Here is a 288,358-nt window from a genome sequence, read left to right on the forward strand (position 1 = left end):
TGATGTCTAAGCTTGTCCGGCAACTCTGATTTCTGTCTGAGCGCTGTGAATTATGCTTGAGTGACTCAGATGCCAGTGCTTCTTTGGGGATGCCCTTGCTGGGGATTACAGAGGAGATCCCTTTTGCCAATGTGATGGGAACTCCAGGTCACAGCTGATGTGATCACAAGCTTCTTAAAGGAAACATAAGCCAAGCCACCAGTAATCCATTTAACAAAATACAGAACAGATGCACCGCTCCTGACTAGACAAAACACAAGTTTAATATCACAAACAGGAGTTTCCCTTTATTTCTAGTGACTTTATAAGGAGCTAAGGATAATTCTATATCCTACCCCTAAACTCAAGCCTTAAACAAGCCTCCCTGCATTTTGACTTCCCACAATGTAGATGACTTCAGATTTTTATGGTACTTATGGTGACATTTAGTCCCCACAATATGGGCAAAAGCTGATTTCACATATGAATTGAACAGCCACAGGTCCTTGAATACCTAAAAAATCATCCCAGTTTACTTTAATAATCCATGTTTATTTAGGGCCAAACAAGACCTATACATAGACGTGAACAATGATCATGTTATGTATATACTTTTCCAATGCTGGTTAAGAGTTTACTCAAAAAAAGACTGTAAGTTGTGCTGCATTCAAGTAATATGGGACAGCAATTAATGTATAAATTCTCAATTGTGTCTTTAACAGAAACACCAAAATTTGTGATGGCCATGATGTTTCTTTAAATGTTTACAAAATGTTGAAGCACCGCCTTTCTCTAAAATGTCTCATACTACCCAGAATTAACGTTGTTTGGACATTAAAGGAATAGTTCACCCAAATCTGAAAATTCTGCCATCATTTACTCACCCTCAAGTTGTTTCAAAACTGTACGAGTTTCTTTCTTCTGTTGAAGTAGTTATTTTGAAGAAGGTTGGTAACCAAACAGTTGATGGTCCCCATTGACTTCTATAGTATGGGAAACATATGGAAGTCAATGGGGCCCATCAACTGTTTGATTACTGGCAGTTTTCAAAATATCTTCTTTTGTGTTCAACAGAAAAAAGAAATGCATACAGGTCTGGAACAACTTGAGGGTGAGTAGGTTAAAGTCCCTTTAAGGTGTTTCCATGAACCAAAATTAATAATTGATAACAGGGATATGCCAGCTACTCAGATTTTGAGAAAGTGAAATTTTGACCTCTAAATTGTGGCAATCAGGTTAATGCATTAACATAACACTTATATAATTCAAAACATGAACAAATTCTCATTAATAGCTATAGAATATTCTGTATTTTTTCTTCCTTAGCGTTAACACATAACTGTGTGATGGCAATGCCATTTCTTTTAATGTTTATCAAATGTCTTTCTTTCTACCACTTTGTTTGGAAATGAAGGTGGTTTCATGATCTAAAATTAACAATTAATACAGGGATATACTCAGATTTCGATATTGATTTAAAGTATGGCAATCAGATGACACAGAGGCAACTGAGGCTATAAAATCAAAATATGACCATTCTTATTATTATCACAATATTCTGTATGTAAACAGTCAATGACGCATATGGAATGATATTCATGGACGCAGAGCTGACAACTAGGTGTCTCATCATTTAGGCTTACAGTTTTTCCCCGTAAACACGTGTCATGCATGGAGGCAGGTAAAACCGGTCACTGAGAAATTTGATCTTGAAATAAGGCACGTCTTGTGCAATAGTTCATGGATGATAACATGTACGTTTTGTTAGATAAATACATCTAAATCTGTCATTTAATAGCTACTCCTCTACAATTATGAAAGTGCATTTCAAAATGAAATCTTGTGCAATTCAAGTAAACCTAATGTCACTGCGCGTTCTCGCCGTGCCCTGATGCATTAAACTACAGGAACACAAGACATCTGTCGTGTCGCGGTTTGGAGTCAGAGGAGCTCGTTCTGGAGAAATTTCACCGAGGGAGTTCCCCTCTCCAATCAAGACAAGAAGAGGCCGGGCGAGTAGTCTCGGTCAACCCCACTCCCCCCTCCCTCCCTCCTGCAGCTCCACGGGGACGCGCGCTGGGGGGATCCGATGACGTCACAATCACACTGACACACGCGCGCGCAGATTCTCTCTCTACTTCTCTCTCTCTCCCGTTTCTATTCTGGGAAGCGACGCTAGGAATAACCCCGTTTGCCCCCCGAGACGGTCGCCGAAGCCCCAGCCGAAGCGGACAAACTCACTTTCATCTCTTCCAGAAGCAAAGACGCACCACATTGTAGGCTACTCCAACACCTGCGTCTGCAGCATTGTAGTTGTGCCACAATTCGAATTTAACTTGTCAGCCTGGAAGCGACAGTGGCGTTTGCATGAGGCGTTTGACACTCTTCTGGAATGTTGTGGGCGGATTTTGAAAACGTTTAACCGGTAAGTGCTAGTACACCTTGTTCTTGCCTAAGTCAGGGAGTGACAATTCTTTTGAAAGCGTGATTAAGTAAAATGACTTGATGGTTCTCCTCCGGTTATCGGGACGTGTGGGGAATACCCAGTTTGCAGATACATCTATAGGGATATTGCGTAATATTATAAGGAATTTGCTCGGCTTGTGCGAAATGCGAAAGAAATCTCTATCCTAAGAGCGACTGACATTAATGTTTAAGGGTCTGTGCTGTTTGTGTTGTTGTAGACCGTTGATTTTTCAGCATGGGTAATGTTGTGATCTGTATTTTCATGTACACACCGCCAGTGCGCGTGTATGTGTATGAGCAGAAGAGAAGGTGGGTGGGACTTTGGCTCGTTCCGGGAATGTTCCATGACGCGCTCGCAGTCAGTGAAGGGCCCTTTTAGGGAGACTCTCGATGTGCGATTGTTGCTGAAGTCAGGTTGCACCTGCTGTAAAGGACCATGTTGTGATATGATAGAACAATTAGCCTATTATTATTATTATTGTTGTTTAACGTGGCAATTCAGACATACATTACATACAGCGTCTTTAATTTACATGTAATTAGAGAAGTGAAATAATTAAAGGGATGCTAAAGTATTTTAAATATATATATATATATATACACTCTGGGGCGGATTAATGCACAGGCTTACATAGGCTGCAGCCTAGGGGCCCCACGTGTTCAAGGGGCCTCGAAAAAAAAAAACAATCCGTGGCGACGGTTTTGCAATCCGTTCGCTCAGTTTATAAACCGCGAATTCTCAAACTGTTCCCTCGGTTTAACAAATCGTGCCAACGGATTAATAAACCGTACCCAGGAGTTTCTAATCCGTGCTCTCAGATTTGTAAACCGTGCATTCAGTTTTTGCAGTCTGTACCCACGAATTCATAAAGCGTGCCCATGCTTTCACAATCCGTTCCCACGGGTTTGTAAACTGTACTCTCGGATTTGTGGCCTCTCCCCCAGTCTGTGCCGGATGATTCAACCAGGCCTCCTGTTTAGGGATGCTTTTCATTATGTTTAAACTTAATTTTTTTAAATGGATAATTACTTGAATTTTCAAAAAAAAACGACGTATCTTTAAAGTAATTTTTTGGGAGAGGAAAAAGCTCAGTATAATAGAATAAGCAAAAAAAAGACTTCACATATAAAAAATAAATATAACACAAACACAAGTTTAGGTTATATAAAAATGAAACATTCATACATTATTTAATGATTGTCTTCAGTGAACTCATTTATAAACGCAAATGATAATAATAATGATCATTATTGTTATTACATTTAGGCCAGATATTTAGAACAACGCAATTCTTCAAATTTCAGTCATAATACAGGTTAGACCATAATAATACAGGGCTAAGATGATAACAAATAAACACAAGATTTTTACGTATAGCTATCCAAGTTTGTGCGGAGCGTGGAGGCGCGGGCGCGAACACTTGCATTTTCCTATCAACAGTGGAAACAACTTATATATTATGCAAAAAAGTAAACATTACTTTGGATGTGATTAATCGCGTTTAATCGTTGCCCAGCACTATTAATGCATACGTTTATGCATAGGGCCTACTAACACACACACACACACACACACACACACACACACACACACACACACACACACACACACACACACACACACACACACACACACACACACAGCCTATATAATTCTAGGCACGTGACCCATGTACATCTCATCAATCACTTCAGTTTGTCAAAAATAATTTTTTTGCATTTTATTTCATTGTTAGGCTGAATTTGTATTTTTTTTCTCTTTGTAATTAATTTAAGACATTATATATTGAATATCCAGTAGGCATAGGCAGTAAGGTTATGTAACAGCGAGACAGCATAATAGCAAGCGCAGAAGTAGAGCAGGGTCAAGGGTGTAGCTAAGTATTTACAGCCCATCAGGCAAATTAGTTTATTTGACTATACCAAACAGATGAGCCAGTGCCCTTTGCTTTGGCTTGATGTATATGTCCAGGGTAAATGCATAAACACACCCAGAGTATCTCTTCCTGACACTGACATATGATACATAAACATCATTTTGTTTTCCATCACCTGGGTTCTATCCATCAAGAAGCAACAGACAGAGTTGGAGGTTTGACAAATGTCCTTACGCATATTTTCCACAACAGAATCAATCACATTGATTCCATGTTGAGCTTTGACACATCTAGGCTCTCTGGCAATTTGTTTGTAATTGTTTCTGTTGGAAAGTCACTTTTAAAGGTAAACTGACCCACCTTTATGTTCTCATTTTAAACCCACGCATACACACACACACACATTTATGATTCACCTATAGAAATGGCTTTCGTTCCGTAATCCCAACATATACAAAAGGGTTCCTGGAATCAGAGAAGCATTTGGGTTTCAAATTCTTAATTGCCTGATTTTAATAAGCGTTCTTTGTGACAGCCTGTTCCTCTGTGCAATTGAATGCAGAGAACCCTTAAACCATTGAATGCAGAGAACCCTCAGCACAATTTTAGGAAGGCAAAGGTCACTCTTCTACACTTACTCAAACCACAGCAGTGTCAATTGTTACAGAGGGCACTGGTTTCATGTCTTTTAGAGCTCATACCATTTTGAAGGAACAAACTGTACACTTTAATTGTATTTACAATTTAGCAGACTAATTTATCCAAAGTAGCTTTTGCATTCAATAAATTTGTATCTCAATATATCACAATACAAAAATGAAAAGTATCATGGGTGACGACAATATGTACTGTGTATTTCACCCAAAATTAAAGTTTAGACAGACTTAATTTAGCATCAAAAATACGGTAAACCCACATCTGAGCTAGCTTCCATGTTAAAATATATTAATAAATTAAAAATAAAATACATTATTTCGTCAAATACAATATTTGGGACAGAGTGTAAGCATATTTGTCTTACATAATTCTGTATTGTTAGCTAAGCAGAATCATAAATATTTCAATTCTGGAGTCACCATTGTCCTGTGCTTGGGGGAGAAGGAATAATACCAAACCTATTCAAGATAAAATGCCAAATTTAGAATTTTAATTTTTGTTAACTGTTATCATATTTCTTGGAAGTGATAATTTAAAAAAAATCTATACAATTTTAACTCTATTTTGGCTTCAGTATCATGTATCGAACCAAATCGTGACATTAATGTATTGTTACACCCCTAATTTAAGGTAGGCCTATTATACGTTTAATCGATGTGAGAGTGAACCCATGACCTTGGGGTTGTTTGAGCTACAAGAAAACTGGCATACACCAGTTGTGGTTAAATGCAGAATTGTGCAGTGAGCCACTGTTGTTTTCCGTTTGCATGAAGAGGGGAAGGATTTGTTCTGATGGTGCTGGTATGGAAGGAAACAGTTGAGGCGTATCACCGCTTACACAGTGTGACAGAATGGATGCCTGCATCTGGGCTGTGCTTTTCCACCTGTTGCCTTAGGTTACATAATTGCATTTCTTGTCGAAAATACAAGGTTAAGAAGTAAGATAGCGATCTGGGGTGGCCACGTACTTGGGGCCGATTCCTTATCGAGGACAATCAGAGCTGAGTGATGTGTGGATGCGCTTCTTTTAATGTGGTTTTAATCTTCTAATAACAGTTAGTACAGCATATACAGCCAATACTAACTATTTCATGGCAGTATTAAAACACTAGATCTAGCCCTCTAATCTGGTAAGGATGCTGGGAAGAATCTGCATATGTGTGCTGTAATCCCGAGGTCGTCTTGAGAGTGTCAAGATGAGCCGGCGTCTGTGTTGACACCCCGCCAGAGTGAGAATGCTTCACGTGACGTCCTCACTCATTTCAGCTGCACAACAGGAAATACTCACGGCCTCCCCTCCTTCCTGCTTTGAAAAAGAGGTAGTCTCTTGCTCGCGCTCACTCTCCTGCCCTTCTTTTCTTTCGTTTTCTGCAGCACTAGGGCAAGGCTAGACCTATTTTAATGCCTGCAGCCATTGCCCGTGTGCCTTCGTCGTGGTTGACGCCTCCTCCGGACCATCCGGCCAATCAGAGTGTAGCAGCTTACGTCGAAGAAACATGATCGTTTTTTTCACTCTTTTGCTCCTTTCTCTGAGCAAGTGAAGGTAGCAAGAGTGGGAGCAACCAAAGAGTGTGCGAAAGAGGAGGAGGAGAGAGAGAGAGAGAGAGAGAGAGGGAGAGGGAGAGAGAGGGCTGCAGACAGCGGTAGGGAAATAGCTTCTCGCACAGAAAGTGAGCGAATGGTGATTGTACGGGCTTGCACGATTGCCACAGCAGAGAGGAAGAAGGTTTGGAGCCCCTGAGGATCTGAAGGATGCCATGTCAGGTGAGCAACTGACCTGGGCAGGAGGAGATAGTAGATGGGTAGATAGGAGCGGTGGAAAAAAATTAGAATAAAAGTATAGAAAAGCTGGTTGCGTTGTGGATCGTGGTTTTGTGCTGCTTTGCTGCTTGTTTTTAACTCCTATATGGAGTCTGGCTGAAGTGACAGCTGGCTAGTGGGCATTGGCAGGGGATCTGACCCATGCTGATGAATTCGCACAAGTTTAGTGCCTCACGGGAACAAGTTTTTAACCCACTGTCATACCTTTGCTGATAATGTGTAGTGTTAAAATACAAAATATCTTACATGATTATCGATAACTAATGCACTAGATGACATGAATATTGCTGCACATATTTTTTGTCGGTATGTGTGTGTGTATACTTTAATAAAAACCAGTGTTGCATTCACTAATGACATTGTCTATTTCTGAACAGGGTGTGTGAGGAGGGTGTGTACCTGGATTAGATTCCCGGGACCGTCAGGAGAAGAAAACCAAACACTGGGTACAGTATGTTTGAGATATGTTATGTTTAAGATACACTGTGCAAACAAACATGTCGATTTGCATAAATTAGCACAGGTGTTTATGCTATGCTTATAGCTGTATCAAGCAGAAGTTCATAAAGTGGCGACGTCATCGGTCTCTGTGTATTTGGTAAAGCATCCCCTGAAACGCTTGTGTAATGGTGTATTACTTGAAACCTATCACACTTTTTTAAACTGCAGTTTCCGAGCTTTGTTAATAGGACTGAATAATGAATGTGCAGGTAATTGAGTTGGGCTAATTATTCATTATAAGAATGATGAATATCATCGCAACAGACTGATTTAGGAAGTATTTCTCGGCTCTCATTATTTTCAGTCACTTTTGATGAACTTGTATTCAACTTCGTTCAGGGATGAGTTTAAGATTACAGAGAACGAATTATTGGGACTAGAATCTGAAAGAGGAACTGAAAATAGTAGAATGCACTTTCTAATCTATTCTAGAATTTAGTCATCTTCAGTGCATGCATTGTTTTAGCGGAGGTTTTTGAGGTAGGCCTGATAGACTGTATTTGTCCTGTTGTGTGCCACTCTTTATGTGTAGACCAGACCTCTTCTGTTTTTCTTTCTTTCAATCTGCCTCGACCATATGCTCAGTATACAAAGAGCTGTTTGTAACTGTAAATAGTTTGCACCATAAAAATAGATGTATAAAATGTTTGATAACCATCAGGAAACACACAAGCCTGCCAGTGGTTCAACAAAATTGAGGCACCAGCTACACTGAGCAAATTGTATAGAGTGTGTATAAAGGTAAATTGAACATGTGTTGGTTGATTCAGGGTGTGGTGAAGTCATGTCTGTTACAGTGTGTGTTTGTCGATGTGAAGCTCGGTGGTTAGCACTGGGCCGTAGGTAGTGTGTGTGAACTGTTGTGTCTGTCTGAACCGGAGTATTGTGGGTGGCGAATGTTGATCCATGCCTGAAGCAATCCAATGATGTAACCACAGTTTGGTCGAGGTGGTGGAAAAGGCAAGCTGCTGGACTTTTCTGTTTGTGTTTAGTCTGTAAAGTTCAGGTTATGTTGAGCAACAATTTTAAATAGTTTGATCGATAGGCTGAGAGGTTTTGTCATGCTGATGTGTATCATTGTGGGTTAAATGCCATTTGATTGTTCTTGACTCCAATCCGCTAGAAGTGTTGTGATGCTTTTTGCTGATTTGAGTTGACGGCAAAGGGCCCTCTGGTTATCATTTGCTGTGCTAATTGGAAAAACATGCGGACCCTGGAAGAAAGACAGCTGTACGACAGTAAGGCATTCATCTGCCCTCTTCTGAGTGGCAAATGCTCTTACCCTTGTTTACCTCAGGGAGCGTGAGCGTGGTGGGCATTAAGAGGTCAAAAGGTCATTCTGCCAATCCTATGTGAGTGAGGGGTTGGGTTATATTTGGGTCAAAATTATAAAGTTGATGAGTGGAACTTTGGTTTGGTGCTTTTGAGTATGGAAAATACTTTTATGCTCTATAATGCAACCTGTTGAAGTGAATCATCATGCCAGATAATGTTAACTTGAACATTGGTATGCTGAGTATGACTAGATATTGATACAGATCTCCTGAACTCTTTGATTCTATTTCTGTCATGACAGCCCTCAGAGTGATTGGCATGGTTAATGGGTATGACAGTGTTGTATGTTAGGTCTTGGTGGAATAGATCTGCTACGCTGCTGTTGCTTTTATTGCTGCTGCTGCGGAAGAGCAAGTACAGGACTTGCTACTGCCAATACATACATGACACGCTACTGTGAGCAAGTAAGACATGCTGCTGCTGCGCAAAATAGCGTACATGAATTACCCGTAGCAGATCTATACAGGTGGTGCTGGGGAAGGCGTAGGGTTTCTGAAAGCGCGCTGCACTGCTAAGGCAAATGCTACCCAAGTATTTGAAGGTTGAGCATTGGCTACTAATATGGCAGGAACCAATCAGCTGCGCCCCATAGATAACGATGTGATTATGAACAGGTGAGTAAAAGGACCTATTTGCCTGTACCATGTAGAGTTTCATGCCAGAACATTTCATTTGATTCTTATTTTTTATTTTTTATTCAGATTCTAAGTTAATTTAGCTCACAAATGAAATAAATTCAGTCTTTGCTAATGCTGTGAAATGAATTATATGGAGTGTTTCAGATAGATTCAAGTCAGTAACTTGTCTTTTTGAACACAAGTGATTAATTTGTTTCGGGATTCAGGCTTCATTGGTCATGCTGTATTTTTCTGATTCACTAAAAAGGACTCATAAGAGTCATTTGGTTGTGAATCAGACTACACTGGTCACACTGTATGTTTGTTTCGTTTGAAGCCCTAGGACATCTCAAAATAAAAGGCGTTTTTATTGACAATTTTTATACGTAGTCTTTTTTTTCAAATTTACAGCACACTGTACAGTTAATTATATATTTCTAATATTGTCTCTGGTGTTTTATGATTAAATTCTGACCAATTATTCAGTCCATTATTGTCATCAGCACTTTGTCTTTGGTATTTTTAGTGTGTGTTACTAAAATGACTTTTGGTGTAGTAAATAATGCATTTTAATATTTCTTTTTTTATATCACATTTTTGTGACATTATTTCCACCATGAATACCGGTTGAACTTTTGACCAGCACGACATGATGTCATTCACTAAGCTCAGCAACAGTTCAGTAATAACAGCAATAAGTCAGCACTGAGTAATGCTTCTCACCTGCTCACCTTTCCAGCTTAATGTGGCGATGGAAGATTTTTGTTATGGATTATCGTTCTTAAAATGGTCATGGTCAGGGCATTTCCTGACCTGTGTGTGTATAAGTAGATGTTTGTCCCTATAGTGCATGACACTTTTCACCCTATTAAGAGGCTGTCAGGTCAGGCATCTTACATCCCAGGCAAAAGGTCAAAGCTGCCAATGCAGTGACCACCGTCCTCTGGAGAGAGACATGCTTCCTGTCTTACAGCTCTTTAATGTTAAGCCTCTGATTGCTGCCAACTCAGAGCGCAAGCTGTTTAAAAACTCTCTGAATGGTCGTCAGGTGTACATTCTGTCCCAAATAGGGAGAAGGCAATAAACAACTGAATGAAATTGTGCATGGAGGGTGACTCTGAGAGTGACTCTAGCTCAGATTTTTTTTCTGTTCAAATCGGTGCAAAAACATTTGCAAGCCCCTCTTCCAAGTTTCTTGACATGCGATTTTTCTGTATTTTAAGGAATGTTCCCTGTTTACTTCCATGTTGGGCTGAACAATTTGGGGTGCATACATTTTAGGGGTGCACAAAACTGGAAAAAACTGACATTGCGATATTTCGATTTTCTGTGATACGTAAATTGCGATATGAAAACATGACTTGAATAGCTCTATTTGGAAAGAATTTATCATTATAGAATTATTGAGGTGATTTTTTAGGGGAGTGAATCTGAAAATAAACTAATTACAAGCATTAGATAAATACAGTAGAACAAAAATACAGTGCTTTATGTTTTTCAGGTCAAGTCTAACAATATCCAGTTACAGAATTTGAATAATCAAATGCAAATAACACTGCACAGTCTGCACTGTAGAAATAAAATATAATTAATTTTTGTTAAAGCTACAAAAATGACACAGTCAGCAGCTGGTATATTAGGCTGCTGTCACTTTAAAAGCTAATGCACAAATCCAATACAATTACACGTATACATTTTCTTTTTCAATTGTTTACATTCACGTAAGCTATATGTGACTGTGTTTACTAGAATGCTTGCCGACGCTGGTATTTTAACATTATTGTGCTTGTATGTGTCTGTTCTAGCTCAAACAGAGGTGCGTGAGAATTTAGTTACTCGAAATTAGTTGTCTGTCGTATCTTCTTGCGCTCGAATGGCTTAAAATCGTTTGAATGTTTAAACCAACAGAACCTAAAACATGTGCAAATGAAAAACTTTCATTCTATGATGGTTAAACTTTGCAATTAATCTGAGAATCACATGCGTTTTAAACCGTGGTGCCTGGGCCGTACGGATCACAGATCAACTACGGTTCACTTGACATCGCACATCCTGCGATGCGACAATCACGGATGCGCACATCGCAATATCGATGCTAAAATGATTTATTGTGCAGCCCTAAACAATTTATTTAATTAAATAGCAGATTATTGCGATTACGGTTTTATTTTGGTTAAGCCCAAACAAGGTTGGGCTTAAGCCCAGTTTGTGGTACACAAAACGTTATGACACAAATGCTGTCGATTTGAGCCCAGCTAGTATTGAAAACCTTGAATTTTCTTTTACAAATATGCTGGGAGACGAATGAAATATCGACTATGAAATAAACTCCATCAATCAGACGTTGTGTTGGTAGTACAGCATAATTTACCCAGATGCACTGCCTGTTTATAGTTTCTTTATGCTATCTGATATTACTTCAATCCTTCCATGATACATTTAGTTGTCCATTAGCTCTTAAGTGGTGGAGGTGGTCTATGAGCGATTGACTTATAACACACAGCACGGCAAAAACACTATGCATGATGATTATACGAATATTTCCCTGTCAGCAGTTGCATGTAATATGCTAATGGAGGATCTTGCTCATCAGAAGGACACAAACCTCCTTGATATACAACACTGAGATGACTGTTTATGATATGAACAACAGCAGGGGATCCAGGTCACGCCGACGGCTCGAGGTTGAGGAAAACGAGAGCTATTGGTCAGCCCGCCGCTTTTGTGTGAACCCCGATGAAGACAATGCACAAAAGCCCCCTAAAGCAGCAACACATACTTTGTTACTATGGGAACCTACCAGAACTGTGCTTTGTCCTTGATGGAATCAGATGGATAGAGAAGCCGTATTAGTGGAGCTTAGAAGAGAGAGAAACAGACAGAGAAAGAAGAATAAAAAGCAGGAAGCTCTGTGTGTGAGGATGGAGATACAGTCCATCTTCCTTCGAGTGAATTTCAGCACGGTGGGGAGACTCTCGACCCTCAACCCTTGCTCTGATTGATCTGTCTGTATTGATTCAGTACATTAAGAATTTATTATGCTGCTAAACGTGTCACTAGATTACACGAGCTCTTTGCTGACTAATTAGGTAACAGTAAAAAAAGACAACAGTATATCGGCGAAAGGTTCTACGCACACATACACATGTAAAGAATGAAGCACATGCCGCACAGGGACCAAAACCAGTCTCATCTTTCCCAAGCAGAACAATAGTATGTGCAGGTGTTTCATCTGATCAGAAATAGAGCACCCACCCACCCACACACACACACACACACACATACAGTTATTCAAAGACACACGGAAAGTTGTACGTATGCATCAACGAGCACACACATACAGTCTCATTCACCTAAACCGTTTAGGAGTAACCACGCACGGAGCGCACCTTTCTCTAACAGACAATGTTACATTAGATACAGTGTCTGTGGGTTGGAAAATAGGTTAACAGAGTTGTTACCCAAAAATTCTGTCATCATTTATTCACCCTCATGTCGTTCCAAACCTCTATGGCTATCTGTCTTCCATGGAATGCAAAAGGAGATTTTCTTTTGATTAATGTCTTGGTCACTCTCTGTTCAACTGAAAGGAATGAGGAGCTTTCATGCTTCAAAAAAGCACTGTAACTATCAGAAAATATCATAAATGTTGTCCATACAGCTTGTGTAGTATATTCGAGTCTAGAGTCTATGAGACTGAAATTTAAGTTGTTATTCACTGATTTTTCTTCCAATCCAGTGGGTCTGCTACAAATGGATTATTGAGATAGTGAGTTCAATTTGAGAAAGTCTGATTCATGAACGAATCTGGTTTTGTGAACGGATAAACCAATTAATTGAAAAATATTTGATTAAAAAGAATCGCTTGTTAAATCGTTTGTTCAGGGATTCTCTCATAAACTCTCACATGAAGGTTTTTCAGTTAATAACAATTTTCAAATCGCTCTTTACACAAATGGTATTGCTTTACTTGTAGCACATTAGTTGTATGGACCACTTTGATGTTTGTTCTAATTTTGGACCCCATTCACTTTTACTATATTGAAAGAATATTTATAATTTATTAAAATGCCTTTTGTGTTGAAGCGAAGAAAGAAAATTATATATTTTTTGGGTGGACTATCCCTTTAAATAACTGTATTTTGGGCCCTGTTTTACTGCCAGGCTGTACAGTAGACATTCAGCACGCACAGCCCCTCAGTTGTTCTATTCTTCCTCATGCCATTTCCAGATAACAGAGCATTTGAATTTGAATAGCCCAGGATTGGACAACAAGCGTGCATGCTGCTGTTTCCTGTAGCCGGGCTGAGAGATGAGGCGAGCGGCGTGTGTCCGTAGGCAAAGCACATGGAAAGCAGCGAGAGAGTGAGCAGGAACTGTCCTGCCTTGCTCTCCCACACATCGCGCCGCACACTATATTCGGCGTGCTGGCAGAGAGCTGAAATACGCCCTCCTTTCGTTTCCTTCTCTTTGTCAATGCAAATCGCACACCGTCCAAAAGCTGCACAGCTGCAACGGAGCACGCTTCCTGTTTGACAAGGTGCATGCGTGAGCTTCTGCAGAGGTGGAGGGATGCGTGCTGGAGATGAAGCCGGGCCTGTGGTTTTCATGCCCACTCAGTTGCCACATGCAAGTGCGTGTGCGGGCGCTCAGCTGTCTCGATAAGGTCAGATGGCGATGCTGTTTCTGGCGTGGTATTGTATTGCATCACAATAAGAGACCCATTACATTTGCGGCGGTTTCACGAGTTGAACTCCGGGTTCTAGTGATGCATATCTCCCTGTCTCACAGACTCCCCTGTGCACTGCTATCTCTCCCCGGATGTGTGTGGAGTAAAGGCGGACAAAGAAGCACTTATATGACACCTTTCTGACTTAATCCTCTATTTTAATCATGCTTAATCTATTAACCCAGCATCTGCAGATGACCAGCGGAATGCGTCGCTAATTTGCACTCCATTATTAGATTATGAACATCATTACATTACTAATACCCAGTATGCAGATTACTAGATGGATGATAGCACCAGATGGCAATGAAATCAGAGACTTTAAGATAAATGTTTTTATTTCTTCACACATTCAGTTTAAATGTTTCATTTGATTTGAGTATGATTCTCTCCCTCCTTTTTAAGGCTTTTAGTATCTGGTCACTGTTATGATTGGCTAACGTCATTGAATTGAAAAAAAGGTATCAACGCCCACTCGCTATTGCACATGAGAAATTCTTTTGAAAACATTAGCCATATAGTATAATGAGGATGTTGTAGTAAATATGCAGGATATTGTAATGGTAAAAAATACCTCTTATATGTCAAAAGGTCAAGGAAAATGTTTACTTTATGTACCTTTATGTTCTTTAAGATCCCAGGCTTCTTTAATTTTTACCCTTTGTCTCCATTTTTGTTGTTGTTGTTGATCACATATTCCTGGATGGAGGAATACGTTTTTTGTATATAATATTACTGGCTAATACATGAATCGACTGTTATTATTGCTCATTGTAATGACTTGAAAATAGGAAAATAGAAAATAGGAAACCCTGATTGGGGGTTATTCAAGGAGAGCTCTGTTTCCACTCTCTCTTTTCCTGTGGTGCTTGTTGAGCAGGTGGTGAGCTGAGCTCGGTAGGATTGGTTGGCAGAGGCTGTTCAATGAGTCGGTGAGGTGGCAGCTGCGTTGAGCACCGAGCAAAAAGTAGCGCTTTCCTCCCTCCCCGTCTCACTTTCAGCACACCCACGTGCCACCCGCATGCCGAAAAGAGCTGCTCTCGCCCCACTCTCGCTGCGACGGGATGAGGGTGTAGCGAGGGGGAGGTGGTGTTGCAATCAGTGCAATGGAGTAATGAGGAAAGATTTCAGTATGCAGATCAAGGTAGTTTTTTTGTCAATGATAACGAAGACATAAAAACTGCACATTTTAATTACATAATTGAATTAACCTATTGTTTACACAAATATTAAAAATACTGTGCACTAATGTTTCATTTGTTAAAATATATATATTTTTAAATATTTTGTTGAATTTGTTTTTTTGTAAACTAAAGCATTATTTTTCATTTTTTTCAATTTGATGCAGTGTTATTTTAATATTATTTATATACTATTATAGTATTTGTTAATCATTTGAATTAGGTTTTATTTTTATATTTCCATTTTTTACTTTAATTTTATTTTACACCAGGTTTTTTTAATGTAATTTTGTTATGTGCTTTTTTTTTTTTTTTTTTTTTTTTTTTTTTTTTTACAATTCTATAACTTCTAGGCTTAATTTCTTTTATTTATATTTAAGTTTTAGTAATTTGGGTATTTCAGTTATTTGCCAAGGCTACATTTCTCAGTTTTTTAATCAATATTTATATTTTATTTTATTTCAGCTTTATTTCAATGAAGGAAAATAATTTTTGATAGTTTTAGTTTTAGTTAACACTGATTAGATGCCTTTTTAGTGTAAAATAAATTATTCTAAAATGCTAAAAATATGGACTAGATTTAAACATTGTCTTAAAATCTTCAATATTTCTAGTCAATAAATCTAGTCAATATTTTTGTCATATTATAATAATTTATTTTGACAAGATTTAAAGACAAAAACTATGACTAAAACTAAAAAGACCTATGTTATGGACAGGGATTTAATCCTTCATTCAGGGGTAATTGTTTGCCTTTTTGACTCTTTTTAGTATCTGCGCACTATCTAGTCATTGTTTTACTAAATTTGTCAATCTTTAAATATATGATTTACTTCTTATCTCTTTCGTATATTCTCGTATATCTTTGTTCACTGGTGCGACAGCAATCTCATCTATCTCCTCTCTTGAATTGAGTTTTTTCCCCCATTGTGTGGTATAAGGCAGGTAATCCCTAATGTATGTCATCTGTCATCAAACACTCTTGCATATGGAGGTTTTGGCTGGTGATGAGGGGGTAGGCCACCCCCCTGCCCGCACGATAAGTGCCCTGCTGGGAATGGAGCACCTCCGACACTGGCCTGTTGGCTCAACTTCCCAGGTCAATAATCCAACATTCTGTCATTAGCAGTCCCACGCTGTTCCTCAGCAGCTGTCCTTCACACTTGATAGCAGTACATTGAAGTGCTTATTAAACAGAGCAAAGGCTGGGCAGTGTGCTTCTATTGACATAAATGAGTGGCCGATGACACTCAGCCTCTCTGCAATCAGGAAGGGTGCTTGCGATTAATTAGCGGTTGTCTCTTCAGCGGAAGATGCAGCCAAGAGGGCACCTGAGATGTTAGTCAGGAGACTAACAACAGCACACATGGGAATCAAGAAGCTGTTACTTAGTTCTGCGTCAAACATAATTCCTAGGTTTGTGTGAGATAAACAGAATCTGATAACCAACAACAACAACAACAACAACATCTAATTGAAATGAGTTCATTTTCTATAAAGCTGCTTTGAAACAATATGTATTGTTAAAAGCGCTATAAAAATATAAAAGTATCTTTGATTGTGTAAGGGTGAATCCGACCTGTCTAAGATAATTAGCCAGTTACCTCTATTTGGTGACCGAAACTGGCGAGATTGCGAGCGTGAGACCCACGGAAGACGCGAGGACCTCGGAGCGGCATAGCTTCCTAATCTGAGCGGGTAAAGCATAATTAAAGAGTTAAAAATTAATTTCACTTTTAATGATGCCCAGATATCATTAAAACCTTTTTTCATTTATGGAGTCAGATGAAATAACGAGTTGATGCATATGAGAAAATGTATTCCACTTAATCTTGAATGTTGCGAAAAAGGAAAGACAGTAACACTCAGAAACCTTCACCCGCTGATCGAGCCGGGTTTACAAATTGAATATATTTAAGGCCAATTATTGCATTTATGCCACCTTCAAAGAAAAGTTATAATTTTTTAAATAGTTTTTTACTTGTTGAATTATCTGAACATTTGGCAATGGAAACGTGTTTCTTTTTTCAAATTATTTATAGCTTAAAAGTACTAAAATAATTGTCAATGGTATCAAGGAGACAGAATCGTTAAGAGGAATCGGAACTGGAATGGCTAAATAAACCCCTTTTTTTATTGTAATCGTACAGTATTAGAAATGAGCCACCCTACTTTTTCAATAGCCATTGAAAAAAAAACACACACATTGGTTGGCCACAGTTGGACATCTGTTATCCGTCAATGGATTTTATTACGTTAATTCAGTTTTACTAGGTGAGACACAGAAAAGAACAATTCTGGATGTACAGTACACATGTGGTTCTGATCTTTAGGCATTTGTGATGGACGACAACTATGAATCTGGATCTGTGTTTGGAGCTTTTGACTGATCCATGCAGATTGCAAACATTTTATATACTCAGGAGTGTTCATTTTGTTTCCGAATGAGACATTTTGTCATTACATGGCCACTTATAATTTGTTGTTCTTCCTTGCTAAATAAGAAAACTATGGACTCTTTGGACTACCCAATAGACTGCTTGGAATGTTTTTATTAAAACTGCCATCTTCACGTAGTCTGGTGATGAATAGCCTGTTAAATCTTTCCCTTGCTCCAATTTACTGCAGGGATTAATAGAAGCCAAAGTTTAATTACGGCATGCGAGCGGAGACACATATTAAAGCTCTTTGTTCTCCCTGTACATGAAAGGTGATTACAGGTAGTACAGATCTATGTATCACTGCCTTGGAAATACACCTTAGTAAGTCACCTTTACTAATACTCAAAATGCCGGTTATTTTGGGTATATCAGTTGATTTGGTTGTGATTAGGTTTTAAAGGCCAGTACATTAATTTACTGTATGTGTTAACATTACTCTGATATTATTGAGTATGTATACAGAGAGGGCTACTTTTAGTCTTGATGTATAATCTCCTCGTTTCCCATCTTTGCTGTTATTTCATAGCCATTGTATTGGGATACAGCCTTGTGTTATACCTGTTGAGGTTGGATTTAAGTTCTGGCTAAGGAAACTCTTACTATATCTCACACCATTAAGGCAGGGAGTTACAGACGTTATGAATCAAAGCCAGCAAAGTGCTGACAGGATCCACGACTTATTACTCACCTGACGTCTCTGTCACAGAATTTCTTTTTCCACCAAAACAGTCCCTCCAGACAAGTTGGAAAGAGACGTTGGAAACAACAGCATCATGGGATTGGGTTTTTCTAATGTGCCTCACAAATTAAAGTAATATGTGTCTCTAGCTCAGGGGTTCTCAAAGTTTTCATAGGTGAGGGCCAATTTAGTAACCCAACATTGAACTGAGGGCCGCCAAAGGGGCGGGGGAGAAAAAGAAAAAAAACAGAAAAAAATCCCATTTGAAATAATTTTAATGACCAGATTGCATCTCTACAGTTTACATTTATTGCAATAAACACATTTTAATTCATAACTGAGGCAAAACCTGGCGATTTTTTTTTTAACAGAAACTTTTAAAATAGAAGCTTACCAAACAAGTCATCATCATTCATATCTATCATTGCCTGTCAGTCGCGTTTCCATTATTGCAGATTTTCGCAAATGTTTTGCGCTATTATTATCTTTTTTTTTTTTACCGTAACTGAAAAACGAAAAATTAACGGTTGTTGTCTTTTTAAAACGCAAAGTTGAACACCAACAATTTAATTTGAACTAGCAACAGTAACTGCTGCGCAAAAAAGTAAATATCGACAGACTTTTTCAGATTTTTGTTTAAATTAGCCTACTTTTTGCCCCTTTATTAAACATTTAAAATATTCACAAATTAATATGGAAAACATAGGCCAAATTAGAACCTGGAATTTATATTTTTCCCGCAGTGCTGAATGAGAAGAGCCATATAGGCTATAGCCTGTGTCTCTGGAACCACAGCCCACAGAAAGGTGATTTATTGGTGAGTTATAGGCGAATGATAATAAATGTGTCTGAAAAAACAGCGAGGCATTTTACATGTGTATTAATTATTGTTTTCTAAGTGTCGGCTAAAAACATATCTCTATCTCCGCTGTTAAGCAGATGCGCTTTTAGAGAGAAATGTACCTTTCATACGGATTAAATAATCAGAAGGTATTGCTTTCGATTCGAATTTGTTTAAAAGTGGACATTTCAAGCTTTCGCCTACATAGGTTATATTGTTTCAGTTCTCGCGCTCCAGTTCACGGAGATCATGAAAGCGCGTAGGCTAGCTACTGATTGTTTTATTTTATTTTACAAAAGCACAATGTTTTCTTGTTATTATGAGTTTACACAAATAAAAGTAGTTGCGAATAATGTATTATAATTTTCTGTGTGACCAGAAATTATAGAGTATTTTAAGTTGTTTCCACTGTTGATAGGAAAATGCAAGTGTTCGCGCCGGCGAAAAATTTGAAAGTTAATGGAAGCGTGGCTATTAATAAGCTTGTCATTAAGTCACACTGAATATTGATTACTTGGTCAACATACCCTTTTAAATTTCAATGGGATTTGCGGTGCTGTTTTCGGCCGCTAAACACCACTAAACGGATAGATACATTTTTTCAAAGCAATGTACAGTTTTAACAGTTTTACAGATGTTTTTCAGATGTTATCGCGGGCCGCCAGAAATGTTTCCACGGGCCGCCATTGGCCCGCGGGCCGCACTTTGAGAACCTATGCTCTAGCTAGACAAAAATTGTATGATATTTCTTATATTTGTACTCTAAATCAGGGCTGTAACGACCATAGACATATGGCCAAATTGTCCCCTCAAATCCATCATGTTTGACGAAAAGTTTCCAAAGTTAAATTTTTAGGCTGGTCTGCCTCAGTGGTCTAACACTCGTCAATATCAAAATGACTGAGATGGTCAATCAATTTGAAGAAAGCGGGATTTACTGTTCATTGAAGCCGAATATGAATTACAGCATGATGCTTCAGGTTTAACGGTGCAAGAATGCGAGGTAATATGTAGCTAAATATTTAATATTCAACAACTGTTTTATAGAAATGTTAAATGACCAACAGTAATACAGTGATGCAAGAATACTCTGCGTTTTTTTCTACTCAATTTGTCTACTCACTACTCAATTTCACTGTTATGAAATGAAAATATATAATTTATGTGATTTCATTAATTCATAACAGAATGTGAAGAGACAAAAAGCATTAACAGGGCTGTTTTTGGCACATTAAAAGTGAATGTGTGCATGTTTTAAAATAAAAATATTATTTCAAGTTCAAACTGAGTTCTTTTGCTGTTCTTATTTCCTTTTCCTTATTACCTTAAAGGGATAGTTCACCCGAAAATGAGAATTCTGAACACAAATGAAGATCTTTTTGATGAAAGCTGAGAGCTTTCTGTCCCTTCATAGACAGCTACACAACTAACACTGACACTAAAAAAAGTTCATAAAGAGATCGTAAAACTAATCCATATGAATCGAGCGGGTTAGTCCAAAATTAGAGAAGAGACACGATCACTTTATATGATGAACATATTGACACATCAACATGTTCGCTTGACATGTGAGAACCAATGCGGTTCATTCTTGTGTGTTTGTTCTCACGCGTCAAGCAGGTTCGGTTGAGTTTCTGTTTATGTTAGCTGATCAATGTTTATATGTGAATAAAAACCTAAATTCAATCTGTTCATCATATAAAGCGATCGAGTCTCTTCAGAAAATTTAGACTAAACTGTTCGATTCATATGGATTAGTTTTACGATCTCTTTATGAACTTTTTGAAGCATCAAATTGTCAGTTGTGTAGCTGTTTATGGAGGGACAGAAAGCTCTCAGATTCAATAAAAAAGATCTTCATTTGTGTTCCGAAGATGACCGAAAGTCTTATGGGTTTGGAACAAAATGAGGGTTAGTAACTAATGACAGATTTTTCATTATTGGGTGAACTATCCCTTTAAATCATAGTTCAAATCAACCCCCCCCAAAAGGTTTGGTCCCATGACTCCCCTCCAATGTTCAAGACATGTTTACAGCCTTGCTGTAGATCACTGTATATTTTGAGTGAAAAATTTTACTAAACTGAAGTAACAAAACTTTTGGTGCGCTGCCCAGCGTGTTTCTGAGGCATTTAGATGCATGCAGGCAACTGATGTACATGCCTTTGAGTCTTTGCATTTGATTTGTGTTAAGCTCCTCTTCATCACAGGAGGATGGAGGAAAGGACGGAAGGGCCGCCACTCCTCCTCCTTTGAGCCCGGATCCCTTGATCAGCACTTTCAGAGGCTTACAGCCGCCTGCACCGCCAAACACGCGACGCAACTGCTCGACGTACAGTATGTGCGGCGCACGCCGCTTCAAAGTCCCGAGCTGTCTGCCTAGGATCATTGATCCCAGTCTCTCTGAAAAAAAAGAAATAAAAACACTGACAATATTAGCAAAAGAGATGAGCCCTCAACTTGACGTGTGTCGAAACATGCCCTGCTTTGAGAGCCCACTGAGCAAGCTGGGAGTCTTGAATAAGACGAGTGAGGGGGGTAACTACACTTCATGTCATGCTTTTTTAAACGCTTTTGGCTATGAATGACTGTTTCTTCATGCGGTGGAAGAAACGGTGCCTTTTTTCTGCTTGAGAATGTTCATGTTCAACCAGCTTGTCTGGGCCTCCGCGTGACAGGAAGCATTGCAAGCAGAGATATTATTACGCTGACAGCCTAAACAAAAAAAACAACAACATTATTAGATGTGTTACCAGATGTGTGAAATTTGTGATGAGATAAAATAGACCTGTGCCATTATTATTTCAGTGTTTTTACTTTGTTTAATCCATCTGGTCATCTTGACAACTGACCCCATTAACATGGTTTGTTTCATTATGCCAGCCTTGTCTCCTGTTGCCAGACTTTTGACTGTGACATACAGTCAGGTCTTCATTGCAGCTTTATTCTGACCATTTGAAACCAGTTCTTTTTTAGGATCTGCAAAATGTTGAGGTACTAAATTACTACTTTTATTCAGCAAGGATGCATTAAATTGATCAAAAGTGAGAGTAAAGACTTTCTGCTGTTAAAATGCTGTTTGAACTTTTCTCTTCATCAAAAAAATTTATCGGTTCCCACAATATAAAGCAGCACAACTGTTTTCAACATTCATAATAATAATAATACATTTCTTGAGCAGCAAATCAGCATATTTGAATGATTTCTAAAGGATCACGTGGCACTAAAGACTGGAGTAAAGCTGCTGAAAATTCAGCTTTGTCATCAAAATCATACATTCAAATTGAACCTATATTCAAATAGAAATAATATATATTCTGTTTAAATAAATGCAGTCTTGGTTAGCATAAGAGACTTCTTTCAAAAACATTAAAATAATCTAAACCCCAAACCTTTGAACATTTGTTTATATAATGAATCTTTATTTATTAAATAATTTATTATTATTATTTATTGTTTCTCTCTCTCGTACTATTTTCATTGTTATTGCTTTGTTTTCATTGTGCAATATGCATCAGATGGTCATTAAACCGTTCATGGGCAGTCAGTGGTCATGCCTCTGAGTTTGGGACTATAGCCCAGATTTCAAATGCTATTTTATTTTAATTGTATGGTTTAAAGGAGACAATAATAGTCACTCAAAACACAAAACCTGATGATAAAAATCAGTATTTGATCACTTTCCAAGCCTCAAAATGTTTTTTTGTTTTTTTTTGTGGTCATGAGATGGATGGAAGATTACACAGTCGTTTAGCGAAGCACACTCATTTAGCTGGATGACTTTGTGATCTTGGGTTCCTCTTCTATCAGGGGTAGCCACCTGCTCAGTGTGATCTCAGTGATGTCTGCTTTTCCTTGCTCAACATGTGGTGTGATGTAGGGTGGTTGAGTGAGAGGAGGTGTTGCTGGTGCACGCGCACACACGCACGCTCACACATGCACTCACCGTACTGGGAAGGCTTAGGAAGTGTGAGCTGCCACAGTGTCAGGTCTCTGGTGCTCCCAGCAACCCACTCTGAATACACTCCGCTTCCTGCCTGAGCTGACAATCTGCTCTCTTCTGACTGCTTGTGCGAGCATGTGTGTGCATTTGTGCATGCAAGTGCAAACACTGTGAAATTCTGTTCCTTTGAAATGTCAGGTGCGCAGGCCTAATGCAAAACCGTGTGAGGCACAAGGCGTCTATCTGTTCCCTGAAAAGATTTGACTAGCCTTGAAAGCTTTGAGGGAACAACATAAGAAAGTGACTTTCTCTGGAAATTGTAACCTGCTAGTACGACGTCCATTTAAATGGAACCAAAATAACTCAACCCTTGCTCACTTTCTCCCTCCGGTCACCCTCTGGCCAAAACAAATTGTGTGGCAAAGCAGGAACATTTTAAGTGAGACTCGAGGCGCTGTTCCTGGAGGACTGGATCTTGGCAGGACTGTACCGGCAGCGTGGCGGGAGGGGGGTTTCACTTTATCTCAATTCTGTCTGTTTCCTCATCCCATCTGTGAGTTTGGCAGCCTTGTTAAACTGACATTGCTAGTCTTCTATCTCACCTTCTAATTTTGCCCTGCAGCCCATCCAAGAATCGCAAGTGCATCCGTTCTCCCGTGCTGCTGGTTTCCATGGCGTTGAGGAAACGTGGTCTGTGGTGGCATGCCATGTTTGGTGTATACTGTACACCCGTGGTCCTCCTTCCTGTAGTACTGTACAGGGTTGTTTTTTTTAAACGGACTGTCGTCAATCAGGCTGTTGTTAGAAATAATCATTTCTCTGGTCATGATTTTAAGGGATAGTTCAACCAAAAATCCAAATTATGTTATTGATTACTCATGTTGTTACAGCATGTAAATAAAAAATAAAGAAACATTTCTTGGCTTTTGTTACAGAAAATCATACAGGTTTGGAATGGCATGCAGGGGATTTAATAATAGAAACCTGTGGAATTATGAAAAAAAATTAAAGAAAAAAATTAAATAATAAAAAAAATGTTGCTTTTATTTAAATTAAATTTTTAATATTCACATAAAATAATTAAATTATAAAAATATATACAACTATAATATCATTTTTATTATAATTATATATTCATAATTATATATGAGTACATATAGAAACCTTCAATAAATACAGATTTTTGTTATTGTAGTCACACCATTATGGAATGATTTTACAGCAAAGTGTATTATTTTATTTTATTGTTTCAACACTGTAATTCTGTCAAAGATTGTTGCGTTTTTGGTTCCTTTCCACAAATATATGCAGGGGTTTCATAGCCAACATTTAACACTGTCACGGGCTGGCAGTTTGCAGCACGGTGAGTAATGTTTTGGAGATCCAGGGAGGGATGCGGGAAAAGTTTTGGACACCGAAAGCTTTGCTGTGATTACCACAACTTTATGTGGCTCCCAATGAGACCGGGGCTTGGCAGGAAGCTGAACTGTGTTCATTTAATTAGCATTAAATAGGTATGACAGTGTTCTGCCCAAGCCGTTTTGGGATTGTAGGGAACCAGTTCATTCCCATTTGAGAGGGGAACTCCCAATTAGCCTAATATGTAGAGCCTTGAATTTTGATGTGTGAAATATTTCTTTACGGATAATAGTCAGTCTTGGATTGGCATGGCCAGAATAAATGGAAGAGAATCGTTGTCTGGATTTTACAAATATCCTGCTGAGGGAAGCACTTTATTGGCTTAGACTATCTGCTTTGTGTAAATACACAGCACTGGAAGCCCTGACAGTGGCGGGGTGAATTGATTTCCTCTGGTGGGACAGACCCTGGATTTGTGTGCAGAGGAGAGACATAGCTGCACTCTCTCTCTCTCTCTCTCTCTCTCTCTCTCTCTCTCTCTCTCTCTCTCTCTCTCTCTCTCTCTCTCTCTCTCTCTCTCTCTTCTTCTCTGCTGCATCAAGGCCACTTTCAACCCAGTCCTTCCCCCCCTTTACTGTTTACTACTCCCTCCCTCTCCCTCCCTCACACTCTCTGCCGCTCCTACACTTTATCATGTTTTTTTTCCCTTCTGACACTCAGTTTTTTTCCCTTCTATCTCTGAATATATTGTCGCGTCTGGCCGTGAGTGTGCTTTAAGCACATGCTGCAACCTTGATAGATGTTCTCTATCTCTTTCTCTCTCTCTCTCTCTCTCTCTCTCTCTCTCTCTCTCTCTCTCTCTCTCTCTCTCTCTCTCTTTCTCCCTCCCTCCTCTATTTCTGCATCCTGGCTGTTGTAGGTCTGTATTTCTCTCCCCCAGCGAGCTCAGGATCTTTCCCCTGTGTGATGTCAGATGCAGATCTGGGTGAGCGAATGGACATCCGTTCATGTACCTCTCGTTCTGCGGATGGGCTCTGGGAGAAACCTAAATTTAGCAGCTCCTCGCTCTCTCTGTTGTGTTTACTGTGCATGGCTTAATTAGCACACAGCATGGCACAGTACGTTTTGGATGCATTATATAATGCGTTATATAATTGGATGCATATTTCATGTTGAATGTTGGAGAGGGAGACTCTTTTCAGTCCAATCCTATAGTTGAAGATGAGTGCTAGTGTCAAGAAGAAAGTACAAGCTTATGTTCCTTTTGGAGATATGAGGCAGCTTGAGGGGAAACTGCTGCTGTCATTAACCTGGGAAATTCTATGCCAGTTCTGTCAAATCTGAGCTGCTAATCAAAAGGTTGCAAAAGGTAATAATTATCATATTATATTGGCTTTGGATTTAGTACAGTGACAATATGATAAAATAGATTGATAGATAAATATAAAACAAATGATACGATATCAGTATAAGGAGACCCTGTTCCTGCAAAAACTACTGAAATCTCTTTGGATTGTTTTATCGTTTTATAATTGACTGATAAACTACTAATGTAAAAAAAAATGATTTTCTGCTAACATAAACCTTTTTGCAGCAAACATGTTTTTGAAGTCATTGTATAGTTCGTATTTTATCTTTGTTGTGCGTGATTAGCCTGTCAGATGAGAGATCAATTCAAGATGTTTTCTAGTACAACGTTCTTTGTAAACTAACAGGTCTTGTTGATTGTTGGAGTAATTGCTGAAAGCCTCAATGAGTCATTTCTTTTCCCAAAAGCGGAGAGGTTTACAATAGATGTTAACAAGCTCATGACACCAGCTTACAAATATCTGACTGGAAACGGGCTGCAACATAATAACCCCTCAGGAGAGGAACATTTGTGTAGTTTACAACTGGAACGTTAAGTGTCATGACCTGGCCGTGATATGGTAATGTAACGTGAGTTAACACAGATACACCCATCTGAGTCATTCTTTCACAAAGTCTTACAAGGCAGATTTGATGGTTGCGTTTGTTTCCCACTGCAGGAAACAGTTTCACGGCATGTTGAGGTTTTCTGGAGCAAACGGACGTTCTCGAACTGCTAACTGATTGCGGTGCAATGGCTGGGGATGATAGTGGCATCTGGGGGTGCTCGGAGGGGGCACTTGTGACCAGGCCAGCGCAGCGTGAGTGGATCACATTTCCAGAGAGACAGATATAATGTTGCCCAGCTCATTGACAGAAATTCATTTATTCGTCCTCTCCAGCAAACTATCCATGTTCACTAACCTCTCTGCTTAGCCTTGGAATAAATCCTCCCTCTGGAGAAAATTGACTTTATAGCCAGCTGTCCAGTCCTGCCTGCTTTTATAAACACTCGTCTTAGTTTTTTACCACTATTTTTATACTACAGTGGTATCTGTGTGATATTTTTTGAAGCTAAGGCTTAAACATTAATCCAGATACATTTGAAAACAGCGTTTTCGTTAAAAAAACGGTCTTCGCCCAAAAGTTTCACATCCACACTGAAACGCCTGAAAACGCAAAATTCGCCTACATGCGTAAAACCTCATAAACTCTCACTGAGATGATACACACAGAACAGATTTCACCATTCACTAATACATAGACAAGTAGTTTGTTTAGGCATGGTTTGTAAGGAATTACAAACCTGCGCACATATATTCAAACGCACATAACTATAGAATCAATTCTTAATGCGCATGTGAACGCCATCAGCGTCTATCACAGGTTCACGTTTAAAGTCTGTTTAGAGAGAACGGTGTCGTCTTAGCGGCCCCTAATTTAATAACAAATGATCATTTAGACGGAAGTGAATCAATCAAAACTAACTTTAGCTGGAAAAAACATTTTTCAAGAGCCACTATAAAACCAAAACCAATCTGTGTTACCTTAAATTATATCTTTATCTCTGTAAAGCTGCTTTGAAACAATCTACATTGTTAAAAGCGCTATATAAATGAGGATGACTTGACTTGACTTGACGTCCAGGTCGGAATCAGTCACCATTATTTGTTTGGTCTAAATTTGCTCCATACCAGATGTGAAAGATGCATTTTCAAATGAAAACATATTAATGTGGACAAAGTCTAAAAGAACAGAAATGGTAAAAAAAATTAAAAAAAATCACAGTGCAGAGGTCACAATAGTGACATCTGTTTCTGTTACTGCTGATTTACATTTAGAGAATATGAGTGGCTTATGCACTTACTCTTAGAATGTTCCAGAGTCTTTCAGGGACATCTTACAGACAGCCTAGCATATTTTGAGAGTCCAACAATATGTCCAACGTGCCCTACTGTTCATCCAGGATCAAGGGTCAAGTTTAGATCTGCCACACAGCAGGGTTGTGCACCATTCAGAATTGAGAATACCTTTTAAATTCCTGGATTTGAATTGATGTTGACTTACTGTAGTCAACATGATGCAGAATTAAAATTTGAATTTAAGTAGAATAAGTAGAATAAAATAAATCAATTAAACCGTATATGAATTAAGCGTTTTAGTCTAAACTTTTCTGAAGAGGCACAATCGCTTTATGTATATGATGAACAGATTGAATTTAGGCTTTTATTCACATAAACATTCATCAAGTCACACATCAGTCGTGGTAAACGGAAGCTCAAGCATGTTGAGAGAATTGTATAATTCAGTTCCTTTAGCTTTTGTGCTTGAAATTTCTTTTTAATATTGTAGAAACGTGTTGTCTGAGCATTTGAGTTAATTTCATCTGCTAATGTTCTATTCACAGTAATTGTTCAGAGGTGGAAAAATATAATTTCTCAAATTACCCTTATCAGAAGTCCTTTTTTCCATTCCCCGGTGGACTGCATCCGGTCCTGGGCGCTGAATAAGAGGGGGGCGGCATATACAAAGCCCGAATCTGTTTGCTGTGTGTGCACTTTCATAGAACTCTTGTTCTTGCATCGGGCAGGCGGCAGCGGGTGAATCACCTGCGCCACAATGTGTTTTGGTTCGGGCAAGCGGAGGGGAATTGGATGCAACAGGGGGTCTTCTGTTTGGGAAGCCCCCGGTGTTCATTCCCAACACCAGCCAGCTGATCTGACTATATGGCTAAAATTGGCCGTGCTTGTCTAGGCGATTTTTGTAAACTGACACTGCGGACAAGGGGTCTCTTTTGGGGTGGCCTTGCCCCCTCCGTGCCTTGCCTCTGAACGCAACAGGTGCAGCGGAGCAACTTGAGCTTTGTGGAATGACAGACTGCTGAGAGGGCAGCACTGGGGAGTATACTCAGAGGGGTATTCGCTCCAGAAGGTTTCGTTCCCCCATTTTTTTCCTTCGGGCAAAATTGGAGACAGCTGCTGGGGAGTGGCGCAGATAGGAAAACACGCTCCTGGGTTGCATAACAGGAGAAAGCAGGTCCCCGATGGTGCACGGAGTGTGAGCCACAGCCTTGCACTCCAGTGAGCAATTGTGCAGCCCTCGCTTGAGAGCCTGTTTGTTTTGGAATGGCTGCTGAGTGACTGTTTTCATCAGACTACACATGCACCCCCCGAACTCCCACCGGGCCTCCTAGATCGGAGAATCACTCCTGCCGCGAGTCACGCCGGGGTTGAGAGGTCAAATGGTATACTGACACGAATTTGTGCACAGTTCAACAAGGCCTGAAGTGAGATGTCAGGAATCTGTGACTGTGACTTTGCAGTGTGTTGAATGAAAAGCTAATTTAATCTTGATTTTAATGAACCCTTGAGCTTGGTGATTTAAGGACGCTAAGCCTGAAAGTTGTATGATGCAAATCACAAGATGGTTTTCTCACATGTCATAAGCTGTTTTTAGAATGCACAATTGTGATTGAGTATAAATGGTCAGGATGGTCAAATAGTTTTCTCCTCATGATCACTTTGTATTTACAGTTGAATTACCACTTTCCTGAATTGAGGAACATTTTGTAGGCATTGATAGCTGTGATGTTTTGTGTTAATTGGATACTGTAGTGCTTCTGGTGCTCTGTGCCTCAGTTCCAGCCTATCTTCAGGTTAATCACTTACTGAATCTGCAAACCCCTCTGTACTGTTAAACATGTTAACATGCTCTAATTGTGTGATTCATTTATGTGTGCGTAAGCTCTTGTTTTTGAGCAGTTGGCTGTCCCTGTTCTCATGCGCTTGAGGGATCTGATGGAAAGTACTGTGCAGCGTTACAAATGAGACCCAGCACAGGTTGCCTCCCAATTTTCTCTGCTCTAGTTATCCACTATTGCAGGATTTTTCCTCTTTTTAGCATCCTTTTACAACCCTAGTACTTCCAGAAAATATGAATGAATGACTTCTAAAGTAACACAGACTCAGGAGAAGTGATTTTAGGATGTACCCTGCTGATTTGGTTGCTAGTAATATACAATTGTTACGCTCCCTTGACAAACACCACTCTGGAGAATTGATGGTTCCTGAAGGCACGGACTTCTGTTGTCAGCTATGCATGGAAACAAAACATCCTTCATTTCCATTCTAAACAGACGCTTTTTCATTACAGCTCCACAAATAGATTATGATGCAAACACATTGTTATAGAGAAATGTTTAATTATTCAGTATTAAATGAAACCACTTTGATACAGATATCAGAAGTTGTCTTTCTTGTACACCTACTTGGGAAAACATTACAAAATTAATGTTCCCAATTAACATTGGGTCTGTAAAAAATCAAAACAAATAGCAAGAACAATAATCAATATCATTTTTAAAACATTATTGTTATTATTATTTACAGTGAAATTTGATGTGCAGCCAGCCAGTGTTCGCAATACTTTTTGTGTCTTGAACTGAAATGTCAAATTGAGAAATACTGCTGGAAATGCCCTGAGGGAAGATGGCGATTGATTTGGCTCGTAAGTACAATCCTACGCTTATGACATAGTTTTGAACAGATCCATCTAATCTTAGCATTATCACATGCTTAATATACAAGAAAAAGAGGTGGACATGTCTTGCATCTTGTTTCACAAGGTGCCTAACTTCACTTAGTTCTCAGTGGCTGCTGATGAAGTGATAATCCTATGAATAATACCATGACTAATTAGTTGCAATATATCAATGTCAAAAAGTTCAAAGGTTTGGTACGGTAACAGTAATCTCACCACAGTGGCAGTTGGACAGTGAGGTCACTTCTCAAGGAGGTAGATTGTATAATAGATTTGTCATTAACATCAAAGAGGGAAAACTTCCATGAGAAGGGGAAAAATAAAGGCCAATCCAGCTAGGGGTTGGAGAGGTAAGCAGAGTGTACTGTGGTGATGGGAGGATCCTTCATTTCCCTTGAGTCCCTCCCCACATCGCAGCCTGCTGATTAGAGGAGTGCTCACAGCTTGGCAAAGGCCCAGAGCCTCACCTCAGCCATTAAACTTGTTCAATCAGCACTAATGCCAGCTGAGATCTTGTTCCTGTCCTCTTGTCCCTTAGCCACAGACCTGTCAGGCTGCTTACTTACTGAGGATGATGCAAAGAAACATCCAGACGTCCATCCTGCCCTAGATCTTGTCCTAAACCGTTATCTCTTCTCTGACCATTACCGTGAACATGACAGGCCAGTACCTGTCTGCACGGATGGCATTGCAGCCTTTTTATTTTTCTCTCACACTCAGCACATTGTCTCATCAGCAATGACTCGGGCTTCGAGGCACCTACATGTAGGCAGAATGTGGACTGACGCTGTTTTTAGAGCAAGGGCAATCACATTCTGAGCAGTTAAATATTAATGAAACTTCACCTGCCTAGTTTAGCAAGAAATGCACTATTATGTGTTACTGCATGTAGTAGGAGTTTGTGTATATTTGTATGCATGTGGGCATAGGTGGATAAATAATTAATTTGTGCAACAAAACAGTGGAACATATGAAGCCTGCTGTATTTCTCCACAGTAAGCAGATGGCATTCTTTATTATGTACGCCTGTAGTGAATACCACCTGATCGTTCAGTAAAACAGGAAAAAATGGATTTAGATTCATAGATATTGATAGAAATATCAATATATTGAAATCCTTTTCCATCTCTACAGCATGCATTTGCAATATGGATTATTCCTTGTTTGCCCTCAACTTTGCCATTAAAATCAATGTTAAATGACAATGATTTGTAAATAATATTGTATGAAAGAAATTTGTGCATTGTGATTAAAACAGAAGTACACTACCGTTCAAAAGTTTGGCATCAGTACGTTTTTTTACTTAAAAAATTAATTAATTAATTAATACTTTTATTCAGCAAGGGTGCATAAAATCTATTGAAAGTGAGAGTAAAGACTTATATACGGTATTGTTACCAAAAAATACATTTGAAATATATGCTGTTCTTTTGAACTTTCTATTTATCAAAGAATCCTGAAAAAAATATAATGTATCACAAAACTAGCTGTTTTTAACATTTATAATAATAAGAAATGTTTCTTAAGCACCAATTCAGCATATTTAATGATTTCTGGGAACAAAAATCTGCTGTGCCATCACAGGAAAATAAATTACTAAATTTTAAAATATATTAAAGTAGTTATTTTAAATTATAATATTTCCCAATATTACTGTATTTTGATCAAATAAATACAGCCTTGCTGAGCATAATAATAGGCTACTTATTTAAAAACATTTAAAAAATCTTACCAGCTCCAAAACTTTGAATGGTAGTGTACATTTTAATAAATGTATTAATATTTCTAAAATATCCTGTGACCTTGAAACTACACAATGGTAGATTTGTGAGAACGAGAACATGAAATACAGTAACAACCTATACAAAGTGATTGTCACTAGTATTTTATTAAAATTAAATGCTAAATGCTGTGTAAGCTTCCATTTGACTGGATATACCATAATAAACTGTTTTTAAATGCATAGCCATAATGTATATTATAAAAAAACAAGTATTTTGACAAATTTCTGCCTCTCGTTTGCTAATCCAATTAAAGAATGACCCATCTAAAATAGAGCAAATCAGACTCTATCAAAAACAATCCAACACATTTTAATGCGGTGCCTTATTGGATCTATCGGTAGCTAAACCAACAGAGCGCCTTACAGAGAGACTTGTTCAGACAGTGAGTGAGAACCCCCAGGGAACTGGTTTGGGTCCTTTAGTGTTTTTTCTTTTATTCTCTGCATCTCTTAGTGGGCGATGTCATGGGGGATACTGGCTCCCAGTTGGCCAGATTCTCAGTTAGTCACTGAGGTCAGACCTGGTCAAATATATTTAGCGGTGTAAATTGAATTCTGTGGTAAGGGCAAAAGTCTGCCGAATAGCTGTGTAGGTTTAGCTTGCAGATGTGATTAACTGATTCATCTTTGGGATAACCGGGATGGTCGTTATCATGGTGACTCCTGACAGCTTGATGTCATCCCGCAGGTTGAGTAAATGCTCCCTGGAACAGCGCCGCAGCTGTGGGCCGATGTGGCCATAACTCTTGAGCCGACAGCTCATTCAGGTGACCCTCAGAAGGGCTGTATTGCTGTCACTCATGACACAGAGTGGTGGAGGTAAATATATTAGCATAAGTTTGAATTAATCTTCTCTGTAGTGAAGGGGGTGGCCGGAAGTCTCCGCTATGCAGCCTGGTTCCCCCATAAAAAACCTCTCTCTTCGGGGTTGTCGTAGTGCACACCGTTCCAATGTCACCGTTTGTTCTGTTACAATGAAATAACCCTTGCTAAATGCATACGCGCTCGCAACTACATGCCGTGATCTAAACGCTAATCATATCAGTGTCTAGGCCTGGCCGAGAGTGATCAGTGAAAGCACATCTATAAAGGGATTTTGTGAGAATTAGCCTGGTGAGCTATTTATAGCCCTGCGGGAGGTGGGGAGGGAGGGGTGAGCGGTGATACCGTGTTGTTATACACCGCACTCTGTGGACAATCCCAGGGTCAAAGGCACTGAGGCCAGACTGCAATTAATTCGCTGTCCGATAAGACCAGAGTGCTGTTGCACACGAATGCAAGCAAACATTCAAAAGGTCGTCTGTGATTTTTTCGTGAAGTACTTTGCCCCATCTATTTGTGTTCATGTCAAGCTTTTTTAGAGATTTAAAAGGCACCAAAACAGCCCAGAAGAGCAGGCACTGCGAAAGTACCTCTCAGCGCAGTCTGTTGTATAATCCCTCTGGGGGCCCCAATGCTATTTCTGTTCCTGGATATGCGTCACGACTGGGTATTTTCTCTGGTGACTAGCTTACATCAGTAGGTCTCCTAGTATACGCTCTATCAGCGAGAGCCTTCTGATTGATGGGAGTTTCGGCTGGGGCTGGCTGGCGTTTTATTCCTGACTTCCTAGAATGGACAAGGAGAATTTGAGATCGGCGGAATGTTGTGGATAACCAAGGACCTTGAGAAGCCAGGTTGGTTTACAAATCCATTTCTTTACCTTCTCGTGTTCTCTCTACTAATGCATCTAGCGTTGATCAGAGAGGTGATATCCCCGTCCGGGCTTTTAAACTGGCGGGGCTGATGCGACCCACGATGACGGGTATGGGAGCGGAGGACCGTGTGTTAGATCTGTTTATCTGTGGGTTGCAGCAAGCTGTCAGTGACAGGGTCTCTGCTTGCTTGATTTCCCCGTACAGCTTGCATGCTGCCGTAACATTAACACAGAGAAATAACCTTGGATTTTTGTTAGGAATCTTTTTCCTGTGCATATCCCTCTCTCGTTCTCTCATGCGTTTATTCTCTCCTGGCGGTGCTCTTGTTGTTATGTCATGGATTGTACGTAGCTGTTATACTTCCATTGATACTGATGCATCCTTAGCGTCTGTGTGCAGAGGAATGTCAGTTCCATTCTCGGTCGCGGGACACCCCTCTCGTACCCCCACCGAATTCCCCCTGGGTTCACATGCCTCATGTCATCCATCAATTGCACCAGGAATTATAAAAAAAATGCTTGTTTGCATCTCATCTGTCTCTTGATATGCAATCCCCCTCATACAGCTGTCTGCCTTATCAGCATGGCATAATTCATTATGTGAGGGAAGGCTCCGGCAATAACGCAGGGGAACACCCCGCAGACACCAGGCGAATGTCACAGCGCATCTATCCCAGTCTTAGTTAAACGTCACAATTTTAAAGACGCAGCGATTTCTTTCACACCGAGGCCACACTAATATGCATACACCATTCAGAAATGCTGAACGTTTTCAACCGTGACCTTGAAATGCAGGTCAGGAGAGCATATCCTCCTCGTTTTCTTCCATTCTCCTCCTCCTGTTGTATGTCTGCTTGCGTAAAGAAAGAATTGTAATAGTCTGTCTGATAGCAGTGGAATGATCCTCCCTGCCAAGTGTGCTAAAGCATTTTCCATTCAAAAATACTCTTCGCTCTGGAGGATTCGTCTGCTGTATTGTAGTTTGAGAGGTGTCTCTGTGACAGGGTTCGGGAAATGCCCCGGTCAATGAGTTCCGTCAACAAATATCAAGCATTTTTTGTGTACAGATTGATTTTCATAGATGTTTTGTTGTGTGTTTGGAGTTTCCACTTTTTCCCTTGGGTTCTTAACATCTAAAGTGTGTCAGTGGAGGGAAGCCCGCCATGCCGGATCTTTTTGACCTGCCGGCATGAAAGCAATAAATGAGCGGTGCGGAAGCTCTGCCCGCTCGTGAGCTTGAGAGTAATGCGATGTTAGCCTGCCACCACTGCACTCACGGGATTACAGCACACCCTTGTGCGAAACAACCCGATACAGACCCCGCTTCATCAATTGCTCTGTGTTGGCAGTGGGACAGGAAGTAATTGTGTCCAGGTTTGGGCACTGCATTCTTTACCGCTTGTTTTCTGCTTGTCATTATTTGATTAGCCCAAAGTCTAGTTTTTCTGGATTTGTGTGTGTGTGTGTGTGTGTGTGTGTGTGTGTGTGTGTGTGTGTGTGTGTGTCACACATAACAGATCTATGCACCGAGAAGCCCTTGGAATGGGTCGACTAGTTTGTTTTCCCAATTTACTTATCAATTTTAAAGGAATTATTTAAATTAATTTAAGGAATATTTTACCAAAAAAGACAACATTGACTCCACCCTTATGTTATTCCAACCTGTAGGGCTTTATTTTTTCTTGTGGAAAACAAAGGGAGACTTTTTTTATAATGTGCTCTTTTCCATATGATTTAATTAAATTGGACTGTATAATGTGCTCTTTTCCATATAATTTTATTAAATTGGACTGAAGATTTCAAGCTTTACAAAAAATGCATAAGAATCATAAAAGGATCATAAAAGTCCATATAATTCAATAGACAATCCTATTGAAGACTGGATACATTTGTTTGAGAAACGGATCATAATTTCAGCTGATAATCTTCAGGTTTTGAGAATCAGATCAGTTAGTTGATTCATTAAAAAGAACAGTTTGCTGGTTTGGTTTAGTATTATCTATATATTTTTATAGTGTTTATTAATATTTTGAAATCATTTTATTTTATATTTTTAGTTTTCATTCTAATTTTAGTTATTGCACTTTAACATTTAGTCTTTTTATATTTCTGTTTAGCTGTAATTAAGCATTTTTTATTTCAGTTTTACTATAGTTTTAGTAATTGCAGTACTTCAACTTATTTTAATTCAGTTAGTTGCTAAATGGAACATTTCTAATTTTTATTGAGGATTTGTAAATTGTTTGCCTAATATATACATTTCATCCTTATTTAAATTATTCAAAACAATTTTTAATGGTTTAGTCAATGATAACAACACTGATCGTTCACGAATCGAAATTCAAAAAACGTTGTATTTGTATCCTTTGCATTTCATCGAAGAAAGAAAGTCATTTAGATTTGCAATGACAAGAGGGTGAGTATATGATGAGTGAAAGTGAACTATTTCTTTAAAACCATAAACATGCTAGATAAATATTTGACCAACCATCAAGAATCTTTCAGCCTTCGAAGAGCACAACGAGATGCGTTTCATTCAGCAGCTGACCTTGTCTTCCTTTGTGTGTCCTAAACAGCGTTCCTGCATGTTCTGTCTTTGTACTTCCTCTTTTCACAGTTTACTTGAATGAAACTATATCTCCGCCGAAAGGCTCGCCACTAATTTTCACACATTAGTATGCATTTTCCTCATAATCATGACACATTTTTAGTCCCTTTCCAGGCAGAAGTGGATGTTTTGCATCTTCGCATGCTGATTAGAATCAGCCGTTCACAGTTAAGAACCTGATTTCTTAGGAGTATAGAAAATAGTGTTTTGATGATGAATTCCTGCATTCAGTGGCTGAGCTGAAAGCAGCTTCATTTGGAGACTTAAAGTCTGAAATGGAGAGAAGCATAGAGTACAGATGGCAGGAGGAGGCCACCTGTACACCTGAAAGGGAATGATCCTTTATGACCTTGCGCCATGGCGCTTCTCCCTCTGATGAAGAGGAGTGAAATAGACAATCAGTACATCCACACTCACTCACTCCCACATGGTTTCCTTTTTCCACAAGAATCTCTGTGCTGACACAGAGGTCCCTTTTTGTCATGTGTTGACAGATACCGATGAAATAGCTTCGCATTTTTCTGTGTCTTGACAACTGATTTGTCATCTGCAGTCTTGAATGATTCTGTAGTGACCATCAGTGTGGGTTAAAAGTCAAGACTGCAAGCTGAGCAGAGATGCACAGGAGAGAGGGGAGAGAGGCAGTGTGTCCAGGGTGACACGGCTGGCATTTTGCCCCTATTAACTTCTCCGACCTTTGTGTGAGTAAATGTGGCTATTCTATCGATTAATTATGCTGACGTATAGATGGTTTGCATATTTTGTGGCTGCTTCCTGATCCCTATTCATTCATTTAATTTTGGTTAATAATTTTCATGATTATTTATGTTTTAGATGATTAATTTGATTTTATTATTACCAAAGCTCAAATGTACCGCTGCTTTTAGTTGGTAAATAATTTTCTTGCTTATTTATGTTATTGCATTCATTTTATTTTCTATATTATATTATATTATATTATATTATATTATATTATATTATATTATATTATATTATATTATATTATATTATATTATATAATATTATACCTTAAAGGCAGATTGCCCATTTTATTTTATTATTATTATTTAAGTCTAATATTAGTCAAAGCTGAAATGTACTGCTGCTGTTATTTGGATGATCATTTTCTTGATTATTTGTCTTGTATCAATATTTTTAATTATTTATTTGCCATATATTCTGTTAGTTCACTGTAGTGAGAACATACCAAATCAAATTAAATATTTTATTATATATTTATATTTTGTACAGTACCTGTATTAGTCACAGTCATCATTTATAATATGTAAAAAAAATATTTAATTATATTTTTATACAGTAGCTAAAAGACAGATGGCCCATATAAATCTTTAATCAATATGTAAGATTTTTGTAACAAAATTTCTAAAAATCACTTGCACAGTGTGATGTATTTCCTGCAGTTGTGTACTTACAATATCCCAAAAGTTCCCAAAGATTTTTAAAATCAGAGAAATTACAATTTTAAATAATGGCTCGTCCCTGGTCATTGTCGCCTGTCAATGACGTAATATCCGCGTTATCCCTGGTTTCCGCTCGTACTGCCATAGTAACCATGGCGACAGACGTGGACAACTGCGTTACGTCTAGCGGCACGCTCACGCTGTTGTGATTTCGTTCAAACATTATGGACCATGGCAAGCAGACTTTGGGACAAAAGGAAAACTAAAATGAGGATCAATATCAGCGTGGCGTTTTCAAATGCCGATAGCTCCACGTCCGTGACAAACTTTGACTTGACGAGGCGCCGCTCTTGCATGTAGATTTGGCAGGTGACCAAATGTACATAAAACTAATCAATGTTATATAGCTCAACATGATGAAATGTTAGAATATGATCAGTATGTTATTCTAATGTTGATGTAGCTTACTGCTGGGCTCATACAGAAAACAAACAAATAAACACATAGAATAACATTATAACTTTCAACACAATGAAATCAAATGCAGTTAAGTGTGATATTGTAACGTTAGACCAAGTGAAACAGCTCTGCGTTACCTCACAAGTTTAATTCGTCTAATAAACTGACCCGTGTGAGTAGTAATTCTGCATTTGCGGGTAGTTCGGTAGAATAAAAATATCCTTTAAATCCGCGGGACTTGCGTGTGGCGCTGATATCTGTCTTTCATTAGCAATTGCGCCCTGCTTCATACCAAAGTCATGTTAAAAACATCAATGTATTCACTCATCCATAAACATTATTAGATCCATCAGCACGACGACAAGTTCCGTTATTCTGCTTATGCATCATCAACCTACGCCTTTGTTATTGTAAGAGGTTAGAATACAACAAAAAAAAACTTACATATTGTAGCTTTGACCAAACCTGTCAGTAATCAAAGCTAGAAGAAAGAAACATAGCTGAAATGTACAGCTGCCGTCATTAGAAACCACAGATGAGCAACTAGAGGGCGAATGCAGCAGGGTCCGATCGAAACAGCATGGCCAGGTTTTCATAATGAATGCTTAGGCTTTCATTCAAACCTACTCTAGCTGTGCCTTGTGACGCAAATGTCACTGATCCGAGTGCCAGAAGAGTGTTGAGGTGTGTGTATGGAGGTTGGACAGACCCTGACTACGTCCCTTCTCTGTGTCTGAGGCCTCGGCTCCGACTGGGCTAAGCTCTCCATACCTTCTGTTCGGTCCTGGCCAATGCCAGATCTGTGGGACCTGGACACTCAACCTGAGCCAAGTGGGCAAGCACACAGTGACTCGCACTTCAATGAGAGAGAGAGAAGGGGGAAAAGACGCGATCCAATGTTGACATTCAAAATCGGACAAAAAATGATTTGTTTTTAACATTATTTGTGATCTCCTGGCTTGATGACCAGATGGTTGTATAGTTCTGTATGCTGTGTATGGCTTGAAACGCATAATGTGAGCACAAGTGAAGCAGTTGAGAGTGGGAAGGGAGTTCAGTCATGCTGACCCCTTAGCTTATAGCATGTTAATGTAGATTTCAGTGTTTGACTGTGTGCTGTGTATTGCCGGCAGCATTTTTTTTGTGTCTTTGTATGTTTGTATGCATCATACTGTATGTGTGTGTGCAGGCATTGCAATGGCCAGGCCCAGTGTGTGGGCTGAACTCAGGAAGTGGGCAGGCAGGCATGTGGCCCTTCGCCACTTGGGCCCCAGGGCTCCTATCACAGATGGCCCACTGACATTAGCCCAGGCCTGGGGTCAGCTAAGACATCATATGGAGAGAAAGAGAGCACGAGACTCATGACATTCTCTGCCCGAAAGGATGAAAAGACAACAGCGTAAGACTCTCACACGAAGACACTTTACCTTTGTTCAGGTGAGGCGGCTTGCAGGGATGACGAATTCGAGCGGAGATACAGAGTTCAGAGAGATGCTTGAGAACTGCCAGGAAAATGGTGGGTTTATTCCATGGAATCACAGGTGAGACCACCTGTCTCTACTGGCCTGAATCAACCACATTCCTGGCAGCTTTCACGCCGGAAAATCAGTTATCTACAATCGAGATTCACATAAAAGCAATTTTCAGTCCAGATCTTTCCCAGGTTCAGGTTTGATAGCATATATTCAATGACTTTTATTGCACAGGCATAAATTTATCAGACAACCTTGCCTGAACCCACCTTTACTAAAGTTTGAAGGTGAACGTCAGATGCTTTTTTAAAATTAGGGTCTTTTTTATCTTATTTCGAACAGCCTTGTCAGACAGATCATAGTTTTTATTCCCCAGTTTCTTTTTCTCTCCCAGACTCCCTTTGCTATCTGAGAGTCTGTGGCCTCCATTATTAATGTTGAAAAAAATCTGCCTTTACACACCAGGCGGGTGGACCTATAAAACATATCATCCAGCATATGAGTCACTCCAGGCTGGACGCAAGATTTTATAGACAATCGTTTCAACAAATCCTTTTTTTTGGAGGGCAAGCATATGTTGTATTTTAGTAGCTGGTATTTCAACCAGTTTTGTTTTATTATTAATATAGTTTCTTAGTATTTATTTATATATTAAAGGTACTGTGTAATTTCTTTGTTGTTTAAAATTGAATGAGTACATCATGAATCCATCTTCTAAACTGTGTTTTTGTCTTGAGTACTACGGTACGCCTATAATACGTGTTTATATTCAGACTATTTTAGACCAGGTGGGATGACAACAATTATCCCAGTACCTGCAGGACTGTAATAGACATAAATAGAGAGAAGTAGCTCCGGCTACAAGGTTCTTCCGCAAGACGCGTTCAGTTCTGTTTATTAACCACTAGAGTGCCAAAGGTATACATAGTGTACCTTTAAAGTACAGTTTTTTTTCGATGTCTGCTTTAATCTCAGTTAAATATTTTGTCAGTTTGTTTGGATTTAGTTGTTTTATTTATAATTTTTTAAAATATGTCTATTTAGTATGTATTTTTAGTTTTTAGTTTTTTATAAATTTTTAAAAAAAATTTAGTAGGCCTACTTAGGCTAAACAAAAATTAGAAATGTTACCTTTGCAAATAACTGAAATAACATTATAAAAAATGTAGTTGTTTATTTTATGTCAACTATCATAAATGATTTTTTTTATATTTTGAGTTTCGTTAACAACTACACTAATGAGTAGAGCCACTCCAATGAGACTTCTTGACTAGATTAACCAGCTAGACCAGCATGAACCAGCCTGAATAAACATGGGAATCATTCTGGTGTATACTGGACTTTTCAGCGAGGAGCTGACAGGAAACTGGGCATAGACGACGAGATTCAAACCTTCATTTTGCACATGAGCACCACAGCTAAATATGTTTGGAACATGTGTTTGCATGAAAACAACTTCACCATTTTTTTAGTGTTGCAACAGATTTTAAACACTAAAAATGGTACAAGAATGATGTAAGAGGAGGATGTTGGTAATGCATCATCTGTCTTTATCTGTCAGACTTAGATATGCAAAATCCCTGTGCCCTAGGGAGACAGTGTGTGACACATTGACACACAGTTTTCAGAACAGAGTAGAGTCAGAATAATGGAGAAAGAGAGAGGTTATTCTAATGGAACCCACCTGAATTCTCAACCACTAAAGAGAAGAGAGAATCTGACGTTTATTCAGCCTACTGACGCTCTGACACCGAGGCAAGGTGAGGGCCTCACTTATATTTTTAGCCTGTGAATGGAAGGAGCCATGAATTGAGTCAGAGGGAAGAATAGACAAAAAAGAAATGGAAGGAAGCAGGATAAAAACCTGCAGGCAGATGGAGAGGCAGCAGCCGTGGGTTGCTGTGACTGAGATTGTGCTGCTCTATTTAAAAACCACAGGAGTTTGTTAATGCTGCCGTGGGGTACATGTTATATGTGTGGAGATGGAGAGACAGGAGTGTGTAAGTAAGCGGGAGGACACAGGGTAGGAAATAGAAAAACTGCCACAAGCATTACAGCCCTCATTACAGTGTGACACAGATCTGGCCACATACTGCTGTGGGCATGAGACTTATCTATAAACGTTATAGAATGACCGTTTACGGTTTAACATCCCTGTCTTTTGACCCCTGTTCTTGGTGATGAACTGAAGTGATTGATTGATTTTTTTTTTCACTTCAGCATCAACTAGAATTTACAGCCATTACTCCAGTATTCAGTGTCACATGATCCTTCAGAAATCATTCTAATATGCTGATTTGGTGATTTTTTTTCTTATTATTATAAATGTTGAAAACTGTTGTACTGCTAAATATTTTTGTGGAAATCGCAATGGAGATTTTATTTAAAATAGTTTTTTTTGTAACTGTACATGTCTTTCCTTTTGATCAGTGCCCTTGTAAATACAATTATTAATTTCATTTAAAAAACCTTACAAGCCCCAAACCTTTGAATAATGGTTTTGTTGAAGTAAACAGTAATTAATTAAATATAAACTCACTTAAATTATCATCTCAGAAAAAAAAACTTTGCTGAAACGTTGTAACAGTGAGAGCCGATCTCAATATGGCCACTGTGCAGAGTGTGGTTCAAGTTGTTTGTGTCTCATTGGCAGTTAAGGGAGAGCACTCTGTGAGACCGAGGAGAGGAGACTTCCACTTGTCCATCTGCGTACAGTCACACCAAACAAAAGCTGAGCAGGAAGCCATTCACAAATGCAAGAAACTAGATTTTTTTTTTTGGTTTCTGTCTGCATTTGTCGTGATGGCTGAAGCTGCCCGGGTTGTAAGTAAAAATATGCATCTTTGAAAAAAATGGGTGTCAGTTTTTGGCTTTACTATTGGACTGTATTAATACAGCAGTTTGGTGGAGACAATCATTGGTTGCATCAGTCAGGATGTGGCCTTAAAGAATGAAACCTCAGCTGCCATTAGCGCCATTGTTGGGTGAGTTTGATATGCACTGCCCTTCAAAAGCTTGAGGTCAGTAAGATCTTCTTCTTTTTTTTTAAAGAAATTAATACTTTCAGCCAGGATGCATTAAATAGATAGAAAGTGACAATTAAGACATTTATGTTGCAAAAGGTTTCCTTTTTATAACTTTTTTTTATAACTTTCTATTCGTCAAAGAATCCAAAAAAAAAAAAATGTTTCACGGTGTCCACAAAAATATTAAGCAGCATAACTGTTTTTAACATTTATAATAATAACACATTTTTCTTGAGCACTGAATCATTATATTAGAATGATTTCTGTAGAAAATTTTGCGTTGACATCATTGGAATAAATTACATTTTAAAATATATTAAAATCTAAAACAAAAGATAAATATGTTTCTGTTCATCAAAGAGTCCTGCAAAAAAAAAAAAACCTTTCAAAATTGATATTTTACATCTAATAAGCACATTATAGTTATTTCTGAAGGATCAAGACTGGAGTAATGATGCTGAAAATTCAGCTTTACCATCACTATTTAAAATATAATTTTTTATTTGAAATAAATGTAGCCTTGGTGAGCATAAAGAGGCTTCTTTAAAAATGTATTTTTGAGAATCTTACCGTCTACCACACTTTTGAATGGTAGTGTGTATATCTTTAAATGGTCTAGGCTTGATCCGATCTGCATGCTCACACATAAAAATGCCCTATAGCGTTCCATGTCCATTATAGGTTTTGCAGTGTATATGCAGAAACTCTGTCGGTGTTAAACAACACCAGCGGATGCCTGTGGGGATATCCCGTCATCAGGTAGACATAAACACACCGAGAGATCCTCAAACACTCAGACTCCAGCATATGCAGGGCACACATGTCTGGCCCATGGAGAGGGAGGAATGTGTAAAACCTTGTAACGCACCTCTGATTTTCCACTCCTGCTGCGTACACATCCCATTATCAGTTTTATAAGAACGCTGGAAATTCCTCCATTGAGGTGGTACAGATGCGATGGGCGGCATGACCGCTACATTCCTGACTGGGAGGCCTCTTTCCAGGACAACTTAGGGTGGCCCCTTCATGGCTCGTTTAATAGTGGTATAAAAATCTGGTATGCTCCTTTTCCCCACTTCTCCAGTCATCAACATACAACGCAACACCACATAATATGTGTATATAGTTGCATGCGTGCATGCGCTATACTGTGACATCATGAACTGGCAGGTCAGGCAGTCATTCGCTCAGCGTTTGTTGATCCAAAAGTAATTAAATACCAGTTAAGTGTTTTTAGCGATGGAAAATTGAAAAGGAAATGTTGATAGATTTCTAATGTGTCATGGAATAGGACTGGTTGTATAATATGCAGGATGGACAAAGGAGTTCTAAGCCAGACTTCAGTTTGAATGTTATTTCATTCTTGTTAGTGCTTGAAATGGGTGGATTTATGGTTGTCAGAACATATTTTGACAAGAATGAGACCAGAAAATCACATCCTGTAGATGCAATACAGATAGCACAATGCATAATGTAACGTTATGTAGGAATACCTGGTAATATGCCTGCATTAGCTGTGCTAAATATATACATAAAGTTCACTGTGCAGTGGATATTGAATCAGGCTTATTCAGCAAATAAAGGATCATGCCTGGAATTCTATTTTACACAGTAACAATGGTATCTGGGATTTATTTTTCTTTGAAATCCATATTAAACACTTGTTGTGTTGGAATGTGTGACGTCTACATCTACGTGTGAGATTCTTGAACAGATTTGACGTAGTCGCATTTCACTACTCCACAATAGAGGGTACATGAACGGCTAATCGGGGTTAAGATGGGATCAGCCTTGTTTTACTTGAAGTGTTACAATCCATTTTTGGTATTATTTGGGTGTTCTGTTCTAAATTTACCTCAGAACTACTTTTAGATTATAGCAAGACGTGTTAATCAGGTGCAGCTGTGACGTGGCAGGTTTAGTTCATTTTCGTAAAGCATCATAGACTTTCTAATATTATTAATCTAAACCTACATCTCAATCAGGTGCTGCACTGACGTGGAAGTTTTAGCTGTTTACAGTTTTGGTTCCTGACAACAGTTTAGTGAAACTGTAAACCCAAAAGAGATGCTAGATAGACTTTGACTAGTGGCATTACGTTCAGTGATACATATCCCATGGAATCCTGTTTATTGACTGATATTAGATGTATATTTAATTTAATGGTATGGATCGACATTGAATATTGAATTGAGCATGTTTATTTCAACTATTTTTTACATTTAGATTACCTTTACCATCATCTACCTCTCACTTAAAGTTAATCTTAAAAAAACCTCTAATAATTTAATATTACTGTAATCTTTAGCAAATCACGAATAATATACAGTACTCTTTGTATTGTACTGTAAATGTTAATGCCGTGATGCCTAAATGACTTGTAGCATTTAAAACTATGGATTTTAATTGTTTCATTTTTTATTTATTTAGACTTAATAGAATAGAATCTTAATTACATGCTACATGACAAGTCAGACTCATTATTTGTCGAACTTACAGACCTAGATAATATGACTGTTATCTAGCTTCATCCAGCATGTACACATGTTAATTGGATGACATTTGGTCTCAACGTTGATAAAGACTAACTCGATTATAACTGCCCTTATGTGTTTTAAATGTGTTTCGTGGGGCAGGAAGACCTCAGCTGTGAGAGAGCTTGTCGGTTTTTGTTTCATTAAAAAAAACAACAACAACAACAACAACAACAACCGTGATTTGCATATGCGGTTTGTTTATGTGTTTATTTACTTCTCTTAATCCTAGTCTGATGTGTCTCCAGGGATAAATGTAAATACACGTGTGCAAACAAGCTCTCCTGGGCTGCGTACACACCCTTAAGAGACGTACACAAACAGCATACGTACACACTTAAACATTCAAGAGGCCTCATGTGTGTGTTCCTGCTCGAGGCCAGATGATGAGGACTTGTTTGCGATGGGAGCCAGCAGTGACCTCAGATGCTTAACAGAGAAGCTAGTGTACCCCTCCACCCCTCTGACACACACACACACACACACACACACACACACACACACACACACACACACACACACACACACACACACACACACACACACACACACACACACACACACACACACACACACACACACACACACACAGTGTGTATACCCCTCCGCCCCAGCGAGACAGCACAGCATCTGTTATGCAAGTCACATACACACATTGCCAGAGTTCATAGCGAGGTTCTCAACAGTGGACCTCAGTGACGCCTCGTCCCCTCCATCTGTGAGGAGCTCTGCATTGTCAGAGACACAAAAGAGAGCATCCTGGGTTTTACGTAACAGATTCCCATCTCGGGATTTGGGAGGCTCATTCCTCTTTTCGTCTTTTTTTTGCACTGAATTGCATTTGCTCCACACTTACCTCAGATCTCGGAGGACGAAAGTGCTTCATTGTCTGGATCTGATCCTTTAAGACAAGGCTTTCCCCTCGAGAGCCAACTTATGACATCAACTGAACTTTCCTCTCATCCACAGTTACACTTTCCTGCACGCAGAGAACTGAAAAAAGGGTTCCTTGTCTGTCAGGTGATGTGAATGTTCAGGTTGTTTGAGAGTGGCAGACGTGTTTTTAAGACTGAAATCAGAGGGGAAATTGCCTGTTGAAATAGCAATGGCCAGTCAGACTGGAGCACTTGATTTGTGTCTGGACATGTTGTTTTCACTTTGACAGGTGTCGATAGACAATACTTTGCTTTTAGAATGACTCACACACTCAATGTTGTTTCGAAGGTTTAAAAGTAAATGTAATAATATGAGGTACATACTAGGCATGTTGTGATATTTAAGGTACAAAAGGAATTACATTTTACGTGAGTTGTGAATTAGAGTTTGTAGTCTGAATTATTCACATCTATCTATCTATCTATCTATCTATCTATCTATCTATCTATCTATCTATCTATCTATCTATCTATCTATCTATCTATCTATCTATCTATCTATCTATCTATCTATCTATCTATCTGTCTGTGGACATGGTACAAACATGATACGGAACAAGCTGAGTGGGAAACATGGCCACATGGAAAGGCTCAACTGCATGTCAATGAAACTGGAAAAACAATTATCTTAATTTCACATTGAGGGGATTCGTCCCAGTGCTAGGAGAGGCTGAGAAATTGTGAATGAGCGGGTCCATCCCCACTCTGCTACGTTTGTAATGTAGTTGTGTCTTTTAGAAATGGAAATTCATGGTCAGATTACACTACGGACCTGTCTCTGGAAATTAACATGCCCAGGGAGAGGACTCATCACGTTATGACAGATGTGGAAAACGGAAGAGCGCTGCTTGATTTTCCACTTTCCAAGAAGCTTGGAAAAATGATTTTTCAAAGAGTCTCACAACAAGGAAAAGAAAAAACAATAATGCCATCAAAAAGTGCTTCACGCTTGTTTGCACAAATATGTGTGTTAGCGTGCTAGTGCTTAGCTTTTCCATGGGTAATATTTGGTACAATACATGGGTAAATCTGGCCTGTTTCTTGCCTCCATTTCTTTTTCCTCCAGTGGTACCCAGAGTTTCCAAGCCTGGAACTGTTAATAAGTGTTTGTTCTCAGCCCAAGTGTGTGTGGCAGACCCCAATTCCACGGCCGGAAAACCTGGGGCCTGCCCCTCTAGTCAGAGCAAACTTAAAAACAAAAACAAAAAAACAATTCTTTATCATTCTTTACTTCACTTCCTTTGTCTCCTCACTCAAAGAGAGCTAGAGATTTGCATGTGGGTGGATGTGTACGTGTGTGTGAGCGAGTCAGTCAGTCGCCTGCACTGTTGTGGTGTTGTAGCTACAGTCTTGTGGGAGTTGAGTTCACACCTTTACATTACCACTTCCTCCATCGTCAGTTCCGGCCTCAACAGTAGTAGTCGCTGTGTGGATCTGAGTGTTGCAACCTGGGATGCCACCCAAGATTTTAAATTCACTGACTTTCTGTGATTGTAATTTTAGTGCTAAAATCTTCTCCGTTACCATAAACCTTCAGTATCATCTTGAACATCAATGCATAACTAGACAGAAAGTATTATTAAATGCATCAAAATCACAGGTCACACTTGTTCATTCTATTAATATAATATCTCCTGTTTCTCTCTGATTTTAGCAGTTCCTCAGAGGTCCAAGGCCGCTTGTGAAATGTTGGAAAAATTTGTCCCCACTAAGCACACACTTGAGGCCCTTTCAGAGATAGAGACAGGCAGATTTAGATAAGAAGACAGAATTAATATATTGTTGTCTGACTCCTCTTATATATTCTTATATATCTGACTTCTTATTTAAATTTTATCTCATAATTACCTGTTTTATTTTTTACTCTGAGGTGAAAACAGGCTTCCATAGATACCCATTTTTGAGGCATTGAAAACATTACTGGAGCCGCTCTGTCAAAGGATGTTGAATGATAAATATTTTAGCCACCTCTTGCATGCTGAAATGGACTGGATGGAATGGTTGCAATTATAGCTGTACAATTAAAATTATTTCCCGGCGACAGTTTGTATAAGTTTATTCCATTTACAGGAATAAACAGAAAAGAAATCTGAAAAGAGTGAAAATTCATCTCGCATTGGCCAGTCGATGTGTTAAAGGCACAAAGCCAGGGGTAAAGAGCAGCGTGTGCAGGAAATGGAGATGCAGTTATTTGACTGAAGATGCCATAATTATGATGCCACAGTGGCTTCCTCTCCTTCCTCACACAGCTGTGACAGTTCCACCCTCAGCACTTGAGCCAGACACCAAAGACGCTTTGTCTCTCTGTCAGATTCCTGGAAGTAAAGGCTTTAATCGCATTACACAGATAGGCCCAATTTGTGAAAAAGGCTTTACTCTGATAAAGATCTTAGCATCAAGAATTGTTTGCGGTTGGTGTCGGTAGAGCGAGACTCTGACGGTGTTCCTTTTGTGGGAAATGAAAATATGGCGATTCCTGGGAAAGTTGGCAGCTGGACAACGTGATGAGGTGTGACTGGCTCCGTTATTGTGTGTATGGGACACAAGCTACTTTACAAGCTCTTCCCACAAGCACAGCATAAAGACAGGGTCCTGTTTTTGGAGACACAACCATGTCCTTAGGACTCAAGTTGCTTAAAAAGCTCTCCCTCCCTCTCTGTTTCCACTGAATTATGTGGCCTTGACTGCCGGGCTTGACTGTAGTGGGCCACCTCAGTCCTGCACTTCAATATTAATGCACTAGGAGGCTTGCGGAGGGGGCTGTTATTATCTCCCAAGCATTTCTGTCTCCAGCAGAGTGACAGTTAAAGGGACAGGCGCCACAGAGCAAACAGCCTCATTTTCTCTATGATGTGGGCCAGCCAGCAGAGCCCAGAGAAACACTGTGGGGTGACTGATTGATTTTCTTGGCCCCCAGGATTGTCCCCCGTGGCCTGTATTCACTCTTAATTATAGGAGTGGTTGGAGGGCAAGGGCACTCTCTTTCCAGTTATAATATTATTCTATCGGGTCTTAGGGGAGAGCCGCAAAATGTCAAACTTTCTCAGCTCCGTTAATGGCTTTGTGATGCACTCTGATCATGGGTAAAATCCTCCTGTGTAGTTGGGAATGGAGCACGGTCGAGGTTGAATCAGCATATTGCACTGTCTGCTTCACTTTTGCTGTGTGTGAGTGACTCGTTTATGTGTTAACCACCATAGGCTCTTCTCAGGAAACTCTTTGTCTTGACGAAGGGCTTTCAGTAGCGGCACAGCCTCCTTGACGCTGGTGTTGGTTTAAAAACAGCTCAGTGCAGACACAGCAGAGTGGATATCAAAGGCCAGAGAATGGTATGACCACGGCACTGTTATCCCTGCAGTGGTGAATCAGCACTTCACCAAGTCAAAACAGCTTTTTCCTGTGTTTGTGGTATAGCAATGCTAGATCCACTTTCCAGAAAGACAACAGGAAGTTTATTATATTCTTTATGTTATCTAAAGTGCTGTTAAGTAGGCCCACAACTATTTCTTACTTTTAACAGCTGTGATACTCCTTTTCCTGGAAGTGTCTCTTGCTAAAAGTGTTGATCATGAGTTATGAGTGCCAAAAAAACTCTTGAATTAGTTCCTGGACAAGGAACTAGTGTCACCTTTGACCTATTTGTGTCACTGAGGTTTGTTTATTGGAAATGTCATTGGGGTTATGGAAAAGTCTTATGAGCAACTCCCCTTGAGTGTGAAACTCCTTGACTTCCCGCCCGTCCGTCTGTCCGTCTATCTATCTATCTATCTATCTATCTATCTATCTATCTATCCATCCATCATCTTATTTAAGATAAAAAGAGGAAAAATTATGAATGAAACGTACTTAAAAACAACCGTTTCTATATTGATAGCCTAACAAAACTGATGTACAGTTTGACTAATGAATATTTTGACCAATCATAAACAAACCTAACTGACCTAACTAACCTGACGGTTTTGTTTTAATCTGCTATTTAATCATTTTAATTCTACTTTCTTGCATTCAAAGTTGACTTGCAATCCTGCATACTGTTTGCTACCTAATTCAAATTAAATTGAAATGTACAAATTGAATTGGAATTTAAAATGCATTCAAAATTCAATTCTGAATTGTGCATAAACCGTTTTGTTTAATATTTTTACACATACTGAGACACTGATTTCACTCTTTTTCTTTTTCTAGATATATTCTGGATATAGTTAGGTTAAAATAGAAGTTCAGAAACTGTTCTGGAAGTGACTGATTCTTTCTAGAAATACAGAAAGTTGTGCTTTGGAGATACAAAACTCATTTCTTATGGAAACTCATCTATAAAGCTGTATTGAAATGTTTCTGGACACCCTTGTTGACTGTGAGTTCATCCTGATGTATAGAGGGAAATATTATATACTCATTCTTCACTGAGTTGTGTATTGCAGGTTTCAGGAAATTTCATCATAAATCAAGACTGAAAGTCAGAGTTAGGTTTGAGGGGATGGAAGGAGTGGCGCCGTGTTATGAGACTGCTGCACAGGAAGTGCTGTTTACCCCCCTAGGAGAAAGCAATAGGTTATTGGTTAGAGGATACTGGTGAAAGCAGCTTGTTTCTCACTACAGGTCTATCAAAGACCATTACAGGAAGACCCTCTTCCTGCTGCAATACCTAATATCCAAAAAGAAAAATACCCTGCATCACCTCAGATAGTTTAGCAAGGGATTGTACCGTATTTATTCTCCCATTACTTTCTAGCCAGCCATCTTGAATGATGTATTTTCAGTGAAAACCAAAAAATGAAAGTTTCATTTTGACTGGTGCCAATGCTGATTGGGTGTTAATAGCCATTGCTGCCTCAAGTCTCCTGACACCTCAACCTTGAGTTGGTATGTTTATATATGGTGGGCTTCTATAAAAAAAGAAGCGCATGACTCTCGCAGGGTAATGGCACTGTGCGGTTGTGCTGCCCAAGCCCATCAATTACATAGCTGTAAAGCTCTCATTTCAGCCCAAATAGCTGCCATTTCTGTGTCAAAGTCCCCACCAAACTGCCCTCCCCCTCAGCTGAAGTAAATTGGTGAAAAGGCATGTTAGAGAGAAAATGAGTGGAAACTGGACAGACGGGGCCTGGATGTACATGTATTTTACAGACTGACTCAGACACCAGCTCAGCGCCAGCTTCTTGACTTGTATAACAGTGCAGAGATTGGAACAGATAGAGCGAGCTTGACTCACAGTGCTATCATGGAGAATCTGCTCTTGTTTTTCTTTAGTAGAGAAAGGAGAGAGAAGAACAGAAGGACAAGTGGGCGGACTTGCCTTAAACGGCAAAAGGCAGTTGAACCCAGTGACCTTGGTGTGGTCCTTGAGGAGAGGTTCTTCTTTGGCCCTCGGCCAGCGTGGATGCCGGGATGGGGTGTTCTACTAGCGGGTTCCTCTAGCTGTTCTCTCGGTGTGCTAGTTACGGTTCAGTGTTACTATCACACCCAATGTAATGTGCTCAGCTTGTGCGATATGTCACACTTTCCCCTTTTCAATCTCAGGGGAGGATTCTCTTGGCAGCGGATGGACTCGCGCTGACACTGGCACGGCTCCATCGACACGGCCCCCTCTTATCCAAAAAGAGTGTGCTGCTTGTGAAAGGGGGTGACTGGGATGGTAACCGGTCCACTCATCCCCCAATGACGTAAATGTCACCTTCCCCGTTTCAGTCTGGGCCTTAAGAGTCAGATGAACTGCGAAGGGAAGGGTTGGAGAAGATGACACTGATTAGCTCGCTCTGGGGGCGACTGTTGTGGCATGTGCAGGATGGCCGTGGCACTCTGTGATTTAATGCCCATTAAACACCATGTGGCACCAATTTGTTGCAGCCCAAATCCTGTCTCCCAATGTGCTGATTACAGAGCAAAAGCTCAGCTCTTCTACACCTGCTGGATTGAGGAGATGTATTCTTGGTCATGTGGCTCCACTGACTCTTTAGATAAACAAGCAATGAAGAGACAGCACTCCCTCTGAAACTTTGCCTAATCAACATTGTGTGATTAGGGTTTTATAGCTTGTCTAAATTACAAAAAAACATGAAACTTAAATATTTTTGTTTCAGCAGTTTTGTTATACTAGGAAACCTCTCAAGGAACTTGACTCACGATGTTTCAAATTAGTCGTGAGCAATGAATCAATTTCTCGCCTTTTAAGATTGTACAACTTGTAAATCATTGAATACCTAACATAATTTTCCACAGGGGCATCTGGCTGGTTCTGTTATGTGTGTCTTTTATTATCTTGAAATTCTTGCAAGGCATTTAAATTGTTCTTGACATTGGAGTTGTGATATAATGGTTGCTGTACACAGTTTATTTAATCATAAAATATTATTTTTATTAATAACATTCAGGGTTCACCAAACATATACCATTACACACGTGAAAATAACTCTTCTGTCAGAGTACAGATGTTTGGATGAACAACCCACTGACCAGAAGTGAACCCTTCCTTAGTCTGCGGTAAAAATCAGACATATTAGTTAAAAGCACAGAGAGCCATTCTTGCCACTTTTATTTCAGATCTTGATTTTAGCCCATCATTGGGGCTAATTCGAGTACAAGTCAGCCTGTGCCGCCAGGAAATCCACTTAGCCCGATTTCCCGGCTCTTGTGAGGGGTAACATGACACTGGACCCCGGCTGTCAGGGGAACACTCACCGCCCAACAATAAAACAAGTGTCTCTGATGTCATGACCACAACTATGCACTGAATTCCTTACTGATGTACTCATCTATCAGAGGTGCTCTTTCCATTAGAACGCCCTGTCATGAAGAGACATGGGAATCAAAGGGTGGAAGGAACCAGAGGTGGAAGGAACCAGAGGGAAAGATCGAGGAGATGGGGGAGAGGGGGGGCGGGGGGTTCGGTGGGGGATTGTGTGCAGCTGGGGCTGGAGGAGAACAACAGAGCCTACTGATTTGTTTGTTTGCGCTGGGAGACATGTGATGGTTTAACAGGATCCTTTACTTTTTTCTGCCTTCTTTTTTAAGACTAAGCTAAAGGAGGGAGCCGTCACCTTTGTTGCTTGTGTCATTTGTCATATGTTCCAGTTTCCTTCCATAAATTTTTAAGTCGGCCCATTAAATATAAGGTAATTGCATTGTCTCTATATGGTGCCTGGAGCTACAAGTCCTATTAAAGAGAGACAAAGGCAGTGAGTGTTAAGAGTATTTAATAAAAAGTATGGAATTAATTATGGAAGAGGAGAGCGCAAGATGAGGAGAACTTGCGATGCTGCGAGGGTCACGGGTGGCGTTTTAACGTTAGCACCATTTGCTCATGAAGATGTTAATGCTGTGCATATCGATGATTTGACTGCTGCCGGGCCGATCTATTCTTGGTAGCAACCGTTCCTCCTCACCCTATTATTTGTCCCCAGCTGGGCTTCATTAAACCGACTTCCTCAAGTAAAAAGAGTCTCGGTTTTAGAAAGGATGGCGTCATGGTTTGTCAGACATCCTAGAGAATGCAATATGATACACAGGCAGAGGGAAAGAGATTTAAAAGAGAATGAGTACAAGAGGAAATGAAAGAGTGGTGAGTGCAGTTGAGGTGTCGGGCTGAGGCAGGTGCACCTGACAGAGTGCTCATTGGTTCCCATGGTTGCAGGGCTGGTACGATGAGTGGCGAGTCAGAATGATGACACCTCCACTAGCCCCAGGGCCCTTTCTCCTCTATGATACATTTAGCTTCTTAATGCCACCTCAAATGATCTTGCTAACTTTACTGTATTACTCTGCATGAATTTTTTAGCACCCAGAATAATGTTGTGGAAGTGATGCAACAGGAATGCTCGTCATCCTGACAAATTTTATTTAAAGGATGTGGTCAATGACCACGTGCAACATTAGAGCCGGGTCAATGTAAATAAGGCTAAATGCACTAATCTACACTCAGCTGCTTGGTATTTGAGCAGGATATGCTCGATAAACTGCCTGTATAAATCGGTATCTGAAATTCTGTGAATCATGTACTGCAGACCTCTTGAAAGAAGTACATAAATAAAAGACAAATCTGGCATTGTGCCTGTACATCTTAGCTTGCAGCATGCATTAAAAATAAAACTAGAATATTTAAATAGAGAACTGTTTAAATGTTTTGATATTACATCAGATGAAACTGAACAAGTAGGACTTCCTCCTGGTTTACTAGGAGTTTGTGTTCTCTCACTGAAGTAAATGAAATGGATTAGGGTAGAAAAAGATTCATAATAATATATATTTCCTGTGTCAGTTCTGTAATCCTGTTCATTTAAGACAAAGAGGCAGAAAATGGCGTGAGGATGTTGTGAAGGGGGTTGGAAACTCATTTATGGCATGACATTATATGTCGCTTTTTCCTCTGAAATCGTTTTGCAGAAATTACTCAGACCATTGAAATAGAAAATATGCATTCACTTGTCACTCTTTACATTTTAATTCACTCGCTGTGGAGTAGCACAGAGCATAGTGTATGAGAGCTTTGACAAAATGTGCCACATGTCCTCAAGTACTTTCAAATGATAATTTCCAGGGAAAAAGAGGAGGCATATAATTACAGGCAGTTATTTATACCCTGTACATCTCCAATTCATCGCCTGTTCATTTAGTTAACAGCCCTATGTTGGATCTCTATTTTGGATGATTTTTTTAAGCACTCATCATTGCCCCATCACAGCACATCTTCATGGCAAGAATAATTTCTTCTTGCGAGCTCTTTGGTAAAATGTTTTGAGCAAGTAATCAAAAGCATCATAAGCCTACATACTGTAGATCGTAGAAACCATTGGTACCAGTGGTCTCTAAGATCTATGGATAGCAATGCTTTTGTTAAGAGCAGCCCAGAAATTCGAGCTACTTACTCAAAACCCTTTATCAAGGAGTTCCTTCACTTAATGTGTATATGTAGAGACAAATCTCTGCTTTTTTAAAGAATTTTGAAGGAATTGTCATTCCTACAATTTGGATAATTTATAGTTTAGTTCTTAGAGTTGGTTGAGAGGTAGACAATTTGAGTTATAAAAGTGCAATAAATGACAAAAACATTTTAAATTGTGTTCATCCAGCACAGTTCAGTAAATGCATCAGTTCCTCCTCTTACTAATATACTTTGGAGCCTGCTGTGGGTTTACGGACACCAAAGTCCTAGAAAGCTATTTTATTAACCAACATATACTTCACTTTATGCATACTCTTTAAGGTTGATTATTTGTACCTTTTAAGAAACATATTTTGTTATGAAGACAGACTAAACCTTCCTTATACTGGCATCAAAAGAGTTTGCAAGTCTGAGGTCTTGATTTGGTGTGCAGTGCGACATATGTGAGTCCTAGAGAAACTTTTTTTTTCTGTGTTTTTGCGGGTGAGAGGAAGTGTTGCCTGTGTTTACCCTGGGTGAGCTCCACTGCAGATTGTGATGCAACCTCACAGAAATGTCTTGTTTTTCTGGGTTAGCTGAGCTTGTCTTAGTGCAGCAGAGCAGCATAATGGTGTTTGTAATATCTCCAGCCCTGGGGCACATTTTAGATTGCGGGGCTGAAGAGCACAGCTTGGCTGCATTCACTCCTAGACAGGGAGCAGAAAAACATACTGAAGCATGCTTCTCTAGATGGGCTTTTGGAGAGCAGGCCTCAAAAGCACTTCAAAGGCCAAGCAAATTGTTTAACTAAAAACTAAAACTATAAGGCCTTTGTCAGGGAGGCTTTTTCTGTTTTATTTTTCTCATCATAGAATAAAGGATGTGCAATGCATGCTAATTTTACTGTTGTTTTAAGAGAAAGGTTATATATATATATATATATATATATATATATATATATATGTATATATATATATATATATATATATATATATATATATATGTGTGTGTGTAAATTACAGCAAATTTCTTTCTCAATCATAGACTGCTGGCCAAGGTTCAGTCTTGTCCAGGCACAATAGAGCCCTATGGTTGTCGTTTGGGTTCTTTGCTATTTTATTATCTTTAAGGCATTTTTTGCTATTTTAATGTCTGTGTAGTTAAAGGCAACACATTTTATCTGACATTTTTCTATTTATGACAAGGAATTTTTATTCTGTCGGAATTACCATTTAATATAATTATGCCTAGTGTTTGATTATGGTTTGTAAAACTGTTCTTGGACTTTTGCCATTTCATAAATCTTCAAAAAAAATTCAGAGTAATGTGCAAGGTACACTGTACCACCATTCAGATGTCAAAGGAAATGCTAAACATTTTGAATTTGTACTGCCATGTCTCATCCACAGACAAGCTCTTTGTTCCAGTATGGTTTGTGCATAAACACATCAGAGGATTCATATTAATAGAGCAGGATTGCTCCAAGGGGAGTGGAAATATTGTTCTAGCAGATGCTCAGTTCCAGTATATTTATTCAATATGAAGAGCCTTCAGCTACTCTGATAGTGTCTATATGGTCTCATTTCACACATTATCATTAAACTTGTTTCGTTTCATTGTCTCTACAGTGGTCTGCATAATCTCAGCACCCTGGCCAGGGGATCTGTCACCCCACTGCCCAGCCTTCACCTGCCTAACCCAACTACCATAGAGGAAGCAGCTCGATGCCTTTACCCTGAGAAACAAGCATATCCCAAACTTACAGAGAACCTTTGGGTGAGTTTACAATGTCACACCACACAAGAGCAAAGACAGGAGGATGCAGAATATCTGGGAGCCCATGAAGGACCCAGGTGTTTAATATGGAAAAAGTTGAAAAGCGAGGTTAGGGAGACACATGTTCTGCGGGCTGTACATCTGGCGGGACCGTGTGCTGAGGTTGCATGCCTCACAGATGCAGTAGGAAGATAAAAGTGCATCGCTGGTAATATCGGATTTACCAGGGCTAATAAAACTCTTGATTAGCATCTAAGTGGAATCATATAGATGCATCAATATTTAAGAGTGCCTTTATTAAGTTTAAAGATCAAAGGTTATTTTGGTATCAATTCCAGTTTTTAGTCCTCTAAATGTAATGTCTAGTGTCCATTTTTTTATGAATAGTGTAGGCTAGAGTACACTACATGACTTTTAAATTCTGAATAGATTTTAAAACACTTGTGGACTTGGTAAATGGTCACAGAGAAAAACTAAACATTATACACTTAGCGACTGAGGATTTACACACTACGAGACTTTCAAATCATTTTAAACAAAATAAACTCACTCAGAATCATACACCTCATTGCTAGTGTTCTATGATCGCTCAAAATAAAAACGTGTTTGATATCCTCCGACTGAATAGAACCAGTCTTAAGCTAAAAGAAATCAGAGTCTGTACCCATCATACACTACACCCTTTTCTGTTAAGTCTGTCAACTCTGACTGGCCAAAGCCTACAGATTGGCTCTGAGTTTGAGCAACTATCATCAACGAGCCCAGACTGTAAGATCCTGGGAATAAGTCGTGCAGTGTATTCCAGCCTTAAGTCCCCTACAACAGTACAAAGATCAGACCATTGAATCTTTTCCACAGCTCTATGATGTGTTTGTGGACACCAGAAATGCCTGTGCTTCAAAGCCTGAGCCGCAAACAGTGACGATTTATTTTCAGTGGTGCTCAGAGTAGTGGCAGCCAGACATCCCAATCGTGCATGCTCGCCCACCAGTTATTAAGATTTTAAACTCGGACAGTGAATATAGTCATTTATTTGTTTTACTCCAAGAGGCCTGGGCACACTTGTGGCAGATGTTTCAACTCTTCCACTCGGGATCACAACCTCCAGATGCGCTCTCTCTTGTTTTGCACCTTCTCTTTATAGAATTTTGCTAGTGTATATACTTATGAGGTATACTGTTCCACTTGCTTTGGCCTAGTCCTGTGCAGCACCTTCTTTTTTGATGTACTTGTGTCCAGTAAGCTGTGGGGAGACCTTCATGGTTTACATGATCCAAGCTGTGTCCAAACCCCTTTAAAGGTAGAGCCAAGCTAAGACCTCCTTTGGAGGCAGTCATTTCCCTTTGGGTTTTGTGATTTTAAATGTCAACAACTGGCCACAGCTTTTGCAGTTATACATGCTTCAGTCTACTTTCTAATGTTGGTAAGAGGAAGTAAAAAAAACAAGGATACATTTCAATGTAGCATAATGTTGTAAGTGGGGAACCAGTAAGAAAGACAATTAATCAGTGCCTACACAGCTGTTTCCTGACATTTCTGCAAAATGTTGTGGAAAATTTAATGAAGGCTAGCTTGTAATGTTTTCAAGCTTACCCGGTGGAAAATATGACAGTCTTTCCATAGACAATTAAGACCAACATGAAGCCCTGTTTTTCACTTTTTTTAGTCCGTCTTTCCTTCCATCGGGCAGTGTTCTGTGTTGAAGCCAAGGCTAAATGGAAACATGTACATTAAAACAGATACAGCTGTGTAGTCTGAAAAACCCCTAGGTTTGTTGGAGCTTTGCTAAGCAATCTAAGCAATGGCACCTACAGGAAGACCCCCCCCCCACACACACACACTCCCCTCGACAGTCTGCAAGGCGGCCATGTTTTTCCGTGCCGTTTTCAATTATCGAGCTGTCCTGTAATTAGGTTGCTTTGTATTAGACTGCTGGTGTGCCTCAGAGTCCTGGGTCAGACCTCTATGCCAGACCGGGGTTCATTTTTCCTTCCAGGTCCACACTTTCTCTGCTGGCCAGTCTGGTCACTAATATTGGTAACAGTATCTCGTGCTGGGGGATAGTGCTTGGGCTTAAAGAGTGGCACTTAAATTAGACATGACCTCCTGTTGAAAGGGATTTATTCTTTCCTTAATAGCTGTTGTGTTTTCTATCAGGGGGCACTGCCTTTTGACCTGACACCCACAGCAGCACTTCGATGGTGGTATTGTCCAAATGTAGATCTCTTTGGTGACAGAGAAAGAATATAGAAAGAACCGCTGCTTCACTGTGATGGGTTTATTTGGGGCTTCCCATCAGACCCCTTCAAATGGTTGTTGGCTTGTATCAAATAGATATCAGTAGCTTTTTCAATATCAGGATGTAAATGGTGGACATAATAACTGGGCACTTTCTTAACTGCTGTTACGTGTTCATCAAGATAAATCGCAACATTTCCTAAACCGAGACAGTGCTAATGTCTTATTTAATGACTGATGTCAAGGCCCAGTCAAATTTTAGCGCACAGCAATTTGTTGAGAGAGCAGCCGTCTGGACAGATGATGTTATTTAAATAATCACCATTGATATGATTATAATGACAAGCTAATGGATAATGTGTCCGCTGCCGTATCTCAAAACTAATCAGAGCCAGCGAGCGTTTTCTCCCTCTTCTTTATGCCATGATATTGTCCTTATGAAAGAATTGCCCATCATTTCCATGAATGTGAGTCTGTTGATGCTTGATTTTTCCGGTACATTCACTCTCTCACTCTCGCTGAGTCGCTGGCATCACAGCTGCTAGATAATTACACATTCGACCAAATGTCTTGAAGGGTTGTATGCACCTCGTTTCCGGCTGCGCACGGATCACAGCAGCTCTGCCATCCCTCTCGGCCCACACAGGCAGAGAATTGGATGGGCTGGGTTGTGTAACTGAAGCCCCTTTCATAACGCAATTCATCAACACCATAACCCTGCATGGTATTCATGCCTTCTCCACCCACACAGGAACAGTCACCCACTCTACTCACCCCGTCTCGAGATGGCTGTAGATGCTTCCCACGCATGCTTTCTCTCTCCAGTGCACACATAAATGTTCAGGCTCTCCTGTAAATAGTTTTAAAAATACTTCCCCTGTGCTTTAATGGCTTTTTCCTCTGCTCCATATAGCTTTCAAAGACTGGTTTTTCTGTCTGAATTTAATATTGTTATTGTGTTAATTAGGGGTGTCGCAATATTGGCATTAACCATAATATTTTAAACGAATAGTACGCATGATTATATGACATATAAACAATCCAGCAACAGTATCAACATCCCAACGTACAGTAGGTGGCAATATTACAACTTAACGCTGGTTGCCACCTGTCGTAAAACACAAGCAAACACAACATGTAGCTGCCACTACTACTGTAAAAGCATGTAGTCGGATATGACAGGATATGCGACGCTATACTCGCTATAAGTTAGCATGCCAGTGTGGAATTTTTTTGGATTCCTCAAAAATGACCTGTTAATCACCCCAGTCAGCAGGACTTGCTGATCAACAAAGGGGTTAATACTACCAACCTGTTCACCCACCTCCGTGAACTTGCAGATTTGGCCACTGTACTTAGAGTAAGTTGCAATTATTTTGCTAGTCCTGAAATGCGAAATGTTGCATTAACCTGTTAACTGCTTATGCCTTTCTATGGCATCAGCACAATCTACATCCCTCAGGGCTTTTAGTCCAAAGTGTGCTGATTCGGATAAAAACTTATGGTTTATTCATGGCTTTACTTCAAACATCTTTAGAGATCAGTATTTTTTATCTATTTTTACCCAAAACAGGCCATAATATGAGCAATATGGTTAAATAATGTTTGACCATAATAATTAAAATATGATTAAACTCTCACTTGTAAGGTCCGTTTCATTCATAATCGACGCTGGATGGCATAATCGTGCAATAAATCCACAAGTGAGACTCATAGCAGTAATAAAACTTCCAGGAAAACCCTAATATGGACAAAGACACTTAGATATAGCACGCTGTAGCAGAATAAAAGGCACATTTTGACTGATTAAACATGAATTAACACACCATTGCGACATCTATGTTCTTCAAGCCATCTCGGGTATTTGCATAAGGATAATGTATATTTATAATGTAATGCAAATCGACATAGCCTATCACTATATTAGATACTATACAATAATATAATTTTTGCCCCATTCTGTGATAAAAAGCACACATCAGTTCACAGAAGGAAGTTATTTCAAACTGGTTGCCACTAAGTGTAATTGTTGCTTTTGTATGCAATGGTGTGAAAAACACACACAAAAGAAACAAAGTAAAGATTAGTTTTTGAATTTTTTTTTTAAATATATTTTCTTCAATTGTTGAGTAGTGATGTTATGGAAGTCCTGTGCCCTTGGAATGTGATTGTGATATTGCCGATGTGTAGAACTCCTCTATGCTGACCATCTGGACGTGATTTTAGCAGGCCTGTTTCTCTGCACTGGCCTCTCACCCGGCTGCATGTGGAGTTGGATGAGTCGCCTGCCCAAGATTCAACTTTGGAGTCTTAATGAGGAGTCAGTATGACACTCCAGGGGGCTGACTCACACACATTTTGGGTGATACATCCTCTGGTCCTGCTAACACAGACCAAAATCACACCGTAAAAGTTGCTGGATTAGCAAAAGGTGAATCTTGCGGGGAGCTGAGATAAACTGCAAAGACGAAAGTTCTGTGCGAGTGAAGGAAAAGGTAATGTGAGGATAGCATTAGTGGGCCATAATTCAGGATTGTCAAAGAAATTTCCTTTATTTGAGCAAATGGACCGTGGGTTTATTCAGTTATAGGAAGTTAAATAAAAGAACAGCAATTGAGATCCTTCCAGCATGCAGTCGAGGTTGTTTGAATAATTGCTTTGAATAGAAATGTGCCAGTTCCTTTAAAACAGAAGACTTTATTGTGGTGTCCATAATTCATCTATTTTCAGACTCATTCTCATCTGCTCTGTGCCAGATGATAAAGCTCAGTTGGAGTAGTAAAAGTTGCCTCCATCACTAATGAGTTGGGATAGCTGGAACAAGAGCCATGGAAAATCAACTCAGCAACCTCTCCTCCTCTGCAAGAGTAGTGGTATTCGTGCACACTTGAAATTCCCTTATGGCAGTAAAGTTCCTCTTGAGAAAACCAAGCAAGGTGTAAGCAAAATTTAGATGCACGACAACAAGACAAATACAAATAAGGTGCAAAATAAAGTTTAAGGGATTGACCACCATTTCTTTAGCAGTAGGAATGTGTCACTATAACCTCTATAACCACTGAATTGAAACAATTAGCAACTTGTTGAATTATTCAGTGTCTGTCCTACAAGGAACAAAAATTGTCCCACTTTGGACTCGAAATGAGATCTGGCTTGTGTACTTCCCTAGCATCATGGCTGTGATGTCATGGGGGAGTAGACAAAAGGTGGAACCCAATCTCTGGAACACACCGCTCAGTGACCAGGTGCACCTCAGTGAACTACATGATCTAGTAACACTGTCTGCCTCCAAAGAGTCCATTAGCTTAAATATGTCAACTACAGTCACACACATATTACCTAATTCTTTGAGTCATTTGAACTACTGAATTTTCAGATCTTTGTACTTAAACCAACATATCACACCACAAGGGCTTCGGACTGCAAAACCATCCCTTTAAAAGTGGGGAGCGGTAAATGAACAAACTTGACTGAATTACTAATTAACCGTGTAACTTTGGCAGGAGCTGAACAGCAAGGCATCAGATAATCACAATCCCTATTAAAGAGTATGACTTAGAATATTTTAAGAACATACTTTTACTAAATACTTTTTTATTTATTTTTTAGGTCTGCTTCTATTTTATTCTTTATTTAGTTGTTCACTTATATATTTATTTGTTTCCTGATGGTGTCCTGTGGTGAACTTCTGGGAGATTAGGCATTTCCACTGCATAATGGCTTTAAATTCGATGGCACTTAAAAAAGACAGGGAGTCTCCTTTCAGCTGAAAAGGATATCCAAATGGCTTAGAATGTGACATAATGCCTCTCCAAATCCTTTTAGGACTGCTGCACCATGCAGCACTCCTTGACAAACAGACTTTGAGAAGACTGATGTTAATCCTCTCATTGGAATCTGACAGCAGAACTGTAAAATGCATAATCCTTGCATTAGATTAGGTGGTGTATTTTTATTCATGAGCAAGTGTCCTCATCAAAGTTTTTATGTTCTTTATTATACTGGTATTGTGCATCCAGTGTGGAGGCCTTGCTGTGGCCCCAGGCTACAAACCTCCTACACTTTGTATGTTAAAATTGGTCAGGAAGATGAGTGGCACGGCAGACAGCAGCGATTACAATAATCTTTGGGTATAAACAAGTTTCATAACCATCTAACAACATGGGGTGGTTGAAAAATATGTTTGAGCTACGAGCTAGGACATACAGTACTGTAGATTCACAGGGTCACAGCAGCAGAGAACCTCATGTCATGTCATGTTAGATTTTTGTAACCTCTTTTGGTTTACATAATATGACTTAGTCATGCTATTCCAAATTCTGATGGATTTCCTGTGAATGGAGGCACTGCTCTTATCCTCTTCACAGTGTGTCCCACACATGTGCTCTCAAATTGTAAGCACATCCATTTGCCTCTTAAAAATGTGATTCAAAATATGTTTAACCTCCCTTAAAAACATAGATTATCTAATTTATTCAGTAGATATCTCGCCACCACAAAATCCATCATGTCACGAAAGTCAGGAATAAAAGTGGGAAAAACACGAGCAATAGGGGTGGACGGTAAATATATATATATTGGTAAATATCTGTGCAGCGAAGTTCTACTTAAATTTATTGACACTTTAGAGTGATTAAGAAACTGCATGATGTTAAAAAAAGGTTAAGTGCTATGAGCAGCAAAATAGAATGCATTATTGAATGCAGTACTATCTTGACAGTTGACACCCATAGATCAAGCAAAAGAAAAAGAAAAAATCACTTGTTAGTCGTGGCTTATTATACATGAATTATGTCAAAACATCCGTCTTGATGGGTATTCATGAAAAATTTTTTTTTTTGGTCGGTTTTGTCTTAAGTGAACGTAAACATTTGGGAGAAGACCGGATGTATGTCAATATATTGGATCCTTGCAGTAGGTCTTAAAGTGATAGCTATATGTATGTCCTTTTAGGCGTGTCAGTAGTATCTGTAGTTCCTGCAGGGCCGGCCCGAGGCATAAGCGAATTAAGCGGCTGCTTGGGGCCCCCCAATCGAGTTTAATTTTTTTTTTGTTGATGACTTAAACAAGTGACATAAATGAATGAATATGAATGAATGAATGAATGAATAATTCAAGTCAGGAAAATTCTGATTTCATGATCAATATACCTGCCAACAACTGCTGCTGTGTCTGCCAGCGTTTAAGTCATGCGCATAATCTAGACACCTCGCGAGTGCATAGACAATTCGTGCGCAACTGCGCATAGTCACGGTATCGGTTTAAGTTGGAGAAAATAGCCGCAGGGGAACTTAACCTTCTAGGTGTAAGGGTAGCAGTTTGAATAAATAATAAACATAGCAGTTTGAACTCTTCTCCACTTTATTATACCACACATCAGATCACTAACTCCAAAAACCCGCGACACTCCAGTACCAAGTGCGCACGACCCATTCCTATCTACGGCAAGCCCTGAGGGGAAAAATAGATTGCATACACACATACAACGAGCGCCAGTACATCATTACCGGTATTATAGTAACTTATAACTTTGTTGGATTATGTCATGTACAATCCAACAAAGTCTGTTACAATAATAATAAAAAAAAGATTTTGATGACAGTTACACTGTATTGAGACAGTTGAGAAATAATAATATTTTTTACAGTTTTCAACAATAATTGTCATTGTTGAACCCTTGCTCTTATTATGTTTCTGATTTCTCAGTTTTGTCATTATTTTAGCAAATAATTTATTTTATATGTTTTGAGACTGTTTGTTTTAAGAAGGTTCAAAGACTTAGTAAAAGAGTAAAGTAAAAGTTAAATCTTTTTTATTTAAGTAGGCATCTATTTTTTTATTAAGTATTTATTTTGTATTAATACATAACCTCACTGTATTCATTTATAATGTATCATTATTGCGTGAAATTTGTGTCAATAATTGTCAAGCACAGGTGACTTCGCGTAGTGGGAGGGGGCCCCCATCACTGCTTTTAACAACAACTGAGGAGTTCAACTCATGGTTTGTCTTGGTTTGTGAACACATACTTTCCTGTGTCAGGCATGGAAGAAATATGAAAACAAAATGAACCAAAAGTTAATGTTTCAAGTGCTATAAATACCAGTGGTTTTTCTGCCCTGCTATTTTTAGTGCTCACATCGCCTTCTAGACACCAGCGTCACACAGTTTCCTCACTCATACTCAGGCAGCGCTGTCTGTTGCAATCAGAATGAGCCTGAGATAAAGATACACATCACACAGCGTCTTCCCTTTAAAAACACATTCATGTTCTATTTATTGCTTTTACTGCTGTAAAGTTGTACTGTATATTGGTGCTGTATTTTGGTCTGTAATGCTCCCACCTTTGTCCTTAAGTGTTCACAGTGTTAATGTTTTAAAAGCTTAGAAAACTTTTAAGGAAGAAAATGCTTAGAGTTTGCCCTTTAAACACCCACCCACACTACTTCGAATGTCATTTGCATTCCTTGGGCTATTTTTACATGTTTGTGTCACTTTAGGAAATGAGTGGGCAAGGTTGTTAATGATGACTCACAAGCAGAGGGAGGTGGCAGCTCCTCTGCATCAGTTCATTGAAAACTCAAGACACACTTGCTAGGCAGGAAGTGCACATCTGTGCAGCTGCCTAGCCTAGATATCAAACTGAAATAAAAAAAACAAGAAAGCAAGATATAATTGTAGTATGATGAGCAAGAGTCACATGATCAACCACTGTACTGTTTTGTTTAGACATAGTATGATTTATCCCCCAGCTTTTTTAGATATCAACTTTAAAATCTTAAGGTAGTAGTGTTAAATGTAGTATTTACTTTAATACATTTAGAATCTTTGTCTAAAAATTATTATTTAAACTTTATTTTTATTTTTTCTCTCTTATAGATACTGAAACATCAGAGGTCTTTAAACAAAAGAGGAACAAGCTTGGATGTAACAAAAAGTGAATGGACTGCTGAAATGAGTGATGGAAAGATACTGGCCTGATTGTCACAGAGGGACATAATTTACATTTTAAAGTATAGCGATACTTGAACAATGGAAGTGGAAGGACCTTTTATTTAGGAGTCACTTAAGTAACTCATCTGGCATGACACCGTACATGAATGAAATTTAGCAAACACCCATCTTAAGAAACCCCATTGAAGTTCTAATAAAAATGGAGCCACATGAACCTGCCATTGGCCAAAAATGCACCAAGGAGCAACGGGACAAGAACCTCTTACAAAGAAAATGGGTCTCTGAGCCTTCTGCTGTAACGAAAAGAAGTACCTTCGCAGATCCAGATGTTAAAAGACACTCGCATCGTGAGCAAAGTCTCACAAGTGGGACAAGCCTTGCAAGCTCAACTCAAAAGTTTAACTCTGGAAAGCTGATGTCATCTTCAGTTACACACTCATCACAAGAAAGTCAATTTCAACAGGTTTTCCCTCGGCCTTATTCCTACCAATTGCCACATTCATACCCGCAAGAGCCTTTACTTGGCGGTGCAAAGCCACAACCTAGGTTAGAGGCACATGCCTGGCCTTTCTCTGGTCAACTGCCATCTCTGCCACCAGATGATATGTTTCCTGTTCACTCCCGCTCTCATGGAGTATTTCCCCGTCAGAAGTCTCCTGCTGGTTTTGGCCAGTTTCCCCAATCTGGACCCGAGCAGACAGATGAAAGTCATAAGAAGGAACAAAAACCCAAGAAGCCAGGAAAGTACATATGTCACTACTGTGGCAGGGCATGTGCTAAACCCAGTGTGCTCAAAAAACACATCCGGTCCCACACAGGGGAGCGTCCTTATCCCTGTGTTCCATGTGGTTTCTCATTCAAAACCAAGAGTAATTTGTATAAACATAGAAAGTCTCATGCTCATGCTATCAAAGCAGGACTTGTTCCATTCTCTGAGCTAGCAACTCGAACAGACACTGATCAGGCATCTTCAGTTGGGGAAGCAGAAGCACACTCTGATGGTGAACAAAGCACAGACACTGATGAAGAAACTGCAGAAGGGGCAATGTTCCCTGAAAAACGTAGCCCACAGATATCATTCGAGTCTGACAAGAGCCAAATGGAAAGGGGACCAGCATATGCAGACCCAGCAGAGGAACTGTCCGTGGCATCTATGAAAGTGCCTATCTTAATTGTTCCAAAACAAGGGGTTCCATCACCTGCCACAGAGTGTCCCCAGTTTACAGACATTAAAGGTTCAGTTATTGGTGGACAGATGGGCAGAGGAGATGAGTCTCATACAGTTAAAAAGAGACTTGCCTTAAGACTCAATGAGAAAAAGGACCAGGATTCAGAGCAGTCACAAAATCTTTTAAGCCCCCACAGCAAAGGTAGCACTGATTCTGGCTATTTTTCCCGCTCAGAGAGCGCTGAACAGCAGATCAGTCCACCCAACACCAATGTAAAGACATATGAAGAGATAATGTTTGGAAGAACTTGGTACCACAGAACTAACTCCAGATCTAGACAATCAGTCACAGTTGGGATGGTAGCTATTGCTAGTCAAGACACTAATATCAACAAGTCTAGTGCCATGCAGGAGTTGGCCATGGGAAAGATATCAGAGGATCATGTATTTTATCAACGTGATTGTGCAGAATTAATTGCTGGATGTGACCCAAAGCATTATCATGTTGGCTCTTGCCAAACTAACACAGGTCTTCTTGAAGCACCCTCCGATTCAGGGCCACTTATTAGAAGCAACTCAATGCCAACACCTTCCCCTACCAACCTCAATGTCCCACCAAGTCTAAGAGGGAGTCACTCATTTGATGAGATGATGACCCAAGATGACGTCTTTTACACAGCAGCTGTGGGTTTAAAGAGGTTAAAGAGACAGGGTGCCTTTGAACACTCTGCCCAAGAAGGGCATGGAGAGTCTGAGAACTATGGGAAGACCACAGGTCTGATCTCAAGTTTGAAAATGGTAGAGAGGGGGTCTTTGATGCCAGAATTTAAAGGCTCTGGCTCAGAAATGGCTTGCCCAGAAGTACGTACAGCATACACTTCATATGGTACAAAGACAGAGTTCACCACAAGAAAACGGCGCATGAAAAAGAGTGTTGGTGAAGAGGAAGATTGCCTTGGACAAGATGATGGCAGTCGGAGTGGCTCTACTGAAATGACAGGGGACTATGACCTAAGACAAGGAAGTCAAGATTCTGCCAAGGCTGCTCCTGCTAGTAAGGGATCCATGTTCAGAGCACACAGTCCATCAGACAGTTTTGACAGAGGCTCGTGTATAACTCCAGAGGATGTGGTACTTGTTCAAGATTCAGACACAAAGACTGCTGGAAATGTAATATCTGTCATTCAACATACTAATTCGCTGAGCAGGCCAAACTCATTTGAGAAGACTGAATCAATTGAACATCCATTTTATCAGCCAGATAAGCATGCTGGACATCTTTCTGAGCTATCAGACACAGACAACATTGATGATGTGCAGAGCCCTGAATCTCATCATAGATCAGAAAGCATGGAACACCAGCAGCAGGGTGACAATGAGCATGGATCTTTCTCTTCTAACCCATTGTATCATATGCCCCACAAACTTGTACGACAACCCAACATCCAAGTGCCTGAAATAAGAGTTACAGAAGAGCCTGACAAACCAGAAAAAGAACCTGAAGTACCAGTGAAAGAACCAGAGAAACATGTTGAGGAATTTCAGTGGCCACAAAGGAGTGAAACATTGTCCCAGCTTCCTGCAGAGAAGCTTCCCCCAAAGAAGAAACGTCTGCGTCTTGCAGATATGGAGCACTCTTCTGGCGAGTCAAGCTTTGAGTCCACTTGTACTAGCCTTTCAAGAAGCCCTAGTCAAGATAGTAACTTATCTCATAGCTCAAGTTTTTCAATGTCATTTGACAGGGAGGAAAGCATCAAATCTGTGTCTCCAACTAAACAAGATGACTTTGCTAAGCAGTCTGAGTACTTAACTGTTCCAGGCAGTGGCCATTCTCTGTCTATACCGGGCCATCATCAAAGAGAGATGCGACGCTCCTCATCAGAGCAGGCACCCTGTGCTTTGCCCACTGAAGTACCAGAAATACGTAGTAAGTCATTTGATTATGGAAGTCTTTCAACCAGTTCAAGACAAGGAGAAGTATACTCAAGTGCTTCAGCTATGAAGGAGCGCAGGCGAGGTTACCTGGTTAGACAGGCATCTCTCAGTGTCTATCCTGAAGTAGTGGTTCAAGAGCCAATCTCAGAGTTGAATATCAAGCAAGAGCATTCTGACCACGTTTCTCAAGCTGCTTTAATTGGTACATCCTATTGTGTAACTAGTGATATGCCAAGACCGAGAAGAGCTACACAGTCAGTTCTAGGATCGCATCACTTGCTGCAACAAAGCATCAGTGAGGACAGCCAGTCTGAGGATCTTTTCCAGAACGCTCCTCGTTTGCCTGCACAGCTTTCATCAGATAGTGAGCATTCAGTACATGAGCACATGACCCAGGATATAATTCAACACTCTTCACTTCAGAGCAACCTGGCAACCTCACCCTTTTTGCCATTTCAGCCAATGCTCTGGCATTCTGAATCAAAACAAAGAAACAAGCAGCACCTAGCGTTCCAGACACATCAGTTACAGAAACTACATATCAAACAGCCAAATCTACAGCCCATTCTACAGAAACCATACCAACCTCCTCATCAAATTCAAGTGCAAACAGACTCAAAAACCGATGGGGCAAGTCACAACTATCCATATGCCTCAAGAGCCTCCCCACAGCAGCTGGGGGTCTTGTCATCTAAAGTGCTGACTACAAGCTTCTTACAACAAGTTCAGCCTATCTTTGCTACTCAAAGTGCAGGTTCACAACCATCACTCCCTGGAATGCTGGTCCCAGTCAGGATCCAGACAAATGTGCCATCGTATAGTAGTGTTATGTATACAAGTGTTTCACAAATTCTTGTCACTCATGCTCAGAGCACAAATTCTATCAGAGTTATATGCACAGACAATATGTCGACAGCTTCACTTACAGGCACGGCATCAAAACACCAAGTTGGCATCAATTTATCCAAAATATTAGGACATTCAGAAGGGTCCTTAAATTTTCCAATATGGAAAGTTCCTGAATATTTACCTGGGAGCCTCAATACAGGAATTCCTTTGTCTCTGACGTCAGGAACTATCTCTACTACAGATGCTTCCTCTAGTATCGGGGGGAGCAAGAGAATGTTGTCGCCAGCTAGCAGTCTTGAACTTTTTATTGAAACCAAACAACAGAAACGGGTCAAGGAAGAGAAGATGTATGGACAGATAGTGAAAGAGCTTAGTGCAGTTGAGCTAAGCAATTCTTGTGCACCGAAAGATAAGTCCCCCAAACCAGAATTTTCAAAGAGAGATGACTCCATAGATGAACAAGAGAGGATGTCCTCATCTCCTCCCACTGATTTCTTGTCATCTAAATTCCTTGGGTACCCATCTGCACCTCATTTACCTGACGTGCCTCCAAAAGACAACTTCATTCCACCCTTGCAAATTATAACAAATGTGGCTAGCAGAGCAGATTCCCCAGAAGAGCTTGATGTAGATGATTCTACCCCAGAGGCAAGCTCAAGCCCACAATCAGTCATTTCCTCAAGTGATTCTCCTGAAGAATCCAAGCAGAACACGGGTAACAAGTTCCCAGTAAACATGCTTGTGCAGCTAGCTGCCAATCAGGGTGGTGGAGCTGTTGGTAGCACTCTCCTACTCACTGACCTGGCAGATGTCCATCAGTTTTTTCAATTCCCAAGTCTTCGGACACCAACTAGTGTCAGCTGGTGCTTCTTAAATTATACCAAGCCAAATTATGCACATACAACTCCCCTAACCTCTGTGTATGGTTCTTGGTGTGTCAGCTCTTACAACCCCAACCCACTCAACCTCAGCACCAAGGCCACCCTGGCACTTCTTCGGTCCAAACAGAGGAATAACACAGAGATGTATACAATGGCTGCTATGCATCAACCTGGCACTGGAAAACTTGTTTCATCCCTCCGGTGGAAACAGAAGTTTGAGCAGGTACTCCTGACTTTCCTAAAATATACATATACTTTTTTTAAGTAATTCAAATTTAATTGAAAAAAATATATATTTACACATAACCATCTACATTTAATTATGTAATTTTTTGTGAATAAATACCCATTCTAGAGCATTTAAAAAGTAATTTGTATAGACAGATAATACAGTGATATATTGTGCAAAAATGTTGCATTTACAACTTTCAAACTGTAAAATTAGGAAATGCTATATATTTTGCTAGCAAAATATGGATGGGTGAGTTAACTATGACTCAGTTTGGTTTGACTCAGCCCAACCTAAAGCAATATAATATATATTGCTATATAAAGTAAAAGTAACCATGCAAAATTCAGCAAATATTCCCTATTCTTTACTTCTCGCATATAATTTTAGGAAAAGCAGACTATTGTAATTATTAATATAATTTGTTATTGTCAAAACATTAAAGTTGCCAGATAATAATTAAAAATGAATGATAAGAAAATGCACTGACCAACTTGTTGCTTATGGTTTTAGGGTTCATTATTCAAACTGTTTTCTGTTTAAAATTCCAGTTAAAGCCTGAGCTTATACAGTTTGATGTTGGAAAGTTTGGGAAGAAAATGAAGGGAATTAGCTCAAGAGACAGGGGGAAAGAGGACCACGGAGAAAAAGAAGCTTCTTCAATGCAGGCTGAACCCACTCGCATCAAAATCTTTGAAGGAGGGTATGTGAAGATCTATGGTTATTTTTGAACATCCATCTGAGTGTTCTTTATAGAAGATGAGACTCCCCCTTTTCTAAAATCCAATTAAATTTTAATACTGTTGGGAAACAAATATTAGGAGCTGAGGAATCCAACATCTATCAACATACAAATTAATTTATTGGTGCCTAAATCTGTTAAAACTGAAGCAGCTGAAATGTGTATAACTACAACATGGTGTTTATTAGACAGCGTTATTTGATTCTTAGTAATTATTGTTTTGTGTTTTTGTATCATAATATAGATTACACACATATTCTGTGCATGCATGCCTTCGATATATATATTTAATATGAAGCTCATGCTTTTAAAATATTTGGTGCTCTATATAATATTATCCTGTGCTGGAGCAAAAACTTAAATCGATACGGCTGTGAAAATAACAGAATCATGCCATCCAAATATGTAACATGAGCTTTTTGATGTGTGTGATTTCATTCCTCATCAGCAACATTCACCAATATATTTGATACCTTCTAATAATGTTAATAACCCTTGCCTTGTTTTTATTTCAGGTACAAATCCAATGAAGACTATGTTTATGTGCGTGGCCGAGGCCGGGGAAAGTACATCTGTGAGGAGTGCGGGATACGCTGCAAAAAGCCAAGCATGCTGAAGAAACATATTCGCACACACACAGATGTTAGGCCATATGTCTGCAAGTTTTGCAACTTTGCTTTTAAAACAAAAGGTGGGTTTTCTTATCCTTATCCATTTCCAATAACAAAACATACAAATACACATATAGTGTCTTTATAGTTGAATAAAATCATGATTCATATACATTTTAAGAAATGAAAAAAAAAAATTTTTTTTAAATGTTTATACCACACTGAACAACATAAGATCTCTGTACTATTTTATAAGAATAAATTGGGGGTTACACATAATTTTGGGTATGCCAATGCAAGCAATTCAAACACTTCAAAATCTGTTTTCAGGAAACCTTACGAAACATATGAAGTCAAAAGCTCACATGAAAAAGTGCTTAGAGCTTGGTGTGTCAGTGACATCTGTGGATGAGGCAGAGGCAGAAGAACCAGGTATGATTTTTTTTGAGAGGAGGACTCAACATTGCAATATATTTCAAGCTGAAATATATTTTACCTTCCCTTATTTTGAGCACAAGAGGCAAAGAAACCCAGTAACCTTTTTATGTCAATATTTATGCATTTTTGTTCAAAGGAATAAATTAAACTCTATTTGATTTCACCACACCACAGACCTGTGGAAGTCATTTGAGAAACTGTGCTACTGTTCATGTTTTCCCAGACACCACTGAAGAGGTCCAAAGATCATCAGAGAAGATGGGCATGTCAGAGATAATGGCAGAGCACCAATTCTCTGACGCTGATGACTCAGAGGGTGCTGAAGAGGATGGTGATGAAGTTGATGAAGATGAGGATGAGGATGAGGAGTATGATGGAGATTCAACACCGAAAACACGGTCTCGAAGCACCAGCCCACAGCCATGTGCCATCCCCTCACACTCCATTACTGTCGCTGCGTCACAAGAATCCACACCAGAGCCTCTGGCCTCCGTCTCCAAACAGCCTCTTTTCACTTATTTCACTAGTCTGCCCAGTATTCAGATCACCCAACTCATGGCACCCAGTGAGAAAGCTGGAGAGGCCCAGATGGCTGAATACCAGAAGCTCCTTCAAGGGGCGCTGGGTGAAGATCACAAAAACAGACTGGATGTGCCTAGCTCTATGGATGAAGACCTGGAACACAGCTCATCCTCCTTTGACTTCTCCTGCTCCCGCCTGTCTTCACCAGGCTGCGATTCCTCCCCTCTTCGAGAAAGCTCACCTTCCTCTAGGCGGTATCTGTCCCCTCGAAGGGACCTCTCCCCACATGGCCGTTTGTCACCAAGGCGAGAAGCATCTCCCCTTAGGCATATCTCCCCCAGGCGGGATGTTTATAGAAGGGATCTGTCACCAAGGAGGGACCTTTCTCCTAGAGGACATCTCTCTCCCATCTCCCAGACAGGACGGCCCACATCCCCAGGAAGGGATCTCTCGGGTAGACTTTCTCCCAGAAGCCGCAGGGGCATGATCAGGCCTGTGTCCCCCAGGAGGGCTCTCCATTATCAAAGTGGCCAATGGGCGCTCAGCCCTAGTCCACATTCAGAGATTATGTCACTAAGCCAAAAGACCAAGGGTCATGCAGAATTGGAGATGGTAAGTTATTATACATGCCTCATAAACAGTTAAAACATTATAGCTCCAGTCATTACTGAACTGTTTTTCACATTTAATTTGCTTTAGAAAATTAATATAGCAGTAAACAGTGAACTAGCTAGGCAACCATATCCAGTCCATCTCAAAATGACTTTGGCGAGTTTTCACTGTAGGGATAAAAAGTCATTGCTGTTCAAAATGAGGGATAATAATAATAATATTAATATGCTGAAGGAAAGGCAATATGAATTCAGTATATGTTGGATTCTGAATGAAATATAGAAGGCTCAAGTATACAATTGCAAGACAAGTGTGGGCAATTGCAGTGATAGCCAGTTATGTCTCAAACAGGGCTCATCTAACAATTTGCCATCATACAACAGAATGGAGCATTTCTATTTATACTGTGTACTACAGTAGTTAATTAAGAGCCCTCTGGAGAAAATGGGATACTGCAGTGCCCATACAGTGTATGCAGTGTAGTAATTCATTTCAATGCTACCTGTCTTGTTACCATGAAGCTAGGGGGATAATAAGACAAATGAGCAAGGTCTATTATCTAAGCTTGGCCCTTTTTACTGGCAACTGTTGTTTTTGTTCTTTGTGGTTTAAGTTTTCCAAACTTTCCAAGAGGTCCAGTTTAAATAACTGTGAAACAGAAAAGCAGAATAAGTATTTCAAGAATTCTTTGCTACTCTTATCATCTAACGTGAATTTAGCTTCACAAGGATTTATTTGAACACTGCTTTTCTGGAATTTTGACCATATGCAATGTAAATGAACCATGTCTTCCAACTGTTTAGGACCAGCGAAAGACAGCTTATCTTCACGGGGATGCTCGCAACACAGATGCCTCCAGCATCCACCAGGGATTATTTAGCCACCTTCCCCTGCACTCCCAGCAACAGATCCGCACTCCATTCTCCATGATACCCATTGGCGGCATCCAGATGGTCCATTCTGTGCCTGCCTCTGTCACAGGTCATCCCCACCCTACACGCCTTCCCCTGCAGAAGAGCACCTCAGAGGAGTCCAGCACCAGTGAGGTGTCCTACCACCTTTCTGAGGGCAGAGGGCCCTCCAGCAGAGGCCCAGAAGACTCACCTCAACCCCATGAAAAATCCATGTCCCCCAAGGCTCCATCACCTTCCTCACAAAAGTCACGAGAGGACAGCACTGACATGTCTGACAAGGAAAGCAAGCAAGAAGAGTGCATCCAAACATGCACTAAGGCAATTGCATCGCTGTGCATCGCCTCTGAGGAAACCTCCGAAAAATTGTCAGCTCCCATTGATCCTTACCATCAGCACACATTATGTCACTCACCCGCAGCTCAGCAAGACTGTGCGCAGAGAGCGCAGCACTATTCTACATCAGAGATCAGTCAGCCCCTACACACCAGAGCAGAGAGCAGTATGTCTGCCACATCAAAGACTCCCACAGCAAGCCATCCCACTCTCTACAACACAGTGACAGCAGAGCGAGTGTCTGGCCAACAGGGCCATGAAAAGAGGCCAGCGACCATAAAGAAAGGCAAAGATTTAAAGGACACTATTAACAACAGGTGAACAAGGTCGAAGGGAGAGTGGTAAATTATGCTAAAACAAATTTTATATTTACAAATGTACATCCATGTGCACACATACAAAATCAGTCTCGAAAGAACAAGTGAACTGATTCCGTGGTTTCAATGTACATGTATAGCATGCCTTTTATAACATGGCTTGCTATCTCAACTATAATTACTTTCTTATTTAAAGTTTCAAAGAATACACACACATATACAGTATATATATATATACACACACACACACACACACACCCACACACACATATATATAAAAAATAACTTATATATGAGCCTGACCAAAATTACTTATGGACTTTGTCTGGTACTTTTAAAAAATGTACAGATGTGTGTGCCTTTTCTTTACTTTTTGCTTATATTCTTATAAGCATTAAACAGGAAGACATGTAAATATATATCGATTTTTGTGTACCCCGCTTTGTAATAAATGCAATTTACCGTCTTTTTGGACACTTTAGGTCTGAATGATGTGAAGTATCAATACATGTAAGGTTGCACTAAAACATATTTTTATATGTGTGAAATTAAATGGCTTTTGTGTACAGCAGCGATTCTATAATACTATTTATTGTATCTTGTTTCATAAATTGTACATTTTTCTTAATGTTGTGGATGCCTTTTCTATGTAAAGCATGGGTTTTGCTATTGCATAATTAGAGCAAAAATTATGTACATGTAATATGGCTTTATATATTAGAAGTATTTGTGCATATACTTCTCAGTAAACTGGCTTTATTTAGAATTCTATATAATTAAAGTAAATGTTTATATACCTAGTATACAGAAAGAAAAAAAAACAATATATCTGCACATATGTTTTAGATTGACACCCGCATACAGTATGGTAGTTGGTTCTAAGTGCTTGTACCCTTCTCTTTCCTATTGGCTGGTAGGCTACACTAGTTGTGATTTCATCGTTCACATTTTAAATGTAGAACTGTTAAGCATTAAGCAAGTGAATCAACTTTCGCACTTCTGCATTTCCTCCACCACTTACTGGGGTAGATGTGAAAGGTATTTTGATCTTCTGTGAATTATGTTGCTTGAAGTACTTGACTTGTTGATTATTAGTATGGGAACATTCCAACAGATGTAAATATTGGATGCTTACGGTTCTGTACGCTCATAGCCATACATATTCATACATTGAAGGAGTTCGTCATGGGCCATGTCATCAGTCCTCAAACACTTTTATAAATATACATACAAAAACTCCAATACTGAGAACTCCTAAAATGCACCTTATGTTTCCTAAACCTTCCTAAAGAATCCCAAATTATATCACCTTTAGTACTGGGATTGGAATTTTTTTTTTTTATATATATATATATATATATACAGGTTTTGAGTTGAAGCAACCTAACTGAACTGGAGTATGGAGCCAGTGCACTCTTGTGTGTATATCTGTATTTTGTATTGTGTGTATGATCTATGTAATTGACTCCTTTGACATTTTTTTGTCAGTAGTCCCTGCTATCCACTTAACTGTATTAACATGTCTTTAAAACCTAAGGTATCAAAAGCACAAATCATTGTATTGAAACAAACAAAAACGAATAAAAGACAAATATAATTAAAAAAATAATAATAAATAAAAAGGGTATCTTTGTGATTTTCAGCGGAAAAACTATGTACAATATTGGTTTTGACGAATCTCAGCACAGGTGAAAATATTACAGATTGCTGTTTTCAAATAAATACAACTATGGCAACTTTGCATGTCCGTGATGTCTCAATGCTTTTCAAAAATGCAAATGCTCAAATTCTTTCAACTTCTGTAAAAAGAGAGGTGAAGAAAGCAGAAGACAAAACAAAGATTTTGAAAGGGATCAGATAGATGTCAGTACACAAAGACGTGTCTCGCATTGCTAATTTTAGCAGTCTAACTGTACATAACTGTATTGCCAAAACGTTAATACACATTGACACAAGTAGGTTGATGTGACAGCTTTTGTGCATTTACCAATAAGATTAACCTATCAATCTTTGCTTTTTTATTTGTTATTCTGATAGTCTTAGTCTTTCAAATTATTTTTAATCTCAACAGCAAGACAAATAGTTGTAAACTTCTAATAATCATTGATGTGTTCATTTGCGTTCTTTGAAATTTTTTTTTTAAGACAAAGTTTTAAAGTAAGATTTACCTTGATCTAAACCTTGATCTCCCCAAAATTTCACCACATCACAATACACATTTTTTGTCCATTTAATATTTTTACATGAGCTGAACATATTCTGGAGTTTCCGATTAGAAATACGTTGTACCACGTCATCCAAAAGCTGATCAAGTGCACAGACTATTTGGAAAAATCCAGTGTATTATGTCACAGTACTTTTTAAATTGTATTATCATTAACTTTACACAAGTTTTCCTTTGTTTTCTATTCTTAGTTATTGCCAAAATAAGACATTCATTTATCAGTAACTATGTGGTGTCACATGATGCATCCATTACTGTTTAACTGAAGAAGGGAATTGTGCTTCCTGAACAATGTGAGGAAATCTTAACTTTTAAGAAATGTGACATAGGTCTCCCTCCCTACTCTACATAACAAACCATTTCCCACACCGCCATCTATAGAATGATTGCGCAATATAGTCATATGCAGCTGAATCATTTTATTGGGCAAGAAGAAACTTGATTGCAGTCGTATAAATCATGTGCGCACAAATACCAACAGTCTCAACAAATAGAGGCAACCTTGTTCAAACTGATGGTGATTAGAATTAACTGGACACACAAGCTACAATAAATGTTTGTGATCTATTTAACCAGACTGGCATATTTTCCTCGGCTGTTTTAAATCTAAGCAGCTTCTACACAGAGAGAAAGTGGAGGAAATAATTGATAATTGTTAGGCCTGTACATAGGTTGGGGGACCAACCAAAAGTGCTGCCCCCTTCCATGGGAACATATGTTTGGAACAGTTAACAATTTTCCCCCCCTTTTTTTTTTTTTACTAAGGCAGCCTCTAGCCAAGAAGAGAAGAAAACCACAGCCCACATTTTCCATGTGTAGTCAATGTTCCTACACAGCGACAACAGTGCCTGTCCTGCAGGAGGTGACCAGGTATTATCTCTGACCAAGTCTGAGAATAAGATCATGTCTGGATATCATTCCGTACAAATTTACTGGGAGGCCTCAAGCTCCATTTAGTGTAATTTTAAACTTGTCACAGTACGTCATAGGCACATGCTGCAGTGTTACAGTGTGCGTGTAAAACCAAGTATGCGTCCTAGGTCTTTTCTTAAAGACATACTGCCATCTGTTGGTTTAGGATATAACTGTGTTTTTTCTAACACTATACATGAGCAATAATACAGCGCAGAGCACACACGTGTGGCTTGCAATATTTTAAAGAAGTAATTCTAACATCAATAAAAATGTTGACAGATCTTTGAAACATGCAATAAAGCAAACAATATTTCATGAAGGTCACCAACTCACCATGTCTTTTCTTATCTGTGCAGTAGTACACACTATAGAGCAGGATGTCAAATTTCAATTCATGTAGTATTCTGCAGTCTCTGATTAGAAATACGTTGTACCACGTCATCCAAAAGCTGATCAAGTGCACAGACTATTGGGAAAAATCCAGTGTATTATGTCACAGTACATTTGAAATTGTATTATCATTAACGTTACACAAGTTTTCCTTTGTTTTCTATTCTTAGTTATTGCCAAAATAAGACATTCATTTATCATTAACTGTGGTGTCACATGATGCATCCATTACTGTTTAACTGAAGAAGGGAATTGTGCTTCATGAACAATGTGAGGAAATCTTAACTTTTAAGAAATGTTACATAGGTCTCCCTCCCTACTCTACATAACAAACCATTTCCCACACCGCCATCTATAGAATGATTGCGCAATATAGTGCGCATGTAGAATTTGACTCACTTCGATTATATATTTTCATTATAACGTCCATTTTACTTTACTACTTTTTTATTTTTTAGAAATTAATACTTTGTCACTTTTGTTCAAATGAATGTGTCATTAATATGAAATTTTCAAATATTTGAATATTAATGTGAAATTTTCAAATATTTGAATATTTCAAATAAATGCTGCTATTTTAAGGGCGGGGGGGGGGGGGGGGGGGGGGGGGGGGAGATGGGGGGTGATCCTGACTTGATCCTGGATTTCCAGCAGGAATAAATTACATTTTAAAATATATTCAAATGCAAAACTGCTACTTTAAATTTGAATCATATTTCAGAAAACTGTTTTTTTATCAATAAATACAACCAAGTGAGATTTATAGACTTCTTTCAAAAACAAATATTGAAGTGCTGTTTTACAAAAAAAATACATAATCAATTTAAAAATAATAATAATTTATAAAATAACAATAGGTGCCAAAATATGCAATTCAGTTGCTATTTATTTATAAATGTATAATATTTATTTATATTATTATTTTTGCCTTTATTTCAATAGGACAGAGATTTGGAAGCATTTGTGGGAGGGGGAGGACAAGGAAAGGACCTCGGGATGGGACTTGAACTTGGTTCACCCAAAGTGCTACACGTTTGAATGCTTAAATTGCTATATAACAGATATCATAATCTACACGCTTTACTGTATAGGTAAATATGATTTATTAAAAGATCAACTCAGAGTCATTTTTTTAATCAGACGGTACACAAAAACCTCAGAAAATTAAAATTTTTACCCAGCTCCATAAATTATAAATAAAAAAAATAGCCATATCTGAGTGACCAAATGCAACTTATGTCTTCAGTATGTTTGCTATCAGTGCTCATTAAGGCACACAGATAAGACCATGTTTGTCTGGGCCTGTCTGTATATTGAGAGGGACAGACATACTGTATATGGCTTGGCGGGAACTTCTGAGCCATAATACGAACCAGATGTAAAGGAGACAGCGACGGTCTCAAAGTCAGACTTATAGCACTGTTTATGGCCTGTTCCCTCCAGCGTTCTCGTGTGCTGAAGGGCTTCTGTAAAACTTTCCAAAATCGATTCACAGGCAATTATTTTCCCCTCTTACCACAGAAGAATACTTACTCTGAGATTGTCTTGCTGTGCTAACTAATTGATTCTGTGCTGAAATGTATCATGTGTTTCATGTCATGACAGTAACGTATCTGATGGAATGTTACTGTCACATAGTGCACGAGTCACTATATAAGTCAATGAATTTCTGTACAGTCATCTATTAACCATGGCAGATGTTGAAGCATCTGGAGGGTGGGCTAACAGACAACTTTATTGGAACATTCACATTGCACAAAACATTGTTTATAGTGAGAAAAGGTTCTTTAGATTATTGAAATATTCTTCACAATAACAAAAATAGTTCTTTTAAAAAAAATGTTGAAGGGGTCATCAGATGCAAAATTCACTTTAATATGGTGTTTGCATATAAATGTGTCTTTGCAGTGTGTGGACACAACTACCATACAATGAAAAAAAATGTATTCACTCCTTTTTTTAATCCTCAAAAAGCCTAAACACTCAATAATCAAGCTGTTTGGATTTTCTGAGAAATATGATGTCATATTGCTCATGCTCCGCCCACGACCACTGACGGCCTGTCCCGTATTAGCATATTTCTCATATTAGCATATTTCCGACTCAGCCATTTGTATACTGTCCACCATGGCATCACTTTACGTGTCTTGTGTCGACACGCCCCATGGGAGAGACGGGTGGGAGGAGCAGTTGCTCATTATCATTTAAAGAGACATGCACCGAAACGGGTCGCTGTGAATAGCGCTGTTTTTGAGGAGGTAAAAAGGGTGTTGTTTCACACAACCATTGAGGAATTTTAACCAAAGTATGTTACAAACTTGAAGAGCCTAAATAATCATACCAACTTGTGGAAAATGGGCATCCGATGACCGCTTTAATAGAAAGGTTCTGTTGCATCGCTATGAAAAACCCCTTTTGGAAACTTTATTTGTAAAGGTGCCCAACAAATCCTTCAATGCTTTTGCACCATGAATACAATCCTCAAGACTCAACAGCAAGACTTTTTTGTCTGGCGGAGTTGCCCATCCAACATTTTTTTAAAAAGGGGAGCAGCTGTTCGATATGTCCCGCCTTGTCTTTGTTTCATTAGAAATTATGTCAACACATTGAATAATGCTGCACAATTCTTCTTTTCCAATGAAAATTACATCAGGCTGTAAATGATACAGCTGTTATGTAACTCCATGCACCATAAAAATAAATAAAATAAAAAAACACTTGAAACCATTGCCATACAGTACAATGCAAAACATTACTGATTGGTTTGTAGTTTTCAACACATTCCAAAATCTCCGTGGGGCTATGGCATAAGCATATGAATATTTTCACCATCTATGATCCACAATTCTAAATGGGGAATAAAGAGCGGCAGTCTCCTGACAAAGTAACGTTAAAAAGTACAATACATGCATCAGGAGGAAGGACGAGACAGTGGAGAGCTTTCTAGTCAGAGGAGATTAAACTGTGATCACCACTGCCACCTTTAAAAGTGATTCATTTGGAAACACTTGGGGAAAGAACAACATCAGTTTTGCTTTGGTGGCTTGTGGAAAAGCTGGAGGCGTGCAGGTACATACAAACAGGTTCATTTCCATCCATAGACTAAGGCAGACAGAACAGTGCAGGAGTCCGGCCAAGAGCAGGAGAACATTTCCATCAATGCAGAACTCTAAATCAATCCACCGACGGCCTCAAAGGCGTCGTGTTTCTGCAGGGCAGGACCCAGGAGAGGATGTTTAGCTGTGCTTAATCCCCTCCTGGAAGTTCGACTTTGATCGTATCTTGTACATTATGGATATACAATTCCACAACTGAGCAAATAGAGACGTGTAATGTACAGTGGCAGGGAGGAAGTGATCAGCCAGGCAGACAGTAGAATAGAAGGGTTAGATGCAAGCCCAGCAAGACCTACATGGCATATGGTGAAAAATCTGTTCTTCGCTGTTATTAAGTGGCTCTCAGGCTGCCTTCGGCCAAGGCAAACCCAGTAAGCCATGGCAGACTCAGAATACTGTTCTTGTAGAGCTGACGTATTTTGATCCAGTTGAGCACTGTAGGGCTGCCCACCCTCTGATAGTCCATTATATTTAGAACGCTTTGTCGTCATCTTGCCGTACACTGATGCTGTCATAAACTGCAAACTGCCAAATGCACTCACAGTACACACAGTACTAAATATATAGCAAGTTGTTTACATATTTAATACTGCGTGTTCTTACAGTATATATACTGTACAAACTGTGCAAATGCACATATGCTTCACAACATATTTATCTATGCCAGTAAGAAATATTCTAACATAATTCCAAATCTTCCTTCTGAAAATATTGTAATAATTTTGAGACTTTCTCCTGTGCCTTTAGAACAGTATTGTATGTATAACTACTAAAATAAAGCAACACACACACACACACACACACACACACACACACACACACACACACACACACACACACACACACACACAAACACACACAAACACACACACACACAGACACACACACAAAGGTTTTCGGATATTGCCATCTTAAAGGTAAGTTGTCAGACAAAATTTGCATTTGTAACCACTACTTTCAATGTTTGTCTCAGAGAAATTGCCCAATAACTAACAAGCCTTTGCCTGAGCCCAATTATCTAAATATAGCCTCGAAATCTTTTTGGTATTTCAAGTCGCAGTTGCCCAACATGTGTTTTTCTGGTTACATAATTACTGTGATTCGTCACAAAAATAGCATAATTATCATTTACTTAACCTTTAATTAGTTTTGTTGTCTTATCTAATTATTATGCTCCATAAGTGGTTCTTAGATTTATCAGAATAATTAAAAATGCTGATGTACAGATTGCCATAAATAAAAGCATTAGTGTCAGCGGGATGTGTACAAGTGCTATTTTCAGTTCACCATACATTCGAATTATTGCACATTATTTTGTAATACACACAAAAAAACAAAACAAAAATTGGTGGAGAATTTACTTAGAAACAATTTTAGAAAAATTCCTAGTAAATTTCGCAAATAATTATAAATAAACGGCAAGTAACCCATTGAATTAAACGTGAAATGTTGTAGTAGTCTGAAATAGTATTTTCCTGTAAAGCATACTCCAGTAATCTTTGTTTTATTTACAACCTTTAAAATTTTTATACGGTGTATGTTCCCTAAATACTAGACATTTTGTCGAATCAACGATAGTTCCACAAAATTAGGGGCCATTGTAAAAGAATAATTCATTTAAAAATGGAAATTCTGTCATCATTCATGTCTTTCACATCATTATGTATGACTTAATTTCTTCGTTTAGCAGAATGTTTGTGCTGTACTTCTTCATACAATGAATGTGAATGGTGACCAGGGGCTGTCGAGTTTCTTAAATGTCAGTCTTTTTCTCACACAAAGTTATCGGATGACTTTAGAAGACTTGAAATATAGTTCACAATTATTATGGACTAACTGTTATGATACTTTTATGGTGTTGTTTGCCATTCTTGGAGCTTAACAACCTCTGATTATCGTTCACTTTCATTGCACACAAAAAAAAATCTTTTTGTGATCTATGAAAGAAATTATTTACTTTTAATAACTGAAAGCAAGAGGTTTGGTTAAACGTAAAACAATATATTGGCCCCAGGGCTGTAGAGAAATTTACAGAAAAGTTCTAGCAGTTCTTAGTGTAAAGCAGAGGACAAAATCTGTACCTGACAAGCTCTCATTCTACCTGAGATCAAATTGATGGCTGACAGCCTCTCAGCTGCGATAAAAGTCCCCTCTGCTCCATTAACTGCCTGGAACAGTCACCCAACCGGCCCGGGGGGAACAGTCAGCATTCATTCTGTAATCAAAGGTAAAAAGTTGCCAATGCTTTTCAGTAAGAAAGTGTCTCAGATTGATGCATCCGGCTCCCTGGTTTCCTGCTGGGATAATCGGTAGTAAATCACATTTAATTTCCCTGCATGTGTGTCCAAGCCCAGCTCTTGAATATGAGACAGGATGTGGTGGAACTGTGCTAGCAGGACTTTCTATAAGATTATCATCCCCTCGTACATTAAGCTTCATTCTGGTAAGAAGAAAGCATTAGCACTTCCTGACCTTTAACAATCTGGTGTATTTATGTAAATATTAGGCTACATTGTTTGTTTGTTCTGACAAAGTACCAAAAAAAAAGTACCTTATCTTAAAATAATCATAATTTATTATTCTTTCAAAACAAATGTAACAAAGAACTTTTGGTGTGCAATTTTTTAAAATTAACTATAGGCTAGACAACTTTACTATAAAACTGAAATACAAAATCCAAAATAATAATTAAAAAAAATCTAAACCCTGGGAACGACAACAGACTTTTTTTACTGCTCAGGCCTACAATTTTTCAAAAGCAATTTGCTTTATAAAGTTCATATAAAGCATAACAAAGGCTACTGTTAGCCAGTCATCATCTGAACTTTTACGTACTTTCGAAATACGTACATTTTTGCTGTATAACAATGTGGACATTAACCAAGCCAGCTCAACTTTCAAGGTGGTTCATGTAAACACTGAAGCTCTGACTGACTCTGAAGTGCAGCTTTGAGCGGGAATCTCTAACATTATTTATGTAGGGAAACGCTCGAAAACCATTTCTTATGCATTGTGTAGACCAATGGGTGAGCAATGGTTGTCGAGTTAGGAAAATCAGTCTAATTTAGTCATTTTAATTTGATTAACGTATTACCTACCTTTAAAAATTGGCCTAGAAATGAGATTGTAGTTTGAACGCTTCATGTAATTCCCACATCTGAGCACTAGGTGGAGTTGTAGTGCACATTTTTTCTGTCATACCTTGTGTGAAATGACATCACCTTCATTATCTATGCCTGGAATTGTTGATTGTTTTTAATTACATTTTTTTACAGTCGCTAGGACACATTTCTCAATACTTTGGTCACTTTTTCAAAACTCTTCACACATTTCTCCAAACCAACTTTCAGCTCGGCACAGCAGTTCATTTCACTTTCAAAATGCACTAAAACTACCAAATCACTTCATACATTTCTCAAATTAACATATTCTTGCATCACACAAGCAAAGGTTGACAGACAACAAACACACTTTGTCAACCACAAAACAATGACCTAAAAAACACTAACAACAGGTAGCATTATACAATGTTTTTCTTCTGTAAAACAAGCACACCTCTCTACTGTTTAGAATTCATTGCAATATATGTTACTGGAATGAATCAGACATGATGCAGTGCTTCAATATATTTTGTCTTTTTTTTTTTGCACATAGTAATTCCAAAATACAATAATTTACACACCATCCACGATACAGATACAATAGGAATCAGCTGTGGTTGGTCCAATTGTTTTTATAGCATTTCATTTTTAGATTCGAAATATATTTCATTACAATATTACTGTAGAAATGTAGCAAATTGCTGTCATATTCAGTTTTGTATTATGTTATTATGTATTATGTTTATGATGACAGTTCCTGTGACACTTCTTGTGTGCGGGCAAAAAGATGATATCAGAGGTTTCAAGATCTGATCTTCAACAAGTTTTTAGATTCGAAATATATTTCATTTCAATATTACTGTAGAAATGTAGCAAATTGCTGTCATATTCAGTTTTGTATTATGTTATTGTTTTAAACATAAGTTTACCAGTTTTGAAAACAGTATGTAAGCATGTGCAAATTGGCCTGTAAGTTCACAGAGTTTTGGCGGTTGTCGTGTCGAAGTGAGAATATAATTAGTGTAATTTGAAAGTTGTAGTGAATGCATTTTGTGCCAAAGCAATGATAAATGATCCACAGTTTAGCCCACGTACACTTCTGTTGTGCTCACTGTGTGAAGAGTTTTGAAAAAGTGACCTAAGTATTGAGGAATGTGTCCTAGCGACTGTAAAAAACTGTAAAGCAAATCATAATTTAAATTGTATTGTAATTATTGCATTTTTTATAATAATAATTTGTTACATTTATATAGCGCTTTTCTGGGTAGGCCTACTCAAAGTGCTTCACATGTGGAAGGGGGATCTCTTCAAACACCACCAACGTGTAGCATCCCTGTGTGTGTGTGTGTGTGCGTGCGTGCGTGCGTGCGTGTCTGTGTCTGTGTGTGTGTGTGTGTGTGTGTGTGTGTGTGTGTGTGTGTGTGTGTGTGTGTGTGTGTGTGTGCTACATTCACATTTACATATTTATATATTTATAGCCTACATCTATTTACATAGGCTACATCTATCTATCCGTCTAAGGCTACATCTATCTATCTGTCTATATCTACACAAACACACATGGGACTTTCCATAAACATGAGGATTTTTATACAAACTGTATATTCTATCCCCTTATACTAATCCAACCCCTAAACCTACCTATCACAGAAACATTTTCTGCATTTTTACTTTTTTTTTTAAAACATCACTTCACACCCCCACACATGGGGGACCAAAAAAAATGTCCCCACAAGGATTTTAAATGTTCCCATCTTTGTCCCCATAATGTAGGGTTTAAAGCTAGTCTAGCTTTACCATTGTCTTCTCTCAATATTTTAATTTGAATGTATTTGCTGGTTCCAGGATGGATAATCATGAACAGATTGTTTCATTTCAGGCTAGTTTGGCGAGCTGACAAGAATTCTTTTGAAAAGTTAACGAAGATTTTTTCTTCTTGTATAGAGGTCTGTGTTCTGTGAAAACAGAAAATGTATTGATTTGCGGATTGATTTAGTGAACGATTCCACATGCCTTTGTGTTTATTTATTTTTTTGTACTTTGGAGGAGCTAGCCATATTTATTAGTTTAATAAGCACTTATTCAGCACATGGTCATTGCTTACAATGGATCTTTAATCAATTAAAAACATAAAGCGCTGGCATAATGTGATATGAAATGCCATACAGCAACTAAGACTTGCATAAACAAATCAAAAAACATTCCTGTCATTCTCTTACAAAGACCAAGACTGCAAGTCTTCAATAAAATAACAAAGTTAGATTCACATAAAAAAAAAAATCAGTTTAACTTGTATAGTGGCATGGTGTCCCATAGTTCACAGTTCAATTCAGGAGCGTGAGCATTTTTTCAGACCGTCGCTGAAACTGTTCTTTGAGTCTGTCCCGCAGCTGCAGGAAGAATCGGTTTGGAGCTCTGAAGTTCTCCTTCCTTCTCCACCGCACCTCACCTCACTGATCTAATTGCTGTAGCCAGGGGCTCTGTGACCAAATATGTTGTTTTGTGTTGTGCCCAGCCTTTAATTATCTCTCCTGAATGCAAAACTAAGCCTAATCTGGACTAATGAGAAGTCAAAAAGTGAGCTAAATAGAACTACGGCTGGGAAAAAATAACCCCTGTGGCGCTCCATACATCAGTTTGCCCCCACTGTGATTAAATGACAGGCCCAATTGAAGACCATTCTCAACAACTTTCACGCAATATCTCTTCTTAGCCTGTTTGGATAGTGGAGCTCTTGTTATATTTATCATTTTCACAAAGTTTGAGTTCATTATGGTATAATTGTCCAAAAATGAGAGCAAGAACTTTTTTTGAACTTTAGGAAATGTTTAACCAGTTAGAGGAACCCTCCACAGTTAATAGAGTCTGGCACGCAGATGCTTATATTGAGATGTTTCAATTGGCTTTTTATTGTTTTAATTAAGATGGAGGTTTACCACAATGGGCTTCCCTTGGTTTGGGGAAAAAAAACCTGGTCTGTCTAGGCTTTCCACTTTGAAAAAGCTGGGTTTCCTCTCCAGGCTGTAGTTTTGACTTTGTTCTTCAAACTTCCATTCCTAACATAGCGTCAGGAAGGCAAAAGCAAAGAGTGCGAAAAAAAATTCCAGCATACCTAATTCGTCGATACGATAAACCTCTGACCATGCTGGAAACACTTGATGAAAACAGACAAAGTCGAGAAAGCCTGCTTTCATATGGAGTTAGAACATCTCCAAACAAAGAGAACAAGGTCTCCCTCTCTCTCTCTTTCTCTCCCATTGACACTCCCATACAATGTGTCTGGTCAAACACCTGTCCCCAGCATTGTGAAGAACAACTTGGCAGGCTGATCCAAAGAAGGAGATGGGGGGAGGAGGGTGTGGTAGGCTGGAGGTGTCGAGAGAGTGAAACTCCACACAGCTTTGCTCTCTGAGTGTGGATAGACATCTAGGAGACAGGCTTGCTTAATTAAAGCACTGTTGCATCATGGATTTTTCCTTATTTGTAATAAGTATGGTTGTTTTCATACTGGAGCAACAAGGTAAATGGCTATGATCTTTCTTATATATATATAATTCTGTCTTCGTGTTCAAATCTTTAACAATATGAGTATTTTACTATCTGAAAAACGTAAATTAAAAAGATTTTGTCTAGCACTAACAGTTAAAACATATTGATGACAAAACTTCATTGTCAGATTCTCTCTGGTTTGTTCTTTGCAATTGAAATATATTTTCACATCAAATTTGAATATTAAAAAGATTTGTTTTCTTATGATTTTAAAGGATGTTCTAATTGCTGTTGCTTAAAACTGTCACCATCCCGCTAGCGGGACGCCTACGTTTACTTCACTATATTACAATTAAATCCTAATCTAATCATGACAAACTATATATCGTTGGAAAGCTCTAAGACTCCTAAATAGATATTTTAGCACTGTTTTTTGTTACAAATTATGTAGGAACAGTAATAGATGAATTTATGACAAGAGTGCACCTCAAAAATTCTACATCATAACAGGAGTTCTGACCTTTGTCACATAAAGTCGATGCACACACTTTTAACCCCTTAACTGTCACCCCCCCCCCCTTTTGAGAAGTTTTTATTCAAACTTAAATGGTTGTAATTCAAGAATGCTTTGGAATATAGACCTAAGTTTGGTCGTGTTTTAATTAAAAATGAAAGCACTTCAAAAAATTAGAGTATGAAAAAGTTATGGAAGTTTAAATTTACAGTAAATTAAATATACTGTACTAAATATTTTTTCTTTTATATAAAATAGACATTTTACAAAATATTTTTGTAAATAAAATTACTATAAAGTCAAAGCCATGTATATAAACAAGTTGTGTTCCAAATTTGAAGTCGATATCACAAAAATTGAATTTTGATTTTGTTTAGGCATAATACCAACAATAGCCACCGGGTGAATTCCATTGAATTTAATTGTATGCATTTTGCCGTAACAAATAAATAACTTTCTGTCCAAATATCACTTCTGTCACAAAATGTGGAACCTTGAGACTCAGACCCTTCTGACAATATGTGTTTTGTCAAGATTAGAAAATCATAAATTGTGAAACATGATGATGCGCCAAAAGTAAAAAAATAATTTAGAGTACCGTTTCTATGGTAACACAGTTCCCAAGTGAGTAAGCTTTCAAATGAAACCTAATTTATAATAACTACTAAGATATGTGATGTAATAAAAAAGGCGATAAAAAGATAATATAATATTCAAGAGGATAATATATATATTATACTTTTTAGAGGATAATATCATTTTTTATTGACAAATACTAGATTATATGTTTTAATTTGAACTTTTAGCATGACAACCAAAGTTACAATTATTAAAGAAGAAAAAAAAGGGTAAAGGGACAGTTCACCCAAAAATAAGAATTCTGTCATCATTTACTCACCTTCATGTCATTCCAAAACTGACTTTGGAACATTTTAAGAAATTATTTGGTTACCAACATTCTTCAAAATATCTACTTTTGTGTTACAACAGGAGTAAATGATAGATCTTTAATTAACTCTCATTGTCTAATAGTCAGCTTTTCACAAACAGTTATCAAACAGTTAACACAAACAGTTATCGGTTATCAAATGTCTTTGCTTTTATAACACCAGTCAAAATATGCAGTTGTAAACATGTATAAGATTGAATGGATGAATTAGGGTTAAATGTGGCGGAAAATGGTTTTTAATCCGTCTGGTTTGAGCGGGTAAGGGTGTAAACTCCCCATGTGTAGGCCATCTCCTACCACTTCTATGGACCACAGAACATATAACTTCCCTCATGGTGGAGCAAAAGCAGAGAGAAGTGCTTCAGAATGGTCTAGCTGGAGGAAATAAGGCTTTTGCACTGTGGGTAGGCTTCATTTTAATAGCATGCAGAGTTCATAACCAGTGCAAGTTATCTCTGTAAACATTATACATTTCAGAAATGTTTGACATTTTCTTGAATCAATTAACATGGTTGCAGGTTGGCTCACATTTTTTTCATAACCAAGTTTGTTGTTGAGCTCTTTAGTTTCAGCATCGAATGTATGCATTGCAAATGATTGGGATAATATACTTTACAGCAAATGAATATTATTATGGTTCATTGCTGGAACTACAGAGCCATATTTCTCCAAAGTTTTGAATTTCAAGGCCGGTCTCACACAGGGCAGAAATAATCACAGCTTTTCATTTTAATAACGGCAGTCAAACTATTTTATCGCTATCTTATTGCTAACAACAAAAAAGCTTTTGCTGCTTCTTCATAGGTGAGATGGTCTGGTTTAACATTGGTGGTTATGGATTTATGTAATCCCTCGTCTGTCCTTCACAAATCTACACTGATCCAACTTGGCAGTCATCTCTCTCTTCAGGGCACGGGTCACAAAATTAAATTTCTCTTGGGAAAACAAAATGTGCCGAGGAGTACAGAGCTTGCCTTAGGTTTCACCGTCTCATACCAGCATAGAGTTAGAAAAGTCTAGTCTGGTAAAATATTACAGGGATAAAGAAAACGTTTCCTCATTGTCTTTCTCACGATTAAGGGTAGGATGGTATAAAGTCAGTTGTATGTTAATTATGTGAGGGATTTTTAGCAGACGTTCCAATGGATTTGTAACAAATTCCAAGCTCTAAATCTAAGCTACTTGTTGTGATTCATTATCCTTACCTGATATATGAAAACTAGCCCAAATGCTTCACTGGGAAACCTCAACTGACGCCTTGAGGACATGGATGACAACTGTTTTCCAGCATCAAAACAAAAGTCAGACCATTTGTTGTGTATTCCACATCAAACTTCTATAGTTAGACCCCCACAGCTTTGTGATAGTGATGGATTACTGTGATCACTCCCAGATAGCTTTCCACAAGAACGGGGCATGCAATTTCATCCGTTTCTGTAAGGTCTAGAGCCTTAGGCTCTGTTCGCCTGATTGAGCACCTTAAATGTCATTCAGGTTACTGAGGTCCAACTAAAACACCTCTTCCATGTTACAAAAGTCACCACTGCAGAGCCTTCAAGAGCTCGAGACCTCCTGCAGCCTTAGTTCATCTATCGTACCTCATTAAAGAATTTATCCTCTAATAGGGGTGTAACAATATATCGTGTCATAATATATCGCAATACAAAAATGCAACAATATGTATTGTTGATTGTTTACCAATAAAAATTACTATGTGAGAAAAAAAACGTTTTCAGAGTTTTAGTGTCATGAAAGTACTATATAATGTTGAAAATAATGTATAATAATGCAATAGGGAAATATTTGTGGGTCCTGATAATGTCAAATGTCTTATGTTACCTGTAAAAAGTGGCCTACATTATTTTAAATATATCTAGTCAGTGACAGAGTGAAAGCATATTCGTCTAAAATAATTCTGTATTTTCAGCTTCAGAATCATGAATATTTTTATTCTGGTGTCAATATTGTCCTGTGCATTGGGTTATCAGCACCAAGTCCAAGCCTATTCATACACCAACAACGTAATACCAAATGTGGCATTTTAATCAACAGTATATATTTTGTTAACCTTTTATCATGTGTCTTATCGCAATGATATTGTATCGTGAGTTCAGTATCGTGATGTGTATCGAACTGTGACATAAGGGTATCGTTACACCCCATCCTCTAACTTTCCTGGAAATCAAATGTACCATGGTATTCTTTAAAGTACTTTGGTGTGTCATGTATACATTTCTTGTTCTTTTGTATTTACTTTGAGATTTGTTTTTCTGTTAAAGAGTTACCATATTGCTGATGAACAAGAGATCTGTTTTTGATTCAACTTTTAAAACCCCAACCATCGGAAGCTGTAGTGGCGGTTTGCTTTGTACCATCTACATGCGCTGCAGGAATCCTAGAGGCATTAAATGTGGTTGGCCACAGATTCGTAGTTGCTGTCTTCTTTAAACATGGGCCACATGGGCCACTTGGCTTTTCATTTCCCTCAACTCTAATGAAGCTCATGCATCCTAAGCCATTTTGTTTGTAGATTTCCTTTTTTTGTAACATGATTTTATTATTTTTAACTGAGGTTGCGTGGAAATTCACTTCTGAACTGATAACCTATTAGATCATAGTTACATGAAAACTGGATCTGAGAATCCTCTGGATTAAAGGCCTAAAACAAAGAGGACCTTGGAGACACAACATCGCTGAAATGTTGAGACACCAGCAAGAGCTTAGACATGTTATGTCTTACATCGCCAATCGAAGATGCCGCACTGACTAATATTTTGACACATTTTTAGGTTTTGTCTCAAGCGTAACTCACATCAAAGCAAAAAACAAAGCAAAACATAGGCTTGGGGAAATAGGAAAATATTTGCTAGAAATCCATGACTTTAGTGTGTTTCAGCATTCTGAAGGCTATATTTGATAGGCTTACCTCATTTGTTTTTTTACTGTAACTATCAAGATTATTATTTATTTAAAAAATACAGTAAAATTGTTAATATATATTTTGATGTGAATATATTTTAAAATGTATTTATTTCTGTGATGTCTTGCAGTGTTCTTACAAAATTATTATAATATGTTGATTTGTTGCTCAAGAAACATTTCTAATCATTATCAATGTTAAAAACTGTTGTGCTTGTTAAAGGGGTGGTTGATTATGATTTCACTTTTCTAACTTTAGCTAGTGTGTAATGTTGCTGTTTGAGCATAAACAACATCTGCAAATTTACAACGCTCAAAGTTCAGATTAAAGGGAGATATTTGCCTTTAAAGAAATTCCTTTTTAAGGACTACAACAAACGGCTGGTAGGGACTACATGACATTCCTCCCGGGTTAGTGACATCACCAACCCTAGAATTTACATAAACCCCGCCCCCGGAACAAGATTTATAGATTATCAAGACAGAATATGCTAATCAATGACTAGAAGATAACTACGCATAAGCTACATAAATTCATCAACTAAGGGACCGTTCGGTATTTATGGAAAGGGCCACCGGAGGAAAATAGGGGAGGGTCATGTCTTTTTATTCTTTGTTGAGGGGAGGGTCATTCAACTTTTTTTAGTCTAGGGGGAGGGCCACCCAACTTTTGTATTCATGAAAACAGCAAAATTTCAAAGTGGCTTGTTTGGTGAATATTTTTTCTATGTAGCTTTATGTAGCTCTCTCGGTCTCTGTCCCCCTATCAGATGGGTCTGACCCAACAAAAATCCAGTTTGGCGCTGTCTGACAGTGCGCGTGCACTTCAGTACACGCTCAGAAAAAGTGCATCATGTACAGAACGCCAATGAAATGTTTACCCGGCATAGCTTTAAAGCACGAGCAAATAATGAACTTTTGTGATTGCGAATAAGTGCAGTGTCCTGTGAGTGTAACTCTACCGCGGCATTAACATGTGATATGAATGTACGTTGAGTGTATTGGGACTGAGGCGCCAGAACTGCAGCTGATAGAATGTGTGCTGTACGATACTACCATATTTTAGTTTCCATTCTTATTGTGTTTCCACAACAATGTTAGTGAGTAAATCTACTGAAATTGCCACCATAACAGTGGAGTGTGATGTGTTAGACGTAGGGCTACCACATTTTTAAATTACTATTAGAATTATTTTAAGTTAACATAATAAAATACGCAGAAAAAAATACTTGAGGATAAATTCTTTCAATTTGGGCAATTCCAGCGTTATGGACGTGACATTTGCAGTCAAAACTTGAAATATAAATGATCAGAGAATGCATTTAATACTGAATCTGTTTATATATCCATATCCCTTACTGAAGGAGTCAAGACATTAGACAAATATCAGTCTACACATGCATCTACACATTTTATATTTAATTTGAGTGAAATACACATGTGACGTGACACAACAAATCTTTAACTTTTAGGTGGCAAAATATTTTTTTAATAATTCTACGAATTACTATTGCTACACTACGCAAAAAAAAGTAGGCTAATGACCGGATGAAGAAGGGTCGGCCTCCACTGAACATAAAATATTATTTTTTATTTAATTTTTCGTGTTCGCATTTATGAGGAAAAAAACAATTTTACGGACGTGACAGTTCTCCGTTACGGACATGACCGCTCTGAAAGCGACTTCAGAAAGCACAAAGCCTTTCTTTAAAGTAAATTTCGTTTTTTATTAATTGTATCTTAATTTGAATTAATGTTTCATCAACCAATTGCCTGGATTTAATAAATAAGAAGTAAATATAGTAGAAAATAGATCATCATGACACGGAGTCGCCGGCGCGTGAACTGGACTCTTGTCTCATAAATGAACCGAAACTCAGCGTATAGTGTACTTGCCTCAACAGACTTGAGAAATATATAGAAAGCTTGATGTCTACTTTTAAACAGAACATTTAAAAACAAAAAACAGACTGCTCTCTGCTTATGTAATCCGTATGAAATCTGCATCTCTCTCTGGCGCGTTACTGTGAAGATCGCGAGTCAGCATCTTCAACTTCATCTTGAAGCCGACACACTGACACAGAAAAAACTTGTTTATCAATAAACAATTAAAATCTCTCCTTGCTATATTTGACATATTCACAATCATTACTTTTGCCGGTTCTTTGTAGCAGCTTTAAGATACTTTATTGGGAGCGCCACCCTTGTTACATGAACGCGTCACCACTGCATCAGCACCGAACATCTAAAAATCTATAATCTAAATCTAAAATAAAATATTATGATACGAACCGAATTGTAGGTTTGGTCTATCGTTACAGCCTTAGTAAGATGAGAAAGCAGGAGTTTAGTCGTTTGTCATGGTTGTAAAAAAACAATGGCTATCTGAAAATCTTTGCCAAGCGCAAAGATGTCATGCCCTTTTCCAGGGGAGGGTCATGCCTTTTTTCACAATCAGTTTGGAGGTTCTTAAAAAAATGTATTACTGGCGAAGGGAGGGTCAAGTCTTTTTTGACTAGAGATTTCAAAACTCCTTCGGTGGCCCCTTAAATAAATAACGAACAGTCCCTAACCAAACAGAAATGTCCTGTTGCTTCTACATGTTGTCACTTCTTCTTGAGACTCTCCATCATTGTCTGACTACGGTTTGAACATAACAGGCTCAAAGTTTTTGAAATTTTTAGAGCATGTCTGTGTGAGGTAAAAGGACACGAGCTCTTTAAGCTCAGCCCTCTGCACCGGGAGCAGCAGCTCATTTGCATTCAAAGCAACATACACATAATGGTGCGTTTTTGCTCACCCTCAAAAAGTTAAAATTTTAACATGCTATACAAAAATATCTGTGGGGTATTTTGAGCTAAAACTTCACACACACACTCTGGGGACATCAAAGACTTATTTTACATCTTGTGAAAAGGGCATTACACCATCTCTTTAATATTTTTGTGAAAACCGAATAGAAAGAACATCATTTATTTGAGATAGAAGTATTGTGTAACATGTCTTTACTGATTTTGATAGTTTCTTTTGTCACTGTACCTGTTGTTTAAACTTTGTATTTGTTCAGTCCCAGGGTCACATGCCAACATTAGTCCATCTGTGAATGTTCCTCCAGAAATTCACCATCGCGAGAGACGCTGCTCCTGTGAAAACCTGAAGGACAAAGAATGTGTGTACTTTTGCCACATAGGAATTGTCTGGGTCGATACACCCAGGTACATCATCCAAACATTGATCTGTCTGTGTGTGTTTTATAGAGATCTCTTTGAGCAATACAAAAAAGAGAGAGAAGTGGAGGTTGAAATCGGTGGGGGACTGAAGCTGGTAACCTGTACACTGAAAGCACGTGTCTGGTTGTATTTAAGTGTGTGGTCTCATTAATGTGGCCCACGCATGGAGACCTGAGGACAGACAGACTGCATTTGGTGAAAAACAACCAAGAAACTAAAGATTGAGGGTCTGGCTCTCGGGAAGTCTTTTATATCTTGAAAATTCAAAGAAGCACAAGTCTTTTTATTCAGTTCATGAATTTGAAAATAACTCTTTATTGTGAAAAAAAACTAAATAATATAAAAAATTATATTTTAAATATGTTATGAATATGGTCAAAACCAAGCATTTATACATGTTAGTCAAGTCATCTTTATTTGCAGTTTAATACAGATTGTTTGAAAGCAGCTTTACAGTGATAACAGGAAAATAATGCTTTTTGGCTGTTGTTCAACTGAAGTCAGTTCTGGATTGATTCAATTCCATTGTAAAGATAATCGATTACTAAATTAGGTAATTTCATCTATAAAGCATTTCTGTTTATTACTTCTCATAAAGAACATGTATTGGTCATTCTGCGTGACCATATTCTATATCCCTTAATCCACCCAATACCTAAACTTAAAGAGATAGTTCCCCCAAAAATGAAAATTGTGTCATCAATTACTCACCATCATGTCGTTCCAAAGCTGTATGAGTTTCATTCTTTTGTTGAACACAAATGAAGATATTTTGAAGAATGTTGGTAACCAGACAGTTGATGGACCATCAACTATCTGGTTACCAGCATTCTTCAAAATATCCTATACAGGTTTGGAACAACATGAGGGTGAGTAAAGGATGACAAAATTTTCATTTTTGGGTGAACTATCCCTTTAACAACTACCTTACTAACTATTAATAAGCAGCGATTAGGAGGTTATTGAGGCAAAAGTCGTAGTTAATTGTGAGTTAATAGTGAGAATTGGACCCTAATCTAAAGTGTGACTAAATTTTTTTTTCAATAATTTATTACATTTGATTAACAAGAAAAACAAAAAACATGTTAAATATTAATATGTTTGGAATGCATTTAAAAATATCAGCTGTTCTCTTTCAGTCAGGTCATCCCCTATGGTGTAGGTTCACTTCAAATGCGTCTAAGACGAGATATGGACCGATGCCACTGCGCACATAGAAGAGACACAAAATGTGTGCGGTTTTGTTCTTACTTGGATCTCCAGCAAAAGTAAGTGTCATTATTAAAATCGCACATTGTGGCAGTTGCATTGCATTTTACTGATGTAAATTTTACTTGGTATCTTTTTCAGAGATGAACATGTCTCAGTCAAAAGTTACCATCCCAGAAACAAAGAACGATACAAGTCTAGATTCCCCAAGAGACAGAGGAGGCACAATCTAATACAAACCTGAGAGGGATGAAAAAAACTACACAGTAACTTGCTGTATATTATTGCTATTTGGGCAACAAGCCTGGCCGTATATATCTGAATATGTGTGCTGTGAATGGTTTACAAAGTATAGTATTATACATATTGGGCTTGTCATAAAATGCTAGCATCTGACAGTATAAGGCAAATATGTGATACATTATCCAACTGTCAGTATTTTGCGAAATACTGTAAAACCGTATTGCTTCTAATTGACGTGTAATATACTATATCATTTGATGTTTCCAATTTTGTTTCCTTATAGTGAATACATTTTGAATATTTATTAAGGGCAATAGTGGTTTGTGGGCACTTTAGGTTTGACATTAAACATATTAGTTTTTCTTGGGTAAAGATCACTCTGTCATCCAAGGTTCGGAGTTCTAATATTATGTCTAGCTTTCTGTAAATTAAATACAGGATGTTTGTTAATGAATAATAAAAAATGCCTGTGTATGTACAGAACTAGGACAAGCAGTTCACATTTTTCAGTGGATATACAGTAGTTTGATTTTTCAGACAGTTGAAACTTGCAATCAATTTGTAATCTGATGAATGAGCTGAATATTTATTTTAATGTGAAAAGGCAAATAATAAAAACCTAAAACCCAGTCATTGGTTAAATGCACATAGACCATCTTTCTTGATGGGATATGGCTGCGGCATCTAATTTTGGTTTGTGTCACTACTTTCTGGATTTTAAACTTCCAATGACATGAAAATTGCTTATAAACGTGCCTATAATAAAAGTGAGGTTAAGTGCACAGAAATAGTGGGCGACAGTTACAGTTAAGCAGAAAATAACTTCAGAAAGGTATACTGTAGTGTGAGAGAAGCTGATAAAACTGTCACAGTGCCCGGAGATCAAACAGGGACAGGGTAATGGCAAAGCTAAATGTTTCCACAGTGCTAGAGGCTAGCAATTTTCTGAATAACTGCACTCGCTCTTTCTTTTCCTGTTGTTGTTTTCCATGAAGTGGTGTAAAGCCTTTCTGGTGTAAACCAATATTGTTAGTTGCTCTGGTCACTGAGTGATCACATATTGAGGGATTTACCATGTAAGTTAAGGTGAATAGCATAGTAGTGCCTGGATCTTTATATAAGGCCGGCTACTTATCTCCATTCATTTTTGGCATCATCAGGAATGCTGGTTTACCTCACAGGAAGGCTTTCACAAGAAACTTCTGGAAGGAATTTGTGGTGCTCTCCTTTACTACCGGGACAAAGGAACAAACACTCTCTATTCCTGTCCCCCTGTTACAGTCAGACACATTGAGCTAGCCACTAACCACCCTGTTAGGTTCTGGGAAACACCCTGACAAAACCCAACAAATGATTAAAAGTGAGCTAAAAACAGATGATTAAGATTATCAAGATATGATTGAATCACATAGGCCTAAACGTCTCAATTCATCTTGATCTTTAATTAGGCAACCTCTTTAATATTGGTTATAGTTGTGAATTTAAATGTAATGTGAATATTTAATATCAAACAAACAGTATATAGTTTTACATAACTCTTGCTCTATATTCATATTATTTACTGTGTAAATTACTGTGTATTTCTGAATGTTCTCTGAACGTTCGAAACTTCCAGTTCTTTAAATGTTTTGTGCAAAGTTTTCTGTTAGCAAAAACATTAAAGGAATGTTCCATTTGAAAGTTCTCTGAACATTTTGAAACAACCGGACGGACGGACATTCTATGAACGATGTATAAAAAAAACTAAAATATTTGTGTTTTGAGAACGGTATTAAAACTATGAACAAACGTTCTATTACAGTTACTTTTCACCATAAGCAGAAAATTATGTTACTGTTCAAGTAAATAAGACAGACAAGATCTGGTTTAAGTGCATTTAATATGCAAGATGTCACATTTTCATAAAGCATCCATAGCAACTATACTAATGATGATCTACACTGATGACCAGAGCAAACGGAATAGCCCTTGGTAAATGTTTCCTGCTGCTGACATTTTCTTTACTGAAGCATAGAAATCTCTTAAAAGCGTTTAAAATAAATACCAAGTCGAAACAACAATGTCATTAAACTACAGCAATAGGAAGATCTGAAGATGTTAGATTTGGTGTATAGCTGTTGTTTTCCATTCCGTTGTCACATAGCAGAAGACTGATCTTGGTGTTCTGCCTTTCTATTAGAGTAGTTTTATGTAATTGTATGCACTGAAACTATTGAACAATGTTCACACTGTAAAAAACAACATTTTCTATAACATGTTAATCAGTAGTAGATCATGTAAAGACAGATATCATTTAAATAATGACAAAATAAAGGTATTAAAGGTTCACTAATTTACAGCGAAAATTTACTTTATCTGCTTAAACCAAGGCAAAATTCACAAGCATTAAAATTCAAGCTCCAACCATTCATGTTCTTTCAGTCCCGAACTGAGGAATAGCTACTCCTCATGTTTTTAAGTCTTTGGTCTTGAAATGGTCCCATTTTTATGCCACAGCAAGCATTTATGGATTTATATATACAAAATACTTGAACAAAAAACAAAGTAATGTGCCAAAAAAAAAAAAAAAGAAAGTATGCAAAACAGAAATTAGAAAAAGCACAAACAGTAAAATATATTATGATTATTTACAGATCACACAGTCAGTATAAGCTGAATATCACAGTATGTAAAATCCACACTTTCATAGCTTGCCCTCTCTACAGGGTTATGTGTTCCTCTACTCCAGCTGGGGAGGGTTAACTCAATATGCACTGTAGCGTATAAACATGATCCTGCCTTTCCACACAAGGCAAATCTGGGACACAGGAGGGCTCCATCTCAGCCTCCTATCCCTAGAATTTAGTGCTATTGCTAAAGCTGTCTGACATGATAATGTTTTTGTAGAAGTTGTCCGTGCGAACGGAGCAGTAGCCCTTTACCTTGTCCAAGACCTGGTGCACGGGGAGTATGGACGAGGAAGCCTCTCCGTCGGAAGGGAGGCATTTGGGACCGCTCTGATTGGAGAAACTTTTACCTGCAAATATGCCACAATGGTTGACTGAAGGACTGTGTGAATATACTTCTAAAAGTAGTGAGCAATCCAGTATTGATGCCAAAGTATCCATTCACTCGCATTCAATATGAAGATTAAAACTGGCGCCCAATGCAAACTATTTTCGTACATGTTGGCTGCATCAAAAGAAAGCAGAACTGAGTGTTGTCAATACTTTGACAGTTGGATCATATTAGTTTCCAATTCATTCAACTAATGGTGAGTTATTAATTGTCCATGCCATTCTGTTGATGTTCCATGCCTTTGTGCATTCTTGGGAAAAAACATTCCAATGCACACATGCACCTTCGGTCCCCTTCTTTAACACTTCTGCCAGAACTATATTGCTTGATATATTGATAATGATTCCTTAGCCTCTGTCCTATTATGAGGGCAATCGGGGCTACAGAAAGGTACTGACCTACACAACTAAATACTGAATAACAAAAATTGGAGCACAGATTTGGCATTTCAACAAGAACATATTATGCTCATGTACTATGCTAGAAAAGTCATTTTTTGATGATGATGATGATGAGGTTGTTTAGATAGCCAATTCTAATATACAATATGACAGCAAAGATTATTTCACAATTCACATATTGTGTCATACTAGCGAAATTTAACAAATGAACAAAACAACAGCAACAACAAAAAAATCAGTCAAATAAATCTGTATTCAAATGAACAGTGACAATTTGAGTTGTAATTGGTCTTTGCAACTAGAACTAAGTCCTTCCTCCACCTGATGAGATTTTTACTTCGCTATAATGTGCAAAAATAAAACAGCAAAAAGGGAAAATTAGAAATTTTAAAGGTACACTATGTAACTTTTTTGTTCAAAATTAATACAATTGAATTAATGAGTCAATACATCATCTATCCTACTAAAAAATGTTTTTGTTTTACCCTGATATGGTAAGCCTATTATATGTGTTAATATTTTAGACCTTTTGGGATGGTTTTCATGGGAAACTGCATATATGTGTCACTCGAATGTACTTGTCTTGTCATATCCGTAATTAGAGAAAGGTTGCTCTGTCTACTTTGGGAATGTCATAGGTTAGTTGTCACAACGAGGAGCAGCGAAATCTCAAACCTCCGGAAAATCACTCATTTTAAACAAAACGGGGAGGGGAGTCAAAAAGAGAACGCGACAGAGCGTGTAATAAAACAAGACTCAACATTGGTTTGGCTTTTCAGAGAACTGAGGGATTTGAAATGTTGTAAAAGCGACGCGGAGATGGCGTTTTTATTACTCAAAACGTGAGTACGGTATTTTATTAAACAGATAAATTGCCATATGTAGCTCTCTCACAGAGTTTATTGTATTACATTATCTATTGTGAAGGGTCATTTCATTATGGTTGTTGTAGCGCTGTGCTGTCATTTATTTTCAAGGTAGTTCTGTGTCTATTAATGGGAATAGCTACAGCAACGTCTTCAGCTAGTCAGCTGTCACCTTGCCATCTAAACTGGTTGGATCTCTTAAGCCTAGTAGTGAATGTTTTATGAGCAGTAGATAACAATATTCATCCGCACAGTCACGCAGAGCTGAAGCACAACCATAACAGTTTCGTTTTTAACCGCTAGATGGCCAAAAGTTACATAGTGTACCTTTAATTAAATAGGAAGAAAGAACGGTCAGTTATAAATATTGTTAAGGAAGAATCTATACAGTGTACATTACAATAACTTAAAATACATAATTACACAGAATGAGCTTGTGAAGAATGTATTCTTAGATAAATGATGCAATTTCAGTGTCATAACTCTTGTGTCAGAATTCTTTTCATCTTAGCATGTATGCAAATATAGCAAGTCTATACCTCCTAAATCCTAAATGTCTCATTATTTTCTCAATAAACTCTACTGTGCATAACAGTACAATTACTTGTGCCAAAGTAATGAGCAGTACTAAGTACACAAAGTATAAATCGTATCTATAGTGTTTAAATTACTGATGTTAAGTGCATTATTAGTGCTACACAACAAGTGCATATTATCTATCCCAGGGCTCATCATTAACGCTTGTCCGCTTGTCCAGGACAAGTGTATTTTTTAAATCTCAGCATGACCAGCGTGTAGCGTGATCCTGCTGTGGGCATGAAGTTTTACTGTGTATGGTTTTATATATTTTAGTTTCAGCAGTGCAAGCTGGGTATTTTCTCCTGTGGGGACATTAACACTGCCAAACGAAAAGAAAAAGAACAAAACAATGGAGACAAATCAAAACAGGCAACCGTGAGAAAAATTAGTGTCAAACAGAGTGCAAATGACATTCAGAACTCCTAAAAGACACTAAAGCTTGTCAATGTCTACTGAAAGGTTGGGTAAGAGTCAAGTCTATAACTGCTTTATAATAATTTTTCAGCATTGACGTGTTTCCTTGAATTGCACCACTGTGCTAGTAACTTTATAAGCTATACTAATGACAATGGCAACCAACAGCAGTGTGCTTTCAAGTTCTTGAATGTCACTCCACAATTTGGATTCAATCCAACAGACAACTATTCCATCATAAAACATCACAGTAGATGCCTAACGTTTTTAAAAATGTAATGTCATATGAAGGACTGTTTTGGAGGGCCAAAAATAAGCATTTATGTGTTAGGAGTGAGTTAGACTAGGAATTATGTCTGGGGCCGCTGGATTGAATTCAGTCATTCCCAACAGGGGAAGCTGATCACATGAATAGAGAGAAGCAGTGTGAACTCAAACTGGCTTGTGTGGTTTTACCTCAGGAAGTCTCTCCATGGCATTATTGCAGGGTACTATCTATACCACAAACATAAATACAGACACACACACCACTGAGTCCAGGCATACAGTCACACAAAAAGCAACACAGTAGAGCAAAGCACAAAATAACACAAGGCTTGAAGGGCAAATAGTCAACTATTACACATCTTGGCAATATATTACTGAGAGCATGCCAACAAAACATGTTTAAGCCCTTTTTTTGAAATTAAATACCAGTTTTATTTAATCTTTCTGGAACACCAACTGTGGCCAAAGCAATCCACATCATGATTTTTATGCTCACCTGCATTACTGTGCCTGGCAAAGGGGTTTAGTGTGGCTTTGGCTTTAGACGTCCAGTTGGCTGTAGTGGAGCCAAAGGAACTGGAGGAGAGGGACTTTCCCAGGTTATCAGAACTCACTTTCTTGGTGTTATTAGTGGCAGTCTTGCTCCAGTCTGCAAAATATGGTTTAATGTTATCTATAACTACTAGTTAACTTTCATCACAAAGGTGTATCCCATGCATAAAGACACATCATAAGAAAAGACTTAAGTTAAATCTGGCAAATCCTTCATTATAAATACAGGACTGGCCTGGGACTGGCATTCGGCGCTGTTTAACTACACATCTTATTTGATCAGATTTAATTGGAAATAAAGTCCAGCTAAGTTCTCTCTGGTCCTACATTTTATTAATAATAGTTCTGCGAAAGAAGGTCCAAAAAGCTGGGCTTTAGAGAAACACACATTCTAAGTACAACTAAACTCTCAGGATTCAGCACCAAAAGATGTAGTCACAGAACAGGCAATATCCAAAAAGCCTAGGAGAAAAAAAGTTTAAGAATCACTGGGCAATAATGCATGTGTTTAAAAAGTTACAATTGCAATGTGCCAAGAATGCAACAGAAGAGGTACACAACTTCCAGCATTCAAACAGATAATTTTAACTAATAAATAGGCCTAGTTATGTGATTTTTCCACGCATTTTTATTAAATATATGAATCTCCCTCGGTATAGGATTCTGACACATAGTAGCTGACAAAAACTCCTGACAAAAAAGAAATATATATATATATATATATATATATATATATATATATATATATATATATATATATATATCATAGTACTAACTGAATTTACCTGAATTATCTGCCAAGCGGAACTTTCCACAGCACAAATATCTCCTCCATTGCTTTTGTACATTTTCTTTCAGGGCACAGTGGAACACAAATATGAATAATCCTGTTGAAAACGAATAGATGAATGAATTAAATAAACAATGCTTCGTAATCTTTACAAACTGTAAGCTATTTTCAAGCTATTCCACACTAAAATACCAAAGCGACACCTAGCGGACCACATAAAAAACTACACATTTAAATACAGTTTTACCAACCAGCCGAAATAGCTCAGTTGGGAGAGCGTTAGACTGAAGATCTAAAGGTCCCTGGTTCGATCCCGGGTTTCGGCAGAGTTTAATTGGTTAGAATAACTTTTTAATGTCAATAATAGAATATTAAGATATACATTTGAGGTAATTGTAAACATTAGCGTTTTAATTTTAATATAAAAAAGTAAACATACAAAATCATAAATTTTTTTTAGATAGAAATATCTTGACAGGATATTTTAAAGGTGTCTATTTACTACAACAACAATTTTAATATTATAGAAATGTCAAATAAACAATAATATGTTTATTTAATAAATAAACTAGCCATTAAATTCAAAAAGAGTTTTGGGGTTCTAAATGTTTTAAAAGGTTATAAAATAGGGGTGTAAATCGGACAGTTCATCACAATACGATACGATATCGATTCTCTCAGCCAGCGATATGACATTTGCCGATACCTCAAAAAATTCTGCGATACGATTCAATTCAGGGCTATATCGATTGATTTATTGATATTTACATATTATGTGCCAAGTTTACACAACCAGTTACGTTTTTATTAACTCACAAATATTTTTATTAAACCAAAATATATAACATGAATGTTTAATTAAACTCTTTGAAAATTGCACACCCTCTCCCAATTGAACGTTTACAACAGAATAGTTAATTTGCAAAAAAAGATAACTCTTGTTCTTGTTCATTTTCATAAATCATGACTTTTTTATTGTGCATCCCAAGTAATATCAATCAAACTGCAACTGGGTTGTTTTGATTAAGTAATAATAACTCAAAAAATACAGGTAACTTACAAAATTAAAGTTAATTGAAAGTATGTGTTTTATATATTAAAAGTTAGTTTTTTAGCAAAAAAGAAAACTCCAACAATTGTTTTTTTTTTGGGGGGCGGGGCGGCGAAAAGCAGACAACTTCACATTTCAAACCAAGTAATTGCTATGATACATAATAAAACACTCGGTTAATCTTTTTAATGTTAATCTCCTCAGCTGACATAGACGCCTGACCAGCTTTGTTGTTGTGATTACGCGCAATAGAGAGTTTGCACCTACGTCATGATTTGGTCAGTTACCCGATGCGCGGCCATATTGGAGATACTCAGATGTAAACAACAACATGGATTGCACTGTTTATGCACTATTACAAATGCAAACTCCTCCATCAACGCAAAGTCATTGCCATATTGCCAAAGAGCTGCATGAACACACAACTCGGATCTGAACAGTTGCGATACACAGTGTGGACATCATTTTAGATCAGATTCCAATCGGATACAAAGATAATTGGATTTGGACTGACAGTGTGAATGTAGCTATAGTTAACTACTTTACCTCAACATTTTAGCCAGTCAACGCTTCATTAACACGTGTGGCTGATGCTGTGCCTCTCTCAACCACAAAAGCCTTCTTTCATCCGTTTCTTGCACTCTTCTCTTTAACTTTTGTCAGTCTATAGACCTCGAAATGTTTTTTCCCGGTGCGACCGATTAGTAAAGACCAAAACACGACCATTTTTCAACAGCAATAATCAGCTAAAAATGCAAATCCGTTCAGTTCAGTGGCATTGTTTACATTCAGTGCCTCCAAAATGGCCGACTTCCGGATTGATGACGTGTAGTGAAAACCCTCTATACTGGGAGCTTTTCCCTCACCACTAATGTGCAGCTTTAGCAAGGTTCGGCTATACATTTATTTTCCTTTTACGTCCCGAAGAAGATATCACGGGTTCATCAAGTTCGTCGAAATTATCCATCCTCGATCACTTTAAGTCAGCTACGACGAAACTTCTCTCAGCTAGCGCATCTTTTCTAAGTGACTAGCAGCCTTGTCACCTGACCTGAATACTGCACGCTGATTCACTAAAACGGTCTTATCGGGTTGTGTTCACAAACTACAAGGGTGCATGTCATTTCTGCTGTAAAACATGAACTTGCGATGCCTTGACAGTGGACAATATCGGATTTTGTGACAAAGCGTGTTTAGGGTTCAGTCAATCTTGTCAGGCGTCTATTTCAGCTGAGAAAATTAATGTTAAAGACACACCGGCAGACAGTCTGGCGAGTAAACGAAAATGTGCGCTTTGGCAGAAATGCGTAAAAGGACGTTATGTGAGGATGTGGAGAGTGTAAAAATAAAGGTAGCGTATATCATAGGGCTGGGCGATAAATCGATTTGATCGATTAACTCGATTGTGTAGTTGACGTCGACTTGTTTGAATGAAAATCTATTTTCTCTTTAACATCCACCGACGCTCCCCTCTGGGCTCCCATAGTTCCAAACGGGCTTAGCGTTTGCCATACAGATACACAAACAATGACAAATGAACAAGACCGCCGCAGCACAAGCACCTATGACAAGTGCAACGCCAAAAACACAAACTGAATCCGCAGGGCTGCCAACTCTCACGAATCCGTCACTTTACACGCTCTCACGCCACACATCCATTTTCTCAAGCCCCGTTCACACTACAAGCGACAAAGTGACCCTATACCACTCATTTCAAATGGGGAGCGGGCGATTTTTGGCGACACGCACGACAGGGACCGTTGGCGACCGGATGGGGCATGTCTAGTGACGCAACAAAGTTGAGATCTGTTTAACTTTATGCAAATGAGGAGCAACTTTCAGGAGCGACAACCAATAGGAGTGGAGCGGCAAGAAAACTGATTTGCTGTCATTCATAAAGGCAACCAGTAGTGGGAACGCCCACTATCGACCTCATCGCCAGCCACTGGTGACATGCAGCGACAAAGTCGCTTGTAGTGTGAACGGGGCTTCACGCAGAGAGAAATCGCGAAGCAAAGAGGACACTGACACCAACAGACAAGACAGAGAGGTTACTATTGATATGAAACAAATTCTCAGCTCTCAGATTCAGTCAATTTAATTACAAAATTAAAACTATAAACACCGTTTTGGCGCTTGTGAATGTGACGTGACAGAGTTCAAGCGGCGCGTGAACCGATCATTTGTTACTCTTTACTACTAGTTAAGACTAAATAAACACGAATGATCAATAGGTAATTTGAAAGATACAGTTCAACTTACCGAATAGTAATACAATCGATCGATCAGTGTTTTTCAACTGCGGAAAGAGGTCCATAAAACAGCAGGAGAATAATGTCACGTAACGTTACATTTACCTCAGGAAAGCCATTTATTGAACATAGCACGTTAGTTGGACTTAAAAAAATTGCTATAGTGGGGAGTATTTTGCTAAATATGATAACTATATTATATAATTATTATATTTTTATCAATATCATTAAAATATTGAAAGTTGTTATTATAAAAAACGCATTATATTTAATTTGAGATGTTATTTTGAACCTTTTATAATAATACCAGCTGACAGTGCTCTGTATGTTTACAGCATTAGGTGAGATATTTTTTTTTTTGGAGAAAAATTAACATAACACATTAACGCATCTACTGTACCTAATATTTATCCAAAGGAATCGATAATGAATCAAGATCAGAATGAAATCACAAAAATTGAAATTGTGAAATTTGTGTCAAGCAATAATAAAAACAGAAGCATACCAGTTTATTATACCATGTAAACATTGTGTTGTCACTAAACTTAATAACATTCTGTTTAGTTAACAAATGTTTTTACAATAACAATACACTTATTGTGATGCAAGTTAAAAAAAAAGTATTTTATTTTTTTTTACACCCCCCCCCCCCCCCAATCTCAATCTACCCATTTTATGTTATGTTACGTTATGTTACATTTTCACTGTTTACAAAGGCAGGGCCTGCCATCTTGTCTTTTTGGCTTGTTGTTTCTGATTGCACTTTAACCCCAAGGGGGAAATCCAGATCAAATCCCATAAGGGAAAATCAAAACAAAATAAAGTTAGCTAAGACTTGTTTTGAACAATTTCTTTGTCATCTGCAGATTGATTTTAAGTAGAAAAAAAAAATCGATTTAAATCGTAAATCTGAGATTTTTTTTTTAGGCCATATGCCCCAGCCTTAGTATATCGTTATTTTACGCGTGACATCGATGCACGTATCGTTTGTATAAATAGGAAACATGTCAAAACATGAAAGATATGATGCACAGCATCAAGTGATTCCATGGGGTGTTTAAATGTACAGGATAATGAAAATGGTGTAAGTATAAACCAACCTTGTAGGGAGTTGAAAATGGAGAAGAGGTACATGAAGGCCAGGCTGACCGGACCCCAGGCGAAGAAAGCAAAGCCCCAGGTCATGCCCAGCAAGAACGTCAGGCTGACCACACTTCGCATGTTACGTAAGATCTCCTCTCGGAGTGTTCGGTTGCTGCGCTTGCCATTGCGCCCGCAGATCTGGATCATGACCACGATGAACATGGCAACATTCATCAGGAAGATCATGGAAAAGTAGCCCACGCACGTCACATAGAATACCACTGGATTATGAATCCAACAGCTACAGAAAGAAAGACCGGGAAAACCAACAGAATAAGACAGACCATTCCAACAGAAATATTTTTTTTATCAAGAATGTGAACCACACAGATCTGTTGCTTCCAACCTTCACATATGACATTAGAAAATGGCCAGTTTGAATATCTTGGGCCAAACTTACAATTCTGATGTGCCCTGTCCATTCTCTCCTTTTCCATAATAGTTTTTTCCATAAGAATCTTTGCTCACAGCCAACACAATTCCAACAATTGCTGCAGGGACACCTGAAAACACAGTCAGATCTTCTCACTGCTTAATATGTATAACGCTCCTTCTCAGTGTTCTCATGTTATACTGAACATTGGCAAACAGATAGCAAAAAGTTTATGACGGGAAGAATTCTTGATGTAGAACTTACCCCATCCCACAATGCAAAACTTCAGGATGTATCGCCGTATGTAGGTGTTGAAGACCTTGACCAGGGCAATATACATGTGGATGGACTCTAAGCCCATCCAGGTGAAGGAAGTGAGAAGAAAAAAGTGCAGGAAAACAGCCACTGCCACACACAATCCCTCAATGTCGTATGAAGCCAACCAGCCATCCAGAAGAAACACCATGTTGAGGAAGAGCAGTGACGTGCTGAGATTCATCAGGATCTTGGAAGGATAGTCTCGCCGCAGCTTCCTACAGATTAAATTCAAAGAAAACAATGAGTCTTTGCAATTCCGTTGCACCTTTAGCCATATACACTACCGTTTCAAAAGTTTGGGGTCTAAAGATTTGTTAAAGTCTCTTATGCACACCAAGGCTATACATTTAATTGATCAAAAATACAGTAAAAGGAACAATATTCTGAAATATTATTGCGATTCAAAATAACTGTAATCTTTTTTAATTATATTATATTAAATATAATATATTATGTAGAAAATTTAATTTATTCCTGTGATGGCAAAGCTTGATTTCCAGCATCATTACTCTAGTCTTCAGTGTCATTCTTTAGAAATCATTCTAATATGCTGATTTGGTGCTTCAGAAACACTTCTTATTATCTATAATGTTGAAAACATTTGAGTTGCTTTTTTTTTTTTTTGGAAAGAGTGATACCTTTTATTTGATAGCATTTATTTGAGGTATATTTTTTTTGTAACAATGTAAACGTCTTTACTGTCACTTTTGATCAATTTAATACTTCCTTACTTAATAAAATAATATTTAAAATAATATATATTTTAAATCAGAATAATTTCTGCAAATACTAGTAACAAGCAGTCTAATTTTATGCTACATTATTAGGGCTGGAAGAGGAGAGTGTAGCCTAAACTGTGTAAAACACAATCCTGGATATTGTGCAGAGCTGATGAAGACATTTGAGAAAACATTGGAAAGCCAAATGTAAGACTTCCCAATGTGTTCACATACAGTAGATGAGTCGTTAAAAACACGCTGTTTAAAAGTCAAACGCTGCTCACTCAAAAGCGATGTATGTGAGCACTGTTGCTGCTGAAAAAATGGCTGAGATCCCACAGCCGATGTAGGTAATAAAGGTAAGAACCCTGTTGTTCTTCTCATCTATCTGCGCAGAAGCTCCAGAGATATCCTAAAAGACAAAAGCGAGACAAATTTAATCAATAATGACTTTCATCAGAGATGTATGCGTCTCAGTGTTTAATTATGCTGAAATATGAAAAACACATCCATAGATATAAGGGATGCAAGTTTTACATAAGGAAATTAAAGGAATAGTTCCCGACGTATGACGTAGGCATAGCGTAAGCTTAGGTGAGAGTTGACGAACGCTGAAGCATAGATAATAGAGCAAAACAAAACGTTGGCCATGAATTAGAAGTCTAAAATGTGTAATTTTAAAGAAAAATACAGGATGATTTCGATATAAGAGAAGAGGAACTCGACTCTCTCGTGAACACGCGTATGACCATTGCCGGAAGCCAGTGATTATAGTTTATAAAGTTTTAAATAGGGATATTTTTCATATAAAAACACATCGCTTCACTTCAGAAGGCATTTATTAACCCACTGGTTAATATGGCGCTTATTGGAGCTTTAAAAACTCTGACACCATTTAATGCCATTACAAAGTTGGGAAGAGCCAGGATATGATTTAATATAACTTTGTGTTAGGCTGAAAGAAGAAAGTCATAAACATCAGGATGGCTTGAGGGTGAGCAAACTATGGGACAATTTTAATTTTTGGGTGGACTATTCCTTTAAAGTACAAAAAACCTTAACTTTTGATCATAAAATGCATAAATCATGACTAGCTGTGAATAAAGAATTTCTACAATGTCATTGATAATGTTTGCATAATGCTTCATTCACACGACTGCCATATATGGTATACAAGCATAATATAAAGTACACCTTTAATATTACATGCGTATAGAGCCAAACTACAGTGGAGATCCCTGATTAATTATTTGCCAAGTATTTGGCCCAGTCAGTTTCAGGTGTGGTTAGCCACTTTGAATGACACATCGATGTTGTTTCAGTCTGTCAAATTGGCTTAATACAAGAAACCACTCTATTGGGTCATTTTGCTGCCAATCCCACAAATCTCACCATTAGAATGCCAAAGTGTGTGAGGTGATTACACAAGCAGACGGTCCTGTTGCTGTTGGACTCCGGACTGACCTCACAGCCTTCACTATTCCAGCCCCCTGTGTGATCTAATGGAGACAAATAGGTATTATACATTTACTGTAAGTCTACATGAACAGCTTCCTATGGGACTATTTATAAATTATTTTACCCTCACTTTGAAGGTTGAAATCCCAAAACACACAAAGAGGCTTTGGTTCTCTCTGGAGGACAGACAGACACGTTAAGAGTGTTAGACACAATTGTTCTAGTTAGCTTGGACAAATATTTTATTTGGAAGAAAATTACTGCTTTGAAATTTAATTGACGGGAAGGTTAAATTAATAAAACTAATAGTTACTGTAATTACTCATAGAAAAATCGACAAAATCCTAGTTTCTGCAAAAATGCCAATAAACAATACAATAAATTTTGGTGTTAGCCAGCCCTACTGACCTGGTATTCTAAATGTGCAATCTCGATCTTGACGGGATCCTGCAAGTTTTTGATTGTGAAGTTGCCAACACTGCTAGCCACCACATAGCTGTTCAAGGACTTGCCATTACTTTGCTGATCCTGAAAAGAAATGTAACAGAATGTTTTAGGGCGAGTCAGATACAAAAAATTACACCTCGATATATATATCAGTTTTGTAAGTATGGACAGAGTATATCACTTTTGTTAGCTATTAGTAAGTGATAAATGTTGCATTCAGATAAGGAACATTTCATTAGATATACAGTATATGTTAATCAAGTTAATGACATAGCGTTTTAAAAGGTTTTGAAATAAGTATCTTATGCTCACCAAGGCTGCATTTATTTGATCAAAAATACAGTAAGACTAATATTATTGCAAAATAAAATAACTGTATTTTAAAATGTAATTTAATCCTGTGATGGCAAAGCTGAATTTTCAGAGGCTAATACTCCATTCTTCAGTGCTCATTTTTTCAGGATACTTTGATGAACAGAAAGTTCAAAAGAACAGCATTTATCTAAAAATAGACATTACTGTCATTTTTGACAAATTTAATGCGTCCTTGCTGAATAAACCCCAAACTAGTTTTAAAGGTAGTGTATGTTACGAAATTTAATGCAGATTTTATTCTGAGGAGTTAGTTTACTCAGCACTGAGAGAAAATGTCCAAATATTCATTACCGTACCATTAATGATCCAAAGTGCTATTGACAGAAATATCAATAAGAATTGTCAATATTACAAAGTTCTTCATCCCTTTAAATAAAGCCTTTCTTAAATATGTGAATGGGCTATAGAATACCACAAACACTTTTTCACCAGAAAAATGTACAGTACAACGATAGAAAAAAAAGAGCTAATTTGGTTCATGCTCACCTGAAAGAGCCCTGTCCTGGTGAAGAACATAAAGTTTATTCTGGACACTCTCTCCATTTGTGAATTACTCAGGTTGTGCAGCAGTGTTGCAGGAAGAGTGACCACAGCCAAAGCGTTCTGGGCCTCTGACTCAAAATCAATCTGTGGAGAAAAACGTACTCATCGCATGTCTGCATAATAATATTAGTCAAAAATGTTTAATAAACGGACATGCAAACAACAGGGGATCTGCTCATGAGTAACAAACATGTAGATATCTTGTGCTACTAAACCATGAAATCTCCAGGTTGTGTTATCCCAAAACAGTATTCTTAACAGCTACAATGTATGTAATTGCATTTGAAAAGGTTACTGCACCATCCGCCAGAATAAAAAAGTAATTAATTAATTGCAGGATCTCAAGTAAAAAATAGATTGAACAGGCATCTGTTTGTAAACCTAATATGCAGTGTAAATGGGGCCTTCCGGCGATAATATAAACTTTTGTTTGGCTAATTTGTAGTTTTAATTCTTTAAAGTTTAAATCCCTTAAACAGTTTCAGTGAACCTCAACTATGTACATACTGTACAAAATGGCACAAAAAAGCAACGATTTAAAGCTGCGAGCATGCTAAAAATAAACAGAATCCACTTAAATACTTGCAAAAATATACATTCTGACACTCATGCACTGAAAGGAGAGAAAATGTGTCATTTTCTGAGTCACTCTCAGGCTCTACAATAATGTTGCTTTTTCCTCCCACAACTTTCCAGGAATTGTTGGCTCTTAATCAATGGGTGCAACCTCTGGGCATGGTCCCTAAACGTCACCTCTCATTACACTGCTTTAACTGCTAAAGATTACTTTAAAACTTTACTGCTAAAATATCTGGGCAGCAAAAAGTACAGCACAAATGTTTGGGCAGCCCACTGTAGGAAGTCTTAAGCAGATTTTACGTGCAGTACATATTAAAATATACACGCACTACCAGATATAGACCACCATCAAGCATAAACAAACTCATATAATTACATACAGTAAAGACTTAAAAAATGTCAAATCTAATGACATGTAACACCTGAAGCAGAGAGGTGCCATAACATTTACCTGAGGGTCCGTCGTGTTTGTCGCTATAAACGCACTGAAAGTGGTCCCATTAAAATTGCTGGTGTTAAGGGCAGAAACTCCTACTGCCAGATATTTGGATGTGATGGTCAGTGATTGTCCATCAAACTCAATCTTCTGCACCAGTTCATCCACTGCTTTGAGAGCTCTAAACCAAGACACATGACGATATAATAAGAAGAGGAACAGATGATAAGATTAAAAACTTCTGGAAATCTGGAATAGTGAAACAAATATATTCTTAGATCCAGTAAATAATGCTGAGAAATAAACAAAGAATCCCTAGCATCTTAAACTTTATCTGTGCCAATTTTCTATTACAATATACACTGATGTTTTAAATCACACCAACACCAACAAGCAAAGCAAGTCATTTGAATTAAGACAAATGCTCTGAAATGCTCTCAAATGACATGTAGACATGCAAACGAAGAATGTGATATAGCAACCATTTAAAACCATAAAACCGTTAACCGTAGGGACTTGTTTGCATAGAAGTTCATACAGTGAAATAAATCTTAGACTGACTTAATCTAAATAGGCAGTTGTTACAATGACGCCGGATTTTAAGTCATGACAACTGGAAATTTGATGTTTAGTTAAGATATTTAACTAAATGTGTTCAATTACAAAAATTCATGCAAATTGTTGCCTTCATTTTTAAGTGCAACAAACATTTCTACAGTGTAGGTAAGAGCACATACGTCTCTGAGTTGCCCTTTTGAGCGGCATCTGAGCTGACCATGACATTGGAGATGATAGTGACCACAGTGCTGGCCAGGGTGGCATTGATTTTGGCTATGTTCACAAGCTCTTTCAACTTGGAGACAATCTGTGTCACCTCCTCTATAGAGAGCTCATTATTGGTGATGTCAGCGAGCTGCACGGCCACTTCCATTGCATTCTCTGTTGAATTAACAGTAAGAGTTATTAAAGCTAGCTTTGATTCCAGAGTACTGTCTGCATTATTGATCAGAACCTACCTTGTGAAATGAAAATGCTTGTTATATTAGTGCAGTTGCCACGGTCGGGGAGGCCCCAAAATGATGTATAATTATACTGGCTAATCATGCTAAAGAGCAGAAAGAACAAATGCAAAATATTTAATTGACTTTTCTAACAAACCTACTAAAACATGATTGCTGGTTGTAACTGCGCATTAATAAGTAGGTTATACATATTTGCATCTAGATCAGAAGGTATAATTGTCTACTCACCAAGTCCTGGATGCATTTTGCTCTTTGTAAGGGAAGCAGGGGATATACTGGGTGACTGTGGGTCTGCTCTCTGGCCATCTGTAGTGGAATGGGAACTCCTCTGGCTGGCAGTTTTCTGAAGCAAAGCAACCAAACAGGTACAGGATTAAAAGGACTCAATTACAAAGCGTTCTTTAAAGAGGAGCCACATCACATCACAGACTCGAGAGAACTCCAACTCCTGCGAGCACTTCAGACGAAGCAAACTCTGAATCAACATGCACCTATGCTGAATTTTCTATATCATTTTGTTAACAACATGTATTCATTACTTCAATGAGCCTTAAATTAATACATTGTTCGCTAACTGCATGATTTGTATATATGCAATTAGCTAATGTACATGATGTACATTTCTGTAATACATTACTTGGACAGAGTCACCTCTGGCAACAGATCACTCTAAATTGTAATGTAGATACATGCATTTTCTGTAAAGCTGCTTTGAAACGATAAAAAAAATGTGAAAAGCGCTATACAAATAAATGTGAATTGAATCTTCTGAAACTTTTCCACCCTATGTGCTTCCTTAAAGGTGCAATCAGTACTTTTTTCTCATTAAAAGGTTTTACTCCTAAGTGAATGAATGCCATAATGATAGGAATACCATATCAGCCATATTTTAGGAGATCTTAATGATAATGTTTTTTTTTAGCAATATGCAAATGCTTAGTCACATGCTACTGAATTAATAACAGAAAACACTAAGGAGCATGCCATACCCATTAAATTCACAATCATACTGTCCAATATCAAGCCATTTCCGATTGCAGGGGCACTTCTCAGCCTGTTCTCAATCTCTGCCTCTGTCAGACTTGCATCAGTTGTATTCTTATACACCAGCAGGACCATGTAGGTTTGTCTAAGTAGAATGCAATATCATAAAACAATTTTAGACATAAAAAAACTGTAAACACAAGAGTATGAAACATGGTCACCATTACATTAGTAAAAAAGACATAAAAATAGATATGAACGTTGAAATGTTTTACCGTATCGTTGCGGCCCTTGAGAGAACAGTGACAGGTTGGAGACTGAAAAGGGGATGAGAGTAAGATTGCTAACAGTTACGTTAGATAAAAAACAGAGATGTTCATTTTCAAGTAAAAAAGAACCCTACCTGACACTATTAACATAAACTCTGTAGATCCAGTTCTGAAACGTTTGATTAAGCTGTAAAAATTACAGAAATGTATTAGAAAGCAGCAACATGTTTAGAAAGAGATATAATTGAGAGCTAATGCAGAAGAGGAAAACACGTTATATTGGTGCAATCAGCAAACCATGTTTTTCAGAATTCATAATATTATCATAATATCCATTAATAGAGACTTAAAATGTATTAAAAAGTGAAACAAAACAAATATATATATATACCCATTGAGATATTATCATCTTAACATCCCTGGGGGTGTTCGGTTGTTCATCGATAACCACAAGGGATATTCTGTAGAAAATTTCCTCTGTAAAAGGAGAATAAGCTATTCTTAATCAATCAAAACACAATTTATTCATTCACCTTTTTTTCTGTTGCATAGCAGTAGATTCAAAAAGTCTTGGAAGTGAGTAATGAGAAATGTTGAACAAATGTGGTCCCAAGACCACTTTTTATATCAAATCTATCCAAAGTGTCGTAAAAATAGAAAAAAATTAGTATAGATGATTTTGCAGTAAAAAAAAATCCTGGATCATCAAGCCATGTATTTTCAGATCTACTGCTATGCTGCACTTCCATCACAAGATGGCTCTCATGTATCTTGAGTTGTTAGTGCTGGACTACTTTATAATGCATAACTACACCATGCTAAGACTTTCTTAGGAGACTCCATATATAATAAAATAATAATAGAAAATTATTTCCACAAATTGAAAATGTGAGAGTTTCCTAAGATAGCACACTTCTCTAATAAAACCATCAGAGTGCAAATTCTTCTTGAAAGTAAAGCTGAACTGTCCAATGTAAAAATTAATTAAATAGGTAGTCTCCTAAGAAGGAAGAATGATACAAATGTCGATAATTACAAGAGACCTATGCACTCAATTTGAGTGAGCGAGTAACAGCCAGTACACGAAGAGCACTGAAACTCAATGATTGTCAGAACTGGCTATGGTTAATATCTTACTACTTCTAGTAAATCACATGGAATCAAAAATGAAAATTTGCACACCGAGAAGACAGAGTGATTTTTCCCCCTCAATTGAACAACCCATCATTCTACGATCACTTGCTCAGAAAGTCAGGATTCAGCAATAAAAGAAGCTATCTTTCTTTCTAAGTTCTAGATTGTTATTAGAAAACATACTGTTCTCGGTTGAAAGTCCACACAGACATGTAAAATGAAAGGGAGCTTTACATGGACATGGGGCCAGTTCTGTAGTAGTCCCATTGGTGGCACCAGTGTGCATAGAACCAAAACCTGCGCTGACTCCTTTCGTCGGGGTGTCGATTGTGCCATTCGTGGGGACAAAAGACTGGTCGTCAATAGCTGGAGACGGATGCGTCTCGCTATCTGTGGTGGCGGGCTGAACAACGAGCACATTGTGGTTGTGGCTGGAGGGGTTTGCTGATTCATTCTTGGCCCAAAATGGCTGCTTTGTTGTTGAGGAGTGAACATGTTTAGTGTCCAGCAGGTCTTGACTGTAGCTGCTTGAGATGTCCATTGATTTGGAGGGTTGAAGGACTGGAATGGAGGCACTTGATTCAAGTTCAGATGGCATGCTGCTTGTAAATTTGGAGAATTGATGAAAAGCAGGGTTTGGTCGGGTAAGAGATGACAGATCTGCATTGGTCATAGTCATTTGCAAAGGAGGAGGAGTGTGTGGCAAGTTCACTGACAATGATTCAAATGTGTGTATATCTGTTCTAAACAACTCATAGGCTGAAATAGTGTTTGAATGGTTCACAATCTGCTTAGTGGTCATGTTTGCGGAGTTACTATGTGAACCAATAGAGTCATTTGTGATGTTTTGGTTAAATGACTTAGAGACCTCTGACAAATTTAGAGAAGAAGTTGTATTAAGAGACCATGTGGTAGTGGTGGCTTCAACATGTGTGTGGGTTGGACTGCTTATTCGACTATATGCACCAGAAATGAAAAATCCATCCTGATAAATCTCTCCTTCAGACTGAGAAGGAAGGACATCAGCAGGCTTTATGAAGTTAGAAATGTCCATTGTCTCTGATTGATATATGAATTTGGTTTCATAAGGTAAGGCCTCATCTGGTCCAATTTTACTTATCAAATTGAACAAAAGGGAGGGAAATATTTCAGTTGATGAAATTTGGGAACTCTCCCCGGAATAGCCCAACCATGCTGAAGTGACCATGCCCTGTTCTGAGCCAGAATCTAAAATATTTTTGGAGGGCAAATTTAATGTGGCCGATACATCTATCTTTTCCACTTTCATTTGAGAGTCTGAATTAAGGGGTGAAGACTGAGAACCTTTCCATTCATCTGTCAGGGCCACCACAGAACCATATGGTAATTCTGAACTAGAGCTGACAGAAATATGAGGCATACGCGACAAGTCCCTCAGATCAGTCTCTGAAGGATTAACATCATCTTGCCTGCGTAAGCCTCTGAAAAAGGTCTCTGGCAATCTGTTTACATGCGACGGCTCCAGCACCAGAGGTGAATCTAATTTGGACCGGCCGCCCACTATTGATGTAGAAATGCCGCTTGTGATGCCCGGGTACAAAGTTGGGAATTGGCTGGAGTCAACAGCTTGTGGGTTTTCAGAGAGGATAAACTGATTGTTCATTGAGGGTAAAACCAGGTCAGTATTGTTTTTGGCATCAGAGATAAAGAGACTTTGGGCTGAGCCAGGTGTCAGTGATGGGAAAACATCAGTGTGCGGCAAAGAAGACAACAGACTCGGTCTGATGGCCTCTATCATTAAAGAGTCACTTTGAACCCCTGCAGTAGGCAATGAACTCAGAGGCTCAATAAGAGTGGCAGCACTGCGGGTTGAATCCATAAGCAGCCCAGTCACCGGCTCGACACTAAAAGAGGGAGAGAGAGAGGAGATAACAAGTGTCTCTGTTGTGAGGGGATAGCTGCCTTGAGGAGCGAGAGGGCTCGCTGCCAAAGGCTCTATGAGAAAAATAGTTTGATCAGGGAGATAGTCGAAAGAGCTCTGTTGGGAGGTTGATGAAGAAAAGGAAGGAGTGGTATCGGTAAGACTATACTCATGTTCTGTCACGCTTGTCCTAACATAACCCTCTGCTAAAGTTTCTATCTGGTCACGTGAAACCGCTATGGGCATGATGGTGGACTTTTTCTGACCGTGTTGCACATCTTTAAAGGTGTCCTTAGTGGCAGCTGCCTCAGAGAGGCCCCTGGGCACAGTGCTTGTTAGCTTTATATGCACAAGGTGTGTGGGCGACCGCTCTGGCCATGCTGCTGTTTGGCCAGAGAGACTCTTGAGCTCAGGCTGGATCATTTGCACACCTGTTCCTCCCGGACTCACGCCGGAAGAAGGGATAAGTGTCCATTTTCTGTCTGTCTCGAGCTGCTCTGAGACCTCTGCCAACTCTGACATAGCCCAGGATACACTAAGGTCTGACTGACTGTGTAAATGTTCATGTTTGCTAATAGCCTGTCTCACAGGTCCAAAAGTCATGGTGTTGACAATAGGCACACTTTCTACTTCTAAGAAAGACATGTTATGTGGGATGGCAGTGGCTAAGCTTTCATCCAAGGAGTAGGTGGAATCAAAGTCAAACAGGCTGAAGACATCATCATCCAAGTCAATGTCATAAAAAAACGCTTCTGCACCAAAACCAGATGGGTAATCAAGTATCTCTGTGCTGTTCTTGTCACTATCGCTCAGGACCATTTGAGGAGCTAGCGGCTTTTTCTTACGATTACTGAGTGACGCCACCAGGAAAGACTCAACGTCTTCACTCTGATTGTGAGAATCTGGTTTCCATGGAGGCTTCACCTGGGAATAGGCTGGCCTCATACTTGTAGAGTCTGTTTTCTTGGCAACAGAGGCCAGTGTGGATGTTTTCAGCCAGTGGGATTCATTCATCATGCTTATTGTCGGTTGGGCAGGCGGCTTGGTCAGATGGATGACGGGACGTTTGTGTGGCCGAGTGACGGCAGCCTCAACTTTCTTCCTCGCGGGCCAGATGAGGGGTGTGGAGATGAAGCCGAGTGATGTTTTGGGGCCCCGGGGAGCAGGAGCAGCAAGAGGCCTAGCAGGGGGAGAGCTAGTGGACGGTGTCTCAGCGCGAGGAGTAAACCGCAGTAGTGACCACAAAAATGCAGCCCTCTCTTTTTCTGCTCCAATTATTTAGCAGAGGATCCAGGATTTGGTAAAAATGAAGAGGTCAGAGCTATTATTTATCTTAGCAGATATACAGTGCACCATATAACAGAACAAAACAATATGCTGGAAAACATTATGAAATAAATCCCATTCTAAATATAGAAGTTAGCACAAGGACTGTTTGAAACAAATAAAGCACAAACATAATCCAGGGGTTAATACCTAAAAGAAAGCAAAAATGAAGTTATACAGCAGAAACACAGGTCAAGGATTTCAGGAAACTGTCAGGAAGGAAATACTAATGTTAGCACAGAGAGAATGATAGAAAGATAGTATTAGCATCATAAATTTATTAGTTTTAAATGACTTACAAATACTAAAAATATAAAAATAGATTATATTAAATGTACACAGGATGCTATTCAGAAAGTAAGAGAATAGTAGTTTATTTTGAAATGAAGCTTTGTTAAAGAGCAAGAGAACAGTAGATAACTGTAATAGCTGCCAGGAAAGGTTTTAGCTGAACACATTTAGGGAATTTAAGAATATGCAATGAAAGAGAAGAGGGAAGATAAGTGTTTAAAGACTGCTATGACCTGAAAAAAAAATCAGGAAGTAGAAGTCAAATCTAAAAAACAAATTCACAAATTTAAGCTAAGATAAACACAGCAGACAATTGACAAAATGGAGTTAGAAAGGTGTTTATTCGTCCAATTATCTTTTTAAGGTAATAGTAGATAACTATATATATATATATATATATATATATATATATATACATAAAATACAAGGTATGAAGCCTTTAATCTGTACCCAGAAATTTTCAGAGCAATATACCAATCTTGTAATTCCCGTTTCTATTTAGACAAGCTAGCCGCTCCCATTCTGCCCATACAAATGAAAGTTTAGCAGTGACTGGTAAGCACAAGCAAGCCAAATATGATGTCAGATAACAGGTTTGGCTTACCATTGGTTTTGCTGTTGGACAGAGGTGAGTTAGTAGCAGCAGCTGCAGATGAAGGAATGGATTAAGTGACTGACGAATGGTTTAGGTAAATGAATAAAAAGATACGCATGAGGACATGAGACAAGGGTCCTTATACTGCCATGCATTTTCTTTCTGTTGATTGGTCATTTTTGTTTATTTTTAATTTATTTGTTGGGCAGTTAAAGGTATTTGCAAAAACTTGTGCCAATGTTTTCCAATTGAAAAAAACTATAAAAATTGAAACAGCAACAGTATCGATAGTTCACCAAAAAAAATGTTTTTTTTGTTCCACACCTGTATGAGTTTCTTTCTTCTGTTGAACACAAAAGAAGATATTTTAAAGAATGTTGGTAACCAGAGAGTTGAGGGTATAGCCATTGACTTCCATAGTATATATTTTTCCCTACTATGGAAGTTAATGACTACTATCAACTGTCTGGTTATTTTTTGTGTTCAGCAGCAGAAAGACACTCACAGGTTTGGAACAACATGAGGCTGGGTAAGTGATGACAAAAAAAAATATTTTTGTGTGAACTATCCCCTTAAGTGTAAATTTTTTTCTAGTCTTACAGTTTATAAAATAAAGTTAAAACTGGAATAATTAGAAACATACCTCCAAATACAATCAAATGTATCTAAAAGTAGATTCTAGACAATGTTAAACATTTGGGCTAAGAAAATTGGTAATTGGCAGAAGTGATATCTTACCAGGGTTGATGGGAGGCAGGTTAGATTGGATTAAAGGTGATGTAGTTGGTGCTAATGATGGCACACATAGACATGACAATGTTAAAAGTTTGGTTAGTGCGGAAATATGAAACAGCATATATGTATATTAATGGCTAAAAGGTGAATGAAAATGAAAATAAATCTGTTATTCTGTAACTGTTAGCTTACCAGTAGTTACTAGTGTTGGTATAAAGAGGCAGAGCCCCGTGCATGTATTAGTGAGGGCAGTTATCATACCTCATTAAACAGAATATAAAACAGTATGAAACCTAGATATTTGCTTACCAGAAGTTGTGGTTAGAGGCATGCTAGAAGTAGGTGTGTATGATAGAGAAGTAGTAAGAGCTGATGATGAAAATGGAGAGATAATGAGCTCTACTGACATGCATCCATATGTAAAGTTCAAAAAAGAGTAAATCTATTGGGTCATTCGCTTCATAACATTTTTTTTATTTTTTATGTAGATATACTTTATATTTGACTTGGAATATGCAGTGAATTATTTGACAGATGACATTTGACATTTAACGTTTCTGTCATCATTTAAACACTTCCTCAAAGGATGAATAAATGATGAAACCCATTGTTGGGTAAACTAGTTATATAAAGTAAACTGGCCCATTAGGCCTCTATTTAAATGAAGACAATCAACTGCATTGTTATTACATTATTTGATACCAGAACAAAATAAAAAAAAAGATGAAGAGAGAGAAAGAAATACATTTAAAAAGGATTTAATACTGCTTACAAACTTTTAAATCACTCGTAAATTACAATGATGTGACAGATATTAGCATTTCAACCAGACAGATTTACTTTAAAACAATCCTGCAGGATTACATGAAAAAAACTAGGGACATTATGGGCCATATAAAGCAACCATTCTCGTTGCCACTATTTCAATTCTACTTTTTAAAACTTTTAAAGGTCATTAAATATTCTGGAACACGGCCACTGGCATTAATAAAACATCCTCTATTTCTAAATGGAACATTACTTTCGCAGCTAATAAGGATATTCTCCAAACGAGTTGACCACCACCTGTTCTGCATTAGGCAAAAGACATTACTCTCATGAAACAAAAGGAACACAGGCATAAAATGATGAAAAGGCAGAGGTGAATGCTTACCGTGGGTTGTTGCATTAGTAGGAATCATGTTAGTGGTGGCAATGGATGCGGTGGTAACAGTTAATGTTGCTGGTGGCAGGGATGGAAGAAGGGCACACTGGCATTAAATGGAGGTTAGAATGAAACCAAAAAAGCAAGAACAACTTGTGGAGCAAATTAACCACAATGTGAATCACAAGCATAGCGTGAGATGAAAACGTAAAAAAAGGGATTAACCAGAAATGAAAATTCTGACATTAAAAAAATAAATAAAATAAAATTATATACATATATATATATATATATATATATATATATATATATATATATATATATATATATATATATATAAATAATAAAAAAATATATATATAAATAAATAATCTCAAGAAAAATTGGGCAACATATGTTTGTTTTTTACTTGCCCTTGCTAAGAACAGCATCCCCTGAAATCTAGCACGATGAATTATGAGAGCTTGAAAATGTCATTGACTTTATCAAATCCTCACAATATGCTGAAAAGGGAGATGTTCTCCTGCTCGCTCCTATGTCTGTTACTAGTAATTTTCTAATTAAATACTACCTCTTGTATCCTTAGAAATGCAATATTTGTATTTAAATGCAAAAATAAATTTTTTTTAACCTATGCTTCTTTCCCCCTCAGATACTATAACAAGTATAATTAATCATCATGGAATTTCAAGGAGGCAATAACCTGTGGTTCCCTAAACCCCAAAAAACTCACTTTATATACACTGATAAACAAATATAGATTTCTCTGCAAAGAATTTTTAGCTCCATGATATTCTGCAGGCATATCATAAATAAAATAAAAAATAATAATAAATAAATTAAAAAAACTATGATGAAGTATAGTTCAATGATGAGAAGAAAAGGTTAACAAGACATTTCTAAACCTAGGAGACTTTATTAAAAGAAGACTGTCCAATCTCTAGGCACGAATGTGCTTCTTTTTTTTTTTTTCTTCATGGGAATAAATATTATGCAAAGAAATTGCAGTAGACCTTTGGGAAAGAAGCAAAATGGTTAAAATGGGACAATGACCTTTAATGGATATTACTGAGGACATTTAGCCTGTGGATTCTAGTGGCTCCCTGCTGATGATGGATGTTTATTGGCCACCAGTTCAGGTTAGGGGTGTCTTAATGAGCAGAATTTAAGCTGTTTTTTGTTTGGCATGCTTACCCAAAACTAAAGGTCTAAGACTTGCAAATTAAGTATTATATTTAATTTTCCAGGAAAAGTTTTTTTTAATACCTTAGTTTAAATAAGTTTAATAAAATAGTTTAAAGTTTAAATAGAGACAAAGGAATATTCTTTAATTAGCAAAGTGGTACAGATGCGACAACAAAGGTAGTCTTTGATGAGAAAGGTTTATAATGGGTAAACTAATTATCCAGGAAACAAATACATGTTTTGAGGAATGTGTTCAACATTAAAAGGTATAATACGGATATGTTTTCCTACCTGGGCAGCCAAGTCCAGGGGAAGCACAACCTGAGGTTTCCGGGGAAAGAGTTGCTATGGCAGTACCTATGAATGATTTGAAAATGAACATTTGACATTTTATAAATAAATACATGTTTGAAGAAATTTTTTTTTCTAAATTCTAAATTCTAAAGTGAAATTGAAACTAGATATATAAAAATATCTATAAAATATCTATAAAATATAAATAACATCCATAAAATCTACAAACACACAAAAAATATCTAAAATTAATCAAGTGGGCAGATTTGGACTTTTTTTGCTACATAGGAATAAATATTATGCAAATAAATTTCAATGGCCCCAGATTATTGTTGTTCAACAAATACAATATGAGCTGACTTAAGCTCTAAACACTGTCAAAAATATTAATTCTCTTTCACATCCATAAATAGACATTCAAGTCTAACTTAGGACAAGAATTGGCCTGAAAAAAGTGTCATACATTAGCCAACCATCATCTGGGCTTTGATAATGGAATGTGACCTCAAAATGTCCAAGCTGAAACCTGAACATCAGCGACTCAAAGGTGGAATTCAATAATTCGCCACAGTTGAATGACAGAAATGTTTTACTGGCTGGTTTGATCGGGGCCCAGGAATGCCACCCACCTTTTCTCAACACAAACCCATTAAGGATGTGTGAAATACCAAATTCCATCTTTTTTTGCTTTTCAGATCTTTCCAATTGATAATTTCTGGCTGTGTCAAAACAACATGCTTGAATGCATGACACGAAATCTTGAACAATGTAAAAGCTAAGCAATCTGCAAAAGGAAAAACTCAACTCGCAAATCAAATCTATTGGTTAAACTTCAGTCAATGCAATTCTCATCAGAGCATGTGTGAGCATACAGCACTGACCAAAAGTTCTGTCTATAAACTACAGTAGTACAGACCAAGATTTTGAAGGTTTTAATATTTTTCCACCTTTTCAGTGGCTTGATGGCTTTGAGTTTTGATCTGTAAAGCAAAACGCTATCGGTTCCAAAAAAAGCTTATTATTTTGACATTTTCAAATAATATATAAATCTGACTTAAGCTCTGAGGATCATTTGTGAATAATTTCAAAAAGATTTGCTTCAGGTGTCAAACTGAATCAAATTTGAATCAAAACTGAATCAAATCAGGTGAAACTAAGTAGCAGGATAAATGTAAGAGCTCTTAAATATATTAACAGAGACGTCACATTGTGGCGGCTGTCCAGCGTTATAGCACTGAGTCTCTGATCATCTTGAAGTTCTGCATTAAAAGGCAGGTTGAGGGAAAAAACTGAGATGTTCTGCGTTTCCATGCAGGGTGGGTTAGCCATCCCCCACTGGTCTTGTTAAAGGATGAGAGGGAAACACATGAGTAGCCAATGGAAAGAGAGGGGAGGGGAGGGGAGCGTCTTTAAAGCATGCTTATTAGTGACAGCATTAGTTTTGCTCCGGGCTTAACTTCACGGGCCTCTTGACTTCATGCCAACATCACAAGCACAGCTGGTTGTAACTGAGCAAAGGAAATAGTTATGTGTCATAGGCTCCAGCGTCTAACTGTCTGCAGTTTGCAGAGGGGTCTTATACTGCTCCTGTCAAGGTCAACAAATGATAGCTGGAACAGGTCTACCTTTGAAATGGCAATATTTTTAAATGAACGAATTGAACAAAAGGATGTAGTTCACTAAAAAAGAGCATTCTGTGATTATTTATTGAACCTAAAATCAATCCAAACATGCATGACTTTCTTTAGTGGGGAACTAAAAGAGGTGAATTTATAAGAAAAAACATTTTGGCCACTCTTTCAAAAATACTAAAAAATGACTGTCAATCAGAAAAATTACAAAGAGGCACCTTTAAAATAGCATAGGGATATTTTTTTGTGTGTGAAGGACTCATCATTCCTTCAGATCTTCTCACTGAATCTGGTGATCCAGTTCGCAAAACAGGGCAAATTTACTCAATCAAGAAATAGACAGATACGGTTCTCAAGTTCAACGTGTAGTTACTTAATGATCCAGTCAAAATAGTTAACAGCTCAATAAAAGAGATGCTTATCAGTAAATAACAACTTAATCTAAAAATATAACTTTAAAGAAGAAATTGGACTATTCATCACACAAAGCTAACATACTGACTGTGAATTTCAATCATATGGACTGCATCTATGATACTTCTTATGGTGCTTTTGCATCCTTTATGAAGCGTGAGGCTTCAGTCTCAGTTCAGTTCACATCTATTGAAGAGAACTTCCAGAGTCTTTTTCACAATCCACCTTTTGTGTTCTTCAAAAGCAAGTAGCCACAGAAAGCCATAGCCTAACATGGAATGACATGACAGTTCACCAAAAAACATCTTCAGGTACAGGAAAACACTGAAGCGTCGACCTCCACAGCTAAAAGCAAGCAATTACACACATATTAGGCATGTTAGCAGTACACTCACCATTAGTTGAAGCTGTTAAGTGAATGCAATTTGGGTAACAGACTGCAAAAGAAGATGAGAAATGAGTTGCTTTTCCAAACTACAGTTAGCATAAGCAGTTCATTCAATTCAAGTGACATTGCACTGATATTTCAGTTATTTGCATACAATATCTAGCAAAAGGAATATTTATTTTAAACGGAGTGATGTTAACACCTTTGAAAACATGAAATCCACATTGAAGTGGAAGTCCACATTGAAAATCTTGGATTCAAAATTCTATTTAAATCGTAAAACATAGTTTAAAAGTTTTTGATTTAAAAAAAAAATCGAACAAAGGAATTTTACGACAAATATTTAAAATTGTGCACCATAGTTGCTTAAAAAAAGGAAGCAAATTTCTGATGAAAGATGATCATTTAAGACCATTCTCAAATCATGCTGGATAGCATGATCATCAGGTTTTTACACAATGCAAAAGAGGGAAAAAATCAAATAGAAGACATTCATGCTTATTTTTCTACACAAATATTCTCACAAATTGTAGTGCTTGTAATAAAAAAAATAAAAAAAAATCAAATAAAACAAGCATTTTCACATGTGGACTTATACTTTGAAGCTCACCGTTAACATAAAAAGACAATGTGTTGCTAATGATTTGCATTTGATCTGTTATCTGAAGGAACACTAAATCCGTGCACTCTGTGATGTTATCTCCTCCTGACAAGGAAATGCCATTAAAAGGGACTTCTAATATATAGACGATTCAACAGGTTATCTGGAACTTCCAAGACTAACATAGACCAAATGTTCACACAGGACATTTGGCTTTATCTATTTTAGAGAACAGAAAGTTAGTGAGTTAATGCTTTTGATCTGAAGCGCAAGGTTTAAAGTGACACTTTTTTTCCATGGGCTGTTGACCCAAGCTGTGCTGAGAATCTAGATTTTCAGGAACCAAGCTAAGTGGATGAAGGCAGTTCCTGGTGAAGCTTGTTATGCATGTGAATCATGCCTGCCTTTGCTATTCCACCCAAAGCTTATTACTCTACACTGGGAGTTAGAAGGCATTTTAATGACTTTAAAAGTGCTGTCTTCGGGAGCGGGATGAGATTTGGTTCTCAACATACTTTCCTAATTTTTTTGATCAGAAAATGCACTGTGAATGGTCAAACTAAGCCCCCTTCAAACCTTGCACAAACATCCATCCACATATGTATCCAGAAAGTCTGGATATCCTTTGGCTAAATTGCATTTACAACTTGCATGCCAATACAGCAGAAACGTATCCATCCAAGATGAAGAATAGCACTTAGATATTATTTCCGTGGTTACGTGCACATAACAAAACAACATTTCCGTGCACAACTTTTTCGAAAGTCATCAAAATCATTCTTTGACCACTAATGAATGTGGTTTAAATGAATCTTGGGTGCATTTACATGTTCGTAGTAATCATAGGAAAGACAAAGCCTTCTCTGTTAGTGTAAAACATCTCTAACAAATAAATAAATACATTTTCCTTTTCTTTCTAATGTATCCGTATTTGCTTATGTTTTTTCAAAATCTTTCTACTCCTGATTTTTATGTATTAGGCACTTTTACTTCTCTGGGTTTTTTGGTTTTTTTACAGTGAATTTAATAAGAAAATACTACAAAGAATGAATCTAACATGAGATCGTCAGATTCATCAGACAAATAAATCAGTCTGATCGTATTTTGTTGATGCGCACAGTCAATGTCACATATAAACGGCTTACATTTGACAATGAATCAATCATAAACCAGCATGCACATAATATAGCTAAAACAGTATACTCACTGCAGCTGAGTGTGCTGTCAGTCTGTGTGTAAGTGCCCGGGATAGTCCAGAACCGATGATCCCAATCAACGACATTACCTACAACATCACAGGTGAGGGCAGACAGCTCGGAGGAGGCCATGGCATAATCCCACAATCGGAAATTGTAAATGAAGCCATCCAAATTCTGGTCATCCACATTGACCGAGCTTGACCCTTTTCCTGCAAGCTGGAGGATTCCCCCACCCTGTAGGGTGTAAACCAGAGAGGCCGAGCAGATGTTGTTTAGATAGTGACCCTCAAAGTACACTGCCACAAAGCCAGAGGACTTGTTCCAGGTGAGGCAGATGGGCTTCATGCTGGATGTGATGTCTGAGCTAGTGATTTTGTCGTTTACAGAACAGTAGGAACCGACTATGAAAAGCTCCATGCCTCTGGTTGTTTTTTCAAATGCCAAAATGGATGTCCCATGAGCATCAGACAAGGTGAAGATGGTCTCTGTGCTCTTCTGGGCAGTGCGGGCGATCTCAAAACACACAGTGAACGCAGTGAGAACAGGAATGGAGACTGAATTGGCCACTCTCACTGTATTCTTGCTGTTCTTTGGCATTGTGACCTTCTGGTTCCTCAGTGACACTGCCACTGCAAGAGTGAAAAACCATTAGATATTAAAACATGACACAAATGCACGTACTTAGTTAATGTGGGATAGAAAACCATTCATTCAAACCTCTTTATGATCTCCAAACCGGCTAAACAGGACAAGTGTCTAAATGTGAGTCAAATGTGAATCAACTAATACAGAGGAACTGTTTTATAGTACGTTTCATCACATGAGAAAAGAAGAGAAACATTAATGTCTGAAATCATCCAAGGTTGTCAGGAACATTATATTAAGAAATCATTCTTAGACAAGCTAGCATATTAAACTTCTTTCAAACTGGGAAGTCATATTCTTTTGGCCATGTTAAAACTCCTCTTTTAAGTCCTATTTGCTGACATATTTCATTTAAATTGGCCTTAGTTTGTGTCTGTTGGCCGGCTCAATAAAAACCATAACCAATTCGGAATGGAAAAATACATCTCTTGTTGTACTATGAGGTCCCTGCACTCTAATATTTGTGATGCTTTCTGACCTAACCAGATATCTTTTTCTAGTTAAAGATGACAGAAAAAGCAACAGGTTAGCCGAACACAAAACCTTAATGAGATTGATCTCAAAAGCATTTCATTTTCAAACTGGAAAATACAGTCTCTATATCTGTAAAATCTACTGGGTTTTAATGGGTCCGTTCCCACATGTCTGACTTCATTACTTAGGTTATTTATTGCTGGTTGTTATTTCTTTTGGAGGAGTTTGTGCTGTTTGATTGCAACAAGTGAACAAATTTCTACATGTCAATTTATGTAGGCACCCTTGTTACTGGATAATGAGCTACACCTAGAAATAAAGTGTATAGATATCAATTTTATTTTAGTTTTTGCCACATGCAGATTTATCACCCTCTATTAACTGAATTGATGAACTTCCTGTAATGAAACAAATATGTGTGACCTCACAAAAAATCTGCAGAAAATCATGTTAATATATATATACACTGCCGTTCAAAAGTTTGGGATCGGTAATATTTTCAATGTTTTTAAAAGAAGTCTCTTCTGCTCACCAAGGCTGCATTTATTTGATTAAAAATACAAAAATAAAAACAGTAATATTGTTAAATATGACCATTTAAAATATCTGTTTTTTATGTGAATATACAGTAAAGTGTAATTCATTCCTGTGATCGAAGCTGAATTTTAAGCATCATTACTCCAGTCTTCAGTGTCACATGATCCTTCAGAAATCAGTCTAATATGATGATTTGATGCTCAAGAAACATTTCTCATTATTATCAATGTTGAAAACAGTTATTTACTATTTTATTTCAGGATTCTTTGATGAATAGAAAGTTCAAAAGAACAGCATTTATCTGAAATAGAATCTTTTGTAACATTACACACTACCGTTCAAAACTTTGGGGTCAGTAAGAATTTTTATTTTATTTTTTGGGGGAAATAAATAAAATAAATCAATACTTTTATTCATCAAGGAAGAATTAAATTGATCAAAACAAAAGTGACAGTAAAGACATTTATGTTACAAAAGATTCTATTTCAAATAAATGCTGTTGTTTTTAACTTTCTGTTCATCAAAGAATCCTAAAAAAGGGTACACAACTGTTTTCAATATTGATAATAATTATAAATGTTTCTTGAGCCTCAAATCATCATATTAGAATGATTTCTGAAGGATCATGTGACACTGAAGACTGGAGTAAAGATGCTGAAAATTCAGCTTTGATCACAGGAATACATTATATTTTAAAATATATTAAATCGAAAACAGTTATTTTAAATTGTAATAATATTTCACAATATTAATGTTTGTTGTATTGTTGTATTTTTAATTAAATAAATACAGCATTGGTGAGCATAAGTGACTTCTTTTAAAAACATTAAAAATCGTACCGATCCCAAACTTTTGAACGGGAGTGTAAATCTTTTACTTTGTTTCAAATAACTGCTGTTCTTTTAGAATGTTCTATCACATGAATAAATTAAATTTCAAGATATATTAAAATAGAAAGCAGATATATTTTTAAATTGCAATATTTCAAAATTTTACTGCATTGTTGATCAAATAAATGCAGCCTCTTATGTGAGCATAAGAAACCTTTTTTCAAAAACATTAGAAAATCTTACTAACCCCAAAGGTTGAATGGACAGGTATCCATAGGTTTATGAAGAAAAAAACTATATGCCAACATGCATGACATATAAATGAAGTATTTAAAATGTATATTATCTGAAAACAAGCCTTATCATTTTACACAATCAAATTAATAAATTAATTTTTTTTTTTTAAAACAAGACAAAAATACTTATTAAGAAAATAATTTGCAGGCTGAAAACTCAGACTGAGAGAATGAGAGAAGTGCGGAATATAAATAACTTAATATGATTAAATGTTTGAGGCTGTGGTCATTAAAACACAATGAGATGATTCCGATAGAGTGAAAGGCAAAGCAATATGCAGCAGCAGCTGTGATATGAAACAGAGCGGCAGAGTTTAGCAATGTAATCTTGATAAAGCTGCTGTTTATGAAGTCGATGTTTATTCACAACATTAAAACATTGTGCCCCAGCTGTCACGCTTGTCTGAAACGATTATCTGAATTTTTTTGAAGCCACAAAACCATAGCAAAACATAATTAATAGCATGCCATAAACCATAACAGGATACAAAGCATAAATTAATACAAATTATTAAACAAAAAAGTATTTTATTTTATGAAATTATTAAATAAAATAATATTTATTAATACATTTATTAAATTACTCCTTAAAATTGATCATTAATTATAAACATTAATTCAAATTTCTTATACTAAAACAATAGATAAATAACCATACTGTGCAGAGCTCGTCAGATAATAAACATACCTTGCTTGTAACTGATATGGAAGCCTTTCTTTTGGACACTAAAGTCTGAGTAAAAGGAAACCTCCATCACATTTCCACTGGAGTTGAGAGTTAGTCCATTGGGCGTTAAGCCACAAAATTTGGCATCACTCGTGCCAGTGTTGATGTTGATGCGGTCATAGATGCAGCCTTGTGCTTCCTCGAGCTCAAAATCTAGGAAGGTGATCTGCACTATAAAGCCGGTCGGGGCCTGTATGGTCCACTTGCAGGCCTGACTGGGTGGGTAGTCATTGGGGTAGCAGGGGGAGGTAAAAGAGCCCTGGGAGTCGGTGAGCACCACATTGCAGCTGACGCTAGTTTGGCAGCTCTGTGCTACTGCAAGCAAACAGGTCACATGTCACTTTACATTGCATTGCCGAAGGACAGAGGTATTAGCAAAGGGCCAAGGACAGGAGTGAAATCAGATGACAGGAAGATGCGTTTAGACAGCCACCGGGTTAGTGCATCGACAGGGACAAAATGAGAGGGAAATTTATCAGAAAAGATATCAGGGCTGGTCGAGATAGTGAATTACTTTTGGAATCCGAAGTCATTATCCCCGTAAAGACAACCTAGAATCCTGAACTGCGATTTAACCATTGGTTTGACATACATAACAATGACGACGTCTCCAACCAAACCCTTTAAAGGGTTAGTTTAACTAAAAATGAAAAATTCTGTCATCATTTACCCACCCTTATTCCAAAACCGTAATTTTTTTTCATCTTTGAAACACAAATGAAGATATTTTATTGAAATCTGAGAGGTTTCTGTCCCTCCATTGACAGTCTGCACAACTACCACTTTGACGCTTCAAAAACGAATCCACGAATGAATTAAGTAGTTAAGTCAAAATTTTCTGAAGACACGATTGCTTTATATGATGAACAGAATTAATTTAGGCTTTAATTCACATTTAAACATTCATCAACTCACACATCAGTTAGGGTAAATGGGAGCTCAAGCATGTTCGCTTGACGTGCGAGAACCAATGAGGTTCATTCTCGTGTTACGCACCACGTTTGAGCTTTCGCAAGAACCACTGAGATTAATTCTCGTGTTACGCACAACGTTTGAGCTTTCGCAAGAACCACTGAGATTCATTCTTGTGTTACGCAGCACGTTTCAGCTTCCATAAGAGGTTTGTTCTCGCGCATCCAGCAAGTACGGTTGAGCTTCTTTTTATGTTCACTGATGACTGTTTATAAGTGAATAAAAGCCTTAATTAAATCTGTCCATCATATAAAGCAATCCAGTCTTTTTAAAAACTAATTTGCCTAAACCGCTCAATTAATATGGATTCATTTTATGATCTCCTTATGAACTTTTTGACGCAAGTGGTAGTTGCAGGGACAGTCAAGATTTCATTACCAATATTTTCAATTTTATTTCAAAGATGAAAGTCTTACAGGTTTGGAATGACATGAGGGTAAGTAACTGATAACAATTATTTTCATTTTTGGGTGAAATAAGCCGTTCAGATCCCTCAAGTCGACTCTCGGACATAAAGACTTCAACACACTGGGAAATAGACTTGACTCCGAGACAATGGCCTCTGTTCATGCTGCCCCGAACAGCACATAAGCATTAAAACACAACACTTTTTGGCAAATTGAGCAACGCTGAGCGATTAAGTTTTCTCAAGATGCAGTTGCTCCATAAGGACAAGTTTGATGTACGCAAACAAACATTACTGAGGGTTAAGCAATTCAAACAGTCAAATGAAAACTAATTGAAATGATTTACAACGTGAGTGAATTCAAAAATTGAATTTCCATGCATGACATTTTACAACTCTTTGCATTAAAAAAAACATTCAGGCATAGCCCCAAAAAATTTTGTTCTGAGTATTCATAGTAGTTGGCTTTAAACTAACAGGTATAGTAATCAGACCAAATCAAATTTGGGATTTGATGGTTTACGCAGATTCCAGGTGGGGAACAAATAAAGTTAGAGAACACTTTAATCGTGAGAACTGCTCTCTAATAGAATGATAAAGGGCATCTACCCTAGAAAGGGAAATGATCTTCTGTTACAGATTGTGCTCTATTCAGAGACTTGAGTCGTTACATTTCCTGAGCTCACCAGAGTGGACAGTTGAAATAGAGGCTGGATTTCAGACCACTTACAATTCAATTCAATTCAATCCAATGCCAAAACCACACACTTTTCTCTCCTCTTATTCTGTCAGAAGTGGTCAGACATCTAAAAGCATTGACAGACTCAAAAGATGCCCATTATCACTATTTTGCCAATTATGACATTTGTTTACTCTCTAACAAATTTGGTTTACATTTTTGGTATAAATGGCATGGCTCTTCTAGGTTTTTGTGATTTCCTGGATAAAAATTAAGGATAAGGTTTATATATATACTGTGTGTATAAATAAATAAATATATATATATATATATATATATATATATATATATATATATATATATATATATATATATATAAATTTTTTTTTTTTTGCTTGGCAAAATGTAGAAAAACATATATATATATTCATAAATATATTAAAATCCCCATGGAATTAGAATAATCTAAATGAGTTTTCTACCTCATATCCAGGTTTTTCAAGGCATTGGGATCCCTGGTTCTTCAAAGGAAGCAAAGCAGTTGTTGAGGGGTGAATTAAATTATTTTAATTTTGTTGTTTTAGCTTATGTTAAAGCTTATTGGTCTTATTTTAAATCATTTTAAACCATCTAAAATATTCTTATGACTTTAAGGAGCTATACACTGCAGAAAGTTAAACGTTACTGAACTCTAAAAGCCATCTGTATACAAATTACTGACATAAGCCCTATTCGCACTGGATTAGTATTATCTGGGGACCTCGTGAGATTTAGAAATGACCCCCCACATCTGAATTTCGTGTGGCGCATTCGCACGGGATAAGCGAAGCCTGTGATTTTACTCAAATTTACTGACTTATCTCCCGAATATGATGTCAATGGGCTATTGCTTGGAAATGTATTGTCCTATTATAGGTCTAGCTGTATGAAATATCATAAACAGAAGAATGTTCTTTACCGCATGCTGCTATACATGTCATCCATCTCCATCTAATCATTCTTTTTGTTTTCGCACTTCTGATGGTTTTCAGCTTTCTCTTACTGCAAATTGTATAGTTGTATGGTGTATAGCGATATAACCCAGCACCCAAAATACTATCAAAACACTCCAACACAGCCTCCATTCTTCGCGAAAGATGGATAAAAAGCCGCACAGGAAATAAAAACCTTGAAAAAAATTATACTGTATACGACCCCGCCAAATCACAGAGATGCCGATTCGCACGGGACTAATATTATCACAGGACTTGGTGTTCAGCGAAATATGGTAGGTCATATCCAGGGGAAATTTAACTTTCCAAATTACAGACATGGCCGGTGATTAAGATCACAGACAACATCCGCAATTATTACAAATGACTAGAGATCACCAGGTAATACTACTAATCCAGTGCGAATAGGGCTATACATAATTAAATTGAACAAACAATTCTTGCAAAAGTGTTACATGCGCATCGGGTCGAATTTTCTAATTGAACAGCATTAACAGTTAACTTCGTAATGAACAAAAAAAACACTAGGAAAGACTAGTGCTCGCTTCCTATAGCCCTGTGCCAGCATTCAAGCCTGATTTAAATTAAACTAAATTATTCAAAATATGTAATAAAAACGACATTTGAAGAGTTAGTCTGAATTTAATAAAGTATAACACATTACGTGTTAGGGCTCCAAGGCAAAATTATCTTTGGCTGTATCGTTGGTAGTTGTAAACCACAAAACAATTAAACTAAATAGATTCTAATACATTTTTATAACTGCCTTATTTTTTATTTCATTTCTCGTGAAAAGCCAGCAGACATTGTACATGCAAACAACACTTCGTAAATGTATAGCAGACCCATTTTATTGAAGTGTAAGCTAAGGTTTCTACACATTTGCATTCTTCTGGTCCCTTCTGGGGGATCAAATACACCACACAAATCAGAATGTCAAACCAGTCTGAACTGGGTCACTACAAAACCTGCCACAAACAAGACCCCATTGACACACCTGGTACAGAAAATGGTGGAAAATTTGTAACGGTTGTCCAGCAAAAACAAAGAAAGAGGGGAGGGGAAAAAAGATCATTCTTTCCGCCATCATGCCTGGGGTTTGAACAAGCAAGGAATGGGATCAGCTTTTGACAAGTGGCCTGTGAGTGTTTTGCAGAAAGAGGCTGAAATCACTATTGGACGGAATCACGCTACTGGAATATCCTGCTGTTTTATAGATGTGTGCAAAGCTGTCGGAGTGGGCCACAGTAAAAAGAGGCACAACCAACTGTGCTACAGAAGTCACAGGTCTAGCCTGGCAAAGCATCGTGTGCTGCTCAGATCCTGGTTCCCACCCAGGATGGGTTCATCTCAATACTGCGTCAGAGGGACCAAACACGGCACATGCTTTTTTTTAATGATCCCATTTGCACAAACTGTACAAAACAAGACATGGATCACTGCACTCAAAGGTTATTTACTTACTAGTGGGGTAATTCTACAAAACAGTTACAATTTGTCTCTTTCATATACATAAAAAAAGTCTTAAAAATGTATACCTGACAACAACTTTCACTATGTAGTGAATATTACAGATTTTTTTCTTAGTCCGAAATTTACACACGTTAAAAAATAAATACGACATGGCGTTGTGTCAATCAACTTTACACACTGACAGCGAATGACAAATACGAAAAAACGCATACGAAAATTTCAGACAGAAAAATCAAGGACCTTTAAACATTTCAATGAAATGAATGGAACTTATAATGTAACTTGTAATGTCAAATTACTATTTTTGTCAACCCTGTTATCTTTGAATTATTTCACACCAGGGCCGTAACCCCCATAGACATTGAGGTCCCCATCATAATTAGAAATGGCGTCCCCCCGAATTTTTGAAATTCTTGCACTACTCTGCGGCACTCCATTCCTCATGACAAAAAGGTTTAAAGGTTAGATTGTTAGTCTTGTCATTGGTCTAACAGCACTCATAAAAGTCAAAATGATTGAGATGGCCAATCAAATCAAAGAATGCAGGGTTAACTGTTCACAGAAGCACAGGGTGAATTCCAGCGCGAAGTTACAGTTTGACGTTGAAAGAGTGAGGTAAGATGTAAATAGCGAAACATTTAAAATGTCAACTGTTTTACGATAGAAATGTTAAACAACAGACAGTAACGTCAGTGATGCAAACTACTCAACTTTTTAACTCAAATATGGCCGTTTCAAATTGAAATTATGCATTGCCCCCTCTCACTTTTTCCCTTTCATTACAAGTAAAGAATTATGTTAAAAGTAATATTCCTAATTTTGAATCTTACAAACCCCCTGAACACCTTTATTATTGTATGACTTCCGAACTTGAAATGAAGGGTCTCGTTTCTACTTGTTGAATATTTAAATGACTTCAGAATTCCTCCTAAGCAATATTTAAAGATGTCTCGGGAAAAAGACTTGGATATAGATATTTCAGATGATTCCTGGACTGAGGTCCTTCAGGGTATTAGGTCTTGCTCCATCAGCTCTAATATTCAACTGATTTAATACAAAGCTGGGCATATATTGCACTACTCTCGTACCAAATGACATTCTATATATCGCTCTGTGTCATCTTTTTGTATAAAATGCAAGTCCAATGAGGGTACATCGGCTCATATATTCTGGTTCTGCCCAAAAATAAAAAAAAATTCTGGTCTGGGTTCTTTTGTTTCTACTCAAAGGTACTTAAGACAGATTTTCCCTATGACCCCCTTGTTGCAATATTAGGCTGGGCCCCTTCTTTGGAGACTTATAGCCTCAATCAAATCCAGACGAAACCATCTGGGATGGCAATAGCAAAGAAGGCAATTTTGTTAATGTGGAACAAAGAGTTTGCACCTAAATTTGAGATGTGGCTTACACCGTTTACCAGTGTGTTACAAATAGAAAAGATCAGATATGAAATTGCTGGTAAACCGAAAAGATTCTCACACAAATTTGGAAGTCCTTTTTTGAATTTCTGGAAGGTGATCATTGAATTTAACATTCTGGACATATGACTTAAGAGGTGTGGTACTGCAATAGTTAATTTATTATCTCCATAATAGGATAATCATTGGTATTGGCATTTTATTTTTAATGTATGTAGATGCTTATATGTGTACTGTATGTATGTAGGTATGGATATACCTACATACATACTGTATGTGTACTGTAGGTATGGATATGTTTACATGTTTGTAAATGTACTTGTACATATGTGTAGGCTATGTATAGGCATTTATCATTATAGTTTTCTTTTGTTGATGTATTTTTTTGCTAATTTTTTTCATGTATTTACTTTTTACTGATTTCTGGCAAGAGTGTGGGGTTGCTTTGTAAAATGTTAAAATCTTTAAATAAAATATATAAAAAAGAAAATATGCATTTATGTGATTCAAGTAATTCCTAACTGAGTGTGACTAGATAAAAACATCACTTTTTCAACATATAAGGCATACAAATAAAAGTACTATATTTTAATTTTAATGAATGCATTTAATGATTGAAATCTTCCCCTCAAGAATGGCCTTCATTCTCTGATGCCGTCAGTTTGAGGGCTTGGGTATAACCTCCTCTCCAAAGGTCAGTCTGCTGCGACCTTTGACAGCAATCCAATCAATTCCCAGCGGGAAAAAACAAGCCACGCCCTCTTTTTTTTATCTCATTCAATATTCCGTTTCACTCGGAAAGTACGTCACAATACTGAAGTAAAGTCGGTCACAACTTCTGTTTTATGGTGACTTGAAAATTTTATAAAAATGCTTAAAAATCTTTCAAATCACTTTATCAAATTGGAAAAGGCACCTGTTTCATTGAATTATTTTATTGCACTATTGTAGTGATACACAGAAATAAACACTTGCAGAGAAAAATAATAATAACAACACTTAAGGAAAGTAATACTAAGTTAAAACGGCAAAGTGTAAGCTATTTATGTCCTAATTTTTGGTATTTTTCATCACCAACACTTTGGAAATACAGTTGTAATCTTATTAATGACAGGACAAAACTAACTAACTAACTAAACAAACAAACAAATAAGCTGCTGATATGATGGGATTTTAGCAGTGTTGTGAAGTGAAGGTCAATGAAAGAATGCCTGATTATACAGGAGAAAAGAAGAGCTTTGATCTCAAAATGTCCTTTTAGAAGAAGGCCGCTTAGTAAAGATGCCAAAAGATGGAATGTCAGATACACGTCACGGACCTCAGGCTAAAAAAAGACCCGGGAGATTAAAATAGCCCTTTCAGCAGCGTCACATTTTGTGAAAGCTTTAATCCTGAAGGGTCTCATTTCTCTCACTCTCCTGGCAGTTTCCCTGCTGTCTTTGTACCTCAGGTGTGCCGCATTTATCTGCCAAGAGTCAATTAACAGCTCACCCAAAAATGAAAATCCTGTCATCATTTACTCACCTCTCTGTCATACCAGATGCCAGTATTATACCAGTTGTACCAGTTGTATTCTTATTCTTGACAGGGGAAAAAAATTATAAATAAATGTAAATAAAAGAAAAATAAATAAAATAAAATGCACTGTTGTGAAGTGACTTTGTATGAAAAAAAAAAAAGCTTGGTCATTCTTCCCAGCATCTCATTTTGTGTTTTGGAAGGAAGAAAAAAGCAATCAAGGTTTGGAATGAGATGACGGAATAAATAAGATCAATTTCATTTTTGGGGGAACTATTCCTATTCCTCTTGATCAACACGGAGCGGCTGTTCTACAAAGATCCAGAGAAAATAAATTCTATAAACACACCCATGGCTCCTTGGCTTATGAAGCATGGCAGAAAAATAAGGGTTTCGTAGAACAAACGTGACATATGTTGAGTGTACATTTGCGGTTTCAGTATGAAAAACAATAACAGCATTTTGTAAACTTATACACAAAGGGGTTGTTCCCTCCACAGCCCATAATCGCATCTGGTTTTAATAACAAGCTCTTGCACTAGGACAGTAAAGATTCCCTGTCTGGAAACTAGAGTCTGTGCGCGTTGTTTACAGAATGTGACAAATCAGATCTAATCAACAAGTTATTTCATCAAGAATTTTCCAAGTTTGAGCAACATTTGATTTAGGCGTGATTTAAATGAAGTCTAGAATGCCTATGAGAGGCGTTCCATCCTAATATGATGCTAAAAATTGCTCTTGGCCTTCTACGCACAACATTATTCTGTTATGCCGTGGCTTAAATAAATTGAATTTCATTGTTTAGAAAGAGCATTAGCTCTCGGTCGTCCGTTTTTTTAAACTATTAAAGCACTTTAGAAATTTCCCTGATGCTGATTCCCAGCATTAAATCTGATCTTTGCTCTAAACCATTTTTGACAGGCATCCAACGACCATAAATGTTCCTACTTGGACCAATATAACAGTACGAACAAATCAGGCGAGCTGTGGTATGTGACTAATATTAAAAAGACACATGCTTTTTATATGCAGCTCACAAGGAAGTTAAATTCAGCAACAACAGACCGATTAAGGATTTGAGCAGCCAGTTAAGAGCAAATCCATGTTTTCTTTGGTGCTGAAATCATTAATAACATGTCTGAATAATAATAACTCCATCTCAGTAACAGTATCTGTCGTAACAGGGATTATGTCAGCTTCACAAAAACAACTACAAATGCTGCGCGTAATGGCTTGCCTACAAACAGAAGAAGGCAAGGTACACAGTTTACCATCCAATGCACACAGACAGAGCTCATGTTTTATTTATACATTATATGTAGGATCAACTAAACTGACGATGGCTTTTTCTTTCTTAAAAAAAAAATTTACGTTTCTTTTTAAGACTGAGATATTTTCATGTATAACCGTTGTGATTTCTAAGCCTAAAAAATGCAAGGAAAAGGACAAGAAAAGCATGTTAAAGGTGATTTTCAAAAGCATGATAAACGTAAAGAGCAAGAAAGTCCAAATGTAAGGAAGCTTTTAAACATGTACATATAGAAAACGAAAAGAGAATCACTGAAATAAGCCAGGAAGCAGCTGAACATATGAAATAAAGCAATAAAGAGAGAAAAAGGTGAATTAATGAGATGGAAGCAATGTTAATTAGCATGATGAGCAATATACATATCAAATCAGTTCAGAACAAAACTATGGCTTACATTTCCAGATAACACACCATTTGCATTTTAACATTTTACATTTCTGCAGAGCTCCTTTACCTGTAGTCAAAAAGCAGTTCAGCAGCAGGAAAACTGCGAGAGCATTCTGGAACTTCCATCTCCACCACCGACCGCTGATGAACGAAATCCTGCCAATCAGATTAAGCAAAATACATTTTGAAACAAAACCACAATTTAATTTATTACTTGTATGTAATTTCAGTATAGTGTAAATACACGAAAACCACGATTGCATTAGAGGTTTCATTAAATGGACTGCAGTAAAGGCCGGGATAAACTTTTGGTGCAATGGATGTTTAGAAAAACGCATTCAAATTTATTTGGACAAAAAATGCAAATAGCACCATGAACTGTTGTTGCTTTCTAGTTTTTTTAGTCACTGACTCAAAACACTTCATACACGGCAACATGCATAAACTCTTCTCACTTTCTCTCACACACAGGAGTACAATATCTTTATTCATGCATCTATAATTTGGGAGAACTTTGAAAGTTTAAATTATGTATTTGTGGCATAAAAAAAAAAAGTCTTGTCAGAACAGTGACCGCAGCCATCCAAAAGCTGGCCCGTTACATAATGACTAATCACTCTCCAACGTCAACCATAAGAAGTTTGCTGAAAAAGATCACGGACGGCGAGGTTTACAAAGAGGTACACCACTATTTACAAAGCATAACTTGGAACGACAGGAAGCTAGAGACTGACAAAAACACAAGAGAGCTATTTATATTCAGTGTGTTATCTATTAAAGTAGAGTGTTGCTCTGAAGCAGTTAGCTCATGCATGTAAAATGTGTTAAACTAAATATGTTAATGCCTAAAACTACTCTCATTCTTAGTGCAGTTTTAAGGACTTCACCCAAAAATTTAAATTCTGTCATCATTTACTCACAACTGTGGAACACAAAAGTCAATAAAAAAAACATTAAACTTTCAGTGACTTTTATTGACATCTTTCAAAATATTTTCTTTGGCGTTCTACAGAGTGATAAAGTCAAGAAGAAATAAAGTCATACCGGTTTGGAACAACATGAGGGTGACTGAATTATCAAACAATGTTTAACCCTAAAATACACAAACGTCCAATGTCCTTGCATGTTCAAAGAGAGGTAAGGATACTGACATATACGATAGAGCCTACTATACATCACATTAAAATCTGCTGTTCAGAACGGATCACTCTCTCTGTTGGTGCTTCAGATCCACAATAATGGACTGTACTGAGCATTGCCCAGGTGTCCCTCTTTTTAAAGCTTTTAAATAGTGCTTCTGAGAAATTATCATCACAGTTGGCTAGCTGCAAAAACAGCAATCAAAGGCTTTACTGAAAAGAGAAGCTGATAAACAACATCCTTAAAAATAAAGGTTCTTCAATGGTTCTTTGTAATGTAGATTAAGAATAATTTTTTTTTGCTTCATAGAGTTCTTTCGCTTCACTCGGTTTCCGAGTTCTTTGAAGCATCAGAAATGTATGGTTTTCTATAGAACTAAAGAATAGAAAGTAGCATACTTAAAACGGTTCTCCTTATTCTGCATCAAGCTGTAAAACCTTAGTTCTACAAAGCATGCAACATTAATCCATAAAATCAATCTCAGATTAATCAACTGCACATATCTGTGATTTCACTACAAAACACGTTCAAATTTTGAAATTGGACATTAATAAACAACCCCTGGTCTGAAATCTGCTTCCAAGAAGGCAAGTTCTAATGAGCCATTACCCGAAGTTCATGGAAAATGAAGATTCCAGTGGGAGATGATAACCACTAGAGACCTCATAAGTTATTCTGATGAAGACATTATATATTTGATTGGGCATTGTTAATCTACATTAGGATTACAGTGATGAATGTCTTCATTATAACAAATGGATGGAAAATTCCCTCCATCTGGAACCGAGTATGTTATAATGAGATTATCGCAATGCTTCATTTGATACTATGGTTAATAACACCTCAGTCTGTAAGCTTTTTGTTGCCAAGGCTAGAAGTGTGTGAAGTTACAAGATCCTGTGTGAGATCCCGAGATCTTGTTTCATTTCAACAACCATTGTCGAAAGATAATGGAGATCTCTATTTCCAGCCCACAGTGCAGTTTAGTGAAGGCAGAATCAGCCAGCAGAACAATAGATAGGGCCCTGAATTCATATTTTATTAAACAACCACAACATGCCATCAATTGCATTCATCAGGCCACAATGGTGGAATAACATCATTTAAAGGGACACGATCCCTTTAAATGAGAAGAGAATCGTATCTAAGAGGAATGTAAGTCAACACCCTGAAATAAATCATTGTTACAAATCAGAATGTTACTACATATTTTTCAGCACTAAATAAACAGCCTCAGCATCTCTGTAAGTTGGAGAATTTGTCGCCAGAGTTATCAGAATGAGGCCATTTATTTAGACCATTATATAAAATTCATGTAATACATGACATTATAGAACATATGAATAATGTTCAGAACGCTCCCCTAAGCGTATGTAAATACACATGAATGGGGTCAGCAACTCAGGGGACCCTGCAAACAGCATAAAGAACTTGATTCATCATGGCAAAAATGAGTTGGAAAACCAGAAACAGTGCTTCTGGTATTCATAAGTCTAAGACTTCAGAAAAAATCATAATGCATAATAATAGGAATAATAATATACATTAATACAGACTTTAAAGCTTTGGGAATTCCTAAATATAAAAGTGTACAAAAAATGCATTAATAACAGCCCCTAATGAATTACAAAGTGATACCTTTAGAAGTAACTGATTATACAGCAAGACTTCAACAGATTATTAACTTCAGAAACGCCACAGCTGTCAACACTACAGGCAAAATTAATATTTATCATCCTCACATTTTTCTCTGACATAAGCTCATCTTATCTAATGACATAAGAAATTCCACATTATATACTTCATGGTTGTGACTTAAACTAAAGTTAACAGTCGGGCATCAAATGTCTAACTGCCCGAAAACGCTGTAGGCTCCGTGTGGGCAGCCAACTAGAAAGACGCAGACTATGAGTGAAAGCTATAATTTAGACGTTGACATTTTAAATACTATTTAGTTGTTTACGGTTTTATTTGCGGTCATCTAAAAGTCCAATAAGCAATTCATCTGCCCACCAACATTGTAAAGCGACACCCATTCTTTTGGGCCATGGATATTCCACTTCACTGGTCAAAAGTAAAGTGCAACAAAAATATGCACAATACACCTACTATACCAACAAACAAACAAGATTATATGCGCTTTCCTTTTATGAGTTGACAATCAACGTTGTCCAAAATGAAGAAATAGGCTAGGTAAAACATGCAGCTGTCTCCCGGATCACTGTTTCTAATTGTTGATTAATGTTAGACGATATTTTGAACTTTTCCAAGGATGCAAATCTCCTTTGGTCAAATTCTATTATCACAAAAAAACGACCTTGTCAGAGACCTTATTGCCAGCGAACGTTAAACAGTGAAAATCAAAATATGTTATATTAGATATAGTCCGAACATCCCATTTCACAAAGAAACAAATAGGAAGTTAAAAAAGTTACTTACATTATTTCATTTAAGCTCGTCTCGTTGAAGAACCATTATATCTCTTCTCCTGTTTGGACAACTTTAAGAGAACTTTGAGAGGCAGCCCACCATCAACTTTCACGCGCCACGCCAATGCTTAGCAAAAACATTTCATAATGGAGATATTCTTAAACCAAGTGCAATATCTATTTGGGATATATTAACCTGTTCTCCGAGCAGACAGATGCTGGTTAAAGCGTTAACAAGAGTTTACTAGACAAAACTGTTCTTGTCCAACCGCTGGAGGCAGTTCTCAACAGAGCCCCACCCTACAGTGAGAGAAATCCCGAGGAGACCCCGCAAAATAATAAATAAATCAAATATGAATACGTCGTATTAGTTGTTGGTACTCATTGGAATTAAATATGAAATTAGAGGCAAATAGCAATGTCTAATTAAAATTAACACATAATTATGTTTATTTACACCACTCTTTTTATGTCCTACATTTGTATGTAAAAAAAAACGCAGTTATTAATATGTCGATAGAGTAGGCTACCTACACACACACACGCATATTATATATAGGCTATACACATACACACATTCTATACAGAAATGCTATATACACACACACTCTCCCTCTCTCTCTCTCTCTCTCTCTCTCTCACACACACACACACACACATATATCATATATATACACATACACACACGTATACTTTTGTATGTTATTTTGCATAATTTTAAACTCAACCAAACTAAAATTATGTAAGAAATGTTACATGATATACAATTAGTAGGCTACATCATTATATTCAACACTTGTAAGATATAAATATAGGGCTAATTTATATCTGCAAATACAGTAGCTAATAAACGCATTAAAATAATTTGCTTGTTTTTTTTCTTTTTAATGTGTGTGCTTAAATGACTATTACTAATGTCATACTTACATTTTCATTAACAAACTATTACTTAATTTGTTAAAGACCTTATAAAATAACTGTAAAAATGATTTTGTCCTCAGTAACCCATGCTGTCTACTTTGTTTTCAACGTCAGAGAAGATCTTCCAGTTAGATAGTTCCTACAAGTCGGATAACTGTATTTGCATGTACCTCAGATACTTACATTTTAGCGCTCAGGTCAAATATCATGCTCAACAAAAAATTCAGGTTATGTAGTTGTAACCAATTCCTGTTTACTACAAGTCTGTGACTGTGAGCTGATGTATGAATGATAATACTACAAATATGGTCATAGATTATTTGGATGAAGAGCCTGCCTCTTTCTTTGAATCAGATAGTGTCTTTCTGTGGGGACTGTTAGGTTTTGATCTATTGTGGGTGTGAGAACCCACAGACAATAACATGGACATTTATTATAGGCTAGCTACATTTATGTTTTGTTTAGTATTGAGATTTACAGCCACAATGACATTTTATCACCATAACACAGGAAATTGCCAGAAGGTTTTGAACTTAAAACAACTGAAGAGCCACAAATTAGGATTTGTATAATCCTTCCAAACGCGTTGTTCAATAATTACTTATTTATTTTGCTCAATAGCCTATGCAAAACATGGTAAATTTCAATGATAACGCTATAGGGAGAAAGAAAAGATGAACCGGTTTCTCGATTCCCACAGCACTGATAGCTATCATGTAATAAACTTTATCTATGCGCGTCAATGTCAATACCCTTAAACACACTTTAAAACACTAAAGAGAGATTACAAAGTCACGAAATCTGAAGAATGTAGTCACTCAGAATTTAAGGTTAATTATAAAAGGTTTAAAGACAAAGCCATTATGGTTGAACCCTCCTCTGTATGTCAATGGATATGCACTCCTAGATGGATTTTATCAGAAGCAATATATTACTTTGTAAATTCACTTGAGCTAATTAAACCGGAGTACAAAGGAGTAAGACAGGTAAGGATGGAAAATCCCAGGTTATGTTCATTTGCATCCACAATGAGGCAGGAAAGGATTCAGGCAAATGCAGATGCATGCAGTGATAGCGCAGTCAATGCCCTTTCTATTACACTTCAGGCTAAACAGAGGAGAGAGAGAAAAACAGTGGCACCGCTAATTCAACCGCAAGAATCGCAAGTTGGGCAGAAAACAACAGGAACTATCTATTGTAATTAATTGCTTCCGGCATATATGCACACTGAACTGACCAAGTTCATTTATGCATATGGCTAAATGGGTTGTGACGAATAAAATAAAAAAATTACCCATCATAATGTAACTAAACTCAGTGCCTTTGAAATGCAATATCACACTCATATTTTAATCTGCAGGAATACTTACTGTTACTGGCATCTGGAATAATTAAAATATGATCAAAGTACTGAGCATTAATGACAGTGAAGGAGAGAATACCAGTCTTTCTAATTTAATCTAGTCAAATCAACTGCACAAATGGGTCCAATTTGTTTTTTTTTAATGGACTGCAGAAGCCAGTTAACTATTATGACAATAAATAATTTCTAACTGCATGTGCGTAATTGTTTGCATAATGTAATGCATCCACCTTATTAAGCAGCATATAATGACTACATTTAATACTCAAGCACCAAAAAGCAAAATAAAGAATACTTACGACATTTTTCGTTAAGGATTATTATACAAAGGAAAAAATACACTGCAAATGACCAGAAAAAGTCTAATAAGAGTCAAAAAAAGATTTATTTTGATCATAATAACGCTTTACTAATGGCAGAAAACGTAAGTACCGGTAAAAGAGTGCAGAATCCTTCCACCTGAAGCATATACATAGGAGTAAACAGAAAGTAGTAAAAGCAGTTAAGGGCAAAGTCACTCTAATGCTCATGTTTCAGAGAGCCTGAGGTAAAGATGAGAGTTCTTGTTTAATAGATATCTTGAGACATGCTGTCATGTCCATGCATATCTAACCAAATTGTTGCGAAGCCAGAAAACTTCAAACCATGAATATGTATTAACTCCTCAGAATTTGAAAGGGTCTTTCACATGCACCTTGTTTTTTTTTACGGTCGCACCTTTGTCTCATTGGTCTAGTAATGAAAAGCTATTGACATCCAATATGACTGAAACAGATGTTGTATTGAGTGATGTGGGGGTGTCCTGTGGAGCGTCTCTTTTTGATATGGATGGGGCTGGGGAAATGGCCCTTTTTCAGTTCATCTGGGCCAGATCTCTGATAAAGTGGTTTTAAGGGGGACAGCACAATGGTTTCATTCTTTGCCAGTGGTTAGAAGCTTCAGGGCCCTCTGCAGATTCTGGACGGCAGTGCCCACATCCTCATATTGCAGTGCACTGCCTGCATATTTACAGTATTTCTGAGCCCGAGTAAAGTCTTCTGGTGTGAGCCGCAAGTCTCCTGTAAAGAGCAAAATAAATTATTAGTTGTGTTCTCTAAGAATGCATTAAACGTATCAAATGAGTTAATATATTTATAATTGTACAAAATATTTATATTTCAAATAAATGTGGTTCGTTTGAACTTTCCATTCATCAAAGAACACTGAAAATAATGTATCACTGCGTCCACAAACATATGAAGCAGCAAAACTGTATAACAATAATAAAACAATAATAAAAAGAATGTTCTTGAGCATGAAATCAGCATATTAGAATGATTTCTGAAGAATCTTGTGACACTGAAGACTGGAGTAAAGATGCTGAAAATTAAGCTCAGGAATACATTTTATTTTAAATTGTAATTATAGTTCACAATGTTACCATTTTTACTGTATTTTTGATCAAATAAATGCATCCTTGGTAAGCATAAGAAAATTAATTATGACCCCAAACGTTTGAATGGTAGTGTACAATAGCTATAAAATAATAGTGAATATATAAATGTAATATGAGACAGATACAGATTCTATTACCAGAGAATTTAAATGATTCCCAGAGGAAAATTCTGGAAAAGTAAAGCACCTATTTCACACATGCATGTCTCTCCAGTGGCCAACAGCACATTAAATTATAGGGTGAGTTGAGGTTGGGCTAGTTTATGAATACTTAACTTCAGGCATTTGAAATATTATAGTCATGGTGCACAAATGCCTTTACCACAATGTAAACTACGCTGGCACTCACAATGACACTCTAAGTGACAGTTTGAGCTGAATCCATAATGTGGGAACAAAATAATGAACTGGACAGAGACGACCACCAAAAGACTTAAGAGCTTTCAAAACAGTTTAAGGTACAGCAGTTCTGGGAACCTAAAAAAGATCTCTAGATCCAGTCTCCTCTCCAGTATTAATATTTAACCACAATACATTTTTTGTCTCATTCAAAAGCATTGCTTGCACCTCGATTACTAAAGTATACACAGACTGGGAAGAATATAACCACATGGCTGTCTCAACTTAGATGCTCGACTTCAAGAACATTTCAACAAGTTCAAATACTGGTAATGTTATGACCTTGGTCGACTTTGGCTGGAGAGGGGGTGAAATGTGCAAGAGAAGTCTCAATGGGACACACACTGGTTCATTCTTATGTGATACATTTACACATATTAATCTACTTAAATGCTGATCAATCGAAAAGAATGCAGAATGCATAACCATAGATTGTATTAGAATGACTTGAACATTTGAGGACTTGCTTAGAAAGTTACTCTTTGATTGAAGCAGGTTTGAAGACTAGCTTGATTAGGATTTTAGACATGACTGCTTGTAAGTACGGGCCCAGTGACGTAAGGATTTGCTTGTTAACTAAGATGCATTTCCCAGTTACATTGACATGATCCATCTTGGGATTTGTTGTAATTGGTAATAGGTTTGTTATTGTTTGGTGCAGGTAGTCTCGGGGGCATGTCAGTGTATAAGCTCATTTGCGGTCTTCTTAATCACTGCCCTGTAAGTATTGATCACCAGTAGCTACTCTGAAAAATAGGGATTGGATGAGCATGGGTTTAGAAAAGGTATTGAAATTCATTAAATTGATTACTTTTAATTGATTTATTAAAGAATTATAAAGGATAAGGTTTTTAGAAGGATAAAATATTTTACACTACCATCAGTGGCGTAACTTTGTTTTATAAAGTGGGTGGGACAGGTGTGTGTGGGGGGAGGGTTTGCTAATACAATGGTATATCATAAATATATGTACAATAACAATTGCAGAAAAAAATAACATTACTATGTCCAGAAATCAATTTCAATAGTACATTGGATTTAATTTATCGACATAGACCTCATGTTTAATGTTCATCCTTACATCTACTATAGTACAATTAATGGTTAGTGTTGAGATTTTTCACGTAAATAAATACATAGGCCCACAAAATTTGTTTGTGTACCTTAATGGTCTAGTGGTAGAAGCGTGTCAGAGATTCTGGGTTCTAATCCGCCCTCGTATAGATTTTTTTTCCCTCATCAAAACCGAATATGTTCAGTAGTGATTGTATATCAAGACCAGGGACATGTTTGTGTGCATTTTATTTTGTGATTTCACCGAAACTAATAGAGTATCCGCAACAGCGTTAAGTGACAGATTGAAGTGCTCGTCTGTGTGAAGATTCTGCCTGAGCCACAAGAGAACTCTGTATCTGTAACTCTGTATCTGTATCCAGCGCATATAGTTTATATAGTATCATATTATCCTTATTTACTTTTCTTATTAACTTAACTAAGTTAAGCTGACAACCAAATCAGATTTGTTGTTATTGTTAACTAAAAATAAAATATTCAGTCATTGAAATGAAATTTTTTTTTTTTTGCTTTGGCAACTAACTGTTTAAAGGGGACATGATACACTGTCAGTGAAACTGGATGAAAGTAATAATCCACTTTTCCAGAAAGTTTGCTTTGGCAAGCTGTTTCAAACTCCCAAAGCGAACATAGTTTCGGCCTGATTTTGTTCTAAATGAAAAATCACATCAGTTCATTCTTCGATTTCACTTGAAGTATATCGACGCCTTAATCCCTGGTTTCAAGGACGACCTCAAACCCTTGGAGGACGACCCCTAAAACAACACCTCACATTCAGAGCCATGTTTCACATTTCCAATTAGTGTCTAATGAGGCACAGACTTTCCCTTAAAACCAATTAGACAATGTCATGCCAATCTGTTGTCCCGGAAAGACCCTGACGGTTAAGAGGATGAGAAAAGCAATTTGCAGTATGACAAAGCAAACTTTTCGTATTGAGGTTGTAGATTTTTTTTTCTCTATGCAATATTAATGATGACCAATATTTATGTATTGTCTTCCTTATTTGTCCCCATCTGGGCAACTGTTACGATAGCAGACAGACTTCAATTAGCCAAAACAATATCAAATGATACTCTGTTGTCAATGTATACATGACTGGTTTGGGTTAGAAAAGTAACTTTTGTCATCTCAAATTTTTAACAGGACAAATTGTGTCTTGCACTGCAAATCTTTCCATCTGCTCTATTTCTGACAATTGCAACAATAAAGTGCAGTCAGAAATGACCTCACTCATTAGCCAAATCATTTAATTGGCAGACTGAATAGAAACACTAGCTCTGGACACACTCAGCATTAATTCTTATTAAAGGTGCATTCCAGTGACAGAGTGAATGGTAGTGAGGGAATGTCATCTTGAGCTTCGTCTGTGGTCGTTCTGTTTTGGAAAGCCAAAACCGTGAATCTGCTTTCCACAAAGCATTAATTTATTTAGAAAAGCCAGTGCAATGTGTGCTTTTTCCTCTGGCCATTTGAGCAGAAAAAGAGATCAATCCTGTTGGTGAAATGAGGTCCTATTCTTTCTGTCACGATTATTTGCCGGGTTAGGGGAGATTGGATTTCAGTAAAGAGATCTCATCTTCCACAAAAAGCTTACCGTCTTGGGTATTGTTTAGAAGCGAAGGATCGACCACTGGCATGGCTCGTGGAACAGGCACTGGTTTGATGGGCTGTGCTGCTCCAAAAGAAGAGAAAAAGTCATGCAATTTAATCATGCAATCATAGCTGATAGGATGTTGAAAAACTGTAATGGATGAATTAACTAGCCCACCACTGTAATAGATAGGTTTAACGATTAGCTATGGCTGAGCATAATCTTTCCTTAGAGAAAAAAAGAACAAAAGCTAAATTTTATACAATTTGGTTCCATCTAAAGAGTCCGAGAGCTTACATGGAGTCAAACACACGAGCAAGGAAATGAGTACATGCAATGTATGATCAAATTAAGTGGCTGCATGTGGGGTGCCATGTTGCAGATTAGTCATTTCCGTGTCTGGAAGCTGAGGTACTAATCACATAGGACAGCAGTTACCGAGGGAAACATGCCTCTCATGGGGACCTTCAGCCTAACTTTTTGCTCTTTAAAAGGAAAACAGGGAACCAGAATGGGAAATATAAATGCAAACACACTACAGCTCTGTCCCAGCACTCTGAGAAATACTTATTAACCTGCATGTTTGAGTCAAGGGATTAGAGTTATTGAATGACAATCATAGAGTGATTCATTCTGTCATCTTCTGCTGCTTTGCTCACACAAATAGAGTAAAACTCAAAAACTTTAAAGTTAGTTATCAAATGCATGGCTATCCATAAACAAGTAACAGCCCTTGAAATAGTTTAAAAGTTTGGGGTTGTTAAGATTTTACATTTTTTAAAAGAATTCTCTTGCACTTACCATGGCTGCATTTATTTAATCAAAAATACAGTAAAAACAGTCATATTGTGAAATACAATTACAATTTAAAAACTATGTTCTATTTTAATATTTTTTTCAATGTAATTTATTCCTGTGATAACTTTAAGCATCATTACTCTTGTCTTAAGTGTCAGATGATCCTTCAGAAATAATTCTGGTATGTTAACTTGGTGCTCAAGAAACACTTATTATTATTATCAATGTTGACAACTGTTTTTGTGGCAACCATAGTTTTTTCCCCAGAATTTTTGGATGAATATAAAGTTTAATTAATTTCAAAGAAAAATGTTTTTACTGTCACTTTTGATCAATTTAATGCATCCATTCTGAATAAAAGTATTCTTTTTTTTTTTTTAAATGGCTACCCCAAACTTTTGAACAGTAGTGTATATTGGAAGCCTGGCAGATGGTTGTAAAGTAATAATTTCACTAAAGCTCAGCTAGCTTACCTTCTGGATGGGGAATATCTGCAGGTGTATTGGCTGGGGCGTGAGAGCCAGGAGGTATCTGAATATTACTGAAATTGGGTGCTGGGGGTTGGTTTGACGGATGGCCGTGGAAAGAAGGCTGGGATGGGGGTGGATCGTATGGAGCTTGTGAAGGACCACCACCCTCGGCGCCAAACTCATCATCTAAAGTAAGGAGAAAAAACAAGCGGATATGTTCATGCATTGCACTGTCAAAATGAAGCTTGTTGCGAAAGTGCCCAGAAAGTTTGACTTTTTTTAAAATGCCATTGTTCTGGGAGTACTGATAAAACTAATGCGATTCAGAATGAAGTTTTCCTTCCTTGAGTAATTTTTCCACAACTAATGGAGCTCTGAACAGTCTGCTGCCAGTACTAATCAGGCTTTTCTGTTTTCTCACATTATCCCTTTCAGTGCTGAAAAGATGCCCGTGTTCACAGCATTTTCTTGCATAATTTTACCATGAATACAAATCATGGAACAAATGACTCTCTGCCAGTCAAGACTTTGATGAAGTGGCTTCAATCTGAAAGTACCAACACAATTTCCTGTAACAAAGGAGATGCTTGGCAGCACAGTGAAACAAACACTACATAAAAATGTGAATTTTGGACCTGTGGGATTTCATCAGCCTAATCTATTATACAAGTGACCTTTTAATGTGATCTGATTTGAGTTACACACTTTTTCCCCACCAGAACGCTGGAATAAGTTGATGAGAGCAGTCATGACACGGAACCAATTTCAATCAACTGCGAGCTGAACCCTTAGACACCCCAAAATGACTGATGAATATAAATAAATAGAACAAGACAAAAAGCAAGATATTTCAATAAACAGTGGCAGCGTTCTTAACATCAATTCCAGATTCATAATGTTTCTAAAAGCCCCTGGGCAGATTTAATTTTGCAAAAATATTATATTACAGTAAAACACAGTTTAGAGGTTAGCGCCATATATATTTGCCTGCATCAGCAACATTTAATAACAAGGTAAAGCTTCAATTTAACATTTCATCACTAGGAACAAGTAAATAAAGCATATGAAAAACACATGTCCAAAATTGGTTGATTTAAACATGCTGTTTTGATGACTTTCCTTTCCCTAGACATGCGTCAGGGGGTTTATTTTCATAATCGGCAGAGAAATAATAAGGGTGGGGCAAGTCAAATAAACATTATGCTCTAATGAAATATGCCCTTCATATGGTTTCTGTGCAGTGGGGTTTCATCAGCTACAGATTATGGGGATTCCTGGTCAATCCTGGAGAAAAGTTGTGTTCTCTGAGGGATGCTGCAGGCGGATGAGGAATTGTGAATAAGGCCATAAAGCTGGCAGAGTATGACCACGAAAGTCTATACTCAAGATAGCTTTGTACTGCTATAGTGAAAAGAGAGGTTGTGATTACAGAATGATAGCACCACAAAAAGCCATTCCTTCTGTTCTGAAGAGAAATAATCCACACAGAAGGGCTGGAGGAAGAGCCGAGCTATGCGTACACAAGCTGTGGCTCTGGAGAGTATTCTGAACACCTGAATATATTTCATGCTTTTCCTAAGAGCAATGGGGGGAATAAATACTATGTAGAACTAAACTGCACAGAACATAGAAATTATTGCTCATTTTGTCTATGCGAGTAATCCACATATAATTCAACCAAGCACCTGCTCTTCTCTAAACAGATTTTTGAGCCCTATGGACCTGGACTAAAGGTCAATTGCGGTCTAACAAATCAGCACGAGAAGAAAAGGCTGTTTAGACTATAACCAATGACAAAAAATGATACAGTAAATAAGCTGATTTATTTTGTGAGTAGTTGCTGGATCGATGTGCATAGAACCTACCTTTCACTACCCAGTGCATTAAAAAGATCGATCTGTTAAACTTAATTTCAAAACTCCATTAAAGGTCTCACTAATGAAAACACTGCAAACTCTGAAAGGCCTTAGTTTTTAAGCAGGAAAGGTGATGGACGGGGAACCAGCATTGGCTCTAGCACACTATGGATTCGTAAAAGTCAACATGAGGCTTAAGAGACGCTCTCTCTGCCAATATGCCTCTTTATTTATTATTGATCTGCGCTGATAGCTGAATTATGAAATATTTCAAAGGGTGTGCTCAACCGAACTCTAATGCAGCAGGCCAAAAATTGTGACCTACATTACACTTAAAAGAAAAATGTATTCTGTGCTAATTAGTGACAGGGAGGGAATGGATAAATTGTGAACAGATGGAATTGTTTTAATATGAGAGAAAAGTAATTTGTAGAATTGTAACATGCATGCAACATTGCAATGGGAGGAGATGCTGTCATAACAAAAACTAGCAGCAATCAGAACTGTTATGGGTGATTTCATAAAAAAAAAAGGGGGTTCATTATAAGGACATTTTTTATTTGCAGCATGTCCAAATCACGTTTTGCAATCAGTCATGCTACATAAAGTTAAAATGTTATACATAATCATACTGTACAAGTATACATATGGTCATGCCTGTTGCTTTTTTCTCAATTTAGTCCAACCTTGGTTATATAATCTACCTAATGCAAAACAATTTAAATAGAGCAATCCAGAGATAAGTACCTGAAAACTACAAAAGGGACATTTAGACAATGATTTCAGCATGTCTACAGGATGTTGTTCACTGACTTTTTAAACGTCTAATTTTTTCCAAGCTGTACTTGTCCTGACATTGGAGCCCATTTCTGTTTGACCTATAATTTCTCAACTGGGCTACAGTAAAGAGACCTTTACTTTCCATGGAGTCATGGCACGGGTGCAAAACCTGCTCCAGGAAACGAACAGCTACTGGTGTAAACACTGTAGATGAGTCTTAGGAATAGTATACTAATTGAGAAAGTTGTTACAGATCAGTTTTCTTTCCTTCAAATAAGCCTTTTTCCCATGCCCCGGGGCGTGCTTGCCGTGCATATATTCCCGTAAGTTGGAAAGCCAAACTCGGCGAGGAGACAATACCACTAGTATGGCTCTTAAAGGAATATTCCACATTCAAACACAAGTTAAGTTCAAGCAGCTGTTGTGGTATAATTTTGATAACCACAAAAAAATAATTTTTACTCAGCGCTTTTTTTTTTCCTTTTTCTTTTTTTTTAAACACTTTACTTTAGCTTTTTAGCAAAATGCATTATTAAAGTATTTTTTCATTGTATAGCCTCATTCATTTGTACACCTTTAAAAAGTATAATGCATTAAAAACATGACAAACTACCAATTTCAAATGCAACAAGGAATCTGAGAAATACTATAATGCATTTTAACTTTAGTTACAATTATTTATGATAAGTTATAATGCATTATGAAGGCTTTAAGTGTTACCAAATCTTGTTTTGAACTCACATTCTCCCTTTAACAGTAAAACTGAAAAAATTAAATGTAAATATAAAATATTAAAACACCCCATGGAATCGGAAAAAAAAGTAGCAATTTTCTTTGCTAGTGGAAATAACAAAATTTTACATCCTCTATAATAGCACATTTCTGGCTGCTTTCATGATATGGTGAAATGCACCATATTTTTGATGTAAGAGCGGCTGCAGCCAATTGTAACTTGAATATGCAAGGCTTCAGGTGTCATCCGCTTCCTGATATTTTAGCTATAGAAAAACGGTCTGTTATACTGTGTTGATATTGCAAACTGTTATTTGTTATCATATTATTTAAATTTATTATCATAAACAAACACAATGGTTTGTAGCACAAATAGTTGTACCACTTCCTGCACTTTATAATTCTTCTAGTTATTTACCTATCGAGGCAATAGGAATTGGAATTCTTGCACACTCGCAGAAAACAGTTTACTTCTGCTATGAAAAATAAGGTGGAAAAGTTGCCCTGAAAGTGTTAGTTGTCATTCTGGGATGCCACATGCACAGGAAGAACATGATTAACTGATGAGGACAACAGAAAACGAACAGTTTATCAGCTGACCCAATGCAGGTCTGACATCAAGGTCTGGTGTTCGTTATACAGCACATAAACATCTTGGCATATTGTTATAATAGGTTTTATAGGGGACCTCCGTGGAAAAGGCAATTTGAAGTACACATGGAACGAGACAAATACTACTGTGATAAGGTGCTTAAACTCATGCTATCATGTAACATTTCTGTCTTGGCAATGCTGCACATCAGTGGGAATAACCAAACATGAGGTCACTACTTAACAAGAGGGGCCCAGCTGCTAGATGTAAAGCTAAAGAAGTATAATTTAAATATCATTATAACACGAAGAAAACATGAAGAAAACATGAGCTTTAACAACAGTTAAAAAGAAGCAGAATAAAAAACTGTTCTGATACAGACATTATAAGAGTATGTCACATACTACAGAAACATACGGTGCATCCGTACGTCCCAACGGCTCAGTCTACAGATGACTTCATCTCTGACATGAGCAGGTCAGGTCAAAAGCAGCACGCCCAGCAGATGTGGAGAGAAAAGTGATCTAACTAAACCCCACCGCCAAGCACTACTTTGACCTGCACATGAAGGAGAAAAATCATTTTCAACAACCTTCTTAAATACATTATCATGCAGTCAAACGTTCACATCATTACAAGATACGCTTTTACCAGAGGTTCAAAATTTAGCCTAATTGCAAAAGGCGTTCACAAATGTCTGGACTCATATTTAAATTTGCATATTCTACTTCATAAATATGCTATATTCCGGGCCTATTGAACTTCAATTCGACCTGCTCAAAAAGTTCAGTGGCTCTCTTGAGATTGCTAGTTTTGTGTTTCACTCTATTTCTCCGAAATTTCTTTCCTTGATGTGAAAATGTGTCACTGCATGCGCTCTGTGGAGAGCGTGAGTTATTTGTCAATAATTCAGTTTTAAAACCAGTGAAGTCTTACAGTCATCGAATCATCCAAACTGAAAAAACACAAAAACCACCAGTTCCAAGTATGGAGAATGAAAATTACTCATTCACATTAATGAATGCAATTAACTTTTAACCTGTGTGTTTATTATGCAATGAAACCATAGCAAAACCGAAAAAGCACAATGTAAAAAGGCACAATAGAATAGACGCACAACTATAGTATCAGTCTGATTTATTGTCTTTATGGAAAAATTATGAAAACAAGTTTACTGCATTTTTTCTGAATTTTCCTCCTAAGTAGGAATCTTTTTCATGAATAATACAAAAAAAAACTATAAAAATGATCTTTTATTTTTTAAAATGAACAAATATATAATAACATAACTGTGCTCTGCTGATTAAATTCACAAAATATTCTAGCTCGGGCCTGCCCCGATGAATGTTTCATTTGGCCCACTTCTTGATGAAGTTGAATAGCCCTGCTATATGCTATTGGCACGGCCATGGTTTTCTACGTCTGGTGATCATTTATTTAAATAAAGTTTCAAGAGGAAACGGGTTTGGTATTGCTATTGCTATTGTGTAAACACTTTCTTTAGGAGGATGAAATGACCTTTTCCTTTCCAAACGTCCAAATCCAAACCTTTTGCTTGTGTAACTCAATACAAAATAAATTAATTAACAATTCCAATTTTTATAGCGGAACATAAGCAACTTATTAAACATTAAGCAATCTATTTCTGTTCTGTAATCGATCACATTACTTTAACATCCTTTTTTTGTTGAATGTAATGTCAAACACTTGCTACTACAGGCAATCCACAACTACATATGCTGCACGAGATGCACAATTACGCTGAACGGTAATACATTCATTCTATTCTGTCAGAAAAAGAGAACGACAACGTTTATTGTATATATTAATTGCAGCCACCACAGTGCAACTTCATATTACTGTTTGTCATTCTTTTTCCAATCCTCCTATAAACCCATTTAGGTACTTCTGACATCAAACCCCTTCAGTTAGAAGGTGATTAAACTAAACTTCAGACAACACCAGAGACTGCACCTATTTACTTACCATAACAAAATTGAAAGTACTTTCTCTATCAGGCAAGCTGTTATCTGTTTAGCTGGCTTAACTAATCATTTATTTTAAAACTTAAATCAATTTGTCTGGAAAATACATTTTGTTTTCAGGTACTGTATTACATCCAGTTCTTTCCTTCTTAATAACCATCCTTGACTGTAAAATAGTTAGGCTACTCAACAGTGAATAATTTTCACACTATTAAAAGGGGTGGCAACCCTGATCTCCTGATTAAAATAATCACTACATAAATAGCAGCCTGTGTTGACTTGCAGGAGGAGGGTCACTGGGCGAGCCAGTCACCTCCTGTGTTCTTCACAACTTTGATAAGGCACACAATGTGCTAACATTTACTGACTCAGAAACAACAGACTCAAATGGAGAAAGCCCCTCAGTAATCCTGAAGGAAAGCCCCCCCGGCTGGTGTGTATTTTGTTAATGGGAGTCACAGGATTATTCTGGAGGAGCAGATATAATATCAGCACCTACCATATGCTTCCCCCTCCATTCCAATAGGACCGGGCTGCGGAGTCTCGCCATTCTTTAGGCAGTTGTGGATGTAGGCTGCCTTCCACTTTGCATACTTCCTGTGTTGGATGTTCTGGAAAGTAGTGGAGAAGGGGAGAGTCATTAAGATAAGAAATACTCAGTTAATGAACTTTCTCCGCAAAACAATGAGCAAAAAAGGAGCAGATCTGATTTGTTAGGATTTTGGCTGGATATGACATGGATATCACTTGACTGATAAATGATTAGGATTACGGTACATTCACTCATGGATGTGAGTTTAATTACTGGCATGTTCTACATTGTTGTCAAATAAAGCAACAAGACATGAGAAGCAGTGCATTAAAAGGGATCTGATGTCAGTTAAGGGCTGCAAAGGTAAAACGCCTTGAATGGCTTACGCAATGTGTTAAAAGACACCGATATTTATTACATAAACCAAATTTTTTATGTCAAGTACCGCCAAATATAATGACAGTCCCTTGTAAAGTCAAGTCACTTTTATTTATATAGTGCTTTATCCATTACAGATTGTTTCAAAGCAACTTTTTCAATTCTGCTGTAAAGCAGCTCTAAAAAAGACTGTCATTATTCAGCTGAAGTCAGTTCCGTGTTGATTCAGTTCATTTTATAAAACAAAATTATGAAAAAGTAAAATCAGCTATGAAGCAGTTTTGTTCTCATGCAGTAGTGTCAGTGCAGTCAAATCAATAATATTTAGAATTATAACTGAATTGTAAGTAAAGGGGGCTCTTTCCTAAGAAGTAAATGTGCATAATGTAAAGTACCTGTCAAAAGTTTGGAAACATGTTTTTTGAAAGAAGTCTCTAATGCTCTTTATTTTCTCAAAAATACAGCAGCAAAAACAGTAATACTGTGAAATATTACAATATAAAATAACTGTTTTCTATTTAATTAAAAATACAGTAAAACAGTAATACTGTGAAATATTGCAATTTTAAATAACTGTTTTCTATTTTAACAAATTTAAAAATGTAATTTATTCCTCTGATGGCAAATCTGAATAAATGAATTAATGAATTTTCATCATCATCTCCAGAATCCAGTCTTCAGTGTCACATGATCTTTCAGAAATCATTCTAACATGCTGATTTGGTGCCTAGAGGACCATTTACACAAGGACCATTTTTTTGTAATGTGAAAAACTAATGCAATGCATTAAGAGTTGTAATTATTAAATGTGTACAGTAATTATATATATTTATACATATACATATACATATATATATATATATATATATATATATATATATATATATATATATATATATATATATATATATATATATTAGAGTGTATCTGGTTTATTTTCATCGCTCTGAAGTGTGCTGAAACCTGTAATTACACCACCAAACTCACATCCATTAAAAGGGTTTTACACTCTTGAAGCCCTTTAACATCTCAACTTCTACTTTACATACATTAGTACTGAGTCCTGTTAAGTCCAGCACTAAAAAGTTCCCTTTCCTAATGTAATTTAATATGGCACAACTCCTTGTGGCATTGTCAGAGCAAAACAGCACAGTAATGGAGGGCGATTCTGAGAGCTCATTGTTGAAACAGTCAGTCCAATGAGCTCTCTACAGTAGGAAAATGTCTGGCCCTTAGGGAGCGAAGAACATTCAATGAAACATTGTCCATCTTCGGACACAGGTCACTTCCCCTCTGTATAAAAGAGACATCTGCGGCCATGGCGACCATGAGGGATGGTCTAATAGGCACCCTGGAAATACACAGATTCAACTGGTGGATTAGCAACACTTTCCGGGCACAAATTTGCCAAGAACTGGCCTCTCAAAACCTCTGTGTACATTGAGACTGGTGAGGCGTTGTCAGTCCTTGGGCTCACTTTTACTGTTTCTCATTAATTTCCACGTTTTCATAGCAGTTTTCAGATTTGAACACGAGAACATGGCTCTAATGACGTATTTGATTCCATTAGACGTTTTCACGTTCTACTAAATTAGGCGAGCTTGTGTCTGTGCCATCAGAAACAGGGGGACTGTGTCAAGAAACACATCTCAGGCCCATATTTATGTCCCTTCAACACAAAACTTTGTCATATTAGCCTTGGCGTCAAAATATAGACCTACTCGGTTGACAATGTAGGGGACGAAAAGACTCAGTGACTCACCTCTTCTGATAATTCGCCAAAGACACTCAACACATCAAACAGAAGACTTGAGGTGTAGAACGACTTGATCATATTCCTGTGATGAAAACAAAAATTAAACTGTTAACACAGCAATGCAGTCATTTAATTAGTACTTCTTTTCACTAAAATTAAGCCAGTTGTATGTCTCATAAAACAGACGTGTGAAACAAAGAACATCTGCATATAACGCACTATCGTTCAAAAGTTTGTGGTCGGTAAGGTTCTGTAAATTGCTAAATTTTTACATTTTAAAAATAACGATTTCCTATTTTAATGGGTTTTAAAATGCAATTAATTCCTGTGATGATGGCAAAGCTGAAGATGGCATGTGATGAGATGTTGGACAATCCTAAGGAGCCGTTCATACAGAACGCATTTTTCTATTCCAATGATTTTTTTTCCATTGTTTTTCTATGTAAATGCGCTAGACGGACGCGTATAACCATTGCGCTTGCCATCTTGCATCTTTTGCAGCGTCTCGCGCATGACACGTTGTTTTAAAAATACGGCACTCAAGTTGAACTTTTAAAAAACGGTGTCTCGAGACCTTGCGCTTTTTCACATTCCACTGCCCGTGTCTCACGTTTTAAAAAGCAAAAATGTGTTCTGTGTAACGAGCCCCAAGTATGACTATACTCTTTAAATGAAAATAAACATATACAATTTAAAGTGATTCATTTTAAGCCTCTTTCAGGACATTTACATCTTCAGGTATGTTGCTTTGGTCACTCTGAGAAAAACCTCATTCCCTTTTTAGAATAAAACCTTTAGGGTTAGGATTGTACATTCATTTTCAAGAAAAATTAAAGTAACTTGCTGACAATACCAGCATTGTTTTTCCAGAATGAGGATAAAAGTCGTGAACTGCAGTACCTTTTATTAGTAATACCATAAAGTACACAATGATTCACCTTTTGCACTGTTTGAACAAACCCCGAGTATGTGCATACATCCTGAAAAGTGGCCTCTGGTGAGGGAGTGCATGCAGGTCGGACAGCTTCCTATGGTAAGACTGATCTCCACTCTAAACCTCATCAGCAGGAAGAGGGGAGGGAAAAGAACGTAAGGGCAAATGTGGCACGAAATGCCAAACTTCCATTTCAGAATGTATTTTGAGACCTTAGAGGGAATGTTGCATCAACATAAGATTTTGTTAGCAATCCACGTCTACAACAACGTCCTTCCTGAAGTCTATTTCTCTGAGATTTTATTACTTCTAGGAAGTGGTGGAAAAAGTACACATGTACTTTGAGTAAAAGTACAGATACTCTATTAAAATATTACTCCAGTAAAAGTATTAAATACTCCTTTTTCAACTTTACTTAAGTACTTTAATTACAAAAGTTCTTGATTTTTAATGTACTTGAGTATTTAAATAAATAAATAAATATTTTTTAATTTTATATACTTGTATATTAATTTTATATTGAATGTTTTATATAATCCTACTGCCAGTCAGTTTGGAATAATAGTGGATGCAGATACAGATGATCTACAAGTAAGATAATTAACTTTTTATTTTATTACCAAAACTTGTCATACACCATCAAAACAAAAATACCATAATATCAATTTAGGTTACTGATAGGCTACTTGATGTGTGCAAACTAAATATGTTTAAAAATTATGAAAAACAAAATTTGTGTTAACAGAGTTTAAAAAACAGATGTCACATTGGGATAAATGCATAACATTTTAAGAAGAACGCTATGCAAACATACTAGTTTTATATCATTTGAACTGCTACGGCAGCGGGGAAGATGCATGGGCAATAATTTTCGTTATTTTAATGTTATGTTGAGATCAGGGTGGGAATTGTGTAATTTTAGAGGCAAGGCCATTTGGCCTCCACCTTTTCTTTTTTTTTAGGGGCACCAAGGCCATATGACAGGGCACAAAGGCCATTGAGTACAATTCGATGGTTTTCCCATTCAGATTGATACCATAACATCCTAATTTGGAATAAGACATGGATTATGACTTTTTTTAATAAAAAATACATTTTTTACCTTCTGTGATCTGATTTGACTTCAGATAAAAAAAAAATCAGAAAGAAAATATAATATTTTATGTATAATCAGGCATGAAAACGGTTCAGGGGTGAAAAAGGTGAGAAGGATATTACCCCTCTAGGGGGGTCCGGGGGGTATGCTCCCACGTAAGAAAATTGTATATATACCATATTTCAAAGCATCAATCTGATGCATTTTTAGATGCATTTTTTTGCATGCCAGCGCAGTTAAAAAAAATCAAATAGAATTTCTATAACTGTGTTGAACTGATAATCACTCTTTTGTGTGTTAAACACAATCTACTTAATACAGACAACTTCATTATAAAGAAAAACAACAAATAAAAAAAAATATGATCATAACCAATCATGACAAAAATTCTATTATAAACTAGATTAGTGGATAACTCAGCGGTAAAATTTAGTCTAGAAAAATCACAAATGTACAATAATTTTATAAAATCTGAACATTTAGTGAAAAAAACATTATTTACTGGGGAACAAATAAGAGACAATAAGTGTAGCACTAAATCTGGTAAAACGTTACACATTGCTCTTTGAATTGTTGTAAAATACATGAATGAAAAACAAGATAAAAATCAGAAAGATCAATTATTTTATATATAGTCTAGGCTACTATAAAATTAAGACATTTTTTAAATGTATATCACAGCCGTTTAATGAGGCAGCAACATATGATAGATAGGACAGAACAAAAAGGCTATTAAGAATCTTTCATTGCGCAAAAGTATTATATGATTATGAAAGGATCCAACACAGTGCGGCACAAAGCGCTTATGCGCATCCCGAGCGCAGAATGATGCGCTTGAAGCAACACAGAGTCACACCGCGCAGCGCGTCGAGTCCGCATTGAAAAGTTCAAAGCACAAAGGAAAGACATATCGATGCATAGTGTATTATACACTATCTATCTATGCAATAGTTTATTGAGCCTTTTCTTTTAACAGTTTTAAATTTCAGTTACTGTGCGCGTGAAGAACAATTATAGTGCTCTCAGTGTTGTGATCTAACAGACACACGATAGAAAGTAACATGATTAAGGTACAGCAATACAGTCCAGCAAGATAGTCATTTTATGCGAAACCATAGAGCTTTATCTACAGATCAAGTATAATAATATAAAAATTGAATCATCTTGGAGAGGGTTTCATCTGTAACCGAACGCGACGCGCTGTTTGAATGGTGAATGGAGAATGACTGAGAGTCGCAGCGGAGGGAAAAGTTTTCGTGAACTTGAATTTAATGACTTAAATTTCTATCTCACATCATAGGCTACTATAGTATGGCTTCATATAGTATACCATTCTATTCAATTCACTATAATATTATTCCTGTTAATAGAAATCTGATGTAAACTGAGAATATATAAATATTTCTCCAAATCTGCACACTTCTGAGCTAAAAGCCGTGAGTGACGTTGTTTTGTGAATCGCTGTCATGACGACAGCACATGAGTTTTTTATGAATGGGAACGCGATGGGAAAAAACAAACGCTTCAGTGCGCCGCACTGGTTATGACACTGCACCTGCGCGAATCCACGAACTAATTGAAGTTCAGAGACTACTTGGGTGGCCCACTATGCCACACTGGCGCTTTATACATGGAACTTGGACAGGGCCAGGGCACACAGGCCACTGTGGCCGTACGATGATTTTTTTTTCACGGGGCATGAAGGCCAAAGTGTAGGGCAACGGCGGCCATGGCCGCGTGGCCGCGGTATAATTCCCACCCTGGTTGAGATGGTGATGTGGACATATCCGCATTCAAGCATTACAGTGGGCTTAAACAGTGGGCTTGATGTAAACAACCCTTTTACATCAGATTTTGTTCACAAAGAACTGACAGTCATGTCCTAAATATGATTCTCATTTACAATAATCAATCCAAAAATTCAGCATGAATGGAATGATCTCCCATTCTTGGCTCATTTTGAGTCGGGACTAGTAAATTCAGTGAATTGTTAACTGGAGACTCGCTCAGATCAGATCATTTGAATCAGTGAGTTGACGACTCAAGAACAGCTGCAAGCGGATCATTTCAATTCCCGAATAAATTCTTTGGTGCGATTTGTGAAGTAATTGAACAGGCTCATTGAAAAGAATCAGCTTGTTCAAAAATCAGACACCACTGTCGCGTCTTGGAGCATGTGACGATTTCTTCAGTTCAAAATAACGAGAAATGTAATGTTTTTTATGAAATGTATAGGGGTAAAAAGTACCATATTATGCTTTAGAATATAGTGGAGCAAACGTTTCTCAAAATAAAAACATTTTATTACTGCCAAGAAGTGTCCTCAGGTTTATCTAGACACAACAAAACTAACAATCACTCAAAATACCTTGGGTAGTGCCAGTCCATATGACCTGAGGCCTGAATCACTGCCAGGTATTCAGCTCTTGGACCCTTTACCAGCACTGCACTGCCTATGACGTCACTGTCCACAACAGCTTCATTATACTGCTATGACCTGTAACGCAACACCTGGCTAATCCATGCCATCTCACTCCCAGACAACCACCCTGTACAGAGCCAGCTTTGTTACTAATTTTAGCCTGCTACTCACTCCCTGTATGTGCAATAGTGACAGTGGGATTATTTTGTGTCACGGTTCGGTGAAAGGAAACTGTAATTAAGGTATGTGCATTTACAAAGTAAAAAATTTCAACTAATCCAACCTGGACCTTAACTTACTTGTGGAAATGTCCTGATCGATCTTCACTGTCTGCATAGAGGAACATTTTTATAGCGTAATTCTCAACATGGGCATTGCCAACTATTTCCTGCGAGATGGATTCGTTGTCGCTGAGCTCCTTCTTCATCTGAAACACAAAGAACCACTCAAAAGTTAGTTTTCCATATGCATCACTGATACAACCTAAAGTGCCATGCAAATGTGGTGATATTAGCATGTGCAGTACTGTAAAGAGTGTTTACTGCACCATTTATGACAGATTCTAGATTACTCTCTAAAGCCCAGGTTTCCATAGCATGACTCGATCATTCCTGAAAAGCATCAGCCACTTTGATTCCACTCCAAAAGCCTAGTGTAATTAATATTTTGTTGCAAAAGAGGGTCCCTCTGGAGAGTTGCCCACGCGCAATTAGTGGACTCATTCACCCAGCTATTATTATTATGATCAGTGACAGCAGGCGAATGAATTCGTAGCCTCATAATTCACAGAAAACTGTTAAAATGTAACAGACAATGACACTGCATGGACTAATGTAGGCTCATGATTATCCTCACTTCTAATAATACTGAGACAGCACAAAATCCAAAAATATCCATTTGTTTTCCTGGCCTGAGTTTTCAACAAGACTTCATGTCTTCAAGTCTTCATGGGCATCATCCTTCTCCATGTTGGTTCATTGACAATAAATGTGCTGTAGCTTCATTTAAAATAAATTGTACACTATGATTACATAAATAGAATAAATGTTTGAGGTGGTCCTGCATTAAAAATTAAACTTCATTGCAAAATCAAATGGAATTGCAGGTTTCAGCACATTTTCAGCCATAATCCTGATCTAAGCAAACCATGCAACACATAGACGCCTGTGACCCGGTCTTTTACTTAGAGGTTTGGAATGGCCAGCACCCAAACGCCAAAGCTTCAGCCAGTCAGGCTCTGCCTTCCTCTCTGTGATGTTACAGTCTGCTAGAGAGCGTCAGGTTTCCTTGTAAAATCAGTAAAGCAAATACGACTGGTTACATTTCAACAGGTGGAACCTGGGCGCCTGAATGGACTCACTGTTCACATTTTAATGAAATTTTTACCTGTTCCGTGAAAAAGCACATTGAAGGCACAGTACATCACTTGTACTGTATCGTAGAAGAATATAAAAACATAAGTCGGAAGCGTGCAAAAACAGTACAGAGAGAGAAAGTGAGATTGGATGCTTTTCTGCACACTAAATCAAAACCTTGAAACTAGATCTTCTGCACACCGAATCCATGGGGTTCACTCGAAATCCCCAAGGAAAAAAAGGAACACTGGAGTCATTTTAATAGTTACTAAAAAGGAAGCTTGTTCTGTTAAAAAAATGGAGAAGGTTCTATGTGTTTTTTGGCCAAAAGACTTGCTGATATTTAGGATGAGAGCAAGATATAGGTGAAGTGAACCTTATCACAAGCATTCTGCTTCTCGCGCAAGTCTATGAGACGAAAAGCAAGCTTCGAAAAGCAACAGATGCTATATCTCGAACGAAAAAAAAATTAGCTGACATACGAGTAATTTAAGTGCTTCAGAAAAGTTTCCAGTTTAGGCAGCCCGTAATTGACTGTACAAAACACATTGGTCAGCACAAATCATGTTTACCTCCCTCACAAGTTTACCCATATTTATTGTAATCTGGGTCATGTTTTCTTTTACCTTTGTTCCCTGTTTTTCAAGGATGAGGGCATATTACAACCTGTCTGTGTTGTCATCTACCTAATTTGTCTAGCAGTAGCTTCTACTAGTTGACAGATGAATTTGACTAGATGCTGCATAAACAACAAAGATTTTACTTATTTTTCTACCTATATATAAGCCTACTCCTCTTGCTGTACAACTATGCACAATCATATATTTAGTTAGATTTTATTATATGCATTTAGATTTTTCTACCCAGAACCGACCTGTGAACCATTTACTGGGTTGAGAAACCACTGGTAAAAGTTAGGCTCGTAAACCAGGGAAATTTTATAAAAGCACTGCAAGATACTTTCTCTACAGACAAAAAGAATGAGGTTGCTTCAGCTCACAACGTATGCATAATCTACAAATAGATAATAAAAAAGTTCTAAGTTTAATAGATACATATCCTGTATACTCTTTGTGAAGTACATTTCATGCACATGGTCCCCTAAATAACAGATGGGTGACTCTGACCATAATTAAAGAGCAGAGAATCATCTTCTCATTGTATGCTGTAAAAGAGAGTTCACTATGAAGTACACTTCATGCTTCAGACCTTTTGACCGGATGTGCCCACCAGGATCTGGGTCTCCACAGGTTGTTGTTTCCTGTGTTTCTGTGACATTTAACGAACTGAGGCGATATATAAAAGTGAGCACTGGAGACTGCAGAATCTCCGCGCTTGTCTAATTGGTTCCTGAAATGTCTATAACAGTGCCTAGATTTTTTTCCCCGCAGCTTCCTGCTCCCCTTTTGAGGAGACCTATAAATTCAGCCCTTTGAACTGATGAGAATACAGTGGCCTTAGTACAAAAGGTCACTAAAAATGTTTTGCTAATGCCACATAAACAAAAGAACTCAAAACCAGTCAAAGTATAAAAATCTTTAGGACTTAACTTACCGTTTCCAACTGATCCATTAGTTTCACAAGAAACTTCCGGCACTCTGGAGTTTTGCTATCTAGTTTCATTCCTGTCTGCATGGCGTAAAGACGACCTGGAACACATTAAAAATGAGAAGAGCATTTTATTTATTTATTTATTTATTAAATGTTTAACCACTGAACTGATGTCATGTTAGCATGGGATTTAGTATGCAGCACTAGGGTTGTCACTGTACCCAAATTTCAGCAGTCGGTACAAATAGTCACATTACACGGTTCTCGGTACCAATATCAGTACCACAGAAAAAAAACTGTTGAATTGGGTACTTTAAAAAAAATGATGTCCTGTTTTGTTTCATCCGCATTATCAGTCTATCATCACAGTTTCTGATTCAATTGTGCATTTAAATATGGTTGTCAATCCAGATTCTTTGCAGTGTACTTAGCAGCATGAAAAACTAAACAGGTATTCAGACTGTTAATGGGTAATAAACAGAAAGAGAAGACCTGTCCCTTTATAATCACCAAGGGTGTCAATATCTAAAGCACAATCTCACTGAATTCTGCATTCCTGCGAAAACTCCTGTTATGATAAAATAGTCTTCGTTGTACATTGAATCTCTTATTTACATTGTGTTTACAATTTGTTGGCTACTTATAATGAAAGGATTTGCAAGTGTGCAAGCTCGCGTTGAACAAAAACATGTGTGCTTTCAGAGGTGTTAAGCAGATTCTGACTAACTTACTCACTAGCACCTCTGACAGCGCATTGCATTCATGTGCTCAAAAGATGTAATTGTGATTGGCTGCAATGCTCAACAACACTTGTAAAAACATGCCCCCCCCCCCAAAAAAGTTTAGTTGGACCATGACTAAAGTGAAAAAAAAAAAAACCAAGGCAGCAACATGTGTTCAGTATATCAGAATTCCTTCACCATGGTCCAAGACTGGAAGAGCATTCCAGACTAGCTCATGAAGTTGGTTTTAGAGAATGCAAAGAGTGTGCAAAACTTGTATCAATGCAAAGTGCTCTACTGAAAAAGCTAACCGGTTGTTTACATTTATTTTTTATTTTCACTGCATCATTTTCATACATCCTTTTGTGTTTTCATATTTTTGCTGATGTAAAATGTAAGAAAAAAAATTTAGTAGAAGCTTTACAATGTTTGTCTATACTGTAAGGGAAAAAATATATAACTGATGTGTTTCGAAGATGTAAAATAAGTAAAATAAGTCACTAGAACTAAATAAAAACAAATACTTTGCATTTTAATGTAAAGGATTTTCTTACATTACTGAATTTTTAAAACTCGTTCTCTGCTATCAAATTCCCTTTTCTTGCCAGCAAACTGCATCCTTTGCTGGTATGTGTCTTTGGACCACTAGAGTCCAGTTGTCAGTAGTTTTGGTTACAAAACATGGTCAAGCCCACACATCTGGCAAAAGTTTTCAATGTATTATACAGGCCATATGTGATGAGTACAATGGAATTTTTACTGGCTCTTGCTCTTTTAGTATAATATACAATAGTGGCACATGGTCCTACTGAGTTAGAAAGGGTGAAAAAGTCCCATGAGCCTTTGATGCACACTGCATGTGTCCTTTCTGGATGCACACTTTAAATAGCAGAGCTACTGCAGCCAGGGCAAACAACTCCAAAGATGTAGATGTTGTGGCTGTGAGAGCATAAAAGCTACACTTAAATTCAACGTTAAGTGAATTACCTTCATGTCACGCATGAATAAAGAGCATTATCCTGAGGGTCTATTTTAATGAATGAAATTGCAGTTCTTGATCAATCAATAGACATTAATAGAAGAAGAAAGTGCGATCTACAATGTATTCAACAGAGATGAAGCATGAAACAGGAAGCGCACAGAGTATGTTCATTAGAATTCATGAAGGATCGCAAACAAGGTCTTCAATTATGGAGTGCCTGGAAGACGACAACAATCAATTGTTATTGCACAAGTTCAAAGTCATTAAGTTAGGAGGGATTGTTAAGAGGGACATTTGGAAAAAAGGCAGTAAGCTCCGAGCCTTAGGGATATGCTCCCCTAATGAAGATAATATCTGGTCCCACCCACACTTTTACCAATTTAAAATCTCACCTAGGTGAACCTATGCTGTCCCAAAGGAAATTAAAAAGATGAGGGCTTATAAAGTATTCCGCAGCTTGCTATCACAATTATGTGATGAAGAGGGATGAAACGATCCGCTCAAGGCCAAACAACAGCCAAAATATTCTTGCCCTAAAGATTAAGATACATCTGTGTGATAGATACATCTAACAAAATTGAATTTCACAAGTCACTACTTATTTTATTTATATATATATATATATATATATATATATATATATATATATAAATATTTTTTTTCTTTTAAATGGAAATACTAAGATAAAAGATAAATATAATAATGAGGGGAAAACACGTACACATAAATGTTGTACAAATATAATATTGAATTAAAAAAAAACTTGTGAAAACCTGGATAACTACATGGAAGATACACTGTAACAAAATGCATTCATTGATTAGTTAACAGTTACATTACGGTCCTTACTATATACGGTGAAAAACTAAGGGTGTAACGATTCACTCATGTCACGATTCAAAACTCACAGAACGATATTATTGCGATATCCCAAGACATTGAAAGACGCCAATTTTTTTTTTTACTGTTGATTAAAATGCTAAATATAAACTATGAATTACCATATAATTTATGATAAAAAAAACAGTTAAAGTACTTTACCAAAAGTCCCTCTGTTACACAGCACATATGCTTACATGTTTTTATAAGTTTGATTTAATATGTACATGAATGTGTTTTGTGTTGCATTTAATATTATTCAGTTAATGTTTATTGCATGATTTTAGTGTCATGCGTGTTACCATGATGGTAATTTGTCTTTGAGTGTATGACCCTGTGCACCGATACTGTGTACAGTATCGACCATGTTTTCATGTGGCTTTCTATTGTGCCAACTGTATTCTTGTGGCGGTTATTGATACATTTCAAGGTAGACGGGCAGATTTTGGTATATTATTAGACATTATGACTCAAGTAAAATATACAAGTATCCTGTAACTGGAAACATTGACCGTGTTTTTTACTGTAAATTTTTGCCAACCACAGCTGCCAGTTTTTCCTCCCGTAAATTTTACAGTGTAAAAAGAACATTGTTTACAGTTTAAGGAAACTATAAAGTGAATCAAATTCAGTGAAATACTTATTTAGATTTATCATCTTTGTTGTAAACGCACTGTGGGAAAGGTTGGAAATATTTTCTCTTTTACTCTGATTTTAGCAATACAAAAATATCCAAACAAAATAACCAATTCTACATGCTTTGTTTAAGTGACATTTGTCAAGCCGAGATGGGACTTTGAATGACACTGTGTGCTAGGCAGACCTTGAAATCAGTTATATCATTTTAAACACATTAGCCAGTAAAACACTGTGAACTCATAATTACAACTTCCTGAAGGAAACAAGGAAAAGCAAATACACCTAAGCTTAGTGCTCAGCCCAGGGTAATGTTAGATACAGGTGCCTGCATGCTGCTGTTTTTCTAGAGATTCAAAAATACTACACAGAATGCATACCATAACTGAAACGGAAATCATTTTAAATGGTTTAGACTGCTTTTAAATCATAAATTTAGTTTTAATTTAGCTTCAAACAAGAGGCATATTAGCATCTAATAAGTCGTGTAGGGTACCGAAGTTAAAATAAGTGTAGTTAAGTTAGCAAGCATAATAAGTGTGATTAAATAAACAGAGAGAAAGATGAAGAGAGAAAGCAACATTTAAGACCAATACAAGAAAAACCAATAGACTCGTGCTATGAACATGGAAAGACCACGGGAGATGCATGAAATACCAGCACAAATAGCTTAATTTATCAGCCATATCACCAAGTACATCCAAATAACCAAGTAAAATAAAAATATAAAAACATTTAGGGTAAAGTCATTGATTCATAAGCTAAGAATCTTGAGATACATAATATTTCATCCTTGTTGTTAGTATCATTAAGTAGAGAGCCATGCATTATGTTAGTTTATTTTTGTTACTTTCTCATTATCTCAACTAAATTTTTCATTAGAAACTTACGGCATGTCTCATCATTAGTGCCATTTCAGCTTGAGGGAGTCTCTGATTAAAGTAAAAGTAAATTTTCTCATTCATAAGCAGCAGTAAATACCCTAGTGTTTAGGAATGGATTTTGTGGAAAAAAACCAACAAGAGAAAACTATTTTTAAGTTGACAACTTAACTTTTGCTAAAGGGGAACTTGGCAACTATTTCAACTTAATAAAACAGTTTAGAAATCATTTGGATGGTTAAATAACCTGTTCTGGTGAGAATGACTTTCCCCACTCCCCCCAGCGTTCCCAGGCGGAAAACCAACCTTGCAACATCGGGAGTAACGTTCCGGTAAGTTGGAAATAGGAAGTCTCGTGAGAAGCAAGAACGAGCGAGAAACACAAACTGCTTTACGGCAATTCGACATTAACACACACGTCATATGATACTGTGTATGATGTATTACCCACCTTGGTAGACATACTCCAGATGATAAAGTTTAACGGCTCCGATAATAACAAATGCACATGAGCAGCGGCAGAAAGGGGGCGGAGGGGCCACAAGTGAGTTTTTTTACGACAGTGTTTTGAAATGTACGCCCCACAGCTGTAGGGGGAGCTCGTTGAGACAATATTCGACAACAAAAGTGAAATTCAGCGAAGAAATGGCTAGAGTTGCCAAGTTCACAGACATAATAAATACATAGACGCCCTATAGGCTGCTTTGGAACGTTGCTGCGATACGTCAACGAGTCCGCCATTTTGCTGAGGGCAAGACTGCGCTGTAAACAAATGCACGTAAACGGGTGAGCTGCCGTTTTCCTGGATAAAAACAATAAAAACATTTACCTTTATCAACCGGTTTCAGTGGTTTGTACGTGGTGTACGTTACTATTACTAAATATATAATGACCAAATACAACCAGAAAAAAAATTTCAGTCTTGTTTGTGAAAGGTAATTCCCCGAGACCTGTTTTCAATTGACCCATCGCTAAGCCCCGCCCTTAGTTACTGTTGCTACGCCTGTCAAGCTTTCGCATCTAGCACATCTATTACAGTGTGTATGCACCGGTGTCAGATATTCCCAATGAGATAATTAGTAAGTTTAGGCAAACATGTGAAATATCTGAGAGAGCAAGACAAAAGGGACTGCAGTGTGCATTCGAGGTATATGCAGAGAAATGATTAGAGAATAATTTAATAAAAATTGAAGCTAATGCCTATAGTCCCAGCGCAAGCAGCAGCGCCTCATTCGCTTACCATTCAAATGGGAAACACACAAATTGAGGAACAGCTATGTTCGTGCACAGCAGGGTAGGTGAAAAGTGAAACTAATCTAATAATTATAAATCAAACAGTTTATCCATAAATCTTGTGGAATAACACTAACACCGGGAGAGCCGCGATCGGATTGGGTTAAAGTTACTCAGTCAGGGGTAGTAGGCCGTCGATTAACAAAATGCTGAAATATATTTTAAAGTATGTCAGTGAGCCTCCCTCTTGTCTTTAAATGTCTTGTTTTACGTTAAAACGTGCATTATGAACAAAGAATCGTAATTATTTCCAACATCCAAGCAATATGTTTTTGTTAATCCTGTCGACATTTAGATGTGAATGTGGTCTCCCTCACTGCTTGATCCACGCACATCATTTCTCACCTTGGCTTTTAGATTTTAGGTAAGGAAAAAAATTCCACTCCCCCGTCCAAACTTTTAGGATTCCGGGTATCAGATTTGCACAATCCATACGCACAACGCTTCGGCATGTTTCCCTTGCTCAAAAGTTTGCCAGACCTCCCGCGCCTAGTTACGGTTGCTAAGACACGATTGGCCAGTGGCGGTTTTCGGGCGTGGCTTAGTGAAGGGTCAATTGTGTGGCGATTTGTTCAGCCCCAAGCAGCTCACGAAGCAGGCATTTTTCTCAATTCCCGTAATGAGAAGTATGGGAAAGTTGCCCTCCGCAATATGGCAGCGTTGTTGACGTACGCTCCAGCGGCCAATAAGGCGTCTATGTATTTATTATGTCTATGGCCAAGTTCCCCTTTAAGTTGCGTTCTCTAGAAAGGAAGACAGAAAATACAATGTATGGTTTCTGTAATCACGACATTTAGAATCACACAAATTTTGCATGGGTTGTTCATTCCACTTTGTCCTCAAAGAAGCCATTTGGGATTGGCATATTTTTGGGGGGGATTTGGAAGAAGATGGGATATTATGAAATTACAATTCAAATGTTATCAGTTAGATAACCCAAAGTGAACAAAATAAATGGGGTTTCAGAAGATTAATGACCGCTGAAAGGAAAGGCTCATACAATATTTAACATATTTTTGTCAAGTACTTCCTGTCTTTGTTTCTTTAAGAACAGTACATTTCCTCTTCCATGAGGCCCAATTTGCAGAGATCTGATGTCTATCACAATAGATCATAGCATACAGTCACAAAGTCCTCCTTTGTAACTGTATTACGCCCATACTGCACAACATCCAATTTTCCTCATCTGAACCATTGCAACAGTGAGGCCATTCACATTTGTAAATCAAGAAAATAAATAAAAAACGATCTACTATTTGCATTATTTGTTTCATCTGTTTTAATGAAAGCAAGTGAAATAAAGAGTGTGTATAAATGTTAGAATAGTGTTTATTGAAAGTGGTCGCAAAGCATCAAATAACTCTGGAGATGTAAGTTGTTTAGACTTAAAGGGATAGTTCACTCAAAAATACAAATTATTTCATCTTCGGAATACAAATGAAGATATCTTAATGAAAACTGAGAGATTTCTGTCCCTCCATTGACAGCTACGCAACTACCTCTTTGACGCTTCAAAAAGTTCATAAAGAGATCGTAAAACTAATCCATATGGATCGAAGGTTTAGTCATAATTTTCTGAAGAGACACGATTGCTTTATATGATGAACAGATTGAATTTAGGCTTTTATTCACATATAAACATTGATCAGCTAACATAAACAGAAGCTCAACCGAACCTGCTTGACATGCGAGAACAAACCTCTTGGGGAAACTCAAACGTGCTGTGTAACACAAAAATGAACGGCATTGGTTTTCACACGTCAAGCGAACATGCTTCAGCTTCTGTTTATCACAACTGATGTGTAAGTTGATGAATGTTTATATACAAATAAAAGCCTACATTCAATCTGTTCATCATATAAAGCAATCGTGTAAAATTTGACTAAACCGCTCAATTAATATGGATCAGTTCTATGATCTCTAACTTTTTGAAGTGTCAAAGTGGTAGTTGTGCTGCTTTCTATTGAGGGACAGAAAGCTCTCAGATTTCATCAAAAAGATCTTCATTTGTGTTCTGAAGATGAACAAGTCTTACGAATTTGGAGCGACATAAGGGTGAGGGTAATTTATGACAGAATTTTAATTTTTGGGTGAACCATCCCTTTAATTCAGAAGACATTTTCAAGAAAGACTGGGCTAAACACCAGATTGCACCCATTCAATGACCACTGCACAACAAAGCATGTACAATATATCAGATGCTCATTATGACCGAGTAAGCATCAACGCAAGCTTGACGTTTGACAGACGAAAGACAGCGTGACTCTTCATTTGAGGACATGCCCGAGTATTTCACTGACATCTGCAGTAAGGACTGAATTTTATATTCAGGAATGTCAGCCCGCGCACTCTGCTTTCCCTACTACAAGGATGTTATTATGTAGCTGCTGCTCAGTCTGAAGACTGGATAAGGTCCAGCAAGAAGGAAGGAAAACAATGTCAAAGAGGGCCTTTTCCATAGGTTTACAGCATGGTGCCAATCAGAGAACTGGAGCTCTGTCAAAGAGACAGAAGCCAAAGCAGAACCGCATCAGAAGATCATTCTGCTTCAAAAACCACACGCAACGGAAGACTGCCACACATTAATCTGGCACCACACACACGGCTGTTGCACATTATGACGTCTTCATAGAAAACATCAATCCGTATAATCCAGAAAAACAGAAGAGGAAAAAAAGAAATCACTAATTGTGATTCATAATGCGAGCTTAACTTCCAAGCCAAGAATATTTAAACTTTTAGGATAATGAAGAAAAATAAGATAACCGAGACTACTGGATCATCATCTAGATGTTAAAGAGACCACGGTCATCTGCAATTTTAAAACTCTGAGTATAAGCAAACAACAGATAAAGTCTCAAGTAAAAGGATACAGTAAGACAACAACAGAAACAATCAGCAAGTCCTGATTCCCTCACTTTAATGTCAATGCTGACCTCCAGTGGCACAATGAATTCACCCTCTCTTAAGAAAATTGAAACTCTCTATAAGTACAATACAATCAGATCTTTAAACAACTTTCAGAAACCAGACTGAATGTTCCAAAACAATGTGTTAGCCAATCACAAACGGAAACAGCCTATAATATTTTAAAAATACACTGACATTGTTTTAAAAAAAACATACTTAATAGTCAACAGTGTTTTACACTATGAACTGGTAAAAACAAAAGAATTACACACAAAGTAACTGATCTGTTTAGAATAAATACACAGCCTAAAAATTATGAATTGAAAATATATTAATTGAAATGATGAAAAGGCTCAAAATCTTCCAAATGGTGTGTGATTTAAAAAAGAAAACTCTTAATAAAAATATGTTGTGAGTGGGTGTTGACATTGCTAAACTGTGCATATAGTCATGTGATGTTTAGTGGGTGCTTCATACGCAGAGCAACATGCTACACTTAGTTGCTCAAAGCCATAACTTTAACTTTAAGTGTTCACAGATTTGATCGTCCTCATGGATTGTACTTATGAGATTTAAAAGATAGATCTGGCAGACTTTCCTATAATTTCTCAAACTATAATTCTAAATAAACTAATTTCTTATAATTTCATCATTTGATTAAAAAACACAGTAATATTACAAAAATATTTACAGTTTAAAAAATAGCTGTATACTGATATACATTTTAAAATGTAATTTATTCTTCTGATGGTGAAGCTGAAATTTCAGCATTACATGATCCATCAGATATCATTCTAATATGCTGATTTGCTGCTCAAGAAAAGTGTAGGCCTATTATTATCAATGTTAAAAACAGCTGTGTTTTATGTTAATGTAAAATGTGAAACACTTCATCAGGATTGTTTGACTAATAAAAAGTAAAAAAAAAAAAAAGCATTTATTTATATTCAGCAACATTGTTCATGTCTTTGCTGCAACTCTTAATCAATTTAATGCATCCTGAATAAAGTATTGTTTCTTTCCAAAAAAACAGACTTATGGTAACACTATAGTTTAGGATCCAATTCTCCTTATTAACTAGTTGCTTATTAGCATGCACATTAGGATATTGGCTGTTTATTAGTACTTATAAAGCACATATTAATTTCTTATTCTGCATGACCATATTCAACATCCCTAATACCTAATAGTAACAACTACCTTAATAACTATTAATAAGCAATAATTAGGCGTTTATCGAGGCAAAATTCATAGTTAATATGAGAACTGGACCCTAATCTAAAGTGTGACCGAACTGTTGAACCATAGTGAACATTCAGAAAAGAATCAGATTCATGTCAACAAGTATCACTCTTTTCAGAGGGCTAGATGCCAGCTATATTAACATAGAAACTAAAGTCCAAAAATTGTGACAAACCATCTCTACAGTATTCTGCCCTGAAACATCAAGATGACATTATAGTCTGGAGCCTTAAACGTAGCTTTTGTGAGAGTAATTGGACTGCTTGTCTCCTTCAGAGTTCAGAAACAGCCAAACAAAGAAGAGAGATTACATCTAACATTTTCTTAAAGTTGCCCCTTTGCCTTCATGGATTGCTCAGGTCATAAAACAAATATGAAGCTTGACATTTAGACTCAGCAAAGAAAGGACATAATATCTCACTACTCAGAAATTGAAACTTGCAGAAGCAGTGGGAGGTCTTCCATTGATGAGGTTAGACTCCAAAAGTGCAGTCTACCTGAAATGGTTGCCATGACAATAAGAAAGCAAGACCAAAAAAACATGATTGTATTCAATGGGCAAACTGGGATAATGACAGTAGCCATTTTAAAGTATTTGATAGAAAATGACTGTTCTCATGTGAAATAAGATGGATAACTATCGGAGTCATTCAAACATTTGGTACACATCCAGGTGAATCCAGTCAACATTACATGTGCATGAATTCTTAACTCTCAGACTAATTGGTGCAGAAATAACAATGTCTTCCTTTCAAGAGACTCCTGTGAAAATCAAATAACCCTACTATTCATGAGCAAAGATTTTTACTGTTGCACTGTGGTGATGCACAGCTGTGTGTGTTACTAGGCGTGACGGTGAAGATGGATAGATTAATTGATAGCAGTCAAATTATTTTGTTTCCCATACATTGCTTCACAATATCAACACAGCCTTTTGGAAAATGTATTTGTGGTTGGCATTGCCATTGTTGAATAAACACGAGCACTGCACGTTTCAAAGTCAAAACGTGGCGTGGGTGTTTTTATATGAATGTATTTTTGAAGGGAACTGACTTGTCTTTAGAAAAGTTTCAATGTTATTTTCATTTACTCTTTTTTTTTTCTTTCCCGATAAAGCCGTGTTTATGAGCGCTGCGCTGCTTTGTGTACAGCAGTTACCGGGGAAACCCACTGATCTATATAGAATGACTGGATAGCTCATGACGTTCTAAACTGCCATCAGGCAGTGAAGCCCATAGACATAATAAATACATAGACGCCCTATTGGCTGCTGGAGCGTATGTCAACGGGGCCGCCATATTGCGGAGGGCAACTATCTCATACTTCTCATAGCGAGAATTGAGAAACATGCCTGTTTCGTGTGCTGCTTGGGGCTGGACAAATCGCCACACAATTGAAAACAGGTCTCGAGGAATTATCTTTCACAAGCAAGACTGAAAATTTGTTTCTGGTTGTATTTGGTCATGATACAATTAGAAATAGTAACGTCCAGAGGAGAAAAGCCGCAAAATTTAAAAATACTACTGTTATTGTGTCACGAAATGTAGTTTTAATAGTATTTCAGTCGACAATGTAGTTGTTTAAAGCTCAAATATGTGGTTTATTTATAAAGATAGCGCCTATTTAAAAATTTGATCTGACGGTCTCGGAGTTGAGATCCAGGGATCAGCGCGCGCTCAGCGCTCTCATGTACCCCGCCTGGAACAGCCTTACCTCGGCTAGTGCTTCTGACGTTTGCCGCTGGCTCTGATGTCTCTAGTCTAATTAATTATATCTTCACAATTCTTATCCAAGAATAAAAAGCCAGATAGCCTACATGACAAGCCGGAGCTTTGACAATTCCTTATTTAAAAAAAATGTTTTATAAATCTGTCTAACTATCGAGATTTTAAATAAATAGAGATGGACTTTTTTGTACACCATGTATACGTTTATCAAATTAAAATCAAAAATTACATTTATCAACTGATTTCAGTGGTTTGTATACAAACCACTGAAATCAGTTGATAAATGTAATTTTCTTTTTTGTTTTTATCCAGAAAAACCGCAGCTCACCGTTTACTTGCATTTGATTACAGTCTAGTCTTGCCCTCCGCAAAATGGCGGACGCGTTGACGTATCGCAGCAACGTTCCAAAGCGGCCAATAGGGCGTCTATGCATTTACTATGTCTATGGTGAAGCCACCGGAAGTGTTCGAGCGGCCATCTTACGATTCCCTACTAGCCGAGGGCTCTAACGGCCGTTATACAGATTTTGGTAGCTTCAACGGTACTTTTAAAGGGTAACTAAACCCCTGGTCAGAGCCTGACTCCACCCACTGGCAATATTTGAAAAATGCTGGAAAAGTGGGCAGAGCCCAGCGGAGGGGGACGTGCACCTGAGACGCATCTGTCTGTATGGAACTTGCCTACCTCACCAACAACCCCTTATGTCACAAACCACCCCAAACATCCAATAGGAAAATTCAACTGCAGTAGGCACCGTTCAACCTGAAGAGGGCAGAACTCAGACGTTTTTACACCATATATTGTAGAATTAAAACACTTTATACACAAATGTCAAAAAAGTTACTCGAATCAATGAACAGTACTAATAAAGCCCCATTCTTACAGATCATTAACTAAAAAAAGTTGGTTTAGGGTTTAGTTAACCTTTATGATGACCCGCTGTGCAGCATACAAGTGTAAAACGACGTTCACAAAAGGATGTAGAATAAATTGCCCACAGGTTGTAATTCAAGCCCTATAAGTAGTAATTTATATGTAAAATTGTCGCTATTCCTGTGTTGTTTTCTCCGAGGCAAGAGTAACTTAATTCTTCAACTAGTGTTGTCAAAAGAACCGGTAATGATACTTCGGTCCGAGTGAAGATTGCGCAACTCGCGCAGCGCGTCGTCCATGCAACTGCTAGCAGCGGACACGAGCGCTCAACTTGATTTAAAAACAACCGATTTTGGCGCTAGATCTCTTATTTAATAGCGAACTAAATGAATGATCTGCTAGTTAACTGGAGATGTTTTTTTTATTTATTTGTATTAGGTACATCCGTGGCTCAATGTTTCAAAAAGTGAATGTGTGTGAAACGTGTGTGTGACGCCAATCGGACGTTCATGTTTTTTTCCGTCTATTCGAAAGTTAAGCTAATAATAACATGTTGCATTCTATTCGGCCTTATTATTTCATTTTTTAAGTTACATAGACTGCCTCCAGTTTTCCTCAACTTGACTAATTAAGAGGCGATATTTTACCGGCATATCATCAAAATGTCCGTAAAACGAAACCTCTTTTTTTCTAGCGGAAACTCTGATACCACGATGTATTATACTAGTGTCTGTGAATATTAAACCGCAAAAAACGTGGCTATTAACCCTGCATTTTCTGCTTGTCTCTGTGGGAATGAATGGCGCAGACGCGCGGTTTAATTTACCACACACACAGAAGCACGCGTGAAGGCTGATTTATACTTCTGCGTCGGACATACGCCGGAGCCTCTACACTGTAGACTACGCTTTGGTTTTAATTTATACTTCTGCGTCGTTGTCCGCGTTGATGCACGCAGAGGGAGCATATGAAACCCGAGGGAGCGGTTTGAGCAGACCAATCACAGCACTTGCGTCCGCGTTGTTACATTTTTGGAGAGGTGCACGTCAGGGTACGCCGAAGGGTACGCGCGCTACGCACAGCCTACGGCGTAGCTACGGCGTAAGTTCGACGCAGAAGTATAAATTGGGCTTGACGCTCGCGCAGGTTTCAGTCTCTGCTGCCTCACGATATGAGGACATGATGAACTTCCTCTCCAGAGCCGATCTGAGTGTCACTTCATGAGCATTTTACCGCTTCATTTGAGAAAAACTATCGTCATATCATAACACACACAGAAACTCAAAAGGTCCTCACGGCAACCCGTCAAAGTAAAAGTTCGGTTTAGCTTTAAAGGGGAAATGAAGCAGTCAAGTTTACATGATTTAAAAGATGGATTTCCACTATAATCAAAAATTATATAAGAAACATGACAAATGTTAACATATAAAAGAAACACCATTATATCTTTCGTGGCAAGGGCGCCGCCATTGTGCAGTATTTTAACCGGTGACGTCACGGGGTGGGTTTGCTCTGTGCTGAGTTCAGTAAAATACAGTGAAAGATGCATGTAAGCTGGTCGAACCAGCAAACAACTAACTTTAGGTACAGTCACTGTTAGCTAACAGCTGTAAGCATGAACTAGCTAACGCTAACTTAGTGTTTAGCTAGTGAACTTTATTAGTACCAGAGAAAAAGACGACGTCTAACGTTAACAAACTGCACATGGAAACATTGTTCGCGATGTCTGCCATCATATTCCTGTCTCTTGTCAACACCATGGTTGCAATACATGGTCAAGATCAGCGTCTTGACAGCAGATGGATCGTGCTATCGTGGCGTAATAATCTGTTTGGTTGTAATTTACTTACCTGAATAAAATGAAATCGAATGTATCGTCCTGTGGAATCATTCATTCACAGACAGCATACGAAGATGTTCAACTAATAAAGATCTTCATCGCTGGCAAACAATATAGAATTGCAGATTTGCTTTCACTAGACTGTACTGTCCACGGCCACTTCATCCAACACTCTTGATGTTCTTAAATCTTCCTGTTACGACTCTGAGTCGAGTGTGAATTGAAAGCGCTTCAGTGATTCAGTGCGTGCAGGAAACCAAACAGTTATGGTGTATTAGGGTGTAGCTCATACCGGTCAACAACACTACCGTTTTCCCCAGGAGTCTCCCGTATTTCACATCCATCTCCCGCCCCCTTCCCGTTTTGTTTCTCCTGTGAAACTAATTTTGTAATTAGTGTATAGCCCAAATCTCGTTATATGCAGGGATGCAAACGGCGCACTTTATTTTAATGCAAATATGTTTTTAAATGCGTAGTTTATTCCAAGCGCGCTGTATCTTTTTATGGGCATGATGAGCGATGCTCAATTTACAAATGAATCACTCTTTTTTTTTTTTGTCGATTCTGTTCAAAGACTTCATCAAACATGTTGGCAGATCTGTCTAAATCGGTTTGCGAATCAGTATGAATGATCTGTTCGGTTTCCTGCAACCACTGAATCACTGAAGCGCTTTCAATTCACACTCGACTCGGAGTCGTAACAGGAAGATTCGTATGCTGTCTGTGAATGAATGATTCCACAGGACGATACATTCGATTTCATTTCATTCAGGTAAGTAAATTACAACCAAACAGATTATTACGCCACGATAGCATGATCCATCTGCTGTCAAGACGCTGATCTTGACCATGTATTGCAACCATGGTGTTGACAAGAGACAGGAATATGATGGCAGACATCGCGAACAATGTTTCCATGTGCAAATTGTTAACGTTAGACGTCGTCTTTTTGTCTGGTACTAATAAAGTTCAGTAGCTAAACACTAAGTTAGCGTTAGCTAGTTCATGCTTACAGCTGTTAGCTAACAATGACTGTACCTAACGTTAGTTGTTTGCTGGTTCGACCAGCTTACATGCATCTTTCACTGTATTTTACTGAACTAAGCACAGAGCAAACCCACCCCGTGACGTCACCGGTTAAAATACTGCACAATGGCGGCGCCCTTGCCACGAAAGATATAACAGTGTTTCTTTTATATGTTAACATTTGTCATGTTTCTTATATAATTTTTGATTATAGTGGAAATCCATCTTGTAAATCATGTAAACTTGACTGACTGCTTCATTTCCCCTTTAAGAAATTGACTGAAATAATTGTATGTGCCTAATGTTGTACAGTAGATTTAGCTACATCTTAATGTAATGCAATTTTTAATAAGCAGGAACATTTTTCGACTTTAAACAAATATCCATTCAAATACTTAAGGTGTTTGAGTGGTAAGAATGGACAGGGAGACTTTAGATTTTAAAACAGTGTCTCCTTAGGCAATGTTTTCTGAGTCAAATCATACAATTTCCTATTGATTCAATAGAACGCGTGACCTCACTAGGGAATACCAATATGGCGGCGCGTGGCTTCACTGTTTATGACGTCATGAGCTATCCAGTCATTCTATATGTAGATCAGTGGGGAAACCACTTTTTCTGATGATCGCCTCCTGCTGGCACCTCTTTGTAAACAGCATCATTTTGTGCAAATCTGTGTTAATACTAGTGTGGATTTTTCTACAATATTCACTCATGACACTAAAATAACGCATTTTAAAGCCTGGTTCTCACAGCAGGATAATTAGGCCGATTTTAGCCCCGATTTACCCCTTCCGACAATCTTAATGATGCTCCGAATATCGTAAAATATTCTGAATAGATATTCCTGCCATGTGTGGTGTGTTAAGAGTGCTCTCGTCTGCTCGGAAGGACGTCGGGACCGCTCCGATCTCAAATCGGGGATATCCAACATTTTATATTCATATCCATATTTTTTTGGCCCGATTTCTCCTCATGTGTGGTGTCCCCTGGGGACAAACGAGCACGCAGCCTGTGGACTGTGGCGTGTAGCCAATCAGAAAGCAAGGTGACTAGGCGCAGAGGAAGCACCGGGAAACAAAATCAAAACAGCCGGCCATGCTCGCGTTGTCTCCACTTCTTTGGCCATCGCCTTTTCTTTTGATAAAGTTTTTTTTTCCGGTTAAAAACAAACTACAAACTATCACCACTGCATCCTCTTCGTCCGCCATGATTGTTTACGTTCTGAAGTCAGGTTTGATCTCGAGGGATTTTCCGTCTGACCTGGGAATGCTCGGGGAGTCTAAACAGTTTGTGTGTGATGTGTTGATTTTGCCGTGTGGCTGCGCACCACACACTGTAGGACCAAAACTGTTAGACCCGTGATTTTTTAGCGCCGTGTGTGGGGTCTTTCAGGTTTGGAAAAACGGCCAACAATTTTAAAATCGGCCCGTGTGAACCAGGCTTAAGTCAATCTACTGCAGTATTTCCTCTCTAAATCAGTAGAAAATGTGGTTAATACCCAGTCATGTTTGAAAAAATAAAATACCGTCATATACAGTGAAACGGTATAATTTAAAAAAAATAAAAATCGCCTAGCACTAGTATGCGGTACATTCCACATTGGATTCTTTGGTAAATCAGTCACAATTTCGGCGCAGGCTTTGCAAACAGACTTGAAATGAATGTCATGCCAATTCTACCTCACACCACACTCTGCAAAAACCATCAGGCTTCTAAGACATCTCATTGTGTGAGCATGCAGACTAAACGGCTTGAATGATGTTAAGCAGTCATAACAAGCAGATATTATCAAACATTCAAAAATGTTACAGGGAATCACATGATTAGATGCCTCTTTTCCACCGACGCGTTTCCGCTGCGGGTTCACGGCCTGTGTCCATTCTCAAACCGTTCTGCGCATTTCGACGGCATCAGTAAAAGCATTTAAACTTGCTGGTCTCGAGCAAGGTACATTTCTGTGAAACCGCACGAGCCGCTGCCCCTCCCCCTTTTCAACATCTCCTGTCAGTCATCACAACCACCACAGACGCACGCAAGTCAAGAAGCACCTTCCTTCCGCAGCATCGAAGTGCCTTCACTTGTCACAGCCAGGTACCGATAGTGTTTTTCTTAAGCTTTGGCTTTGTTGTGAAATTAAAACACTTAGTTACTTAAAATATATCCATAGAGCCAGCCTGACTTAGGCAATAGTCCAACATTTTTCTGGCGTTTTTATAAAATAAGCTATCACAAGTAACTTAGCAGGCACGTAATTTACTACTGTTTTGTAATTTCATGGGTTACTAATTTACGTTGCATAGTATTTTTTTGCGCTTTATTTACATTCAAGTGATATACAGGGCTTGTCAGATGTTACCAGCTCAGTAACATCTGACAGGACAGGAAAGTTAGTTTTTCTGAGGTGAGGAAACTTTATTTCGAAATAAGTTACGAAAATAACGTTAGAATAATGACACTGACATAGCCTGCATAGTATTTTTTTGCGCTTTATTTACATTCAAGTGATATACAGGGCTTGTCAGATGTTACCAGCTCAGTAACATCTGACAGGACAGGAAAGTTAGTTTTTCTGAGGTGAGGAAACTTTATTTCGAAATAAGTTACGAAAATAACGTTAGAATAATGACACTGACATAGCCTGACAACATCTCATCTGACAGCAGATACTGAATCAGGTACAAAGTGTTTTTTCTCAGGCACTGACTCAGAGTGATGGGGAGTCACGTTAGCCTCTGAACTGTAAATAAAATCAAATTATCTGATTATTAAAATACCTAAAAAAAAAAAAAACATGCTTGTAAAAAATGTTTTTTTTTTCAGCCAGTTAAGGCGCGGTACACTTTCATGTGTACACATGATCTGGATTTTTTTTTTACCACCTAATTTTGAGCTAGAAAACGTTCCATAATGACGTGCGGAGTGCACCAGATTAATGCATTTATCTTTAAAATGTTCAAAATTTAGTGTTACGATTTAACCACCTCCGCCTAATTTTAAGCCAGGAAAAACCCTGTTTCCTATGCACTTTTTTTAAAGTTAATTTCATTGCACAGGCCAATGATGAGCTGTCATCAGATGATCTTAATTGTGACGAATTTATTTTCGTTATTTATTTTTCTGCATTACTTAAACTTGAGTGTATTTTTGTTGTGGATGTCCCAATTGGGATACAGGATTTTCAATTTTCAAAGAGTGTTTTTCAATCCAATGTTCGTGTTATATTTTGGTTAAATTGTGTTATATGTTGGTTTCAATTTAAAAATGTAACTGGTAGTGTAAAATAGGCACATAATATATCTTGACATCGAAATTTGAATCGAAGGCAACTGTATCTAATCAAATCATAATTGTATCGCGGCATGTTGGGGTATCGGCAAATATCGTTTCGCTGGCTAAGAGTATTGATGTCAGATTGTATCATGAAGAAACATCTGATTTACACCCCAGTACACAATAGTTTATTGAACTGGCTTCCTGTCCATGTCATGATTGATTTTAAGATTTTATTGCTTATTTTTAAGATTTTTAATGGGTTGGCACCTTCTTATTTATCCGAACTTTTACACGTTCGCACTGAGGTCGTCCAATCAGATGTTCCGAGATCCAGGTTGAAAAATAAAGGTGACCGAGCCTTCTCAGTGGCTTGTCCTAATCTCTGGAATAGTTTACCGGTTCATATAAGAACAGCTAGGACTGCTGAAATGTTTAAGTCATTGCTTAAGAAGACCCATCTGTATTCCTTAGCTTTTATTTCGAGTTGTGTTTTGCGACTGAGACATTCTCTACTGTGTTGTTTTCTGTTTATTTGTGTGGATCTTGTCATTGTTAAATACTTTGGTCAACTGTGGTTGCTTTTAAATGTGCTATATAAATAAATTTGAACTTGAACATATTCTTGGCATTTAAAGATTTAACATTCCATTGCCTTTTTGTGGTACACTTTGTGAAACCACATGAATGATTTTAGTTAGTGTTTTGAATAAATATATTCAGGGGCGTTTCTTCAGAGGAGGCAAGGGAGGGACTTCATTCAACAATTTCTTCTCTTCTGTGTCAGATATCCTATGCTATTCGCTTAGTAAACAGTACAGCGCTCCGCTGTTCTACCCCAGAATGCCGGCTAATTATTGGCCGACGCGGTTCACGTGAGCACCACGACACATGCGTGTGATACTGATGCAGGAGCTGGCCAATGGTGAGCCGGCATTCTGACGTAGATCCCAGAAGCACTGTACTGTATTTACTGCGCAAATAGCGTAGAAGATCTGACACAGAAGAGAAGAAATTGTTGAATAAATCTTTTTTACACTTATTTTGTGTGTATTTGACAATATGTGTTTAACAGCAATAAGCAGCAGCAAAAAAACAGCAACAAAAAACTCAATTTAGTACTGAGAGGCGACTTTATGTGCATGCTGTTTGGGTGTGAGCACAAAATCTGACCAAATGTGTAAAATTATGCGCAATACGACGCCAAAATACAAGCTCTAACAGCAGCAATATTCATCAGGAGCAAATGAAACGAGTGAGTAAGGGGAAGCAGGTTTGTGTGTCAACTCGCTGTCGGAACCATGAGAGAGCGAGAAAGCACAGCTGGTATCGCTTATCTATTCTGTGTATTGGAAGCGTTTCAGGTGTTTTAGTATCGATATGCAGTGAAATATCTATATTTTTACAACACTACATTGCACTTAGTTTATATATTAAAAGTATATATAAGGACTATATGAAATTCAACCCGCCAAAGAGGCTAGTAGGAATGACTGCATATATATATATATATATTCATTGACCAAGAAGCGTAATACAGACAGGAAAGGGTGTTTCTAAAAGATTTTGTGAGGGATTTAATAGATTATAATAATAACTTTATATAAAAAAAATATTCAGGGAAACAAAACAAAAAAAACACACAGCAGAGTTTTATGACATCACTAGAACCATATGGCTACAAAATAGGCACGTGTCATGACTCATGCATCACATGACGTGAGCCCAGACTTACGGGGTAATGGGAAAAAGGGGACCATCTAGAGGCTCAAGGCCTGCAGATGGTCCCTGGTGGACCCTGAGCGTCCGGGCTGGTCACCTTCCTGTGATGTAAAGAGTCATAAATCATCTCAGTCTGTCACACTAAAGTCTGTACAAAACAATTACAGTATTGCTAAAAATAGATGCACATGCAAAATCTGACACACCTACACCTAGATGATGATTCATATCTTGCGCTGTGCCAAAGTCCTTCAAAAGCACTGGGGGGGAAAAATACCCTCCCTATGCAGACTGAAAAGACTGTGTCAAAATAATGACAACATTTACAACTTCTGAGCAAAATGCATTCAGAAATATACTGTATACTGGGTTGTCGACATTTTTCCCTAGCCAGTTCACATTTCATCCCAACACACCTCAATATGGACGCATAAGGAACTTGTTTTTCCAGCTTTGCGTGGTGAGAATGGCAGCAAGTATCCCTTACATGATTCAGCATATATTTGACCACTTACTTTGACTTGCCATAAATAAACAAACGGTTTAATGAATGAATACCTCTCAACTACACATCTCAGAACAGCATTAAATTAAATCTAGAACATGAAAGTATCTGTGATGTAACTTACTAGAGATGCAGTGAAGTTTCAGCCAAACCTTTCAAAACAAACCAGTTAGACAGTCCTGCTACATTTGTAGCTAAACTTGCTGCGTTTGTGGAGAACTACAACTATCCAGCTGGGAAACTATCTTTACATAAACGCAAGACACTTCAACTTATAAATATTCTACACTAACATATTGGGCAATTTAAAATAAACAAAATCAAACCAGCAGATTTTAGCTTAGCAAAGAAACTGAAGCTAACTTCCAAAACAGACAGATTTAGATACATGTCGAACTACTGCATGTAAATATATATATAGAGCAATTAAAACCATTTTATTCGAATTTCCTAAGATAATATGAAAAATGACGTTTAATAAACCAATGAGAAGGGAGTGAAGGCTAACAAAATAAAGCGATATTTTTACAGGCTTAACTTAACTTACAGTAATAAGCGACCACCGGTTCTCTTTTCTCGTGTTCCTGCGCTGTTCTTAAATGGTGCTGGATCGCTTTCAGCTGCGTTGGGAGAGCCATCATGAAGAGAAGTCACTGTTACAAACTTCTACAAGAGCCGAAAATGGCTAAAAACAAAGATAACAAGCACTCGCGAAGGAGCTGCTTCCGCATTTAACACGTGACCACGCCTTTACTGACCTCCATAGGCGAGGAGGAGCAAACGACCCACACGAATCTGCGATTACTTTCATTTGGCTTAAACAAATACATATTGACTTATCCACAGAGAAATCTGTACAAGTTTTATTTAGTAATCACATATTTGAAGGTGTCATTTGTAATTTATTTGTCATATTATATATTTTTTTCATTAATTAGGCTAGGCTATTACACAAATAAAAACTCCAAATGGTTTGCTTTTCTGTTGTTGTTCTTTGTTTTATATTTGAGCTATATATTTACATTAATAAAGAGTTATAATAATCACCCGTGTTTTTTTGTTCAAATGTTGTACAAAGGTAAACCTATAGGCTAGGTTTACTGCATAGGTTAATGCTACTGTAATACTTTAAGAGCCCCTCGTTGAGTTTTAGTTCCTGTTATTCAATAGATTCAGCTTTTATGGTATTCCCCTTCTAGTATGTGTAAATATTACCGACATGGTCTGGTGTAGACAAAAAGAGTGACACGACTATTTTAAACATTTTTACTTCATTGAATCTTCACAAACATTATGAAAGCATTGTATCAGAAAGAGTGCCGTTGATTCACAAGCAGTTCTGTTTATTCTATGAGTTACTTAACACTAAATATTTCCCTAGACTAATAATACATTATGGCAGTCATAATATATCAATTATGTTACCTACTGTATATGAAGATTTTCATGCATAATCATATCATAAATCCCATAGACTCTGATGATCAAAAAACAACAACAATATACTGTAGATGATCAATTTTTTAAACATAATACAAAAGCTATTACTCCAACAGCTGTTGAAAGCGTGAAGGCAACTGCGAGAAGATGTGAAGACCAAACCTGCTGTTAGATGTTTCTGTAATGAATAAATCATATTCTTATAATAAATTGTTACCTGCTGACACAAAATAAGACTTCACAGTATGCCATGTTGTACCTGAGATGAAACACTTAGCTGAGAATAATAACAAAAAGTTGGATGGATGCCTGATGAAAATGTAGATACAAATACTACAAACACACAAGATAATTCTGAAATGGAATGAAAACTATATGGAAATCAACACCATGATAAATATACTATCAATGTGCATAATCGTGACTAAGTACGCAGTACTATTGACCAATCAATAATGTTTTTAAAAATGCATGCTATGTTGCATGTACTTATTCTTCATTATTCCCTTTTAAGAAGAATGAATCATTGTTGAAATTTAAAATCAAAGAATATTTGTCAAAATAGTTCTCACAATTTGTGTAGAAAATTGAATATAAATTATGTAATGTAGAAATCTAAATAATATTGCAGAGAGTATTACTAAATACTTGTCTTTAAATACTTTAATACTTTAACTTTTTACTTTAAATACTCTAAATATGTTGGGTTTAGATTAGCTTACTTAAGTCAATAATTGAATATATATATATATATATATATATATATATATATATATATATATATTTTTTTTTTTAATTTCTCCTGCAAGAGAGGTGACTTTTTAGGCTTAAATAAGTTGGCTTTAACTAAAAATATTAAGTCCCTTGTCAATAATTAGGCTTTTTTTACTTTCTTTTTTTACCAGAAAAGGATTCATAAATTGTCTAGTTAAAAAAAAAAACATGTCTTTCTTTGTCTACCAATAGAAAGTCTAGGGGTATGTGGGTTTATGTCTTGTCTTTCATTCAGAGACCCATAGAAGACATAAAACTAACATTGTTGAAGCAAACTTTTAAAATTCTCAAGACACTGGCTGGTTTAAAAAGCCAATTCTTCGGAAGAGAATCTCAAAAATCTCAGCGATACAGAGGAGTATGGTGATGACTGTAAAGGTGTACATTGCACTAAGGAATATAGTCTTCTCAAAGTGTTCAGGGACCATACACTTTGAGATGTTGAAGATCTTCGCAAGGGCACTAGCATCGCAGATATAGATAGGATCAACCAGGAACCCAAAGAGGTGTCTCTGAAGCCAAAATGCTAACACTTCCAGAATTATTCTCAGCAGGACAGAGATGATGTAGAAGACTGTGGACATCGGTCGCTGAAGGATCTCCGCCTGATCTATATTTTTACAGGCAGCATAAAGATGGAACACAGCTCCAGGTACCAAGACAGAGACTAGTTGCAACGCCCAGAATACCTACAAGAAAAATAAAAAATAAAAATTGTATGTTATTTTGCTGTGTTTGAATTTTCATTGAAACGGACATTGCGATAGTCTTTTCTATTGTGACGTATATCTGAGTGAAGCAGCTTCGCTGACAAGAAAAAATGTGTGTGGGGGGATTTTTCCATCAGGAATTGACTGGATTGTTGGATCGTTATGGTTTGTGATTGCTGTTATGTGATGTGAGTGACAGGCTGTCCCGCCCTAACGCCAGTAAACACATCATCAAACAGAGGAGATGTCGCTGCAAGATGAGATGAAAGTATTTTGATTAAAGATTACGTGGGCACGTGAATAAAACAAACAAACATTATTTGCACAGAAAAAATATTTATAATAAATAATGTAATATATTCCATTAAAATATATATGGTGACTTTAAGCTTGTTTTTGTTTTTCAACTTGTCATTTTGCCCTCAAATATGGTTTTTATTCAAGTTTCCACCAAAAAATTAAAAGTGCTTATAGGCCATAATAATACATCTTAACAATCAGCTTCTCATATTTACTGAAATACAGTTTTAGATCCAGGTTTTGATTATCTACTTTCTAAAATCGTTTTTAAGATATAGTAGAATAGAGTAGTAAACTAAATTTATTCCATGCAGAGAAAATGACAGATTAAAGGCCCGTTCACATCAAAACCGATAACTATAAAGATAACTATATTAGCATCCACACCAGCGGGTGATAGCGTTCTGTTTATTCATAGCGCATACTTGTCTGTCACTTTAATGGCTCGTTCTTAAAGTGACTCCATCGATACTGTGAAGTGTGAACTCTGCTATTCTTTAATATTTAGAATGATTTTTAGAACTATAACTTTATCATTATCTTTATAGTTATCATCCTTGGTGTGAATGGGCTCTAAGTTAAATAAGATCCAAATCTTACAGTTACATGGCTTGATTAGCAAAAGCTGTTGAAATTTCTCTTTCTTATTACTTCTATACATCCATGTTAACTTTTGGCTGTCATTTCATGTATATTTTCATTAAATTACAATACCAGATTATTAAATGCATATACTTTCGGGAACTTTTACCTGTGGTGTTATAGGCCTGACCTGGTTGTAACAGTAAAGGTTTAATTCCCTTTTGTCTGGATCACAGCTGAAGTGCAGGGCCTCATTGCCATAGACTGCGAATCCAAGGACTCCAAGGAAGAACGTACGCACAGAGCCGAAAAACAGCGTGTGGAACTGGCCTATCACCGTCGGAGGCCTGAGCTGAAACATGCAATGAAGTGATCTTAATGCATTCACTAAAACCATTTTCAAACACAATATATCTCTAATTTTGCATACAAGGTCAAACTTTAGACTGCATACTTACACATCCTTCATAAAAGTTTTTGATGTAGTTTAATGACATAATTTGGCTTCACAGCTCTGCATCATTCTATGGTTGCTTGTCACCATCATTGCCAGTCTTCTGGCCTCGGGCAGAGGCAGATAGCAATTCTGAACCTCAAAATGACCTTTCACTTTAGAAACCCCTTTGTCAATGCAGTCTCTTTTATCCGCAGTGCCTTCCTCAATTTACTCACTCAGTGCAAAAAAACAACAAAAAAACACACAAAAACAAGGAAAATAACAAAGGCACAGGCCATGTGATCAGCTCATAGGCTAATCCCTATTCAACCATGTCAGCGAAAAAACAAAAACTCTTGCTTCTCACAATAGAGCAGAGCAAACATGACAATTGCAACAAAATGCAATAGTATCACAGGGCAAATCACATAATGGAAAACAACAATTAACGGGTTAACAAATATTTTCATAATTCCTGAGAAGTACTTAAACAGGTAATTAAATTCAAGCCAACAATGACTTTTGTAAAACCATTTGAAAACTGATTAAGAAGTGATATCCTGGGATTTTGAGATCCTTTTAAGGGTTTCCAGACACCTCTAACTTATATTTATGTAAATAGTTGTTTAAATAAGACCTGTTTTTCTTTATAACGTACACCTATACTACATGATCTATTTCTGATAACAGTTAACAGGCCGACTGAACGTTTCTCTAGAATTTCCAGTAGTGTTTCTTCTATAAAATAGCACGAGAAACGTTCACACGGTAAGAAACGTGTTAAATCGTCTATTAAAAGTCCACACACCAACCGTAATCCAGGCGGAGTGTTGTTCATCCCCCTTCTTAATCAGAACCGAGGTCCTGCTCTCATGTCACTGCGTCCCGAGGGAAAGAAGGGTCTGCTGGAAAAGCAGCATGTTGGGGGCGCCTTTCTGACGGCAAGCTTGTTCGAGTCATAAACCAAAGAGCAAACAGACAGGCAAGCCATCAAAGAAACGTAGCAAAGAATAGAATAGTATGGACAGAGAGATGCTAATTACCGAAATAAGAGTACTGGGGTCTGGCGGTCGTACGGTCTTTGCGCACGTGGTGCATGCGTAGGAATAGCTGCTGTCAATCAAAGTGATGCTTCACATATGACCGTGCTTGATTGTTTGTTTGCTCATAGAGCTCAATGGCATGATGGAGGAGGTTGTGATGCTTGTGATGGGTTTGTTTATTTACATCGTTTTATGCTTTATGTCCGAGAATAAAAAGTAGTTGAAATAAAAACGCAATTATTTTTTATTGATTTTCTCTCCTCCACATCAAACCTATTCAATATATAAAAATAAATAAAATTTCATTTAAGAAAAAAACTTGGCCTTTTGACCTAGACCTTTACATATCTAATGAAAAAGTTTTCAATTTCTGAATTTAGTCATTTTCCATCTCTGTAAAAAAAAAAAGTCTCATTAAAATGAATCTCGAATCCTTGAAAAAGTTAGCATAAAGATTTTTTCATTAAAACGTGACCGATATGTTTCAGTGCTGATTTTAGATAATGGTGAAGGAAAGCCGTATACAGCCACCTGTTAATTTACTGCAGAAAAATAGCTCAATACATTCTTCTGTAATTCATTTTGTCTCTATATTACCATTTGTTGCATCAAGAGCGTCATTAAAGCCAGCAGATGTCACTAACTCAGCATGACATCACCACATGCAACCCAAGTGAGTGGCGAATTATATTAATTTATCCCATTACCAGAAGCCACATTTACATCAGGAAACATCTGTGTTGTGATAAACACACACACAAACACATGTTTGTTTTTGTGATTTGTGAGGACATTCCATAGGCCTAATGGTTTTTATACTGGACAAACTGTATATTCTATCCCCTTACACTGCCCCTATCCCTAAACCTACCCATCACAGGAGACATTCTGCATTTTTAATAAAACACTGCTTAGTATGTTTATAAAGCCATTTGAAATATGAGGACTCAGGAAATGTCCTCATAAATCACGTTCAAGTTGTACTACCAGTGTAATACCCATGTCATTATACACATTTGTGTCCTCACAAATCACAAAAACACACACATTTGATTATTTTATTTGCAATGACCAATACTGATTAAAACAACACAGCATCCAAATATTCACAAAGAGCCTGTTATGTTTCACCTGACAATACACACATCGACAATAGTCACAACCACATGACTATATAAATAAATAGACTATGGATAAAGGTGACATCGCCTTTTCCAAACATGCAGACTGCCTATGATTGCTGACACAGAACAGTATTTGGCTGTTTGCTTAGAGATCTTTTTACTCAGTCCAGCAATTTGCAAACCCCTGACGCATAATCTGTGCACATGTCCTAAACTACCAAAGATTAGGATGATCAATTTTGTGCTGTAACCACACACTGCTAAAGCATTTGTTAATGACTGGTATTTTTACATTTTCTCAGAAAAACACAAGTCCATGTAAATATCAAAACAACAACCCACTTCCAGAATCAGAATGTTTTTAGAGAGTTCATTGACAACTACAATGTCTGGAGTGTTTGGATTTTCTCTGAGGACACTTTGTAGAAGGTTTGTGTTATCATTCAGATTTGAAAACCAACTAGTTTGAACAGTCTTGTTCGTATGTATTGCACTTTGTCCAAGGACAGGAAACATCTGTGTTGTGGTAAACACACACACACACACACATGTTTGTTTTTGTGATTTGTGAGGACATTCCATAGGCGTAATGGTTTTTATACTGGACAAACTGTATATTCTATCCCCTTACACTGCCCCTATCCCTAAACCTACCCATCACAGGAGACATTCTGCATTTTTAATAAAACACTGCTTAGTATGTTTTTAAAGCCATTTGAAATATGAGGACTCAGGAAATGTCCTCATAAATCACGTTCAAGTTGTACTACCAGTGTAATACCCATGTCATTATACACATTTGTGTCCTCACAAATCACAAAAACACACACACACACACACACACACACACACACACACACACACACACACACACACACACACACACACACACACACACACACACACACACACACACACACACACACACACACACACACACACACACACACACACACACGCACGTTTTATGGGCACTTTCCATAGACATGATATTTTTTTATACTGTTCAAACAGTGTATGCTATCCCCTTACACTAACCGTGTTACCTACCAATCACATCAAATTTTCTGCATTGTTACATTTTCAAAATACATCTCTTGATTTATAAGCTGTTTTCCTCATTGGGACCAAAAATGTGCCGATTTTGCCATCTTTGTGAGGACATTTTGTCCTCATGATGTATGGATTATCAAGCCACACACACACACACACACACACACACACACACACACACACACACACACACACACACACACACACACACACACACACACACACACACACACACACACACACACACACACACACACACACACACACACACACACACACACACACACAAACGCACGTTTTATGGGCACTTTCCATAGACATGATATTTTTTTATACTGTTCAAACAGTGTATGCTATCCCCTTACACTAACCGTGTTACCTACCAATCACATCAAATTTTCTGCATTGTTACATTTTCAAAATACATCTCTTGATTTATAAGCTGTTTTCCTCATTGGGACCAAAAATGTGCCGATTTTGCCATCTTTGTGAGGACATTTTGTCCTCATGATGTATGGATTATCAAGCCACACACACACACACACACACACACACACACACACACACACACACACACACACACACACACACACACACACACACACACACACACACACACACACACACACACACACACACACACACACACACACACACATTTACAATTTTAGATGTAAAAAAATTGCTCTCAGGGTGTGAGACAAGGTGAGAACCAAATCAAGAAGATGAACAAGAGCATAGTGGGACAGTGACTTGTAATGCTTTTCATTCGTAGTCTGAAACACATTCAGGCATCCCTTGGCTGATCTTTAAGCAAAGCAGAACCTGTAAGAGTTATCAAAACACTCCATCATTCCTGAATAAAAATTGCTGAAAGTTTGAATTAAGCCTTTTAAAATGAGGTTTCTTATAGGGTTAAAAGCCTCGCTATCCAGCATTATGGCGAAATAACAGGTTGCATAGACCAAAAGCAAGAACGACACTCTTAAAAATAAAGGTTCTTTATTGGTATCAATAGTTCCATGAAGAACCTTTAAAATCTATTGAACCTTTACATTCTGGTTCTTTATCCGAAAAAGGTTCTTTAGATTATTGAAATGTTCTCACTTCTATTAGGAACTGTTCACTGGAAGGTTCTTTGGGGTTCTTCTATGACATCACTGTGAATGACATGTGAATACAGTGAATACATGGCCATGATAGGTTCTAAGGCCAAGGCCAAATGAAAATCCAATGTCAAGATCTGTCTGGACAAATTAAAATTTGTCATCAGCACTTAATGCAGAAATGTTTGCTGCGTATGTTTATTTTATCCCTATAAGGATGAGAAAACAAACCTAACATGAAGGTTAGAATAAAAAAATCTCTTTAGGCTATGTAATTCTTGGTTTCAATCTCCAGTGACACCGGACACAAGCAAATAAAGTCATCGACTTTTGTAAAGGAGTGGAGAACTCCTCTCTCTCTCTCTCTCTCTCTCTCTCTCTCTCTCTCTCTCTCTCTCTCTCTCTCTCTCTCTCTCTCTCTCTCTCTTTAAATAGGCTACCTGTTTTTCTACTCTAGTTGTCCAGACCCAGTTGGTTTTCTGATTACGTATTTATTGCCATTCTTCCCTCGGTAAATCCCCCCTGCGAGTCATACAAAGAGCATGAAAGAGCTCCAGTCTAACTCCGATAACGGGCGCGCGGACAAAAGCTGCACCTGACGAGTCCAGAAAGCACAATTCCAGTTTGAGCTACTGACGAGCTACTGTCCAACATCGTCCTTTCGTGGGGATTCGGGGGTTTTAGTTTATTTATTTATTTATTTATTTATTTATTTATTTATGTTGTTATGAAAAAAATATATAAACTTTAAAAAACAGAAGGGTGAATGCTGTGTGGAAGATGGGGAATTAACACATTTAGATGGCATGACAGACGGACAGACAGACAGGCATATAGATGATACCCACAAAAATAAGTTGTCAGAACGTTTCGCTAACATTCCCATTAGGTTAGGAAAACGTTATTTCTGAATGTTTTTTAAACATTGAAAACATTAAATTCACTCATTTTGAAAATGATGTTTTATATATATTAATTTTTTACAAACACAGGGATGGATTTAAAAGTAACAGGATTTTCAAGTACCAAAAAATGTGTTGACACAGTAGGCTATAAAAGTTGTTATTACGTACAGTAAGTGCATTAAATATTTAAATTACAAAAATAACAGATGAGACAATACCTTAAAGATCCACATTTTACTGTAGTACACAATTTTTCTAAGAGTCTCATGGAAGTACACAGATCAGAACATGGAATCCAAAACAAACAAACGAACGAACAAACAAACAAACAAACAAACAAACAAACGAATCATAAAGAGCAAAGATTACATTTTCTAAACCAAAAACACAACCTCAGGGGACGTTCCCATTGCACTAACGTTATGTAAAAGTTATGTAAATGTTCGTAAAAAACTTTCCTGAAATAATGTTTCTGGGAGGTTCTTGTTTATATAGCCTATAAATACATTCTCGTAACGTTGAGTGAAAACGTTCTTATAACAACGTTAGGCTACACAAGGACGTTCTAAAAACTTTGTTCTAAGAACGTATTCACTCAACATTATGAGAACATCAATAAAGTACAAAAAACATCACAAGGACGTTCCATGAACGTTGTTAAGAGAACGTATTCACTCAACATTATGAGAACATCACAAGGCAATGAACGTTGTTCTAAGAACATTTTCACTATATAGATAGATAGATAGATAGATAGATAGATAGATAGATAGATAGATAGATAGATAGATAGATAGATAGATAGGCTGCTGTCTGCAATGCTGTTCTTATGGCAAGCCGATTTAACGTGTATTGCATTAAATATAGCCTTAAATATAGGCTATATTTTCGTTCCAGTATAGTTTTCTAATGAATAAAAATAATTAATAGTAAAACCGGAATAGTTACCAGAATCAACTCGAATATACACTAATAGGAAGTGTATAGTGATGACTAGTGGTAAAGAATTAATTCATAATAGATTAACTAAATGAGATATTGAGAACGATAGTCTCTATTGGATTTAAAAGTAGAATAAATAGGTATTAATAGCACCAATACACAATAGTTAGTTTAAAGGATTAAATGTTAAGATGGTTTGCCATAGGCTCCCTCTTTACTTGTTCCTGCCTGTCAAAGAAGCCAGTCAACTTTTAGGGACGTGGCTGAAGACATCGCTCATTTCAGCACTAAGTTTTGCGGACAGCACCTCTCTCTCTCTCTTTTCCAAAGCAGGGCAACTTTTTACATCCATTTATTTATTTGAACTCCTTTGCTTTCTAACCACTAAGCCGAAATATGGATCTCACTTTCTCTGAGGATACCTCAGCCTATGAGAACTTCACAGATGACTGGACATCCGATGGAGAGGAAACGGTGCATTTCATCATTCGCTGCGTTATCCCATCGGTCTATATACTTATCATAACGGTTGGTTTACTGGGCAACATCACTCTTGTGAAAATATTCATCACTACCAGCGCGATGCGAAGTGTACCAAACATTTTCATCTCCAGCTTGGCTGTGGGAGATCTTTTGCTTTTGGTCACTTGTGTACCAGTGGACGCGTTTAGGTATTTCTATGAAGAGTGGATTTTTGGAATTGTGGCTTGTAAGATGATCCCGGTGATCCAGCTCACCTCGGTCGGAGTCTCCGTGTTCACTCTCACGGCACTGAGCGCAGACAGGTAACTGGAAAAAATCCTGAATGAACTGCAATCACTGCAACTTCACTACAGTGAAAATTAGAACAATGTCTGAAATAATCACTAAAACAAACAAGAGAAATTAGCAATAAACAACGTGTGTGTGTGTGTGTGTGTGTGTGTGTGTTTCATTGTTTATAGCTCATTCCTAGTGTTTGTATACACATGTATATATTGACATACATTATATAGGCTATATATACATATACATACACACACACACACACACACACACACACACACACACACACACACACACACACACACACACACACACACACACACACACACACACACACACATATATATATATGCACTGTAAATCCAATATATTAAGTCTGTAGTTACTGTCTTGGCTTATTAAGTTGTATAGAATTCCTTATTAAGCACCTGTGGCTGAGAGCAAAATGTATACAAATACATTTATTTACAGAGGAATTAATATTAATGCTGTAGATATCATGTCCCATTTGGCAAACTGCCTGAAGGGATTCTGTATTATATTTGATCCATGACTCAACAGAGATATATTTCTCAACAACAAAGATGCAGTTCATTTCTCTGACATGTGAGGGGTTAGGTATAAACCTAAATCTTTTTGTGAATGCTGAAAGTCTTCTGTACAGCCTATACCCCTGACATTATTATTCTGATTTACTCACACTGCAAATTGGACCAAGTCAAGGCTGCTGTAAATAACAGAGACATAATTATAGCCAAAAGAGGTTGATTTGGGATAAAACTTGAAAAAATGATTGTCCATTCAAGAAAACCTGCATATAAATTGTGACCATAATTAACAAATGTTCCTTTACATAAACTTCAAATGAAAGGAGTATCTTCAGATTTCAATATTCTCATTAGTAGATTACAGTGCTTCAAATCCTAAATGATGATTGACAACATAATATTACTGTTTTATCAATTGACAAGCTCTGGCTGCATTAGAGCACTAGTCTGAGTAAGAGCATTAAAAATGTGGACGAGGATCTGTGGTGAAGATGACAAATGTCTACTCTGTTTCACTCTGCCTTATCCTTCACTTTTGTCTTAGTGCTTGGGGGCCTCAGCTAAAGGTGATGACCTTTCCTAGCCTGATTTGTTGCTCAGTCTGTTTGTTGTTTGGAGCACCTGAAAGTTCATTTTTGGCACAGTGATTATGCCACCACCCTGGGGTCCAAGCAGTGCTCATTTATTGCTATTGATTTGTAGGCTGCATTAAGAGTTCCGTTCCCCAAAACGACAACCGTGATGCAAAATGTAGTCAATGTACAGTTACTTGGGATAATGAAACTCCAGGCCAATGGAATTACGTCTAAAATTATAGATTTGACAAGCTTCTGCCTGAGGAAGAAGGACAAGTGCATTGGCCGGCTTGCCGTGATATAAAAGCAACAGAAAAGAGACTATTTGCATCGTCACAAAAAGGATTGTTTTGAAGACTTAATCTGATTAGTACTTACTCAAGATTCACAGTCATGCGTGAAATAAAATCAAGTTCATTTGCATGTTATTCGGTTCATATATGCTCAACTCAGACTCGTTTACTCAGGGAGAAATCAAGCTGTGATCGTGGCACTCCCCAGCTAACCCATGCCTCAGGCAGGGCAGTCTGTGTTCATTGAGAGAGGAAAAAGCGAGCCCGGGGCAATAAAACCTGGTGGAGGAGAGAAGTCAGGGCGAGGATGCTGTCATATGAGATTTCCATTTACCTTAGAGATGACGACAGCAGAATGTCTAAAGGACACTGTAGAATAGATCAAACCCGACCAGTTTGTCAATAGGAGAAAATTGACAATTTCCTTGGAACAAAAGCAACCAATTTTCCACCATGAATTTTCTCTATTGTTTTTTTTTGTTTACTTTATTCCGTCTGTAGGCTTTGCAGCCGGAGCAGAATATCGGAAAGATGTGCACAGGAAATATCGTATTTCGTATAGGAAAGCTTTTCTTTTGGGAGAAAAACCTGAGATGAATCATTTATAAGTTTGATCATGTAGTTTTAGACTTAGTATTGCTAAGCGCCACTGTAAAGGTTTTTTAGGTTCAAGTAGAGAAGAAAATATCTTACATATACTGTATATATCAGATATTTTCTTCTTAAATATATAACTTGTATCTTTTTATGGCTTGAAAAGGATCATTTGTCGCAACCTTTGAAAGTATTGGCATGTTTTAATGATTTGATCTTAATGTTATTTTAATTATATACAGTATCTCATGAAAGTGAGTACACCCCTCACATTTCAGCAAACGTTTTAGTATATATTCTCAAGGGATAATACTATAGAAATGAAACTTGGATATATTTTAGAGTAGTCAATGTGCTGCCTGTATAACATATTTACTGCCATTATTGTTAAAATAGCTGGCAACAAAGTGAGTACACCCTAAGTTATGATAGCTGTACGTTGTTTAACCATGCAAAGCCACATGTCCTATTCATAATTTTCATGTTTTTGCTGCTAGACAGGACCATACAAATTTGTGTATCTTGTATTAGAGCAGTTAAAATGTGTACTTTGAGTACAATTCTCTCATACTGACCACTGGATGTTCAACATTTACATTTACATTTATTCATTTAGCTGACGCTTTTATCCAAAACCGATTACAATTGCTAGATATGTCAGAGGTCGCACGCCTCTGGAGCAACTAGGAGTTAAGCATCTTGCTCAGGGACACATTAGTGTCTCACAGTGGATTTGAACCCGGGTCTCTCACACCAAAGGCATGTGTCTTATCCATTGAGCCATCACCACCCCTGTGATGGCGCCATGGTACCATGGCAAAGAACTCTCTAAGGATTTGAGAATTAGAATTGTTGCTCTCCACAAAGATGGCCTAGGCTATAAGAAGATTGGTAACACACTGAGTTACACTGAAACTGAGTTACAGTAAAGTGGCCAGGGTCAAACAGAGGTTTTCCCAGACAGGTTCCACTCGTAACAGGCCTCGCAAGGGTCAATCAAAGAAGTTGAGTCCTCGTGCTGTGCGTCAGGTGCAGAAGCTGGCTTCAAAAAACAGACGCATGAGTGCTGCCAGCATTGCTTTAGAGGTTGCAGAAGCGGAAGGTCAGCTTGTCAGTGCTCAGACCATACACCACACACTGCAACAAGTCGGTTTGCATGGCCGTCGTCCCAGAAGGAAGCCTCTTCTGAAGCTGGCTCACAAGAAAGCACTGCAAACAGTTTGTTGAAAGCAACCTGTCCAAGAGCATGAATTACTGGAACCATGTCCTGTGGTCTGATGAGACTAAGATAAACTTGTTTGGCTCAGATGGTGTCCAGAATGTGTGGCGACGCCCTGGTAGGGAGTACCAAGAAAACTGTTTGCCCAAACACACCGCCAAGATGACAAGTGCCTTGCTGAGGAAGCTGAAGGAGAAGGTGATGGAGTGGCCAAGTATGTCTCCAGACCTGAACCCTGTTGAGCACCTGTGGGGCTTCCTCAGGCGGAAGGTGGAGAAGCACCACGTGTCTAACATCCAGCAGCTCCGTGATGTCATTATGGGGGAGTGGAAGAGGATCCAGCAACAACCTGTGCAGCTCTGGTGAATTACATGCCTAGGAGGATTAAGGCAGTGCTAGATAACAATGGTGCTCAGCTCACACAAAATATTGACACTTTGGACACAGTTTTGACATGTTCACTTAGAGTGTACTCACTTTTGTTGCCAGCTATTTTGACAATAATGGCTGTATGTTGAGTTATTTTCAGGGGAAAGTAAATATACTGTATACTGCTATACAAGCAGCACATTGACTACTCTAAAATATATCCAAGTTTCATTTCAATAGTATTGTCCCTTGAGAAGATATACTAAAATGTTTGCTGAAAATTGAGGGGTGTACTCACTTTCATGAGATACTGTATATAATTAAAATAACATTAAGATCAAATCATTAAAACATGGCAATACTTTCAAATACTTTTTTTGTGTGTGTGTGTGTGTGTGTGTGTGTGTGTGTGTGTGTGTGTGTGTGTGTGTGTGTGTGTGTGTGTGTGTGTGTGTGTGTGTGTGTGTGTGTGTGTGTAAAAATTCAGAGTGTGTAATTTCCGATTATGACTGTGTTGATGTGTAATCAAACTGTCACATAATAAGCTTATCCAATAAAAGAAATGTATCTCTGTATGCCGACATACATCAATAAGTTCATTAACATGGAACAGTCATGGAATGAAACTGAATAGAAAATTTAGATGTACCAGTTAAATGCCTATTCTCAAAACTTGTTTTAATAATTACAGCAGGTCTAGTATAAACAGGCACACATCCTGCTCAGGAATAACCATAAACCTTAGCACAGAATCAAATCTGACTTCAGATATGAACACAGTGTTTTCCCTCAAGCTATGACAAATTGATGATAAACAAGGCAATTTTCTCTTTCATCAATTCTCAACCTGGATGAAAGTCACCGCAATCTGTGTGCTGACAATTCTTCACATATGTTTCTCTTAGACACAAAGCTATTGTGAATCCCATGGATATCCAGACCTCCAGCGCAGTGTTCTGGACCTGCTTGAAGGCCATCACTATATGGGTTGTCTCAGTGCTGCTGGCTATCCCTGAGGCAGTCTTTTCACAGGTGGTTCATATGCCAGACAAGAACATGACGTTCACCGCTTGTGTGCCGTATCCACTCTCAAACGAGATGCATCCCAAGATTCACTCGATTATGATATTCCTCGTCTACTTCCTCATCCCTCTGAGCATTATCTCTGTTTACTACTACCACATCGCGAAGACACTTGTCAAGAGTGCTCATGATATGCCAGGTGAGATTAGTGAGCACTCCAAAAGACAGGTAAGAGGTTCCAGGGGAAGAGCGTAAAGCTCACATATGGTTGAATGGCAGTCTTCTGTGTTTGTCAAAATAAGTTCTTCTTCAGGCATACAGGATAGTTTCTTCAATCCATCAATCTTGTTTTAGATATCACAGTTGAGATAAAAGCACAGGTATTTCGGATTTGTCATTGTAACAGCCCATTCTCATCCCTAGGCGTCATGAAACTGACGCCTTGGGAATCATTTTGACCATGCTTCAATATTCGACGCTTTAGGCACCCTTTAGCGTCAGTTACATGACGCTATCCTAGGGCGTCATTTTACTGACGCTTTACCTTTAACGTCAGTTAGATGACGCTATCTAATCCTAACCCTACCCCAGACCTAAACCTACCCGCGTCATCTAACTGACGCTTAGGTAAAGCGTCAGTAAGATGACGCCCTAGGATCGCGTCATGTTACTGACGCTAAAGGGTGCCTAAAGCGTCGAATATTGAAGCATGGTCAAAATTGTCATTTTAGTGACGCCTTGGGGTGAGAATGCGTTGATTGTAAGCACACTGTAAAAAGGTTAACCTGAAATGTGCTTTTTACTGAAAATAAATACATTTTATATTCCATCTATCTATCTATCTATCTATCTATCTATCTATCTATCTATCTATCTATCTATCTATCTATCTATCTATCTATCTATCTATCTATCTATCTATCTATCTATCTATCTATCTATCTATCTATCTATCTATCTATGGCAAGCCGTTTTAGCTTAAATTGTACCCAGCCTTACTCATCGTAACTGCATTTTTACTGGTAAGAATTCAAATAGAGAGCTTTACTATTCAATTCTTACTAGTAGCAATTCCAATTAGAGAGCTCTTTAATGCAATTATTACTAGTAAAAACTGATTTAGAGAGCTCTCTAATTCAGTTCTTACTAGTAAGAATCCAATTGCAGAGCTCTTTAATTCAATTAGAGAGCTATTTAATGCAATTCTTACTAGTAGGAATTCAATTAGAGAGCTACAATTCAATTCTTACTAGTAGCAATTACAATTAGAGAGCTCTACAATTCAATTCTTACTAGTAAGAATTACAATTGCAGATGTCTCTAATTCAATTCTTACTAGTAAAAATTCTAATTAAAGAGCTCTAAAAATTAATTTTTACTAGTCATATGTCTCCATTGACTTCCATTCATTTTTAATTACGGAGCTCTCTAATTTAATTCTTACTAGTAACAATTACAATTAGAGAGCTCTCTAATTCAATTACAGAGCTCTGTAATTATACATATCTTTATTTCGTTTTTTTACTAGTAAGAATTGAATTAGAGAGCTCTCTAATGTATTTGTTACTAGTAAGAATTGGATTATCTATCCATCTATCTATCTATCAGCTAACAGGGAACGTTCCCATAACTTTCACTAACATTATGTAAAAGTTATGTAAATGTTAGTAAAAAACGTTCGCCAAATAATGTTTCTGGGACGTTTTTATAATGTTTATGGAGTTAAAATACATTCTCGTAACATTGAAAGAAAAACGTTCTTATTTAATGCAATACACGTTAAATCGGCTTGCCATAAGAACAGCATTGCAGACAGCAGCCTATCTATCTATCTATCTATCTATCTATCTATCTATCTATCTATCTATCTATCTATCTATCTATCTATCTATCTATCTATCTATCTATCTGTCTATCTATCTATCTATCTATCTATCTATCTATCTATCTATCTATCTATCTATCTATCTATCTATCTATCTATCTATCTATCTATCTATCTATCTATCTATCTATCTATCTATCTATCTATCTGTCTATCTATCTATCTATCTATCTATCTATCTATCTATCTATCTATCTATCTATCTATCTATCTATCTATCTATCTATCTATCTATCTATCTATCTATCTATCTATCTATTCATCCATCCATCCATCCATCCATCTATAAATAATTACAAAGAAATTACAAGTAACACATTGAATGACAGTAAAAGTAAGAAAGTAATAAGAAAGTATTCTCTTGTAAAATGTGGTTCAAATTTGTTTGTTTTATTTACAACTTAAAAACAAATGTTTTTACAGTATAGTTAAAAATCACAGTTATATGACTTTCATTACATTTTAACCCTGCATATAGTGTGCTACCTTAATATAAATTCAATTCGAATCAAGGAATTGAATCGGAATACATACGACCCTTACTCATTATTTGCAATTAAATGTTGATTTGCGGTAACAGCTGTCCTAAATGGAATTGGCCCTTTTATGATGATCTAAGACAATATTTCTTCCCCAAGAGCTAAACCATAAACATTTTAAGAGCAAGTATAAAATGAGCCTCTGCTGAACTGAGGGATACCCTTCACAAAATGCTCCCTTGACAGTTTTTTGAGACAGGACACTTTATCTTTCGCTACATGGGCTATGAATCATCAGTTAAGCATTGTTCCAAGGGTCCTTAAGGATGACAGATATTCTCGTTAATATTCTCTTTTAGCAGCTGTTTCAAGGCAGCTAACATTCTTTGCTCCCGCACAGTGTATCATGAAGTTTACCGTTGGTTTTATCTCTATTGGTTATGAGTAATCATGCATTTCATGAGACAAAACATCAGTCTTGTTCATCCGTCTATCATTCATTTTTCTGAATGGCATGAATAGCTTATTGGGATATAATCTCTTCTATTGCACTGTATGTACTTCATTGAACAGTGTAATTTATGCATTATCAGTACTGCAAAATCTCAGGAGCCAACTGATAAACAAAACATACTTAAAGGGATAGTTCTAACATTATTTACTTACACTCACATTGTTCCAAACCTGTACTTTACTTTCCTTATTCTGTTTAAAACAAACATTTTTTTGTGTTTTTTATGTTGAGAAAAGTCTCTATATTTGATCTAAAAATACAGTATAACAGTAATATTGTAAAATATTATTACAGTTTAAAATAACTGTTTTATATGTTAATATATTTTAAAATGTAATTTATTCCTGTGATGGCAAAGCTGAATTTTGTGCATCATTACTTTAGTGTCACATGATCCTTCAGAAATATGTCTAATATACTGATTTGCTGCTCAAGAAACATTTCTTATTATTATCAATGTTGAAAACAGTTTTGCTGTTTAAAGGTAGAGTAGGCAATTTTGGAGAGGTTAGCTTTGAAAGCATGAGATCACATCCTCCCTTCAGAGCGTCTCCAAAGCCATGCCTCCTCCAAAACACACGAACGCACACAGCCAGAGCAGAGTCTTTGTTAAAATACATCATGTCTCAAAGCACATAACATTTCGATAATAATGAACGTAAACAACGTACAGTACATGTCTTATTTGTACCACCTGACTGCTGCAGATTCATTTTGGGGTTGATAGTGTTGACACAGAAATACATAATTCCGAGTTCGAGGACGTAAACAGCTCCAAGCAGAACATCAGGTAGTCAACTCTTAATTACGGAAATTACAACGTGCCGTGAATTCGGATCGAATGCCATGATTTTTTTGTCATTGTCATGTTTGGCAAACGTTTTTTTTTTTGTTCTGAGATTTTCACAGAAGGTAGCCTACATGTCTTAATATTTAGACCACTTATATTATTGATTGCTTTCAAGATGTGAAGAGATTATAAAAAAAAGTGTTTCTGAAAAATTTTTGGGGAAACACTTACATTCAAAAGTGTGGGATATAATATTCTTTTAAGAAAACTAATTAGTACTTTTAAACATTTATAATATTACAAAAGATTTATATTTTAAATCAAATCTGTTGAACTTTCTATCCATCAAAGATATGCATCACAGTTTCCACAGACATATTGTGCAGGGCAACTTTTCTCAATATAGATAAATGTTTCTTGAGAAGCAAATCAGTATATTTTTTAATGATTTCTGAAGGATCATGTGACACTGAAGACTAGAGTAATGATGCTGAAAATTCAGCTTTTTAAATTGTAATAATATTTACAATATCACTGTTTTTACTAATAAATGCAGCCTTGCAGAGCACAAGAGACGTCTTTCAAAACCAATAAAAAAATCTTAATGATTTTTCCAAACTTTTGACCGATAGTGTAGCTGAAACATAAACACCCAGCTGCAAGAACTAAAATCAGTTGGGGCAAATGACAATTACCGGGTTCAGAATCAGGCTAGAGGAAGTAGTACTGAAGTTGCATGCATTTTTATTGACTTTATTCTCATCTAAAATGCACCTCATACTTTATTGAGTGGTCTCATCTGTCAACTTTTCTCCTTCCCTCTTTTGAGATGGAAACAAGGAAGCGTCTAGCCAAGATCGTTCTGGTGTTCGTGGGCCTCTTCGCGCTGTGCTGGTTCCCCAACCATGTTCTCTACATGTACCGCTCCTTCAACTATCGGCAGATCGACTCTTCGCTGTCACACCTCATCATCACACTTGTGGCGCGAGTATTGAGCTTCTCCAGCTCCTGCATGAACCCATTTGCCCTGTACCTGCTGAGCGAGAGCTTCAGAAGGCATTTCAATAACCAGCTGCTGTGCAGACAGCGCAAATACCAAGAGCGCAACACCAGTTACCTTCAGAGCACTTCTGCTATCCGCATGACCTCCGTCAGGAAAAGCGCACCTGCCGTGGCAAACGGGCATGGCCAAAAACCAGGCGTCTGCATTTAGCAGCTGTTCTCTTAAGGCTTGGGGCCTCACATTTACTGTAGGTTCAGTTGAAGTGTTTGTTTAGCTGGGTAAATGGCAATTTGTTGAAGCAGGAAATACAGAAGGATTGCTGTTGTAAATATTGCATGTATGTTTTTCCCAAAGGTCGCTTGAGCCCCAGAATGAAATTTGCTTTATTTTTTGAAACATTATTCTTATTGCAAAGAGAAAGGAATGGATATCCCGCTGATAACTCTGGGCTAATTCTATTTCTCCTCAACAAAACTCAATTTCTGCCTGTATAAAATATCAGCTGTGTACAAAAGATTATTGTATAATGGCAGGTTTGCTTTTCAGCTCAATCATATTTCCTTTTTCATCCAGTCAAATTATGAAAATTCAACTTTAATCGATGGAAAGTGCAATTAATACAGTAAATGAATGTTTGGTAAAGCAGTTTTGATTTCACCATGGGGAAAAACGTATTACAGAGATATCACTTAAATCATTTACATTGCCTACGGTCGCATTCTATTTCTCAGACATAGACAATATATTCACAATATATTCAATTTAGGAGCAATGACATGGCTCATTCCAGTGAATGTTAATGTCTACTATGATAGATCAGACAGGTCACACACTCAAGGGTAAACTGTGGTGATTAGATTAATATATGCATAAACAGATTAGGATTCAACATGAATATAAATTTCTGAGACACGTTCCCCTGTAGCTTCCGATATATAAGTCAAAGGAACGCCAAGAGATCATCATGGCGGACTAATATGAATAACGCATGCTGTGTATCATTCTTAGATTCACCAGCAAATGTTATCCTCTAAATCACTGCATTGCAATATGTTTTTTTCTGTTTGGAGTGCTTTGTTTCCACATCTAATGGTGTGGAATAATCATACGGTTGTGAGGTGGAAATATTACATATAAACTGTAGCACCTGTCATTGGAAAACTGAACTGAAACAGGGGTCGTGTTTCGAGCCTTTCATGCGGTCCCAAACCTGCAAAAATGAAGCATCAATGTCATTACACGATTTTGTGCCCTAAACAAAGTTCAATGAGCTTTTTGTGATCTTGTAGTCCTTGAGGCATTATTTTGGAAAATGTTACTTTACTAAAATCCTGTTAAAACTGAATACTTGCACTTTTATTCAAAAATAGACATACTCACACACACATTTTACTGCTCACAATTTAATTTAGACATTTAAATCTATCATAGGTCATCATAATAGCCATAATCATTTTATTATTTTTTCTTCAAAATAATGAAATCCATTTGAATGAAAAATGTAATTAGTGACTAATTACAATAATTAGTCCTTATGATGAGACCCCTCAACACAGAATATTTGACCTAAAGCAATGTGTTTTAATTTTGCTGAAAATTATTGTGACTTGCCTGGCACTTGAATTTAACATTCAACAATTTCAAGTAATACATATCCGGTGTCCTACATCCCTTCAAAGTAAATACATAAAAGAAAGATGAAAAAGTTTGATTTTCTCAGACTGGGCATAAAAGTTAATGTTCACTGGCTCCACGGGTCTGTTTCAAAAGTTTTTTTTTTTTCCTCTCTCTTTTTTTTTACTTTTACATTAGGGGCCGTATCAAAAGGGGCTTTCACACCGGAGGAAACTTTGCATAGTTCCAGAATTATTGGCGGAAGTACCCGGGTTTTGGCCTGTTCGCACCGCAGGAACTAGCAACGCTTTTAGTTCTAAGAACTCCATTTGGAGGAACACATTTAGCCCCTACTTCAGAGTAGGGTTTAAACCAGCACAATAGGAACTACCAGTGACAATAATATACACTGATTGGGCGAATGCACGCGATACACCGGCACCCGCCATTTAAAAAAAAAAAGCTCTGTAAACACAGATTATAGCCAGAGATGGGCACAAATACATAAAAAGGTATTTAATTACAAATGACAAATACTTACTCATCAAATGTATTTAAATACAATAAAAAATACTGTTGCGAAAAAAGTATTTAATTAAAATACATGTAATTTGTAATTTAAAAATACAAACAAAATTCACAATAATTTAAAGTGCGAGAGTAACTGTGGAGTTTAATACAAGTAAAAGTATATAATATCGGAATATCGCCGTTTAGTGTAGAAGATGCGATTTTAATGTACATGTTGCAACATTCTAGCCTAGACCTCTAGACTCACCCTAGCGGCAGCAACAATTATGTGGGTCTGGCTCGCCAGGCTAGCCGCATACTGTCATAACAAAAGATCATTTCGCCTGCCACTTGGTGGCGAATTCCGAGAGTCCGAATATTGTATGCAGTGGAATGGCGACTTTACATTGATTTAAGAAACGGCCGACTGTGTTTACGTGAATATTCTCCATGGTGGGCATTTTGACAATTTTGTGTGTAGGCTATCTTGGCAGTTCCCCGTCAAACAGCAGTACATCAACCACTCAGATTTCAGCAACTCACACATGTAGGCCTACACGTTGTTTTAATATTACCATCATTAATGATTTATATCATCCGCCCGCGACCCACCCGCAATTAAACAGAATGTTTTTTTTTTTTTACTTGACCGATCCGTGAATATAACTGCGATCCACGCTTCACTAGACAGCCCATGTCACTCTTTAGCTAGCAAGTCAATTCGCAAGTTCTAGCTATTTGCACGAATCTTCTTTCCTATAATGACATTCAGTGAACAATATCTGATGGTATATTTTCCTAGATACTTTACCCAAAGCAGTTTGTCTGAGAACAAAAGCAGCTTCTTAATTGCGTCTGACCTTGTTCACCATTAGCAAGCTGGACCTTTTTCACAGACTTTAATGACGCGTTTTACCGGTCATCAGCATCGTAAATCCTGCAGTTTTTTATATAATTATTATTTTAAAAAAAATGTAGCCTATGTACATATAACACTATATTTGTATTATAAAAAATAAAAAATAAATAAAAAATAAATAGTTAAAGGGGCTATGTGTAGCTTTTTACTTAAAAAAAATCTTTAAGATAGAGTATTCATTTGTACATTTATGAGCCAACCATAATAGAAAGAATGAAACCTTAATTGTCCACCACGGTTGCCTCTATCAACCTGTAGACTCAATTGACCCTTCGCTAAGCCACGCCCGAAAATCACCCCTGGCCAATCGTGTCTTAGCAACCGTAACTAGGTGCGGGAGGTCTGGCAAGCTTTCGAGCGAGGGAAACATGCCGAAGCGTTGTGCGTATGGATTGTGCAAATCTGATACCCGGTATCACAAAATTTTGGACGGTGAGTGGAATTTTTTTCCTGCCCGAAAATCTAAAAGCCAAGGGGAGAAATGACGGATCAAGCAGTGAGGGAGACCACATTCACATCTAAATGTCGACACCTATTTCTTGGAAGTTGGAAATAATTACGGTTCTTGTTCATAATGCACATGTTTTAACGTAAAATAAGACGTTTAAAGACAAGACGGAGGCTCACTGACATACTTTAAAATATATTTCAGCATTTTGTTAATCGACGGCCTACTACCCCTGAATGAGTAACTTTAACCCAATCCGATCGTGGCTCTCCCGGTGTTAGTGTTATTTCACAAGATTTATGGATAAACTGTTTGATTTATAATTATAAGATTAGTTTCACATTTCACCTACCCTGCTGTGCACAAACATAGCTGGTCCTCAATTTGTGTGTTTCCCATTTGAATGGTCAGCGTATGAGACGCTGCTGCTTGCGCTGGGACTATAGGCTTAAGCTTCAATTTTTATTAAATTATTCTCTAATCGGTTGCATATTATGTCGGGGATATATCCCTCGAATGAACACTGCAGTCCCTTTTGTCTTGCTCTCTCAGATATTTCACATGTTCGCCAAAACGTATTAATTATCTCATTGGGAATGTCTGACACTGGTGCATACACACTGTAATATAGACGTGCTAGACGCGAAAGCTTGACAGGCGTAGCAAAAGTAACTAAGGAGGGCGGGGCTTAGCGAAGGGTCCGGGTTCGAATTGGTGCGAAAATTCACAAGATGTGACGTCATGCGCGTTCTCGTTTACTTGGGCTTACATCCGTACGCTAGCCATTAGTAAGCAGCGGCAATCGCTAGCAGTAACATAATGGTGCGTTCACACCGGACGCGAATAGAGCGTCTAGCGCGAGTGATTTCAATGTTAAGTCTATGCAAAGACGCATTACGCGCATAAAAAATTCCTGCGGCGCGAATGAGGCGTAGAGCGCGGCGCGCTAGACGCGAATTCGCCTCAATCGCGCGTCAAGTTCACGCTAATGGCGCGAATAGCGCGAATTGAGAGTCTGGTGCGTTCCGCGCCAATGATTTATTTAGTGCTTTTTGTGCATTTACGGGTTTGACGCAAATTCGCGTCTGCCGCCCGAGTTGAAAAATCTGCGTAAAATTCGCGCTGCGTTCACCAATCAGCAGCAGGCTTGCTGCTGTCACGTGGTGAAGTAAATATTTTACCACATAAAATCTCGATTTTAATATATGAGACATTCATTTTGTATACTATTTATTCCATATCTAATCTAGATTATATGAAACATTATTATTATTCTAATGTAAAGAGAACCAACATACTTTAGTGCAAAAACATAGTTCGTGTCTGTGTTGTGTGAGGGAAAAAAACACAGGACAGTTTAATCACTTTTGTAGTAGCTTAGGCTGGCTCCATTTATCATCAAAACAAAAATAAATTACAGATTAGGTGGGTGAGGGCGAGGGCGAGGGTGATCCTCGCTCCAATGCGGGACAGCAGGTCATTGAACTGGGCGCGGGACAGGCGGAAGTACCGCTGAAAGCGGCCGTCATCCAGGCGCAGCTCCTGGAGCAAATGGTGAAATTTGCCGAACTGGGTTTGCCTCCAAAGGGTCTGGTGGACCCAAATACGGCGATGATGATCCCTACACAGCTGTTCTGCTCTCCAGAGCAAATACAGAGCGGTGACTCTCTCAATAAATGACCCATCAACAACAGACATCTTGTAAAAAGATGGCCGCCAACGGAGTTCGAAACTTTTGAAACTTTCGCCTCTGTGACGCGTGTAAATTTCGCTTCAAACTTTTGTTTTTACGCGCGTCAGTTTCACTCTTGTCGCGCGAATTAACACAAAGTGGTCAAGCTTCAAACTAGAATTTGACGCGCTATTCGCGTCCGGTGTGAACGCACAGTTACTGTGGGTTCACAATTTGTGAATTTGTGCTCCCATGGACGTGCTGGTCTGAAAACGAGGTGTGCTCAGGTGCATTATTGGCGTGTTGCTATTTTGACGCAACTGAAACCTGGTTTAAAGTCAATGGTGCAGTATTTTTTTTTTTTTTAAGAGCGCATTAGAAATTATGAGCCTATAGGCAGGTCCAAAACGTGCGTACACTCTACTTATTACACACACAGGGATGCGCAGCAGCACACAAACATGCCTAATAAAAGTAAAATGATTACAATGTAAAAGATTATTATTGACTACATAAAGATATGGTGGAATCCGGCTTTTTGCAACTGGCTTTTAAAGGGAATGGGAAATGAGACTCTGATTGTTTTTTTTGCACATTACGCCTAACACACACCCATTACTCATTAAAAGAATAAGGACAACCCTTTTTCAACCATTTTTCCAGTTATTAAACAAGCAAAAGTGGATTTGTAGAAAACCACCCTTGGCATACGCTAATAACTTTTCACTCTAAGTCCACTTGTGCCGTGCACTTTAGACCATGTGCTGAGATCGTTAAAATAGGGCCCATAGAGTAGCCTACAATTAAATGTGTAAAATTTTCACTGGAGTATATTTCTGGCTAGAGACTTTGGCTTTTAAGCATAGTACACTGTAAAAATTATTGTTGGTTTAACTTAAAAAAGTAAGTTACCTAATTGCCTTAAAATTTTGAGTTCATTAAAATTGAGAACCTCAAAATATTATGGTATCTGAACCACATTAATTCTCTAAGTTGATTTGACAAAAGAATAAAAGTTGTGATAGCAAATCATAAAAATATATTTCTACAGAGTATACATATAATAAAAAAGCAGCACAAAAAATAGTAAATAGCATATTTACAGCATCATGAAGTGGAGTGAAAAGACACGTCAAAGACACGTTAACTCCTCAGGAATCGATTGCGACTGTTCCTTAGAAGCAGGATCTAAATGTAATACGGAAAGATTGATTAAACAGGCACACTACCCTTTCCCATCTACTTTATTGGGATTTCACTCTTAGAGTAAATTAAACGCATATATTAAATTAAACAGTGCTCTTATATTGGATCAAGAAAAGTTCGACCAAATTGGTTCATTTTATCTTTAAGGACACATGTAAAAAACAGTAAAAAGAATGAGTATAATCCACAAAATCAGTAATTTTATAACACTACTGCGCTACAGTTGTCTGCTACTTACTGTACTTGTAATAAATAAACTTGCCTTGCCTTATTCAATTGGAAATCAACATTAAAAAAAGCAATTAGCACGAAACGTATTGACTGTAAACTTAACAGTTCTATTTGCAGTAATTTATATATGTATCACAATCATCAACTCAAAACAGGAAAACAATGTATGTTGTTGTAACATATTGTATGAATGACTCAACATGTGGCCACAGGGCCTCCTGCTCTTGCATTGAAACGTGTTTCATGTTGTTATATATAGATTATTGCACAGATATGTCTTCTACCTAGCTGTTCTATATAATGCTATAATGACAATTCTAATATGCATGTTGACCACAACAAGGTTATTGATTCTTAATCAAGAACCTTTAATTAAAAACATCAATAGCTAAAACTCGACTCAATCAAGCTGGGATTGATCACACCCTTATTGAATTAACAAGAATGTATTTATTTTAGTATACTTTAAATTGTTAATTTGACTAAGCAGTTCATTTTTGAATCAAGAGTTTATATTTTAATCAGGGATGTTCATCTCCAGCATACGACAAAATCTCAGTTGTGCTTTACAATGTGCATGTTCCATTTCCACATTACAAAATATTCCACAATATTCATCATGGGAGCATACTTGAATATTAATGAATTCATGGTTCTATGTGTTGAAATATTACTTGTCAGTTTTAAGTAACTTGTATGTGTTCATTGCAAATATGTATTTTAGTGTTTTCTTGAGATTATTTCAATGTATTTGTGAGATTTTCTTACTGTATTATTTGTGAAAAATAAATTGTTCAATAATTTCAGTCAAGATGTGTTCAAAATACTGCTAAGTTATTAAAGAATTAAAATTAAACAGATTTTTGGAATTAAGTCTACAAATGTTTTTTGAACTCAGAACTGGAAGATACAAAACAAGTAGTATTTATTTATAGGCTCTATTAATTTCCCTAAGCAACTGCAGTGCAAATTCTGTCTATTGTTAAAGACCATAATCTGTTTATTCAGATAAAGTTAACCTTATTATCATCATAACTGTTTGAGTCACAGTGCAAAACATTTGAAAGTCAGATATAATGTTTTTTGGGTTTCTTTTACATTTTCTCGCTGTCTCCCAGAATGCTAATGCATTTTTATTTTATTTGTCACAAGAGTAAAATGGAAAGAAAATAACTGTCAATAATTATATATTAAATGTAATTCAGTTAAAAAAAAAACATAAAAGGGGATGTGAAAAAACTGGTGTTGAAAAACCCTCATAAGGCTGTAAGAAGTGGAGGTTTTCCATATATTATTGTGCATCGCCTTTCAAAGCTGAGAAACTGAGAAAACAAGGTGCTACAATATTACAGAAATTATCATTAATAACACAAATAAATGATCAGATTAACAGAGTATTGACAAGGATTTTCTGACACATAAAGGATACTCCTCATAAAGAACTGTTTTACTAGACTAATATTTTAGGCCTGCTCATACATAATAGAAAATGTCCTTTATGAAATAGTAATGAAAGTGTATGAACAGCCTCATTCTATATGTATACAGTTTAAAGAACAAGGTTCATCCATGGAAATAAAATCACCTGTTGTGTTTTTCACTTCCCAAGATGCTTTTCCTCTTCTTCTTTTTTGTGAAGGGAGCATTTTCACATGAAAAGCTTACATTTCCTTTGCAATGTGACAGGAAGAGTGTCAGATCAGTTGCTGAGGAGCAGTTAGAAAGGCTTTGTGAGTTTTGGCATTGTGCAAGCAAAAAGCTCTGTATTTAAAATGTATGTATTTAAATGCACAACAACCCTCAGTGAAAGGCTGAACACTATAGATGGTTAATTATACTTTTCTTTTGAATGTTGCAGAGCCGAACTCCAATTGTCATGCTGGCTTGTCCTGATTGGAAACAGCATGTAAATTGTTTGCTATTGTTGTCACGACACAATTTACAAAAAGTGGAGAAGAGGACTCAAGTGCAGTAAAAGGATATTTATTAACAAATGAAAACAAAAAGACAAAGCAAAAACCCACAAGGGGGAAAACATAATCAATGAAACATAAAACAGAACTGAACTAGAATGACAAACACTGACCAAGAAAACGAAGACCATCACAAGGAACAGGGGTAACATAAGACAAAGAGCCAACCAAGACAGCAAACAAGAAGAGACTTAAATAGGGAACAAATCAAGAGGGAACAGGTGGAAGAACTCAAACACTAATCAGGTAACGAGGGGGAGGGATCAAACAATGACAAGAGCACATGGCCCAACATAACAAAGACACCCATGTGCAATACGAGACAGGACAGACACGTGACAATTGTTCCCTCTACGAACTGAGATTCTAGGAAAAGTCTTAGTGAGCCTAAATAAATGCATTAATCGGTGAGTTTAAAAATGTCTTTAAAGTCGACATGAAATGGAAGTTGCGATGGTCTTTTCTTCCCTATTTTAGCATATATACGAGTGAAAATGTAGGACGGGACTTTATTTTGTCCATCGGGAATTGATTGGATGGTTGCCAAAATAAAAAAGAGACACCCCAAGTTCACCTTTTCATCAGTATTGTGATAACTGAAATGGGTGCACGTTTAATTCTCTACTAATCATCTGCCATTGTTGATGAATTGTGACCCAAGAGTAACTTTTTACCTGCATCATCATATACCATTAAATATCAAAGCCTCAAATTTCACTTTACATCTAACAATGTGCCTGAATTGCGTCTTGAAAAGTGATTTGAAATATTATATTATTAGCTTTTTGCAAAAACGTGTGCAAAATAGCAATAGCATACCCTCAAGAAAACAACCCTTGTTTAATGTATATTTGTAACTCCCCCATGTTCTGCTGAACTTTGTCTGTTAATGAATATGGAGGCCGTTCTTCTGCCGTCGTTCTGATAAGGCCAATGCTCAATCAAGGAAAATAATTGGCAGTCACCCCATCATTGTGTGATAATTCCATTTGACACGGCCATGTCTTTTTGTTTGCACCCATGCTGTTACTTTTCACACATTTATTAGCTCACATCTGAATAGTGGCCAAATTCTAATGTCACCGATCAGTTTTAGACAGAGGCACAAGCCCTTACATCTTCCACATGTGGCACGTAGTTAATAGAATGATTTCATTAACCAAGAACTGACCTAAGATACAGTGGCATCAATTCATCTCATCTTAAAGGAACAGCGCAAAATGAAAGTTCTCTCTTTATTGTGCTTCTTTTGGGGACATTTACCTGTTATTATATGGGAATATCATGAATGATTGGATGAGGAATTCCTTTAAAGTCTGCAATGCATTCATGAATATTGCACAGAAATTAAATATTTATCACAAAAACATACATAGTAAATGACAATAACAACAATATTGAAACAATGTGTAGTTTCCAAAAGAACACACAAACCTTTAAACATTAACTGTACAAAATTAACATGTTGGGTTAATATTTATTGATTAAACTCTCTTTTATCACAATCTTTCTGTTTAGATCAGGGTTCTTCAACAGGGGGTCCGTAATGATACTGCTGGGGTCCACCAATTATTTTTTGGATATCAAAATAATTTTTCTTATTTTTTCTTATTTTGAAAAAAAGTGTAAAATTAAAAATGTGATCATTTAAAAAAAAAAAAAAAACATTTAGAAATCAAACAAAAACTTAAAGTTAGCTGAAACGTCTGCTAAATGTTGTTTGTCCTTCCCATTACAATGTTTAAAAAATAAATAAAAAATCATAATAAATATATTGCCGAAAATTAAATAACACTGTACAACTATTATTTTAATGACTCTGCAATATCAGCATCATAACACACTACATTGAAATATATATCAACAGTCCTATAAACACATATGCCAGGCTTACTTAAATGGGAAAGCCTTGCCATATGTCACTGAATAATCTACTATCAACCAAGAGGTTGAAGCCCTGTGGTTACGATCTATCTGTCTGTCCCTTTGTATTAACACTTACGGGACAAATGTTGCCCTTCAGATTATTTATGGGTAACTAAATTCACCTCCCCTGCAGCACGACTTCATGCTCACGTAACACATACAGACACATGTGTGCTAACATGCACACAGATAGGCAAGCTTTCAGTTTCCACGTATATATCAATTCTTTCACCTCTGACAGCTCATGATTGGCCTCGCTGTTTTATTTCAACATGACAGGTCGGTCTTGGTAGGGGATTTGCCAGAAGTCTTCTGTTATTAACAATCCAGTAAAGTGTTGACAGTTCAGCGGGACTATTTCATATATTGCGAGAGGTGCTAACGAAGTAGAGCTGACAAGTTATGATTATCTTCTTCTCAGCTCTGGTAATAATTTTATCTGAATGGTTATGTGACAATGAGATTAATATAAGGTAATTGAAACATTAACTCAGAGGGTGTGTGGATTTTTAGACCAGTCTTTCTTAATTCATCAGGACTCATTCAGGCACATTAGAAAATTAGTTCTCAGAATATATTGCTATTCCCTAGCAGTGTAAAAATCAAACTCTGATCTAACAATAAAGATATAATGTTATTAATGACAAGTGTTGAGGAAAGTTACTTTCAAAACTAATGCATTACAAAAGTGCTTTATTAAAATTAACTAATTGAGGTAGTTTCTTTTTGTGTTCAGTAATGCTTCACATTACTTTTGCGTTACTTTTTCTCACCTGGGCTTACTTACTTTTTTGTTTTTTAATAACAAAAAAAAGTTATATTTTTGGCCAATGTAAAGGCCCTTTTAAACCAAAAGTGAAATGAATAAGCAAAGGAATGAAGGAAATGCAAATTTACGCCTGTCCAGTAGAGGGCGCAGCTCAAACAAACCTTTCAGCTGTGCAGCCATTCTTAACTGCAGAAGAATAGGATGCAGGAGAACAACGTTCAATCAAAGCTTGTCTACGGAGAGCCTGGCCACTCCCTATTAAGTCCTATTGTACCCAATTTGGGTTGTAGTTCCACCAGAGTCCACTGGGGGGCGATCGCCCATGAGTGCAAAATGAATGGGAGTCTATGGAGCTAGACGGCTAAATTTGTCTCTTTCACCCGATTGCCGTTGAGAAATCTCAGATTTGATTGTAGGTTTTGCAAGTTCAACACCAAACAACAAAACAAAAACTCTTCAGAGCGCGAAAGCACCAAAGTGACTGAGGGATTGCCGTAAAGCAGTATCTCTGGTCGTACGATGTGTATGACGTCATTGAATTTTTAAAAGACTTTTAAAAGCAAATAAGTGACTCTAAAAAATATAACACCCAGCAATGTGTAATTTATTTGCATTTCCTTTCGAATACAACATTCAAATTACTAGACAAAAAATTATATCCTGAGAAAAGTGGATTTTTAGGGGTATATCTCCATAGACCTCCATTCGTTCTGCACTCGTCCTGTGAGCGCCCTCATATTGAACCAGAGTGGAAATGCAGAGCCCGTTCTCATCCTTTGGCGGCATATGTGACGCCATATGACAAAACGGCGAAATACTACGCACATGGCACCCTTTAGCGTGAATATAACACGCGAACCCAAGGCGTCATAAAGTTGACTGGCATCCTTTAGCGTGAATATGAGACGCAGACCCTACCCCACACCTAAACCTACCCATCACAGTGCGTGTTATATTGACGATAAAGGGTGCCATGTGCGTAGTATTTCGCCGTTTTGTCATATGGCGTCACATATGACGGCAAAGGATGAGAATGCGTTAAAATGCAACCAGTTCAGAAGCCGGAAGTTCACTGAGAGTGACAGTTCTCCCATTATTAGACATTCTCTGGTTCAATGTTGCGTCTCAATTTGTCTACTACGTCCTAAAAGTATACTCTTTTTGTGAAGAAAAAGTACGTAATTTTGAGTGAAGCAGAATTGTAGACAAGCTTTTGGATTACGTCATAAAATAGCGTCTTTAACGGTTGTTCTCTGTCACTAGTTACACGCATCCTGTCACGTAAACTGACCTGTCAATCATCTTGTCAAAGATAAAATCCTCCACATTTAATTTCATTTCCAACTGTATCGGAGAGAAATACAGTAGCATGTTGATCTGCCAGTCACGGGTCTTTCATGCGGAGAGTCTCCTCAAATTAAAGGATAATGATGCATTTAAAAGTAAATGGCGATACGGATCTTTATAAAAGTTCACGTTGTTATTGCAGATGAAATATAACATGGATAACATTACATAAATATTTTGTATCACCTTAAATGTTGATTATTAGTCACTCAAACCCCTTTATCTAAACCGTCGGTTGCGCACATCCGCCATGTTTGTAGTTTTCTGAACACTTTTTACTTCTGTTTGTAATTCTGAACTGGATCCTCCTCCAAAGCGCAATGGGTTGTGGGCAATATTAGCTGTTATAGTGAGCACGGATCCACACTTTGAAAATCAACCAGAAATAGTAGATCATCTGGAGACTTCTGGCATACTCTTTTCACTATGCTTTGGGACACACTCATTTTAATCTCACATACTAGTATTTAGGATGGATACTTTGGACATTGAGAGGCAGGGTATTACTCTGGCTGCAGCCGAAATCACATACTTCCCTCAAGTAGGTGAAAAGCAGTAGGCCCTATGTGACAAAAGTAGTATGTCCAAATTCAAAGTACTCATAAAAGTGTATAGGCAGAAAGATAAACTACTACTTCCGGTGGGATTCTGAAGTGTGCATACGATGGACACTTTACTATTGTAAGGCCTGCCCAATCGGTCCGACGACTGTATCCGATAACCAGGTGAAGGTTACTGCGTGTTACTGTCTTTTCAGTGTGGCAAAGTAATTTAATTCCAATTAAACTTTTATCTGACTCCATTTTATCACAACCTCAAATTTAGGTTAGATTGCCAATTGGTTATTGCTCATTTCTATAATATATTTAGCTCTTTACTTTATATATTTACCCGTTCAGATTAGTAAACTATGTCTCTTTGAGGTCCTCACACCAGCCGTTTATAACACAGGTCTTACGATCACAAATTATTAAAATAATTAATTAAATTTATTAAAATAAATTACAATAATTATTGGATTATTAGGGCCCTGAAGTTCCCTGTTAGGTGGCCAGAACGGAACTGTGTTAGCCTTCGGGCTGCTAGGCCACCTTAGGGTAGAGTAGTTGGTCTCTCTCTTTTAGAAGTTTTTACTTAGAGTGTTGACTGACGCTAGTGCTTCAGTTAGATCTTGTGTCCGGCCCACGGGGCCGTTTTGACTTCTCTGAGTGTTTCGCCCCTTGAGCTCTGTTTGGGTTTTCACTAGGCTGAGCGATTTTGCAGCCCTTTGTATGGAATAATACAGACAATATTCTTTAGTGGCTGTGGCTCCTCCGAGCCCTCAGATAGATCTATGCTTTCAGGCTGGCCCTCACCAGGGCCGCCTCTGTAGCTGGCCTAGGCTGTACCTGGGATATTGAGGTGCTCTGCTTAGTTTAGCATTTCTTCCTCTGACTCTTCACTTTGTGAATGTATGTTTCTAGCATCCCTGTATAACAGCCTCCTCCCGTGGGAGGCGTTAGGCCATGGCCCGCCCCCTTCTCTGCATTCTGGGGCGACTAGAGTGATGCAGCTTGGTGCAGAGGTTGGTTTATAAGGACAAGGTAGGCCTCAATCAGACCTCCGTGGTATTTCTGTCTTTTTTGAGCAAGGTTAGGTCGTCTTTCGCTTCACTAAGAAGACGGGGTTTGTCTGCCCGACCCTGCCGTGCAGAACTGGTATACTGATTAGGCCGCCAGTATAGGCTTTACTTACCTCGCTGAGCTACTGCTCGAGTGCTGGGTTGTAGAGTGTGGCTTTTAGGTCAAGCCCCACTCCACAAGGTTGGGCACAGATACATTTCTGTCACCAGGCCTCCCTGAAGGTGAATTTCCACTTACGTTGGCTATCAGGTAGTAGGCCTCTCTGGGCCTCCCTGAATGTGAGCTCCCAAATGTTGTGGCTGTCAGGTAGTAGGCCTCTCTGGGCCTCGCTGGATGTGAGCTCCAAAATGTTGTAGCTGTCAGGTAGTAGGCCTCACCAGGCCTCCCTGAAGGTGAGTTCCCACAGGCTGTGATATCAGGTAGTAGGCTCCTCCAGGCCTCCTTGAAAGAGAACGGTCAGGTAGAAGGCCTCACCAGGCCTCCCTGAGGGTGAGTTTCCCACATGCTGTGGTGATCAGGGTTTAGGCCCTACCGGGTCTCCCTGAATGGGAACGGTCAGGTAATAGGCCTCACCAGGCCTCCTTAAGGGTAAGTTCCCACAGATTGTGGTGATCAGGTAGTAGGCTTCACCAGGCCTCCCTGAGGATGAGTTCCCCACATACTGTGGTTTTCAGGTTGTAGGCCTCTCCAGGCCTCCCTGTGAATGGTTCCCTATGGTGCTGGGTTTATGAAGCTAGTGGCCTCTTGCTATCTGTTTCAGCTAGCCTTAATAGGCAGCTGCTGAAGGCGAGCTTGCGCCCTGGCTCGCTAAAGTGTTCATTCTCTGCTATTGGTTCCCTTGGAACCTTTCCTGCCTACAGCCTGGTTTGGCTACCAGGCAGACCTTGTGCTCCCCTCACCGGCTTCCTGAGTCTGTTCAGACGGTCGTAGGCCTCTCGTGAGGCCTCCCAGTTAGATCAGCCCTTAGGCCTTCACAGGCCTCCTCAGTGTTTTGAAACACAGAACTGGGTTGATCCGTGGATCGAGCAGAGAAACTCCCCTCGCTAGCAAGGGTTGGAAAGCACTATGCTGAGTCATACTCTCCGGGATATCCCGTCTCTGAGATCCGGGCCGAGTGGTTCACTGCCAGCTTCGCAGTCCCTCGGGTTGGATGCCTTACTTAAAGCTTTTGTCCAGAGGCTCTGTCTTCAGACAGACAGGATTTGGCCAGACTAAGTGTCTATTTACTGACGCCAGGTCAGGCCGTCCTGGTGGCATTTCGGGTTGAGTGCGTTCCCCTGAATAGTGACTGGCTGGGGTTCCTTCGGGTTACCTTGCCACATTTCCTAGAAGGGACCCCTTCTAATTGGAAGTTGTGGTTCCAGGCCCGGAGCCGGCCCAGGTAGACCTTTCATTTAACCATGTTTATGAAGGTTTTTCTGTGAGGCTGTAGCTTGGGCTATGACCATAGGGAATGCTGTCACTGACAGCCCAGTGTGACCTGAGGGTGAGTGGTTCTAGCGTTTCATTTGAAGTTGCTGGTTCTGACAGTTGCCTCTGCCCTTGGGCATGCACTCCCCTCAGCATGGCGGAGTGGGTATTTCGTTCCCCATAGCGTCGATGACGTATTGTTGAGTTCCCTTCGAAAGGGAACGTCTCAGGTTACGACTGTAACCTATGTTCCCTGAGAACAGGGAACGAGACAATACGTCTCCCTGCCATGCCTCGGGGCTTGCCTACCGTACAGTCCCTTCAGACGATAAGGTGATTTGTCATGTTGCAAGGCTCCCTTATATACTTCCAGGTCGCACGTTAATCATTACCCTAATGATTCACGGGCTGTCGCCGGTCAATGAGATTGACGTGATTTGATAGTGATTTCAGACACCTGTCACGCCTGAGGCGTTCCCCATAGCGTCGATGACGTATTGTCTCGTTCCCTGTTCTCAGGGAACATAGGTTACAGTCGTAACCTGAGACGTTTTCCCAGTCTTACACTATCCCATTAGGCCACGGAAGAGCATTTGTGAGTGGCAGTGAAGCGACGTAACTGACACTGGTAGGTCACATGATAATGACAACATGGCGAATGAAGTACGTCCAGATTACATTCATACTATACACACTCATACTATATAGAACATACTTTATTAGCAGTCTTGAAGTTACTTATTCAAAATCAGTACCTACCTAAGAGAGTATACGATTTTGGATGCAGCCTGTTACTTTAGCAATAAAAACAAAACAAAAATGAAACAGAAATGTGATGTTAATCTAAAGCCAATTTTGTTTATTATTGTGGTTGAATTGGACCATTGAAAGTAAGCAGCAAAGACACTGGTTAATAAAGTATGTTTAAATACATAACGTATATTTGTATTATTTAACATTTAATTATTGCAGGTTTGCATAATATTTTGAGTTTGCATTTCACTGTTTTTATTCATTTTGAGGAATACTGAATCTGTTTTTGGTGCAGTTGAGATGAGTAAAAGCACGTTTACTTAGTCTAGAACTACAATAAGCATCATGTTTACACAGCGTGAGTACTTACTCATGATATCTCTCAACATGGGGACAGGAGAGCTGTCAGTTAATAAATGGGAAAACAAATTAAGTTGAGTTACTTGTTTGGAAAATTAACGCAGATATTTTGTTGTAAATTTAAAAAGATGCATTACTTTACTGGTTACTTGAAAAAAGTAATCTGATTACTTATCTTGCGTTACTTGTAATGCGGTACCCTCAACACTGTTAATGACAACATATTTACTTGGACCAGTTACTCAACCAAAATAGTGTGGCAAAGATTTTATATGCTTCACCTTTCTCATTAATCTTCTGTATCTTTATAAATAAGCCAAAGCAGAATCCAGAAGGAATCGTTATGAGGTATTTGTGTGATAGCATTGGCCTGTGATGATTTGGTCACCAAATGTCACATAAAGCAAATCCCCTCTGTGTGTTTGCTTTTTCTTCCTTCTCCACACACTCACATTCTCATCTTCCTCGCTGCTTTGTTTCATCAAAACTGACACAAATATAGGCTGGTAAATAACATAGCGGAGCAGCTGGATGGAAGTTTCATCAGATCCTCCAAATCTTTGGGTAACGATCTCACAAAAAATGATCACTGTTAGAAAATGTCAAAACAATGGGAGAGAAACGGGACATAAGTAAAAATAACTCTTTTAACTTGAAAAATGAAATGCTTTGTGGTTTAGAAATCTTCAAATAATCTTATTTATAATACAAATCAATGTAAAAAGCAATGGCTTGTCCATGTTTAGTCAAGTCTGTGTGAGAATGAATAGATGATTTTATAATCAAAGCATGTTATTTTACCTTTAATTCAAATCACCTCAACAGTGAATAGAAGATTCCAGGGGACATAAATAATACATTTAAATGGCCTTGGCTGATGCTACACAAAAAGCCATTGGGATAAAATCCATTTACGGTAATTGAATACATAATTATGATCACAAGCAGGCAGGAAATAATTTGTGATTAAGCAGCTTACCAGAACAGAATGAAACAAATCAACTGCTGTTTACTTTTGCCAGACCCTTGAAATTATTCTAGCAAAAATGTATTTACTGAAATTGTCTGTATTCTATATCTATCTATCTATATATCTATATATATATATATATATATCTATATATATATATATATATAGATATAATATTATAATTTCATTATTTTTGCAATTCTGATTTGTTGACACAGAAATTAAACATTTAAACTTTTTTTTAACTTTATTTTTTTTCAAACAAACAATTGCCACCTTTAAATGTTTTATTTTAATCGAGGACACAATCGGGTCTCACTTTCCACACAACACTGAATAAATACAGTATATTGATTCCAACTCACACAATCATTTAGACATCAAGACGTCAATTGTTTTTCATTTTGTTATGCGTTACTGTTTCTCCACTCCTAGAACACTACACGATTCCCACAGACATTGATGTATGGAAGCCATTATGAGTAAAGCAACTCCTGACCTCATATGTCTCAACAATTTGTGTGCTTCTGCTATCTGGTTCACCCAGAGACCTTTGTGGTTGGTCAAACTGGACACTACTGTTTATCATGGTTATTGATTTGAGAAAGATAAGGTCAGAGTATTGTTTAATTGAATGGGATGGTGCTTTTTTAAGGCAAGATAGAGGAGTGACCGATAACTTAAACATTAATTAAAGTATGTTTTCATTATATTGTGGTCCTAAAGCAACCACTCACGACTCAATGTTGGACATATAGAGCTGTGCTGTTCTGAACGGGTAATCAAACAAAAGATCATTACGTTTGCTAGTGCAAACAAAGCTGGCAAAACAAAATTAATGGAGGGTTCTAATAAAGAATACCAGTCATGTAGAAGAAGAAAACACAAGATATGGTACTGAATAGAAAATATTAGCCAATTAGTACTGTACATATTGTCTTGATGTCTTTTGTTACATCCGTCTATAGGGCAAACAACGGAAGTGACATAACACTGGAACATCATTGATCTTTTTCACATTTTTAAATTGTAGCACAAGTGCCTAAAAAGACAGAATTTTTTTTAAGGATTTAATAAAAAAGAAAATTACATCAAATCATGTTGTTATTGTTAACTAAAACTAACTAAAACTAAAACTTTTTTTCAAAAAGTTAATTGAAATAAAGCTGAAATAAAACAAATATATGAAAAACTTAAATACAAAATAGAGATAAAACTAGAAAAAATAGAAAAGAAAAACAAGTTAAAGTACTAAAATTACTAAAACAAACTGAAATGAAAAAAGAAAGCTAAATAGAATTATTTTTAAAAAAAATAAAAGCATAAATGTTATGTGTAGATGAACGAATACTGTCTGATTAGGTACTACATCTGAATTTGCTGAACTTTGCGACCGTTGAAATTCGGACATACGATATCTGTATCCGCCATGTTGTTACTGTTACATGATCTATTACGTAAAGCGTCAGTTATGTCGCTTTACTGTCATTAATTCCTCTCCCGTGGCCTCATGGAATAGTAAAGTGGCCATCGAAAGCGCACTTCAGAAATTAGGAGGTCAACTATTTTTCAAATACTATGTATTCGGACAAACTACTCTTTTGGCACATTGTTTTTTGCATACTTTATAGTAGGGAAGTGTTCGATTTCTGACAAAATGATCATATTAAACCTCCTTGAGGCACAGTTGTCTATTAAGAGAGAGCAAGAGAAAAAAGAAAAACAACAAGGCAATCAATACAACAGAAATTCAAAAAATGTCCCATTATATCTCACAATGTAGCTTTACTTCTTATTTTAAACTCACAATTCCCTTTATTAGTTTTTACTCTGAGGCAAAAAGTATCTTCTATATTTTAGTTATAAGATCTAACAATTAAATTAAATTTAATAAAGAGAAAAGGAATACCAGCTGAAAAATAACTGCTTATTTGACCTGCCTGCTAGATAAAATGTAACTACGGTTGTCTCCACAAATTTCAAAAGCTAGTGTTGGAAAAGTGCTGAAAGCTTAATAAAGGATATATTGGTTCGGTGTGTTTGCTAAGGTCGGATTGGACAGGAGCTGCTTCCTAAGGGTCAATTAAAGTTGTTGTGAAGGGCTGCAGATAAGCGAATGGTTGCCGTTATTCTATTAGCTGTTGCTGCAGAATGAAAAGGATAGCTGTTGCTGGTGTACCCATAAATGCCCATTAAACTCCATTCCAGTCCCTCTCTATGCTTGGAATTCATTTTCCATAGGGTATCCTACGGGTCATTTTGGCTGTTCCCATGGTGACAGGAAGCTTCAAAGCTGCAAGCATAAGCAAGTCTCCACATACGCATTCAAGTTATTTTACACAGTCAACCTAAATATTTATTTAAGCCTATTTATTATTTTTTAATTTGTTGAGTGATATTTTTAGGGAAAGGTTTAATTGATTTAAAAAGAGTTATAGTTTGTTACCCGAAACTATACTGTTGAGAATTAATGTGTGTACATGAACAGACTACTGAAAACATTCATTTGTGAAGCACAATACTTACGTGTAAATGGTTTTCTAATAAAAAATAAGCCTCATCAAAGCACATTCTGATAATCTCACCACTCGACTGGAAAATGAAACAACATTGCTACATAGAGAGTGATGACAGTACTTAAATTTGTAAACTATTGTGTATGTAATTTAAAGTAAAATATCACTCATAAGTGTGTTCAGCTCAGGGAAATAACGCAGGCTACAGTTCAAAGAGGGTAATGTGAATCAGGGACGGTAATGAAGGGTAATGGGTTTCAACCACAATGCAGAGAGTAACAGCTATCACTGATATTACTAGTAATAACAAATTACTGTCCTTAGCATGCTCTGTCTTTACTTTCCTGAGCTTCTTGTCCTTAATATATCAATATGAATCTAATGCACTGCTAACATACATACATACTGCATCTTCAACTCACTGACAGACTGCTTTATGTAAGTCCATCAAATCCTCCCTGTCTGCTAGTTCACTGATAAATATGCATCTCGTCCCCTAAGCCTTGTATATAGCATGTGGTATGGCATCTGGGCAAGCATGACATTAAGGCATGTTTTGAAAGCTCTGAAGATTAGTCTCCTGAATGTCTCTACAGCATCTATACCTCTGTGTAGTGTTGCAACAGCTTTAGAAGTCTACTCGGTGGGGAGGAGGTTTGAACAGAATTCAATTCTTACTCGGATCAATGGTAAGGTTGAGGTTTCTAACAGGATTTACCGAAGGCTTTCTTCACAATATCGATCTATCCAACTTTAAAACATCCTCAGAGACTACTGGGATCTAGCAGGCACAGTAAGATGTCATCACTGCTGTCAAGCTTTTTAATTTACTGTATAGCAAAATATGGGAATTGTAATTGTCTCATCTAGTTTTTGAAAGCATTTAGAGTGGCAGAAGAGCAATGTTTTTTCCTTCACTACAGGGCCTAAACATCCGTACACCAAAAGACTATCTGTGTTAATGATTAGGCTATGTGATCAACTTCTCTACTTCAAACTTCAAAGAAGTTAAATTGATTATAAAAACTCAGATTTGAGTAAATGTAAATGCTCAGTTCAGCCAATGACATTAATAACCTTGCCAAGGGGAATAGAACTACAAATCATTAAGGGAAACCTTTCAGCAAACTCATGCTTAATACCTTGGACTAACATCATAGGCAGTATAACAAAAATTTCCATTGATATTAGGCAGATATTTTCCTACCACTGCCGCTTCTCTATAGACATAATCGAAAGTATTACTGACTGGTGCTTGTGCACCATTTCAATGCTTCAATACATCTCTCCTCCTCCAGCCTTTATGGAATACAGTGAAACGACACTGAAATTCCCTCATCCTTGTGCCTTCTATGTATTTTGCCAGCAGTTCCTACAGAGACCAGAAAAAGGTATATAAGTATATTTTCAAATCCTAAGTAATTACTTAGAAAGGGTCATCCACAAATCCAAGGTTATAACTTTTGCTTATCTTTTGATATTACATGATTATTGTCACGTGTCCTAAGCGTGATACGGGTTGAAGACAGGACGAAGAAGATTAATACAAAGATATTTTATTAACAAAACTTAAATTTATGACGAATTAATGACGAACAGCTGAACATTATGACTAATCATATCAGTAACCATAGTGACAAAACTCAAAACGTATGCAGTAGCCTATATTCTAAATGATCTGAAACCGTTTGATAGCTGCATGTGAGTGAAAAATACCAGGTCAAAATGCACATGTATTGAGCATTGTTTTTTCATGTGAACTCTGCAATAATAATCATCCACTCTGCATCTCTGCCTCTATGTATTAATGTTCATGGGTAGCCTAAATGGGTTCCATTCAGACCTTAACATTAAGTCTTTTAGTTTTCTCAGGTATTTAACATTTTCACTTTTTCAATATGTGAATTCAATATATACCACATTTTTAATATGATTCATCAACATTTATGTGCACAGACATTGTTTTTGAGAGCTATCTTAAAAAATATGCGTTACATCTTCTGTTTGAACTAATAACTATTTTCATCTCAGAGTTTCTGGAAGAAAAATAATATATTGCCCGGTCTTATCTCAGTTAACAGACACACAGACACACGCAGACGCACACGCACGCATGCACGCACACACACACACACACACAATCACTCTTTCGTGACCTAAATGGTAATGGGACAAACAAAAAATTTACCAGATGCAATGTTCAAACACAAATCGGGATGCATATTTCAATTAATTAAAGTAATGTTAATTAAGCTTTGATTGAAGCGTCTGTTGCATATTAAAATGCAAATATTATCCTGTTTAGTATGCAAAAATGTAAATATTAATATCTCCAAGATTAAACATTTAATTATATTTTCATATTCTTCTAAAATAGCCAAATAACCAAACAATTTTTCTTCTATTTATTTACAGAATTAAGTGGGAGAATTATGCTGAAGTCATGGCAAATTTATAACGTTTTTCATGAGATATGAAGACATAACAGTGTGGTGAATCTCCTTTACAGAGAACTAGAAAGCAACAAATGATTCTCAGTTGCTAAAGTTCCTGTACAGGTACAGGTTACAAATAATCAATATCCTTTAGTGGTCTTCATATTCATTTCCAAATGTGATCAAGTTGTAAGGTGTGAATGTACAGCGTTAAATGACTTCTTCCAATGGAAGTTCATGTCTCTACTGTCTGCAACAACAAATTATTGGTTTTTTATAATTGCAATTAACAATATCATGAAAGATTGGCACATTGAACAACCACTTGACCAACAGACTGAAATGTAACAGCTATAATGCCTTTATCTTGCATCATCACATTGTCCAAATATTAAGGATACACACAGTTAGTTGTTTGTGGCTGTCCAAAAACCTCACCCAATTTGTTTCATTGTTGGTTTGAATAAAACTTTCTGAATTTGATGTGAATGGGCTTTTAAATCCAATTGACCTTTTTTTTGCCTGCACTCTAGATTTATGGGTCAGACCATATGGGTCTCCACTACATATTGAAACCTGGGATATCCCGAAGGCACTCTTGAGAACCGTGCACACAGGTAGGGATTAGTGGATTCACTCGTGCGCATTAAAATGGAACACAGCTGACATCTTGTAAGGTCATTTCTAGTTTCCTGTGAAAAAGAACAACCTGTATACATTAAGCATGAGCCCTGAGGCGATCCCATCTGCACAGCAAAATCTACAACAGGAAACGACTCGTGTTGACACTGGTGCTAGAACTAATCTTTCTAGTTCTGATGTACTGATCATATCCTGGTTTTCCAAAAACACATTCACCAGAAGAAAAGGTAACACACAAAACTCTTGCATTAAACCTTTAGGAAGTACCTCAAAGAATTGCTCAACGAGATGCTGTAGACATGTACTAGTCTGTGACTAGTATTTTTATGTGCATTCATATTTCGTTCATATCCATTCATATTTACCTATATGGTATACTTTCTGAAATTAGATGTAGTGTCAACATTGTGACAGTAAAGTGACATCTAAACACCTCAGCGAAAATGAAAGGATGAAAATTATGTTTTTTGTATAAACATGCTTAAGATACATAAAGACTTTTCAGCAGGTGATGCTCTCAATCTCTCTAAGCAGGGAGGGAACCTTTGCCAGTGTCATTTTAACAAAATAATGTGAAGCAGTGAGGTTAGTTTGAAGAGACAGAATGGAATATTCAGCATATTTGCATATTTTAACTTATCCAAAAAGGAACGAAGAATATGTTATACAAAGCTCACTGAGGCATTCAGAGCTACTCTAATATATCTCAGATAAGCGATTCATTGGGTTGAAATTATTTCAGTCTTCAATCTTATTAATGGGATTCCATTAGGGCAAGATCCACTTTCCTGCAGAGTTTAGCTCCAACCCTATTCAAAGTCAACAGACTGTATATTTCTAGAGTTGCGTCCGAAAAATCATGCAGCTGACTTGTTGCCTCGCTTCCTTATCAGGCAGTAACTTTGCAGTCAGCATTTGCACACAAATATTAATTACTAGTTATTTACTGCAAGAAATAACGTTGGTCAAAAACGTACATTTACACAGAAACGTACCATCAAACGCAACTTCTAGACGCCATCTATATTTTTTAGCTCAACTTTCACGGAATGGAACGCACAGGAAGGATACAGTACATCTATGCTACCATCAAAAATCAATCAGGTATCTCAGGAGACAGGAAGTGAAGCTAACCTTGGACTCGGATGTGCCTTGATGCCTTCATATGTAGGAATGCATTCACCAAAGTAAGCATTTTTCAGCTTTCGGATGCAGCCTATTAATGGCGAAGACCTTGGGTAACTTGATTAGGGTTGGAGCAAAACTTTACAGAAAAGTGGATCTCAGAGGCCAGAAATTGTAGAAATCCTGATGGATCCAGTCCTTACTACTTTTTTTGATATTCACAAACACTGAAATACAGGTAAATCAGTCAGCGTTTTGTTAAGATCAGATTTAAAAAATCATTAATGCAAAAAGTTATGCAGGCCAAAACTGTTACATTCGATCAAACCATTTAGAATTGGATGGAGTGACATGCATCTAACATCTTTATTGGCTGTTGTAAATATGGAAAGCTTTGACAGTAAATTGGACGGAAATTCAGAGACAAATTTAGAAGGAAATTAACTTCACAGTGGATCCTGACAGAAAGTGATTACACTTCAGAGGGTGTTTGGAGCGATGGAGTGCTTCCGTTTACAAAAACACACACACAAAGACTCCGGGAAGACTTCCTGGGGTGCTTTCCACATCCTCACTGACACATTATACTGTATGCGGGACACATGTTATACAGTGGCCAAATTGCACATCCAAACTCATTAAGCAATTCAGCTTACTTCTGACAAAACACTAATGAATGTTTAGAATAATTAAACAAACAACCTAAGGGCTCCGAAGTGCAATGATGATGTGTAGACTACAGAAATCCAACTCTGTTATTAAATGATTACATCCTCTAATCCAATACTTCTACATTTGTTTCTAAATTTGAGGCAGCTATTATGGCTGAGGCCACAAGCTAATATCTCCGTCTTCCTCAAAATGCCATTAGACATTCTGGTGTAGTCTACGACTTGAATACTTGAACAGTGATTATTCCAGCCGCTCTGCCTGTTAGTCTGATGAGGCTTCTACGGTTATGCAGAAGAAATTAGACGGGTGAATTGACATGCCAATACGGCAACAGGAGTCTCAATGTCATTAGCTATATACTTAGAAAAGGTCACAGCTTTTATAAAAAAGGACACAAACCTTCATCTGAAGTGAAGATTAAATCTCATTCACTTCGGTTCACGTCCATTCTTTATATAGAGATCTTCATGCTGACTTAACAGCATCCCAATACTGCCTATAGGGAATGCCTCTGCGTTGATTACTCTATTGATTTGCTAATATTCACAGATTCACCCAATAGACCAGAGGTTCTTAAAGTGCCCCTATTATGCCATTTGTTTTGGAGATCTTATACAATAGTTTTACATGCATCAAGGTCAAAAAACACTTTACTTTTTTCATAATACACTGCACATACCTGATTGGTCAGACGGCCCAGTCTGTTGTGATTGGTCTACCGCTTACAGTGCGTGAAACAAACAAAATATTTCAGCTCTGGAGGCTTCCTCAACACTTTTATACACAGTGATATGAACAATGTGTTGGTTTTATCGTATATTTTCATGCAAGTGCATGCAAAGTGGATTTGCAGCGCAGAACAGAATCTTATTGACTTGTCAGCAACATAACATGTTGGTACAATGTTGCTTCTCAGCTACAATTACAGTGTTTGAGGGCAGGTCAAAGTACTAAGTAGACATTATTCAATGAAGACCATAGGCTGCCATTATGCAAATTTGTTACAAATCTACGTAGATATGTTACGGAAGCGAGAATGAAATTGATTCTTTCTGAATCGATTCTTTCTTTTAGGAGAAAATAACTTTATCTGTAATGCACTTTGGTCTTTAAAACTTTGCAGACCTTTTACATTCACAAACTGCTATATTACACAATGCAAAAGGTAATATTCGAAAAAGCATAATAGAGGCGCTTTAAAGTTCTTGAGGCCCATTAAAAACATTTTGTGAAACATGAAAGACATTCTTTTAGTTTACTTCTTTAAAATATTCCTTGTCATATTATTACATTGTGCATGCCTTCTCCTCAATCCTATTACTTTTTTTTTTTTTTGCTTTCATAAGAACAACCAAATCCTTTATTGGAGCAATGATGCATTTTCGATTTAACTTGCGTTCATATGTAGGTTCAGTAGCCAGATTCAGCCAATTCAATCCAAAAATGTATGCATTTGTGAGTCTTTTGAACAATTGATTTAATGTACCGACTCCTTTGAGCAATTCATTAACAACTCATTCTGTTTGCTAATAAAACTACAGATTTGTTTCTGCGTGGTGCAGTAAACACTGCAGTGATCTGAAATTCACTTGTGGTGCCTGTCATAAATATATATAAAACAAGTTATGCCCATACAAGTTAACTGAACATCAGAACTTATATTTTCATATTTCTGGCATGGTACAGTGTGAACTCTCCACCATTCTCAAACTTTGTGTGACCCACTTATTTCCACTCTGTAACCCAAAGTCTACAAAAAATGCTGCAAAATACAGACTGAAAAAAACAAATTTATGCCTTGACTGCTCTGGATCTACTTCACTTGTTCTCAAGATATCAAGCAGAATTTCAAGTCTAAAGGTTTTAAATTACCTTAAAACTTTGTCTATTTCTGAGTGACTACAAAGCACAGTAAACTTTCAAAAGAACAATTTCTGTAAAATAAGAGAGACTAATAATGACAATAATCTATAACGTTTTGGGAACTGTGAATGTACAGGACATCTAAGTTTAAGACCAAGCTAAAAATTGTGTTTAATGTTGTTACCTGTGCAGTACATAAAGTAATCCACAGTGCTAATGAAAAAGTCACATTGCCATTTAGGTAGAATGGACAGTGATAACTTTCAGGAAAGGTGTCCCAGGCAAAATGTCACTAGTACTGTAAGTCCCTTCTAACATCAGTTGGAAGCATGTTCCACAACTGAAGTGAGAGGATGGACAAAATGCATTATCTAGATGTGCAGGCCTGTCTCATGTGGTGACACAAATGAATTAGACAGCTGGCGATTGCAGCTGGGCTGGGGTGTGTGTTTTGATAATGCAGCGCAGGTAATGGGGGGTCAGAAATGGCATGGTAGGTGGAGGACTCTCTGTTGGTTAAATATAGGCCAAGCAGTGGCGTTTCGGGCGCGAAAATGGTAGAAATGGAAAAATTATATGCATGTAACTATATACACAGATTACATAAGGAGAAGAAACATCTGGAGTAATCCAGCGGGGAGCAGTTCAAAAATAAGCTAAATGTATTTGAAAACTGGTTTGCTAGTTTGATAGATGGTTTTATGACAAGTAGTTTACCCAAAAATGAAGGTGAAACTATTGTGTAGTAAAGGTTCATTGTTGGTGTGATGGAAGAAGACAGGGGTCGGCGTGACTGGGACTCGTACACTTTTATTTAGTTAAGAAACAGAAGAAATGCGCTGTGCGCGCTCTAACATAAATCACGTTCACGTTCAAAATATCACTCTTTCCACTATATCAAATATCACTCTTTCCAATATCAAATATCACTCTTCAGCGTCCAGCTCACGTCTCGTGCACGAGTACCCAGTCCTTCTCTCTCCCGCTCTCTTGCAGCAGCCAGCTTTTATGCGATCTCCCCACGCCAATTACTGCAATCAGAGACAGGTGTTCGTCATTTTGCACTTGACCTACTTACTCACCGCTCGGCTCCGTCGTTGCTCTCGCACTACAGACTTCGCTGAACCACGCACCCCTCGCCACATACCCCCACCGCCCGACTCAGGCCGGGGAGCCGTCCGGCCTGCAGCCTCCCCCCTCTCCCCCCTCCTCCTGGAGAGGAAGTCAGCCACAACCATCTGTGCACCCGGCCTGTGGATCACCTTGAACTTAAAAGGCTGTAAGGCCAGATACCAACGGGTGATCCGCGCGTTGGTATCCTTCATGCGATGGAGCCACTGCAGGGGAGCGTGGTCCGAACAGAGGGTGAACTCTCGACCCAGGAGGTAGTAGCGGAGGGTGAGAACGGCCCACTTGATGGCTAAAGCTTCCTTTTCAATGGTGCTGTACATAGTCTCTCTCTTCGAGAGCTTCCGACTAATGTACAGCACCGGCCGTTCTTCACCCTCTATCTCCTGGGACAAGACTGCGCCCAGCCCCCTGTCCGACGCGTCAGTCTGTAGGGAAAAAGGGAGAGAAAAGTTAGGAGCCTGTAGGAGCGGTCCGCCACATAGAGCAGCCTTTATCTGGGTAAAGGCCTGCTGACACCGCTCCGTCCACTGGACAGTATCTGGTGCTTCCTTTTTAGTCAGATCAGTCAGCGGGCTAGCCAGGTCCGAATAATTAGGCACAAACCTCCTGTAATATCCAGCTAGCCCCAGGAACTGTCTAACCTCCTTTTTGGTCTTAGGTCTTGGACAGGTCGCAACTGCTGCGGTTTTATCAATTTGGGGACGCACCTGTCCATGACCCAAGTGGAAGCCCAGATACCTAACTTCCACGCGCCCAATTGCACACTTCTTTGGGTTGGCGGTGAGCCCCGCCCCTCGCAGCGTCCTGAGGACAGCTCGCAAATGCTGCATATGCCGCTGCCAGTCGTTACTATAGATGATAATGTCATCCAAGTAAGCAGCAGCATATGCAGTATGCGGCCGGAGAATTCTGTCCATCAGGCGCTGGAAGGTCGCGGGAGCCCCGAACAAGCCGAAAGGAAGAGTAACAAATTGGTGTAATCCAAACGGCGTCGTGAAAGCAGTTTTTTCTTTAGATATTGGAGATAAGGGGATCTGCCAATACCCTTTTGTCAAATCCAGTGTCGAATAAAAACGAGTGGTACCGAGCCGATCAAGCAATTCGTCAACCCGCGGCATTGGATACGCATCGAATTTCGACACAGCATTCACCTTGCGATAATCCACACAGAACCGGACGGAGCCGTCGGTTTTAGGCACTAAAACTATCGGGCTTGCCCAGTCACTGTTGGATTCTTCTATTACCCCCATGTCCAGCATAGCTTCTAATTCATCCTGAACTACTTTCTTTTTATGTTCAGGTAAACGATACGGCCGGCTGCGTACTATTACGCCCGGTTCGGTCTCAACGTGGTGCTGAATGAGATTTGTCCGACCAGGTAGGGGCGAAAACACATCAGCAAACTCTGCTTGTAAATTACGTATGTCAGTGATCTGGGACGGTGAGAGGTGGTCTCCGCCAAATGCCAGAGCGAGAGATTGGGATTTTGAGCTCGCTTCTGGACCGAGATCCTCCTCCCCACTTACCACCGTCGCCAGCATCACTGACTCCGCCTCATTCCATTTTTTAAGGAGGTTAAGGTGGTAAATTTGATGTGCCCCGTCCCTATCTGATCGGACAACCTCATAGTCGAGGTCCCCGACTCGCCGTGTGACCACAAACGGCCCTTGCCACTTCGTGAGTAATTTAGAGCTGGATGTGGGAAGCAATACAAGGACTTTATCTCCCGGTGCAAATTTGCGTAGTCTAGTCCCCCTGTTGTACAGCCGACTTTGCTTGTCCTGAGCCTGTAACAAATTCTCCATAGAGAGCCGCCCCAAAGTGTGGAGTTTTGTTCTCAGGTCCAAGACATACTGAATTTCGTTTTTGCTATTCGAAGGTCCGTCCTCCCAAGCTTCTCTAAGCACGTCCAGCACCCCGCGGGGCTGACGCCCATAGAGAAGCTCGAAGGGGGAAAACCCCGTGGAGGCTTGGGGGACCTCGCGTACAGCGAACAAGAGGGGTTCTAGCCACTTATCCCAATTTTTGGCGTCTTCCCGTACGAACTTACGAATCATGGATTTTAACGTGCGGTTAAAACGTTCCACCAAGCCGTCCGTTTGTGGGTGATAGACGCTGGTGCGAATCGATTTAATGCCCAATAATTCGTACAGTTCGCGAATAGTGCGTGACATAAACGCCGTGCCTTGATCGGTGAGAATCTCTTTCGGGATTCCTACCCGGGAGATTAATTGAAACAGTGCGCTCGCCACGCTTTTAGCGGAAATATTGCGAAGCGGCACTGCTTCTGGGTATCGCGTTGCATAATCCACCAGGACTAATGCAAAGCGATGCCCCCGTGCAGATCGTTCTAATGGCCCGATGAGGTCCATTCCAATTCTTTCGAAGGGGACCTCCATTAAGGGAAGAGGGCACAAAGGTGCTTTTGGGTTGGCCGGTGGATTCACCAACTGACATTCACGACAAGACGCGCACCACTTGCGCACGTTCTCGTGAATGCCCGGCCAGAAAAATCGGGTCATTAAACGATTTAGTGTAGCTGCCTGCCCTAAATGACCAGCCATCGGATTACAGTGAGCCGCCTGGAAAAGCATTTCCCGACGGCTCTTTGGAACTAATAACTGAGTTGTATCTTGCTTTGACTGGGTGTCTTGGGTCACCCGATACAACTTATCTTTTATGATAGCAAAATAAGGATATGAGGGCGGTCGGTCGGGGTGGAGGGGCTGCCCGTCGATCGTACGGACCTGGTCAAACGCATTTTTAAGCGTCTCATCTCGGGACTGTTCCAGAGGAAAGTCATCACGCTCTGAAAGAATCCTTCTTTCAACCGCGTTCCGAACCTCTGGGACAGATACCGAGGGCCCCGGCACAGCCTCTCCAACCTGAGTGACCGCTCCCCTCTCCTGCTTCCTTTTTGTCCCAGAAGCACCCGCACACAAATAACCCAATAGTGTTTTAAACCCCGGCCAATTGGTCCCCAAAATTAACGGGTGCCGGAGGTGTTGGCTAACGGCCACCTCCACACTATGCTTTTGGCCCCGAAATTGGATAATGACTGGCATTAAAGGGTAATCCATCACCTCCCCGTGCACACACCGAACCCTAACCGTGCGGCTCTTATCCAATGCCTCTGGTTGTATCAGATTTTGATGGATGGAGGTTTGGTTACAGCCTGAATCCACCAAAGCCTGATAGGTACCCCCCTTAATACTCACAGGTATTTGGTACAACCCAGCTTGATCGGGGGCAGCCTGCGGTGTGTCAGGGACCCTGACCAGTGTCCCCACCTCCATTACGGGGCACCGATCGATAAAATGTCCAGGGTCCCCGCAACGCCAACAGGCCGGCCCAGTCCTTCCCGCCGCCCCAATGGCGGGAAGTGGGTCAAGCGATTGGCGTGGGGAGAGCGGGGGTGCAGGAGGCGCAGTGGCGGAGGCTGTTCCCCTGGACGGCGTTCTGGGTGCGGGAACAGGCTCAGCCGTAGGTCCGGTCCTCCAGCGGGGCGCTGGCCTGGGCAGGAATCCTCCACGGGACCTGGGTAGAGGGACAGGGCGAGAAGAGAGAGAGAGAGAGAGAGAAGCTGCTGGAAGGGGTTCGCCGACCCCTGGGCACGCCACCATCTGGTCCTCCGCCAACTGGATGGCCTGGTTCAGCGACGTCGGGCGGTGGCACTGGACCCACTGCGCGGTCTTCCGGGGGAGCCGCGCGACGAATTGCTCCAGTACCACGTGGTCTATAATTCCCTCGACGTCGCGTCCGTCGGCCATCAACCACTTGCGGCACGCGTCCCGGAGCTGCTGCGCAAAGGCGAAGGGTCGGCCGGATTCCCCGAGCTCCAGTGACCGGAACCGCTGTCTGCTCTGCTCCGGGGTCCGGCCAACCCGCTGCAGAATGGCGCGCTTGAGGTCTTCATAGACCAGGAGGTTCTGGACTGGCAGCTGTTGTGCGGCGATCTGGGCTTCTCCGGCCAGCAGCGGGATCAGCCGCATCGGCCAGTCCGTGGACGGCCAGCCCCAGGCCTCGGCCGACCTCTCGAACAGCTCGAGGAAGGCTTCGGGATCGTCTCCTGGACCCATTTTGTGGAGGTGCATGGGCTGGGCCGAGGCTGGAGCTGGCGATGATGGTGTGGCCCGAACCTCCTGGTCCATCCAGCTCCGGAACTGCTCACGGTCCTCCTGCTGGGCCCGGAGGAGTGTCTCGAACCGACGCTCCTGGTGCTCCTCCATGGCCAGCAGGGCCCGATGTTGTTGCTGGTGGAGTCCCGCGAGCGCGTGGATGATGTCCGCAAGTGGGGACGGGGGCTGTGTGGCGGCGGCCTCTTCTTCCATCCCGGGTTTCGGCACCAGTGTAGTAAAGGTTCAGTGTTGGTGTGATGGAAGAAGACAGGGGTCGGCGTGACTGGGACTCGTACACTTTTATTTAGTTAAGAAACAGAAGAAATGCGCTGTGCGCGCTCTAACATAAATCACGTTCACGTTCAAAATATCACTCTTTCCACTATATCAAATATCACTCTTTCCAATATCAAATATCACTCTTCAGCGTCCAGCTCACGTCTCGTGCACGAGTACCCAGTCCTTCTCTCTCCCGCTCTCTTGCAGCAGCCAGCTTTTATGCGATCTCCCCACGCCAATTACTGCAATCAGAGACAGGTGTTCGTCATTTTGCACTTGACCTACTTACTCACCGCTCGGCTCCGTCGTTGCTCTCGCACTACAGACTTCGCTGAACCACGCCCCCCTCGCCACATATTGTTTTAATGATAAGTGACCTAATAGATCCTTTACATCACACCTAAGGACATGTCAGTTTAGTTTTCAATATAAACTTTTGTGTGAGATGAAATACAAGGCGGTATAATTCTAAAGATATTGATCGGTTGTTGAGCTAATGATCTGATAGAAAAGTGTACATTTTCAAAACTATAGACACTTCCAAGGTAGCATTTCTGCTCTCTCTGGTCGCATTAAAACCAGGTAATGCTTGATTTCTGAGCTCAGGCAGTGTAAAGGACATAAGGGAAAAATCAATTTTCTCTGCTTCAGCTTTTCCCCCTACAGTGATATTTGTAAAAGCGGTTCTGTTAATCACAGCTGGTGGGCATGAATATTGGGATTGTTTCAAGCCTTCAAAGAAGATAATATATGCCAAATATCCCATGATGCTTTATCAGACCTCATTAACCATCATGACAGATGGCACCAGGCCAGATTTTCCGAATTCTGACAAGGTAATCACACAAACTGTCAAAAGTGCTCAAAGAAATAAATGCAACAAAGATTGCTGATTGGTTTTGTGGTCTGGCCCTTCACAAAGCACTGAACACATCTGAAATTGATTGTGATACTTAAGGTTGGTTGCAAGTGTCTGTATGATTCTCTCAGACCGTTGCCATACACAGAGAAACAAAACTTTGCCACAAACTTGCAAAGTTTTAACTTTGCCACAATTTGTTCCCCCTCATATAGCCTGGAATATCCACAGATTGACATCTAATTCAATTTGCTGCAAAAAAGAACACAATATTTGAGTTTCATTTTCCATCTCCAATTTCAAGTGTCATAATTTAGCCTACCCAAGAGAGCAAATTGCCTGAGAGGAACATGAAAAATCTTATTTACTGTGCATGGTCTCAAGTTTGAAAAGGTTATTTTAATATTTGCTAAATGAGACATTACAATATAATCCTTATTAAATCCTTCTTAGCTGCTCGCTTGTTTGGTGAAGTTGGGGGATTTTCAACATCCATCTTACACAGTTAGTGTCAAAACACATGACCAATCTTGTTACTCTGAAGGTTTGCCGATGGGCCCTGCATTTTCATGAGATGTTTTGCTAAGACCATTGGATGACAATATATATAACAAACACTTTCTTGTTTTAAATGAGAAAATGGAGCCCTTTGTCATTCAGACAGATAATTAAGTGTGTGAATACATTTGCAGTTTACTTATCTCATTTAGCTAGTGCTGCTTTAGTTTCCTAAATGCAATTATTTGCACAAATTTTCCCTAGTAGCATAGACAACATATCCTTAAAGTCTATCTATAACTACAGTATCTATATCCATGTGTATATATATATATATATATATATATATATATATATATACACACTGTATATAATAATTCTAATGGCAGTTGGCACAAATGACGGTATGTGGTACAGAGTTCTGACTGTTAACGCAAAGCAGAAATTGTCTAGGGTGGTTGCAGTTGTGAAAAGGCATGTCAGTCTCTATTTACACCAGGAATTTACGAGGCATCTATGCAGGGTCTTTGCTTTGTTTGTTATTGCTTGGTGTGTGATTCATTCAGCACTGACAATGTACATTGTTATTTTAATTTGATGGATTTACTTGCTTGGTAAAAGACTAATTGAGTAAGTAATGATGTCAAAAGATTTTATCATGTACACCTAGACAAATGCATAGAACATATAGCCTATTAACACTAGCACACAAGCAAGAGAGAGCCGTGTTGATATTCAAACCAACAGTATTGTGACTTTGGGTATGATATTGATACAACAGTTTAATAAAAAAGAATACAATGCAACTTACAATTTAGAGACTATTTGCAATTTGCTCACGCCACTGTAAGCAACACACATCTGTGGGTTCCTGAATGAATCTGTTTTTGAAAGACACACTTTAACAAACTATTTAGTGAAGTTATTTGTTTTGTTGCTGAATGAATCAGTGCTTTTGAATGAATCACTTGAGTGAACAATTGAATTACTCAAGGTGAGTTCGACTTGAAGTGGCGCTGCACAGACTGATAGGTGTATGACATCAAAGAACCACGAGAGCAATTGAAAAGCATATGGAGCCTCTGCTGTCTAATCGCTCTTGCGGTACTTTGATTTCATACATCGATCTGTTTGCACAGCGCTGCTTCAAGTTGAAAACACTTTCGTTCACATCTTTGTTAACAAATCAGCTGAGTGAATGATTCAAATCATTGTTCTTGACTGACTTTTTTAATTAATCGAGCCAATGATGCCCCCAAAAAGACGGTGCCGTGCGCCTCCTACTGCCAGAACTATGTAACCTCCAGAAAAAGTAATTGAAAATCCCTATTTCTTTGTATTTCTTCAACAGAACACCATATATAGTGATACATGTACAAGAATTCTTGTTTTTGTTACTACATTATTTTTGGATCATTCTTTGAATATTTTCAATCTTTCTTGGAATGCTGGCATAAACTTCTTGAACTGTGTGTAGTGGGATTTTACCATACTTCAAGAAATAAAGATTTAAGCTCTTTGAGGGATACAAATCTGTGGAAAAAACACTGTGGAATCAAAAAGTTTGAAAACGCTCCTAAAAGTCAATGGGCTTTAGATTGGTGAGAGGGAATAGTCTGTTTTATCACACCACATAACCTTTTATTACCTAGAAGTCCATATGCTCTTTTGGTCGGTTGTGCATTATTGTGGTTTGGCCTTGCAAAAGCTGATGAAATGGCAGCCCAAAAATAAAGTTCAGTTTTATGAATGATTCACAGCTGTTGTTCAGTAGTTACGGTTTTTTAAGACTCAGTCACGGAGGATCTGATTCAGTTTAATTTTAAAGCAGTTTTTTCCCCCTCTATGACAAGTTTGCCAATATTTCACAAGACTGTAACAGCTGTAAAATGAGAGGACATTAATAACATGTTTCAATGCACATATTAAAGTGCCAATTACCAGACTACCTGATAACGGCAATTCTCAATCTGTAACGCACCCTCAAATATTATAATTGTGATTACTTTAAAAGTTAGATGCCATTTACATGAAGTGCTTCCATTAATATAAAGAGGACTACTGTGTGGTAAACTTTCAAGATGTCATGCATTTGCTTTGTTAGATTTAGAAGTGGAATTCAAATATATATGTATATGTGCTTTTGAAAGCAATATATTCTGTCTGGCTGAGGGATACACCTTTTCATGAAAGGTCTCTCTAGAGACTACATAAATAGAAACAGAGTGCGAACTACGGGGGAGCTAGGGGGAGCTCGGCTCCCCTTAATAAGTCATATGGGCTCCCCTGAAAACGAGATTCGTGAAATTTTGGGGGGTCTCAAAAAATATTGACAATGTTTTATTTTGACGTGCAATTTCAGTTTTGTGTAATGTGATCATCGTGGAGTATTATATAAAAAAATACAAAAATATAATTCATTCATGCATGCATGATGGCGATTTAAACCTAATTCACTTCAATAAAGATAACTATACATGCTATTCTTGTCATAAGCATCAAGGTGTGGTGGCGCTGCGGTGCAAATTCCAATCATGTTTAGTAGGCTACATGTTAACTCAAAGATTCGTAGAATAAATCTAAACGGTGGAGGCCATTGATCTGCGCGCGAAGTCCTTGAAATCCATTCTGTGTTAAGGTAAGGCATGTTATTCCCAATTATATGTTGTGGCTGGGTTGTTATAGGTCTGCGTGACTCTCGATGTCTTAGGCCTAATTGAACGGATGAATTATGGTATTCTTCTGTAGCCTGACGAGTAATTTAACCTTGTTCAAGTCAAAGACAGCCTACACTGTAAAAACTAAAGGTGCCTCAAATATCCTGTCGGATACTCAAGGAACTTTAAAATGTAATTTAGGTGCCTCAAAGCTCTTTCTCCTATAGTAGGGTTACTGGTTGAACCATTGACTGTCTTTGCGGTTCTTGCAGGAACTTGTGGGAACCTTTAAGCACTTTGTATTCAGTTCTGAGGTTCTGGAGGCAAATTCAAATTCCAGAAACCGACTGTCTATGGAGTCTTTACCTCCTTCTTCGAGAGATTGTGGACATTGTCATTGCTCCTGTAATAAGGAAATCCTGGATTCCATATCTATCAGAGAAAATAGTTGAGTTTTTGTCCACGTTCCATCAACATTTTCCTGGGAAAATCACCCCGAAGATGCATTACATGATCCATTATCCAAGGTTAATCCTATCTTATGGTCCTCTGGTGCATTTGTCATGTCTCCGCTTTGAAGCGAAACACCAGTATTTTAAAAGAGTGGCCACAGTTCTTGGGAACTTTAAAAACATTTCGAAGACTCTTGCCAGACGACATCAATTTAGGCAGTGCTGGGAACAATCAGATACTTATTGCCTAGGTATCAATACTAAAACTGCAGACACACGAAATATTCCTGTGGAGACTCTGCCAATTGATGCACGCAAAGCCTTAATGTCTCAAACAACCTCTGTGCCTGTGACTGTCAGTAAAACAAAATACATCTATGTAAATAATGTTGCATACCATTTGGGAGACTACATCGTTGTCAACACAGTGCATGCAGAGGAGATACCAGTGTTTACGGAGATCCGGGGAATATACTGTGTCAATCAGACTTGGCTTCTGTGTGGGAAAATGTTCATTCCTTCCTACTTCGACAATCATTTCAGCTCATATGTTGTTGAAGATAAGCATCAATGGAATGTTGTAAAACCTGGTGAGGAGATTGGACACCACTGCCTTGATGGTTACAGGAAGTCAGATGGGCAGATATCAATCCCACTTAGACACTGGATTACAGTCAGTCCCTCTTGTTAATATTTTTTTTCCTGATCCATTTTTGCACATTTCCATTTTCATCTAAACAAAGTTAAAAATGTTAATTATTGAATTTTTTTGATATAACAATTCTCTCTTTTAGAACACCAAATAGATGGAGATACATTATTGGCACTAAATGAGAGGATGGTGGAGCAATTGGTGCCAATAATAAAACAAAGAATTAAATTCAATCGAATGATGGACAACCTGAATATCGCCAAGAGTATGGACAAGAACCATGAGTAAGTCAATTTAAGTTTTCTGTTTTTCTCAACTTTAGTTCAGCATCAATCCAATTTAACATTTTTAAATATATTAAGAAATAACGATAATCATGATGATAATGATTATTTTGCCCTGTAGCTTAGTGCTCACTCCATCAGGTGGAAATGGACCATCATCTAATATAGTTCATGAGACAAATTCAGGACAAACTTGGCCAACAATTTTCAAATTACCAGATTTTCCAGCTCTGTTAAAACAAAAAATGGAAAACAACATGGCTGAATTGCACCAGCCAACATTCCGTTCTAAATGGAGGTCGCAGATTGTTCAGGTGTTGTTTGACTATATATGCACCATAACTTGGTAAGTCACACATATATTATTACTAATATGCACTGCATTTACTTTATAACTGCAAATGTATAATTTTGCCTAAGGTATCCTACACAGCAGCAGTATAAAGAAGTCTGTACTGCACTTATTGAGATGTATCCAAACTTGAGGGACCAAACAGGCATTGGGCATGTAAGATGTTTTTTTATGATAAAAATTGTATTGTATCACTGTCCTAAGTCCTTTCCACCTTTGATGGAATTCATGAAATAAATAGCATGTCCCCATGTTTTGACTTGAAGCAGTGAATTATTAGTGTATTAATTCTACATTAGTTCGAACATTATTTCAATAGTTTTTGTTATTTAAATGGTTCATGATTGAAGTCAATGGAAAAAGCAGAATTTAATGCCAAAATCACCATTCGCTTATGGATAAAAGATGCAGTGGAAGTGAATGATAACAGGAAAATTGGTAAATGACGTCAGAAGTTTCATTTGTGTCTAAACTTTCCCTTTAATACCTGTTAATACTATTACATTTTTTTTTGTTCTTGTTTGCAGGAATCCTGGCATGGAATGCTGAGAAACAAATTCAAGAAGGAACGGAAACCACTTGTAGATCTGAATTTAATTAATGTGCCAGGACAATACATCAGTAAAGGCAAAAAAAGAAGCCTAGCTGAAAATGAAAATGATCCGGCTTCAATTGCTGATGTACGTTTAATACACTTGCGTTTCAATGTTCTGCATAGTGCATCATTCCAGTTTTGTCTTAGTTCCGTATTTGTCTGAGAGTGTTGCTCTTTTGGTCACTGTTGACTTTAAACTATTACAACTATTGTTTTTCTATTACCGTACTCAGATGACTACAGAGGATGAATTTAGTATAAGACAGCACATAAGCAAGATGAAGACAGAATGTGAGAAAAAGAAACCTAACATCTCCATGTTGAAGGATAAAATGAAGAGAACCGAGAGAGAGAGAGAGATGCCTTCATAAAAGAGAGAACCACTCACGAAATACTGATTCAGTACCCTGCCTTGCGATTATCTGCAATTGTAAGATTGACATATTTTATTTAAATACAGACAATAATGTGCTTCAAAAAGTATTTCAAGTGACATTAATATCTATGGTAATGTAATTCCTAAAAAGATCTTTGCCATATCAGATTTTTTCAGAAATGAAAACAACATATAATATTGACGTGGACAGAAGAATTTTGACTGGATTTGGGACCACTGCAGAGAAAGTACTGACTGAGGCACAAAGAAGAGGTGTGGCTAAGGACCTTCTGGCTATGTACACCACTGCACTTCAATCACATGCTGAAGAAGCACACAAAGGTGAATATTTTTTATTGCTTTTATTAGCAATACAAAATTAAGCAATGGTAGCTTATATTAGTAAACTACCATTTTTCCTAGTTATCTCAGTGGCAAAAAAGTGTCCTAATTAATGTGAATTCAGCCTATTTGTTTTTTTGTTTTGTTTTTTGTTTGTGAACACAGCATAATCATCTATTCAACCAGTAATTTTTTCAGTAAAATTTTTTTTGTACACAGCAACTACTATATATGATAAAGGGTGTATTCTATAACTATATTTTACATATTTGTATATGTATTGTTAAAATACATTGTGCTCATACTGATCATATATATTGTACTTATTGTAATAATTCTAACCAAAGGTTATTGGAAAAATCACATTTCTTTTTTGGAGCACCGTGGCAGAGAAACATCAGTAACCTTTTAAAAAAAAAAGTTTGGTAACACTTTATTTTACAGTGTCCTTGTTACATATGTTACATGTACTTACCATAGTAATAACAGTAAATTATTTATAATTACAAGTAACTAACCCTCAACCAAACCCTAGTCCTACCCTAACCCTATAAGTACATGCAGATGCTTAATATTACTCAGTACTTAAATATATAATTACAAAGTAACAATGACACCTTAAAATAAAGTGTAACAAAATGTTTTATAGTTTATTAAACCTTTATTTTCTCCATATTTGTAGGACTAATGGTCATTGCAGGAATCCTTCTCTTGCCGTACCTGTTACATGATGATCCTGCTGGACTGTACATGATAAACAAGGTCAGTTTTTATTTATACATGCAAATGTTTTGGGCCATTGACAATTGAAATAATCAGCTTAAAGTTTTGCCAGTATTATGCCAGTTATTGCTAGTGATTTTGTGCATTTAATTACTCCACAACCATAAAAGGACATTGGATATTATGTATATTTTTAACTCTGTGACCAGTTGCATTTGATGTTCCTAATTTTTAAGACACTTTGAATAAATGTTTGTGGAAAATTAATTAATGTAAATGTTTTGTAATAAAAATTTATCTTATCCCTTTTTTTCAACCAACAGCCTCCACAGAACCTCACACCAACTATGGTGATTACAGGAGACCCATTTGGTGAAAGCAGCATTGCGTTTTTTCTTGATGGCGAAGAACTGCTTGCTGATGAACCTGATGACATAACAATGGGTGTAGGCCTTACTATGAGTGCCTACTTTCTGTTCAACATTAAGTACAGGAAACCAACTAAAAGTACACTGACTTTTCTGCAGTATCTGTTGGGCATTCAGAAGGAGAGCATCAAGCTACCTACAGTTGTGTTGAGGCTTATCAATTTCTTAAAATGTCCTGTGTGAATATTCCCAGAGTGAAAATGTTACCATTGACTGCATTGTAAATTGAATTGTAGTCAATTTGAATTTTAGGCTACTGTTTTTGAGGAACCTGAAATATATCCGAAAGTTTTAAGATAGTTGAGTCATATTTATATTTTACATTTTTGTCAAGATTTAAACTCTTAATGTATCACAATATTAACATTATACATGTGCTTCCATGAATTAGATGTTGATACATTTATTTATTGACTATAAGGTGATTATTTATTGAACTTTTTATTTGTATGGATGTTATTGTTGTTTATCAATAAACAATGTTTGTTTTGTATTTGGTTTCAGTTCTTCATTGAGTTTATAAAATAATAATACATGTAAATAAATAAATAAATTTGATTTATTAGTAAAAGAAAGGGAGGGGGAGGGTGGGTGGGGACAAGAAATAGAATTCGAATTGGGAAATGGTGCCTTGAAGCACCAGAGGTGGTTCCTGATCATTCTTAATAAAAGGGCTCCTCAAGAAGCCTTTAAGGTTCCTCAGAGAACCGCCCCCTTTGAAAGGGTGCCTAGAGGATCTACAGACGGTTCCGCCGGTGTGGCAAAGTGAAGAACCCCAAAAGGTTCCTCCAGGCACCTTTTCTTTTTACAGTGTATGTAGCTATAGACTATTTGGGGATGGCTGTTTGCTGTTTGACTTATCAATTTGTGTCGATAAAGTATAATAGGGTGAATCCTCCCCCCCCCGAAGGCTCCCCCGAAGGACACGGTATAGTTCGAATACTGAATAGAAAGAAATATTAGCGTACAGCCAAATTCACACACTTACTACCTAGCAAAACTTCCATTTGTGTCCAAAGACATGATGGCCTCTGCCTCGGCCTCAGCAATCCCACAAAGCTACAACAGAGAGGCACAGAGATGAGGTCAGGAGGGTTCACTTTACTCCTAATGTCATGATAATGCATGTTAGCTCTGATTGACAAGCCAAAGACCGTTTTCACTCGTAACCTTATCTTCTCCCTATGCCTGCCATGCAGTCTATTCTCACGTCACCTCACAGCAATGAATAAAATAAAACAATACACAATAAAACACTGCTAGAGTTCAAAGACTGTCAATCTCAAAACTGACATCCATGAGAAAAGAACTCATTCTGTGCAAAGCAATCTTTAAATCAATGCAACAATTTATGTATGAATGATTTAATGTAAGGCTGTTTACCACTGCTGTTTCCACAGGCATTCCTTCTCTTTCTTAAATCATAGGGTGGCTTAGATATTACTTGTTATTACAGTGTTTTTTTATTATTATTATTTTATAAGTCCATGCACCACTCAGTTTAAGGAAGTTTTACGGTTACACTTTATTTCGATAGTCCACTTTAGACATTCTACTAACTATAAGTAACTATTCAACTACATGTCAACTAACTCTCATTAGAGTATTAGTAGACTGTAGTAGACAGTCAGTAGACTGTTAGGTTATTGTTGTTAGGGTTCGGGTTAGGAGAATAAGTTGACTTATAGTTGCCAAGTTATTTATAGTCAGTAGAATGCCTGTTGGGGGAGCATCAAAATAAAGTGTTAGCAGATATCAAGCAGACAGTCTACTAATACTCTACTGAGAGTTAGTTGACATGTAGCTGCAAAGTTACTTATAGTTAGTAGAATGTCAAAAGAGGACTATCGAAATAAAGTGTTACCAGTTTTAATATTCAATTAGCAGCACTGAGAAGGGCAGAGGGCCTGAGGGCAGTGTTACCGTTAATACACTCATTACATTTGTTTTCAGTACTCACTCATCTTAAAACATTTCATATCCATTTGGAGCACAGAAAACATTCAGGTCAGAAAACCTACAAATGGACATGATAATAGCTCTGTTGTTCTGATAATTGGGTGCTTTATTTATTTATTTATTTTAAGCAAAGCAAAACATTCGATCATGAATGAAACTTCACTAGCGACATGCATGGATTTAATGTACCTGGGACAATGCATTAGACATTAATATAAGCGGCTAAGTGGCATATTTTAAACACCTAATAATTTTATTATGGTTTAAATCCCTTGCCTAGTTGACTGTCTGTAATATGAAATTGCACAAACATTACTAAACAAATGCACAGAGGGGGATTTGTTGATGCATTTTATGCCCAATGACCCAAAACCATATGAGCACTTCAGCAGGGAAACAAGGAAAGCAAATGTTTTTGCCTAATAAATTGTACATGGGGTAAAATGGATGGTGTTTAACAGCAGGAACATGCTTCAGAATGTTTTCCATGATATTAATAATTCATCACAGCATCATTTTATTTTTAAGCTACTGAATGCATACAGATCATTCCAACAATGCTTTTTTATCCCTAGTGATTCCTTATTGAAATTGAATATTGAAATTGATGTAAAATTGGCCAAAAATATTCTGAAATGATTAAAAATTATTCGTCACAATGGCAATTATTGTGCAACAACTGACTCTGTAATGAGAAATGTGGATGGTCTGAAGGTTGTGAGGGCAAACCCTTTACGCACCTGTCGACATCGCCGCGGGCAATGATGCACACAGAAAGCAGTTCACATGCAGGGTGGAATAATCGCCAACAGCACCTGCCACTATTGAGTAATTCATAGGCATTCCAGTAAGGTGAGCACTGTCTCCAGCTGCAAACTCCTTGTCCTGTGTGAAAGAAAGTGACTATACTAGCAGAGCTGCCAATAGCCCTGACACTGACTGGCCCATCTTCATGCCAAAATTTGAACTGATGAGGTAATACACAAGGACAGAGTAGATTCCTAAAAGCAAGGTAATTGTATTTATTTGGAGTTGAGCTAAATGAGTGACAGAATCCATCATTCATTTAGGAATTTATTAGATTGTAGACCCACATAACAAGTCATCACAGACTTTTTAATTCAATTTAAACATCTCAATTACTGTACAGATAGTGTCTGATCCAAAGTCCAAATCATAAGATCCAAACTAAAAATAAATCCCAAACCCACTGGAAATCAAATGAGTGTACAAGTGAGGTCACTAAATGGAAGTCTCTATGCCGGATATACAGTGTGAGGTTGTGTGTGGTACATTATTGGGACAAAATGTCCCCACAAAGATGTCAATATCCATAAGTCCTTATGGGGACATTTTTGGTCCCCATAAGAAAAACACCTTATAAATCAAACTAAATGATGTTTTATGAAAATGTAAAAATGCATAAAATTTTATGTGATGAGTAGGGTTAGTGTGAGGGGATAGAATATACAGTTTATACAGAATAAATGTCTGTCTATGGAAAGTCCCCATAAAACATTGAAACTAGGTGTGTGTGTGTGTGTGTGTGTGTGTGTGTGTGTAGGGTGCTAGTGTTCACTTCTAGGTGTATTTTATAGAAACGATCGCTTCTACTATATATATATATGTCTATGTCAGCATTTCAACTAAATTCTCAATATTGCTCACAAAACAGTGTTCTATTAAAAAATGTAATGCAAATGTAAGTGCTTAAACCAAGCCATTATTCCACAAATGCTGAGATGTGCTCGTATTCATGGTTAACCAAGTGAGAAAAGGTCTATTCACAGTTCCCTACACATCCATTCTGTTATCAAAGTCTTACTGAAGCAAGGCAGAGGGTAAAAAAAAAGATACAGACGCATGGTGCAATTCTTGAAATGAATTGTTTGGCAATATACTTATTATAGCAAGACAACAACTAAGTCTTTAAACCTCTTATAATGAATTGGAATGATTGTAAGTGGTTCTACAACAGCTGGTCCATCTAAATTAATCCCTCTGAATAAATGAATTTACAGAAGATGCTATAATGTTACTGTCATGGTCACCAGCAAGTCACCACCTCCTCACTACATTTCCCATCATCCTCCCTGGCCGTCACCAGCATGCACTTCCCAATCACAGTTATCGTTGTCACCTGTCACCAATCTTCACTGATCATCATCCAGGACTATATAACTCTTCCCACTGCAGTTCACCATTGTCTGGTCTCGTCGTTCCCTCAAAGAACACTTGCCTGACTCCTTATCAGTACGATTTGCCTTCAGTCATCTGCCTCAATCTCAATTTCAGAACCTGCAACAGATAATATCATTACTCATCCAGATATCCATCATAAACACTATATTCACCAGTTCACCTGCTTCCATCGTTGCGATCATATACTTCTGCAAATAAACCTGTTGATAACTTTACCTGTGTGAATCTTTCGGTTTCATGACAGTTAGTTGTAGAGGATGCAAATATACACATATTAAACACACACATGTATAGTGTATTTTTTTTTTTATCTGTGCGTATATATAGTGTGTTCATGATTATTATTATTTACATTTTATTTCTTCATATTTTCCTATTCACATGGAAAAAGTAATGTCTTTAATATATTTTCATTTCCCCCTGGCACTTACATTTTGTTCTTCATTTTATGTTGACACTGTTCACATTAATCCGGTATTCAAGGAGCATGCAGAAGACAATGTTTCTTAAAAAAAAGAAAAGAAAAGAAAATCTCAAATAGAGATGAAGCTGAAAGTGTAACAGCTTGAGCTAAATCAGTGAGTAATGATTAAAAGCAATTCAAATGCAACAATAAATACCAGGCCATAATTATAAAGTGAGACGTGAGTTTCCAAAGTAAGGCATACTTAGCTTTTTGTATTAATTCATTAATACTGTGTCCTTACTAAAATCAGAAATTTCAGTTTGCAATTAAATGTAAAATTTTCAGTTTGCAATTAAATGTAAAAATTTCAGTTCACATCCGACAGTATTCATTAAAACATAAAAAGATCCATACAGTAATTGACCAACAGAGGTCTCTCTCTGTCTCTGCACTACTAATGATGTGTTAGGCTTCATCTCATAATGCCTGCTCCTTCCTTACTTCATTAGTTCATTTGTTTGGATGCTTTTCTGCACTATTTCCTTAGCTCTGTTGATCTCTCTGTGATGAATTCCTGTTCTGTTGAATTTCTTGTTTTGTGGGCATACAGTAATTATTAATTATTTTATTTGTCTGCACAAAAAAATAAAATAATAATCATCACATGCAAACTGTTGTATAGTCTTAGTATAATTGGGATATATGCTGCAACAGTTATATGGATTGCATTCAAGGATCTTTGTTTTCCTGGAGCTTGAACTCAGTTCTTATTAACTGGAATTGAGGGTTGTTGTTTTAAATAGTATTTATTGCACCAAACAATTCATTCAGTTATTTAAACGGCGACTATATATACACTGAAAAAAGAAATTGGTGGAGAAACAATTTTCACTCAGAAATTGCTAGTAAATTCATTTCAAAGAAATGACAAGTAACACTTTGAATTAAATGAGAATTTTTTGAAATGGGGAAATTGAACTCCAATAATCTTTTTTTTTTTTTTACAGTCTACTGTGGGAGACATCCGCTGTAAACCTTCCAACGACACTATTCTGCCATCTTCATGCTTTATTGCACCAGTTCTACTCTACTGTAAATATTTTAGCATTCCAGTTCATTTAGACATCCTTAATTAAAGGAGAACTCCGGCGCAAAATGAACACTGGAGTGTAATAACACATTGGTACCGAGTCGACTGTTCTCTGGGATTTAATTTCATGATAATCGAGGGTAAAGAGTTTTATCCCTAAAAACTGTTTAGCTTATAACTCTAGTATATGGGGCATATAATAAGTAAAAAGAAATCGCTAGTTAATACCACTCACAAGGCTCAAAATAGACCCACACTAACATGGTATCTTAATGAGGGTCTCTACATACAAACCGAAGCACTAAGGACTTTGTAAGTGTACAGACAATTTAATAATAATATACTATATAAAGACAGTACCATCACGGAGCCATCTTTGGGAAACAGCCTCGACCAGTCGAACCACGAACGCCGTGCTACATGAGCTGAACTGTGAGATTCCAAGTCACTATTCAGCTCGTAGCACGGCTGGGGCACAATATTGCTTGCAACATTTAAAATCAAAAAGTTTGTCCTTGACAGAAGCCAAGACCATACTCTTAAAGGGATACTTCAGGATTTAGCATTAAGCTTTGTATCAGTAGAAAACCATTGGTATTTTCAAATTACCGTGCTCCCCCCCTCCCTCCTCATTTCCCCCTGATATGAGTGATTTATGTATGTTTAGTCTGGAAAAAATCCTCCGATGACGCAAAAATCGCCATTTTGCGTCATCGGAGGATTTTTGGCCCAGAGGCTTAAAACTACAGCCAGTACTAGTAGCTAGTTCTGCATGTTTTCACCACGCCCATATGGGGCGGGATCTCACTCACAGAATGTAAAGATAGTGTCAGCCATCTTTCTGTAGAAGCTAAGCTAACAGGCTCTTGCTCTATGTAGAAAGTTTGCATAGTAGGCTAATCACGATGGCGGAAGGTAGTTTTGAAGTTGAAATGGCAGAAGGGGATTTCGAATATCTGTTGCGCGAATCTGATGCTTGCGGCTACCTGTACGAGCCACAATACAGCGATGAACAGTTGTGGGAGATGGAGGAACAAGAGGCGGCCGGAGCAGCTGCTGCAGCAGGGGAGCAAGACCTGACTCGAGCCCGGCCAGACTCCAACTGGGGATGACTGGTGGTGTCAGTGCTCTCGCTGTGCGCCTATGGAAACAGATAGAGAGTCCTATTGCTGTCGCGAATTTCAGCGATCCCATTTTCTTCTGGACGAGATAAATTGGAAACGCCAGCCAAAGCCTGCAGGGACAAACGGACGGCTTAGTGTAAAGTGACTATATGGTTTGTTTTTCTTTTTTTTACCAAGACGTAATGTACAGAGTTTGGACACCCGGCTTTATCACAATGTTCTTCCTGCGTAGTCAGCTGAGCTATTGTTGTTCTATTTACATCTATGATAGCATACTGTATGTGCAAATAGTTTGCATTGCTAACGTTGTGCTTACTGTTTTGTAGGCAATATCGCCTAACAGCCTACCGTCACTTTATAGAATGGTTCCTGCAAGGCGAGAGACATAGTAAAGGCTATCATCTCGTTTTGCCCACCTGTGTTGTCCAGGATATCAGACGAAGATATCCAGCACCTGACGGGCAATACTGTGAATGAATATAAGGAAACAGCTGAAGCGCTGGAAGAGCTTTGAGTGTAAAAGTGTTAATATTAATTATTTTTTTAATTAAAAGTTATAACTCACATTGTTTGTGGTTCTTTTTATAAACCTTTACTGTAACTAGAGTATGTATTAGCCTAGAGAATGTGTGGAGAAATTTTTCGGATATTGCCGCCTGTAACTGGTAGGCGTGGTTAGGGAGTGGCTTGGCCTCGTAAGGGCAGCAAAGCAAGTGCATTCAAGGAGTTGTGGTCTTTCAGCCACATGAGTAAAAAATACATTTTCTGCCTTTTCTCAGTCTAGAATTCTTCAATTTCAAAAATAATTTCACATTTCAACTATATAAATGAACACTATTAAATACACATTCATCTTCCCAGAGGCGAAGTATCCCTTTAAGCTCCCATCAAATCAGCTACTTCTACATCTTCATTGGTCTTTCACACAATCCTTGTCTGTGGTGATTGCACATCCTGTTCCCAAAGGAATAATCATGGGTCACCGCTGATGATATCTTGGATCAGCAATTTTCATCCATATATTTGGTGTATATGGCTGTAGATCCCTTACATTAATCAACGATATGTATCTGCACCACCAGGTACTCTGAAACGTGCAGCAGCAAAGTAGATGGATGATTGGAATTATTACTTCATACGTCATTCAGTGACTCACAGCCATTTAGATTCATTGCATTCCAAGTGAATGTAACTTGCAGTGGCCAAGAATGGTAACCCATGCATACTCGGAATTTGTCCTTGGCATTTAATCTATCCAAGTTATTGCACATATAGGAGCAGTGAGTAGTGAACGCACGCACACACACACACACACACACACACAGACACAGACACACACACACACACACACACACACACACACACACACACACACACACACACACACACACACACACACACACACACACACACACACACACACACACACACACACACACACACACACACACACACACACACACACACACACACACACACACACAGAGCAGCTATTTTTGCTGTGGTGCCCAGGGAGCAATTGGAGGTTGGAGATTCAAATGGATAATCGAACCCGCAACCTTCAGGTTACCAGTCTGACTCTCTAATCATTAGGCCATGACTGACCCCATGGAGACTTCCCATAGACATAATGATTTATTTTATAAAAATTCGTCAAGATATTATTGCTTTCACAGCCTTATGTAGTGGAGTGCTGTAGTCCTCTATTAAGTGTCAAACGGTCTGACATTTCAGCATCTCTATAGTACATCTGGAATATTCTGCTCTATTGTGTTTGCATTTTGCAAAAATTTTCTCTTAGTAAGATCAAATGATAGAGAGTCTCATTGACAGCATGTAATGTAGCCCTAATGGTTTTAAATATATGGGTACTTTCATAAAACCTTACACTGAGTACATTATTCTGCTCTATTACAGAAGACTAAAAGCAGTTTCAATAAATGGAATAATCTGCCGGCCTCATATAATGGTTGGATTACCCTCGTTGAAATAAGTCCATTGCCTAAATAGGTGTTCTTGTTCACTGTTTTTCTCTCAAGATCTGGCAACACAAACGTACATCAAGGCTCGTAGTTACCGCTTAATTTCTTGCAACGCACATAAAGAAGAGAGAAACATTACTGAACACTAGTTGAACAACTAGTTGTTCAGTAGTTTTTAGTACACACTCCGTAGAATTTTTGTAAATGCCGTTGTCATTCCTGTAAATTCCTGAACAGTGTGTACAAGCAGAATTAAGCCCTAAAAGGTGAATTGACAACCACATTTAGTTGCAGTGTGTACATGGCCAGAACAATTAATTTCAAGAAATCTGGAAAAGATGTTTACTAACAGCAAGGTCATTGCAAATGCAATACTTTTTTAAACTCTATAGGCTAAAGTAAGAAAGTATGATATTTGTACTGTAATAAATGCCATGGTTATATGGAAATTAAAGGCTGTAAATATTTTATATTTAACAAAATAACTTTTATTTAAATGCCACTAAATGTATAAACTGTATGTGGAATTTACATTGGCTGATTTAGGGCTGGTTGAGCTTTGACTTCTTGCTGTTTATGATATTCACATTCATGAAACTAAATATGCAAAATTTTGAGTGACAAGTTCTTCGAACATTGAGACCTTCAGAATAATAGTGACATTGTGAATTGGTGATAAATGCTGCCTTATTCAGTTCCATGCACATGTGAGCTTCATCTACTACTAAATATTCAATAACTTTTTCAATTTTCTTCTCGGTCTCGATACATCTGTTCATCAGCAAATACCGTGTTTGCCATACGCACTCAGGAAATGACATGAATCCAACTTCATCCCTTAAGACCATTGAGGTGTCGTTCCCAGGCCAGGAAGCAATCCAAATCTCCACCGAAAGCTGATCATTTCATACACGAAGACCTTCAAGATCATTCTCATCACAGGATGTACACAGTGCAGGCTCCTAAAAGATCGCAATATGCCTCCCTGTAATGAAACATAATGCTGAGTTGAAACATATCATCCTGTGGCACGATTTGAGTTTCAGAAGTCAGCTCTTGACTTCAAGACTGCATGTTACCAGATGTTACCAAGCTGTTAAGACACAGGGATGTTGCAGAAATCATTGACATACACAAAGTATACACAAATATAGATACAGACATTAGGAACAAAAACTTTAAGAAAGATTGTCTCAGATTATTATCCAATGCATTAAACTGAAGAAAAGTGACCTTGTAATCCTAACAACCATCTCAAATTCAAATGGGACAGAATACTGAATTGTATTCATATTAACAATTTTTCATATTAACATATTAACAATTTTTTATATCACACGAATGTAAAGTTTGGCACCACCCAGGGCTCAGCAGTCCTTGGCGGTCTTGATTCTCACACCTAGAGATTAAGATGCACAAACTAAAAATGAAGAATTAATTTACATAATTTCCATAAGACAAATATTAAGTGATGCTGTCTCCTAAGGATACGCTGGAACTCTTGAATCTCCCACTTGCCTTTTTTTATCTCTGAACTGCAGACACAAATTAAAAACCCACAGCGATGCAACACTGCATTGAAATAAACTGGGGTTCTCACAGGATTTACACTTTAAATGAGACACTTAATGATGAACAGAGACCTCTTAGACCTGTGTCACGGATGATTTATTCATCAAATTCAGAAGAATCGATTGAAATTCTGTATTATTAAGGGCATGGCTGAGACTAAATTCTACCTCTCCTTATCAAGAAAAGCACTGTAAAAATTGGAAATGTCTCTGATTATTTTACATTTATCATCATTATCATCTCATGAGCTGAATGTAATTATTCATTCATTCTAAATCATTCGGGTTTCAATTTCCATTAATGCTGTGTTTTGGAGATGGAATTGCAGAGGTGTTTGCAGAAGATTTAGATGCATTGCATTTAAACACTGGAAAGATTTGCATGGAAAAATGATTGTAGGGTTGAACATCCAACATCTGAAAGAACACCAATTTGTATACAAGAGCTTTTGAATATAAATGAAAACTGAATTTACACTGTAAATATTAATATGCCTGCATCAACTGCATTAGATTACAGCAGCACCACAGTTTAAAAGTCATTTTTAAGGCTCAGATCAGGTAAAATCTGCTTGTTGCTTTTTTACAGCATTGGAAAATGAAGTAGACCTGAACAATAGTCTTAAAATAGATGCACTGTTAGACACCCCATAAGTATTTTTAAGGTAAGATGATTTCACTTTGTAAACTTTATTAATTCCTTCAGGTTCAGTACATGAATCATGGTTAACACAGTCCAGCTGGCATTCTCAGTGTAGTTTTTATTTCACAATAACATTTTGACAAGCAGCCTGATTTGCAAGAACTTTATTACTGTATACCTATAGAGGGTTTTCACTACACGTTATCAACCCGGAAGTCGGCCATTTTGGAGGCACTGAGCGTAAACAATGCCACCAGAGATGTATAAAGTAGCCTACTAGAGACACACAGACTTGAGTAGAAGTTGAAGTGTTCTTTAAGCACCATACTTAGGTGGAAGTACTAAAGTATTTAAAAAAAAAATTGTACTTTAGTATTGCAGGTCGTTTTTTATTTATTTACTACTCAAGTACTGAAAGTAAAAGTACAAGTATTGTATTATGTAGTAAAGCATCTCACCCTTTTCTTCCCTGCTTGTGCCTTTTTTTCTCCACAGCTTATTAGGTATTTATCTGCATGTTACAGTGATATCTGAAAGCTTTAAGTCAGGGAGTTCCTGGAATGTCACATGATATGGCTCTTCTTCATGTGTTCCATATATTGACAAAATGTGCACAGGGCGCCCTCAGGCTGCCGGTATGGATTGAAAACACAGTATATCAGAGTATCCAACGCTCATAATGATTACATTGGCCCATTTTGGGTATAAATTCAATAAATATTATTCCTCTCTATAGAAATCTGACTTAAACCTATGAAAATCTATCAATAATTGTCAAAAACTGTACAAGCTAAAAGCCTGACGGACGTTTGGTCAAGCACTTTCATGACGACCTCACAGGAGTTTTTTTTTTTAATGGGAGCGGCTGACTTCATCGCTCATAATTCATATTAAAGGTATCGACTCATTTTTTGATTACATAAATGTCACTATAAGTTTCTCAGACCACGCGAAATCCGATCAGAGCGTTCAGACCGAAGCGGATTTCCTGATATGTGATTTGAATAGGATTTTAAACCACATATGGATGTAGCTTGAAACGGATTTCACAGGCTACGTTCAGATTGTCAGTCCAAAAAAGCACATGTCGGGATAAGAAATAGAAGGAAGAATAGCGGGAAGGGCTAGAGAAGCTAACGTTAGCTCGTTTGGATCTTTACCACATATTAACTTTAGTTCGTCAAAATTCCGCGCTCTTTCCTGCTTACTAAGTCCTTCTCTATATGATTTCGCAGCTTCCATGTGTTTTTTCCGTAGTTTAGACATCATAAATTAGTGTAACAATGTGTTCAGTAGTACATAAACAGTGCAATCCATGCTGTTGTTTACATCCGAGTATCTCCAATATGGCCGCACTTCAGGGTAACTGACCAAATCATGACATAGGTGCAAACACTCTATTATAAAGTGTTATCGGTTTGGGGTTCAGTATTCCTGCCTATACGCTGATTTCACACAGCCGCCATTTTGATATCGAAAGCGAGGCTCCGGTGGAAAGAACCCCAGAAGTAAAGATAAACAACAATGCCTTGGACTACCAACCTGAAGCTGCTGCCGCGATTTACACTATTGGTTGTTAATATCCAATATAGGATATGTATATAGTTCGTTCCTGCTTCGTTTTTTACTTTCTGAAAAAAAAAATTATAAATGATTTTCACTGTATAGTCTAAAGTATGAAAGAAATGCATGTACATTTTTAGAATAACTAATTTCTACATTAAACACAACAATACGCTATCGCGTTCGCGACTCTCCAATGATTAAAGGCGACTTCCGGTTTTCTTCCCACCGGAGCCTCGCTTTCGATTTCAAAATAACGGCTGCGTGAAATCAGTGTATATTGTTTTTTGAATCTGTAACTGTCACAAAAAGCCCTTCCAAAGCCACCTCATCACTGATTTTTTGGAGCTCAACTATCCAACTAACACACTCTGAACACGGAATTCATATCTTTCATATTTTCGCCTTAAAACTGCAGTGAACCAAAGACAGTTAAAAAAATGCAGTTTGAAATCGCTGGTGTTTCCGACGTCACAAAATACCTTGTAACCAATCACGTGATTGTCAACGAGTGGAACTCTGAGCTGGTGTGAGTGTGTGGAGGTGGGGCTCATTTGCATATTCATAGAACCATGTATACTAAATGAGGCAATGGTGCAAGCTATTTTAAAGCATGACGAATTATATTTTCAATTATTTTAAAGCGTTTTTTTTTATTATTAATTTTTAATTTGAAAACATTTTGGAGATCAAACGTGAGTTTTAAGGAATATAATTATTCACTGCATGCAGGGGGGCTTTAAGGTTCTATTTAGCACTTTCAAAGCATGGTTCTTAATGAAACCGTTCCATTTAGCACCATAAAGGATTCAGCTATTGTTACAAGCCAAAGAACCCTAATCTGGTACTGTTTAGAACCATTTTTTGTACGTTACTGACAGTACAGTTAGACGGTAATAGTCGCAAATTAAACCCAGTCAATGAACAGAAACACTGTTCCACAGTGCAGTGGTTGAAATTGTATTTCTCTTCTTAAAATGCAAGTGCACACTCTGGGGAAACTTTTTTATCACCCATTTGTATGGACGTCAGGCTTTCATTTCATTCTCACTCAAGGGGTTTGTGCACATAAAAAACAGCAAAAAATAAAGTTTTTCCCATAAGGCTTTAAGGGTGTAAAGAATTCCCCTCAGCTACTGGAAAATATGATAAAATAATGAAAAACACTATCACAGCTTGCCACATGATGTGTGCACACTGTCAAATCTGTTTATCATCTCTTTGCAGCTGAGATGATGACCTCAATACATGGGAAGGCACTGGAAAAAAAACACAAAGGCTTCAGTTTCTGAAGATGTCAATCTACCTGACACCAAAATGATTCCTCTGCCCCACTCTGGACATGAGTTTATGAATACTGTCAGGGCCCACAAAAGAACAAGTGATTTTAGTTGTTGGAGAAATGAAGACTCCAGAATGATATTCTCAAAAATGTGTTTGCCTCTGGAACTCGCCATGTTTGTGGAACTGCCATTTTTGATAACAGCTCTCACTTGTGCAAAGACTCAGCTATGACAGCTATGTACCATAACAAACCTTGCAACCACGGGGGTTAAAGGTCATATGAGTAGTGGAAACCAAGTAGGTCTGGAGAAAACTAGCATTCTCATTCATCTGAAATGCAGTTGCATGGCTTCTGGAGGACCCGACCTCAATTTTAAATCTTAAATAAAAGATTAAAGTGAAAAGTTAAAGTCCCCCTGTAGTCAATAATCGTATCCCTTAAAACTCATCTTTGATCAATAAAATGGGATATTTAAATGTTTTTTTCCTTGAATTTTTTTTCTTCATGCCTTAAAATAGCTTTAATGTAACTCTACACCCTTGCCTCATTTAGTATACGCAGTCCTATTAATATGCAAATTATCCCCGCCTCCACTCACTCACACCAGCTCAGAGATCCATTCGTTGACGATCACACACATTGACGTGATTGGTTACAAGGTAGTTTGTGATGTCAAAAACACCAGCGATTTCAAACTGCATTTTTGAAATTGTCTTTGGTTTACTGAAGTTTTAAAGAGAAAATACTCAACAATGGTGTTGACTTATAGTTTTGCACATGGTTTGTCTTAAAGCATATTAAAAACACCACATAGACATATAAACAACATTAAAAGCTTGATTTTCACCACAGGGGGACTTTAAATCTTTGCTCATGGGTGCTCGGTTCTGCTGCCTAGCCGTTTTGAACAAAAATGCCATATAACTAATCATTCTGGAAAATGATATGATGACAATGCAGATGGGCTGAACCAGTGTTTTACTAGCGATTGTCTTGAGCTTTGATGTCAAAGACAGAAAACAAAAATAAAGGTCCATTTTACACTTCTAAGATGCCTTCAAAAACAATTCAGGCACTGTTAAAATATGCATTGTTATATAATGAAGTATTGGTAATTTAAGCTTCCATTTTAAGTGGTTTTTAACATTTTATTTTACAATAATATTTTAGATTAAAAAAAACATTGTAAATGGCTTCCTGGAATAGTCGATTCTAATCGCTTAACTTTGCATAAATACACAGGTAAAGCATATAAACCTCTATTGACATTGAAAAGTATTGTTTTACAATCCACAGTAGACTACATTGTGGACTCAATGAAGACATGAAACACCTTTTATGAACACTTGAAGTTGAAGGACCCTCATTACAGCTCAAGAGTCCATCAAGAACATGTTTCCATGTTTCCACGTTTCCTCCTGTTCTAGCCGAAGTGGCAGCATCAATAATGGGGTTTGTGAGGGTCATTATATCTTAGTACGGCAGTAACCCCAATTGCAGCGTCTTGTGCTGTTGGTAAGTGAGATGGTGGAAAACATCAGTCAGTCCTTGAATAGAATGCTATAGCGCACTCACCGCATCCCATCGGAGTGCCCTTCAGGACTTTGTAATTGCTTTTTTCCTCACAGAGCACTCATTTGTCCTTCATGGAGCTATGTTAAGCCACCCGAGTGATCATGCATCCTCATGTAAACACCTGCTTCTTTGCTCGGAGGAATTCACTTTCTTTCAGTGCAAAACATTCCAGATTCATTCATTCATTCGTTTGGATAATCTCTTAAAGCACCAACCACATTGCATGTATTTTACGATCAGTGGTGGTAAGTAACGAAGTAGAAATACTTCGTTACTTTACTTAAGTATTTTTTTCGGGGATCTGTACTTTACTTGAGTATGTTTTATTTGCATCTACTTTTACTCTTACTCTACTACAATTTTAAAGACAAAGTTTACTTTTTACTCCGTTACATTTCCCCATGCCTGCTCCAAGTATTTATTACACTGGCTTTCCAAACCAATGAAAAACTTGGTTTTATTTTGAAAAAAAGAATGCGCAAGCTCTGCTAGCATACGCTCACATAGCAGTCAGTTCGCCATTGTGGAAGATGACCGTAGAAACAGGTGAAGGTGCAGCTCTGCCCAGCAATGATCCCGAGATTTCCGCTTACCTTGTATCTTGCACATCTTCTGTTTGATGCAGCTAATGTTATGGAACATGTATATTGCAGAGCTGCCAACTCTCACTCATTCAGTGTGAGACTCACGCATTTGACACTTTCCACACACTCTCACGACACACACCCATTTTCTCACGCAGAGAAAAATCGCGAAGCAAAGAGGACATAGACACCGACAGACAAGACAGAGTAGGTTACTTTTGATATGAAACAAATTCTCAGCTCTCAGATTCTGTCAATTTTATTACGAAATTTAAACAATAAATACCGTTTTGGAGCTTTTAAATGTGACGTGACAGATAGCTAGCGCCTGCTATATGGGGTGCCGTTAATCTCTTTACTACTAGTTAATTGTAAATAAACACAAATGAACAATAATAGGTAGCCTATGTTGAAAGATACAGTACAACTTACCGAAATGTATATACCTTATACATAATATCAATAAATCAGTGTTTTTCAACCGCGGAAAGAGGTCAATAAAACAGCTGGAGAACAATATGTCACATAACGTTACATTTACCTCAGGAAAAAAAACAAAAACATTTAATGACCATAGCATGTTAGTTGGCTAGAAAAATGAGTATTTTATAATATATTTGATATTAGTATAAATTAGTATTTTGTTAAATGTGCACTATATATTTATTATATTTTTACTTATATCATTAAGATATTATAAAGTTGTTATTATAATAAAAATCACATGTATTTTGAACATGTAATAATACCAGCTGACAGCAAGGTGCTTCATTGTCTCTTATGATTGCAAATCTAACAAATTCTTAATTGCAGTATCTAATAATTTGTTCAATTAAAACATTGCATATCACTCCCAAAACAATTGATCTGTTTAATTATTTATATTTACAGTTTGAATATTTACTTTTTACTTTCGGTACTTAAGTACGTTTTAAATCGGATACTTTTGTACTTTTACTCAAGTGATGTTTGAATGGAGGACTTTCTACTTTTACTGGAGTCATTTTTTATTTAGGTATATATACTTTTACTTGAGTATAATTTTTGAGTACTTTTACCACCCCTGTTTACAATACGTTCTTACATCCAGTGCGTTTTAAAGATGCCCTAAATAATTCTTAATACACAGAGAAATAGAATAAAAACCAATTTACTCACAAGATTTAGAGAAAGCTATTTTACTATACAGTTTCATATCCACACATTTAATGACTAAATCATGAAGCCAAACATCACTCTAAAGCCTTTTGATCTCTTTTTAGACTGTTTCACAATGTCAGGCTGTAAAAGTAAATTAGCTATTAAGCATCTTTTTTTCTGGCTGATTTAACATCACAGAATCACTGAATCCAGCAACTGCATAAATCTATAAAAATAAAGCAGCGAAGATGCCGGATTCATTGAGGTTTGATGTAGCAAAACTGTGACACTAAAGTTGTATCAATGCGGCTTACTCGCTGTAAAACTGTCAGGACTGTTCCCACTTTTAAAAAAAGTCCAAAAAATGTAGGTCTGGAGGACAGACCTTCCTACTGTATGAAGATATGGATGGTTATTGAGATACAGTTTAACTTCAAGATCCATTATATATAAAAGAAGAAAAGCTGTCAAAAGTATGAGAGGGTTACTTGAAAGTCAGCTTTGAGGATCCATCCTATGAGCCATGAAAATGAGATTGGTTCAAATTGGAAAGGAGAAAGTGAAGACATTTGGAGAATTCGAAATGGGTTACACTTTATTTTGATGGTCCACTTGAGACATTCTGCTAACTATAAGTAACTTTGCAACTACATGTCAACTAACTCTCATTAGAGTAGACTGTAGTAGACTGTTAGGTTAGGGTTATTTGTGTTAGGGTTATGGTTATAGAACAAGTTGACGTAGTTGCAAAGTATAACTTATAGTCAGTAGAAAGTCTGTTGGGGGAGCATCACAATAAAGTGATAGTAGATATTAAGTGGATTACAATTACTCTAAATAACATTTAGTTGACCTGTTGTTGCAGTTACTTAGTTATCAGAATGTCTCAAGTGAACCATCAAAATAAAGTGTTAGGCTACCAAAAAAATTATGATCGGATTATGTGGAAGAATATTTTTGATATGTACTGTGTAGCAATGTTCAGGGAAGAAGGAGGCGGGAACCGGCGAACAATCAAATAAACTTTATTTAAAATAAAACAAACAAACCAAAATACCGCCAGCAGCCCCTCACGGTCGACTGCTGGCTACCGAAAATAAACAAAGAACTGCCAGCAGCCCCTCACGGACGACTGCTGGCTAATATAAAACACAAATTCAAAAACTAAAACACAGGCCTGTTCCTCTCTCGATCATCAACGTCGTCGCTCCTCCTTTATGCTTCCGCTCCTCCGTGAGAGATGCAAGACCGGTGTGCTTCACAGGTGTTGCTCATTAGCAATCGCACCACCGGCCTCGCGCCGTTCTCTCACGTCCCTCGGCCTTCCTGTTCGCCACATACTCCCATCGCCCCTCACAGGTCGGGGGGTAACCACGAGCCTGTGCCTACTCCCCCCCCCGGCGGCGGCGATCCCTGGGGGGTATGGACCGACAAGCCGAGGGAAACGGAGACGGAAGCATGAGGAGCGACAGATCGAGAGAGGGTAGAGAGGAAAAAAAATAAATTGGTCCGGTTCCCACAACGCGCTGCCATCTGGTCCCCCACCAGCTGGGCGATCTCCTCCGTGGTTCCTGGCGGTGACGCTGGGTAGCCCTCGTTGGACGGCTCGACGCTCCTCCGCCGCCCGGTGGACAGCGACGGCTCCTCGGGTGCCTTGGGCAGACGGCAGGAATCCCCCGCTCCCAGCTCCTCCCCTTCGCTGGTGGACGGCAGCAGGCTCCGGCCCACGGCGAGCGGCGGCGACTCCTCCTCTCCCTCCCGGATGGCAGCCGCCCCTCCAATACCCAGGCGGCCGGCAGCGAGCTCGACCGTCCCACCGGCAGCTCACTCCAGCGCACCGGCTCGAGCGTCCATGGCCGCGAGTCCCCCGCTCCTTGCTCCTCCCCTCGTTCGGCGGATGGCAGCAGGCTCCGGCCCACGGCGAGCGGCGGCGACTCCTCCTCTCCCTCCCGGATGGCAGCCGCCCCTCCAATACCCAGGCGGCCGCCAGCGAGCTCGACCGTCCCACCGGCAACTCACTCCAGCGCACCGCCTCGAGCGTCCATGGCCGCGAGTCCCCCGCTCCCTGCTCCTCTCCTCGTTGGGCGGATGGCAGCAGGCTCCGGCCCACGGCGAGCGGCGGCGACTCCTCCTCTCCCTCCCGGATGGCAGCCGCCCCTCCAATACCCAGGCGGCCGACAGCGAGCTCGACCGTCCCACCGGCAGCTCACTCCAGCGCACCGCCTCGAGCGTCCATGGCCGCGAGTCCCCCGCTCCCTGCTCCTCCCCTCGTTCGGCGGATGGCAGCAGGCTCCGGCCCACGGCGAGCGGCGGCGACTCGCGCACCATGCTCGATGGCACCGCGGATTCCCCACAGCGGCGAGGACTCTCTGACAGCGCGTTCCTCCCTCCTCCCGGGTTTCGGCACAAGTGTAGCAATGTTCAGGGAAGAAGGAGGCGGGAACCGGCTAACATTTAAACATACTTTATTAAAATAAAACCAAACAAACCAAAATACCACCAGCAGCCCCTTGCGGACGACTGCTGGCTTACCCAAAATAAACATAACGGCCAGCAGCCCCTCGCGGACGACTGCTGGCTAAAATAAAACACAAATTCAAAAACTAAAACACAGGCCTGTTCCTCTCTCGATCATCAACGTCGTCGCTCCTCCTTTATGCTTCCGCTCCTCCGTGAGAGATGCGAGACCGGTGTGCTTCACAGGTGTTGCTCATTAGCAATCGCACCACCGTCCTGTTCGCCACATACTGTAATAACATTTTTGGTGGATCCCAATTTCTCATTAAGGGATGCCTGCAAAATTTTGACAATGGTGTTGTTGAATGCGTGTACAAAATTTCTTACGATTTTGATGTTTGTGTGTCAATTTGACCCGCAGTTTCATGGTTAACCGCAGCTGCACCATTTTTTTATGTCAGTTTCGACATATACTATACTCTGAGGATATTTAAATTTACATTTATGCATTTGACAGACTCTTTTATCCGAAAAGATTTACACTGCGTTGAAGGTGTACATTTTTATCAGTTCAAGAATGTTAATTTTGCATGATTTTGCCGTTGTTAGCGCCTTGCTCTACTGTTTTTAGCTTCAGGAAAATAAAACAAGAATAAAACAAAAACTTTATATATATATATATTGTATATATTAAAAAATGTTACAATACTGTTTATAATATTCATATTTTTTTAAACAAATGGTTAAAAATAATTTGTTCTCATGTTTATTTTTGCTGTAATGTAGGAGAAGATTAATATTAATATAAGGTTTACTGTTTTTTTTTACGTGATTTTTTTTTTTTGCAATATAAAAGTCATTCCCAGAATTCGAACATAGGCTAATAGAAGGCTAAAGTCAGGAATCGGTGTCACTATACATTAAAAACAAGTTTCTGTGAGGCACAACCTTTTTGCATCATGGCCTTTTCTTGTTCAGGTTCATGATATTTGGGCATGTCGAACCTGTTATAACTATAAAATCAACAATCATCATATTAGACTGAGATACCGTCATAGTTGCTATATTCAGCCATTTACTCACCATATTTTATTTCTTGTCAGGATAGAGTTGTGAAGAGCACCAGTTTAACAGACAGTGTTTTGCTCACCTCTGCCGGGGACGCTGCAGCTCGACAGTCAAAAGAAACGGTCCTTAAAGGTCTCTGCTGACATCAAATGGCAAATCTGAAGAATGCAACAGTAGGTTTTGACATCTCAAGATCTTTATGTGCTTTTAATTAGAGATTAAAAAATCCCTAGAAAATTAGGGATTAGGACAAATGTGTTGGTTCATAGTTAAAATGACACCCATTGATGTTTACAAAACAGCTTAAAAAATTCTGTCAGTATTTACTCACCCTCATGTTGTTCCAACCCCGTAAGACTTTTGTTCATCTTCGGAACACGAATTAAGATATTTTTGATTAAATCTGAGAGCTGTCTCACTCCTTCATAGGCTTCTAGGTAATTTAATCTTCCCGGCCCAGAAAGTTAGTAAAGATAATGTTTAAAATAGTCCAAGTGACTACAGTGGCTCAACCTTAAGTTTATCAAGCAAAGAGATTACTTTGTGCGCAAAAATAAATAAAAATAACGACTTTATTCCACTATTCATTTTCTGTGTGGGCCTCTGACGTGAGTTCACGTAGTGTAACAGCGCAGCGCTTCTGGGTTGTCCGTCAGAACGTAGGCTCACTATTGGCCAGCATCACACACATCACACACATGACCAGCGTCAGCCAATAGTAAGCCTACGTTCTGATGTACAACCCAGAATCGCTGCGCTGTTACACAATACACTGCACTGTTTTTTTGCGCACAAAAAGTTTTCTCTTCGCTTGATAAACTGAAGGCTGAGCCACTGTAGTCACTTGGACTATTTCAAACATTATCTTTATTAACTTTCTGGGCCGGCAAGTTTCAAACATGAAGTAGTGAGACAGCTTGAACGAAAGTATTACGGGGTTGGAATGAGGGTGAGTAATTACTGACAGAATTTTCATTTTTGGGTGAACTAACCCTTTAACATAAGCGTATGAATGCATCATAGGAGCGTGCCAATATGCATTATCAAAATCATTAAAAAACTAAATGCTTGATAAAAAAAAAAAAAAAAAAAAAAATATATATATATATATATATATATATATATATATATATATATATATATGAGAACTTGTATTCAAATAAACAATGCATAGCAACTATTTATGAATAATGCAACTTCTCATTGTCAAATGGAGTATTAACTGGGCAGATATAAAACACCTCGTCTACAATATATATATATATATATATATATATATATATATATATATATAGGTCCTTCTCAAAAAATTAGCATATTGTGATAAAGTTCATTATTTTCCATAATGTAATGATAAAAAGTAAACTTTCATATATTTTAGATTCATTGCACACCAACTGAAATATTTCAGGTCTTTTATTGTTTTAATACTGATGATTTTGGCATACAGCTCATCAAAACCCAAAATTCCTATCTCAAAAAATTAGCATATCATGAAAAGGTTCTCTAAACGAGCTATTAACCTAATCATCTGAATCAACTAATTAACTCTAAACACCTGCAAAAGATTCCTGAGGCTTTTAAAAACTCCCAGCCTGTTTCATTTCTCAAAACCGCAATCATTGGTAAGACTGCCGACCTGACTGCTGTCCAGAAGGCCATCATTGACACCCTCAAGCAAGAGGGTAAGACACAGAAAGAAATTTCTGAACAAATAGGCTGTTCCCAGAGTGCTGTATCAAGGCACCTCAGTGGGAAGTCTGTGGGAAGGAAAAAGTGTGGCAAAAAACGCTGCACATCGAGAAGAGGTGACCGGACCCTGAGGAAGATTGTGGAGAAGGACCGATTCCAGACCTTGGGGGACCTGTGGAAGCAGTGGACTGAGTCTGGAGTAGAAACATCCAGAGCCACCGTGCACAGGCGTGTGCAGGAAATGGGCTACAGGTGCCGCATTCCCCAGGTGCGCCTGACCTGGGCTACAGAGAAGCGGCACTGGACTGTTGCTCAGTGGTCCGAAGTACTTTTTTCGGATGAAAGCAAATTTTGCATGTCATTCGGAAATCAAGGTGCCAGAGTCTGGAGGAAGACTGGGCAGAAGGAAATACCAAAATGCCTGAAGTCCAGTGTCAAGTACCCACAGTCTGTGATGGTCTGGGGTGCCATGTCAGCTGCTGGTGTTGGTCCACTGTGTTTTATCAAGGCCAGGGTCAATGCAGCTAGCTATCAGGAGATTTTGGAGCACTTCATGCTTCCATCTGCTGAAAAGCATTATGGAGATGAAGATTTCATTTTTCAGCACGACCTGGCACCTGCTCACAGTGCCAAAACCACTGGTAAATGGTTTACTGACCATGGTATTACTGTGCTCAATTGGCCTGCCAACTCTCCTGACCTGAACCCCATAGAGAATCTGTGGGATATTGTGAAGAGAAAGTTGAGAGACGCAAGACCCAACACTCTGGATGAGCTTAAGGCCGCTATCGAAGCATCCTGGGCCTCAATAACACCTCAGCAGTGCCACAGGCTGATTGCCTCCATGCCACGCCGCATTGAAGCAGTCATTTCTGCAGAAGGATTCCCGACCAAGTATTGAGTGCATAACTGAACATAATTATTTGAAGGTTGACTTTTTTTGTATTAAAAAAACACTTCTTTTATTGGTCGGAGGAAATATGCTGATTTTTTGAGAAAGGAATTTTGGCTTTTCATGAGCTGTATGCCAAAATCATCAGTATTAAAACAATAAAAGACCTGAAATATTTCAGTTTGTGTGCAATGAATCTAAAATATATGAAAGATTAATTTGTATCATTACATTATGGAAAATAATGAACTTTATCACAATATGCTAATTTTTTGAGAAGGACCGTATATATATATATATATATATATATATATATCACACCGCTAGGGGGCACTGTTGAAACATCCATAATTTAAGCACTCCAGAAGTCTCATTGAACTCCAAAATAGTTTTCTGTGATGGACTGCAAAGATGGGGGATGGTGACTGCTAAATAAACTGGTGAATATGAGTGTGTTTTAGATTTCAGGGGGAGAAATACATCTAAACTTCACTGGTCCATAACAAATCTACACCTAGTCTGGAAACAAACAACACTATACAAATTCTACAGGGAACTTATTCTGACATACATATTTTGACATACTTATTTACATTTCTGTGACAACCATATTTTAGAACAACCTCAAATTTGAACATTACGTTGATTACGATTGATTCTCAAATACCCTAGCAGACAAAATGAAGATACGAGTCATGTCAATAAGGTATATCTGTATGTTCTCATCACTTTTGACTGACCCGAGTGTGATCTGAGTGTGAATGGAGACACTGAGCAGGGGACATCAACAAGCTTTATTCTTTTGTATCCTTGAACTCTGATTCCAAAGTTGCCTAGCAACAGTGACACTAACAGCTGAGACAGCCTTGATCTTGTTGTTTAAACCATTACAACTAGGTGATGTGAGAAGTGGTACCATGGTAACAACAACAGTGCATTTGAAGCAGGTGTTCACATTGGCACATGTCAGAAAAAGCCATGAAGACTCAGTCTAAACATTCAAGCTGAGTTAGTTAACGATACGCCTTTTCAAAATCAAAGGAAAATAACTTCAGTCATAACATTTTAACCAGAACATTAATTTGGACCATTGTTACACTACATTTCTACAGCAAATGCTATGTAATATATATATATACAGTATATGCACACACATGCTTTCAAATCGATTAATCACGATTAATCACATCTAAAAAAGGTTTTTGTATATAGTGTATATATATATAGTATATATATATATATATATATATATACACAAACTTTTGTTATATATAGGTGTGTGTGTGTGTGTGTGTGTGTGTATTGTGTTGTATTAATAGTCCATCTGACAATGAGAAGATGCATTATTCATTATGAACGTTTCTCCTTGTTATTGCACAAAATTATTATTATGCTGGGCTATCACCATCAATGACATAATAGAGACTGACAAATGGACCCAAGGGAAGATAAACTAGCATCAATATGGCCGTTAAAATTGACAATAAACATGTATAAATGTTTATTACTTGTACAAAGCTCAGGTTGGACTTGGCTAATTTAGCTGTCACATTTGCTGCATCTATACACTCAGCTCAAAGCTTAAGGGAAAGCCAAAGGCGTTTGCCCTTCAGTCTTGTTTGTTTGAGATGAGATGTGCGCTGTGTGTGTTCTGAGAGAGAGAGAGAAAGAGAGAGAGAGCATCCATGCACCTATGATCAGAACCCGCCGCTTGCTTCCACCCTGCCAGGTTGAAGCACACACTTCTGCTTGATAGTACACCTGGACACCTCGAGTCTGATTCGTTTAGCCTGCGCGAAACAGCCGTGAAGCATTGCTCTCCGATACCAGATCATCCTTTGTGGCACTTTCAATTCAATTTCACCAGCAGCCCCTCGATCAGGCGTCATTAGTGAGTCATTTCTCATGGGATTAGGTGCTAATGATTGTGGAAAACCGATATATACTCTTCCATCAGTTCCTGTCATGTTTTCAGGACATTTCATAATTGCTTTAGCAAGAGAAATCTAGTCCAAGTGCTGTATTGGCTTGTTTTTAACACCATTAGCCAAAACACATTTTTTCAATTATTTTCTATCTGTGCATATGTGTTTGTTTTTGTTGTTATATGTGAATATCAGGCCCAAACAGAATCTGTGGCTGTAGAATTCTGTAGAAATTAGAATTTACAGAGTTCCACAAATCTCCATTCCCTTAGATAGTTACCCTAAAATGAACGTTCTTTCATTATTTATTGACCCACTCTCATTCTGTTTCAAACCTGTTCAACTTTGTTCTGTGGAACACAAAAACAATGTGTATTTATATATTTCAAATTACATAGGCTTTTATGCTCATCAAGATTGTATTGATGGTTAAAAAAAACAGATTTTTTTTAATAATGTGACATATATTACAATTTAATATTACTGTTTTTAATTTTAATATTTTAAAATGTAATTTATTCATGTGATGGCAAAGCTGAAAGTTCAGCATCATTACTCCAGTCATCAGTGTCACATGATCCTTCAGAAATCGTTCTAATATCCTGATTTTCAGTTGTGCTGCTTCATTTTTTACGTAAAACATGACATGATTTTTTCTTCAGATTTCTTTGATTAATATAAAGTTCAAAAGAACTTCATTTATTCAAAATAATAAAAATTATAGTTATCATTATTTTCTTTTATTAATCAATCATGTCCCGTATCTTATCTTATTCCTTCTTCATAAGGATGATTAAATGATAATAAACTTGTAATAAAATATTCTGGCTAATTTGATTATGATTTTTTGTTTACAATTTTTTACCGCATTTAATTTCATTATGGATGTTTTTCCCCCAAAATTAGCATAGTAAAATTTCCATCTAGGCCTGGAACAGATAATATACAAAGCCATTAGGTAACATGACGGTTTCCAGTAAATGTTCCTAATAATCATATTAAGACTGACATCAATAGCTGATTCTGTCCAAAAGCAAGAATACAGAGACCTCCAAAAACAATATTCCATCTTGCTTATATTACAAAGTTCAAATCTCATGGTGCGCTTTCATTTCTTTTGTAAATAGACGACACGATGATTCACATCAGCAATCTCATTTGTTGAGAAATGTGAGATGGCTGACATATGTCTGCATATATTCTGGCTGCTGGTGCTAGTTAGTCACGAGGGTCCAGATGATCTCTCTGCTGGCTGCCCGCTCCTCTCTACGGGACGTAATACTGTTAAAGCCAGAGCAGGTCTGTTTCTAACACGTGGCTCTGGCCACAGGATCCAAACAGACCCCAGCTGTGCGGCGAGGGATCGTCTCTGCAGTCCTGGACACAGTACAGTAACGGCTCTCCTCGTGTGTCCATGCCTTGCCTGAAGCCAAGTCAGCATTTTAATGCAGATGGCGGACCACTGAGAGCGCAGTGAACCTTCCAGCAGGCTCGGCGCGGTGTGCTTGTAACAGTGAGGCCTCTTCATTAAGCTGTTGGAGGAAATTAAGGCCCAACTTTGATCATGTCCCAGCTCACCAGGACCCAACAAGCAAATCTCCAGACTATAAGCTCTCGAGGAGCTGGAATGCAGGCACGCCAGAGTGAGAGGAGAACAAAGGCACTTGGCCGTGCTGTGGACTCGGACATTCTGTTCAGCACGAGGAGAGCGGTGAGGACTTGTGTCACAAATTGCCTCCATGATGCATGCAATTCGTTTGCTGTAGGTCTTAAAAAAACAAAGTGGTAAAGTAAAGTAAAGTAAAGTAAAGTAAAGTAAAGTATTATTGCATAATTAATTGCATTAATAAATGCACAACAAACTATATCAATATTTAAACCTTCCTAAATCAAGAAACAAACAAAATAACATAAGATGCTATTTTTAAGCTTAAAACAAGAAAAAATACCTCTAAATGGAGTAAAAAAAATAAACTTAATTTAAAGTAAAAAGTTTTTTTTTCCCAGAAACTGGGAAGACATTTTTTTTCTTGTTTTAAACTTAAATTCACAAAATTGTGATAGATTTTGCAGATAACAAGTCTTAATATCGTTTGTCATTTTGCTTCTCAAGTTAATTTAGGCTATCTTGATTTAAGGAAGTTTAGATATTACTGAAAAACAAGACAGAAGTACCAAGTAAGAAAATCACTTTTGCAGTGCAAGATCAGCTCTTCTGTCACACATACAGTAGACTGGCTTCATGCTCACACGCACCATGATGGAGAATTACTGTTTAGGGCCAAAGGAAAGCTGAGATCTGAGTCAAGTAGAGGAAGAAACACTGTGGGCTTTCTTCTGTCTTGAAGTGCTCTGCGTTCTTTACCTCTGACACTGGTACTTGAACCAGTCAGATGTTTCTGTGGCGGTCCTTCTTCGCTTCTCTTTGGTGTGACCTGTGGAGTATTTGAAGCCAGATCCTTTGAAGACACTGAACACACTGATCTCAAGGTTTTCTTCTCGACAAGCCATTCAGCATACTCATATTTACATTCTTTCTTAGCCCTTTATTATAGCTGGTGACACAGTAGAAGTGTTGGTGAAAGCCTCCATGAGTTTGTATTGTTCTGTGGTAACCAAACACCTCTTCTTTAAAGCTGCTCCCTTACAGCCTGTCATGTGGAAGGAATTTACACACCTGGCCTCAAAGAAAGTTATTTGTATCACTGGTTTTAGATTTTCAAGGTAGGAGTGCTACACCGGTCGCAATCTTTAAATGTTGAGAGCGCATCGACTTGATTGCAAAGGCTGTAAACATGGCAAAATGTAATTTTGGGCAGATTGAAAGCTCATTCGCTCAATTCACTCTTTTTCATCTGTACTCAAAGGCACATGATTGAACTTTCAGACATAAGAGTGATCTCATTGTTCAGTCTGCTGATCTGTGACACAAATGTAATGTCCCTATTCAGCAAATCACACAAGCGCTGTATTCACAAATGAACAAGTAACAAGGCCGTAAGCGCTGGTGTACAGTTGAACTGAAGAACAGAGGAGCTAAACTTGGATTCATGTGTGGCTTTCTTCAGTACATTAGAACAATTGGTCAATATCAGTCCAGACAAAAACTGCCTATTCTGTGTCTTTGTGGAGCTCAGATTCAAAAAGCAGCATCATGAATGTCGTCTTGTATTGTGTTTGAAGCTACTGTGCGACGTTTCTGTGCCTCTAGTGGTGGTGTGAGGAACTGCCAATAACAACTGTTTCCGAAAAGGCTTTCCCAAAGACTTGCCCTGTCTGCCATGCTTAAACAAACAGGTTGTCCTGCTCTTAAAATCCCACCACTGGTTGGAACGCCAAGAAAATGTCCCTCATTATCCACCATTACACCATCAGACTGAACCATTGATACAAGGCAGGATGGATCCATGCTTTACAGTTGTTTAGTCCAAATCCTAACCCTACCATCTGAATGTCACAGCAGAAACTGAGACTCATGAGAGCAGGCAACGTATTTCCAATCTTCTATTGTACAATTTTGGTGAGCCTGTTGGAATTATACCCTCACGCTGTTTAACACATACTCCGTTTGCAGTGCGTATGCGGTGCGTATTTTTTTATGTACCCATGTTAACAGGTTAGAGCATTCCCACTGTACGCGGATGCGGCCCGGCGATCCGTTTTCTGAATTAAAGTGGCAGCGCATTGTTCACATTAAAATAGACATAGATTGACCAGAAACTGTATTAATTTCATCATATATGCATAATTACAGTTAATGTGTTAAACAGTTACTAAATTACATGGCCAAGAAAAACTCCAAAGTATGATTATAGTCCCAAAAGTTGCAAAATGCCATCATATATGATTTTTTTCCCCCTCAAAATACATATATATTTTGGGGAGTGGGTGGAATTACTTACCCATTTTTGATTTTGTGGCACACAGAAACTGCGGATCAGTACCGCACTGCAAACGCAGCATATGTGAAAGCAGTATAGCGCGTACTGCTCCTGTACCGTATACGCACCGCAATACGCACGGCGGAGTATGTGTGAAACGGGCGTCAGTGTTCAGTCTACAGGAGTGGCACCCGGTGTGTCTTCTGCTGCCCTTCTGCTTCAAGGTTTCGACATTGCCGTAATTTTACAGACCTTGGTTGTAACAAGTGTTTATTTGAGTTACTGTTGCCTTTCTATCACCTCGAACCATTCTGGCCATTCTCCTCTGACCTCTGGCATCAACAAGGCATTTTTGCCCACAGAACTGCCTCTCACTGGAAATTTTCTCTTTTTCTGACCATTCTTTGTAAACCCTAGGTTGTATGTGAAAATCCCAGCAGATCATCGTTTTCTGAAATACTCTGACCAGCACGTCTGGCACCAACAACCATGGCACATTCAAAGTCTCTTCAATCACCTTTCTTCCCCATTTTGATGCACAGTTTGAACTTCAGCAGATCGTCTCTGGACTATATCTATGCCTAAATACATTGACTTGCTGCCTTGTGATTGTATGATTAGATATTTACATGGTGAGTATACATTATTAAAGTTTTATTTAATTAGATTATTTTGAATGGCCGAATAAAGCTTGCAAGCTCTAAAAAGGATACAAAACTATTAAAGCATGACATTTTTTTGGAAAAGTATACTATTCCTTTAACATCCAAAAATACGTTAACACGTTAAAAAGAAAAAGATGAATTGAGAAAGAAAAATAGAAAGAGAGGCTAACAGAGATACTGATAGAAAAAAAGGATCTACCAGAAGTTAATCCCATAATAGTCCATTAGGTCTTAAGAGACACAAATGCCCCATTATGGCCTGAGCTGGAGTAAAGAAGCCATCCATCAGATGGACAATAAGAGCAAACTGATCAGTGATCAGAGAGTGCTGCCTGCTGCCATCTCTCTCCCAAAAGCTTTCACTGTTTATGAAAGTCCAATTACGTCCTCTGACAAGTTGCTGTGACAGCACGCCTGCCACATTCAAGCATTAGCCCACATGTTATCAATGCATTAGTTATTCATTTGGGCAGAGAAAGACTTTATAATGAGCTCAGCAGAGATGGGCTCCAGAAGTCGCCAATGTTGCTTCAGATCGACAAGCCTTAAAGGGACAGTTCACACAGAAAAAAAAGACTACAATTATTTACTCGCCCAAATGTCATTTCAAACCAGTATGATTTTATTAGACCATGAGAATATTTTAAAAACAAAGATTCTTTAAAAAAATCAATTTGTTTCTTCTACAGAAAATTATGTTATGGCTGAGTAAATAAGAAGTTATTTTTAAAAAAATATAAATTAAGCCCAGCTTTCAACCATCACCTAACTTCTGACTGTCAGTGTTTCAAATGAATAATACATTAGCTCTCACAAAATTCAGTTTGTTGTTTCCCTTCTCTGACAGTTCCATCACCCGTCACTCAGTTCACATGAAGACTGGCCCGTTTCAGAGAACTGATTGGCACCGTCTCACCCTCTGTTACTATCAGACATATTCAACAGAATAATGCCAGCTGTTCGCATTTTAATCCCACTGAGAGCATGAAATTAGTCAGGTCATAGTATGCACATTCAGAGATCACAGTCACGTCCATATTGCCCAATTGCACTTTGCACCAGCTTCAATGCAATTTTTTATCTTAACCTGCTATGGGAAAGATTAAGAAGATACACAGCCAAAATCAGGATTTTGTATGGTATTTTATGGTAAAATATTCCTTAAAGTCAAATAAATTTACTTGAGAAGCAAGATTATATGACTTGTTTACTTTTCACAGAATATATCTTGAATTAAGTTAATTTATTAACACACTGAATGTGTTGAAGTTTATTCCATTCAAGGTCCCAAGCCTCTTTTAAGTGCAAAAAAACATTTGTGACATTTATTAATTTTATGGTAATTAGATTACTTTTGTTTGGTGGTGTCAAATATGACACTGTAAAAAAATATTGTTGGTTTAATTTTAAAAAGTAAGTAACATGGTTGCCTTGAAATTTTTAATTCATTGAAATAAAAAATTGTAGATAGTACAATGGAGATTGGTTTAATCAACTCAAAATATTATGTTATCTGAACCACATGATTTGTCTATATATGATTATATATAATTATAATTATTTTTGTATTATGAAAATATTTTCTTATAGTGTATGGATAATTTTTAATTTAATTTAATTTATTTAACCAGGAACGTCCCATTGAAACCAAAATATTAATATGAATGAATGCAAATGAATGAATGGAATGCGATCCATTTGTCCTTGGAAATTGAAAATTCCTACTGTAGTTCCAGGTAGGAACTTTTGATGGAACACATGCAGCATCAAATCTAACCAGTTTAAAGTAAAATATGTGCATAATCAGACACACAAACACATTATCATACATTCAATTACACAAATAACGAGTTTTGATGAGTATTATGAATGTAACATTGGCTTTTGTGTACTTCTATCTGAATTGTATCCAACTTAAGTTATTAATTTAATTGACACTGGTAAATATTTTCCATTAAAATCCTGTTGTCCCTTACGAATTTTCTGTTTAATCTGAATCAGCCAGAGATACTGTACCTGTACTGTATCCTAAATAAACTCTAATCTGCATTGACTCCTCACAATCCCTTTCTCTTAGAATCCGTCTTCATGTATTGTCTTCTGTTAAAATGCAGTGTAAACAGAAAGTGTTGAAAAGCGAATAATTACTACTTCCCAAATCAATTACTTTGAGGAGGACTCGGGAGGACTCCAGTCTGGACCAATCCCAACATCCAACATTGCTTATTCAACACATAAAGACTTCAGCTTTTTCTAGTTTATTCAGCATTTTTGAGTGGCTGCACTGCCAAAAAAAAAAGACCATTACCAAAATGCAAAGATGGAGAAACACGCAACAACTTCATCCAGCAAAATTTGATCACTTCATTTCAAAACGCCCGGATATCAGTTTTTATAACATTAGCCGGGCCTGCCACACATCCTGAAATTGAATCAAAGCCGACTGATCATGAGTAATTAATATATGATTAGACAGTTGCAGACGACAGCCGTTTCCCGGCAGCAGACGGGGGAAGCGGGAGCGCGCGTATTCGGACAGGGTGCCCGTGGACAGCTGTGAGGCAGAGATGACCCCTGTCTCACTGCTCCGCTGGCACGCCACACACGCCATGCATGGCTGCTCCCAGGAAGAGGGAAGTAGGGCCGCTTTTGATGGCCACAAACCTTTAATTAGCCATCAGGGCTGAATCTGGACCAGCCGCTGAGACCCAGCCCCTGCCCGCCTGCTCTCGCTCGCTACTCAACAGCTGTTTCTCCATCGATGGGCTGCTAAAACAAGAGCTCATCACTGAGCCTTCCTGGTGCCACTCTAACTGTTGTTAATAAAGGTGCTGGCACACAGTCAGCTCTGATGTCTGACTGAACACTTAGTGTGCTTTTGTTCTTTACATAATGCACAGTTATTTGTCTTTTGATTCCTAATCTGCTTTTAGTGATCATCTGTATTGCGGTGAACACAACAATTGTTGATAAACTAGCAGGATTAGGCTAAATAAATCCATTTGATGACGTAACTATAGTTCCCTTGCTGTCAAAATATCTCATTATAATAAAGAATAATAATTTTACTCATCAAAATAGAAAATAATTTATGGCTTAAACCAGGGCTTTTCGAACTTTTAGATGACACGGACTCCCAAATATGATCATCCTCATGTGAGGGACCACCATCCTGAAATTTAAAAGCAAGCTATATATTTCATATAATACTGTGAATTTTTTTTTTAATATTATTAAAGTGTAAAATATTTAGTTTCTATTACATTATATCATTCCATATTTTTCCTACTCACTGTAGTACTGAACAGTGTGATACAAGTTGTATTCATATATTTATTTATATCAAATTATTTAAAATACATTAATTCATAATATTTTGTATTCATTTATAATTTATTACTTTTACATTGTATTTAATGTGTGTACATATGTATTTAAATCAAGTTATTTATTTATTTAGTTTTATCACATTTATTTATTTTATTTAGAAGAATTTCATTTTATTTTAATATTTGTATTTATTTTAATCAAATGTTTTATTTATGCTGTTATTTATTTTTATTAACATCAAATTTAAAATATTTATTGTAATCAATTTACTTTAATCTAATATATTAATCTATAATTTATTTAAATTCAATTTAATATTTTACTTCAATCAAATTTATTAATTTATATTCATTTCTTTTAACACTGCTTTTCTCTAATCTTTACCACGGACCCCCTAGCATTCCCTTATACGGCACTATGGTTGAAAACTCCTGGCTTAGGCTTTGAAGTTCAGTTTTATTTGATATTAAAATGATGATTAAAAAAAGTTACTATTTACCTCATTTCATTCAAAACTGAAAGAAGAATGAATTTCATTCTTATGTGAGATACAAAATGTGATTATTTAAGAATTTTGTCCACCTTATTTAATATAATGAAATAAAAGGGCACTGGGCCTATCAAACTCTAAAATGATACAAAATCACAATATAAGTAGCATAAAAATGTTTTACATGACAATATTCCAAGGCCCCGTCCCAAATAGCACACTTCATGCACTTACGGTCTTGTGGACTTACAATGGCTGGTGTGTGCATGTGATTGTGAAGTCCACGAGACCGCAGGGTGTCCCATTTGTCATTTTAGGTTTCTGAAGGGTTCTCACGATGCGCACTTTCGTCGAGCCCGCACTGAAGCGAGCTCCGCAGCAGACTTCTTCCCGACAGTCAAAGTGGCATTACATCACGAAAGCGCGGACTCGTAGGAAGACCGCGTGTGTTTAGGGTGCCATTTGGGACAGGGCCCAAGTCTTTTTGTATAATAAATTTTTTTTATGCAAGTAACCAATGGAAATGAAAGTTATTGACAGAAAATCTTGACTATAGCTCTCCTTGGTGTGTGAGAGTTCATGCGTTTGATATGTGAACAACTCATTGATTTGAGCTCTTTTCAGTTAATTCAGTTTTACAAACCAGTCGATTTGTTCTCAAACTTGAGAGTTCACCTTACTGACTCAGTTTATAGCGCACTGAAATAGAAAATTAACAATGAATTATAACTTAAATCTATTTGTGGTCCAAGAAATCATTTCATCTTTTTTTGAAACTCTCTTTTCTGTGTTCCCATACGTGAATATTTGAGAAAAGTACTTTAAGAAAATCAATATAATTTAAGAACAATACATTTATCAGCCAGAACAAGGCAAAACTGTTGCCTTGCCACTTTAAGTCAACAGTATGGGAACACAAAGCAATACAATGATTTGTACCTCTATACAGACTTGCTGTTCTTTGTGAACAATAACTTTGAGAAAAAATGATTTCATTCCATAATACAGTGCTCTGATAGAGCTGTTTTTTTTTCTGAACTGACCTACTTTGCTGTTTATTCCTGTCTTTTCATGCTTTTTTTCCCTGAGAGAACAGTATGGCAGAATCTCCTCCCTGACTTCTCTATCTCCAGGAGCACAGGTCCGTGAGCAGCCGCAACATGATAAATGACTATTGGAGTGTTTATTATTCTACTTTCCAGGAACATGGCATGTCGAAAAATTGACTTAGAACCCCTGCCATCATCACACCCTGTCTGTTCCAACAGTCTATCCTGTTTAGCATATTGCATAACCATCAATTGGCATTATAGAAGAGCTGTTAATACTGCAGAGTTATAGATTTCTATAATAACCTCTCCTTGCAGGTCATTTAAAACTTTAGACTTTAACACAGATACTGTACTGCAAACTAATGTCAACTTTTCAAAGGATTCTCACATGGTGGTAATATACTCAGAGGTCTTGCCCAGGACCCACTTCACTAGATTTCAAAATGAGCATGAAGTTTTTGCCTGACAGAGCTGGTGAATGTGAAGCACAGGTGGACTTTGAAACAGACAGAAATGCAGAAAATATTACCGAATCTTATAATCCTCATCTGATTAGGAAGAATCTGCTGAGATATTCATGTAAAAAAAAAACTACATTGCATAGTGTTCTTCCCCCAATGAGACCATGGTATAATACAGTCTCAAAACATCATTAAATTGACACCATCACTCAGTTGATTCTTTATGTATACGGCTGCATCTGAAATCTCATACTTCTAACAAAAAAAAAACAAGTTTATTCAAGTTTGCTTTCAACATACTTCTATTAAGCTAAAATAAGAAAGTATACTTTGTCTACTTTTTATGTACTTCTCAGAAATATACAAAAAAATACACTTAAGCATACTTGACAAACTGCAGAAAAGTCTAAGTATATGGTCTATACTATATATGGTCAATCTTTCTAGATTGTAGTGGTTTACTCTTTTGATTGAGTAGCTTATTTTTCACATAGTTTTATAAACTTACATTATTAGAAAATATTGATTTATAAAGAATTTTTTATAAAGAAGAAGTGTTCATACGATCATGACGACTTTACTATCCCATGAGGCCACAGGAGAGGACACACTGGTAGGTCACATGATAATGATAACATGGTGAAAGTAGTACATCCGGATTACAAACTACACACATTCATACTCTATAGAACATACTTTTTAGTGGTTACAAAGAAAAAATATATTCAAAATAAGATCCTTCTCAAAAGAGTGTGAGATTTTGGACACTGCCCATGACTCATAAACATTGTCTTAAGTGCAGTAATGGTCATGAATTTAAATAAACCTTGCAAAATCTGCAAAAGGTAATTTTCTTTAAAGGGGGATCATAAAAATTGCATGTTTTTTTCATTTAGTACTGAATAAGCTATTCCACCAAACAAATGTTTACATATAGGCCACAAGACAGAATAATAACTGAATTTACACAAATCAAGCAGTTCAGTAGTTTATAAGCTTGGTTCTTATTACAGTGAGTTATTATTCATGACTCCCTTGTTAATCCTTAGCAGTAAACTGTCCACTGTTCTTGCGAAAATCCTCCACATTCTTTGTTTTTCCAGCAACTTTCGCATATTTGACCCCTTTCCGACAAGGGTTACATGATGTTAAGATATCCATCTTTTCACATTGAGGACAACTGAGGGACTCATACACAACTATTACAAAAGCTGTAAACATTTATTAATGCTCAAGAAAACAACACAATTCATTAAGTGGGGGGAGGAGGGGTGGGGGTGGCTGTAAACATTTGAAAAGTATGATCAGTTTTATTTAAATTTGACTTTATAGGGATTGCGGTACATATAATTATAAAACAGTACAGTTGAGAATTTGAAATATCTTGATATTTGATGGGATATCAATTGACCGTTCGCAAAGACCCGCCCCCTTTAGTTACTGTTGCTATGTCCGACAAGCCATGTCGCTCTCACGCCACACCATGTTCCACGCAGTGAAAAATACACCGCGGAGCAAAGAGGACACTGACAACACGCTCACAGACAGGACAGATCAGGTTACTTTTGATATGAAACAAAGTCTCACCTTCAAATTTGGTCATTTTTTATAGAAATTTAAAAAATAAATACAGTTTTGTGGCTCTTTAATGTGTCGTGACAGATCGCTGTAGAGCCTCAGTTAAAGCTGCTCGTGAACCGAT

At 37.8% G+C, this 288,358-nt stretch overlaps 6 protein-coding genes and 1 non-coding gene across 43 annotated transcripts; 4 read left to right on the forward strand and 3 right to left on the reverse strand.

Moving 5' to 3' along the window:
• The first annotated feature begins 6,362 nt into the window (after nucleotides 1-6,362).
• hivep2a (HIVEP zinc finger 2a) lies at nucleotides 6,363-77,362 on the forward strand. 3 transcript variants are annotated; one of them, XM_077220277.1, is made up of 9 exons: nucleotides 6,363-6,743; nucleotides 7,178-7,246; nucleotides 56,731-56,878; nucleotides 65,996-71,126; nucleotides 71,684-71,835; nucleotides 72,390-72,565; nucleotides 72,816-72,917; nucleotides 73,147-74,057; nucleotides 74,861-77,362. In XM_077220277.1, exons 4-9 carry the CDS (start codon nucleotides 66,270-66,272, stop codon nucleotides 75,623-75,625), a joined length of 6,963 nt encoding a protein of 2,320 aa, XP_077076392.1. In that variant the 5' UTR covers nucleotides 6,363-6,743; nucleotides 7,178-7,246; nucleotides 56,731-56,878; nucleotides 65,996-66,269; the 3' UTR covers nucleotides 75,626-77,362. The 3 variants fall into 3 exon arrangements, with proteins under 3 accessions (XP_077076392.1, XP_077076393.1, XP_077076394.1); XM_077220278.1 differs by lacking the exon at nucleotides 56,731-56,878; XM_077220279.1 differs by lacking the exons at nucleotides 6,363-6,743; nucleotides 7,178-7,246 and adding an exon at nucleotides 33,582-33,770.
• An 11,425-nt stretch (nucleotides 77,363-88,787) lies between these two features.
• On the forward strand, nucleotides 88,788-97,928 carry LOC143729174 (endothelin-1). Its single transcript, XM_077220280.1, has 4 exons — nucleotides 88,788-88,887; nucleotides 96,306-96,453; nucleotides 97,608-97,736; nucleotides 97,819-97,928. Exons 1-4 carry the CDS (start codon nucleotides 88,833-88,835, stop codon nucleotides 97,919-97,921), a joined length of 435 nt encoding a protein of 144 aa, XP_077076395.1. The 5' UTR covers nucleotides 88,788-88,832; the 3' UTR covers nucleotides 97,922-97,928.
• A 1,854-nt stretch (nucleotides 97,929-99,782) lies between these two features.
• adgrg6 (adhesion G protein-coupled receptor G6) lies at nucleotides 99,783-146,191 on the reverse strand. 32 transcript variants are annotated; one of them, XM_077220130.1, is made up of 31 exons: nucleotides 145,895-146,167; nucleotides 142,383-142,471; nucleotides 133,123-133,476; nucleotides 129,661-130,281; nucleotides 127,860-127,901; nucleotides 125,417-125,482; nucleotides 123,950-124,018; nucleotides 123,106-123,165; nucleotides 122,800-122,850; nucleotides 122,071-122,112; nucleotides 117,207-117,292; nucleotides 116,950-117,002; nucleotides 116,822-116,863; nucleotides 116,552-116,691; nucleotides 115,791-115,905; nucleotides 115,557-115,645; nucleotides 115,278-115,479; nucleotides 114,556-114,721; nucleotides 113,469-113,609; nucleotides 113,279-113,296; nucleotides 112,569-112,688; nucleotides 112,291-112,336; nucleotides 112,095-112,201; nucleotides 110,987-111,114; nucleotides 109,930-110,198; nucleotides 109,693-109,795; nucleotides 109,250-109,533; nucleotides 104,842-104,943; nucleotides 104,001-104,153; nucleotides 103,694-103,732; nucleotides 99,783-100,936 (listed from the first exon to the last, which is right to left on the reverse strand). In XM_077220130.1, coding segments are annotated over exons 1-30 (3,777 nt in total). In that variant the 5' UTR covers nucleotides 145,897-146,167; the 3' UTR covers nucleotides 99,783-100,936; nucleotides 103,694-103,715. The 32 variants fall into 32 exon arrangements, with proteins under 32 accessions (XP_077076245.1, XP_077076244.1, XP_077076237.1 ...); XM_077220129.1 differs by having other exon boundaries at nucleotides 112,285-112,336; XM_077220122.1 differs by lacking the exon at nucleotides 103,694-103,732 and having other exon boundaries at nucleotides 112,285-112,336; nucleotides 133,123-133,473; nucleotides 145,895-146,166.
• Nucleotides 105,100-105,172, forward strand: trnaf-gaa (transfer RNA phenylalanine (anticodon GAA)). The gene has a single exon. It is a non-coding gene; the product is annotated as a tRNA-Phe (tRNA).
• Nucleotides 146,192-148,534: 2,343 nt separating the features above from the next.
• Nucleotides 148,535-191,169, reverse strand: vta1 (vesicle (multivesicular body) trafficking 1). Its single transcript, XM_077220163.1, has 8 exons — nucleotides 190,966-191,169; nucleotides 169,910-170,004; nucleotides 167,300-167,427; nucleotides 162,555-162,630; nucleotides 160,382-160,493; nucleotides 153,941-154,123; nucleotides 152,673-152,750; nucleotides 148,535-149,226 (listed from the first exon to the last, which is right to left on the reverse strand). The coding sequence occupies exons 1-8, from the start codon at nucleotides 191,057-191,059 to the stop codon at nucleotides 149,081-149,083; spliced, it is 912 nt and encodes a 303-aa protein (XP_077076278.1). The 5' UTR covers nucleotides 191,060-191,169; the 3' UTR covers nucleotides 148,535-149,080.
• A 1,513-nt stretch (nucleotides 191,170-192,682) lies between these two features.
• Nucleotides 192,683-195,773, reverse strand: gje1a (gap junction protein epsilon 1a). Of its 4 annotated transcripts, XM_077221239.1 has the most exons (4): nucleotides 195,704-195,773; nucleotides 195,469-195,606; nucleotides 194,394-194,576; nucleotides 192,683-193,321 (listed from the first exon to the last, which is right to left on the reverse strand). In XM_077221239.1, the coding sequence occupies exons 2-4, from the start codon at nucleotides 195,496-195,498 to the stop codon at nucleotides 192,920-192,922; spliced, it is 615 nt and encodes a 204-aa protein (XP_077077354.1). In that variant the 5' UTR covers nucleotides 195,499-195,606; nucleotides 195,704-195,773; the 3' UTR covers nucleotides 192,683-192,919. The 4 variants fall into 4 exon arrangements, 3 of the variants coding, with proteins under 3 accessions (XP_077077354.1, XP_077077353.1, XP_077077352.1); XM_077221238.1 differs by having other exon boundaries at nucleotides 195,469-195,767; XM_077221237.1 differs by lacking the exons at nucleotides 195,469-195,606; nucleotides 195,704-195,773 and adding an exon at nucleotides 194,683-195,104.
• A 5,456-nt stretch (nucleotides 195,774-201,229) lies between these two features.
• On the forward strand, nucleotides 201,230-211,100 carry nmbr (neuromedin B receptor). The gene is made up of 3 exons (XM_077219718.1): nucleotides 201,230-201,618; nucleotides 206,102-206,447; nucleotides 210,717-211,100. The coding sequence occupies exons 1-3, from the start codon at nucleotides 201,230-201,232 to the stop codon at nucleotides 211,098-211,100; spliced, it is 1,119 nt and encodes a 372-aa protein (XP_077075833.1).
• The last annotated feature ends 77,258 nt before the right edge of the window (nucleotides 211,101-288,358 follow it).

This window comes from Siphateles boraxobius, unplaced genomic scaffold (genome assembly GCF_051911475.1).
Source record: "Siphateles boraxobius isolate OS27281-9 unplaced genomic scaffold, OSU_SipBor_1 8, whole genome shotgun sequence".
NCBI lineage: Eukaryota > Metazoa > Chordata > Actinopteri > Cypriniformes > Leuciscidae > Siphateles > Siphateles boraxobius.

Bases quoted from the DNA above. Each gene is read 5' to 3' on its own strand.
- hivep2a (XM_077220277.1), top strand. From the start codon at position 66,270: ATGGAGCCACATGAACCTGCCATTGGCCAAAAATGCACCAAGGAGCAA. The intron at 71,127-71,683 runs GTACTCCTGACT...TTAAAATTCCAG, and splicing joins GGAAACAGAAGTTTGAGCAG to TTAAAGCCTGAGCTTATACA. The intron at 72,918-73,146 runs GTATGATTTTTT...ATGTTTTCCCAG, and splicing joins GGCAGAGGCAGAAGAACCAG to ACACCACTGAAGAGGTCCAA.
- LOC143729174 (XM_077220280.1), top strand. From the start codon at position 88,833: ATGGATTTTTCCTTATTTGTAATAAGTATGGTTGTTTTCATACTGGAG. The intron at 88,888-96,305 runs GTAAATGGCTAT...GTATTTGTTCAG, and splicing joins TTTCATACTGGAGCAACAAG to TCCCAGGGTCACATGCCAAC. The intron at 96,454-97,607 runs GTACATCATCCA...GTTCTCTTTCAG, and splicing joins GTCTGGGTCGATACACCCAG to TCAGGTCATCCCCTATGGTG.
- adgrg6 (XM_077220121.1), bottom strand. The intron at 122,851-123,105 runs GTAAGCAAATAT...TGCCATCATTAG, and splicing joins GCCTCTAACCACAACTTCTG to CACCAACTACATCACCTTTA. The intron at 115,480-115,556 runs GTAGGTTCTGAT...TTAATTCAACAG, and splicing joins AAGCATTTTCATTTCACAAG to AGAATGCAATGGAAGTGGCC.
- vta1 (XM_077220163.1), bottom strand. From the start codon at position 191,059: ATGATGGCTCTCCCAACGCAGCTGAAAGCGATCCAGCACCATTTAAGA. The intron at 154,124-160,381 runs GTAGGTGCTGAT...TCCTTACTTTAG, and splicing joins AATGGAGGGGGAAGCATATG to ATGATGAGTTTGGCGCCGAG. The intron at 152,751-153,940 runs GTAAGCTAGCTG...CTTTTGGAGCAG, and splicing joins AGATATTCCCCATCCAGAAG to CACAGCCCATCAAACCAGTG.
- gje1a (XM_077221237.1), bottom strand. From the start codon at position 194,721: ATGTCATTAAACTACATCAAAAACTTTTATGAAGGATGT. The intron at 194,577-194,682 runs GTAAGTATGCAG...TGCATGTTTCAG, and splicing joins AAAACTTTTATGAAGGATGT to CTCAGGCCTCCGACGGTGAT. The intron at 193,322-194,393 runs GTAAAAGTTCCC...TTTTTCTTGTAG, and splicing joins TCAGGCCTATAACACCACAG to GTATTCTGGGCGTTGCAACT.
- nmbr (XM_077219718.1), top strand. From the start codon at position 201,230: ATGGATCTCACTTTCTCTGAGGATACCTCAGCCTATGAGAACTTCACA. The intron at 201,619-206,101 runs GTAACTGGAAAA...TGTTTCTCTTAG, and splicing joins ACGGCACTGAGCGCAGACAG to ACACAAAGCTATTGTGAATC. The intron at 206,448-210,716 runs GTAAGAGGTTCC...CCCTCTTTTGAG, and splicing joins GTGAGCACTCCAAAAGACAG to ATGGAAACAAGGAAGCGTCT.